The sequence below is a fragment of the Topomyia yanbarensis genome, chromosome 2 (genome assembly GCF_030247195.1).
Source record: "Topomyia yanbarensis strain Yona2022 chromosome 2, ASM3024719v1, whole genome shotgun sequence".
NCBI lineage: Eukaryota > Metazoa > Arthropoda > Insecta > Diptera > Culicidae > Topomyia > Topomyia yanbarensis.
This window is the reverse complement of record NC_080671.1, coordinates 69,904,605-70,171,621: the sequence shown is the minus strand read 5'-3', so window position 1 is coordinate 70,171,621 and position 267,017 is coordinate 69,904,605. Positions and strand designations below refer to the sequence as shown.

Genomic DNA, 267,017 nt, shown 5'->3' with positions numbered 1-267,017 from the left:
ACCAATTTGCGGCAATCATTTCAGCACGAGGAACAAATGTTTTATGGTCATATTTAATTTTTTACTTTTAGTCCATTAACTCATCAGTTAATTATACTGTGCTAAGAATAAGTACGTACTATTTGGAAACGCGGGGTGTTTGATTCGTGCATGGTGTTAATATCGTTTAGGAACGCAGCATTTATATTTTTTCTGTTTCGCGTCTTCATTGTAATATCAGAATGTTTACTCGAACGAGGTAGAAAACTTCAAGTTACGGGATCTCAATATGATTGTGATTATACCAATAAGGGCCATTTATAAATTCTGCCACGCTATTAGGAGGAAGAGATATGACTAATTGTGACATAAATGGGAGGGGAGCACGTCATGTGCTTTGACGCAATCGGCCGTTTTATGCACGATTGTGCCATGTATATAGGAAATTCCATAGAACATGAACACTTTTGCGAGCAGCGGCATATAAGTGCTACCACAAAATGAAGGAAAAACTAAAAGAATTTGATTCGTATTAGACCAATGGAAAAAATAACGTGGTAATATGACAAAGAGTTAGTATTGGGTAATCTTTTTGATTGACATAATTTTTGAATGTTCCACCATACCACTTTTAAACTCATTGTTTACGGTCCATTTTACATTGTCGACAACACTCCCGACAGCCGGCTGTCAGAAGTTCAAGTTGTTTTCGATGAAACAATCTCGATAAACGATTGCCCAGAATTTAAACGCCTAGAAGATTTACGTATCCTACAGTCAATAAACTATTCAAACATGCACGAAAATATAGTCTCAGTCGCATCGCTTGCTTGAAGCGAATCCTGACTAACAACCCACCCACTACCCAATCCGTGGTACTTATGGGAGTGTCACTGAGTTGGGGCCTTCCGTTAAGTAAGTACCACATCAACACTTCCTTTCTCATCCCAAGTTACGGTAAAGATAGTCGTGGCCCGCAATGGTGGCTCTCAGGTGAAACTCTCACTTCAGGAATCAGGAATCAGAATATATTGGCTCAGATGGCACGTTCCCCGTACATAGTCGGGGATTTGTGCCTTGCCGTGTGTTTTCATCATTTCCTGAGCGGAAGGAAAGGACAAGGAGGTGTGGGGAAGTAGACTTGGAAGGGTGGGAAAAATAACAGCACAAAACAAAAAAATAAACAACAGGTAAGTTAAACTCACAAGTAGTTCAACTTGCCTGCGAATAAGCCTAAAGCTCTTTACCACATTGGATAAGAAACTTTAGTATGTCTCTGAGTTTCAGTCGACCAAACATGGTTTCGTCTATATAAGGACGGCTGAAGACTCGTAATCGCAATTGCGCTAGCGCTGGGCAGTTGCATATCAGATGATATGAGGTTCCGTAGTCGGATTCACAAAGATCACATGAAAAAGACTCAGCGCGCTGAATAGTTGCCATGTGATAATTGAGTTTGCAGTGGCCGGTTAAAGCCCTGGTCAGCATGCCGCAGTGGAGCTTCGAAAAATGTAAGAGATTTTTCGAAACCACTGGGCATGGTTGTTCTAGAAACGCCTTTGTTTGGCGACACGTTTGTAGATTTCTCCAATAATTGCGGTGCTCGGACGAAGCCCAGGACCGTATTTTTTCCCTTATCCAACTTGTCGAAATTGGCAGCGCGGGCTCAGGACCAACGAAGTCAATCGCTGAACCTGCCCTGGCCAATTCGTCAGCCCATTCATTTCCAGTAATACCGCAATGTCCGGGTACCCAGACAAGGTAGATAGTGTTGACAATGCTTAGTTCTTCGATTTGGGTTCGGCACGCGATCACTAGCTTGGACCGGGATTTGTCTGAGCTAAGGGCCTTGATTGCAGCCTGACTATCGGAGCAGAAGTTTATAACTCTGCCGGACAAACTCAGTTGAAGGGCCGATTGCACCCCGCACATAATCGCAAAGATTTCTGCTTGGAATACAGTACAGTATCTACCTAGTGAGTGAGATTGTTCCAGTCTCATTTCACGACAGTAGACACCAGCACCAGCACGTCCCTCCATCAGAGAACCGTCAGTGTAACAAACCACTTGCGTTTGTTGTTGTCTTTCCATAAAGCCAGACAACCACTCCTCTCGAGAGGGAATCTTAACATGGAATGTCCTGTAAGGAAAACTACAAGTGAGTGTAATATCGCTGGGAGCAAGAATATCTTCACCCCATGTAACCATTTGTGACCACAATCGTGTATGACTGGTAGCAAGATCAACATGATTACTGTTCCAAAGCCCAGTAACCTGCAGTCTGTATGCACATGATAGTGCTTCTTGTTTTAAGTGTATGTGTAATGGTTTGATTTTTAGAAGTGCTTCAAGAGCAGCAGTCGGAGTCGTGGTGAAAGCACCAGTCAACGCCATGAGCGCCATTCTTTGCAGATGGTTTAGCTTTGACTGGACTGTCACCACCTCTCCCCTCTGCCACCACACAAGGCATCCGTATGACAGTATTGGACGTACAATTGTCGTGTAAATCCAATAGATGTATTTAGGTTTGAGACCCCAGGTCTTTCCAAAAGTTCGTCTGCACTGCCCGAAGGCCATGCATGCTTTCTTGACTCTGAACTCAATGTGAGCAGACCAATTCAGTTTGGAATCCAATATGACTCCAACGTATTTGACTTGATCTGCACACAGCAGCTCAGAATCAAAGAACTGCAAGGGACGAACCCCGGTTGTTATTCGCTTCTTCGTGAAAAGAACCATTGAGGTTTTGCTTGGGTTAACTGATAGTTTAACTTGTCGACACCACTGTTCGACAGCTCTTAATGCCTGTTGCATCAAGTCAAAGATTGTTCCGATGCAAAATCCAGTAATTAGTATTTGGTAATCGTCAGCAAACCCGTAGGTTGGAAATCCAAGCTCATTGAGTTTCTTCAACAAGCCGTCAGCTACTAAGTTCCATAACAAAGGTGACAGAACGCCGCCCTGAGGACAACCGCAAATACTCAACTTCCGTATCTCAGCCTGTCGCAGTGACGAGCAAAGTATGCGGTTACTAAGCATTGCGTTTATCCAACCTGAGATACATGCAGGTATCCCATGACCGCGCGTCGCTTCCAGAATAGACTGGAAGGACACATTGTCAAAAGCACCCTCAATATCTAGGAACACCCCAAGCTAGATTGCTTGAGCGAGAAGGCTTTCTCAATGTTGTAAACAACATCGTGAAGCAGAGTGATCGTGGATTTCCCACACTGATATGCATGTTGCATTTTGTGCAGTGGATATTCAACTAAACTAACGTTCCTGATGTGATGATCGATTATCCGTTCCAAAGCTTTCAGAAGAAAAGAACTTAAGCTGATAGGCCTAAAACTCTTGGCTTCTTCATAGCTTGAGCGCCCCCTTTGGGAATAAATCTAACAGTTATTTCTCGCCATGCTTTCGGGATATACCCGGTAGCAAGACTGGAAAGCAAAATCTTTTTCAAGACATGTTTAAGAATATCAAATCCCTTTTGCAGTAGCACGGGAAGTATTCCATCTTTTCCGGGTGATTTGTATGGAGCAAAGCTGTCAACTGCCCACTTGACCGATTCAGTGGAAACCAATGTGCGTGCTAACGCCCACGAGTCCGAATCACCAGAATGAGATCTGTGAACATTGATCAACTCCGGATCGATACAACCTGGAAAGTGTGTGTCGAAGAGACAATTAAGAACATCTTTTTCGTCTGTCACATAAACACCATCTCTGGTTTTCAAGGAGTTCATCTGAAAATCATTCGATTTGGAGAGAATTTTATTTAATCTGCTAGCCTCGTTCAGACTAGAGACATTAGTGCATAGGCTTTGCCAGCCAGCCCGTTCTGCAGATCTAAGACATTTCTTATATGCACTACGAGCTGACCTGAAAGCCCTGGAGTCATCACGCTGACGCCGGTTCCAAGCCCTCCTCATAACTTTCTTCATTCTATCAAGCTCAGCCCTCCACCAAGGGGTTCCCCTAGTCGATTTAACAGTACGAAGTGGACAAGCTTCTTCGTAGGATGCTAATATGAATGAGTTTGTCGTATCCACGACGTCATCTAAGTCGTCTAATTGATTAATTGTTGGAAAATATCCATGAAATTTAGTCGCCAAGTTTTCCAAAAAGAGGTCCCAGTTTGTAGATTTAGGATTACGATATGTCACCACATTGAAGGTGACATCAAAATGCTCGAAAAATATATATTTATGATCGGATAGAGACGGTTCAGTTTCATTTGGAACCTGCCAATTTCCCAGTTCATGCAAAATTCTATCAGAGCAAAGTGTTATGTCTAACACCTCCTCCCTCCCAGACCTCGCAAAAGTTGGTCGGTTTCCCACATTCAGAATATGGAGATTTGTACTACTTATGTACTCCATCAGTTCAGAGCCTCTCAGATTGATGTCTGAGCTGCCCCAAATGATGTGATGAGCATTCGCATCACTGCCGATAATGAGCGGAAGCCCATTTCTGCTACAATATGATACAACGCTTTTGAAATCATCAGAAGGAGATGATTCGTTATGCGGTAGGTATGCTGAACAGTATATATATTTTTTGTCTACGTTTCCGACAGTCAATGTAACTGTGACAACACAGATATCGCGAGTTGTGAGCTCCGATATGAGACACGCGTCAATAGCCTTATTTGCAAGAATGCAAGCACGAGGCATTTCACGTGGGTTAGTCATGCCTGTCTTGTTGTAAGCAATGAAGGCAGTGTTAAGTAACTTTCCAAAATAGAAGTTTCCTTTATGGAAATACGGTTCTTGAACCAATGCTATGGAAGCTTTACCTTCCTGCATGAGTCGAGATAAATTCATAGTTGCTGTACGTTTATGTTGGAGATTGACTTGTGCTATTCTAACCATTGTTGATTAGAGAACTGTACATTTCATCTCCAACACAAATTGCACAACAACTAGAGGACACCAAGCGAGTTGGGATGTTAACGCATTTAGCGAGCCATATCAGGTTTAAATGGGACATGATCATTTGATTCCCACGATTTGCGAAGAAAATAATGGTCCACTGTGTCAGAGATTCGCATAACACAGCAAGGGCAAAACCCAAAATGCTCCGTGCGCGACTGGCATATTTTAGACCCTCCAATCATTAAGTCCTCGGCACGGAACTACACCTTGACTTAGGGTCTCCTACTTTCAGTCGCCTCCTACGACATGGCAGCAGGACTCCAGTGGCTCAATTCTAGGCCGGATACCACACGGCCTCTGGGCAGGTTCATCTGTACACATCGAAATTTGATAATCGAGACCCAACAAAACTTCACCGAACTACCATCAACCGAGAGTCTCTGCAAACCCCCAGCCAACAAAAATTCGGCAAAATTAAGTGGATCATCGGTGAAAAAAAAATCGGTGTGTAGAGTGAACGTTCCGCTGCGTAATGCAGCATACTGGGGAATTCGCCTGACACTTCCCAGGCTCCGTTCGCCATTGAGAATGTTTTAAACCCCCTCAACAATTTTACCCATAGCACGGGTCGCATGACACTATGGAATTGGGGTTCCCTGTTTGGTAGATTTTTACCACTGAAACAGGTAGTCCGTAGTGTAATTCTTAGCCGGTTGAAACAACCACTACCGACACTACACGGCTTATCTAGGCTGTTCGGTGAAAGAAGCTGACATTGAAGAACAGCTTCCATATTTAGATGGGCGAACAACCGCAGAAGGAAGGAAGGAAGGAAGGATAACGGGAGGTGAGGGATTTGGGCTAAGCGCTTATTTAAAGGCGGCACTGGCTCGCCTTGTCAGGGCTGCTTTAGGGCATGTGGTATTTAGGCCTAGGACGTATAGGGCCCACTACCTCGTCCTACCACACCCGCAGTCAGCCCCCGCTGCTGGTTCGGGTCGCGAATCACAACTAGTTGCTATCGCGATTAAGCATTATCCACCACCTATGACCCGCCCGGTTGCTTGCAGCTCAGCTTCCCACGTAGCGTTCCTCCACCACCACGGGGCCCGGGTCAACATCAACACTTCCTTTCTCATCCCAAGTTACGGTAAAGATAGTCGTGGCCCGCAATGGTGGCTCTCAGGTGAAACTCTCACTTGGACTGGATCAATTGTTATTCCCAAACAATGCTCCTCAAGTAGTCTGGCATCTACGAAGTATACCGTGCTCACGCAACGCAACGCAAATACTCCCATTTATTTGCGTAGGCGATGATACTGAAGACATCTGAATTCCAGTAGCCTAAGCTCAATTTTTATCATCAGAAAATACTCCAACACACATAGATTCAGCTGTATTGAAACAAATTTGAAGTCAATGACCGCCGTTGTGGTGTTGAAGTAGCACTATTTCGAAAACTAGTACATGACCTTTGTTCTTGCAATAATGTATACAAAATCGAAAAGCTGCTACACTTTCTTGCAGTTAGTCAAATTCAATTAGACGAAACCTATTAGGATTCGATAGATGATCTTAAGGATTCAGCAATAGCAGTGCTGCATCAGGAAGTATTTTTAGTAGAGTTGATATATAGCCATATATCAGAATTACAGAAAACCCAAGTAGCACGCTTTGTTACTGTATAGTATTTGTAACTCTCTTGATAACAACTATGTTATGGAAAAAGCGCACTGTTGTTTGTATGTTGTGCAACATGTTCCTAATTGCAGCAAAATAATGAAAACAACAGCTGTGCCATTTGTCGAGTTATGCAACATTTAAAACTTTCAACAAGTTGCAATTGCTACTTGGGAAACGACATAACATTTTGATGCCATCTTATGGAATCTAAATTTGATTGTAGGTTATAATTGCCAAATAAGATTTTAATTTTTTTTCTGATTTTATTGTTTAATTTTTTTTAAAGCATCAAATCAAATGTACTACAAGATATTTTACAATCTAAATGAGTTTTCAATATACTTTCACCGATTACAGAAATAGTTTTTTGTTGCATATCAAGGGTATTTTTTGCTTTGATTTTGAATTTTAAACGTTCAACATGATCAGTTGGATAGTAACTTGAGTTATCATTATCGTCATCATCATCATCAGCGTCAGCACAATTTGAGTTTTAAATGTTGCATGATTTTGCATTCGCATTATAATAATGGAAGTATTCCACAAATCCACGCCAGGAGCTCTTTCAGGCAGGTAGAATCTTCGTTTAAGTGAACAATAAGGTATAGATTCAATTGATTAACATACACTGGTTTACGCTCAACACCACAACATATACATGCTGAATCTCTAGAAAACAATGTGTACAATAACGTCCCAATATTTATTTCTTGCATGACTGCTGATTTGTCGAAATAAATTCCGTCAGTCAGTAAACTTTTCATTAAGGTTTTGCGGAGGTTCTACTAGGCCGATGCCTCATTTAAAATGATATACTTTGCCTTCACTTATTAAGGTAAATTAGGAATTTTGAAAAAATTCCAGCTCTCGAGGTCATCTCAGCTTCCCCGTTGGAGCCGGTATTTTCAGAAGAAACATCAAAATAACAATTAAGAGACAAACTAGCACAAGTCCAAGTAGATGTTGACATTGAAAGTCAGCCTATAGATATGCGTCAACATGTGTTTTCCAGTCGCTGGTCAGCTGGTTGAAATCCGATATTTTACGATATAGGGTTAGCTCCACATTAGATGAAATGTCTACAGATTTCACTCAAGGAAGTCACCTAGGACTATTGATCTATGGTGCGTTTGATATATGCCGTTATGTTTATATGTTTGCTCTAGATCATTTAGAAATGTGAAACCTAAATTCGTCGCTAGCAGTGGTCGAATATAAAACTTTTTGCAGCATTTTGTTGTTGTGTAAACAGTTCCATTCGGTCTATTTATTTTACAACAGTTCGTAACTTAGTTCAGAGATATTTAATAGGCTGAAGTAGAAAAGAAAAATATTGCACAATTTATCAAAAATGCATCAGCGTCAAGTCGGGAGCTGTTCGAGTGATTCAAAAAGACGAGAAAATTCTCACAACTGCCCGCTACGTCCAATACGATTCGTAATGGAACCTTTTACTATTAACTGCGGTCGAAAAATCAAGGCTGATCCCAGTACCTCAGATTATTATTCAGAGAAAAAATTGAATGCTGTACTGTACATAAGTTACCGAGCAAATAAACAACCCAGCCTCCAATATCAAATATCGTTCGGAACACGAGTCCGTAGGGTGTACGGCCACGTGCTGATGAAACTCGATGGATAAAACTCGATCGACGATAAAATATATAAGAATTTCAATGAAATCCCTGGGCTCAAATTCTACAAGCCTAAAATTCCTAGAAAATTCGTCTATTCATGTGCAAAGAAAACCAGTTTTTTACGACAAATGAGATCATGAACCCGGAAAAAAGAAAGTGCCTCAATAAACCATATTTAGATAGCTGCCATAACAGCAAGGAAGGCGTACAATGGTATAGCGACAATAGAGTTAGTTCATCCTAAAAGAGCTGAGTGCGCCAAATTGTTACCAGTGCCATATAACCAAGAAATGTTGGATGACAATGAAACGAAAAGAGAGCATTCAACAACAACTGTAGATGGTTGAAGAAACGGTGAAATTAGCTAACATCAACAGAAAAGTATGAGATATTTAGTTTCATAGAATGAGATGTTATCGCCTTTGTTTCATTCTTAGAAAATTTATCGACTGAAGAAACGGTTAACGTTTCTGATTTATGAGTACTTTCAACAGTAGAGCCTACTTTTACTGAAAGTCACTGAAAGTTTATTTTATCCTTTTAATTTCGTACTGCATCAGAAAAGATGGGAATTTTTAGAACCTGTAACGCGAAATATAAATTTAATTTACGGATCTGAAAAAAGTCTGGGTCTGACAATTATGCGTTTAGTATAACCTTGGCTTTTAGAAACTTCAATACTATTTAAGAATTTTTGAGTTTAGATTGTAATAAAACGTTTCCTAGTTGACATGTTCGACCCATTTTTACTACTTGTTATATGAAGTTACACCGTGGCAGTTGATGTTAAGTATTGTATTGTATTGTACCCGTTCATCTTTTCGTGACGATGGGTACAAGGACGGTGACAGTGATGCAGTGAAGGCACAACAAAGGGAAGTGGGATCAATTTCATATGAGATTTGACAGAACTGCTACACTGATGTTCTCGACGATGTTCGAATGTGGAGATTGCGGCATGCCTAACCAATAACTTACTGCTTCTAGCTGAAAAGGGAGGGGGGCCCGGTCCTTCTTCCTGTTCCGCCAGTGGCTATAAATTTGAATAGAAACTCCTTAACAATATAATTTCAAACGCTCTGGTAGAAACCAAAGAAACAGCTCAATCAATACAACTCAACATGCGCCAAATCATTCCATGAATCTACCGAAATTGCAACAACTTCGCACCCAATTAACATTCCACTGGCCCAACGCAACATAGCAGTAATTCAACGACTGTCACAGAGCAAGACGCTCCCTCCTGCTGTATACTAAACCGTCTGCCAGAGAACCATTCGAAAAAGCATAAATCTTATTTCCAGCACTTCCCTACTGCCCTGATTAACAATTTCTATTGAGCCTCCACCGAACCGCAACGATATAGTCCTCCTCCTGATGTTTACCATCAACCCAGTGCACGCTGTGCCGGAAACATTTTTTACAGCTCGCCCCAACGATTTATAGCCACCAGTCTGAATTATTCATGGCAAACAGATTACGCAGCCAGCCTATGGATGCCAAATCGATTCCCCGTTCCTTTTCCTCTCAGAACGTGTGCGTGAATTCATTTTCAATTGGATAATTTATGCTAAAATACGCACTTGTTTCGCTCGCGTTTATTGTTTCTTCCGCAGGGGGAAGGCAACTTTCCATCATTGGACTGAACACCAAGCGTCACCATCTTGCCGATTCAAGTGATTGCCCGATACACTTGGTTGACTATCGCAAACAATTCTCGACTCAGTACAGACCATTAACTTCGCACGATATCGTGTCGCACACCTAGACGGTATAAGAATGCAATTGATTGATGGAAACTGCGTTATCAGTACGAAGCAAACGTCAAATATTGTTGTCTTGGGACGGTCCTTCATTATCCCGGCGCGGTAGACCTCGGATCTGTGGTCATAAATAATAATGCCGATTAATTATGCGGAAGCACTTCAGTACATTTTCGGGATTCGGTGGGGCTAGATAGTTGATCCTTTTTTCTTCTTCTTCTAGTTCAAGATATTTTCCGTCGGCCTATTTCCGCTACAAGGCCAAACACCGACGCCAGAGAGGTGACTTCCGCTATCTGGAGTAGATATCGACCCATCAACTCACGGACCGGGGACCAACGGCTTCACTTCCCTTCCGAAGGAAGGTGTAACTCACAGATTTTTTTCACCTCAGATTTTTTTCACCTCAGATTCAACACAGACCAACTGGGGTGGTGGGTGTGACTTACCAACCAACCACCGGCGCCGTCGAAGTGGATCCTCGTGTTTAGTCAGCTCCTTGTCACCGTTGTTTGCGGTTTTCATTATTATACTGACGCATCTTCTGATTTCAGGATAACAAAAACATCATGACTTAACAATTTGGATACTTTCCAACTAATTGATGTTCATCGTATATGTCTGCTTCCCAAAAAAAATTAAAAAAAATAGCCAAATTTCACTATGTCCTAACTATAAACTGCGTGTTGTTTATCGATGCAAATGCTACTTGAACACACAAAGCATACATAAACAATTGAATAGTGAGCACAGCCTTTCTCAACAGTACTAAAATTTTATATGACGAACAAACAAAAATCATACAAAACGGGCCACGTTTTCATCGTATAAAGTGACTGAAATGTGCGGCCATTTCATTACTCTCAATGTGTCAATTTTACAGCAATGTATATCGTCGTCGGTTTGCTACCTTGGTTCCATTCCTATATTGCTAACTTTTAATAATGTCGCAGTTATGGCGATTCAGCAGGCTTTTATAGACCATAGTAAAATTATGCAAATAGCCTACAAGCAACATTGGCCCAATATTACACACAAGTGTCGAATTGTTTGTGAATTTTTGGATAGGATAATCTTTCCAAGGACCAGGCATTGCATTTATCGCTCATATGAGTAAATGCGCCCGGATAGTTTGCTACTGTGCAATAAAAACTCACATTTTCACACGAAAAGTTATTGGCACTCACACAACTTCTCCAGATAAATACAACGTGTTATTTCTCCGGATAAATAAAACAGCCGGAAAATGAGTGAATGAGTTTATCACGGTATCCTTTTTGCGTTCCCTGCTTTGCTGTCGTTATTCCAAAACACGATAAAACAAGTCTATCATACTTCTTTGCCGCTTTTCTTTGTAATTAAGTGTATTTTTTAAAGTTTCAATTGATTTCCACGAAATTAAAATTTTATCACCTTCTCCGGTGAGAAAGGAAAAGTCAAATAAATTTTATCCGGAAAATCATTCTCACGCTATTTGTGGAGACGGAGAATTTTGCGACTCATCTTATCTCGGAAAAGTTGGACATCGGATAAGCTACCTCTCGCGTGAGTGAGAGAGAATTACAATGCCTGCCAAGGACACCTCTCCCGTCTGCCACTTGCCAATTCCGTTTGATGTGGATTATCTTCACGGTGGTGGTTCAAGCTGGAAGAATAGAACTAAACGTGATTCTGTAAACATACAAAAGTCACGCGCCCGGTGTTGACTCCACAGAAACCAGAAACGTGAGTTACCTGCAAGTGGCCGGTTTCCATCAATTGATCCAGGGCAAAGTACCATTTCATTAGAAATGGTACTTTCCCTTGTTTTTACGTCCCGTTTAAATTGTGTCTCTCTGAATGATGGGGTCATCAGTACGACATCAACCACACAAAGTGATGGATCATGCCAAAGTATACCTGGTACTACACGGTCGTCTGCTTGTGACTCATTCGCAGCAAATCCTTCCGATAATGGATGGCATCGTAAAGGAGGGAAACGAAACGAATGGAGCCAGGTTGTAAATCCGTTGCATAACGTATCACCCCACTGACTGAGCTAAAATGGTCGGTCCTGCGGCCGGCAAAGGGTGACCTGAAACGGAATCAGTTCAGATTAATATTTATTTGTGTACTTTTTCGTGTCTCAAACACCGTTCTCGAGAGTTACAGCTATGCGGTGTAATAGTTCTCCTGTTGGTATTGCGCTGAAAACAGTAAATCGCGGAAATGTCAGTTCTTTTATGAATTGGGTCATTAAGTTATGTGCTGTTTTCGGTCTTATTCGATGCAGCTGACGATAAAGGTACCTGATGGTAGTTTTTTTTTCTGTTTTCGTATATTTATCGATAAATGCAAAATTACTGTTTTGATATTGAATTAACAAAGTAACACCTTCCATGTCAAAAATGTCATATTGGATGACACCAAGCTCAAATAAGACGAAGAGTGTTTCAGTTTTGCCCGATAAACATTTTGGAGACGACTGAAATGAAAAGATTACCGAAATCCTAAATAGGGTGGATGTACCAATAGTCGCATGCTTAAGGAAAATTTTTGATAAAAAATCGATTAATAGACCTATGGGCAATGTTAATACATTAAACGAAAGTTTTCAGTCCCTACTTCATAGGAAAAATATAAAGATGGCTTAATAACCAATTTATGTATTCAAAACCGCTTGTACCACTATAGGAACACATGTACCAATAGTGATGCAATCGCTAATTTCGGTTCCTATTGTTGCAAATCCCATTGCTTTCTTATGGGACTTGCACCTATAGGTACACTACATCAACTATAGGTGCAAGGGAGCTCAAAATTCTAAGAAAATCATTTTTTTCAATAGTTATTTGAGCAAATTTCAAGGATAACAGTTTTATTGTCGCATAATTTTAGTGCGATGAATCGATAAAAAAAAATTTGTTGATGGTTGGTACCTTAGTTAGGCGTATAACCCACTACTGCAACTATTGGTACACCTCAACTATAGGAGCACCCACCCTAGTCATTATTCATCCTTGGATTCCAAATCAAAATCTTACGATGTTTAGAGATTTATACTGTCTATAATCGCAAATCAGTCCCATAAAGATAGGAAATCCCATAGAAAATGGGACATACATATATGATATATGATCATGGGTTGTATAGTATAATCCCAGAGAACAGGCATATAAGCTGGAACAAACTTTCCCGAAAAGCCTGTGTAAAGATTTAAATGAAAATACGTTGAAAATCACCATTGCATACAGATTCGCATGCTTGAGTCACCATTGTATCCAAGTTTGCACACAAGTCCCGTATAGCGGTTGCTGGCCGATCGAAGCGCCGGCCAGTGGTAAGTTGCTACTTACTGTTGTCATTTCAAATTGACAGTTTTATTTCTTACACAAGTTGAATACTTTACTTGTATGTCAGTTCTCAGTGGTATAATAGAAAAATTACTCCATGGAATTATTTGCAATGAATCCGAATGAGAAAAATTGGAAAAAAGTTATCTGAAAATACATGAAAATTAAAATACGGATGAGATATATAGCCGGACAATTCTGGTTAAGCATAAGCATAAGAGATCGCCCGTAGTTGCTACTCCGCTATTGACCAGAACCAAATTAGGTTGCAAAATGTTCATCGGAATAACATGCTTGGGAATAACATGATGAGCCACATTGTAAATCTATTCTGATCCCTGCATGCTAATCAATACCGATGCCGGCCACGTCCGAATGCAGATCTTCTGGGAAAGGAATGAATGTTAGTCCGATACATGTTGCTACTAGAGACCGAGGAATCCTCTGCATCTCCACATGTATCACGGGAATGGGAGAGTTGTTAGTAAGTGTGCCAATAGCGTTATCATGTAATAATTGCTCTGGGCAGCCGGCTGCCGAGAATTTGGGAAATTTATCATTTATTGTATTAATACGGTTAGCAAAATAAGCAACTTGAACTCCGGATAGCCGGCTATAAGGAGCACTGCTTATATTTCTTAATAATATTCAATCACGCGACGATTTTTTTCGTGGTTTCTATCGTGTCGGTGTTGATTTTACTCAGCGATCGTTTAAATAAAATGAGGAATCTTATACAGAAGGTTCATCAGACCCTTTCATAGGTGTCGCGAAGTTGGTGTTCTAGGATTCTCTCCATGCAAGCGATGTGACCTGTACATAGTTTATTAGGTAGTAGTTTATTAGGTTTTCGAGAAGACAAATTTCTCGAAAAAAGAAGATCTTGTTTAGTTTTTGGTTCTATTTAAACTCTGGTTAGCCGGCTACCGAGAGTATCCTATGTTTTCTAAACAAAAGCAATTTCAACTCCACACAACCGATCGTGGTAGTTTTGCCTGGAAAAGCTAATCTTATCTGCGTAATGGGCCGGATCACTATTTATTGCGACATTATTTAGACTAATTTCGCTATACATTCTCCACGATATATTTTTTGGGTTGCAAACTACCGAGTGTACTACGTTATACAAACAAAGAGTTATGATAGCTCGAGATGTTATAAATCAACGAAAGTATTTCCTATTTCTAACATCGGATTGTTTGTGAAATACACGTATACGAACGATTATATCGAACATTACAGGGAAATACAGAAGATCGTTAACCTGATATACGGGCTTTTTACCATTAACGGAACTTGAAATTAGATTCATTAAAACAGACGCGGCGAATTTTCAGTACGTAGGGTAAGGTGGGGCAAATCCGACCTAGTAAATGGTTTTGACCCGCGATCATCGATACTAGTCAAATTAAAGTCTTATTGGAGCTGATTTCCCAACAACTATTCATTTTTACGGTATTGTTTTCTCCGCTAGATCTGTTCGCACCCTCTCATTCTGCTACTATTGGCAGAAGGTTGATAGCACCCAGTCGTTGCCGGTCTAAGGACCAAATGCCATCAATAGACTTCGATTCGCGTGGAGGCATGAAATAGAATTGAAAGCTAACCAATGAACATGACATCAAAACACTTATTCTTCGTGCTGACATAACTGAAGCTAATTGCTTACCGGTCCCCGATCCCTCTCGCGAATTGTCAATTCTCAAACCTTATACATGATTGAAGTCATCATTCCACTCAAATAAGGTCATGTGTTTTCCCTAAGCACATTGAATGGGTTGTACGACCCCGAAAACCATTCCCCAGAAACCAAAACACCGAATTCCTTCCCCAGAAAGAACCATTCTCCAGAATACCATTCCGTCGAAAGTACCAATTATCAGAAAACCTTTTCCCAAAAAGTATTTTTGCCAGAAAACCGTTGCCCAGAATGAACAAATACCCAGAAGTTCATATTTTCCCTAAGCACATTGAATGGGTTGTACGACTTTCCCCTGAAAACCATTCCCCAGAAACTAAAACACCGAATTTTTTCCCCAGAAAGAACCATTCTCCAGAATACCATCCCGTCGAAAGTACCAATTACTATATAGCCGGACAATTCTGGTTGATGGCAAAATTAACAAATGTTTCCGATTTTTATTTTTTCTAATAAAACTTGAATTAATCAATGAACAATTTACTTTACAATTTTAAGCAGATTTTTGAGAAACTTGGTGGAATGTAGCACTGACAGATGTCTTCCTTTTATTTTTTTTCTATTATAAACATAATGGAAAACATCTAACTTACGTGTGTTAAAAAACAATATTTTGGTTGTAGAAATATCAATCCCGATCAGTTATCAATGCGAAACTCTTATTCGGTAGAATTTACATACAAGAGGCGATAGGACACACGCCTCAAAAAATATTCACTATGAAATTAAACGGAAGACATCTGTCTTAAGGGGATCAACCATGGAATTTATTCTACCCATGCCAACGCTGTTGCTATCGCCGCGTTGGATTAGCTAAAGCAAAATCCATAGTACACATTTTTTGTGGCCCGTGCCCTGTCACCTCATTTGCGTACAGCTGTACAGTCTAACTTCCAACCATTCAATTTGAAGCCTTTCAGATAGAATAATTGTAGATGAGAGCACATTTTATATGCATACAAGGTTTAATGATTCAGTCTCTACGCATCGCTCGATCGAGATAGAAGTGTTTTGTTTTCGGTCTGTTGGAAAAAGAACAGTGCAGTAATCCGCGTTCAAGGTTATTTTGCCATTCTCTGCCTCTTCGAGGTTTGGACTTTTATTTTCTTTTGTGCGTGTGTTAACCGTTAGGCCACATTCCTCAACCTTTTGTTCGTAAAGCGAGGATTGAACAATAACCAGCTATTTAAGCTGGACTGGTGCGTCGTGGGAAACGAGTATACAGATAAGTGAAATCTACCTTTTTGATACATTTACGGCTTTTTCCCGTCTGCGCGGGTGCTGACCCCGTGCGTTGACGGTGTCGATGGCTTCCTCCCCGGATGGCCAAATGGAGATCGAGTCGACTCCTAAGGCTCTCTCCCGACCCAAACAATATCCAGAGCTCTCGACCGGTCCCTTTGTGGTCTTCTTTCGGCCCAAAACAAAATCGCTGAATCTATTACAGATTTCAAAAGACCTAACGGAATGGTTCTCGGCTGTGATCGAAATAAAAAAGGTCCGCTCAGACAGGCTGAGGGTCGTGCTGACTAACTCAAAGCAGGCAAACGATATTGCTTGCTGCGAGCACTTTACGAAGGACTATCACGTGTATATTCCAGCTGTGAAAGTACAGTCTGAAGGCGTTGTCACCGATGACAGTTTGACATGCGAGGATCTGCTGCAGTACGGGGTTGGCCGTTTCAGAGACCGCTTACTTCAGCCAGTGAAAATACTCGAGTGCAAGCGTTTGCACTCAGTAGTAGTTGCGGGGGATGGTTAAAAAACGTACCCCCAATCAAACTCTTATCGGTTGACCTTCGCTGGTACCGCTTTGCCAAATTACGTCCTCTTGCACAAGGTTCGTCTGCCTGTGCGTCTGTTTGTGCCGCGGGTCATGAATTGCACAAAGTGTAAACAATTGGGTCACACAGCCACCCATTGTAGCAATAAGGCCCGCTGTGGAAAATGCGGGGAGAATCATCTAGATGATTCGTGCAGTAAGAATGCTGAGAAGTGTCCTTACTGTGCAGAGAATCTGCATGATATCTCGGCATGTCCCGCGTACAAACTACGCGGGGATAAACTAAAACGTTCCCTTGCTGGACGATCCGAACGTTCTTTTGCAGAAATGCTAAAGAAAGCTACACCACCAACCTCAACAAACATCTATGCTCACTTGCCTCCTAACGAGGGCGAGGCTGATGACCCACAAGAGGGAACATCTACTAGGGCGCCTAGAAGTTATAGGAAGAGGAGGAACATTTCCTCTCCTAAAGTTCGTTGTAAAGGCCAGAAGGTATCCCTTGACGGGACTCAGAAAGTCACATCTATTGGAAGTGTTGCAACCAAACCGAAGCAATTAGCTCCTGGTCTCGGAGGATTAAACTCAGAGAAGGAGTTCCCAGCACTTCCCGGAACATCAAAAATCCCAAGTGTTCCTCTGTTTCAGTTCGAGAATAATCGCGGCACTGGAATTATCAAACTCTCGGACATTGTGGACTGGATAATAAAAACTTTCAATATAACTGATCCTATTAAAAGTCTTATGTTAGCTTTTCTCCCTACAGTAAGAACATTTTTGAAGCAGTTGACTGCTAAATGGCTCCTCCTTTCAGCGATTGTATCCTTCGATGGCTAACTCATCGAACGAGGTCACGGATTTGATCACTGTTCTACAGTGGAATTGCAGAAGTATCATCCCGAAAATCGATTCCTTAAAAATTTTAATAAATAATTTGAGTTGCGATGCATTTGCATTATGTGAAACTTGGTTAACTTCCGACATAGATCTCAACTTCCACGACTTTAATATTATTCGCCTGGATCGAGACACCCCCTATGGAGGAGTGCTTTTGGGGATCAAAAAGCGCTATTCCTTCTACAGAATTAACCTTCCCTCGATAACAGGTATTGAAGTTGTCGCTTGTCAAGTAACAACCAAAGGCAAAGATCTTTGCATAGCTTCCATATATATTCCCCCCAACACCGCGATTGGGCATCGCCGGCTACATGACATCATAGAATCCCTGCCTGCACCGCGACTAGTTTTAGGCGACTTTAACTCTCACGGTACGGAATGGGGTTGCCTTTATGATGATAACCGTTCCTCTTTAATTCACAATATTTGCGACAACTTCAACATGACAATTCTAAACACGGGTGAAATGACACGGATTCCTCCCCCACCAGCGCGCCCAAGCGCATTAGATTTATCCCTTTGCTCGACCTCGCTAAAGTTAGAATGCGCGTGGAAGGTAATCCCTGATCCCCACGGTAGCGACCATCTGCCGATCGTAGTCTCAATCAATAACGGCTCAAGGCCATTGGAAACAATCAATATTTCGTATGACCTCACACGAAATATCGATTGGAAGAGCTATGCTGCCGCGATATCCGACAACATCGAATCTACTCAAGAACTTCCTCCGGAGGAAGAGTACAGCTTTTTGGCTGGCTTGATTCTCGACAGCGCGAATCAAGCTCAGACTAAGCCAGTACCCGGCGCGAACATACAAAAACGTTCTCCCAATCCCTGGTGGGATAAAGAGTGCTCAGACGTGTACGCAGAGAAGGCCGCCGCGTTTAAGACCTTCCGGAACGACGGGTTACCCGCTAGTTTTCGACAGTACGCGACGTTAGACAAGCGAATGAAGAGTTTGATGAAAGCCAAAAAACGGGGTTATTGGCGCCGGTTCGTCGACGGATTAACGAGAGAAACATCGATGAGCACTCTTTGGGGAACAGCCCGACGTATGCGAAATCGAAACAGTACTAATGAGAGCGTGGAATATTCAAACCGTTGGATATTCGATTTCGCCAAGGTTTGTCCGGATTCCGCCCCGGCACAGAAGATCTACCGCGCCGCGTCCCGTCACGATAACGCGAACGAAACACCTTTTTCGATGGTGGAGTTCTCACTTGCTCTCTTGTCGTGTAACAATAAAGCTCCAGGGCCAGACAGAATCAAATTCAACTTGTTGAAGAATCTGCCAGACTCTGCCAAGAGACGCTTGTTGAACTTATTTAATAAGTTTCTTGAGGCTAACATTGTCCCACACGATTGGAGGCAAGTGAAGGTCATCGCCATCCAAAAAACAGGAAAACCAGCCTCCGACCACAATTCGTATCGACCGATCGCAATGCTATCTTGTATCCGGAAGTTGTTCGAGAAAATGATCCTATCCCGCCTCGACAATTGGGTCGAAGCAAATGGCTTACTGTCAGATACACAATTTGGTTTTCGCAAAGGCAAAGGGACGAATGATTGTCTTGCGTTGCTCTCAACCGAAATTCAAATGGCCTATGCTAGTAAAGAGCAGATGGCATCAGTGTTCCTAGATATAAAGGGGGCTTTTGATTCAGTTTCTATCAACATTCTTTCAGAGAAGCTGCACCAGCATGGTCTTTCAGCGACTTTAAACAACTTTTTACTAAACTTGTTGTCGGAAAAGCACATGCATTTTTCGCATGGTGACTTATCGACATCACGATTTAGCTACATGGGCCTTCCCCAGGGCTCATGTCTAAGCCCCCTGTTATACAATTTCTACGTCAACGACATTGATGAATGTCTTGACAATTCCTGCACGTTAAGACAACTTGCAGACGATGGTGTGGTGTCTGTTACGGGACCCAAAGCTGTCGATCTACAAGGACCATTACAGAATACCTTGGACAATTTGTCTGCATGGGCTATTAAGCTGGGTATCGAATTCTCCACGGAGAAAACTGAGCTAGTTGTATTTTCTAGGAAGCGTGAACCAGCACAACTACAGCTTCTATTAATGGGTCAAACTATAGCTCAGGTCTTCACAGTAAAATATCTAGGGGTCTGGTTCGACTCGAAAGGTACTTGGGGATGCCATATTCGGTATCTGAAACAGAAATGCCAACAAAGGATCAACTTTCTTCGTACAATAACCGGAACGTGGTGGGGTGCCCACCCAGGAGACCTAATTAGGTTGTATCAAACAACGATACTGTCGGTACTGGAATACGGATGCTTCTGCTTTCGATCCGCCGCGAACATACATTTCATCAAACTCGAAAGAATTCAGTATCGTTGTTTGCGTATCGCCTTAGGGTGCATGCAGTCAACCCATACGATGAGTCTCGAAGTCCTGTCGGGCGTTCTCCCGCTGAAAAATCGATTTTGGGAACTCTCATATCGATTGCTCATTCGATGCGATATCTTGAACCCGTTGGTGATTGAAAATTTCGAAAGGCTTGTTGAGCTCAATTCTCAGACCCGTTTTATGTCCCTGTACTTTGACTACATGGCGCAAAATATTAATCCTTCTTCTTACAATCCCAACCGTGTGCATTTCATAAATACTTCTGAATCTACTGTTTTCTTCGACACATCCATGAAAGATGAGATTATTGGAATTCCGGACCATATACGCCCACAAGTGGTTCCAAATATTTTTTATAATAAATTCCGAGAAGTCGACTGTTCTAAGATGTTTTATACTGACGGATCAAACCTCGAAGGGTCCACTGGCTTCGGTATTTTCAATCAAAAGTTCACCGCCTCCTACAAACTCAGTGACCCTGCTTCAGTTTACGCCGCAGAACTAGCTGCTATTCAGTATACCCTTGGAGTCATTGACACATTACCCGCAGACCATTACTTCATCGTCTCGGATAGTCTGAGTTCTATTGACGCTATTCGCTCGATGAAACATGGAAAGCATTCCTCGTATTTTTTGGGGAAAATACGGGAGCTACTGAGTGCTTTATCTGACAAATCTTTCCAGATTACCTTGGTGTGGGTCCCTTCTCATTGCTCCATTCCGGACAATGAGAAGGCGGACTCCTTAGCTAAGGTGGGTGCCATTGAAGGTGACGTTTTTGAAAGACCAATTTGCTTCCACGAATTTTTCAGTATTACTCATCAGAGAACCCTCGAAAGTTGGCAAACCTCGTGGAGCAATGGGGAGCTAGGAAGGTGGCTACATTCGATAGTCCCTAAGGTATCGACGAAACCTTGGTTCAAGGGGATGGATGTGGGTCGTGACTTCATTCGTGTGATGTCCCGACTCATGGCGAACCATTACACGCTGGATGCACATCTCCGACGTATTGGGCTCGTGGAGAGTGGTATCTGCGCTTGTGGCGACGGTTATCACGATATAGAGCACATAGTCTGGGCGTGCACCGAGTACAGTTCCGCCAGGTCTCGGCTTATGGACACCCTCCGGGCCCGAGGAAGACCACCCAACGTCCCGGTTCGAGATGTGTTGGCAAGCCGCGATGTCCTCTATATGTCCCTTATATACACCTTCATAAAAACCATCAATATCCAACTTTAACTGCACCTTTTTCCTTATCATTCTCAGAAGCGCTCTCTTCCACCTGTACCATACACCCACGATGGTTTGATGCGACTCCAAGGCGACACAAAACATCCCTGTCGAATGAGCCAACAAACACGGGACCTAAAGCACGAACATCACACGCACAACTCGAAATGTAGCCGATTAACATCTGAGCCGCACTACGAAATCGTCTGGAGAAACCCCTGCCATCTCGAGAACGACCACCTGGCGTCCCAGTACATGATTCTTCCTGATGAAGACCACCCTGATTCTGTAATCCATCCGTTGATCTCCCGAATTCTGAAACTGAAATAATGTTCTCCCCCTGCCATGTTTGTCCACCCTACTTCCCCTGACTCTTATACACAGAAGTAACACCCCTTCACCCCCCCCCCCACCACCCCCCCCCCCCCCCCCCCAAATATCTTCATGAAGCATTTAGCTCTTCTTGCCTTTTCTAGTTTTAACTATTATATTATATGATCTCGTTGAAAATGCCCAACTCTACTATCACATAAAATAACTCTAATTAATGTCTCCGAATCTTTACAAAATTTAATCACGCCCTCTAATTATTTCTACTTTTAAGATAGTCGTAAAAATTTTCCCCCTTAGTTAAACATTATTTGCTCCAATAATCTCATTGCTAAAAATGTCAAACTATATTGCCATAAAAACTAAATGACCCCTCTAATCTTACGAAAATTGTACTACCCCCTTGTGTATATGTATAGCTATAAATTAGCCTTAGTTTAATTTCAAAAATCAATATGTAAGCCCCTAGTTTTAAGTAATTTAAAATGTAAAACAAAACAAAATTGGCACCTTTAAGCTAATGCAAACCTGCCTTATCAAATAAACGAATTGAAAAAAAAAAAGGTTTAATGATTAGTCTACCTTAAAGTACGACGCAGAATTTATTTGTGACATTAAAAATGTCGTACTTCACTATCTGGGGTCCCATAGGACGAAGGAATTAGTAACAAAACTATTTAAACTATGCACGATTGTAACACCACCAACAATCTATTTTAATCATTTATTACACCACCTATTTCGGACAGAGATCTCAATAGGGAGATCAATCAAATACTGGAAGTTTAGATATGTTTTATATCACTTGCTGCTCGCATGAAAAACGAGCATCATCTTGACTATAAAACCCGGACGGCGCAATAAGCGGTAGACCAAATATGATAAAGTACAAGATATCCTACTGTCAAAATCCACGAACAAACCTTCGACAACATCATTTTGGTGATTCGAACACCATCTTTCGAGTTCTCATTCAACCAGCAGAACGCACTTGTGCTAGTTTCTTTCACTTGTGCAGTTGCGCGAGCATCCCTGTCAAGAAAAATGCGGACGAACATGGTCAGGCGATTTAAACAGTTTGACGTTTAACTCAACTCGCCTGTGCTAATTGCCCCTAGGAACAAATGCAATTTGCGAATGCGATTTAAAGGCAATTTCAACACTTAGACAAATTTTCTGGCGGCTGAAAAGGACTTGGTTGTTTTGCGTTTTTCAAACATGGCGGTTCATGTTTAGCTTATGCTTAAAATAGTTTTTTTAAACGATTGGCGTGTTTTCGCTTGTATTTTGTTTGTCTAGTGCACTTCATTTAGCCAACAAATGTGGGAAATTGTGGAATAGTGTGTAAATATAGTGGAACAAGATATCTGACCTAAACTCTTAGTAAAAGTCAGATTGTGGTAAGTTTTGGTGTGCAATGTCAGTTTCACCATTGATTCTTCCTATAGTTTGGTGGTGATTACCTAGTGTAGTGATAAGTTTATGTGAGTAGCTGATGAATCCGAAAATAAGTAATATTTGTAATTTTCATATAAGGGCGATTAAATGGCGCGTTCCCTGGGTGATTTGGGGGCGATTTAAGGGCGGTTAGAGCGGCTAAAAAATGACGGCGGCAAATCGCCCAAATGTTGCATTTGAAATAGCCCCTTAATTGCGATTTGAAACTTTGCATATACAAACGAGTAGATATATAGAAATGCGATGGAATCGAGTCATGTACACACAACAGTTTGCAATGCGCCTAGGTGACGTGGGGTTGGATTGAGTTCAACATTGCAAGGTGTGACGTGCGTGTGTTACTTATGAGTTTGCGCTGGGATCAATTCAACGCTTTTTTGTGAAAAGGGCGATACTTACAAATGTAAACATAAGGCATTTTTCATACATGCGAATGAGGGTTTTAAAACGCAACAAATTAACCTAAAAATTTGGATTCTACGATATTGCTTTCTTAAACTACAGCAAAAAATACAACGGGCAAAACTGTGTTTTGTTTGTTTATTTAAAGTTTCGCCCTCCACGCTCCATGCAAAGAAACAGGGCGATACTTTTTTTGCTAGCAGTTTAGAGGCGAAACTGTTTTTTCGTATTTTTTTAGGATTATCAAGCTGATACCAGCTGTAAATAGTAACAATGATCACTATTGAAAAAAACCCCGACGAAATCGGTGGAGTAAAACGGTAGTTATTGTAAAAAAACGTAAGGGCGATACTTCAATGCTGATAGGTGGGACCGAAAAAGTAAACAATCGCCAAAGGGGCGATACTATCATTTTGTCAATTTCAGTAGCAAAAACAAATTTTATTTTAATAATTTCAAATACTATAGGAAGATTTGGGCTTCGATCACTGAATCATGCAATCTAGGATGTAAAAAACACAATAGTTCGTAAATAGGAAATAAAACCAAGTCCGGAAATATTCACTGTTGATTTTCTTTGAATGGTGTCACTGCTAGTATCGCCCTTTTCAAGAAAAAGCGTTGAATTGATTTATTTTCACGCTTGCGTGTGCGTTAGGTTGACAAGAGGGGTGGCATTCTAATTTAAATTTTTTTTGGTGGGTTGTAGGTACGTAGGGTAAAGAGCCTATGTGTCAACTCATGTTTTATTGGAACACACTTTTCATATTTCAGATATACGCGGTTTATCACTAAAGAGCGCGTTTTGTCATTGATCCTGTCCGCCATCCATTGAATAACCTTCACATTACTCCCAATAGTTCCAATAAATGAAGGGCATCGGGAACTATGACATCTTCAATCATATTTATTAGTAAGCGAATTAATGATGAATCAAGGTCTGTCAACCTGTTCCATTACTTTATTTAAGCGGTTTTGAAATTCCTTATGCCAATGCCGTCCATTTTATTATATGCATATGTTTCTAGAGGCCCTCATAATGCTACGAGCAATACTAGGCAGATTCAAATTCAAGTGGCGGTTGAGGACTCCTACAATAGATCTCACTGCGGTTTGAGTGATGTGAAACTCTGTGGACCAACGAATGTCAGCAACTATATTCGTTCTGTCAGCAGGAAATGTTTGCCTTGCAAAAAAAAATGCAGTATTGAATCTAAAATAATAAATAATAAATATTCTTACAGCAGTTCTGAATCGTAACCCGATGTTCACTAGTAATGGCTGCTAATGCAATATTTGTAGATTCTCTTCGTATTTACGGTGTGTCTAAAACCGTTAATAGCACAAAAAATGACCATCAATTCGGCATACGGCATTCGAAAGATACAGTATCCAAGTATCTTCTTAGTGAATTTCAAAATGAACCATCGAAAGATACGAGAGATATCGTCGCTGTTCTGCTATCTTATGACAAATGCCATTTTGGGATAAACTGAGTTAGATATGCCAAATCACTTTTCTAAAAAATCTATGTAAAGTGGTGTTTTCAAAATTTCGATATTCTGTTTGGTTACTGAGATATAGCGAGAATCGTGCTGAGAAATTTTCAATTTTTTGCTTCAAATGGCATAATCATTTTCAAAACAAAAGTACACGAATTATGAGAAAAATGCAGTTTATGTTTTAAACTACAAATAAAGCACATTTGGTCACATTGTAACCAAAAATAACTATTTTTCTAGATTTATTTACTCATTTCTTTCAAAATGCATGTCACCGATTGTTTATAGGCCAAATAAGGCCAAAGATATGAATAAAAGTTTATAATTGATGATTTTTTTCTATGGAAAATTTTCCATGCGTGTTTAGAGTGGCCCAAAGTTATATGAAAAAATGCAAAATACGGAATTTCAAACCTTGCACCTAAATATGATAGTTTGGGTGGCTAATAAGCTTCTCTGAAAATATCAGCTCATTTGGTACATTGGAAGTGGTTCCGCAAATGGCTCAAAGTTTGTATGGAAAACATTGACGAAATGTATGTTTCACATTTTCAGATCTAGTACATTTTTATATGCCTTAGCGTCACAGGGGAAGAATTTTGAATAAAACTGTTATCCGTAGGATATATCGCTAATATCAAAATTGGGAGTGGGAAATACCCTCTCGCAGGTTGATGGGATTGACGGTATTGTAAACATCATCAAGCCACAATATATTCCATAGAGTTATCTAAATATAAGGACCTTCGCTCTTTTTAGTTTTTATTTGCACCAAGTTCTACTACTAGAGGTTAATTAGTTCTCATGTTAATAATCCACCAAACATTATGACTACTGAGGATTTCATTTATATAAGAAGCCCGCTTCAAGATGTTGATTACAATACGCCTCGATAGTGGTGTGTCGGGGAGGCCGGGAGGGCTGATATGAGCCTTTTGTCTGTTCTATACCTTTCCTCTATTCACCAGCTCATAACCAACAATCAACCAGTAACAAATAGATAATTGAGAAAGGATGTGCTATGTGTGGTGATTGGCTATTCAAGTATTAGTAGTGTTTGAAGTACTAATGTATGTCTCATGTGATCATAACTTCAGCTGTATCTTGTACCTATCTAATCTATTACGTCTCTCATATATTGTCTTTTATTTCTTCTTTTCGAGTCCTATACTGCCATTCTACACCCGCCTTCAGCTGGGTCAACAAAGATGGTGATAGTGAACGTCTTAACACTCACACATTCTCAAACGCGGTCTCAAGCGGGAACCTACAAAAATGCCCTCGCGCACGCGATTGCGAATCGGTCACGTCCGAAAGTCTATCCTTGATCCTAGAAGCCTGGGTCCATGCCTTCAGCTGGACCAATTAAGAAAATACGCCCATACCTATTAGACAACACGTCTCATGGCGACATGACCGGGAACCCTATCGATATAAACGATCCCACTCTCTGCCAGAATTCTAACCGCGCACCGAAAATTTAATATCAGACTCACGGTTCGCGCGACCATTCAAGAACACACGTTATAAAATCACGTTAGCGCACAAACGTTAGAGCCCCTCGCGATTTTCCAAGCAACCTACGCCCACGAACTCGCAAACATGATTACACCCCGGTGATAAGGTGAAAATCTCAGCACTCATAAACTTACCAACGCGATCTCAAGCGTCAACCTACAAACTCCCGCGCTCGCGCCATCATGAATCGGGATCGTCCGGAAGTCTCTATCCTCGGTACAAACAATCTAGGTCCTTGTTAATTATTAAAAAAAATAATAAAATTTAAAAATAACTCCCATATCCACTAGACAAAACGTTCCATGGCGACATGACCGGAAACTCTAGTGATATGGGGTAACTATCTCCCTGTCAGAATGTGATCCGTACACCGAAAGCTAAAGATCAGAATGACAGTCCGCGAATATATGAATGGCCGCAGGGTTTCAAAATCGAATTTATACACGCGAAGTCACATACACGCGAGCACACGCGACAAACACGTCAACATACGAACGCTTAAGCCCTTTGCGATCAACTATGTACACCTATGCCCGCGATCGCGTAAACTTGATAACACTCCGGCAATTGTGTAAACGTTTTAGTACTTACGAAGTTACAAACGCGGTCTCAAACGCGAACCCGCAAACGCGCGCGATCATGAATCGGTCACGTCCGGAAATCTTTAGCCTTCATTCTAGCAATTTAGGTCCATACATTCAGTTGGACCAATCCAAAAAAAATAAAGCTCATATCTACTAGACCACGCGTTCTACGGCGACATGAATGGGAATTCTAATGATATGTAAGAACCCACTTTCTTCTGGAATCTGAACCGCACATAAAAAATTAAGTATCAGATTCACGGTCCGCGCGCGATCATTCTAGAACACACGCGAATATGCGAAAGGCACACGGTTATGAAATAGAATTTATGCACGCGAAGTTACACGTTAGCACACGCGACATACAAACGCACACGCGATCGAACACGTTAACGCACAAATGCTCGAGCTCTTCGCGATGATACACGCGATTCCGAGTCCCTACGCCCGCATATGCCTGAACCGTACAAAGAATATCACATTCAGAATCACGGCCCGCTACAATTGGCCTATTGCAGTGTTTTATTGGGCGACATTGCCTGTCTCGTCTGCAAATTGTAGTATGTGATTCTGACGGGGAGCCCTTCCGAGAACCTAGCTCTACAGCTCCAGTAGGACAACTCTCGAAAAAAAAAAAAAAAAAAAAAATATCAAAATTGGGAGTGGGAAATACTAAAACATAAATGAACTACTCACGTGATACATATTCGATATCATTTGATGAATGAGTGTAAATCAATTTGCTATTAGTACAATACTAGCAATGCGCAACCGCAATTAAAAATAAACGGTTTATTTCTAAATAGTATATACACTAAATTGTCAATAGTATTTTAGTCAGATAATTCTGCATCGGTTAGTGCATAAAAGACCACAATCTATCGACAACTTGACTCGTAGCCCGTGATAGTAATTATAGACATCTTTAAAGCTAAGTAGCGATGTTTCGCTGTGTTCAACCTTCGAAAAGCATCGTTGCTGTCCAAGCCTTTGTCTTTGCGAGCAATTTAAAGACTTAACCACTCGCAACACGGCTCGATGCACAAGCTTAACAAATCCATATCATATATTTACAAAGTGTAAAACCTCAAACAAAAAATATTAAGTGGGTGTCCGACAGATCACGCACACCCAACCTGATTTTTGGCGTGGAGATCTTCTTTCATCTGGAAGAAACAAGGGCTTCTTCGCCTACTGTATCTTGGAGGTAGTCAAAATCACTCACGATGCCGTTATTGTCATCATTAATGCTGTGTTCAGATATTCTTCCTTGTTTCAGCTCACGGATCACAAGCCGTCGTTGGTATTAGCTTCCTGCTGGCTGTTTATTTGGAAGTACCAGACGTAGCTTTTGACTAATACGTTTGTCCAGGATATGAGCACCGCTGGTTTTGGACTGATTACGTTTTGGTGTCTCTGCTGCTTCATCATACATTGCGCCTGTGTGTAAATACACAATCATGGAAAGCGACTAAAATGTTGCTACTGATGGCAACATTTAGATCAAATGATGGAAGCAAAAAATGATACATGTTGATGTGACTAATAAACCTACGCGTGATCGGCATCCGACCAAAAAGACAACTGAAACACATAGCTTACTTTAAGGGGAGGTAGCTGATCTAAAACTAAGCAAATTTTGGAATTTTTGTGGGCCAATGAAGAAAATATAGAAGAAAACAGTTTTAGGATTCAAAAAGCTTATATTTTCGTATTCATTTCCAAAAATTTTTCAGGATGCAAAAAAAACGCCTTATCGTTGTGACGTTCCATTCAAGACAAGGTTCCGCCCGTGGTGACGTTCCATTCAAGACAAGGTGCGCGTGGAATTCCGAAACTGTGTACAGCCTGCTGCCTCATGATCAAACTAAAAAAAAACTAATAATAAGGCTCTAAAGTAAACTAAATAATAAAATAAACTTCAAATTTGACGTAATGGTGCGATCTCAAACTTTGATATCAATTTTTTACCACTTCAAAGTTTCATTAAAAATAGTGAATACACAGAAATTGTATATTTTGTAGGTCTTTCCTCCAACGAAAAAGGTTTTCTTTCGAGGGGTCAAACGATTACGTGTTTAAATTGAACCGTTTAGCTTTGAGATAACTCGTTTAAAGTTTTGAGAACACTTTCGATCAATTATTCGTGGTAGAATACCTATTAGGGTGGGGCATTGTTATATGGAAAAATGTAATCATAGCCACATGAACCGAGCACAGCACTTTTTTAGTTCCTTTTGGGGTCCCAAACAACTGTGCAAAATTTGGGGTCGATTGGTGTTGACCCGGCGTAGCGCATTGCGTTTGAAATTTATATGGAGATTAGTATGGGAAAACCTACATTTTTGCATTTTTAGTTCTACAGACTACAATTCTTCCTTTAGTATGCAAACAAATAGACAGAAGTGTAGTCCAGGATATGCTGAACAACTTTACCGAAGGATGTATGGTGTTAGAATGTCTCTAAGCCATGTTATAGCTGTTCAAAGTTCGATACATCGAATTGAATGCCAAAAATCATTTTTATTGCCAACACTGCGGGTGTACCAATGGTATTTCATATAGCATTCCAAAATAACATTATATATTTTAGTTTCACCACATTGATATGTTTGGATGAATTATTCAAAAGCCTTAGCTCAATTTCATGAGCGTAGTTAGTTGAGCAATAGGGCGTAGTGAGGGGGGATGGGGGGAGGCTTTAATATGTAGAAATTCGAACTGAAATGCTGTCGAGTTGGAATGTTCAGATGAATTATTTCAAAACAATTACACAATGTCCTACGCATAATAGTAACGATGAAAAAAACATACTGTATCGCTTTGCCTTGACTTTTATCAATAGAAGTTACGTTACAGACTGAATCAATTGATGTCGAGTTGATATGTCAGTGGACTGCATTGATTATGTTTCAGTTTAATAGGCACTATGATTGATGGGATGCTCATTTCGATACTGTTAGATCACCTGAAGCAAAAATTGTTGTAGGGATCTGGTGGATTTCATGTTGAAATCCAGAAATTAGCTTCACGCCTCGTGATCGAACAGCATAGAAATGAGCATGCCATCAAATCATAATGCGTATTAAACCGAAATATAATCCTCTGACATATCAAATCGACATCAGTTGATTCAGTCTGCAACGTAACTTCTATTGATAAAAGTCAAGGCAAAGGGATACAGTATGTTTTATTTCATCGTTACTATTTCGCGTAGGACATTGTGTAATTGTTTTGAAATAATTCATCTGAACATTCCAACTCGACAACATTTCAGTTCGAATTTCTACATATTAAAGCCTCCCCCATCCCCCCTCACTACGCTCTATTGCTCAACTACCTACGCTCATGAAATTGAGCTAAGACTTTTGAATAATTCATCCAAACATATCAATGTGGTAAAACTAAAATATATAATGTTATTTTGGAATGCTATATGAAATACCATTGGTACACCCGCAGTGTTGGCAATAAAAATGATTTTTGGCATTTAATTCGATGTATCGAACTTTGAACAGCTATAACATGGCTTAGAGACATTCTAACACCATACATCCTTCGGCAAAGTTGTTCAGCATATCCTGGACTATACTTCTATCTATTTGTTTGCATACTAAAGGAAGAATTGTAGTCTGTAGAATTAAAAATGCAAAAATGTAGGTTTTCCCATACTAATCTCCATATAAATTTCAAACGCAATGCGCTACGCCGGGTCAACACCAATCGACCCCAAATTTTGCACAGTTGTTTGGGACCCCAAAAGGAACCAAAAAAGTGCTGTGCTGAAAAAACGATCATTTTGCCCCACCCTAATATCTATATTAGAGTAGAATGGGATCAAATAGGTGTGACGGTACAATCGGTATAGGGCATTATCTTTGCTATGTTATTGCCGAGGTCTCTCATCTTACGTGAATTAGATACCTGGTAGAGAACATCATTGACGACTGTCATTTTGGCTATTACTGTGGATCAGCTGTATAAGTTGTTTATGTTGTCGTGTGTTGTTCTGCAAAAACGCATTATTTTTTGTCCTCAGTACAGTACACATAATCAATGTAAAAAATAATAAGTGAGTAAAATTAATGCTGAACACGAGTTTTGTGTTGGATTTTCGATATTTTTGTTTTTGAAAAAAATACGGACATCAGCATGATACATACGCTTGGGGGCACAATAGATAAGCCGTTTGGGGACACTATAGATCACTACTATGATGCAAATTAGAATTATTTGACAGGAAAATTGTGGTTATTTTGCGCGAAAAACACCAAAACGAAGTAAAGAAGACATAAAGAACACAATTACATCTGTGCAACATGGCACCAGCATTTGATCAGCCTCTAAACAGTTCAAGGTACCATTCAATACTTTACGTACTCGTATGAAAATGCTCGTCATCACTAAAAGTCCATGAGATACTTCGCGTGAGTTAACAATATAATAACTTAAGGTGTTTTTGAGGTAGATAATCGAAAAAACTTGATCGAAAAAGAGAAGGAAAAGGATTTCAAAAAAAAGCTCCGAAGCGCAAACGTGATTGTCGCACAGCTAAGCAACCACGTGAACCGGAATGCACAACTTCAATTCCACACTCTGGCGACGATGAGGACACCGAAGAAGTCATTCGCAAGTGCAAAGCCAGACGCAACTGCAGAAAAAGAATGTTTTTTCAACAACTTTGCCTTCGCCTTATTCGATTTGGCTTGAAAAATATTTGCCCAGGAATAAAATCATTATTGCCAAAACGTTACCAGATGTATAACCTTTCAAACGAATGCTTCTTTGTCAAAATCAGTGCAAAGATACCATTGCACGAGCTCGCCACTGAAAACTGACCTACTTGACCCCAAACTACTCTAATGGAATTATGGGTTTTGTACATCGCTGATTACGAATCTGAAGTGTTTTTCAAAATTCAAAATGGCCGATTCAATATGGCGGAACCCCACTAAAATATATGAGAAAGGCAAAAATAAGTGGCATTTCATCCTAAATCAAAAAAAAAAGGTTTTGTGATTTATAAACAAGACTTTAAGATCAGTCTATCTTCTGACGTCGCACAAAGCAGAAGCAAAAAATCGCTACGCTATAGCAGGCTATAGGGACCAGTGAATCAAGCTAGCTATTGTTCTATATCAGTGCACATACAAATTGTATCGTTGCCCCCGGTTGCGGAGTGAAATGAGTTTGCCAAATGAAACAAAAGTGCCTGTGCTACGGGATAACACGATTTCGATCAACTTTAATAAAACTCGTGTTAGACCCACAGTTCAGGAAGTGGGACAATTAGTTAAAGTTAAAATGGAGCTTAATCTCGCTGAAGATACGTACATTCAGCTACAGCACGTAAAAACTGTGTTTTGATCACGTTTAGAAGCTTAGCACAGGCCAAAAACTTCATTGCAAAGAACAACATGCAACAGGAGGTCGAATTTAATAACACCAGAATCAAGATCCCCGCGCATATGGAAAACGACATGGTGGACGTACGTATCCATGATTTGTCCCCGCACACGAAGGAAGTTTTCATCAAACGATCAATCATGTCGCAATATGGAGAAGTAGAATCTATTACGAATGACACTTGGAGAAATCTTTTCACCGGCATTCCCAACGGCCTTCGTATTGTGAGGATCCGAGTGAGTAAACCAATACCTTTTTAAATGACTATCGAATGCAAATAATCAAAGGATGGCGTGACCTACAAGCAAACAACGCTAATCACATATCCCGGGTAGACCCCAACATGCCAATTCTGTAACCATACAGCCCACTACGGGAAAACATGCGCCGAAGAAACTAGTCAAAACTCATCTACTACACCCAACAAGCCTAACAAGCAGCCACCGACACCTTCAGATAAACCAAAAACAACGATCCAATTAACCAATAATGCAGGTACAACGACCACGACAACCGCTCCCAAACCAACAACTAGCATCGCCAATAAAGAAGCAAATACCAATGAAGATGGATTTACAACAGCGACCCGTAAGAACAAGAAACAAATAAGAATCCCTGATCGTGAACAGCAAGAGAGCAGTACCGATGACGACATGGACGGGAACGATAACGCGAGGGAAGGCAGACTGAATGACCCCCAAGCAGCTTCACCGCCAAGGAAAAAGATCTCAACACGCAGCAGTAAACTGCGTCAACAAGATCTGGCAGACCGACATTCTTAGATTTTTTTTTAATTTTGCTTATTGTAAAAAAATTAAAAGACCCACGGCTCAGTTGTGCTAACGCATTGAGCCGTTTCAAATAAAATTTAGATTAAAAAAAAAGACTTTAAGATAATATGCATCAAAATCAAAAAAATCAAAATAACGATCCCAATATGGCGGATTAAAACGTGACTTAAACAATTTTGTTTGATAACTTACGATTAGTTTGCGATGCCTCTACAGATCAAGCCGTGAAATACGTTCTCGAGCGAATTGAATTGATAATACACTAGTAAAGACATAAATAATTATTATTTATCAGTGTATTCAAATGATCAGCTTACGACTTCCGCGAACCATGTTCAACTTCAACGAGTATCAAATTCTAGCTTCACCGTATCTATATTAAAAATGCTTCTCAAAACTCCAACCCCGCGAAAATTCGACGACAATCGCTGTAAAATTCTACGAAAATTGAATAAAAGCAGATTGGGCCACGTATTAGCGGTGTATAAATTTTCACTGTAACTGCTAATTAAAGAAAACTTGCTTCTGGATGCTAGTAAAATTCAAACTTTATGGTAGAGGAAGACTTCACACATCGCGGAATCACTTACATTCCCCCCCCCTAGCTTTGAATACAGTAATTAGCTAACAAAGGAATGCCCCAAGCAATACAATCACTGTATGTCACAAAATGTTAATGCATATGTTTACAAGTTTATGTTAATTCTCCGCGGTCTTATTCTCCAATTAGCTAATAGGGTGAATTTACTGAGCTCAGCTTGCATATGCGGGTATTCCGGTTAAACTTTATCGTTCAAATTTAAAGTCAGCAGTCTTTAACTTACAAACTGAACGTTTTCGTTTTCTGTTCCATTGTTTTTAAGGATAGACGGCGCTGAAGCGACACAGAGAATATTTACATTAATTCATTCTCAAATGACTACGCGTCTCCACCGAACTACCATCCAATGGTATATCCATTTCACAGTTCCAAACGCCGAAATAGGTTGAATACTCATTAGAAATTCAATTAAAACTTCGCTTCCGGAGAGATTATACATAATTATTCATCATAATAATCAGGTGAGAATGACCATCTGTAAATATTTGGCCATTGCAGGTTCATAAAAGCCAAAGCGGGGTGCCCCCGGTAGCCGATTCGCAACTCGAATCCACTCTGAAATTCAGATTAGCATATACGATCTGTATCCAGCCTCGAAAGGTCAGTGTTATAAATCAGTGGACATTATTGGTAGGAAAACTCGTATGATACAACGAAGGCCATATCTCAACCAGCTGAAAATTGGCGCCCCCCGTCACGGCAAACGGGCACCGCCTGTCGGTTAAATTAAATATATTTGCAAACAAATTACTGTAACATTGAATGGGTATAATCGTAAAACGTATGAAGAATGACGGCTAACAACATCAAAGAGCAATAAAATCGAATTATCCTCAGTTCGTCGTGACAGAAACTTGATTCTTAATTCGAAAGACATTTGGTGCCATGGGAAGAAATTTTCAACAGCACGTTTCTGCGAGCCAAAAGTTTGTCTTTTAGCAGACTCGGCTAGCAGTCAATTCGAACGAGAATTGCCAAGCCATTTAGACCGTGTTATAGCATGGTGGCAAAGTACGATGAAGAAGAATTTTACACCTCTCAATTACTTCTCTCAAATCTCAAGGCTGCAATACTGCATATTATTGTATATTATATTTTTGAAGCAGAATCCACAAGTTGCTCGCACAGTTTTGCGAAAAATTATGCCGGAATCCATTTCAAAAGCTCGCCTGTAACGAAACCATGCGGAAACATGTCTCTTTCCGCAAAAAAGGCCTTGCAAGTAACACAAAGTAGATGCTGAATAGAACTTGTACCTACTTGTGCCAAAGAAAATAAATCAAAATGTGAAACTATTTAAATATCTCTGCACTGACTACAAATTACAAAGTCTACTTAATTAGGCGCCCATTTACAGGGGAAAAAAACTTTAACTATGAATGCCTTATGCAGTTCAACAGAACTCCTTGAATGACTCCCCCATTCCTGATACCCCATAACTTGCTTCACCATCAGAGGCCAGCGGGTGAGAAAATGTAAAAAAAAATGAAAATTAAAAGCAGTCACACTGCTATAGCAAAATGGATTTTACCCTTCTTTAATAAGGTGTTAGCCCTGGTGTGGCAGTTCAGTGAATGTGTGCGACACTGATCTCATAAGCCATTCGTCGAATGGTCGATCCCCAATTAGAAAGAATCGTGAAACTAGACCTGTAACGTCCCGCACACTAAGAATCGGTAGAAAAATCTTTCGAAATGGAAGATCGTGTTCCGCTACGAAATGTAGCACCACGGCTTCGCTTAATAAGGTGTTAATTGCAGTGAGATCCTACATGTAAAAAGTCAACTTTCATCGGATCATCCAGCGTGCAAGTTTTTCTACACGCTAGGTAGGTGTGCATGGGCGAAAGAAAGTTATAAAAAAGTCTATTTTATTACTATCTTTACACGCTTTTCCCGTGCTGATGGTATTTTGGGACATGGAGTTTTTGCAGGTGTTTCAAGTTTGCTTCGTTATGGTTGTACCGTGTATTTTGGTGATCATTTTGGGGAGCAGGACCACGGGCTTCTTCGAGGAAAGGAAATGTTCGAGGTGAGAAAACAGCAGTAAAAGTGGCACTTTAGAGGATGGTGGAAATGAATATTCGCACAAAAATTGCCAATCTATTGAAGCTTATCTTTGTAAACCGATGTAAACATGTATAAGCTTTCAATAGCATTTGTTCGGATGGCTGTTGATTATTGTTTGTGGCTTAGGGTTCGGCAATTGTTAAAATGAGACTATTGTTCAATTTGCTTCTGAATGCTAGTAAAATAATAACCTAGGATGTCAGCATCCGTGCCTGGAATACAACGATGGCTTTAAATACTTTTAAAGGAAAGATCATCATCGCATCATCATGGCTGAACAATCCTGGTGCTCCGAGTTACGACCGATTGTATTTTAGAATTCCAGGTTACTCAATTCTTCAGTGTTCTTGAGCACCTGCCGCACGCACATCTTCTCGATTGCGCAGAGCCAGTGAGTGTGGGATCCACTCTGAACTCGAAAAACGATTCCTAATCATGAAAACACGATTCTGTAAAGTAAACCGTTTCCGAAAATCCTGACCAAGCTCCTGTATTTTGAATAAAAATCTTCGTATTCATGAAGCTATTTGTGTTTCCACAAAAGGGACCCAAAAAAATGGCGTTCTACTCAAATATTTGGTTGGATTACTGTGGTTGTTCACTGAATAGGTTTAGTATGATTAAAGTTGAGAATAAAAGAATATTCATAATTTCAGAGGATCAGTCAGGATTTTTGTATTTTCTCTTCACGTTCTCGCGATATTTCATTCATGAGTTTACCACCAGATTTTTCTGACAGAGAAACGTGATTCTTGTTCATGGATTCAAGAGCTTCATTACGATTTTCGTAATTTCCCTTTGCTCTATCGTGATATTTTATTCTCAGATTTTTGACGATAAATAATGCGATTCATGTTCATGAATTCAAGAATTTTATTACGATTTTCGTAATTTCGGAATACTAACCCACATTTTTTATTTTTACAGAAAACACAAAAAACTTCCGTATTTTCAAATTAACATTTTTGCCTTGCTCATATGTATTAAGAAAGTCTATACAATCACTCTCAAAATCGACTTTTAAACCGAAGCTCGGAAACCCGAGATTCATAGACCATTTGATTCAGTACGACAAAATCGGAAAATGTCTTTTATTTTTTTAGAGAACAGAAAAAATATTAAAAACGCTCTGAGCAGGAAAAAAATTATTACAAAAACCAATAACTCAGTGAACACGTTTGGGCAGCCACCTGACACCGCTATAACAATCAGTCCGAAACCTGATTCCTCTCCAGCACTACCTTACGGCATTACTTCGGGGAAAGGTACTACTTATCCAATTAAACTTCTTAGTAGGTATTTCTTTCAGTAGGATCACAGCACACCTCCTCGACCTATTACCTGTTTTCGAACATAAACACAACATGGCAAATTCTGTATGGCAGTTGGAAAGTTAACTGTGGATCAAGAATTAATGCTCTTCCCCTACGAGGGCAATTTGGGCGGCAAACTGCAGACTGTCTAATTTACTGAGCCCTTAGGCACTCTTGTGCCATTTGGTACCACTTTCTCGATGAGCCATTCAACTCCCGACCTGTTTCGCAAACTACTCGGTCTAGTCCTCCACGATGGATCTGGCGACGGAAAGTTCCCCGGCGAGAAAAGTTATCCCGAAACTGAGCCAACCAGCCAGGTGCCGCGGTTAGTTCGGCGATTCCGTTGGAGTAGTCGTCCAGTTCGTTAGTGCCCATATGACCCGCGATTGGTGGTGTCTCGTCGCGATCTACTCAGTCTAGTCCTCGAAAGCTTTTCCGATACCGATTCTGCTTTACTTTTCGCTATACTTCTATCGGGTACACCGGTAGGGTCTAGACTCCGGACTCTGCACTCTTCACGCTGCGTTCTGGACACCGGATGTGTGGATGTGCTATGGATTCTGGACTCTGACCTGTGGTCTCTGGGGTCTTGATTCTGGGCTCTGGAATCCGAACTCTAGACTCTAGACTCTGAAGTCTGGACTCTGCACTATGGAATCTGCACTCGGGACTGGACTTCTGGACTTTTGGCTCTTGAACTTGAGATTTTGAAAACTTTACTCTCATCGCGGGATGATGGACTCTTGGTGTTGGCCTCGAATTTCTGTACTATGCACTCTCGACTCTGAACCATGGGCTCTGGTATCTGGGGTCTGGATCCTTCACTCTGGAATCTGTACTCTGTACTCTGAACTTTAGGCTCTGCACTCGGGTCTCTGGATTCTGGACTCTGTGCTCCCTCTTCGGGACTCTGGACTCTGGATTCTGTGCTCTGGACTCTGAGGTCTAAACTCGGGAGACTAGGCTCAGTATTTTGGGTTGAGGACGCTGGACTCTGAACTCTGTTCTCAGGATTCTCGTCTCTGGACCCTGAGCTCTAGATTCTGGACTTTGAACTATGGTTCTGGACTCTTACCTCGAGATTATGTGTTACGGACTCTGGATTCTGGGCTCTGTGCTCTGAAGTCTGAACTCTTGCGTCAGTATTTTGGGTTAAGTACTTCGGGCTCTGGATTCTGGTCTCAGAGCTCTGAACTCTGGCCATAGTAATTTGGGTTGAGGACTCTGTGCTCTGGACTCTGGACACAGGTTTCCGACTCTGTTCTCTGCACTCTGAACTCTTATCTCTGAATTCTGAGCTCTTGCCTCGAGACTCTGTGATATGAACTCTTGATTCTGGACTTTGAACTCTGAACTGTGGACTCTGGATTATGCACTTTGCACTGGGGACTCTGGATTCTGGTCACTGGGCTATGAAATCTAAACTCTGGATTATCGAATCTGAACTCTGGTTTCTGGACTCTGAGCACTGGTTTCGGAACTCTGGGTTCTAATCGCTGCGCTATGGATTCTGCATTCTCGACACTGAACTATGTATTCTGGACTCTAGTTTTTGGGTTAAGGACTCGTGACTCTTGATTCTGGTCTCTCTCCTCGGGACTCTGGACTCTGGGCTATAGAATCTGGAGTCTGGGTTCTCTCCTCAAGATTATGGGTTCTGGTCTCTGGACTATGAACCCTGAATAACAATACACTCAGTTTTTTTTAAGCGGGGGATACATGCCGCGTAAATGAAAACCGCGTAAATTTCAAAATCCCCGTAAATGAAAACCGCGTAAATTTCAAAAACCGCGTAAATTTCAAAAACCGCGTAAATTTCATAATCCGCGTAAAAGAAGACCACTTAAATTTAAGAATCCGCGTTAAAGGGAACCTCGTTGATGGATACCGCGTAAATTCCAAAATCAGCGTAAATGAACACCGCGTAAATTTCAAAAATCACGTAAATGAAAACCGTGTAAATTTCAAAATCCGCGTAAATGAAAACCGCGTAAATTTCAAAATGCGCGTAAAAAAACGCGTAATAAATATCGCGCAAAAAAAACCGCGTAAAAAAACTTGAGTGTACACTCAAGTGTACACTGGAAAAAAAAATTCAGTATGGACAAGGAACAATTTTTTTCAAATAACTTTTTTTCCTTGAAAGTGCCCAACTTGAAATTTTGATGGTAAGTAGGGAACATGTCACCCAAATCAAAGATGGGGCTTTTTTGTATATCGACTTTCTTTAAATTTTTAAAATCGATTTTTTTAGTGTAGAAGTCGATGAAGAATTTTTTCAAAATTTTTTTCAAAAATTTGACTAATTTTGTGAAAATCACTCCTACAATATTTTTTGTTGGATTTGTCATTTTCAGACACTTTTCAAAAGACAGTCTAGATCCTTTTTGGAAAAACTAAGTATGCAAAATGGCTTTTTGTGAAAAAAGAAAGTACAGAAAGTTCCATTAAAATCTGAGAGGGTGCACAGTGGGACGAGCCCGGACTTAAGTCCATATATGAAGGTTATGCGATATTCTCACTGGTATTTTTCTCGTATCAGCTGACCCATCAGAGACATTTTTGCGTGATTTTAGGTATTTTGAATGCAAAATGAATTTTTGACAGCTTTTTGAAGGGCATAACTCAAGTGTTTTTTGCATTATTTGACCATAGGAACTACATACGATTATTCTCGATTTTCAAAGAAACGGTTGATTTTATGAATTGCATTACTTCACCAAAATTATCCGTGTGATAAAATTACATCGTAAAATCGCCAAAAAAAAGTCACTAGTTGGTTTAGTTAGTGTTTAGATAACTGTTTGTCATAAATTTTTATTGAATTCGATGTTCTAAAGCGATAACAACAACGACGCCCGTGAATGCTCGCGATCACACTATGCTCATTCGAAAGCTTTTCATTTTCTCTTTAAAATGAGCCTATGCTAGTTTTGCGAAAACTTGCGATAAACAGTCAAAATTTGAAACAACTGTGAATGGAGACGCATGGTTACTACTGATATTTAATTTGAATATTCATTTGATAACCAGAATAATGACACTAATTTATGCACAACTTCCAAATAGCATGTAGAGCATGATCTACAAGGGTTTTACTAGTGATCAAGAGTAAGAAGCCGAGTGAGAAGTATGTTTTAAGTGGTAAAGGAATTAAGAATGTTTAAAATTCAGTAAATATTTTCAACCATCTGAAATGTGTCATAAAATGTTTCATGGACTATTTTTGCTAACTTACGCAATAACTGTCAAATTGAGTGAACACAGTTGAGTTCTAGTCATTTGGTGAAACTATTTTATCCGAGTTTGCATAGCACTGATATAGCTTAAGAGTATGCGATAATATCCAAATAAAATAAGACCATTTTTAATGAACCATATACGCGAAAAAAGGATTTTGGGTTTATTTTTATTTAAGGTATGAAAAAAGCAATCTAAGTAACTCAAAACACACCTGCGAAAACAAAATCGTTAACCATCTTGTTGATTAGTGAATGTAAATTAATGTTCCACTAAGACGCTCAAAATATTTGTTTTGAAAATGAAAGAAAATGTAGTTTTCATACCAAGTAACCCACTAATGAATTAAACGTTCCAAAACTAGTCGATCACATCTTATTTGTCCTTAAAAATAATATAGTTATTTCTGAAAACCCATAATGAGTTAGTCAATTCGTTTCAACACGGAAAATAAATTCCAAAATTACAATTGAAAGAAATCATTATAAAAGACAAAATATTAACTTTTGAGCCACTCTAATAAGTAGTAAAGTTAATTTCTATTTTTATAACCAATATGAGAATTCAGCGCACAAAAATGTCTTTAAAAAAATTTTGAACATTCACAACAAAATAATTATTTTTGAGCCACTCTAATGCACAATGATTTTTTTTACAGATGGTAATATCAAAAACGATTTAGCACACGAAAAGTAAAATACACAAATTTTAAGAACGATTTAGAAAAAAAATATTTTTGAGACACCCTAATGAATAGTAAATGCTCATTTTTGAAATGTTTTAATATCGAAAACGAATTCAGCGTACCGAAATTACATAAAAACGTCCTATATGAACCGATACGGAAAAGTTTGGACTTTAGTCCACCTTTTGTTCTAAGTCGTGCCACTGTGGGGTGCTGCCAACTCTGAATATGATTTAGCGCGAAATTCGTCAATTAGGACCTTTGACCGATAAATTCTTTTACATTTACTTACCTAAAAGGGCGATTTGCTTAGGTTGGTCCGAATAGCTCCTAGTCCTCCGAGTTAAAAAAGTATCAGTTTTCGGCATATGTAACTGTCAAAATACTTATTAGCCGTTTCCAAAAAGGCATATCATATGTCAATGCCAACAAACTGTCTATACTAATGGTAGTTTTTCCTGGGCACTGCGCCATTGTCGAAAAACCTATTCAAAAAAATCGACTTAAACACTAGAAGCGGGACACGACTATATTTTATTTCATGAACCATTTCAAGAAACAGAAAATAATCCATGAATATTGTTCCAAATCCAAATACTATGAGAAGAGTTGCATAAAGGTGAAAATGATTAGGATATGTCTCAAGCGGCGAATGACCGGTTAGGTTAAAACCGCATTCAATACATCCAATCAATCAGTTCCAAATTTATGAACTTATTCATGAGCACGCAAGATGCATTGCGATTAACATACTACAATATGAATCAGGATCCCGAACTAAACAGAAATCAATAAAGAATATTTTAAGTTCTGTGAAATTTTTCGCGTCAAAATATTACACAAATTTTATTAACTATATCATGAAATTGAAAACATTCTTCATGATTTGCTTAACTATTTCACAAACACGAATGATATTTCGAGTTCCATAAAATAGTACTAAGTACGTGATCAATATACTAAAATAATCAAGAAGCAGTTTACGAAGCAGATATGTATCCACCACCAATATTCTGCGTTGTAAAAGCTCACGAGAAAAATCCATACTCTTTTGAAGTTGTGAACTAATTCACAACCACGAAAACGCGATCTTTGAGATGTTCTAAGCCGAAAAACCTCTCTAATCACGCCTTTTTTCGGAATGGAAACAAAGGATTTGGTCCCAGTCCATGTATTGAAATACACCAATCCTTAGGGTCTAGGTGGTGTAGTCACCTATCTAGCGTCAATATTAGGCATTCAGTGCGAACGGAAAATAAAACATGAATTTAAAAAAAAAAAGTTGTAATGAATATTGAATCAATTCACATCGTATGTTTTGCGGTCCAACAATGTTCCTAAATTTGTGAATAAATTATGGGAAGTGAGCATTTAGCGGAAACCATGACTGGAGTTTACCAAAAAAATGCTACAAAAATAAAAGAGTCATGCAGGTGTTTTGTGTTACAAATTGATCAAAATTATAAACGAATGCTTTTTTATCACTCCTCTATTTTCGTAACGTGAGATCTTGATTGTTTCGGTATTTTGGTACTTTATTAACGAATTTGGGAACCATTTTGTTCCATGTAAGTTTAATTAGTCTGTAGTCTGCATTTATACTAACAGCCTTTCGATGTCAGTATGTTTATATATTTGGAATCGAACGCTGAATTCTTCTATCAAACACACCGTGCACTCGATTATCTTCTTCCATCGACGCCCGTGCCTAGTAACCGTACCGAAGCAATGCTCAGAAACCTTCAAATTTAACAAGATACGTTCAGAAAAAACTTGTTGAAATAGAAACGTCTTACCATTGATCCCAACATTTATGACATTAATTAAAATATCAATTAACTACCATCGCTTAACAGATGCGGAAAAGTGCGGCAATTAGGGATCAATTTGCTTTCGTAATTGCTGAAATTTACATCCTCCCTTTTCTAAGTTGAATATAACAGCCGTTGACAAAACTCACGACGATGGACCAAAATTGAAAACTAAATCCTTTCGGTTGCCTTTTAATGTGCCAAAGCTTCCCGGCCACCCCCCTGATGTGTAACCGAACCAATAACGACGACGAGAACCGTCGGTGGCAGTTTCATTGGTTTCCCATCGTTGACCGCCATTAGGTCACGAGCAAGTGCTAGCCGTAATCGAAAGTCAAAGGGTGATGGGAGTTTGATTTTACAGCTTGTCGTTCTAAAGCTGACATCGCCTCTCGCTTTAACGATAATTGGAGTTTGATGTGCCGGAGTGTAATAAATAAATGTTCCCCGATCAGGCACGTTTCGTTGGAAATTTTTTGGAGAATCTCTTTCAATAATCAATTTAGGTTGATGACGTTTAAAGCTTCAATTGCATGTCTGTATATTGAGACGTAACCGAACAAGTCACTATTAAACTGAAAATACCCCATGTTCAATCGCGATTAATGACTAGATATTTAGTATTATTAAATTCCGAACACAGCGGTTAGTGGAAAACTGGAAAACGTCCATTAATATTGTCCAAACATTCGAAATAGAGCTAACAAAAGTTATTCATTTTCCCGCCCAATATTCGCTTGCTAAAATGGATCACCAATGGTGGTCGTTCCCGATTGCGCCATCGATCGAACCTAATATTCGCACTAATTTCAATTTTTACATTCAAACTGCACTAAATCCTTATCTCACGCCGAGCATTGAAAATGGTTTATCAGACTCACTGAGCTAAATCGGTATGGTTTTAAACGTAAATTTATGTGAAGCTATCTAACCTTATTCGGCACTACACTTCCGATATTTATGCGATGTTTGTATTTATTCAACACTTTCGAAAAGTATTTTAAACAAAAGCATATCTCTGGCATAAAGGACAAAGTTCCCAAAACGAACAAATAAGCTTATAATACTTGTATAAAAATTTGAAGGAATACCTGTTGAAATGCGATTAGCGCCTCCATACAGCATATCCCAACGAGAAGTATAAAGATGTCAGCCATTTTGAAATATCTATATAATCAGTTATCAATTCAATATCACATGATGTAGCTATCCAATTATGTTTACATAAACCGTTAATTTTTACACAACTTAAACGAATAGGTTCTCGTTCTGTGTTCTCGTTGCCTCTGCATTTGAATTTCAGATTGGAATGAGTGAAAAAATTGGTTGAGTATAGATATTTAATCTACGGCGGATATTTTATACTTTATGTACCTGTGCTATTTACAAACTCAAGATCAAGTTACTTCACATGAAAATCATCGACTTTTGAACGGATATCGCTTCTAGTTCCAAACTTCACAAGACCCTTCAGTAGACCTGTCACTTTACTGTGACAGGTCTACTGAAGGGTCTTGTGAAGCCTTCTACCTCAAAAGAAAAACGTGTCAATTAAAAGTTAGTAATTGAAGCTTTCCGGCATTTACATCCAATCGTAATCAATAGAAAATCAGTCCAAATAAATTGAAAGTGGCATCAAAACCAGTTGAAAATCCTGAAGCACCATCCATTGCTCGTTACGTGTGCAACGGGAAACTGAAATGTTAGCCTACAAATTAAATCCAATCAATTAAGAATGAAGTTACACCACATCGAATGGCTGTAATGTACAGAGGTATCAAATAAGGCTAGCATTCGGGCAACAAAAAACTGAGTGCGACAGTTTGTGATTTGGTACATTTCTAGAATGCTTTACAGAAGGTTCTATGTACAAATGAGAACTACTCTTTAGTTACTTTCTATTTCAATAATTACGGCGCCACCGTTATGGAACTTTCCAATATGTTTCCAGTACACATCGAAAGACTATAGTTTTATCTAGCTGATTGTGCACAGAACTAATCATGATCATCATCATCCTGATCATGGCGTCCCAGATTTAAATTTTCCGACGACGGCAACCCACACAGTTATGCGGAAAATGATTATGTTGTGAGACCAGTGCACCATCAATAGTATTCGATACAGTGGAAATGGCAACACAGAATGAGAGAACAAAGAAAACAACAACATCAACATTTTTGACCTCCAACAAACTGTTTGGCAGGGACATATAGGGGTGATGGCGGTTTTCCATGATATCCTAAACTGAAACATTGGGTGATCTATCTCGGACCTACAGGTTTAACTGAAACGTGGCGTCACAAATACTCTTCGCATACCCAGACAACGTGCTCGATATCATGAAACTGCTCGCCATAAAGGCAGAGATTAGCAACGCGCCCTACACTCCACAAACGCGCATCCAACATGTAGTGATCGAACATGAATCAGGACATCAAAGTTATGACAATTTCAAAGCTAATAAACATAGGACCCACATCCACCCTTTGAACGAAGACTTTATTTATACCGTCGGGACAATAATATTTAGCCATCGTCCTGATTCCCTATTGATCCCTGTGTGTAGTAAATGCCGAGAAAAAATAAAAATTGAAGCAAATTTGTCTTTCGTAAGTGTAGTGTTCTAATGTATGCACCTTGGCTACACGGAAAAAATCCATTCCAAAATTCATCAAAAATAATCACGATTTCGCAAACTGTATGATTTACGAAAACCGTGACCAAGTTCCTGAAATTAAGAATAATAAACCTCTTTTTCCTTAAACTATTTGTGTTTCCAAAAAGCTAGCTCGCACCAACCATATACATGACGTTCATTCACCCAAAACTCGCCCGTAATACTTTAACGGTAATAAGAAAAAAATGCCCAATAGCAAGACGTTTAATACTAAAGCGGTCGCAACAAAAACGCGTCGAATTGTCTACCTTAAGTAACCGCTAAAGGCTAGTTTAAAGTTCGGAAAATGTGTCATGGTACTTGGGTCCCTGTGTATTTTAAATGGATTTCGGGATTTCAAACCCCGTGACGGGTAATGAGTCTACACAGTTTTCATGAAGGTTAACATCACGGGATTTTGAAACTCTCAACACAGAAATCCGGCCGGGAACAATTCAACACAAATTGTTTCCGTCGGGGAAAATTCTATTTTATTAGATTTAAAATTCAATGCTATTTTGATACTGTTGGTGTTTTTAGAAGCAGCAGAACTTTTGTTTTGACAGTTTGGAGAGATCTCGACGGACAATTTTCCCTGATCAAATCTCGTGGCACATTTCCCAAACTGTAAACTAACCTTAAAACATGGAACAAAAACGCCAAATTTAGATATCATTTGTTCTCCGGATAAAGAACAAAATCAATCTGATTGTTATATTTGTGATCGGTTATCACAATATTTTTTTTATTTTCAAAATATTGTTTTTTGGGAAGCTTCTAGTTAATTTTTGAATACAGATTTTCGATTCAGAATTTTTTCCCGCGATACAGATTTCCAGATTTTTTCACGAAAAAATACAGATTTCAATGTGGCAACCCTGGGTATTTCGGTCAATGTTAAATTGAAAATTCTTTTCTATCACGGATGTCAACAGCAAGGTAGAGACTGTACAAAACATACACAGTGCTTCCCGTCATGTACGGGAAGCAAGACCTACGGTTTGGATCCACGTATCCGAACCGAGGGTCAAGATCCATACACTTGTCTAGATCTAAAAACCAAGTCTGGGCCTGGTTCAGGTCCGGACCTGGTAAGGGGATGGGCTAGATCCAGGGACTTGTCAGGGTACTGGTCCATATCCGGGAACTTCGTAATTCCGGGGAATCCGTAATTCCGGCTGACTTCTGCCAATATTGGGGAAGATTCCAGCCTAAACAGGAATCCGCAAGAATTCCAGCTGGTTTGACCCGATACTAACATACCATAGAAATCGACCGAATTACCCTACATACTAAAAGAGCCGAGATTGACGCGTACTGAAAGTGTTTGGTTGAGTTACTGTGGGTGTTCCCTGGACATGCTTAGTTTTGTTAAAATACTTGTTTATAAGTTTTCGTATAAACTATATCAGTTAAAAAATCCGATATTCATGATTTCAAGAGATTTGTGAGTTTTGAATTTACACGCATGCTTTGCCCTAAGCCATTGTCTCAGCTTAGTTTTCCACAAGTTCTGGTTGTTTGGGAAGTTCCCGTCAACTTTTTCCGAAATTGAACGTGCTAATTTGACCAGACCAGTACAATGTCGGCATTAACGGGATCTGAAGCCATTTTCGAATATACACAAACGACTGCCTAACATCACCAGTTGGCCTCGAGGGATTGCCCATTAGTTTTGCTACGAGTCATTCAGTGTAGCGTGTGAATGTCTGCGCTTTCCAGGAAGCACCTCGTTGTCAGCATCGATCGTAGGACTAATTTCGGAGAGTTGTAATAAGGCTCGCGAAGGAAAATTACACTCGCAGAATGCAGGACCTGACTAGGAGGATAAATAAACGAGTCCCTCAAGCACAGAAACTGAAGCGGACTTCCTAGCACAAGAAAACATCGACAAGGTGGTCTAGATCGAATATCAATGTACAAGCATGTAGCAGATAAGGTGATGGATAGAGGATTTCCCGGTGAGAATTTTCCATTTTATTTAATTTATGTCCTATGAAATTTATTATCCCATTCTCACCCCATTTCCTTCCCTACTAACCCATTCTAACATCCGTAATACATATGGAGTGGGTTCCCCGTATCTTCTTAAGTAGGTATTCAACTAATATTTCCTCCCCGATCGTAAGAATATGGCCAGATGTGCAGTGAATGTACTATTGTATAAGGGGATTTCACTGTATCCGCCTATCTGCTCCAGTCGACCTTCTATGATTTGCGCGTCTACTCTGCGCCATGCTCTAGGACGTGTGCAGCCCTTTTCATTAGAGGGGTAGCCAATGATTTATATTTGCTACAATGGTTTGAAAGCTGATGTTCTAGAGCAAATCAATCATGACCATGGAACTAGACTTAGCAATAAACCTGCTGTCAGGAGTCTAAGGTTCCATCCGAGAGTTTCATATTAAACCCATAACTTGTATAATGTATAATCATCTTTTTGTTTCGCTTGTCTCCCTTCTGTTAGTCAACTGAACTAAAATAACCATTCTGCCATGCTTCAATCTGATAATTGTACTTAAATAGTAAAACTAGGAAATAATAACATCTATTTTTTCCTCGAAGTAATCTCGTAAGGACAATGAAAGTTTAAAGCACATGTGCAAATGCTGATTTCATTTTTGGATCGGAGTCGCTCTAGGTTCGCTCTGAACTGTCATTTTTATATGGCTTTAATAAATATTAGAGCGAATCTTGGGCGACTCGGATCTATCACCGAAGTCAGTATTAGTTTGGAGGAGAGCGAGTAAAGGCGCTTTAACCTAGGCTTAGTGAGCCAGGGCAAGGTGTGAATACCTCTGTCACATCCCAAAGGACCAAAGGAGTGACATCAACCTTTTTAGCAAAGTCACTTCCAACGTTTTATTATAACCCCCTACAAACTGAAACGGTCGGTACACGGTTGTCCTCGTTTCTTCCTCATTCAAGTTTCAAAACGATTCGTTGATTGAATTGGTCGGTGTTAGGTCAGACCGGACTAAGTGACAGTGCATTGATTTCGAGAAAAACGCGTTTAAAGTTTGAATCGCAGCATCCTTTACATTATAATTGGAAAATAATTTTTACCATAATTCTTGTTTATTGTTTCATATTTCAAATCTGGTAAAAGTGGAATGTAGATGAAGAAATTCTTTATCCAGTGCTATCATTAACTCATTTTTTGATGTTTTGCGATTTGGTCCGGTCTGACTTAACACCGACCAATTGTTCATTAAATGATTAATTCAATTGCCGTATAATATTGAAACATCTTCAAACCCAACTCTGCACAGTAGGCCTGGCCGTTTTAATATTTGCGACATATTATAATATGCTTCAAATATTAATGTTGACAAGAAAGGCACTAAAGAATAACTGCAGTGTTTTCCAGGATGCTTTTCAATACTGGCTGTGTAAGGGTTAGAATAGAATAGAATAAGTTCTGGTTGTTTAGGAAGTTGCGTCACTCTTTCGTCATTTACGCCTGATTTTGGTAGAGGAAAAAGACACACTCTGATACGACTCTGACACAGATACTCAGACTGGATAATTAGGAGAAAAGTATTGAGTCCAGTAATGCTTAAAACATGGTGTGGCATTAATTTTAAACTTAAAGGAATACCTGCTCAAACCGCTAATGAGAAGAGTAAGTTCAAGTATTAAAATTTTCAGTTTCATATTATAGAGCTGTTAAAATTATGAATCTATAACCGAACCACTTCTGAATATGTCGTTAGGTCGTTTCCTGAGTGTATGTGCTGCTCTTTTCTCATATATTTAAAAAACAGTTCCAAAAGTGTTTCAAATGAAGCAACAAGTTTACAAAGCTTTTAATTTTCCAATATTCCGCAAACAACCAGGATCCACCATAAAAATACCTATCCCAGCTAAATATCGAAACCAGTTTTCATTCATAATTTTAATGAACATCACTGTCAAGTCACAAATTGCTTGCTTCACAGAGTTATGCATCCAACGTAAAATTAGAGGAAGTGTATCTGTTAGATTTTAAAGTTATTCACATTATTCTGACAATTATTCCTTCTGAAGGTTTCCACTGTCCTATAGTAACTGGAAGTCGCCATCTAGAATTTCAAAAAAGACGTTAATAATTTCTGTTGTTAACTGACCAACCCTTTTCAAAGGACACCCATGTTGATGTTGGTTTTCAAAACTGAATACCCAGATGTCGCCATTTTGGATTTTAAAATTGAGTGAATTGCACTAGTTTACAAAATAAAAATAAAAATCTGAACTTTAATATTCGAACACCATTTCAGATGTACAATTTCGTGCTGAATCCGAAAATGAGGTCCAAATAATTTACAGTAGAACAGTTTTCGAGTTACAGTAAAAAAATGAATTTCACCTTTAAAATTAAAAATGCCTTCAGTAAAATCCAAATACCTTCGGTTGTAGTGCATCGATATGAAATATTATAATGTTGAGTAAAAGGTAATTGAATGCACTTTTGATCGTTAGAACATTTTATTTTAGTGCGACTACTGATTCTGGCGTATTTATGAATCTATTGAATTTTTTCTTGATTTTTGAAGAAAAATGAGCGTTTGGTCAATATTTTGGGTAAGATAATGCAATCCTAAAAAATATATTTTTATGGAAAATTAAAGCCTACTAATAACCAATGAAAATAAGCACTTATTAGTTTAAATCGGATTGAAATTGTGAAAGTTATTCAATTTTTGTAGAATGGAGATTTTTGAGTTTCTCTGGGTCAATTTATTGAACCTCCTCGATTCCAATTTTTCTAGGCGTTGTTACATAATATATGAGGGATTCTCTGTCAGAATTCTGTTAAACAAGTAAGTGGAAGAATTCGGAGAAAATTTAATGTGGGGTAATATCCAAATGATTCAAGACTTCTTAAAACAATAATTTTAGGCTCAATTAAATTATAAGTCATCGAATGATTGGTATGCAATACTGCGTGTAATATTTACAAGTGTCTTACATAAAATAACACTCTAATGATAGAAACCTCGTTATAAACTAAATCCTCACACGTCATAAAATTCGTTTTTTGAAACGCTAGTTGCTCAACTGGATTTTGTACAATGTTAATACAAACTATACGAATCCGTTGAAATATGTAATACTACATACGTCAAGTATTATAAAATTAATAATTTGTAAAACTTTTAATTTGTTATCTTTCACAGAACATCTAGCAGTTCGTGTTTTGAAATTATGTAGCACATCGAATAAGACTTATTTCAGGTTTAAAATCTGAACTTCAGAATGATTTAAAGAACGTTGAATATTTTGTAATTGCACTTAGATGTTTTACGCAATATATTGTAGTATATTGAAATTTTGTGAACCAAAAACCAAAACCAAATCAAATTATAAACTTCAAGACATTTTAATAACGTAAAATAAATTGTTAGTAGAACAAACGTGACGAAATAGGTGAATATGTTATCATTCGTGAAGTTAGTGTCCGAATTCAACATTTTACACCGTTATAAGCTTCCGATGTGTTGGCGTTATGGAGCGTGCAGTTTACAATGTTTCTTGAACATATGCGATTCTGTATGACACATTTGAACATTATGCGTATTTTTTAATGCCAAATTTTTGATGACATTACTCCACTGAGCCTGAACTTATTGTTTTAAGAAGTCTTAAATCATTTGTATAATCGAGTTCGAATATTACCCCACATTAAATTTTCTCAAAATATTTCACACTTACTTGTTTAACAGAATTCTGACAGAGCGTCCCTCATATATTATGAAACAATCGACAAAATTGGAATCGAGACGGTTCAATAAGTTGACCCAGAGAAACTCAAAAATCTCCAATTGAATAACTTTCACAATTTCCATCCGATTTAAACTGATAAGTGCTTATTTTCATTGGTTATTAGAAGACTTTAATTTCCCATAAAAATATTTTTTAGGATTGCATTATCTTGCCCTAAATATTGACCAAACGCTCATTTTTCTTCAAAAAATGACGTAAAATCAAGAAAAAGTTCAATAGATTCGTAAATAACGCCAGAACCAGTAGTCGCACTAAAACAAAATGTTCTAACGATCGAAAGTGCATTCAACCATTAATTCAACATAATAATATTTCATGTCGATGCACTACAACCGGAGATATTTGGATTTTACTGAAGGCATTTTTAATTTTATAGGTGAAATTCATTTTTTACTGTAACTCGAAAACTGTTCTACTGTGAATGTTTTGGACTTCATTTTCGGATTCAGCACACGATTTTACATTGAAAATGACTACCAGCTTATTTAGTTCAGAAATGCTGTAAACTAGTGTTACTTATGTGCACTGACCACAGCTTTTTTAATGACACCCATATTGATGATGGTTTCAACTGTTTTGTGGCTACCGGAAGTCGCATCTTGGATTTCAAAATGATATTAATCATCGATTTCCGATATCTACTGACTACCCCCTTTCAAATGACACCCATATTGATTATGGTGATCATTATTTTCTTGTAAACGGAAACCGCCGCCTTAGACTTCAAAATGGCGTTAATCATCAACTTCCGATATCCATTGACACCTTCCTTTCAAACGACACTCAAATTGATGATGGTTTTCACCGTTGTATGGTAACCAGAAATCACCATATTGGATTTCAAAACGGAGCTCATCATCGATTTTCGATGTTTACTGACCACCCCCTTTCAAATGACACCCATATTGATGATGATTGTAGTACCCGGAATCAGGAATCAGAATATATTGGCTCAAATGGCACGTTCCCCGTATGTAGTCAAGGATTTATGCCTTGCCGTGTCTTCTCTTCGTTTCCTGAGCGGAAGGAAAGGAAAAGTGATGAAGTAAGCATAAGGGTGGGAAAAAGAACAGCACAAAAACAAACCGCAGGAAAGATAAAATCAAAAGTAGTTCGAATCGCTTGCGAGTAAGCCTAATGCTCGTCAACACAGTGGATAAGGAACTTTAGTATGTCTCTGAGTTTCGGTCGTCCAAACATGCTCGCAATTGCGCCACTGCTGGGCAGTTGCATATCAGATGATGTGAGGTCGTAGTAGTAGTCGGATCCACAATGGTCACATGAAAAAGACTCGGTGCGCTGAATAGTTGCCATGTGATATTTGAGTTTGCAATGGCCGGTTAAAGCCCTGGTCAGCATGCCACAGAGAAAAGAGTAGAGTTTCGAAAAATATTGGACATTTTTCGAGATCACTGGGCACGGTTGTTCTAGAAACACTGTTGTTTGGCGATACGTTTGTAGATTGCGGTGTGCTGACGAATCCCAGGACCGTATTTTTTTCTCTTATCTAACTTGTCGAAATTGGCAGGGCGGGCTCAGCGCCAGTGCTGGCCAATTCGTCAACCCATTCATCTCCAGTAAAACCGAAATGTCGTGCCATTTGGCCCACCAAAGAACCGTCTGTGTAACAAACCACTTGCGTTTGTGGTTGTTTTCCATATAGCCAGACAACCACTCCTCTCGAGAAGGAATCTTCACATGGAATGCCCTGTAAGGAAAACTACATGTGAGTGTAATATCGCTGGGAGCAGGAATATCTTCACCCCATGTAACCGTTTATGACCACGGTCGTGTATGACTGGTAGCAAGATCAATATGGTTACTGTTCCAAAGCCCAGTAACCAGCAGTTTGTATGAACATAATAGTGCTTTTTGTTGGAGGTGTATGTGTAATGGTTTAATATTTAGAAGGATTTCAAGAGCAGCAGTCGGAGTTGTGGTGAAAGCACCAGTCAACACCATGAGCGCCATTATTTGTAGATGGTTTAGCTTTGACTAAACCGTCATCAGGTTTGAGACCCCAGGTCTTTCCAAAAGTAATGCTTGTTGCATTAAGTCAAAGATTGTTCCGATGCGAAGTCCAGTAATTCGGATTTGGTAGTCAGTAAGCCCGTAGGTTGGAAATCCAGTCTCATTGAGTTTCTTCAAGAAGCCATCGGTAACCAAATTCCATAACAAAGGTGACAGAACGCCACCCTGAGGACAACTACAAATACTTAACTTCCTTATCTCAGCCTGTTGCAGTGACGAACAAAGAATGCGGTTACTAAGCATTGTTAACCAACTAGAGATACATGCAGATATCCCATGACCGCGCGTCGTTTCCAGATCTGACTGGAAGGACACATTGTCAAAAGCACCCTAAATATCTAGGAATACACACAAGCGAGAAGGCCTTCTCAATGTTGTAAACAACATCGTGAAGTAGAGTGATCGTGGATTTCCCACACTGATGCATGTTGCATTTTGTGCAGTGGATAGGGGAGACCGGGGCTAGCTGACGGTGTTTTCAGTTCTCAATTTTTACCGCTTTAATGTAGGTAAATCTTGCAAAATGGAACATGTAGCATGAAAATGTTTTTTCAATGAAACTGTATATTAACCGACATTTTCTATTATATTTCAGTCTCAATACCCCAGCATTTTACTTTGACACGTATTACATATTCAGAAGCAAATTTTCGAAATCCTTCAGGTAATTGGCCGAAATAATGCCTCCTGCATTGATGATACACAAGAAAAAGAGTTTCTTACTTTAGAGTGAATTCCAGAAATAAAAAAAAATTGATGACTGTTTTTGCACCGTAAATAGTACCGCCAACTTGTCCCGCGAACAACACCGCCAACTTACCCCAACCGCATATTTTATAATCAACTGTTTAAAAAATAACTTTTGTTCGTGGATCTGTAATATCTACTCATACACTGAAAGCTCTTTTCACGCAAAATCGAAAAATATAATTATTCGGAAAATAGATTGAAAACCACTCCAAATAACAAAAAGTGTTTATAATTTAGGAAATTTACTTGGTATGCTCGAAAAAACAATATCGCCCACAACTTCTACAAAACAAAATGTTTTGCAACCAAAACACATTGAATAATGTGTTTTACATAACTTGAGGTACATAACGAGAGGCAGCGCTATATGTCTAATAGAAGCGAAGCAAAAGGGATTCCACCAACTTACCCCAACCGGCAACTAGCCCCGGGCTCCCCTATACAACTAAATTAACGTTTCTGATGTGATGATTGATTATCCGTTTCGAAGCTTTCAGAGAAAATATCTGAGATATTTCAATATGCACTATGAGCTGACCTGAAAGCCCTGAAGTCATCACGCTGACGCCGGTTCCAAGTTCTTCTCATATCCTTCTTCATTCTTTCAACCTCAGCCCTCCACCAACGGATCCTCTAATCGATTTAACAGTACGAAGTGGACAAGCTCTTTGTAGGTGAGGTCGCAGTTTATAGATTTGGGATTACGATATGTTACCACATTGAGGGTGACATCAAAATGGTCGAAAAGTATATATTAATGATCGGATAGAGACGGTTCAGTTTCATTTGGAATCTGCCAATATCCTGGCTTCTGAGAAACACTTTCAGAGCAAAGCGTTATGTCTAACACTTCCCCAACAAACAACGATAGCTGAACAAGCTTTTATCGAGAGGGAATAGGCTGAACAATGCCTGTTCAAGCTATTATTCAGCTAAATTGTTTGTTGGGTCCCCTCTTCCAGACCTCGCAAAAGTTGGTAGGTTTCCCACATTCCGAATATGAAGATTTGTACTACTAATGTACTCCATCAATTCAGAGTCTCTCAGATAGATGTCTGAGCTAGCATAGCATAGCATAGCAAAAACGACCGCACTCATCATGGGTGGCTGATACAGTGAAATCTGTTTATATAATCGTATAGTTCACTGGCCATGTCCTTACGATCGCCAAAGGGAAGGAAATGTTAGTTGAATACCTACTTAAGAAGATACGGGAAACCCACGCAATGTTTACAGGCATTACGGATGTTACAATTCTAGAGATAATTTTCAATAGGACGTAAGTAACATTGAGAGCCTCTCTTTGTTTACTTTCTCTTTCGTTTATTACGACATCATTACAACACTTTGCACTAATTTTCCAATACATTTCGAAAACCGACGGTTTTTACTAGAATATTATGCAAAGAGTAGAGTAGTAAATGTTGAAATGACCGAGTTATGAACAGAAGAGAAAGACCCCAAAGAGAATCTCTCATTGTTACTTACGTCCTATTAAAATTTTTCTCTAGAATTGGTTAGTAGGGAAGGAAAATGGGATTGGGTTTGGAGTGATTTATATAATATTCAAGTAAACGCAAAATAAAAATTAATTATAAATTAGATTGATCTCACCAAATTCACCTGGCTGGTCTGTAACAGATGCAGGCTTCAGGAACCATCGTTATGCTACTTTTTCCAAACATTCTTAGATTAGATACCGCAACGATAAAAAGTATCAGATGAAGTTGACGAAGAAAGCATCGATGATGATCCGGGTTTCTGGTCTGACTGCAAACCACTAACAGACCGATACCGAGACTGACGTTTTCACTAAGCTGAGTATATTGTTATGGAGACAGCTAAACACAACAGATTCGAATATGCAAGAGTACAGCACAGTTGTCAAATTTCCTCAGCGCGAGAAAAAAGCCGAAAAGAACTTTTTTTCTGCGAAAAAACACGTCCACCTTAGGTCAAAGCCTTCTTCTTAGTATAGAAGGGGAACTTATATCAAATTCACTTATGTATTATGCAACTTATCACAAAAGCGGATTTCTGACTTTAGGAAAATAGTAAATTTAATTCAATTAAACTTTCACCACACGACCGATAGTTCAGTGCTACGCCACCCGGCAACAAAATAATGATACGATAAATTTATTCATCTTCAGATGCAGATGTATTCTCGAATTCATATGATATTGCATGTCGCAATATTAAAACATTTATGTATTCTATTCACATGGTGACCATTAAATAAATTATTATTTTCCACTAGGAAAGTTTTCACACGCGGAGCAAAGAAAAAATTTCATCCGTTCAGTCTCTCAGATAGATATCTGAGCTGTCTCAAAAAAAATGTGATAAGACTCGTTATGCGGCAGATATGCGCCGAAATACGTGTTTTTCTTTTAAATTGTTTTTGCAAAAATCCAGAAGGACAGTAGTACTCTAGCCTACCCCCACTGACTACCTGTCTGATGAGGTTGTTAATATTACGCTTTGGGCGAACGATATTTAAGGTTAAGTAGATCGACGACAAACTTTCTATTTCATGCCTGCTGCTTGATTCTAACTTTCACTAGTGCATGTTGAAAAACGCATTCCCGCCTACGGCAAACCTTCCGAAAGGATCTCGTTTACAACCAAGTCGCATCGGTAATGGAAACGGTTAACCCCACTGTGTGGTTAATGCCTAACTTTGTCCGTTTTCGGCCAACACCGATAACCGTTTACCATCTCCCTAAACTTGCAGCAAGCATGTTCGATTAATGAAAAGCTAGTACCTACACATTTCAGTAGTGAAATCTACATGGGTTGCCACTCAGTTGTAGGTACAGGAGAGCATGTGGCGAAGAAATGTTTTATAGTGGGTCATCAAACAGGGAGGCAATATGTGGTCCTGTGGTGAGCAATATCGGAAAATGCATGGCTTACGAATATTTGCCTTGATGTGGTTCGATTTCTCTTCCCAATTGTTCGATTGTAGTCGAATCAGCACTACTGGGAATTGATTTTCAATGGAAAAGTCATCTATGCTAACATTCCTTCGAGGAGCATGAGTTTACTAGGAGTAAACAAGGCTATAGTAATTTCACAAATGGGTTCGATAGAGCATAAATATTTGTGGTGGAACTCGGGCCCCTTCGTCTGTGAGTAGAAGTTTCAAAACTCCGGATATCAATTAGTTAAAAAATTTATCGCAAATGAGATTTTTTTTTGGGGGTCAACCTGACTTGAATTATTTAGAGCGGTGACGGCTTATCGGAGCCTTCATCGTAAGGACGTAGCACAATTATTTCGTGATCTTTTCGGATATGTAGAATAAGGTAATCAATTCTAAATTCTTTAGCGTTTGTATTTTACAATTCACATTTAAACTGACAGTCTCAATCAATCTTTTCACAATAAATCATTTGTACAAATACTTGGTAAAATATTTACATTTTTATGAATTTCTTCACCTATTAATGATAATCTATGTATTACAAAGTATCTATAGCTGTAAAATGTATAATAAATATGTGGATTTCTTAATAAGAATAAACTGTACTAACAGTTGTATCAGTAGCTGAAATCGGGTAAAAATCTGTGTATTCGCTCATCATCTCCTGTGTATGTATTTATACTGTTATGTATGTATTACTCGCTAAAATAAATTACTTTTGGGATAAAAACATAATAAAATGAACTAAAACAGAACTTTGGAAAACATAAAACTGTTTTGTTTGTACATTGTCATACCTACGTTAGGGATCTGATTCTCTGTTATATTTTTATGTGGTTGCTGTTATAATGCTTTTTTAAGTAGACTTTCAATACTGATTGGTTTTCTATGTGATGCTGAGGTTTGGTGAAGGGGGTTTACTGTTTTTAACGGCTAAAAATTACGGAAAATAGAGGCAACGCGTACAACTTTCTGTTTCAGTCATGCAATTCCTATAACATATTACGGCACTTGTTTCTTTTTCTAGTTTTTTTTAAACATTTCTTCAAACTATTTACTTTCTACTCGTATAAGGAACCGTTGGAATTGTCTTAAGCTAAACGATTCTATATCACGCAACTAAAACGATGACACTTTGTTACAGGAAATGTGTTAAAGCGAAAGCCTCGTGCTTATTCATTCTCGTCCTCACTGCGGCCCACCTGGTTGAAGTGGTTAAACAAAAAATCTGGGAAATCTCTTTGGTTTTAGCCAAGCCTCTCAGAGTAATGCGAGTTTATCAAGTTTAGTTTGTTACAAATAATTGCACAGAAGCTGCCGTAAAACATTTCCTTTGCTTCGCAGGCGAGGAGACATGCTACTATTGAGCACTATTGCCAGTTTCAGCTTTGATCTCATGGGCAATTTTGATGTTTACAAAGCTTGTGTCTCCTTAGTCATTCGAATGGTCGCCATGTTTGTTTTTTTATTCTCTCCACAATGGTCAGTGGATTGGCCTGTTTTTTGCAATTATTCTGTCCGATCGAACAAAAATAACAATAAAACTTTGTTAAATAATAAGGAAAGCCGAAATTAAACAATCTTACATCTACTATTAAAAACAAGAAAACAAAATCACAGTGTCAATTCGCTTCTTACAAATCTATTTTAGTGAAGAGCAGAAATTTTAGTGGCGGGTGTTTTTTTTCATCTTATAATCTATTTGGAAGATGCATTAGTTCACTACGGGAGGATGTCAATGGACATAATGCTTGCATCAGCGAACTTAAACGTTCGGTATCCTCGTCGGTATGCAAAGTTGAAACTTAACATTTAGGCATTAGGCACACGCGAAATTAGTTTCAGTCCCGTTCTGTAAGGCTCTCAATTGTTGAATTCATTTAAACGGTCAGCTAAACCCATCTCATTATTTATCGCATAAAATTAATATTAAGACACAATTTAATACACTTGACAATCGATTATCGATTAATGGTCATCTTTTTGCTTGAATAAAATAATATCCCTAATTTTCTCATTAGTGTTCATCTAAGTTAAAATATCTTTAGTAGTAAAATGTCATTTTCTATCTCGTATTACGTGGAAAAACAATACTATTCTGCGTTACAACATGTCGACTGTCTGTTACAAATGTTTACTTAACAAGTTATATTCGTGGAACTCTTTACTTTTATAGACATTAGAAAAACCGGGGAAAACTAGCTAATCCAAAACACCCCCGGAGAAAGAAACGCACTCGACTACAATACAATTCTGCCTAGTATGGCAGTATTACTACTTGGTCAGTAGATATTACAATAAGAAGTAAACAGAAGGAACTGCTTTTAGTTGTTTATAGTTGCCACACTTCAGGTTAATTTGTTCGAATCACCACTCATCGAACAGGTTTTTAAAACTCCTAATACAACTACAGGGACCATAAATAATGTTTGTTTAGAGATACTATGTGTGTGTGTTTGTATTAATTTTTGGTTATTCGGTTAATCCGCTGAAGTTATCTTACCACCGTTTGTAACGGGACTGGAATTGAGGGGAATCTACCTGGCTAAGTGAACTTTATCTAGGACTAAGTTTGAATAATGCCGATACGGATTTCAGTACAGATCATATTTAGTAGGGTGATAGAATGTGAGGTTAGGATACTTAAATTACTCGACTAATTTGTAGCATAAATCCAAATGTTAACTACCCAAGTAACCAAAGATTCGAAAAAACTTTTTTTTTGTTTTAAGCAGAATCAATGTAGTTCAGACATAGCATTCTAAGTAGTCTCATTTTTTATAAATTTCAGAAATTCGCAATTCACGTGAGAACTACAATAAGCCTGTCGAAAAGTTATTGATTAGTGTTCTATGTTGGGCGCACTTCCCACCAACCTGGACTCCGCACTTTCAAAGTGCGAGTGATCAATCTGCTACCGAAAACTTGCGCTTGTAAAACGCATGTATTTCAAGTGATACAGATAGTACTTTCATAGATAGACCAGTCGAACTAATATGTCTACGAGAAGAATTTAATGAAAGAATAGTTAGTGCGCAGTGCGGTTAGAACCCAGTTTTTTGTGCAACAAGCAATAACTCTAGAATACACTTGTAACAAGACGTAAAAAAATCGATTCTACCAACATCTTACTCAGAATTAGCACTGAGAACTGACAGCAAAGTAAAGTTGAAATGCATTCTAAGTTTAGGGATAGATCACGTCCAAAGGCAGTAAAGCTGGCGACCTTCTTAAAGCTGTAGCAAAGATCGTGGAGTACGCTAGATCGATTACAATCGAGAAGACAAGAAAATTTATTTTTAGTCTTTACCTGAAATTCCATCGACAGAATCGCACTCCTCCTGAGCCAAGAGAGCACAATAAACTGTCGTGCTTTGAGCGTCTTTTAAAGAAACGCTTCAGATACTACGGATGTCGCTTATTCTGCGTATTTGCCACAGCGGGCTTTATTGCTGTAATGGCCCATTTGTTTGTATTTAGTGCAATACATGACGCACGGTACAAATAGCCGATACTAGTTCGAATGGACATACAATTTTGTCTCGTCGTTTGCAATTGCCATTCAAAGTATTCGATCACTGAAATAAAGGGATCTTTGAAACAGCTAGGTCCGTGGTTCAGTAGACCCACGCACAACAAATTCGAATCGGTGGTATGTAGACGCGGTAATCCTTCATGAAATATTTGTCGCTAGTGTTGTAATTGACTACGGTTGGCAGGTTATCGCAATTCTGGCTTATCTGGTGATACTTTCAAAATAACTGTCACAGCTGAATATTTTGATTTTAGTTATTTCGGAATCTTTAGAATACTTGGCAGATTATCTGCGATTCGGAAAAAAACTGTTAACAGCATTCTTCCGATCAAACTTTAACTGAATTATAGTTTGATTCGCCTTCCTCCCGGGTTACCAGTAAAGTGGTTCTTCAAGATGACTCTTTGTGCTAAATTGTGTATCTCTTGGAGCACAGATCTTTCTCATTTTCGTTTTCAAGTTTCTCTTTGTGCAGATAACCCGCACATCGACGTGTTTTTGCTCTTTGAGCACATTGTGTGGGCAAATAACAAGCTTGTATATACACAACCATACACTGCTAGGCACCTATGCAAAACTGGCTCAGACATCCTTTCGCTAAATGTTTAATAACTTCTCTCAAAAAAACCGGATTGATTTACAATGTTCGACAAAGTTGTAGACAATTAAATTGTCTTTCTAATTTTTACTTTTAGCGAAGTAGTAGTGCCATCTAGCGTTAAAAATGCTAGCTAGTAGGTTCAGGCACGTTGGTCCGGTAGCTAGACTTGCCCGATTTGCTTCAAATTTGGTGCAAGTACTCCTGGTGGGACTAAGAATCGACTCAGGGGTGGGCCGATTGAGTTTTTAAAAATTAATGATTTTTGAAGAGCACCTTAATAGGGGGAACATTGATCACTTTTTCAAATGTTTTTCGAATAACTTACTTCAATTTAGATAGAACTGTAAAATATAAAATTATTGAACATATGCATTATTAGATTCAGAAAGATGAGCTCTATCGGTTTATGTATTAAAAGAGAAATGTTATTCTTCATTTAATGACCCATTATTCACCTCTTGCAAAAAAACACAAAAGGACCCGATTTCTTATTGGGGAACAAATTTTACGTTTTTCTATGTAGATTTTTACATATGCTCTTTGTATGTTTGAAAGCAAAGTAATTTTGCTAAGTCCGTATTGACTTAACAGACTGTAGTCTATTCAGCGATATTTTGTAGAGGACTTTATAGTCGACATTTAACCAATAAATGCTATTTATTAATTCAAATTACGTCAAATGTCGACTATAAAGTCCTCTACAAAATATCGCTGAATAGACTACAGCCTGTTAAGTCAACACGGACTCAACAATTTATTTTTTTGATTTCGAGAAAAACGAGTTTTTTGTTCCACGAAAATATTTCATAATCTACATTTGACTTTTACCAGGATTGGATAATTCTGGTAAAAGTCAAATGTAGCTTATGAAATTCTTGGTCCAATTCTAATATTATCTTATTTTTTGTCTTCCCAAATGAACATCGTACACAATATTCGCTTTGGTTCTGTTCTCATATTAAACACACATTTTGTGTACGAACTCGAACACGCTATTTTGTACCACAACACGTGCACATGTTCGCCTGCACAACCGAACTCCATGTACGTACACGATATGCGTACACCTCTCGTACACACAGGTTCGTGACACCAGTTTTCCCCCTTCTCACTTTCATCGTCACTGGTGTTGACTCTTTTTGCCTTGTGTGATCCATTCTCGTGTACGCACACGGATGTGTGAACTAGAGTTTGAACATCGTTCATTTGGGTTCGACATTCGAGGCGAACATGTACATTGAGACGAAGCATGGTTGAGGTTGAACGCGCGCATGAAATTTTGTACACAGACACAAACTTGTCGATGTTCATGGGAAGTCTGTTTTTGAGATTCTGCTTCCTAGTCAGCGCTGGCTTAATATCTTAAATTTTATTCACAAAAGTCGTAGTAATGATTATACAAATTAAATAAGTGGAATAGCGGGAATGATCATCCGCTTTCAGCTCGTGAAATCATTGTTTCCGGCTTATGGCTTCTTTCAAGTTCGTTGTCCTTTCTTGAAGCTATAAGAAAGTCCCTGACATTTGCAGGACTACGTGTAAGACTTTCCAAATATACATCTGACTTCCGTGAGATTTCAAATGCTCTCGTGGAGATCATGAGTTTGTGATTGCCTTAAAGTTTGTATCACTTCCTTTGAAGTTTCCAAGAACTTCTTGATATCTTCAGAATATTCCTGAACCTTCTTAAATTTCCAGAAATTCTTAAGTTGTTCGTCAAATTCAAAGCACTTTCTTGAAGTTTAGAAAATATCACAGAAGTTTGCCGCTCTACTCTGGTAAAATTATTGTAAAATATTCCTAAAATTTGTGAAAATTCTCGGTAATACAAAAAAACTTGCAAGGGCTTCAAGGGATTCGGATTTTGTAGTGATTATAGAGGTTTTAACATTAGGGTTATTCGCCTCCTTATTCAAGTTAGAAAAAGCTTTAACACTATGTGCCGGGTTGGGAATAGAACCCAGGTGAGTTGCGTAAATGCAATCGATTGACCAACTACGCTATGCCCGCCCCCTAGGTTCGGAGTTGTTTTCTGAACTTTGCCACTGATTTTCATACAGCTTATCTGAAGGAAGGTTAAAGTTTAAAGTTCAGAATCCTTTCTGCAATCTTTTAAAGTTTTTAGAATCTTCAGCTTGCAATTTTTTCCAAAAATCCGTAATATTTCCTATACCATCGCCTCGAGATCATATTTTCTATACATCCGCTTTGAGTACGTAGTATCACAGTAGATTTCTTTGAAGTTGGTAATCTTTTCTTGAAACTCTAAGAAAGTCTCTGACGTTTGCAGAACTTTCGTCTTAAAAGACTTTCTCAATATTCATACGACTTCCTTCATGTTCTACGGGCTTTCATGGAGATCTTAAAGATGAGTTTATTTGAATTCCATGAAGTTTGTATTACTTCCCCCGAAGATTCCAAGAGTTTCTTGAAATCTTCAGAATATTCCTGAACCGAAAGGTTTCCCAGAAATTATTAAGATCTTCATCAAATTCATAAACCTTTCTTGAAGTTTTGAGAACATTCCGGAAGTTAGAATTTGGAAGAATATGTATCAAATTTTTGGAAACTCGGAACGGCTCCAAGTGTGTCGGAAATATAGTTTCTTAACGCTTATTTTAAGGAATTTAAGTTTAGGAACCCTTTCTGGAATCTTATGAAGTTTGAAGAAATTTCAGCTTAAAAAAACTGTTCTAATATCTGTAATATTGCCTAGAAGTTTGAAGGGTTTTGGACATTCGAAGCACTTTGCAGAAGTTCGTAGAACTAATCCGGAATTCAAAAACCTACGCTGTGTTTCATATAATTCCATGAAGTTTGTCCTTGAAATTCGAAGGAATTTCCTGAAAGATGCAGAAGTTTCTTGCATGCTTTTAAAGATTCCTGATGCCGCACAGAGTTTCCAGAGATCCTAAAGATTTGTCTCATCTGCATGGGGGTTTCTTGAAACCTTAGAAACGTTCCTGAGTATCCTGCATATGAAATATACCTCACCTTGGTAGACATTCCATGCAGTGCCCCCTTATAGAGGTTCAGTATATTTTCTGAGCTTTGTAGGATTTCTATGAATTTCATGCGATTTTTTTAAGATCGCAAAGTTACAAGGATTTACTTTAAATTCGAAATTTGAAAACAAAATCTTTGAAATTTGTGGGAAAGTCCTGAATACTGTATGATTCGTTTCAGTTTCGTTGACATTAAACCCACATTTTGTGTACGAACTCGAACACGCTATTTCGTACCGAAACACGTGCACATGTTCGCCTGCATGTTCTCATGAATTTCTGTTCTTACTGATCCTGGATCTCCAACCATGTCTATTTTGGATGGCAGAATATCAAAAGCTCCACATTGTTAGATACATCATTCGAGAAGTATTAGATTCCCAAAGTAATTTATTCCTTAATCCTGAAATTCCCTTGCCCTGCCTTTTCCTTGATATTACCTCTTTCCTTCCCCTTTTTCCAAGTACATAAAGGATTCCAAAACTAAGATTGTTGGGGTCAAGAAACATGAAAAACTTGTCTCATTACGTTATACGAAAAAACAGGCGGCCCGACAAAGCTTATCATATTAGGTGAACATGGTTATGCATATCCACTATTATATCATTTACCCCAAAATCGCTTACCTCTTTCTATATCAACCTCTAACAAATTTGATCTCGAACTGAAACCCCATCGCTGCAAAAATCCATATCGAACGGAAAAATCAACATCCCTAACCTTACCTCACAGCTTCCCTCAAATCCGTCTCAACCTGACTAACAACATTACCCCTACTACTCACACTTGGCTCCTGGACCAGCCCTGCACCTGCATCGGAACTAGTGCCGCTGCCAACCGGCACGGTACCATCCCTGAACTGCTGAAGCGTTTCCTCCTCCATCGACCGACTCCGGTATTTGGCCGGTTTTTCCAGCAACCGTGGATTTTCAATCAACAACTGATGGAGCCTGTTGATCTGAACCTGACTAGCGGGCTGCTGGGGTTGTGGCTGCTGCTGCGTAATCGCTGTCGCTTCCATTGAGGATGCTACCAACGACGAGGACGGGTTCGAGCACTGATGCACGAACATCGGGTAGGTTTGGGACGTTGCCATTCGGGAGATGATCGCCGGTGGCAGGTCGTCACTGAACACGATCTTACTTGGATCGGTATTGACGAGGATCGCGGTTGTCGCGTTCACCGGAGGTATCGGCGGTGGAGGCTCTATCCGAGGATCCGAGTCCGGATCATGTTCGTCGTAGGGATAGGAAAGTCCTAGTTCCGCTGTTTTGCGGGTTAATGACTGAAAGTGACATTTGAGATCATCGTGGCTCCCGCGGTGAGCATTGGTAGAGCCCGTGGCCGAGCCACAATCACCTCCGGTTCCGGAATCTTTGGAAGAGACATCGTCGTCCATGTAGTCGGATTCTCCCTCGTTCCGACGTACCTTGGGAGGTGCTTTCGGCACAACCGAATAATAGCAACAGTTGGTCAGTTGTCTTTGATCATCTTCATCCACATTGGTGTGAGCCTCGTTCTGGACCATCGGAATAAGGAACTCAAAATATTCATTCGGGGTTGTAGAAATACCGACTCCACTGCGAACAATCAGATTTTGTTGGTTAACTTCCATGTTTGAGTTCATGTCAATATCGTCAATATTTGTTCCGTTGTGGTTCGATAGTTGATTTGCATTTTGTTTGCGCACTCTATGCATTATAACCAACCAAATCAAAGAGGTCAGAATTGCACAGCATATAACGGTAATCACAATGATCACCACAATATCCTTCTTGTCCAGAACGTGCCCGATTACAACGGTATCACTGGGAAGGTTTGCAAAAATCTCAGGATTTACCTCTGGACCTTCAATAACCGATAACTTCATCGATCCTTTCTCAGTACCAAATTCATTCTCCATTTTGCACTCATACTCTCCAACATCACTGTAATCTGTCTCAACGATTATCAGCAACTGACCGTCCGCCGTGAAGAAATGCCTTTCAGTAACCATAATCGGTTCTCCATCCTTAAACCACTGAATCGTCGGTTTCGGATACCCAGCAGCCAAACACTCTAGCACGCTAGATTTTCCAATTTCCGTACTCTTTGATTCCAGTGGCTTCAATAATGATGGCGAATCAAACACAACAACAACAGCACTGGCTCTGAGTACTCCCGCAGGGTTTTCTGCCGTACAAGTGTACACTCCCATATCAACCAGCTGTGCATTGATAATGAAAAACGCATCCTCGTCCGGTTTTACATGCATCCGTCGCTCCTTTGCCGCGGGGAAATCATTTCCACCATCTTTTTCCCACGCGATCTGAGGTTTCGGGTCTCCCATTGCTGCACAATCCAGCCGTGCCGTCTTCCCCGACTGAACGCTAATATCACTGGGTGTCTTCTTGAAACTGGGAAGTGTTCCCACCGTGACCTTGATTTTCTGCGAGTACACCACACCATAGTTATTGGTGATGATGCACTGATACTTTCCAGCGCCGTTGGTCTGAATGAACGGTACGATGAGTTCTGTCGTTCCGACGGTTCCGTTTAGGTTATTTAGCTGAGTAACCTTGAAGAAAGTATCCGGCAATTCCTGATTGTCATGTTTCCACTTGAACGTCATGCTGTCCGAAGCGGTTGAAGTAGCCGTACACACTAAACTAAGGTTAGTTCCGCGAATGCCAAGCTGGGATTTCGGTTCCTCGACCAGGTGCGGTTTCGGGGAGTCATCTGGAAATTAGACGAAAAACATGTTTTAGTTAAAACAATAATAATAGCTTTTAAAGCTATACTTACAACATGAAAAATTAGATGCAGTCAGATCCCGAATCAAATGACCACGTAACCAAATCGGATAACTGCACTCCGCATCCAACTGGAAAACATCTTTTCGTTCCTTTATCCAGTGGTAAAACCATACAAGATTGCAGTCACACAACAAATTTGTGGAGTTCATTATTAAATTCTGTGGAAAAGATACTGTTGAGAAACATTCTAAATTAGCACGGGTTAGTTCAACAACTTACATTCAACCGAACCGTATCCTTGAAGGCATTGTTCTGAATTGACGAGATGTTATTCTGACTGAGCTCCAACAGAGTCAGTGACTTCAGCCCGATAAACGCATTCCTGCTAACCGACTTAATTTCGTTAGAGTTGAGAAACAGTTTCTCCAGCTTCGACAGCCCAAAGAATGGCCCTTTCATGTCTTCAATGGTCCAGGAAATTTTGTTCGCTCCAAGATACAATACTTCCAAATTTTTCGAATTATTGAATGTCCCTTCACCAATGCTGGAAATCTGATTTGCCTCCAAGTTGAGCGTCTTAAGTTGCGACAGTTCCTCGAATGTATACTTATCCACCGATTCCAATCGATTGAACGATAGATCCAAAGACAGCAGCCGCGGTGCAAATTCCCAGCCATCTTGTTCGATTTCGAAAATGGCATTCCTCGATAGTGCCAAATTCGTCAGACTTGTCAGATTGAACAAACCGCCCTTCCGGATGCTGGCAATGCTGTTGTTGTTCAGTTCCAACGTCGAGATCGTGGTCAATCCGTGAAAGACGCCATCCATCAGACTAGTTATTCGGTTGTTATTCATCTTTAAGCTCTTCAACTGGTTCAGATTTTGAAAGGTTAGACTTTGAACCTCCGCTATGACGTTGCTGTTGATTTCCCTGAAATTAAACAACAATCTTATCAGTATTCATTTACAACGCTTCGATAATAATATAATCCTTACAATCTCTTCAACAACGGCAACTTCTGAAAAGTGCCTTTGGTCAGCGAAGTTAACTTGTTGAAATTTAAGTTCAAATACTGAAGACTGTTTTTGACCGGAAACGACCCGTACTGCACGTCTTTGATACTGTTCCGCGAGAGATCCAGATACCGTAAGGTGACCACCGCTTGCAGGGCTTCTACTTCCACCGCTTCGATCCCGTTGTTGGCCAGCAGAAGCCGAACCAAATTGTTTAGTCCGCGAAAAGTCGGTATCCGGCCAAGGTTGTTGTGATTCAAATTGCTGTGATTAATATAGAAGATAAAACCTCGATTAGCAACGCAGTACAGTTGATGGATGTAGCGATCACTTACAGAACTTGTAGCTTGTTAAGGTTGGCCACCTGGGACTGCACCGCATCGTGACCGAGCCGATTCGACGATAACTCACTGCAAATGAAGATTAATGAAAGAAACTCGATAAGGAATCAATTAACGATTTGTTTTATCAGTCGAAATTTGATAACTTTAAATACTTTATCGTTAAATCACGGTAATCAGCCCGCCCGCACCTTATTCTACTAAGCATGAAAAAGCGAAATGTTCAACAGGGAAACCGCTTTGTTTGGTCTTTGATTGATCAGCTGCGGTTGGTTGACAAAGCAGCAAGTTTTGACACCACAAGTTCCATAGATCATACCTACACGTAGCCGAGAACTAATGACTTCTCGATGGCATTAATCATGTACGGCACGTTTCAGTGCGCTGTCACTTATTATAATGGGCGGGGAAATTCCTACAATCTGCGTCACTACAATTTGTCTCAATAGTGGATTTGCTGTTGCTATAAAGTCTATCGCAATGTACACGTAAGTGAGTAAGTGCGACTAATATCCATTTTCTGGGATAGAAGTGTCGTCATCGGGATTGGTTCTTGCGCGAAAGAATGTTCGATGCATTCAATTCAACATGCCCTGGTCTTGCGGTTCAGAGAGTAAGGTGCTGGTGTCATAAGACACTCGTCAAATGTTCGAACTCCAGCCAGGACGGATTGTCAGTGGTCAATAGGGTCGTTGCACTACATGCAATTACCTTCAGCAAAGAATTTGTTATTATGTGGCAGATACCACAACCGATCAAAGCTTTGTGTTCAACAGAATTAAGATTTCCCTCTACCCGGGTGACCAAATCCCAGAATTATTATTTGTCGCGTTACTGTCGTTTAATTTTGTCTAAAGGCGTTAAAAAATTTTCACAAGGACTTCAGCAAAAAAGCGTTACACAGACATATTACGAAGTTGTTCGAAATCAAAATAACAGATCCACTCAACCCCCTTACTTAACTTAATATAAAAAAATGGAAGCCTAACGCAAATGGAAACTATCCGGAGTTTGGGGTTCATAACAAGGTGAAGTTATTTTAAAAAACCCGAATCGTGGCTTTATAATTTAAAAGCAAAATTTGAATGGATATTTTTCTTTAAAACAATTTAGTAGAAACCCCAAACTCCTGGTAATTTTGGGTTTTGTTCTATTCAGCAGAGCTGCCATTTATACAGATTTATCTGTATTATACAGATATTTAAGCGCAGTTGCAGACCTGATACAGAATACAGATTTAATACAGATTTTCAATACACAATACACATTTAAACAGATTTTTTTTTGAAATTTCAATTGAAAATATTATGGCGGAACCTCCGTGTGTTAAGTTATCCATACCACTTTTAAATTCAACAATATTAAAAACTGATTAGTAGGAAAATGGGTTCTGTACGACATGATATTGTGGATGTGCTCCTCTCTGCGATGACCAGTCGGATGCCGAGATCGATCCAACAATTCCAGTTGGAGGGTGGCTTCCGGTTCACTGGTGCCCCGACGACTCTATACTGGTGGTTTGTGGCGTTCGGGGCTACTCGGCGTATCCCACGACGACGGAGAGTTTCCATGCGAAAGAATGGCTCCCGAAACCGTTGATGGACGCGATATTCTTGCTTTGATGCAGTCCAACAGAGTGACGAGGTCTGCCCAGCGATTCCGGATGGAAGATTACGTCTGGTTCACTGGTGCCCTGACGATTCAAGCCGGCGATTCACTACGGACTACTCGGAATAGTCCCCGGCGGTGGATCTTTCCTACTCCGACGAAGAGTGAAGAAAGATCTTCCGAAATCGATACTACCCGTGCAGATGTTGAGATCGATCATGCGATTCTGAGTGGAGGGTGACTTCCAGTTTACAGGCACCCCGACGACCATTTGTCGGTGCTACTTCCCGATCTACTCGAACTAGTCCCCGGCGGTGGGCCTAGTCTACTCCGACGGAGAAATTTCTCTCGAAACCGTTACCTCGATTCTGATCGGTTAGGCGCCGAGGTCAGTTCTGCGATTCCGGGGGAAGGATGACTTCCGGTTCTCAGGTGCCCCGATGACCTACCGTCGACGATGCGTGCGCTCAGTCTAGTCCCCGGCGGTGGATCTAGCCTACTCCGATCGCGCCCGCTGGTCTACTTTATCTCTCTTCCTCAGACTGACTTGTCAAATGCCATTGTCGGTTCGGCGCTTCCGAGTGAAACTTCCGGTTCATCGGTGCTTCGACGACTCCAAGCCTTGTACTGCTACGCAGCTGCTCGTCATTTTCATTTCAACACTGACATGATCTGAACGACTGTTCTGTTCACCGCGTCCCATTTTCCTTCTTCTGCACACATTCTTTGGACAATATTGTTCATTAGTTCCGACAATAGTTCTCATTTCGTTTTGCGGGCATTCGAAGACCATGTGCTTAGGCGTTTCCTCTGAATCACTGTACGCGAACCGTTGCCGAACCTTTTCAGATACTTCTTGAAACAGCCATGACCAAACAAGAACTGTGTAATGTGGAAGTTCACTTCATCGTACGCTCGTTCACCCTCACCGACAGGCATGGAATTAGTCGATGGATCCATCTACCGTGTACAGCGTTATCCCACTGATGTTGCCACTTGCTTAATGTGTCAGCTCGAGCTCGTTTACGGACTCCTCTCGTGCCTCGATCCGTATAACTCGCTATCTTCTTCCAGTAGAAGGTTTATGGGAATCGCTCCAGCTATCACTTAGGCTGTATCTGACAAGATAGTTCAATAGGCGCTAGACACCCATGGCCATCTGCCTGAACGTCCTCTTCATCTGTAGCGTTGTCAACCATGTAAGTCCTGGGTATCTGAGCACCGTTGTGGAGATACTTGCGAGTAGTCGCTTTTTACTGCTGATCATCGCAGAATTATTGGGCATAATACGAGATCACTTTTTCGGCCCTCCCGCATGCGTAGTCGACGTGGCTATTTAAGCTTAGCCGATTGTCCATCATCACTCCTCTTGTCTAACTTCCCACTTTGAGACGATGATACACTTTCCGATCGAAATTCTCGCCTGCTGCACTGCCTTTCTGTTGCTCAAAACTATCTCAGTTCTGTGGTGAGCTAACGTCAGCTTCTTTCGCGCATCCAGTCTTCCACAACATATATCACCTTCGTTGCGAGTACTTCTACTTCCTCTAGTGATTCGTCGATCATTAGGAGCACCACGTCGTCCCCAAAACAGACAATCTTCACGCCCCTGGAAAGGCTCAGCTTCAGCACTCCATCGTTCATAGCATTCCCAAGAGTTGGACCGAGTATGGAACGCCGTGGAACGCCTGCTGTTACCGTTACACTTCTTTATCCGGTGTCTGTTGCAGATCCTACAGAACTACTCGGGAACTCTCAGTCTGTGCAGCGAGTCGTCGATTCCAGTCCATCTAGCGCTGTTTAAAGCGTTTTTACATACAGCAGTAACGGTTTTCTCTTCCCTTTTGCTTCTGCGATGCCTTCGACCGTTTGTATGGCGTCCACAGTTGATCTACCTTTCCGGAAACCGAACTGCATATTGGATAGGCCATTCTCTCCCTCCATGTGTATTGTAAGCCTGTTAAGGATTACTCTTTCAAGCACGTTACCGACTGTATCCAACAGGCATATCGGTCTGTATGCTGAAGGATATCCAGTGGGTTTTCCTGGCTTCGGCAATAACACCAGCTGTTTACCCAATTTTCCTCCTTAGGGTGAAATATAGTACAATAACACCAGCGTTTGTCGCTTCCAGATATCGGGGAAGTTACCAGTGTCCGGGTTCGTTAGAATTGCTGTTTTCAAAGCCACGTTGGGGATACCGTGTGGCCTTGGCCTTCTTGGTTCTCAACGCTTTTTCCACCGCGAGACCGTCGGGTCATGCTGTGGAAATAGCACTTCTAAGATGACTCTCATCCTATCCGACGGTGCTGCCGGTCATCTTATCATCGGCATGGCAATGGATTAGTATCGGTGTCGCGGTACAGCTCCTCAAGGCAAGCTTTCTTAAGGAGCTTGATTTCCTTGTTAAGTGAGTCTCTTGCCGCCTTATATGCTGGTTTCAGAGCTCCTCTTTCAGCGACGTCTCTGCATTTTCCTCCGGGTTCGATGACAACATGCACGTAGGTCGACAATCTCCGAGTTCCACTAGAAGGCTTGATGGCGACTTCACCTTGGTTTACCTTCATGGTTGCATTGCTCGCTCTTGCTAATGTCGCTATCACTTCATCTGCACTGAAGTACAGGTGGTGGAATCACGTCTCATCGAAGACTCTCTTGTCGAACCTTTTGTTTTCCACCTCCGTTCCTTTGATTGGGTAACGCGCTTCCCGCTGTGTATTGTTTGCAATAATGTATCGGATCGCTTGGTGATCGCTGTGGGTGTACTCCTCGCACACTCTCCAATAGACTTTTCTACGGGTCATGTACGTACACGTTACATGACACAAATACTACTTCACTAGCTGGTGGAAAATAACAAACAAAGACGGCAAAAGCAAATAAGATTGTTTTCAACCAGGAAACTGCATTAGTGTTCGTGAGACCGGCCGACAAGAACTCAATTCAAACTTCCGCGGGGCTGCAAAAGTTAACTTCAACAATTGATTTTTGACCTTCCCGGCGGTAAGTGGAATTGTAACATCGTTGGCAACTTCTACGTTCAGCTTTGCAAAGGTGATGCGTCATCAGGTTCTTTTTTTGGTAACATTTGTAGCACTTTCGGAGACGGATTCTTCAACAGTGCAGCGGTTAGTTTGCAGTTCTTTATCAGAGATTTTCGGATCAGTCTTGATTTTCTGAATAACCTTTGGTTGTTCGGAAAAATAAACGGTTCCACTCCGATACTTCAACTGAATTTTGCGGACAGTTATAAAAGATTCCCTCTACTTTTTAATCAGTCGACTCACAGTTCTCTTAGAATAATCCAGTAATTTATCCTTACTGAAATTTTTTCGGCTAAGTCATGCGGTATTTTGAACTAGGTTTTTATTTGCCCGACGTTTCGGAACTGTATAGCGCCATCTTCAGGGGAAAATAACATAGTTCGTTTACATTGTTTATACTTTTGTGACACTAGCTTGTCATAGGAATTTAGCGAAATTAGTTATATCTCTGCTGAGGCTTGTTTTGAAACTAGTAGTTTCTTTTCGTGCACTCGAGAATGGACGGAACAATATCATTACTCGCAAGCATGGGCAAAATCGCATTTCGAAACCGTTCGTTCGCCATTTGCATGAAGCATCCTGTTTGCTTAGGAGCAACCTGGCGTAACAAAAACACCCGAGCCGAAGCTGCAATAACAAACGAAGGAGAATCAGTTGATTTTTTGTTCTAATTCTTCCCAGGATGAATGGCTCTTCTCAATTCTATTTTGATTTTTATGTCATGTTCAGTAAGGTTTTTGCTTACAGTCAATGCTTATTCTGGGCCTCTCAACAATATTTCATTTTCTCGTCACGAATACAATCGATAACTTTTCAGTTGTAACTTTAGTTTGTTTGCTATTTTTAGTCATTTATTTCCAGATTATTTGGTGATTTTCCTTTTACTTGTTTGTCTTCCCTAAGAATAATATTTGAAATAGGTATTTAGCTGATATTCCTAAAACGTATTGTAATGCACCTAATGAGCCTCCTAGTGGCCGGACACCCAGAGACTCAGAAAATCTTGATTCGGGCGCGAGTTCCAGCACAATTTTTAATCGAATAACTATCCCTACTCTCGATACCCAACACCACCATCCTTCCGCGACACTTGTGGAATGCGCAGTAATATATACGGCATCTAGTAATAACAAGTGTCGGACTAATACTACTTCTCTTCTCAGCTACGATCTATGTACAATATATGACCGGCGCCGGAATTGATCAATAAACACGGGCGGCTCCACGAGAAGGTACGGGGGGCACGTACCCCCTCTGTCCAACCGGAAAGTATTCCATTATAAAAGGGTTTGTATATAATCTTTTCGCGAACACTTGTTTTTGTAAATAATTTTTAAGTATTAAAGTGTTTATTACACTATTATTATTGGTGAACAAAACACATACGAGTAGTCTTTAGTGGCTTCCTTGAGGAACATCTTAATGAATGTCTGTGTATGATTTGCCAAATTCTTTACAAAATTCTTTGCCACTCTTCACGCATATCAGGTTTCCAAAATTCGAAATTCTATTTTACGAACCGTGAATCAGATGAATTTAAAAAGCTTTGAATGAATCTTTCTTTAGCAGTACTAACTAAAATCTATATAAGGATTCAAAAATAGATAATTTAGGCAAATCAGGTGTACATATTAAATCGTACTCGAATCGCGATAAATAAAATATTAGACAGGCTATGTGGACAGCAGAGACTAGTTTTAACCCTGCTATGTTAAAACTTTTGGGTAATATCCGGGACATAACCGCGGTGTTGATGTAGGACTATTCGTTAGCGTGTCATATTATTAAAATTCTGCTTGTATCTTCTTCAAATGGGTAAATTTACACATTTAATTTGGTTCAGTTTAAATTTTGGATATTTATAATTATAATTGTAACAACCCAATTAATCAAATGGGCCATTGAAATTTTTGCTCTGTTTAAGTCTCCGGAAAAAGATGGACTCTTCTACTTCAACGAGGATATGAATACTTCAAGCATATTTTGAAAAAGTTTCTTACTTGTAGTCTTGCAACAGGATACATTCCATTACCGTGACGGGCAATAACTGTTAACTTCATTCCCAAAGGTGGCCGCAAAGAGCTTTAAACCGATCAGTCTGACCTGCTCCCGTTTCAAATTAGTGGAACGTTTAATCGACCATTACATTCGGGATATTAGCTTGGGCGAGCACCTGATGCATGCAACGTAACAAACTTATCAGCGGGGGAAGTGTACTGCTGCCCTGTTACATAATGTTGTCTACAACATTGAAAAAGCTTTTTCATAAAAGTAAAGTTTAGGGGTCTTTCTCGATATTGAAGCAGCACGAGGTCATGGAGTACTTTCATATATCACGAACTGGATACACACAATGCTTAACAACCGACATCTGTGCTCATCGTTAATACAAGTAGAGATAAGGCAACTGAGCATCTGTAGATGTTCTCAAGGTGGTGTGCTGTCACCTCTTCTCTGGAACTTTGTCGTGGATAGCTCGTTAAAGAAATGTAATGAGCTTCAGTTTCCCACATATGGTTTCGCCGATGATTATCATATTATCATTTCACTCAACTAAGAATTACGAAGGAACGGACCGTTCGTTTCAGTTCTTTGACTCTAAAATTATTAGCGCAGATCAAGTTAAGTAAGTTGTTGTAATTCTTGACTCAAAACTTAATTGGACATTTCCTTTTAAAACTTTCAATGTGAGAAATTCTCCTCGCGAGGATTGGCTGTCTAGCTGGATAAAGCGCAACTTGATGAATACTTAGTTTGTCACACTGACGGTTCTTTGTTTAAGGGTCGAGCCGGGGTGGCCAGCCTCCTAAAGTAAGTTTCAGTGCTATTTTAGCATTATTGAAAATCACACCTTGAACAATGATTTTTGTGGAAAAATAGCTAAAACATATTCAAAACAGGTATTATTTGGTTTTCCGAACGTTCACTTCTATTTGGAAATGTTTAATTGAGTAAATATTTTTTCGCAAAAGTAACTTATATAATAATAATTGATAATGATTATAATGATAATATTTACAATGGGTTTTTGAGTATAAACGAAATATTTTATATTTACTACTATATATTAAATTGTTAACTTAATCAAAACAAGAAACTCTGGTTTACTGACGAGAGAGCGAGAGCTTCTGGCTTTGTTTCTCGGGGCATCTCTCGTGACTTGCCAGTTGCTGGTGTATGTCATGTGACTGTTTGGTTAATAGTGTCTAACTGGTGCTAATGTGGGTACTAGTTTAGATACGTCTTCTAACTTGGCCCTAAGTAGGTGCTAGTTACTGACGAGATGAGTTCGAAACACAAAAATCCAACTTAATTTAAGTTAGGTTTTGTGCCCTTAACGCACAAATTGGTTTAATCCAATTTTTACTTTTGGATATTAATACAAATAAGTCCAACAGAATTCAACTAGCACATGCTGTAAATATCTCAGCTATTAATCCCCTTGACCTTGTACAGAAAATTTATGAGCAAGAAGAAATGTATAGAAAACTTAGGACAAAGCTAGCCTGTGAACTATCACAGTACGTAAAATAAGAACGATTCTAAATAATAATAGAAATTTCATGCAATGAATAAGTTTTTTGTTGTTGGAAAAATGCAAGATATCTCTCATGCAAGATTTAGATTCTCATCATCCCATCGAAACAGTTCAACCAAAATCACATTCAACACGAAATTTATTCCACACACATCACTGACAAATTACCCAACACCGTTTCGTTCCTAGCGTCAAAAAGTGCTGTTAAAATTCGCACTGCTTGCCTAATGAACTATTCACCATCGTCTGTCCTAATTAGCTGCCAAAAAACTCAAAATTTTCCTCCATTGCTGTAACCATCACCGAACAGCGCTAAAACATTCCAGAGCTCGCAAAGAATTTCGACCGCTCGCTCGTTTGCCACCGTAAATGTATAGATTATTAATTAGCATCCGCCGTTCAGGTAATCTTATGACGCAGAAACCTGCTGGTTGGTGATTTGAATTTGAATTCCCCAGTAAGCTAGGGAGAAGCTGCTACAAAGTAGTTTTGCGTAAAAGGTGTACTCCCCCATTCATTGCACAAAACTGCAACTTTAGCTTCACCCCGGATTACGGGCGGACGTGTGTGGGTCCGGCTGAATACAAATGTGTAATTATTATAATCCCAAAGCTAACTGACTGTCCGAGTCGATTCGATGCGGTGCGATAAGCACTGCAGCGCACGATGGGCGGTGGTGGTGGTGGTGTGGAAAAAGGAAGGAATCGCACTGCAACTGCTTCTGCTAGCCAGGGAGGCGGCAGGTATTTTATATACAATAAACAAAACTTGCACTTTTGCAGCCGCATGAGTAATACCCCACACACGACCGCCGAGTCTTCGTCAGCCAGTTTGGGGCCAGTCAGGTTTGTGGGAAGCCGCATCGGTTCAATCTACTGCCAGTGCAGTGTGCCTTAGAGAGGTGTTAGTAGACGGAACTGTCAGACAAGCTGACTACTCTCACGGATCGGAGCTGCAGCGGAGGTGATCTAATCTTTTACGTGATTTTTATTTTCTATTCGCACGGGGAGTTAAGCACACGCGCGCAATTTCAAGTCTCCCCCGCAGGGCCGGAGGCTTGGGTGGGGTCGAGAAAAGTGAGGGAGAGAGAGAGATGTGAAATTAATAAGATGAACGGCGGAAATATTTCTAAAAATACTATGTTCAATGCAGGCGAAAGGCAGGGTTCAGAAATTGGTACCGTGATCGGTTCTAACAACGTCCAATTGGAGCGGGTTCTGATTTAATTAGTGCTGTACGATGCTTGGGACTGATTTGATGTTTCCTGGTTCAACGACATTTTTAGCGAAATCAAATTACACCGGAAGATTAAATACATAGCGGTACACGTTTGTTCAACCGATCATTAAAAGTGCACATACTAATGTGTACGCAACCCATCAAGCTAAAAAACCTCGAAAGGGATAGTCGTTGAAAAAATTTGGAAAACATTATTCTTACTTTATATCGCGATAACACCATTTATAAATGTTTATTTACCCGGAAAACAACTTAAAAATGCGTTGAATGCGAGGTGATAAGCACTTTACAGCACTAACGGGCTCTACGGCGACTACTCTTGTTGACACCCTTTTTTGAAGAACTGATGCCAGCCATCATATCAGAAGGTTGTCCACCTATTCAGGACAGAGTCCCATTTTGCGTCGCACATAGATAGTAATAACCATTCGATAATGATCGTATAGCCGCCAAAGCGAAACTGTGCAGTCAATGTACAAACTCGAGAATCAAGAGTGTTGTAAAGTGTTGCTAAATAGTCTTCGGGCTTGAAAAACAAATAGACAAACCTCTTCAAAGTACCACAGCACATCCTACTTCAAACGCTAGGGCTTCTTATCTGCGTTGTTGTTCGATTTGTTTCTCTCCCTGCCACTCGATAACAAACCTTCAGTGGAGAGAGGTAAATAAAACGATTCGGTCGTCGTTCTATTTATATAATTGTCGAATATGGTTTGATAAGATTGAAGAGCTTCCTCCCGCATCCTCCTCTCTCAAGTTTTCTTGCGTACCTTTGCTGGTCTCTAATTGCCCCGGTTGTTTCAAATGGCCTAATTGTGTGAAAACCTACACGGAAAGATGATGCTTCGAAGTTGCAACTAAAAAAATGGTTAACTGTTTAGTTTGTGCTAGTCCAAATTTCTGCAAACGTAGCTGTTGTCAAAAATATCGGAAGCATCGCGGTAAATGATTTTAAAAATGAACATAGTGAATTGAATAAATGATTTATGGCATAACACTCGAAACAGTATGCCTCAAAATTAGTCGGAACACCAAATTGAATAACTATATCTACATCTTTTCCCAACTGGTCCCAACAATTATAACACTCATGGATAACCCCAAGTTTGTAGATGTCTTAAGATTGAAGATCGGTAAATTCAATTTTCCTGTGACATGTTTGTTTTTTTACCCAGAAAATGTATCATTCGAATGGCTCGACATGTGCCATTTTCCAGCACATCCCTTTTTGAGTTCCTTTGGTGGTCCCAAATGACTCTGTAAATTTTGGGGACGATTGGTTGCTGGATTTACGCATTGTGTTTAATGTTTGTTTGAAAACTAGTTCGGCAAAAATACTTTTTGGCATCGCCGAACGTTCTGATCGCTATTTCACTCAATCTGAAACATCAATTCTATAAAAAGTTTGCTCAGAATGGGGTTAACAAGTTTGCCGAAAACCTTAACTAGCTAGAATTTTATATTAACATGTTATTACGATTTTAAAATAGAAAAACTAAATTAATCGCAGACATTTATTAATTCTAGCAGCACTGAAAATGCACCACCAACACTTACGATGCAATCTTGAACATATCAGAACGAGTTCTTCGCAAAGACTTGGTGATTTCGAGAGTTTTAGCATTAAAAATGCTTTCCTTTACTATATGGGGCTGGGGCTAGGTGTAAAACTAAAATCTAATCGAACAGCGTCACGAAAATGTGGCATAATTTTAAATTACTGTAGCGTTGTTAATTGTTGATGGATTTGCGTCATTTACACACAAATCAATTCAGAGAAGTTCAACTTAAAAATTGGTTGCAACTATAAATTGGTATTTCAACTGTGCGCTATTGAAAAATCCGTATTATTGTGAAAATATTGGGAAAATGTAAGAAAATAGACAAAGTTTTCGCTTACGTTTTGTTAATTGTTGATGGATTTTCATAATTCGAACACCAATCGATTCTAAAAATTGCCAGTAAAAAATTGTTATCAAATTTATCTGTGTATTTTATTAGCACATTATTGAATCCGTAAATATGGAATAAATAGGGACAAACGTATACAATTTTCACAAATTTGCGCAAGACTTTCCCACACGGACCTCATCTCGACATTCATAAGCATTCTATGCATTCCATCGCTTGATATAAAAGGAATATTTTTGACCGAATTCCTTCATTGCAATGCCTGCTCTGCTCACATAACCAATTAGATTATCGCTACTGTTGCTTGTCGGATAGCTGTTAGATCTTTAATTTGACACGAGCTACAGAAGGGAAACGTTTATCTGTCCGCTGGAAGGATTTTGCTCGCAGTTCCAAATGACGATGACGGATTAGAAGCGAGATGGCGAATTGCTGGTCAATTAGAAAATTCCTTTAATTAACTTGTATTAAGTTTGTGCCTGTTAATTATGTTATTTTACCAGTGAATCATAATATAAGCAAATATTCAAAATAATAATCACCGACGATTTCTGCAAAACCTTTATGAAAATTAGTGAATTTGGCAACCCTGCCACTAAGCGAAAGCCACACCAAAAAGACTGATGGAAATATTTTTATTTATCGTGCAAAAGGAGGGTCTTCCTTCTGCTCCAAAAAGTTGATAAAAGAGATCGACTTGTATCACATAGTGCTCATTTTATCTGAGCTGCAAAAGATGAATGTTCGTCTGTGTGTATGCAGCAGAAACGAATCGTCGGTTAAGTTCGAATTGTTTTAAAGGATTCTCGTCCCGCATCCCGAAAATAGTTATACAAACCGTTCTTATTAGGACGAATATATAATTGAAAAAGAATTCAATTAGAAAATTCCTTTAATTAATTTGAATTAAGTTTGTGCTTGTTAATTCGTGAATGTGACAACCCTGCCACTAAGCGAAAGCCACACCAAAAATGCTGCATTTTCAACGTGACTGCGGTCGTGTCTTGTACACAATCCTTTAATTTTTTTTCGGAATGATTTTTTTGATAACATGAACTAAGTTGGAAAGTCAAAAACTTCACCTAATATTCTATTTGAAGCATTCTAATATCATTTATCACATTTTCACTATATTTGCCCAATCAATTGCCATTGGTTGATGATAGATACAAATACGTAAATAAGCCGACATTGATTTGAATATCGATAAGAAAAAAAATTCTGTACAGTAAAGTTTGCATTTGAATTATTAACCTGATAATTGTTGTTTTTCCTTTATTCAAAATTTTATTTTCGCCCTTGATATTGTGAAATTTAAAAGTGTTTCCTGTTTGTTTTTATGTCGTTCAACATCCAGTGAGAAATCGAGATTGTTTACATCACCGGACCTGTGTGTAATTATCCACAAAAATTCACGCGCTCACTTCGCCATCTGCACGCGGGTAGCGGAAAGTATTTCCCACATTACAACTTGGCACACAGTGAGACGAAAGCGAAAAGCCGGATCTGGGGCGTGTAGAAAATCGGCATTATGGTAAGTGCATGCGATCACTAGGCGAAAACCGTCAAATCGGACGATGACTTTGACTCTGATTTTATCGAATGCATGAGATTTTGCAAAAATTTGGTGCATATGCAGTGCGAGAAACAACTTAATAAGCGTTCTTGAAAAAACTTGCGGAAGCCCTAATTTATTTTGGATGTGCAATGATTTTTGCAAGCTGATGGTTTGCTCGCTTTCACGGCGCCGTTTCTTCGCTTGGATGTGTTATCGCTGGGAAACCGGATGACGTCTGTGCTGAACTAAAGGCCGAGTTATCAAAAAATGAACAGCAAATTTCATGCCTCGCCAGAAAGATTTCAACAGCTACTCCAGCTCGGCCATATTCCGATACCTCTCGACCACCTCAGAAACGTCATCGCGATAATGGCCGTGATCCGAGCAGTATTCTTGTCGGTGGTTGAAAGCTAGTCGATAATAGCAGCATTCTCTCAGTTACACATCACACACCGTTGCTCGATTATATCTTTCCCGCTTTAATCCCAGCGTTAGCAAGGAGACTGTCGAAACAATGTCCAAAAAAGGACTAAATTGCAACGAGGAGATGAAGGTTATTCCGCTTGTTAAAAAAGACATAGACATCAGTACTTTGAACTTCATATCTTTCAAAGCTGGAGTTCAGCTAAAGTACAGTGATGCAGCTCTTAGCCCTGACACATGGGCTCAAGGCATATTGTTCGGGGAATTTGAGGAAAGCCGTACCCAGAACATTTGGTACCGGAAGTCGCCATCTTTGATTTCAAAATGGCGTCAAAAATCAATTTCTGGCATCTACTCGTCAAGATCATTCCGACAATACCCATTATTGCATGGGTTGTAGAGAATTTGCGCTAAATCAGAAGTCGCCATCTTAGATTTCAAAATAGCGTCAAACATAAATTTCTAGCACCTACTCGTCAGGACCATTCCGAAAATATCCATATTCATTGGGTTATAGAGGCCATTCATAAATTACGTGACGCAAAAATTGCCCAAAATTGACTCCCCCTTCCCCCCATGTAACAAATTGTCACAAATTTCTCTATCCGTCCCTTCCCTATTACGTAACAAACTCCTTGAAATTTTTTTTTTCTTCAGTAAAAGCATGTTACGTAACGTTCTAGCTTACTCCCCCTTCCCCATATGTAACAATATGTCACAATTACTCGGACAACCTAACCCCCCCCCCTTACAAGCGTTACGTGATTTATGAATGGTCCCATAACGAATTTCGCTAAACCAGAAGTCGCCATATTGGATTTCAAAATGGTATCAAACATAAATTTCTGGTAACTACTCGTCAAAACCATTCCGAAAATACCCATATTGATTGGGTTATAGCGAATTTCGCCATCTTGGATTTTGAAATTGCGTCAAAAATCTATTTCTGGCGGCTACTCGTCAAATCCATTCCAAAAATATCCATATTGTTAAGGTGCGGGCCATAAGGAGTCTTCCAGACCAGTCTCTTCCATCTTCCAAGGCATCAATGTTGAGGCCCTCAAAACATTTTTTACACCATAAGTTCTTTTTTGAAGCTCTAAACGATTTTTTAAGCTCCAGAACGATATGTAGATGGCTGGAATAGACCACTTTGTAAAAGACGCTAATCTGTTATCACTTGTATTTACAGAGTAATTCACGTTTATCGTTTGATAATAGCTCATTTTCTAAGGTCAACATGTCTAAAACGGGCAAAACGGTCCCGTTTTAGAGTTGTTGCCCTTAGAAAATGAGCGATTCTCAAGCAATACCAATGAATATCTCTAAAAAGGCAAGCTCTAGGAAGTTTTGAAAAGTTGTCTATTTCGGTACACACTTAATTTTTTTTCTATCGAATCTTAGCTTTTTTTGCATCTTTTGTCGAAATCTCAACAGCTAAGATACAGCAAACATTATTTATTGCAGAGATCCCAGTAAAAGTGACGTTTGAGTACTGAGACTCGAAAAATATTTCACCGAAAATCAGTACACTAATCTCACTTTACTGAGATATCAGTTTCTAAATTTGCTGACTACACAGCTGTTGGGAAATTACCGAACCAAATTGAGTGTGTAGGCTACAAAACTTTCTGGAATATCAGAAAGCGTGTAAAACTTCATAAAAGAACTTGTGCTAAATAATCTTTTTAAGGGATCTTTCACAATCAATACCCTATATCTCTAAAATCATAGTGGCCACAATGTTAATATCTTCGAAATAGATATTCGTGGCAAATTTTACTACAACTTTGCTGAAGTGAGTATATCTCTATCCGAATCATTGCAGAAAATAAGTTTCGTAACTCGCTATTAGAAGGATAAATCATCAATCCAATGAAATAGTAAGAAGGGAGATTCATTCCAAGTTTTTTGTTCAATGTCAATGACGGGTGTACCCCATTAGGTATACGGACGTTTGGCATACCTACGTTGGGCATAACGGGCGTTAGGCATAAAGACGTTAGGCATAATGGACGAATAGCATAAAGGACGTTAGGCATAAATTATGATATTGAAGTTGTAAAGAAATAACCTTTGACGTTGACGGCACCGGGTCGTAATAGCACAAATGTTTGAAATTTTTGATGTTGTAGAATTACTCTGGAAGCTGATCAAATTCGATCAATATTTTACTCTATTGTATATACTTGAAGAAATATCCACTCATATAAAAGATGCATAACGAATGCACGTTCTGCTCAACCCCATATGAAAAAAGTTTACACTTTTTACGAAAAATAATTCTATTTAGTAAAATTGCATCAAACATGTGAAGTGGTGGTTGGAGTACTACAATATGTGAATCATGGATGTATGAAAAAGTGCAGATTTTGAAGCCACCTATAAGGAAAATGTTCATGAAAATGTTCTATATTAAACGAGAACAAAAAGTTTTTGAAATATTTTGAATCGAGTTGTATTAATTTGTTTGGTGTCTCTTAAAGTGATATATCACTTTTTTGGAAAAATATAATTTTAGTAATTTTTCAAGAATCATTTCATGAAAAGAATCACAAGTGAAAGTCGAGTTTAATTATTCTGCTGAAATCAAACATGAGTTTTGTTATATTTGTACTCAAACGACTCTCCGTGCGCCAAAATCTTTGAAGAATAGCAACAACATCAAAACAACTTCATCGTGTTCTAAATTGGCAAATATTACCACCGACCGAGGTTTTATTGCAACGTGGTCATAAAACCGCGTCTGCAATCTTTTCCAAGAACCGACAACGTTATCTAGCTTCTAACAGTTTAAAATATTATCACACAATCAGCGAAATAACAGTTTAAAGCTGCTTTGCTTAGCGATGAATAGATTGTTTAGGGATTGTGCGATTGTAAACATTTTCAAAGCGGGGGGAAATTATGTCGTAAAAATGGTTCGATAGGTGTGTCGCGATTTACTGACGGATTTTTTTTTCTGTTATGCTATCAGTAACCATTCTGGCAAATTTATGGTGATTTGTGCGAATGATTGTGGCAAAAAATGTTTATTTTACGTCTTGAGAAATTCAACCGAAGCCAATAGCTAAAAACTAGTTTAAATCAAGACCATTTCTAATACCAACTTTGTGTTAATAACTGTCTGTTTTCTCGAAAAAGCATAAGCAATATTGGATAGCAACATTTACACATTAACAAAACATTGAAAATTTCACAGAAGGCGAAGTTGTTATTTTGATTGCTCTATACGCAGCTTACCTGGGTTCGGTTCTCAACCCTCATACAAAAGGTTAGGAATTTTCTAACCCAAAAATAAGACGAACGACCCCAAGGTAAAAACCTCTATAATAAAGAAAAACAGTACTAAGTTACACGGTGAATATAAGCAGAAATTCCAAAATGTGTTAGTAGTTCAATGCCTTTGCTCCACCACCACTCGAAACAGTGGAAAAAACTGTTACCAGAATTATCACAACGGCAGGCAATCAACGCATCGACGGAAAACAAAACACGCAATTACCAAAGCCGTACAAATAAAGTCTTCGGTAAGATACGCAGATGTTTACCGTGTACGCCATTCTGGAACAGCTTTTCAATGTGATTCATATTTTGAATACGAATTATTGATAGAATCTATTTCGCGCTCATTCCCCAAAAGATATTTTCAAATGTTTCACATCGAACCATATTGTTCTGAATCGAGCTAATGAGAAAACAAAAAGATAACAAAGAAAACAAAAAGATAACAATGATCGATTTAAAGCAAAACTGTTCCCCGAGTAGGCGCACGGCTTGAATCAACAGCCATCAGCATGTTTCAAAACTAAATACGACCGCTTGAACATCGACATCGACGTGTCCCAAAAAACGGGGAGCGCGTGTCTTTCAAAAAAGGAAATAAGCATATCGAGTATCACTGATAGATAGCTAGTAGTACCGAACAAGCGCTGAATTGGAACAGCAGAGTGTACAGAAACAACGATAATCATGCGTCAGTGGAGGCACGTATTTTGTTATTAGAAATGAACTCGGTGTGTGTAGGCATTTCGATTATAAATATTCAGAAATTCTGTTCCAATCTTTTTTACAGTATGTGAAACAATCAGAATTTGTTCAATATTTTCGACAGAATTCTTCAAAGATCTCCAGCAGAGGTACCTTGCCTCGTTCTTCACGGCAAGTGTGCTGCTTTTGCTGCCATTGTTCCAATGAAAAAATCTGCCGAATATAATTTTAAGAGGAGTTACACAACAAACAAACCCAAAGTATTACAATTGGCTTTATATTTGCTCTATAATGGTAGTAAATGGACAAAGTAGTAAAAATGCTCGATTTGCGGTTTTAACTGTCATTCAGAAACTATTTAACCGATTTATTTCAAATTTTGCACACACATTCTATATACAGAACACCTAACTCCTACCTTGAGTTTTCGAAAAAAAATTTACTCATAAATCAGAACTACAAGAAATTTTTTATGTGTTGCTCCATTATCTACAACTATTTTCGATAGAACAGAATCTCGCAAAAAGAAAAGTGCAATACAGGCATCTTTGTGTTACATTTTTACTTATTGTAGAAACATAAAAGGTCCACGGCTCAGTTGTGCTAACACATTAAACCGTGTCATGTAAATATATTTAAAAAAACAAATTTCCAATGATCAATGCAAAAAACAACACAGTATTTCTTTTATTTTGTTAGTGAAATTGTTCGCGATAGAACGGAAACAATAGCTTCCAGGCTCAGTTACTGAAAGTATCGTTATTTGACACAACCTTTGTAAGTTTCTGAACACCCTACCAAGATCAAATTAATAATCGAAAAACATAATTATTTGTTGACATTGCAATCTTTTTAAGTACAGTTACAGTCAAATCAGTCTTCATTTTGATAACAAGCCATTTGCCTTAAAAAATTGTCTAGGAGTAGTAAAATACAATTTCATTCGGCCGATACGAATTGTGGTCGAAAGTTGATCATTCCGGTTTATGATTAACAATACTGTTATGATTAACAATCACTTTCTTTAGTCCCGTGGACCAATTGTTTGTTAGAAAAAATCCAACCATCGCTTCGTTTGTATGACGATTTCTGCCTAAAGCTTCATTTCTTTTTCAAGTGGAAGATTCGCACGTGCCTATTCCTCGAGTGCGAAATCTGAACCAACATCAACAACCTCATCCAGAGGCACAATTAAACAATACTTTTAATGATCTCACTTCCGGCACACTAGCTATATATCCGGTCAGCATATTTGTATTCAACCAGTCGATAATCTATCTCAACAGTTAACAACAGGGAATGCTAGCGAGAAAATTTGTGCATGTCCGTGCGTTTCCGGACTTCAGTAGAATACGCAAATCGTAAAAGATCCCATCCACAGCGACAAATCGCTTTTTACCTCACGGCTATCTTCGTTATCATCTGTCGCTCATGTCACTAATGTTCCAAGATACATGAACGTCGTACTCAACTTGTCGACAACTCCTCCTCTCTTCAATAAGGCACAAAGGCCTCTTCAACTGCTCTACTCGACTCCAATGGTATCTATGTCGTCCATATGCCAAGAAACATGCGAGGTCAAGTAATGATAGTGCCGTCCCTTTGCTTACCAGATCGCACTTTTGAGCAAATCAGGAAGTGCATCGCCCTGCTCAAATACAGGTAATGTCACAAACGAGTCGGATGTTTCTTTGGTTATTCTAACGCTCGATTTTGATTCATCAAGCGCCATACGAAACAACCTATTCAGTTTTTAGAAAAGCCATGATAGCTCATTTCGTCGACTGAATCGCGCACTGTCTGGAAATCCACAAACAGATGGTGAGTTCTCAAGTTTTATTCACGAAAACCAGGGTTTGTCTTCTAAGGCGCAAGTATTTAAATCGAGAGCCATTACTTCATTGTATTGGCTCGTATCCGCGTAAAAAGTGGTGTTTTCAAAATACAACACTGTAGAATCTTCAGTTATTTACATGTATTGTTACCAAACATTCCAGAATGTCAAACACCTAATTCTGGAATGAAAATCTGACTCTAATTTGCATCGATGACATAATATTGATATCCTAAAAACTTCTTCGAACGTGTTCAAAGTTTTCGGAGTCACATTCAGTAGCTCACTACAAAACATACTTTAAAATATGTCCCTTAAATCTGAAGAAGATTTTCGGGCTTCACAAAATATCTCAATATTTGTTTCACCGGCTTCGTCAGTGTAATCAGTGTAAACCTGTAATACTATTTCATACTTTTCCTATTGGAATAAGCTGTTGAGTTTAACGGTCATTCTAGCATTTAAAAATTCAAAGAGGATCTGGTTTCTATAGGTCCAAAAATATTTAATGAATTTGTTTAGCGATGAAGAAATTATCCGCGTTTGCAACCAAGAGATAATACTGGCTCAAAACGAGCATTCTCCACTTGTCTTCGTGAGAGACATAGTGTCTTCTAGGAATTCGGGATGGTCTGTACTCCAAATGAGCAAGTATCTTTTCGAACCGTTTAATTTAAATATGCTAAAATAATCAAATCTTGTTGAAATATTATTCGGAATTTTTGCCTATTGCTGCTCAAATGCATCAACCAATTCCGGTACTAATCTCGAGTATATTTTGTCGGTGGTAGACCGGACTAAGTCGCAAAATCTCAAAAATTAGATAATGATAGCAATGTATAAAGAATTTCTTCATCTGCGTTTGACTCTTGCAGATTTGAAATAGGTTGTAGTAGGTAAGAAATATCACCAAAATTAATTTCGAATTTTAACGTAGGGGATGCTGCGATTCAAACTTTAAACTCGATTTTCTCGAAATCAGTACAATGTCACTTAGTCCGATCTCACTTAACACCGACCATTTGAAAGAAATCCGTTTGAAGAAATCGAATACATATTATTTTTACTAAAACTTCCGTAGAATTCTGAAGAAGTTATGAAAATTACATAGATTCCACGAGTTTGATCTGTAGATCCGTAAAAAAGTCAAAAAATCCGTACGTTTACGGGAAAATCCGTAGGGTTAGCCACTCACGGAGGAAACTGAAGATCCGAACCCTCCCGAAATTTTTCAACTTGTTAAGAAATTTTAAATTATTTTCAATTTTAAATCCGTTCAAACTACATTTTCACTAATTTTTTATTAAAGGAAATAATTGCGTATTACGCATTGTATAATGTTAATTTCAGAATCGAAATTTCATGCCCCCTACGAATATTGTTTTCTGTATTCCCCAATGGCTAGTAGTAATCCTGCAACCGCGGTAATGACTGCACGTACTATACACAACAACCTCCTACCGTATGCAGCTCACGAACTGCACAGCAATACAAGGGAACGAATATCTGGTAACAACCTAGGAAGAAAGCGAGACGCCTGTTCAGTAAAATGAAACATTTCTAGTAACTGATCAGACCACAGGACTGCTCTTACCAAATACTACACTGAGTTGAGATAAGAAAAAAAACTACCGAATCCCGAGTTTTGCGAAAACATCGCAAATTTACCAGAGGCAGTTTGTCTTCAAAAAGCTTTATCAAAAGATCACACAAGCAGCCTGGGGCAAAAGAAAAAAGCAGATGGCAACCAGATCAACCTTCTGACGAACTCCGCCCTTATAGGGGGATGTTGTCCCAGTTAAGCTCAGCCGGAAATGAACCGGAATTCTGGCTGGTTCCAGTTCGTATTCCGGCTCCAGTGACACAACCGATTCTAGTTAGAATCGGTTGTTGCACTGGAGCCGGAATACGAACTGGAACCAGCCAGAATTCCAGTTCATTTCCGGCTGAACTTTACTGGGGTGGTTTTACAAAAACGGCCTGTCAGATTTTCACGCCATCTATAATTGAATGTGCTATCCACTCTTTCGGCCCTGAAAATATTCTAATTTTTCATCAAAAAGTGCAACTTGACGTTTAGCCTAAGTTGTTTGAAACCACCGTGTTTGGGATGATGTCGCCACAATATAATGCCGTCCACTAATTATGGCACTGTGAATTTCCATGCGAAAAAATAATTTCGTGACGTCTTTTACGAACTATTTATCTTTATTTACATTCGGATGAGATAATCAAAATAATCATTTCAAAACAGCGTAATACTTTAATATGAATACAAACAAGTTAATTTATCATTTTGGTGTTTCATAAAATGATTTCCAATAATGCCGAATGTAAAATGCAAAATGCATGATTAGATTTGAGTTCGCTTCCAGAGTGAGTCCTTTTTTCCGTCTCCCTTGAAACATCTTTCGCATATGACAATTCTCCAAAGTTTGTTGTTAATGCTCAAATATATTTTGTTTTGTGATTGTCATTTTTTACTTTACATTTAACAGAGACGGAATTGATGTCGTTTGTTTATTTATGACAGCATATCATCTAACTCATAGGCGCTGTGACATTACCACGAATTTGAAAAGTGATGACAGCTTCGTTTTTATCGGAGAAGGAGAGAAACAGTCCTGTTTCATTGTTTGCTATGTTTACAAAAACTAAATGAAGGGATTCACTAGCTAGTATGCGCGTCGCTTATTTGTATGCCGATGATTCCAAAAAAATGATCGGAGTACAGATGCATTATTTTTCATAAAAAACAACATCGTACCCCTAAAAATTCATCAAAAATGTTTACCGAAAGTAAAAAATCTAGACGAAAAAATTTTCACTGTGAACAAGTTTATGCTTTTTTTAGAAATTGGTCTTGAATAAAGATTGATCCGCCATCTTAGACCCACAAACCCAAAAAAAGTGGTTGCAACGATTTGTATAGGAGCTGTCCCGAGCAAAGTCCAATATCAAAATTACAGCAAATAGACAACATATTTTGATATCAAGCATCAAATTGAAATCTTATTTTGATATCAGTTTAAACTTTTTCAGATATGACATCATATTTTGATCTCATTTTGATGTGCTTACATTTTTAGAAAAAATATGTTTGTTTCTAATTCTTTGACAAACATCAAATTGATTACTTATTTTGTTATCAATGAAATATTTCACCATCTCAATGAGTTTTCAATTTGCTTTCACTGATAGCATAAATAGTTTTCTGTTTGATGTCATAGTGCAATTTTTCTGCTTTCGATTTTGATCTTTTAACCGTTAAAACGACCAAAATGATAACAACCTGAGCAATCATTCTCTACTACATCACAACATCAAGTTTAGTTCTCAATTTGTTATCAGACTGTGCTCGGGTTCTCTGATAATTCCGAAACTAAAAGAAAAACAACTGTAGGTATTACTATATTCGAACAGAGCAGTTATCCAATATTCCGCTCAAAATTTCAGAATTTTTTGTTGATCCCAAGTTGGTACTGGTTACTGATGAGACGAGTTCGAAACACAAAAATCCAACTTTATCAAAGTTAGGTGTTGTGTCCTATATTACCCAATTGGCCAAAATCAGTTCACATTTGAGAGTAAATTTTGCACAAAATACACGCTAACGAGTAATTAGTATCATAGTTTGTACAATAGCTTTGATAGCAGCTAATTTGATTTTCTTCGCAGTGTGATAAATTTTATTAATCTCTCGCTTAAACTTGCTGAACACTTAGAAAATTGAGAAGCATAAAACTCAAAAATGAATTGATTCAATATGAAATCTCTGGATATTAAAATGTACGAAAATAAATTACGCATTTCATTACCTGAAAAGACCATCCTTTACTTTGATATATTTTCAAAAATACGTTTCATTTCAAAATATGTATACATATTTTTCTCGAGTCTCAATCAATGTTACTAACTATACCAATCAACTTAACTAAAGTACCTATTTCAAATTAAACAGCATGTAGTAATTTCCAGACAATCTTATTAAAATATAATTCCCGCAAAACGAGTTTTTTGCAATGAAATTCTGAACTTTCAGTAGACTTATGCAATGAACTGTTGCAAACAAATTAGAGAACGCTAATTCTGTGCTAAAAAAATCCACATTCGGCTCCGAGCATTGCGGAGCATAGTGGCAATTGCGCTCTCTGCAAAACCACCGCTTCACTCTACCAAGTCTCACTCACGCGCTCTATCATCCGCCGAACAGCCCTGAAGCCATATGTGAAATATTCGATAAGCTATGAACTAAATACGAGAAATTCTAACCGCAGCTACGTATGACAATGAAATAGAGGTAGCGATTGCTGGGTTCGAATGACTGCATTACAGTGCGCAGAAACGTATTTGAATTATAGCTATTGGAACAACTTTGTTAACCAACCGAGCATGTTTCAAAACAAACTAAAAATCTCCGATTGATTTTCTCCCGAGACATCAATTTCAATATATTTTAACCCAGCTAACCCACAGCATCCGTCACACACCATTCACTATGATTAGTCAACCCGGTCATTATTTTACTTACAGATTTTCCACCCATAGCGGAATGTGGAACAGTGCTTTCAAGCTTTTCTCCGAACAGTCGATGACATTTCCGAGGCAAGAGCAGAGCCGAGGACAGTCACCGCTGGCGTCGCTCCCGGCATCCCGTGCCAAGTCCGTCAACTGGCCATCGATCGGTCGTACCGTGATCGTCGTCGTCGTCAGAATCAGCATCCAAATGCCGACGACGGCAATTAATCTGAGCATTTTATTTTTAATCTGCTCGCTGATATTTACACTAATTTCTTCTCGCTAGCCCGATACTTATTTTCCCCTCGATCAACTCCGGCTGTCTAGTTTTTCCTCCCTGGTCACGAAAATTAATTGCTTGTTTTATTTTCCTCGCACGAGCGTCGACTCACTTTTACCGAGGGTATCGAAGGAATTTCTCGATTATAATTCATGTTGGAAATGTCTCCTCACTTTAGAATTATTTTCATTTTCAATGAATTTATTTTTATGTTTTTGTACTTATATAAACACATCTCATTACCCCCGAGCGTGCAAGCAAGCAACGATATACACTAATATGTCGCGCGTTTACAGCTATATTCGGAGTAAAATTCTGTGTGGATCATGCTAGTGATTGCACACTAGCAAACGGTGCTTCAAAAATACACAGTAAACGAAGCGCGTATTGTACAGGAACTCGTCGTCATCGCAGTTGGCAGCAAAAGCACACTATTGTCCGTGTAGTGGTGTTTTGTCTGTTGATTTGACTGCTGCTCTCCGCAATCCGTGTCAAAATAGTGGAAAACAATCACATTTTTGAGGTACTTCTAGTCGGATTTTTACCGCATCTTCACGAAAAAGGCAAAATTTCCACTATTACCGTATATTTGGTCCAGAATTCAGCTCGTAAATGTTCACTTTTAAGCATAATTTTCACAACTAAAATCACACTTTTCCTCTATTTTGGTTTCTGCTCTCTACACTTTTTTTTTCTTCTCTCCGTTGCTGCGCCACAAAGCGCAACACTTCTTGCCAGCGAAAACTCCGAGAACAAACTGTTTGAGCGTTTCAACGCTTGCTGTCTGTTGTAGGTAGAGTGGGACTCTCCGCCTGGGTTCGGCTACGGTTCGGTTCTCTAGAACCCGAACGAATCTCAGCTTCGTGCATCAAGAAACTGTAGACATCTTGGCACTGTCAGTCATTCATGTGGGAAGCGGAGGCAGTTATAACAATAAAAAAAACTCTATACGTAGAAGAAAGAAAAAAAAACAACATCACCCACACCGATGCATTCAGGTTTTTCAATATGCTAAGCCGCGCGGCGAGTGGGAGTATTTCTTTTTTTCTTTTCTTTCCCGTTTGTCATGCTTAGGATTTTATATGGCAGGCAGCGGGCGCGGGTAAACGTTTCAAGTATCTGGACCATATACATGGAGTGATGCTAGGTCTGAGTTAGGTAAGCTTTTGCTGATTTATGTAGTTTCGTCTAAATGATGTTTTTTTTTTGTCTAGGGGTACAGCAAGCAAGGATTGATTTAAGATTTCAAAACCGTTTTGTTCAATGGGGCTTTCCCTTGATTTTTGACTGAGCGATCTAAACGACAATATTGTTTGCGATCTCCTTAGATAAATAGCCATCGCCCAGAATTTTGTTTATCCGGACTGTTGGAAAACAGTGCTGCCATTTGATTGCGAATTTCAAGTATTCCTCAATTGACATACATTTTTGGAGCACCTGTTCAGTTGGTCATTCTGAATTAGGATGAATGGTCACATTAAACCGTTTAAGAACCCTTCCTTATAGACAACTTCTTTGAATTTTACAGATTTGGAAAATTTTAATGAAATTTTTAATTTAAAGTGCTCATAATATAATGAAATGAAATTTAATTTAAATGAAAAATTTTCTGCCTCTGTTGGCCAACATAAATTCTTTAGCTAATAAAATTTTAAAATCTGAGATGGCGACTTCTAATTAGAGCAATCCCACTAAGAACGATTAACCCATTCATGCCTGTGTTGTTTGTGGATAACAACGTTTTTAAACAGCTATAACTTTTGATTAAGGCAAAATTTGCTCACAAAAACAAGGAAGGCTAATAAATGTAACTATTGCCTTTCATTTGAGTATTAATAGTTTCAAGGACCAGCTAAAGAACTGAAGTTAATGCAATTAGTCTGATTGGATTCCGATGGAGCTGTGCTGCCTGGAACAGTTTACGTTGACGAAATAAATATTCTAGGAGAATTGTATTGAGCATTCATTGGAAGATAAAAATTGAGCAGCTTCTAGCACTGCGAGGGAAGCACCGTTTTCAAAGAAGAATAGTTTTGAAACCCTACATGCACGAGAAAAAAGAAAACAAATTTCGACCAACCATCGTCTATTCAGATGACGTATTTCCGCATCTAATCAAAACTACCCGAGAATGAGTTTCAGATAATTAATACATCTTTTCGAAAAAAATATACACTGAACAACAAAATAGTCTTAATAAAAATGAAAATCTGTTCAATAAAAATAATATTGCAATAAACCCAGCAGCACTCTAATTACTATGACCGAACTAATTGACTCCATCATTAGCCAAATTGATAACAAAAGAAATATTGGTGCCCTTTTCCTGGTCCTACAAAAAGCATTTGATACTCTGCACCGCTCGATCTTGATCAAGAAGTTGAAATGCAATGACATCACAAATCGAATAAGTCAAAGCAAACCTTAGAATAGAAACCAATTCCTATCTATTGGAGACTCTTTTAGCTCTTATGAACCAATAGAAATAAAGGTTCCCCAAGGCAATAATTTTGGTCCACTGCTATTTTTATTATACAATAATGACCTAGGTATACTTGGATTAAAGGGAACTCCTCGTCTTTTCGCAGATTACACAGCGTTGTTTTATCCGAACCATGACTTTATAAACACTATCATCATATATCAACGAAATCCTTCGTTCCTTGAACCTATCAAAAACAAAATATATGCTGTTTAACTCATATAGAAAAGCTATAAGCATGTTTCAAATATTCATGATTTCACTTGGACCCCACAACGATTTTAGAATGAATACCGATATGCCGTTGAATCTTCTAAAGATACCTATTTTTCATGCCGATAAATATCGATTTTACCAATGGTCAATAGAACTGTAAAATCGGTATTAACAGTTTAAAACTATAGTTTGTATGGACATTAGACCTCTCCACGTGTTCTAGTTTCGCCAAAAATGACTTAATTTGGACATGATTTAGAGGTGTCTCCAATCAAAAATCATGTTTTTGCTATGTTTCCATAGTAAGATCACTTACACTCTGATTTAAAAGGCCCTATATGTCCACATATCATCAAATGTTGTTCCTTAGACATATCTTAACATGTTTTAACAGGTGAACATAGCTCTAATGGCAATAGAAAATTTGTTAACTGTTTTTTATATAAAAAAGTATATCAAAAACAAGAAAATATAGTAGTATAATAGCTATCGCAGTGCCCATTCAGGCATAAGAGTACCATATTGAATCACAGCAAGCCGTGGAACATGCTGTTCAAAATTTACATATGCATTCTTACTTCTCTGTCTTTTTTGCGTATTTTCGCAACGTTGTATAATTATTGTGTGTAATTATGGTTCTTTCATTTAGACCTTCTTTACCGACAAAATATGATTGCGGAATCTTAAGTCGTTTTCGTTTTTGACTGCACACTACACCGATGTAATGCCCATAAAAGCATAAGTGCCCCATATTGAAAAATAGTAAGCCGAGAAAAACGCTTTTGAAGATTTACATTTCCATTGAACCTTCCCAAGTAGCAATTAAAGTTTTATAGCATGCTACAAGTGCAATCTAACTTTTATGAGAGGCTATAAAACTACCATAAAACCTCAATTGTTACTAGGGTTATAGATGGTATTTTTTGATATTTTCTAAACAAACCTGGTAATCTTATTTGTGCATTGTGATTCAGTTAGAATACATAATACAATCCAACACATAATTCAGTTTCGACAAAAATCCATATGGGACTCTTATGATTTTATGGGCAGTGTACTGCCCATGATCGCAAACCAGTCCCATAAAGATAGGAAATCCCATAGAAAACGGGACAAATATGCGATCATGGGTAGTGTAGTCGGTGCTACATTCAAACTTGTAATCAGTCTGTCCCTTTTTTGCGCTACAGGTAAAAACAAAAACGCTATTGAACAAGTTATGGATGTCGTGTACCTTGTGAGTTTGTGTAGTATATACCTACATTTTTGATTTCTCTAGAATCGTTTTAATGTTAGAAGTTATAGCGTTCAACGTGTATATTGTTGACAGAAATCGCCAATTACAAGGTAAGTAGGTATAAAGGTATGTATATCGCCTCCAGTTTGGTACGTATATGCTATAGTTGGAATGTTTTGCATTTCGGATTGTCCTCATCAGTAACCAGCATCAGACTTTGGGCTAGTTAGACAATAAATCTAAAATGGCACCAAAGCTGGCACTAGTTAAACGCTTAATCCAAAAAGTCATACGTCTTGCATGACATCTAAATTCTAAACAACAGGTTGATTCCGAGTGATGTCTCGGGTAGCCAAGCACAGAAGTTCTTGTTTGCTGATGAGAATGCGGAATCCGTACTTGTCTTTTGGTCCAAGAACGTATATGCTGCTTTTGTGCATTTAATACGACTTGGACCGCATAATTTGGAACGCATAAAAAGACTTCAGTATATATGGAAACATCAATTCTGACAGATGTTTCGAAACCGGTATTTTACTTCAAAACACATGGACCCCACCCGAATTTGTTTCTAGCTACGTGCATGTCCTACCGATTTAAAGCAAACAACATGTCGCACTCGTTTCCAAGCCAAATTAAAACTTATATTGGAAACCTGTTTTAATCCATCTAGTGGTGCGATTGTGCTGCTTTTCTCATTTATCCAAACTATGATTCATTAACTCAATATAATTGTGGAAATGTCAATTACATTTTAAGTGGACTTAGTACGTATTTCACAACTACCACGAAAGCCTACACTGACTTACTTTATACAAAAAAGTATAATATTCAATTAGTTTACCCAGTATGAGTTCAACGTTATCTTCATTTGATCATATTTTGAAAAACTAGTGGAATGGGTTTGAAAGGGGAGGTGGGGAGTGAGTTAGTAGAGATTGTGGAGGATGCGCCAGAAATCCTTTAAATAGTTTTGGTATGCGGGGTGGACGAAGGAAATGCGGGTGTGATGAAGGTCCAAGGGGAGGAGGGAGTCAGGTAATGAAGGAGGGAGGTGTAAGGGTAAGGTGAAACGAGCGATGCAACACTCAAGTGCATATTATGTCTTCCATTTGAGACTTGGTTTGTGAAAATCGGCTCAGTTATCACCGAAGAACCGATGCGACTTTAATTGTGAAATATGCTCGAAATCCGGGACTTCCCGAATTGTCGATAGTGGACAATATATTCAAAGGAATGTTTGATTGGCAATCAGTGAACAAGACCTGCGAATCGAATTTGGTGATTATTTCAATAGATTTTTAGCCTCTGAGTTATTACGATTGAAACGGTTTGTATGGGAAATTCCAGAAAGACCTTACTAAGCAACCTGTAACTCCGGAACCAAAAGTTAGAACCGAATGAAATTCAATGGCAGCCAATAGGATTGCTGTACCTTTCATTTGAAATTAAGTTTGTGAAAATCGGTCAAGAATTCGCTGGGAAATAGATATGATATTAGCATAGGAACTTTACAAGTTCCCTGGGACATCAAAAATCGTCATAGGTGGCCAATGTGGTCAAAGCTACTTTGATTGATAATTAGTGACCCACAAATCCAAGTAATGTTGGACCCTTTTTGATACGTATTACACCATTCGGACATGACAGTGGTATCAGTTTGTATGGGAATTTGCTGTGTGTTTTATACCTTTCAGATGAAATTAGGTTTGTGTAAATCGGTTCAGCCACCTCTGCGAAAATTGTGAGAGTTTAATTGACACACACATACACACGCACATACACAGACATACATATACACATAGTTGATTTTTAGAATGATTGCATAGCCTTTCTTCATACGAAAAAGGCAAAAAAAATTAATTCAAGCTAAGATCACTACCAATTGAGCTTATTCCCTTTCTCATAATTAATTAACATTTTTCGAGTCACATTTTTAATAAAATTTTTCTCTAGTGACAATGGTGGAATCGTCAAACCGGTTCATTATTTGTTTCAAGTAATTTTTCAATGTACTACAGTATGCAAATCTTATATCAAAGTCAAATGCATTTTCATTTAAAAGTGGCAAAAATGATAGAGTTTCAAATTACTCGTGAAAAGTAATATAAAATTATCTGATCTGAATTTTAAAAAAATATAGGCATTAGCTTTTGGTTTTCCCGATCTTTGAGTATATTAATATTCGCACAACCATCGAAAAAGCAAACTTGAACTATTGCTTTGTCACAAGTCATTTCCTGAAGGGATGTCACGAAATACACACTACGCACACTATTTAATCTGATTTTTACAGTTTAGAAATATTGAATGGCGATTTAACTGGTTTTCCAGGGTTTCAACCTGTTAAGCTATTTCGGCGATTCATACACGCCCCCTGGTCCAGTCCTTCGCCGAAATTTGCTGCTAACAGGAAGTTATTTTACAGGCTGGTCGAGTAGTTACCAAAGACAGGGGCGTGTACTGTGCGCTGGTCGCTGCGTAAACATTGACCTGTGACTAGTCAATTTCAGAATTATTCGGTTGATTGTTCCACATATTACAATATATAGTCGAACTTGTCCTAATTGAAAGCAGCCTGCACTGATTGGTTCATTGCTCCATACCGGGTAATCAGTGGCGTAGTCAGAAAGTTGTCTTGGTGGGATCAGTGAAATTAGTTTTTAACTAATTTTATTGATATTTGAGAACCCGGTAGGAGTAGTCTGAGAAACAGATCATGATTCTTGAAACCATTTTAATCATAATAGAATGTAAAAACCTGTTAAAAATTTGGAGTGTAAAATGCAGAGATTCTTCGGCGCAAGTATCGCTTAAAAATATATCCTTCAGAATGTTTGAAAAAACTCCACATAAAAATCAGTTAACCCTTTCATGCCCAACTTTTTTCTAGTTCAAGTAGGGTTTCAAAACTATTTTTCCTTGAAAACGGTCGGCTCAAGAAATACGAAAAGCCTTGTTTCATGAAGATAGGTGCTTTCCTCGCAGTGCTAGAAGCTGCTCAATTTTTACCTTCCAATGCTCAATGCACTTCTCCTACAATATTTACAACAGTCCAATTGCCAGGAAAACGTATCCAAAGATAGTCTAAATTGACAAGTTTTATCAGTTTTTAATAATATCGCAAAATAACGAAGATATATGAAAAATTCATTTTCCGTCGTTAACGTATACTGTCTCTGGCAGCACTGCTTCATCGGAATCCAATCAGACTAATTGCAATAACTTCAGTTCTAGCGCTGATCCTTGTAACTGTTAATACACAAATGAAAGGCAATAGTCACGTTTATTAGCGTTACTTGTTTTTGTGAGAAAATCTTGCCGCAATCAAAAGTTATAGCTGTTCAAAAACGTTGTTATCCACAAACAACATGGGCATGAATGGGTTAAACAAATAACTTGCATCCAGGAAAATTCGTATGACGTTATTAAAAATAAACAAAAATTTCACAATAAAAATCGGTTGGAGGTTAAACCCCCTCCCCCCCCCCCAACCAAAATTAATTGCATTGAAAACATTAATTGATACTGACGAATTTAATTAAATATTCCACAAAATATTTTTGGAAAATATTCTCCGATCACTACTTTGAGAACCGTGTTTAAAGCGTCATGAGGACTTTTGGAAAATTGTGGGAAGGGCATCTTGTAACTTATCTCTTAGCCGAAATCCCATAGTTGTCAAATTACTTCAATTTAAAATAAAATAACTGAATTATGAGCTCATTTTTGGAAATATGCTCCAAAATATGGATTATAGACAATTTTTCGAATAGGAAGCTAAGTTTGAATAGGTTGATTGTCTATAAAAAAACTTACTCACTGAAAACTTGCATACATTTCAACATTTGCTGAAAATGTATTTTTTTAGATTGCGTAGAGTTTAGACAAAAATTCAATATGGTTAATAACAAAAATAACATTTCGGAAACTATTTAGAAGTTGATGATAAATTACGTTCACAGTTTGTCTCTAGCAGGTCAGCATCGGTTTTTATAAGTATTTGATTTTTGATGTATTATAAGCTATATGAATAGCCTCTAAGCAAGATTGGAATTAATAAATATTTCAATATATGTGAAGTTCGTGGCTATTATTGGTGTATATTTGAGTGCTGAGTTTAATGGCGTACTAAAATTTCGTGTACTAGGTATTAAGACTCGTTGTCTAGTTGAAGAATTTCGTCAGCTATATTCGACTTTTACCAGGATTGATATATGTAACAATAGACAAGATTTATGGCAAAAATAATTTCCAACCATAATGTAAAGGATGCTGCGATTCAAACTTTAAACTCGATTTTCTCGAAATCAATATTTTGTCACTTAGTCCGGTCTGACTTAACACCGACCAATTAATCACTAAAATTATTATATCAGAGTATGCGCTGTTTTAAATTGGAAAACTTCTAGAAGCTGTCAAACCTTCAAAGACAAGAATTATTAATTTAGGTGATCTTGAACGCTGAAATTTTTTTCGAACATTTATCCCACTTTAAAAGATCGCAATCTTTGACTTAATTGACATATTATACAAGAAAATAATCTATAGAGAATTGAAAACTGTTTCATGCTGATTTTTCATGGTTGTAGACTGCAATGACATCTGTTAGATACTTATGTTTCTGAATTTAAAATAATTTATCAAACTTATACTAAATTGTAGCATTTTTCGAAAAATTTACGATTTTCATCAAAACCTCCTCTAAACCAAATTTCTGGCTACGCCACTGCAATTTGATATATAAATATTGCTAGCTCTGAATTTTAAATTGTGCTAACAGCCTTAAAAAGTCAACCCAAAGAATTAGCTTAGAACAGCTTATAGCTTACCAAACCAGAATGTCATCTAGGATATATTATCCAAGTTACAGAACATTTTCAATGTTAAAAGGATTGTGCAAACTTGAAACATTTATCTTAAACAGTCGCTGCGTTTTAAATTCGTTCATTTAACACGCCTACACTGCCCATAAAAGCATAAGAGTCCCATATGGATTTTTGTCGAAATTGAGTTATCTGTTGGATTGTTTTCTGTATCACCATTGAATCACAATGCACAAATAAGATTACCAAGTTTGTTTAGAAAATATCGAAAAAAATACCAAAACATGGTTGTCCCATCCATAGGGCTCAGTGAAAATCTCGACAAACATATGATTACGGCCTAAAAGCCAACTGTCAAAATCCACTTTGAATGGAAATTCAAGACAAACCGTTATTAGTCGAACACAGTTCACAACAGTTTATGAAAGAGAAAACTTTTCTCTTTCGCTTACTACCAACATCTGTGATTGGCGTGTAACGGTTTGTCCGGAATTTCCATTCAAAGTGGATTTTGACAGTTGGCTTTTAGGCCGTAATCATATGTTTGTCGAGAAATGTAAATCTTGAACAGCGTTTTTCTCGGTTTGCTGTTTTTCCATATGGGACTCTTATGCTTTTATGGGCAGTACAGGTTGCACTGAGAAAATATCGAAAACGGCCATTTTCGAAAACAAAAATACGTTTGTTTTCTTTTTCAGTTGGTTTTTGTAAAATTCATTATGGAAAAAGTGGTAAAGGATAGCTGCGAAAGCTTTCGCTCAGAGGCAGGATTTGAATTATGCCCTTCGATAGACTTTGTCGTCGATTTTATTAGCGTACATGATAATTACGTGAATAGTGAGTGATAAGTAGAAATCTAAGTCTGTACTAGATATGACTCAATCCATGGATGACTGATTTGTTATGACAACAGCGTCTTACCGGTGTACCAGCCGACGAACTCTAACCATGGACTGCGCATAAATTGCAGTAACGATGCAACAAAACAGAAAAATAAAACCTATCTGGCAACCACGTGTACCCTATCTCGCCGCAGCAGTAACAAGCCATATAAAAGTTAGCTCTCATGTCAAGCTCTTGTCTCCGCTGCTGCAGGCGACTTTGCGGTGCACATCCGTCTCCCACGCACTCGTTCCCTCTCTCATTTTATCTTATCGAGCACTCGTGGCTTCCGGCGAGAGCAGGACGCAACATAACACCTTTTTGGGTTTGATCGTTATTTTCTCTGGTTGCTTTTTCAACCAAGCAGACAACTGTGCGCGTTCATCGCATCACACTCAACTGCTTCGCGTAGTTGCTATGCTTTATGTTGCTTCCATTTCTATGTGTATATACATACAAACATGTTAGGGTGATACGACTGCCGAAAAGTGACACTTTAGAAGATGATCTGCCAAAAAAAATTAGTTTTATAATGATCTGGCCTTATAGAGGTAAAATTTATAATCTCATAAAGCTGCCGTTAGAATAATCGTAGCATAAGCTCAACGATCTGCCATGTACTCTCAAACCATAGTGCATCACCCTATCAAGTATGCTCTTCAGTGTTGGCGATGATCGCTAAGCTGATGTCGCCTCGGGGTTTTGTCGTTGTGGTACATACGTACGATGACTCTCGCGGTCTCAAACCCGATCCTGACCGACCGAGGCGCGGTGGCCAACGGAAAATCAAGTTCAACGAAGCAGTTTTCGAACTGTGTTGGTTTGAATTTTGCGCTACTCCAGAAAAAAGCTTCATTAGTATGCAAGTAATAGGATATTTCTCGACAAACAGAGGGTTAAGACGTATAAAACAACTTTCAAAATTCACTAAGCTATTTTTCCCCTTTTGGAGAAAATTTGTGTAAAAACTATTTTTCTCCACTAAGGGCAAATTTGTTTTGAAACATATTTGTGCGTGAAGGGCACAAAATCTATAACTAAACTAGTTATTGGAGTGACGTTTCGAGTTCCTCTCATCAGAATCCGACACTAACTGAGTGACAGTCCTTAGATTAAATTTCTTCTGTTGAGTATAAACAGCGGTCATTGGTCAGTAACGGTTTGCCCAAATTTTCCGATCAAATTGAATTTGGACAGTTGACTTACACGCTCTAATCATATGTTTATCGAGATTTTTAAGCACATCTGGCTCTCACTATAAATTTGATCATTTCCGTAAAATTGGAGTTGCCTACGATCCATCGATCCGCGAGTACCACGAAAACGAATCAGGAGAAGAAGGAGGTAAAGTGGAAAGTGACAAAAAGACTAATCGCTTCACGTCCGTTCGGATGAAGTCAGGAAAGGAATCCCTCGGTCGGTTCAACGTTTTGAGAAGTCTCGATCGGTGCTGCTTTTTCTCGGAGTTCTCGCCCGTTTGGAAAATATCTAAGAAAAACAAGAAGGAAAAAAGACGAACGTTGTTTTTGTTGCTTCAGCTCTTTTCTTGGTGAAGTAAAAGGAGACCGGAGCACAGATGGATGGACTTCTCGGCATCGTGCCGAAATGGTGCGGTGCGGTGTGGCGGAAATGGTATGTGTGAGTGTGAGTATCGTCAACGACGATGCAAACACTTCTCGCCTCGTACGTCTTGTGAGCCGATTTTTTTGCACCATCTGCAAAGTTATATCACACCCGAGCTGAGTGGCACCCGGGCGGGTAGTCAAGGATTGAGAGGATTATTTCCAATTTAAATGAGATTTAGATTCTGGGAAATTAAAACGGATTCAGTAAATTTAAGTAGCAAAGAAATTCGAAGAAGATGCGTTAGCGATATTTTCTGCCCAATGAATATATTTCAAAGGTGGTAATGCATTTTAGAATAATTTGCAGCAAACATTTTTATTCACTGCGATGTGCATGATCTTTTTTTAAATTTGTGGTCGTTTCCTTTTAACTATAATATCTCTGACTAAAAATATTGAGATTTGTACAGTAACTCCAGACTGTAGGCTAATTTTTAATCTTTTATATCCTTGTTATTTTCGGGTAAACCGCTGTCATTTATAAAATTGTACGTGTACGATACGATTTCTCTCATTTCTTTAGCTCAAAGATTCGGAGCGAAGACCACGAAATTCGATTCGAGAACCAAATAGCTCATACTAGATAAGGCCATTGTGGATATATCGAAAAATTCTATGTACACATGATCAAAAAGAATTAATGTCCAAAGGCTAGGGGTAATAATATTTTTGAAAACTTTTAATCCATCTGGTAGTGTAAAGTGGTCCAGAATGCAAATTTAGTAGAAAGTTTAACTTTTTACTAAAACTAAACAATGTTTTGGGAGAGCTTTCTTAGTTTATGGGCCCCTTCTCTTTGTTTAAACAACAGTTAGGATGGTTTCAATTTTATCAAGATCAAAAAATTAAATTTTTGATAATTGTAAATAGAGCCGACTAATTTTAGAAAAGTTTGTTGAAGACATGTAACATCTGTTCTACTTTTCATTTTACAAAAAAAATTAAAACAAAGATTTAGAATGTTTATTCATATAACTTTTACGGTATTGATTTAAAACTGAAGTTGTCTTCAGACAACATAAAGATTGCTTTAGGGCGGATAATTTGTTTCAAGCCGCCACATATCTAAATATTATCATTGAAAAGCTATGAGCACTTTACTGTCAAAAACTAAAAAATGAATAGATTCGGACAAACGGGAAACAATTCTGTTTCAACTATACGTAGAAGGTCCTGAATTGAGGAATAAATTCGATAACGACATATTTTTAATTTTTACAAAAAAAAACAATTCTTGAGCGTTTTTTCAAAAAGACATATCTGCAATGAGTTACTCTCTTTGTTTACTTTCTCTTTCAATTTTTACGGCATCACTATAACACTTTTCGCTTATCTTACACAAAGACGATGGTTTTAACTAGCATATTATGCCAAGAGTTCAGGGATTAATGTTAAAGTGACCGAATTATTAACAGAAGAGAAAGTAAACAAAGAGAGTAACTCATTGCAGATGTCTTTGTAAAAAAACGCTCAAGTATTTTGTTCTTATCAAAATATCATACCATAGACCTGTCCCTAAGTTAGTATCGAATTCTGATGAGACGAAGTCGAAACACAAACGCCATAACTAATTTACCCAACCACATATTATGTCTTCCATTTGAGCCTAGGTTTGTGAAAATGTGATTTCAGCTCTGGAAGAATCTTTTATTGACCATTAGCGATCTAGCCCTGCAAATCGAAGCAATTTGATGTCCATTTCGATAGATTTAAATCTACGATAGTACTCCGGAAGCAAAGGTTTGGTTTGAACGACATTCAATTGCAGTCAATTGGAGTATTGTATCTTTCATTTGAAACCAAGTTTGTAAAAATTGGTCAACTGTCAATTCACTGTGATATAGGTGTGACATTAATTGAGGAACGTGGCCTGTTCCCCGAGGGAATTAAGAACAATCATAGGTGTCAAATCGTCGCTGTTGTGCTATCTTATGACAAGCGCCATTTAGCACATTTCGAGAAAAACGATTTTTAAAGTTTGAGATTGAATATCTTGAAACTTATAAATGGTATAAACATTCCAAAGAAGACAATTAATGCTTCTATCTATTCTTCATCAATCTCTCAAATATTACGAAGATCGCTTGACTATGTTGCGAGTTTTTACTATGAATGTAAACAAAAGTCGCACTCACACGTGTCATAGGCGTGTATTGATGACAAAATTTGTATAACGTGTCATAATCGTGCATGAAAAATTTTCCATAGAAAAAAATCATCAATTTTTAACTTTTATTCATATCTTTGCGTTCATATGGGCTATAAACAATCGGTGAAATGCATTTTGAAGGGAATGAGTCAGGGCATCTAGAAAAAATAGTTATTTTTAGTTGCAGTGTTGCCAAATATCCTTTATTTCCAATTTAAAACTAAAACGGTGTTTTTCTCACAACTCGTGTAATTTTCTTTTGAAAATGTTTATGTCATTGTGTTCCTCAGACATTTTCACGCATAAAAACATCTAAAACTTCAATATAACTTGAGAAAATCCCTAGATACAGTGATTTTAAGCAAAAAACTCACAATTTCTCATGACGTTTCTCGCAATATCTAAGTAACCAAGCAGAATTTCAAAATTCTGAAAACGGCACTTTGTAGAGATTTTTCAAACAAGTAATGTGGCATATCTTACTCAGTTTACCCCAAAATGGCGTTTGTCATAAGATAGCACAACAGCGACGAAATGGGATCAAAGCAACTTTGATTGGTCAGATCTAGACATTTACATGGGTTTACATGGAAAGTTGCTGTGTGTCCGCACTCTTAAACCGATCGACTTCGATCAACTAAAAATTCAAGAGCAGCTTATGGGAGCGTTATTCCGTTATCTGAAGATTAAGAGACCATTAATAAGTTACGTAACATCCTTAGGCGACATATCCAGGAGGGTGAGTATGGTAAAACGTTACGCAACATGTTTCTACTGAAGAAAAACAAATTTTCAACGAATTTGTTACGAGACGGTAAAGAAAATTGAGACAATTTGTTACATGAGAAAGAGGGTGTCAATTATGAGATTTTTTTGCGTTACGCAATTTATGAATGGCCCCTAGGTGCAAATGCAAATCGCTTCAGCCATCTCTGAGATACTTTTGTTAGTTTAAAAATAGTATATGAATATCGGCCTCGGTTGAAAAGTCGATTTTTGGAGTGATTACGTAGCCTCACATTATGCGAGAAAGGCAAAAAGCCTCAGAAAATTCATGTGTACTCTTTTACTCATAACTCCGGAATCAGAACTCCGATCTAAATGAAATACGTCAGCAGGTGATGAGCACACTGTTTACGCACTTCGCTACTCTTCTCACTTTTGGACGTTTCAAAAACACAACTTGATCCTGCTTGATCAGGACTTTCTTCTTACTGTGTACACTGCACTTTCCGCTCGAATATCGTGCGCGACTTAAACGGGTTTGTAGGGAACTGGGATATCGCCTAATAAAAGAAGTCGGATTCAGTTTTGCGGCGGGCACCACTGATTGCGTTTTTCTATCTGTTTTATTGTATGTTTTTGTTTACATGTCTCTATGTGTGTTATGCTAGAGAGTACTTGACAATCTGTAACTGTGCTCAACGGTTTGTTTTCCTCCACCTGTAATAGGTGGAGAAAAACAAATAGAAAATAGCTTTTCGGTCGTATTATTTTCATGATGGAAACTGACCAACCGGTATTGTACGTCTTCGGAATAAGTTTTAGAGCGACATAGAGCATTTCAACACCATTATAAATACTATCCAGCTTTTTACGTGCCATAATGGCGGTCTAAATTGTTTATTTCGTAATACGTTTAATTGGCCTTTTTTGACAATAATCGTTTACGCCAGCTTCACAGCAACGCCCAGTTGAAGATGTCGGGCGTTCATTGAATAAACATCAAACGCATTGGACTAACCTAGGATGACTTAATTTCACTGGCTGGTTGTCCTAGAGTTGAGCTAGATAGACGAGCTATTTCTAACGTATAAATTGGCTGACAGGTTTGTATATGACAGCTGGAGGAAAACAAACTCCCAATTAGTGTGTGTCAAATGATTTGCATAGAACTCTATAGCTGTTTGACAGCAGTTATGTGATTGCAGAATCCATTTCTGCTTTAAACTCGCACAGTGTGTTTGAAGTTCTTACGGAAACTATTGTACGTTTCATATCTAATTCCAGGGTTAGTTTATTAGTTGTTAGGGCTAGGTCATATTTACAGGGATGTATGTACATTACATGAAATTTCATTTTCTTTCAGGTTCGTGTTGCTGATTAATGGTGAATATTGAACATTCCGGTAGCCAATAAAATTTTAAAATAATTCAACGAGCATTGGCGGTGGAAGTTAGAGTTTCTTAGCGATGATAAACATTCAACGGGATATGGAGATATAGATTCATCTCGCCAGTACTTTACGGTACCGGTGAACGGTTGGTCTGACAAATTAAAATGGGGCACTTAACTTGAGTCAAGTTAAGTCAAGAGTCAGGATGTGCTTGATTCTTTACAGATGAACCACGAACCGCTCGATTCCCCCGAGCTTAGGCCAGGATCTCGTCTGGCGATTCATTTCCCCTGAGCAAGGGCCGGGATCTCGTCCGGCAGTTCTATTCCCTGAGTAAGGGTCTTCATCTGGCGTTGATGACGCTAGGCTACTAGTCGGTGCGGGACTCGGTACTACGCTAGGTGTTGCAACTTCAACCGGAAGTAAACAGAGCTTCGTAATGGCGCGTTAAACGATACCGAAGGTCGACTTAACGCCGGCGACACAAACAAGACCCTCAGGGCCGGGATAAACGCTGAGCTCACGTCCCGGGAGCCATTTCAACGACGGTGTTATCTCATCTTTGAGAGCGCATTCAGCGGACGACCAATCAGGAAATGTTCTGGAGTCAGAGAAAGCTCATTGGAAGGATTGTCATATGATTCCGTAAGGTGCGCATTTCCGACGATTTTGCGAACCAGGGTGTTCACGGACTTTACGCAGGCTTCCCAGATTCCACCGAATGTGGGAGAGCGAGGTGGGATGAAATGGAACTGTATTCCATCGTCGGCACATTAGGTTGTAACTGCATCTTGATGAACTCGGGTTCGAGAAAGCTTCCGCAGTTCTTCCAGTTCTTGCTGTGCTCCAACGAAGTTCGTGGAGTTGTCGCTAGAGGCTTCCTCTACGCCCGACGAATCTTCGCAGGCTAGCAATGCATGTGCCATTTCATTTGAAACCAATTTTTTTAAAAATCGAGTTAGTCATCCCTGAGGAAAAGATGTAAATTTAATTCAGGCACTTTGTCACTTTCTAGAAGCTTCCGGTTCCATCGTAGGTGTCCAAAGTCGTCAGACGGTTTTTTGGGTGTAAATATTTTACTAATTTCTGCGTGATTCAGATAGCAAGGGATACCGGTTTCTATGGGAATTCGAAGTGTGACCGTACTCTTAAACCTGTTACTTCGGAACAAGAGCTTCGATCCAAATCAAATTCAAAAACAGACTACACACCTTGCATTTGAATGTAATGGTACTAAAATCGGCCAAGCCATCTCTGAGACAAATGAGTGGGATTATTTAACACATAAACGCAAACATACATACACACATACGCGTCAACGTATACAGCGCTCCTCAAGAAGATCAGAAAGGATCCGGAGCTGAGGAATTTGGGGGAAAACGTGGTAAGAACCAGGCGCACCCGAAAAGGTAAGATGCTCTTCGAATTAAAGAAGGATATCATGATTAACAGCTCAACTATGCAGTAGAGTATCACCAAATCGATGGGTGAAAAGGCAGAAGTGAAAGCGTTAAGCCCAGAGACGGTGGTTATGTCCTAAAAACCATGATGAAATCACGACGGATAACGAGCTGAGAGGTCCACTGAAGCAGCAGTATAATCTGGGCGAGGTGCACTTGTCGATCCGGTTAAAGAAGGGGTACGGAGGAACTCAGTCTGTGTTGATTCGTTTACCGGTAACTGCTGCTGACAAGGCGCGGTGGTAGGCAAAATTCTGGTTGGATGGTCGAGATGCCCATTGAGAGCCACCGCTCGAGTTAAATAAACAAACGGAGAAATGCTTCAAGTGTTTGGGCTTTGGACATTTGGCAGGGGCTTGCAGAGGCTGAATCTAGGATGTGCTGGAAATGCGGGGAAAAATGGGGCACTTATGCGAAAGACTGAACGAGGAGGCTGTCGTGCATGCTTGGCAGTCCAGCGGCCGGAAACAACCACCAGACGGGTGACTTCAAATGCCTGCCTACAAGTGGGCGACTGCAGGCCAACGGTATTGGAGATAACGCAGATAAATCTGAATCACTGTGACACCATACAGCAACTGTTGAGACAGTCTACGACAGAAACAATGTGTGACGTTGCTTTGATTGCAGAGCCGTATCAAGTCTCTCTGATAACGGTAACTGGGTGGCATATAAATCGAGAACGGCTGCTATACAAATTATTGGCAGATTCCCCATTCAATAAGTGGTAGAACACTCATACGAAGGCTTCGTGATCGCCAAAATCAACGGCGTCTTCGTGTGTAGCTGCTACGCTCCTCCAAGGTTGATAGTGGAGCAGTTCAGCCTAATGCTGGAGCAGTTAACCGAGCAGTTGATAGTCCGAAAGCCGATAGTAATTGACTTCAACGCCTAGGCTGTGAAGTGGGGCAGTAGAGCAAGCAACACAAGAGGGTATATCCTGCAGGAAGTTCTAGCGAAATTAGACGTACGATTGTGCAATGAAGGTTCCGTTAGCACGTTTCGGAGAGACGGGAGAGAATCTTTCATCGACGTTACATTCTGCATTTCTTCGTTGACTGCGAACATGAATTAGAGAGTATGCGACGATTCGCTACCGTATCGGTCAACGGAACCCTGCTGCAGCACGGAGAAGGATGACCGGCGAGCGAAAGTGGAAGACGAAAGCCTTTAACTAAAACCTCTTCGTTGAGGCATTTCGGCCGAACGGCGGGGCCGAGAACCTGGATGCGGCTGATCTAACAAAAAGGATTATGACGGCTTGTGACGCCACAATGCCACGAAAAGTGGAACCAAGAAATAGATGCCGTCCAGCTTATTGGTGGCCAATAATGAGATGCTACGCTGCGCGCTGTTTGTCTCAGAGTCAGAAGGCAGAATCAGAGAGCAGTATCGAAGCCAGATAGAGGGGCGCAAGGCCGCTATAAAACGGGAAATCAAGCCATAAGGAGCTGTGCTGAGAAGTACACTCTAATCCCTGGAGCGACGTGTACCGAGTCGTGATAACGAAAATGAAACGCCCGTCGACGTCAGCCGAAATGTACCCGGGTAAGCTGAAGATAATCGTTGAGGGTCTCTTCCCAAAGCACGAACCAACTACCTGACCAACGACAACGTACGGCGAAGAAGAAGGAGCAACCACGGACGATCGGCAAGTGACTATCGATGAGCTCGCAGAAGCATCGAAGTGCCTGAAATCAAAGAAAGCCCCCTGTGCAGAAGGAATACCAAACGTGGTGCTGAAAGCTGCGATCCTAGTATATCCGGACATGTTTAGGATGGTGGTGCAGAAGTATTTAAATGAAGGCAACTTCCCCGAAATGTGAAAGCTACAGAAGCTGTTGTTGCTGCCGAAGCCAGGGAAGCCACCGGGCGACTCGGCCTCGTATAGGCCCATATGTATGATGGATGCACTCGGAAAACTCCTGGAAAGGATCATCCCTTACAGATTGACGAAATGCACAAAGGATGAGCGCGGAATGCCCAAGATGCAGTTCGGATTCCGCAAAGGAGCATCGACAGTGGATGCAATTCGGACAGTGCTCAAGAGTGCGGAGAAAGCATCTAAACGAAAGCGAAGAGGAGATCGATACTGCGCTATGGTCACGATAGTTGTTGGAGAATATATTCAACAGCACCAACTGGAAAACCATCACCACAGCGCTGCACAGAATAAGGGCGCCCGACTATCAATGCAAGATTGTGAAGAGCTGCTTCCAGAGCAGAGTCCTGCTTTGCGAGACGAAAAAAGACAGAAGACAATACGAGTGACAGCGGGCGTTCCTCAGGGCTCTATTGTTGGTACAACTCTTTGGAACGGAATGTATGATGGAGTCTTGACACTGTGGCTGCCATGAAAGTGTAAGTAGGTAGTTTTCGCGGACGAAAGGAACGAGAAAGAAACCAAACGGTTTAAAGCAGTTGCAGTGCTAAATGGCACCGGAAAAAGAGCTCAAGAAGTTGTGGTGCTGAAACCAAAGAAGAATCGGTATCGAAAGAACTTCTTTCGTTGGGATCTCTCCATCGACGTAAGCTAGATTCACCGCCGGGGACTGGACTGAGTAGACCGCGACGGGACAACACCAATCATGTGTCGTCGAGGCACCAGCGAACCGGGTGCCCTGCTCCACCGGAATCGCCCAACTTTCCTTGGCACCTGGCTGGTTGGTTCGGTTTCGGAAGAACTTCTCTCACCGGGGAATTCCCTACTGAGACGGCTACATCTATCGTCGGGATCTGGACCAAGTAGTACGCGAACAAGTCGTGAGCTCAACGAGGAAGTGGCGCCAAACGACACAACGGAGTCAAAGGGCTCGGTGAATTAGGCAATCTGAAGTATGCGGCCAGATTGTCCTCATAGGGGAAGAGCACTAATTCTCGAGCCACAGCCAGCTTTCCTACTGCCATACAAAAATTGTCATATTGTGTGGATGGAAATCAGGTAGTGTGTCAAGGAGGGGTGTTGTAAGACTCGGCCTTTCGGGGCTAATTTGAGAGTCGAAATTCCGACTGCTTGCATATCCTTTCAATATGCGAAAGGCAAAAAATGAAATTAATTAACAAATCCTCGTAATTACGATATACCTAGTCTCTCAGCTTACTGTATAACTTTTTTTATGTTTTTCACCCTCCGGAAGTCGCACATAAGGCCCACTAAACGAGCAGCTGCTGACGCTTTAGGACGATTTCGGTAGTTTTCCAATGCAACGTACACTCTGTGCACCAGCGCGACTGCCGGAAGGTTAACGACATTCAATTAGCAAGGTACTGAAAAATGAAGTATATTTTTCAATATTAAGAGCCATAGTACTCAAGAGAGAGCAAGGATTTGTAGGAAGAAAGTTTTAGAAAAGCATGGAAAGGGCAAGCTTAGAGTTTACCGGCGACTTAACCCTTTGTCTGCAACCGCAGGAGTCAAGATCTTTTGGCATTATAAATTCGAATCACCTGAGTCTACGGCATCAGAGATACCAGATTTGCAGACATGTCTCCAAATTCGCAGACTTTTAGTTTTAGCTGCAGATTTTTTCGATGACACAGAGATTTGCAGATTTTTTAGTTTAATTGCAGATATTTACAGATTTTTTAGTTTGGTTGAAGATATTTACAGATTTTTGAAAATAAAAGCTTTTGGTAACACTAGTTTCAAATTACAGCTTTATCTACTTTAGGCTTTTCCTCCATAAGCTATTTCTATCTACTTTTCTTGGGCTATAAATTCATTATTTTCATCTAATATAGCGCATCATTAATAAGTCATTTTTGATCAACAATAGTTTTCCTGACATTTTTGGTATTTACTAGACTTTAAAAATAATTATTGCAGACATTTGAAAAAAGTTTCTGGTATCTCTGTACGGCATGTCCGGACGAGCGTAAAGTAACTATTGCTGTCGGAACCGGAAGCTTTTCTAAAACTTTCTTCCTTCAACTCTTTGCTCTGCCTTGAGTACTATGGCTCTTAATATTGAAAAATATACTTCATTTTCCAGTCCCTTACTAATTGAACGTCGTTAAAAACATAAAAAAGGAAAATTGACTCACTCTCAGTCGTTAAAAAAAGGAAAAAAACTCTATGTCTTTGCTGCGTGTTAATGTGTGCTGACAATGACAAACGAAAAGTAACCAATGAGTGTAGTGATGGGCGTTTTGAATAAAATCGATTTTGCTACATCGATCCTTTTAATTAGAAAAAAATCAATATTGTAGAGCCGGAAAAAATTGATGCAGCAAATCGATTTTTCAAGTCAAAAAAATCGATTTTGGAAAAAATCGTGTTTTTGTCAATGGGAATTTTGAAAGAAAAATCGATTTAACCAAATCGATTTTATTGAATCAATAAAATCGACATCGAACGGAAAAGATAGGATGCAAAACATCGATTTTTCAAGCAGCACACGCGACATACAAACACGCACGCGATCGAGCAGGTTAACATACAAACGCTTGGGCTCTTCTTGATGATACACAAACATGCAATCGCAATCATCCACGCGCAACTACGCCCAAGATTTCGCATACATAAAAACGCCTCAATTAATTAGTGAACGTTATCGCACTTATAATCTGGCCAACGCGGTCTTAAGCGCGAACAAATAAACGCTCAAACCCCCGCGCATCATCTGAACCATACACTCAATATCAGAATCACGGCTCTCTGCAATGGGTCTTAAGTAGTGTTTTAGCGAGTAACATTTCCCGTCTCGTCGGCAATTGTACTCAGTGATTCTGACTATGAACCCTTCCGAGAGCCAAGCTCTCAGTGAATATTTGACAACTGAAGCAGCTTTGTGCAAATAATCACGAACATATCTGCGCCTTTCTCCGGAATCCTACGGATAGATATTCCTCAGAAACTTACAAATAAGTTTAATTGTGCTAAAAAAAGAGCATATTTGATACTACCTGTTATGATGGGGACTGAAATTTGCTAAAAATGAGCACAAAAAAATCTGCTTAGAAAGGCACGTGCCAGCAAAGCGATAAAAATGTTCAAATCTTCATCTAATCGCCCAAGCTTATTAAAGTTCATAATTATACCGCTTCCGCCAAATCATAGGTTTTAATGCTACCATCAGTTTTACACCATTAAACCCATCCATTCTTTGCTTCTCCTTCCCTTCCCGGCAGCATTAACCGGACAGGGCCCGGAGGACAGTGAGAAAGGCACAGCAGCTTCGAAGCTTTTCTCACACAACACATCTTTTTTTGTTCTGCTGAGGCCGATCAACACCGAACAGCACACGTTCCATGCCGTTCTGTGTCCGTTGCTTTCCGTAGCAAATTATCAAACAAAGTTCATCGCAGCCTTACATGAACAGGGGTAAACCAGGCGGGGGATGCTGGAGTTGAGACGACTTTAGCAAAAGAAACCAATCAAAATCAGCTTCCCCGGCTGGTTGGTCGGTCGGTTGTAGAGTTAAATCGTATAATCGTGCCAAGAACAAGAAAATTTTATGTAAAAGCAATGTTTTCCTTTGCACTTCGGTTTCCTTTCCGTGCCTTTTTCGTCGATGCTGGTCGCGTACAGAGTTGTGCAATAGAAGGGATGGAGGCGAAAATAGGGTTTTTGTCAAAGCAAATTTTAAACCGGAACTCTAAACTTGGAGATGTGTTGTGAACTATTGTGAAATTGCATAAAACGAGCATTTGTGCTTTTTGTCACACTGATGTTTTCACTGAATAATAAACCCTATTGCAGCTTTTTTTCGGACAAAGAAAGAAACATCAACAGCAACACCAACAGAAGGGCAGCAGCTACGAAAGCTACGTAAATTGCTACTAAAAAGGCATTCAGTAGAATCCGAGAAAAGTGACCACGAGATGCAAAGAAAAATGTCCAAACGAAGGTAAGGCGACTGAAACTTGAGACTTATTCTGAGAGGAATGTGGGTGAAAATGGATACTGCAGATGCCCGTAGCTGTAAGTTCCATATAAAGAGTTGGGCTTGGAATGGGGCCCACCTGCAATTGCGGGCTGTATTCAGAGAAATTTGAACGGAAAATCTACTAGTTGGTATGTAACATGCGTATAAGAGGGATTCTACTTAAAGTAGCACGCAGAAAAATGTAGGATGTTTTAATCAAAAATGTGTGTTATTCAACGTCAACCATCCATTTCATCGTTTTAATCTTCTAGCCTCATTGAGACTAGAAACATTTGTACATAGTATTTCCCCACTGCTAAGCTTGCGCAAATGATCAAAGAAGATGTAGTTGTGATTATATAACGACGATTACAGTTCCTTAAGAACATGCTAGTTGGCGATTCGTGCGAAATTCTGTAGGAGTTGAGAGTTACATCTAACTCCTCGTCATATTCCACAAAGCGAAGAAATCTCGGATGAGTTATTACTCGCCTGGTTTGCCAGGAATTTACCTCTCGAATAGTATTTTTTCAGTTGATTTTGACGTCCTGTCCTAGATTAGACGAGAAATCATTAATAGATAGGCTTTTATTATTTGATGAAGCTGAAAAAATCTAAATAAATAAGGCATCCTAATCATAGCAATTATCCCTCAGCTGCCACTTATCATTAGTTAACAAGTTCCTATCACGAATCTTTCTTTTTATTTTGAGTAAGGGTGTCAACCAAAAGTTGCAATTAAATCTGGCAGGAATTACAATGTGGATTAAGTTTGTTCAAAGAAAAAGGCTGCATACTTAGCCAAACATACTGTGCAAGAAGGGCGGCAGCTTGCAAAATTATCTGTCATGTTCAGAGTGTTTTACAAAGTCCAATCAAAAAGAGATCGCATTCTACCAGATTTATCAATGGAAGATTCTACGTGTTAAACCGAAAAAATTACATTTTAGTTTGAGTTGTATAGAAGACCACATATCGAGAAGACTGGCAACTCTGTTCAGAATCTGGTGACAGTAACAAGAGCATCTCTTCCGAGTAAAAGGTGGTACTTTCTATAGTGATACACGATCACATATCTAGCTTTACATTGCGCTTTCTACCTTCGTACAATACAGGCATTGTATTTAACATTTGTATTGGGGAATAAAACATGTCAGCCTTTTTGATACGTGGTATTTGGTGGTATCGTAAAATGTAGAGGATTGGCAGCACTGCCGAATCGACAGAACATGTCTGCGTTCGTTCAAGTTTTTTTTATGTTTTCATTGACATAGTGTGCAGTTCAGCCCCAAGTCACGGTAGGCGCCTCTGTACAGCCAGCATCACTGCCATGAAAATGAAAACAATAATTTTGGATCGAATCGTTACAAGCTGTATTTGGTTACGAAGTGCGAAATTTCTGAATGATATTGTATCTAATCATCCAGCAAGATACAAAACGACGTTCGGAATGCTTGAATATTGTGCATAGCGCCGAAAATAATTGTTGTTTGGGGCTTTATAGCCATGAAAGTTTCCCAAGATGAAACCCCATATATCTAGCCAAACATGTCAAATGGTCCTAAGTGCAAATGACAGTTTCTCTTTGTTTACTTTCTCTTTCGCTAATAACTCGGCAGCTTATACGTTTGTTACTCAACTCTTAGCAGAATAAGCTAGTCGAAATCAGAGTCTTTCGATATATCCTGAAACAATATTGAAAAGTTTGTCCTTACTATCATACACTGCTTATTTCGTTCCCGCAGCGAAAATTGACACTCGTGCGGCAGCTGGCTTAAGCAATACTGCAAGCGTTGGTTTCTGAAATGCTTTTGGAATTATTGCTCCGACCGCACTGATGAATGTGAAATACTAAATTTAGAGGAATGCAAGGAATCCTTTTTGAAGCCGAACAATATGACGATATTTGCGTTGCAGACATTCAACTCGCTCAAGATGGAGAGAAAAGTGGGAACATTTGACACTTTTGAGTGTATTAGTATTATAGTTGCAAAATTAAGCATGGCGGCCGGGGCCCTTGAAGTAAACATCAACATCCGAACGAGCATCCTGATTCTTTGGTGCACGATGAAAAGTGAAAAAAAGGCCGAGCTTCACTTCGGATCTATCGATTAGAACACTTATAGACACTTTTTACCTCGAAAAAACCGATTAAATTAACTATGACCGAACCGAAACAAAACTTATGGCAACAGAAGGGCCCGCTACGTCAACTGTTTGTGGTTTTCTTCTTCATATCCTCTTGTTTTTTCGGCTTCATCAAAGAAAAATGACAACCGCACTCACACACAGAAAAAAATGTGCACACCTGTATCGTCTTGCAACTCGCTGTCTGCAAGATGGTGCTGATCTACCTGTACCCCTCACCGAGTGTCGCTCTGAAGCTAGCCAAAGTCTTTATTATTACAAGCCTCTTCGGCTACAGATCGACCAATGTGGTAATCATGATTACGAGTATTTTTAACATTCACATTTCGAATGAAGGGAACATTGGATGCACACCACCTTCGTAAAACATCTACTAAAGTTGGATTTAGTATCAGACAGGCGACTCCTGCATCCTTGTATTAGACAAAAATATTCCGAATTTGTCGACTAAAAAGTTGATTATGCATTTCTCGTATCGTACCCTTGCTACCTTGTTGCATGATGTAAGTTTCTAGGGTGAGTATAAATATTATTGATCATTTGCTTTATTATATAACCACTGACTGTATAATCGACAGAAAGGTGCTTCCGCTATGTATTCAATATCACACTATCATTCCTAAGTTTAAATCCGTCCACCAAACCAATGAACGGTTTTTTGGTATTACCAAAATATAAATGAAAAATTCAACATGAACTGATTGAACTCAAATCCATTCTGTGGAGGCTCATAGAGTGCCCTCGAAACGGATTTGAAATAGGAAAAACATAGTTATGGAAAGCAAACGGATTGCGATAACTGAAGTACAACAATTGATGAAATTTCTTCCACCCATCGATAAATCGTAGCCTCCTTCCTAAAAGGCACAAAGGCCTCTTCCACTCTTCTGCGATCAATGCTAACGATGTCGTATGTCGTCCGCCAAGCCAAGAAGCATACGAGAACTCATGATGATGGTTCCGTTCCTTTGCATGGTCAGATCTTCGTATTGCACTTGCGAGCGCTATGTTGAACAATAGATTAGAGGATTTTTGTTGGTTGGGGGTTTGGTGATAATCTCGGCTTATGGTAGTTCGGTGAACTAATAATTCAATTATTTGGTTTTTTGATGTAAGTTCCAATCAGAGCATAAAATTGTCCTACCTGTTCATTGAACGACGAAATTCAAAGAATTCATCTGTGTCCTTGACCTGCCTCCTTCGTCGCTAAATGCATAAAAAATAAAACAATAAAGCCAATGTCCCCTCCTCTCTCGATTCTATGAAAACGAGTAGCAAAAGTAGTGACATTCGTTTTCCTATGACAATTCGAAGTTTCAGTTTCGTTTTGATATCTGCTCAGTAATTTTCGATTCTCATTCATAAAATGAAATTAAAGCAATGTGCAGCAAAATATACAACTAGAACAAAGTTAAAACAAGAAATATGCACACCTATCAGGCTTCCATCTTACAATACCATCACTAGCTCGCAAATCTACAGAACCGAGCAGCTACAAATAAATATCATTGCTAGTGTACTTTCGTTTCCCCAGCAGTAAGTTCAATATCGAAGGTGCCAATATCATCTTGAATCTCAAAGCGAAAACGAGTGTGCGAAGGGAATAATGAAAACGCTCAGCCACATTCGATTTCGTAAAGTGCCAGTGGTGTGGAAACAAGCTTCGTTCTTTCGTCAATTTCGTCTGATTTTGGCAAATGAAAAAAACATTTTCCGACTCTGGTTCCAATACCTTATTAAAGATTTTGTGGTGGTATCCAACGGGTAAACCTGATCGAAATGGTCTTTCTGGAATGTCATCATATCCCAGGGATGGGGAATCTCGAAGGTTGCGAGTTTGAATGCTTTCGCTTCATTGACCATTTCGATCAGTTTTTCCCATTGAATACCAACTAAAAAGTCTTAAAGCTCGGTGAAGTTTTGCTGGATTTAGATTATCAAGTTTCGATGTGTACAGATGAAACTGCCCAGAGACCGTGTGGTCATGAATTGAGCAACTAGGTTTCTGCTCCCATGTCGTAGAACGCGACTGAAAACAGAAGTCCTTGAGTCATGTAAATGAAATGTAGTTTTCTAATCAGCCATGGTTAGAATAGCACAAATCAATCGCTAGTGTAAACGTACAACTACGAATCTATCTCGACTTATTCGGAAAGGTAAAGCTTCCATAGCATTGCTTCCATAAAGGAAACTACTATACTGGAAAATTACTTAAAACAGCCTTTATTGTTTACAACAAGACAGGCATGACTAATCCACATGAAATGCCTCGTGCATGCATTCCTGCAAATCAGGTTACTGACGTACGTGTCTCATATCGGAGCTCAAAGCTCGCGATATCTGTGTTGTCACAGTAACTCTGTCTATATATTTTGTTTGGTATATCTGCCGCATAACGAGTCATCTGACGATTTCAAAGGCGTTGTATCATATTGTAGCAGATATGGGCTTCTGCCCATTATGGGGTAGTTCAGATAAAGGGTGTCCCACATCAAATTGCATCACGGAAAAAAACGCTTTAGAAAATAACCCATTGAGTATTTTCTCTTGAAAATTGGGCTAGAAGTAGTTTAGAGTGTATTGTTTACACTTTATTTTTTATCACTGTCAGTTTTTCGAAAATTGGAAAAAAATGGCGTCACCCGAAAAGCAACATCGCAAGTTGATTTTGCGCATGCACCTGGAAAATCCTCAACTTTATCATCGGAAAATCAGAAAATAACTCGGAATCGTGTGATTAAACGTTACTACCGAACTTTGAGCATATAACGAAAAGAGAAATGCAGTCAGAATGGTTGTTCCATTAGTGATCAGGATCACAAGCGTCTAGTGAAAGAGTTTAAGCGGAATCCCTGCTTCGGTCAGTGATGTGGCCAAAAATTTAAATCTGCCCAAGTCTTTCTTTCAGACAGCTAAGGACAGGGAGGGACTGCATATGTACGAAGTGTAGAAAGCTCCAAATTGAACGATAAAATACGGTGGAAAAGTCACGGGCTCGGAAACTGTACATCTATATGCTGATGATGGATAATGAGACTTACGTCAAGGCTGACTTCCGGCAGCTTCCGAGGCTACTGTTCTTCACCACCCAGCAAAAGTTTGTCACCTAGTGACTAGAGCTAAATTTCCCTCTAGTCACTAGGTGACGTGACTGTGAGAATAGGGCCCCTGGTTTCACTTCAGGGTTTTCAAGCACAAAGTACATTAGGTGTACAGATCGGACTCGATTATCCGGGGATTTCAAAAATATCTTACCCCGGATAATTGAATCAAACTTTTTTGTGTTATTTTATGAATTTAAGCTTTATTCGCGAAGAAATTGGAAATAAAATGGTCAGGTTAAATTTTCTTATTATGGTAAATGTAAATGTACTTATTCTGACCCTAGTAGATTTTTTCAGAATTTCAAGGTGTGATTTGTATTTTCAGTTGGTTTTCATTTATTATTTATATTCATAACGAGTTAACAGTATGTATTACAGGCCAGATTCGATTATCCGTAGGGTGCAGAAAAATTTCGCTTCGGATAATCGAATAAAAAAAATTTTTTCTTCATGAAATATATTTATTATATGTTGAAAAACAGTATCTAAGGTGCCTCAATGTTTGACTTGTGGTACATGCATTAATGTTTGACTTATGGACCATTATCGATCACTTTATATTCTATAAAGGACCATCCATAAATGACGTAGCATTATATGGGGGAGGGGGGTTTTGTATTTTGTGATGATGTGCGACGACAGGGGGGGGGGGTAGGGGGTCTTGTCATGCTACGTAGCTTTTTTAAATGGGAATAACTATCACCGCTCTTTAATTTTTTTTAATTTTACGGGGACAAGGGGGGGGTAGAGTTACTGTCAAGCTACGTAATTACCAGGGGGGTATTTAGAAGTTTGTGACGCGCCTGTTCCGCGCCAGCGTGCTTACTCCTAGTCAATAAAAAATGCGGACGAACCTGGACAGGCGATTTAAACAGTTTGACGTTTGACTCAACTCGCCTGTGCCAATTGCCCCTAGGAACAAATGCAATTTGCGAATGCGATTTAAAGGCAATTTCAATACATAGACAAAGTTTATGTGAGTAGATAATGAATCCGAAAATAAGTATCATTTGTAATTTTCATATTAGACAATTAAGGGAGATAAAATGGCGCGTTCCGTGGGCGATTTAAGGGCGGGTAGGGCGTCAAAAAATGACGGCGGCGAATCGCCCAAATGTTGCATTTGAAATAGCTCCCTAATTGCCAGCAATTTGCTGGCAAATTGAAGGGCAATTAGCGCATCCGAGTTGGCAAATAGCCCCCCGTTAGCCAGTAACTTGCCCTTTTTGACTGAGCTATTTTTACCTGCAATCATCGGCGCGGCGGGGCGCACACTTCTGATTTTTAACTATAAATATGCTTGTTCAAACGCATTAAATGATTTAGTTTGTTATACATCGTCGCACAGTAAACGTTTTTTCTCTTGTTTGCTTGGTGGAAACATCATCCAGGATCTTCATTTGGCCATTGTTCGGCTTTCTACCAAGTCACTTAAAGGCTGTTCAGTGCATCTACTTCGTAAAAAATTATTAGCGCTGTTCTTTTCAGAGCGGTGCAAAGTACTGACTACAGTGAATATCCTATTTTATTAGTCCCCGTGTTTGTCCGATTCCGAATTTTTCTACAACAGATTTTGACCCGATTTTGTTAGCCACATTTAAGACAAAGTCTGATTCAATTCCCTTTTGTTACACGATGGAATTAAAGCGAAAACCTTTGCGTAAGTGTGTAAAGAATTCAGAATGTCGATGTTCTTAAAGTATTTAAAAAGTTTCAATCTTTTTTCAAACTGATGCGATAATAGACTTGTTCCGAAGAGTATTTTAGGGTTTTATTTCATACCTTAGAGAGTCCCAAACAATCTGAAACCAATATGTTCAGATCTCGTCAGTCCTAAATACATAATGGGGCTCATGAAATCGGTCATTGTATTCATTCTAAAAATTACAGAGAAAATCGCAGGCAACTACAGAAATATTAAGTTTGTAGCCAAATTTTATAGCACACCGCATTGAATTGAAATATTTGTTGATTAAATGAATTCTCTTTATTTTCCCAAATTATTGTAATTTTGAAGAGTTTAAAATTTTGTGCTTCCAGGAAATGTAGATGATATCAATTTCTATCGATTTTTGTATATAAATATTGGGATAGAAAAAAAAACTTTTTTTGTAAAAAATGCGAAATTTCAGTATTTCCACGTATTTTTGTGAATATTTTGTGAGAACATAAAATTCTGGTTTTCCAAAAACTGTAGCTAGTATCGATTATAATCGATTGGTGTACGAAAATATGTAAGTCATCGCATCGAATGCAAAATTATACGCTAATTAAGTAAAATTTATGTATTTATATGAAGATTTCATAATTTTTTAGAAAATATTTATTCTTTCAGAAACTGTAGTTGGTATCAATTACAATTATATATGTGTAATGTAGCTTTAGAAAAAATAATATGCGGACAATTGAAACAATGTCTTCGGAGTACGAATAATCGAGTCATTTTCTACGGATCGTCGAATATGGCCTGTAGTTGTTTATAGCTATTTGTGCAAGAATTCTAAGACAATCTTTTTATTAAGGTGTGTTTTCTGTAATACAACACAAGATTTTCCGAGGTAAACTCGATTACTCGTATACTACAAAAAATAAAGTAAGTAAGTAAGCCGGGGGTCGTAGTTAGTAAGCCGGGGGTCGTATGTTTTTTGCATACAGGTTAATTTACAGGGTGGTGTCACATATAACAACAGTTGCGCCCCCTTTTAATTAGGGTTAAAAGAAACGTTAGTTACTAACGTTTCTTTTAACCCTAATTAAAAGGGGGCGCATTGATTTATTCTGATGTGCTAAATACTCGAGCGCGTTGTTATGCTATCTGAGGAGAGAAAATAATTTTGTACAAAATTGTACGAATGAATTGCAAAAAGGTTAGACAGATGCTACTTTTAAATTCGGCTAAATTAGATCCAAATGGAAAAATAAATGATTTCATCAAGTTCTATACAATGCGTGGGACTGTGAGATATGCAGCACCCAAACAGTTCATTGCTCCAACTTTACCAGAATTAGTTATGCAAAATCAAAGTTTATCGGCGTGCGTTGTGACCGAAAATAGTCAGCAATTGCTACGAGCTGACCAAACCCGTCCCTATCACGAAAAACAACTTGCAGCATCCAGGGTCCAGCACTCGCGCGGACCTCTGGAACGAGTCCCGAACCGTACAATGGACAATGGGTATTTCTCTTTCAGAAACCGGTTTTCTTTTATTTCACACCAGCTTATTCAATTTGGCCGAGGTGTCGTTTTTAACAGATTTCAAACGATTAATTCTCGCTCTCCGCTTTGCCCACGAGAATATCGCTTTTTTCCTGCCGGTTCGTTGTTCTTTCGTTCCGTTTTCTTCCCATACGCTTCGCCTTTATTCTCGCCACCTTAAGCGGCCTTTGTCCATTTATATACATACATACGTATCGAAAAAGGGGACGCAGATTCAAGAACGAATAAAAGACCCAGGCGGCGAAAAAGGCGAGGAGAAATAATTTATACAAAAAGAAATTAAATTTATCTTCAAGCAGACAGTTCTCTATTAAAAAGAGCCCGTAAGGAATCCTTTGAATGGAAAAAAGCCATCGTTTCCTCTGAATTCACAATTCAAGCACATATTTTTATTCAAGTTCTTTTCTTCACTCTCTCGAGCAGCATTCAGCATCAGCATGGTTGGATTTTCTTTTTTCACACCTTAAAACGACTCGCACGATTACTTCTTGTTGGGAACGTTTCGATTGGGGTTACCGAGCCCGGCCCGATTCCCGGCTCGATTACCTCCGCCGAATGTGTTTCTATTGCTGGCATTGGCATTATTGCGTCCACCGCCTCGACCACCCTGCTGTCCTAGGCCGCCCCCACCACCGCCGCCCTGGTTGCGACCGCCGCCTTTGTTCAGTTCTTGCCGGTTTCGCGACTTGGCCTGTACGTCATCCTTCACCATGTCGATCACTTCGTCCGGTATGCGCAGATACTTGATCGTACTGCCGCGGATGTAACACTCGGGCATTCGCCAAAATTTATCGCCATCCTGGTGGAAGAAGAGGTGCGAATAAAAAAAAAACAGCGAATTAATTTATGTTGCGGGCTCGTTAGTTCGCGTCTTCAAGTCATCCCATACAGGGACCGGGAACATTATTATGCATTCGATTCAACGAGGATTGATTCTCACCTTTGATGTGCAGATGACCTCACGAAGATTAATGTTCATCCAGGTGTCGCAGCTCACCAAGTGCCCGTTGTAGGTTTCGCCATTCTTTAGCTCCACCAACTGACGGGGTAGAGGTTCGGTTCGGCGGAAGCAAAAATGAAAATAAAACATGCAGAAATAAATATTAGCATACGCCAACTTCAGCTTTTCACGAAGAAGTCTATTTATGGGAATGTAAAAAAACGGTAATTCAAGCACTGTTGGCCTCGTTGCATTATGGAGGATTTGAATGTCATTCAGGAAACGAACCTTGGGGGCGTCGTTTATATTATTAATTCTGAAATCGTAAGATATTCGGTATGTCTTTTCCTTAGATCCCGCAAAAAGATTAGTTGGCATGATTCGTCAGCGTCACGTCATCGATTATGATGATTGTCCCATCACCCAAAATCCGACGAGTACATTTCTATTACCTGTTGGGTAAGGGAATTATGGTTAAAACCGATACTTTAAGCTTTACCTTTTTTGAATAACTACAAAACCAATGAAATTGTGTGTTATGAGCAAAATTACTGACATTAGCTTAGCTTAGGTCCTTAGCAGAGCCTAATTTTGTCAACGCTTCAAAAAATTAATTTCGTTAAAAATTATAGGTTGCTAAAATTTGACATATTTCAGGCGCTGCGGGTCAAACCGTAATCTCCCTTAATTTATTTTCTCCACTTTTTATTAAAATGGCATTTGAGTATAAGGAAGTGTTATGTGTGTATGAGTTCGTGTGATGCAAAAATGTGCATTTTTAGTCCCACGGCGATGTAAGGGGAGATATGTAAGTTTACCTCACAAACAAAATAAAGTGTGAGTTGATTTCGTAGTCAAATTTTTCCTAGAGTTCATGTATTTATCCCTACGATTAAGCGTTGCGTTCAACCGTGAGGTAGATGTTGGGGAGTATATTAATACAGGGGGAAGACCATTTGGCATAAAGTCATTTAGCATAACGTCGTTTGGCATAAAGTCATTTGGCATAAAACCACTTGGCATAACCATAGCGCGATTCAAGTGGTCATTTGGCATAAAGGCCATGTGGCATAATAGACATTAAACCTAATTTCTCAGGTCTATTTGATTAACATGTAACCGAAATAATAGGATACAAAATTGGTAATTTTCTGGTATGCAGTTTCCCGAATTACCATTGCACGATATGGACTACAGTCGTGATTCACTGGTTAGTCAATTTTTGACTGGATCACTTTTTATTTGGAGCTCCGATAGTTGGATCTGAATGTCAAAATCTCATGTCAAATTCATTTTGCCAATCAAACTGACAATAATTAGAGATTTGACCAGATGCATTTTCGGTCCAACTAGCGAATCAAATTCGTTAGTTGGACGACTGTCCACAAATTGCCTGAATTTTCCGGAAATACAATAAAACTACAGTAAACACTGAATTTGTCCTAAAAGACCTGCTAGGCAGCCAACTGCGCTTTAGCTTTCCACTTTCTATTGAACATGAAAATTTGCTTGAATTTTATTCATTTTAAATGCAACTATGAATTTCTAAGAGTTCACATTATTCTGAATATTGTCAATTCTTCGAATGTTTTTGATTTCGATAATAACTTAAAGCGTCTGAGATTTTGCCTTCTTTTACATATATGTAGTAAATTGCTTTTAACTTTTAATTTTATTGCTTTGAGCTTTTTTCTTCTTGTGAATATGAACTAGTCGAGATTTTTCCTCTTTTCAATTTAGACAGCAAACAAAAGTAAACGTCAGAAGAACAAACATTCGGAAAGCAAGATACTATATATCTCGAATTAGATTTCATATTGTATAAGAAGTAGTTAGGTTAAAAAATTGTAGCAATCCAAATATTCATAAATTAAATGGTTAATACAATGGTTCTTCTTCGCTCGTTTCCTCTAATTGATTCGACATGAGATCTGTAGTTTTAAAATAGCCTATCATTAGCAGATTACAATTACAAATTTTTTGTTGCATGACATTTCACAAATTTTTTAACTTTCATGCAAGATAGTTCTAAATGCAAATATTCTCAATGCACAAATTCCATACTTACTTTAGTTTTCTTTGTAATCAATCTGACACAAAAATATTCTTCGTCTCACTGAAGTTTATTCCTTCTTTCAAACATGAGCAGTTCTTGGTATCGTACTTATTTCAGTGAATCAAAACGCCATAAACGGGTATCATACTTTATGCCACATGGCTCTTATGCCAAACGGCCGTTATGCCAAACGACTTTTATGCCAAAAGACCATTATGCCAAACGACCGCAATAGCATTCAATATCCTGTACATTTTATGCCAAATGGCTATTATGCCAAATGACCTACTATCATTTTTTTCTTATGCCAAACGGGCATTATGCCAAACGACTTTATGCCAAACGACGTTATGTCAAATGACTTTATGCCAAACAGGTTAGCCCCATTAATACACAGATCCTCAAGTAATCCACCTAGTAGTGAGATAATAGATTTCTCATATAATTATGCTCGTAGCATCACAGCGAGCAACTGTATTTTTGAATCCCAAAATTCTAGCGACAATTTGGCTTCTTTTGCAAGATTTAGACTACACTGGTCATGGCGCAAAAATTACTAGTTGAGTTATTTATAATAAGGATGTAAAGAAATAAATATATCACATAATCTATATATGGCCAAGGCTTCTGTCTGTCAGGTTACAACTTTACGAATATTTCATAAGACAAGCCTGCAAAAACGATAAAATCTGATTCTATCACAATTGCACATTCTTAAGGTCAGTAGGCAGCACGTTTTTTTCTGCTGAAAGTGATTTTCTATCATGAACCGTTTTCGGTTTATTGTCATTTTGATACGTCTGTCACGTTAAACAATTTTTGCAGTGGAGGTTGCCCGACTAAATTGAAAAAGTCTGTTCCGTTGGTCAACACAATTGCATGAACACAGTTTAAAGTTGAAGCTTGGAAATCAAAGAAGAGTTTGAAATATAGTTTCCAGAAGAAAAACTTTTTTTTCGATTTTTTGGAGTATTCTTAATGATCTGTCACGTTACAACCAGAATCTGTCACGGTACAGTTCTGTATTTTTATTGAAGCAAGGATATCGAGACAGTCGTACACAAATCATCCTTAATCGGGGAACTGAGTGTTAACGGAAAATTTCATGTTTATTTTTAAAAACATTGTTTTGATGAACAAACGTGAATAACTTATGAAAAGGTCGTAATTTCACGAAATAACACAATATGTCGAAAGAAAATATAAAAAACTTAAAACATCTGCATTTTGAAAACAATTTTTTATGAGCCTTTTGAATTGCAAAAACATTTTGAAACACATTCTATAACTAAATTATTTACAGAAAAAAATTAAATTGCAATTAAAAATTAAAAGATTTTTGAAATATGTTTCGAGTTCTTGTTATAAAATCATTTATTGTTATTTTCTCCACAACGCAATTATATTTTAAACCTTTTGTAATTAATTAAATTTTAAACGCGTCATGTTTTTTAGCGTTTGGTCTTTGTACTTAATTTATTAAAAGGGCATATTTTCACTACGAGATATTTTTTTTTAAATATTTTGGAAGTTTTCTTAAGAGCATTTGCATTTTTTCTATTTTTTAGGCTTAACCAAAAAATTGTTTTTGGTAAATTTATTTTTAAACTTTTTTTCTTTTTGAAAAATTTCACCAAATATTATTCGCACAAATATGTACAAATGGCGATTTTCGAAGAATATATTTTGAAAGTAGTGTATTCAAGATCTCGCACGCCCTTTTTAAATATTACTCTTGAATAAAAATTGTTTGTTTGCAATGCAAAATACTTAGTCTCACATATAGATGAAATGCAAAAAGTTTCATCGGAATCGAAGACGGTCACCATTTTTGACGTAATTGAATCAAACTTGATGCAATTGCTTTATAGCAGAAAACATCTGTCACGATACATAAACTGTGTTTCCTCAAAAATGAATACAACTTTAAGGTTTTCACAATACAGTTTGAAAAGTAGACTCAAAGTAGTAAGAAAAAATGTAGGTTAGACATTGTATGCAAGCTGTTGGTGTTGTCCACAAAACTTTTTCGAATTTTTGATCTGTCACGTTACAAGTTATTTGTTTTTCATTACTTCACAATTAAAAATAAACATTACAGCAATTTTCAAGCAATATTTTCAAATTTAAATTAGACTACGATGGAAAAATGTGGTTCCAGGCAAAAAGTTGAAAATATAGATTTTGTTTACGTTTTATCTCCTTACGGTCTTTCAGGTCATGTAAGAAGCATCAACAAACTTTTGTAAATGACAGACTTGAATTTTTTTCTGGGCTCATAATTCATTTTGTTTAATATTAGAGGTTATATACAAACGGAAAAAAATAGTTTGACGCAAAATTTGATAAAAAAAATTTTCGTCTGTGGTTGCCATTTTTGGAGACTTGACCATATATAAATGTCAATATTTGTGTGTATATGATTTATGGACTCCCAAACGGCGTAACCGATTGCCGTCAAAATTTATACGTTCATGTGTGCGATGTAATTGTGGAAGTTTGAGAAGACAACACTATTTTTTGTCTGCTGACACCCTATAAATGGCTTTTTTGCATTTTAGTGTAGAAGAGAGCAACTCGTAAAAACAAGTTTAATATTACATCCTACTTGGCAAATAAAATAGTTGTAGTTCTCAAAACACTTGCAAAATGTTTGTATTATGAGAAAACTATAACTATTTTCAAATGTTCGCACCCTCAAGATGAAAGAATATCCCTTCGAAACGTTGCACTATGGGTAGTGACCAAAAATCGAAAACTGCATCAACTCCAATTTAATTAAATTCTATTCAGACTCATTGTATTGGTATGAACTATTATGAAGAATAACGGATCAAAGTCCAAAAATATCCACGAATTAGAACCGGGAAAAAAGTCTCCCAAAGACCCCACTCTCGAAGAGTGATACAAGTACAATGTGTCTTCTAACTCATCGTCGTCCATTTTCGCTCTATACTGAGTACACTTTAATTGATATTTCAATGGCAGTCACAATTAGTAGAGGTACAGAATAATTCAGTACGTTTCGTTTGAGTTCTCCGTATTGTACATGTAAATTAGCGAGGATTACAATCAGAGTTTATGCATTGGACAGATAGTTGATCTGATTACATTTTCCCATCCTGATGGTTTCAACCATTTCTTTTTCATAGTATTGGTTTATATAGGGCACATTTATCCATATTTCCTGAACGCGAATTCCGAACAAAGCAATATGCAAGCTATAAGGATGACTGGAAAGAGACTGCATTGCAATCAACCGAATGCATGGCTTTTATGCTATCGACAAAAAACATAATCACCAACATAGCCTGGACACTAGAGTGACAAGAAAAAAAATACCTCTATCGGTCCACCCCTGAGTCGATTCCTAGTCCCACTAAGTGTACTTGCTCCAAATTTTAAGCAAATCGGACAAGTCTAGCTACCGGACCAACGTGCCAGAAGTTTGCATGGGAATTTTCGACAATTTTAATGGAAAAAACCTACTAGCTCGCATTTTCGCCGCTAGGTGGCACTGTATGCACCGTATTATCACTGTAAGTAAAAATAAGAAAGATAATTTAATTGTCTACAACTTTGTCAATGACAGCTTGTCAATCCGGCTTCGATAAAAGAAGTTATTAAATTTTTAACGAAGTGATGTCAGTTTTGCATGGGCCCTAACAACGCATGGTTGTGTATCAGTACTCGATTCGCACGAACTATACATTTTTGTGAAATAATCGTTAGGTTTAGCTCAATAGTATGTCCAGAAGAATTATAGAACATAAGAGTTACGTTTTGGTTTTAGTTTCACCTGTAACCGCATAGAGGGCGCCAACACTAGCTTTTTATAGAATAGAGATGGAAAATCGAGATATTCAAAAGAATTATTGAAAAATGCCTGTTCTACAACTTTGTAGAAGACACCTAATTTCTATCTATTTAAATTTATGCTGATTTCGTTTTTAGATCAGAGTTGCTCTAGGTTCGCTCGGAGCGGTCAATTTTGTATGGAAACTGTAAACATTAGAGCGAACCTAGGGCGACTCGATTCTAAAGCCGAAAACAGCATTAGTGTTGGCGCCCTCTACGCGGTCACAGGTGGACCTAAAATTGTCTAACCAAAACATAACTCGAATTATTTACTATAATTCTTTTGACTAAACCTTACGATTATTGCACAAAAATGATTAGTTCGTGTGAATCAAGTACTGATACACAACCATGCGCTGTTAGGCCCCATGCAAAACTGACTCAGACATCACTTCGTTAAAAGTTTAATAACTTCTTTTAACAAAGCCGGATTGACTAGCAGTCTTCGACAAAGTTGGTGACAATTAAATTATCTTTCTTATTTTTACTTACTGTGATATGATGCATACAGTACCACCTAACGGCGAAAATGCGAGCTAGTGGGTTTTCTCCATGTAAATTGTTGAAAAATCCCATACAAACTTCAGACGCGTTGGTCCAGTAGCTACTTGTCTGGTTTGCATCAAATTTGGTAAAAGTAATCCTGGTGGGAGTAGGAATCGACTCAGGAGTGGGCCGATAGCGGTCATTTTTTTCTTGTCACTCTAATGCTCACTCGAATGAAACATTATAGACCCATTGTAGCTTCAATCATATAGATTGAAAGAGAAATTCAAGCATGCCGATAAAATATGCTTAACTCTGGAATAAGAAGTTTTTCCAGTTTTTAATCTTTGGTGCCAGTTTCGTCAAAGCAAATAGGAGCAAAACTAACTCACTTCTGTTTCCTCCGGGGAACTGGAAGAAACAAAATAGGAAAAACCGATACTTGAACGACACCCCTGATTACTTCCAGTTTCTTCTGCTAATGAAACAAACCTCATATATACGGATATTGCTTGCTTACCATTGGGTGACTTTGTGCCGTCTTCAGTAGCGACAAGGGTAGCTAAAATAAAAATGAAATGAATTTGTGGCCGATTATGAGTGGATGAATTAACTGCTTACCATTTTATAGATTCTATTACAGAGTTTTAACGATACTAAATAGCCTATTAAATAATATTAGTACTTGACCGATCCAATCGGGACCTACACAGCAACTCACGTCGTTTATTTTTGTAAACAAATGCCGATAATAACAAACGTATTGCGGTGCCAAAAATAGGATGGAAAGGTGATAACATTAAATTTTGTCGTTTTGGAGCGGTTTCTTGCTTGCACACAGTGAGCAAATTTTCTGACAGAAACCACTCTGCTAGATTTCTGTAAGCCTTGGTTTGGCAGCCCTGTCAGATTTCTGCGCGTATCCTGTCGGGTTAGTTGAGCTAGGGCGAGCTCGGTTTCGCTCGCGTTTTCTGGCAAATTTTGACAGGAACCGAGCTAAACCCTGGCATAACTCGGACATAAACTGTGCAAAGATCCTGGCAATTCCTACCTGGTAGGATTTAGCACGAATCGAGCAAAACATCTGACAAAGATGTGGCAGGAAGCGTGCAGAGATCTTGGCCGTACATTTCTTGCTCGATTCTGGATAAAAGTGAGCAGCATCGGTTGGTTTAACCGCTTCTGTCAGAAACGGTTGTTGCATTTGAGCGAATTCGTTGCCAGAATTCTCGCAAAAATCGCGCAAGATGCTCGCAGAAACTCTGCCAGCATCAATTTCGCTTTGCTCAACTTTTGCTAACTTTCTGCTTGCCACGCTGACCGGGCTTGCGCCTGCCGCGTAGTTTCTACGTTTTCTACGCATTAATGGGTACATGATTTTATCAGTGTAAGCACGTGATACAAATAAATGTGCAGTTGAGTTCACATGACATGACGGACCAATTAGAATACAATAATAATTAAATTTTGTGCTTTCTATTTTATGTCATCGTCCTGTTCGTTCTACAAAAATGCATATGTGGACGCCTTTCACGATACGCGTAATGCGATTCCGTCGAATTTGACAGATTTCAAGGAACATGGAAACGAAACTATTCACGCACGAGGGGTTCAGCAACAGTTCTCGACACACTTTTGAGTGGGTCGTATACTCGTATTAGAGTATTGGTGACTATTTCTTTTTTCTGGCAATCACAGTTTTTTTTCCAAATCTAGGGGCAGATAACTTGTGATGCATTTTTAAAAATCAGCGAAATTAAATGCATTTCTTTTCATCAATATAGAAATATATAATGTATTTTGCGTTGCGTGTAAGACGTCAAAACCCTACAAAAAACTAGCTCTACATTCAACAAAACGTCGAACAAAGTGAATCAGCGTAGGACGTTTGTTAAACAAACTTTTCTGCGAGGGAGTGCAAAGTTGATGCAAAAATGGAAATTAAATGCATTTTTACTAATTTGATGAAAATTGGTTATACATTTCTAGAGTGATCTACCCCTAGTTCCAAATACATATTTGTATTTGGTTTTTTCTATAACTTTGAGTGACTTCAAGCAAGTGACTCTAGAAATTTATATTGGAGTGAATTGAAAATTTTCTGTTTCGTGACTGACAGCACTTTATTTTTAATACTCTTTCATACAATTAATTGTGAATTTGATACAAGAGAAAATAATTAAACGAATAAGGTGTATTATTCAATCGATGATTTGATGAAAAAAAAGCATTTTTTCTAATTTGATGCAAATTTGTTATACATTCCTAGAGTGATCTGCCCCTAGATCATAAGTAATTTGCGCTTTAGCCTTCGTTGCTAATAAATTAGCTACGCTACCATTTTTCAACTGATTTCTAATTTTACAATGATTTTAGAAATTTGTTGCATCAACTTGCACTTCCTCGCAGAAATGTTTGCGTAACAAACGTCCTACGCTTATTCACTTTGTTCGATGTTTTGTTGAATGCAGGACTAGTTTTGCAGGATTTTGACGTCGTACACGCAACGCAAAATACAGTATGAATTTCTATTTTGATGGAAAGAAAGGCATTTAATTTCGCTGATTTTTAAGAATGCATCACAAGTGATCTGCCCCTAGCTAAACATAGGATTCCTTATAACAGTTTAACTGTTTATAATTGTCCCAGCGATGTATTATAGATATACTTATTCCGGCAACTCACGCCGCAAATTGGACTGTTCCCAATAACTTCTTGTTCTGAATGTAAGCAGCAAAAATCAATCCATTTCGTCCTTAGTTGTGGATCAGTAGGGAATCGGAAAAGATTTAAATTATTACGTCGTTGATTTTATCGTACTGGTTGTCGGAATCATTTACACTGGTTTTTACAAAATAAAAGTGAGCATTTCATTACGTATTTTTAAATGTAGGGACTCAACTCACAAAGGAAGTGGTCAGATGAAGTCGGTGTCCTCAATAAAAAACTAGTATCCTCTTTTTTCTTAAATATGTTCATTTAGGCCCAAATGCAGTAGCTTAACGAGGTCGATTATGCATTTTTTTAAATGCATCGCACGTGTTAGTGGGGGAAGGGAACGCTGTATTTAGGAGCGGCTTGCTCCCCTAAAGGTAATAAAGGAAAAAGTAGGAAGTGGGATACATATTGTATAATTGACATTGTCGTTGGCTGGTTGATCATTGTGACGGATATGCACACTTTGTTGTATTGGTTTGCCGCCTGTAACCGCAAGGGCAAGGGGGTGGTCGATATTTCGGATAATTATTTTCACTCCCAATCTATCATGATGTTCCTAGGGGCAGATCACTCTAGAAATGTATAACAAATTTGCATCAAATTAGAAAAAATGCATTTAATTTCCAGTTTTGCATCAACTTTGCACTCCCTCGCAGAAAAGTTTGTTTAACAAACGTCCCACGCTGATTCACTCTGTTCGACGTTTTGTTGAATGTAGGGCTAATTTTTTGTAGGGTTTTGACGTCTTACACGCACCGCAAAATAGCTGATTTTTAAAAATGCATCACAAGTGATCTGCCCCTAGTGATGTTCTCTATATCATGTGCTTGTGAGGTATTTCGTGACGTTCTGTTTGGACAGTTATAAAAGAAGGATATGCATTGTAGACTCATGAAGCAATGCCATTTTTTTTATTTGGATTATAGAGATTTTTAACATTATGGTCATTAGCCTCTTTTCGAGTTAGAAAAACCTCCTTAGAAAAATTTCTAACCCCATGTGTGAGGTTGAAAATCGAACCCAGATGAGCTGCAATTCCATATTGTAGATACAGGGACAGGTTGATGGAGTTCTACTGTGAATGAGAGGCGGAGAAATGTACTAAACTTGGACATTAATAATTTTCAAAACGATATAGATAAGAAAAATGTAGGGGTTATCACGGCCTGTCAAGCCAGGGTCCTCAATAGAAACGTTTCCAAAATAAAATTCAAAAATAAAATTCAAAAATTCAAATGACATCAGTGCTACCATTCCTCTATATGTTTCTCTAGAGTAACCGAATAGAAATATACAGTAACAAAACCATGATTTTCACTGTGACAGTACAGTCGAGATTCGCTGGTTGGGCCACACCTCTGTCCAACTAACGAATTTGATTCAGACATTCAGATGCTTTTTAGTTGGACAATGGTCCAACTAGCGGAGGTCCAACTAAAAAGCGGTCCAGTTAAAAAATGTCCAACCAGCGAATCACGACTGTATAGTAATTTTACATTAATTTACAGTAAGTTTTAGTGTTATGCTACAACACAAAAAATAAACTTTTACAGTAAAAAACGGGGGGTAAATATGTTTCTTAACATTAAAAACATCGATTAAAAATCCTTACATTTTTTTAAATAGTGAAATTTAATGTGAATTTCCTGTATCAGCTTTTTTTAAAACACTGAAATTAATTGTTACATCAAATTGTTATAAATCTACTTAAAAACAGTAATAACTATAATATTTGTTGTTTTATGATTGTTTGTAAGGTAAATGCTATTGTAAAATTCTATCCGGGCTACTACTAAAAAGTGTGCTATAGATTTATAACATCGACTCTGCCCTCACCAAAATTTCAATCCGGAACATTCAGAAAATGAAACAAAAAATTTTCTATATTGCTCCGCTTCTCAAGCTAGCACTGGACCCTTCCATTTCAGAAGGGCTCCGACGCCACTGAAACTGCTTTTGCGCGCGTTTGACAACAAAAGTATCCCTTCATTGACAGAAACGCTACGACGACAGAAATCAGTGAAGCTTACCGAGTCAGACAGAAGCTTGAAGAGAAGAGAGGTGAAAGGAAAGAAAAGATAAAAAATATAGTCAGCTAAAGTGAAAACTGTAAATAAGTAGCTGTCGTAAAAACAAAACTAATCTTTTTTCTGCATCGATAAAAGTTTTTCTCGTTCTGCATCGATTGAGAACTACAGTAACCAACGCAAGTAAAATTTGGAGCGAAGGCAAACCTTCCTTCGCAATTTCAATCAGCAAAAAAAATGGCAAGTTCTTCAAGGTAAGAGCAGCAAAACGTCTCGCAAGATAGTCTTACTACTAAGCCTCGAGCGGAAGCTGCTTAAAATCGTGATGTCATGATTAGTAACATTCTAGCAGATGCAAGATGCGATTTGTTACTGAACAAGTTCGTAATGTCGATGCTCATTTTTTGTCCCCGGTTATGCACGAATAAGAACAATTTTGTTAGCAAGAAATGAGTCGAAATTGTAAAGTAATTGTTTCAATTTTTTTCAGGGATCTCCACCTGAACAAGGTATGCTGCTATTCACATCCAGATGCACCACTGATCGAAGATTACCGGGCGGGAGACATGATCTGTTCCGATTGTGGTCTGGTCGTTGGCGATAGGTGAATAATGTGGTAATTGCGTTTTCGGAGGCCAGAAAAATATTGTTTTTTTTGTGTCGTTCCAGAGTAATTGATGTAGGTTCCGAGTGGAGAACTTTTAGTAATGAGAAGGCCGGAGTTGATCCATCTCGTGTCGGTGGTCCAGAGAATCCACTTCTTAGCGGAGGTGATCTATCTACAATGATCGGTCCCGGAACTGGCCCAGCTTCTTTTGATGCTTTCGGAAGTAAGTTATCTTTTGTTTCCGTTAACATTGAGAGATCAATAATAAATGCATAAAATTTTCTAGCTGCCAAATACCAAAATCGTCGCACGATGAGCAGTTCCGATCGGGCTCTTATAGCTGCCTTCAAGGAAATCAGCACAATGGCCGATAGGATTAACCTGCCAAAGACTATCGTGGATCGGGCGAACAATCTCTTCAAACAGGTCCACGATGGAAAGAATCTGAAAGGCCGTTCCAACGACGCAAAAGCGTCAGCATGTTTATATATCGCTTGTCGTCAGGAGGGAGTCCCGCGCACATTCAAAGAAATCTGTGCCGTCAGTAAGATCAGTAAGAAAGAAATAGGTCGATGTTTCAAACTGACCCTAAAGGCGCTGGCCACATCGGTTGATCTCATTACGACTGCTGACTTCATGTCCCGTTTCTGTGCAAATCTGGGTAAGTTTATTTTCAGTTTCTAAATGATTGGTTACGTAACTGAGCTTTGTATCGTTAGACCTGCCGAATACGGTGCAGCGTGCCGCTACACACATCGCTCGGAAAGCAGTCGAAATGGACATTGTACCTGGACGGTCCCCAATTTCGGTGGCCGCAGCAGCGATCTATATGGCTTCGCAGGCCTCTGATCAGAGAAAAACCCACAAGGAAATTGGTGATATTGCCGGTGTAGCGGATGTAACGATTCGGCAGTCGTACCGTTTGATGTATCCTCACGCGGCTGAACTATTCCCGGAAGACTTCAAATTTACCACACCGATCGATCAGTTGCCTCAGATGTAAATTCGCTCCTCTTTCGCTATTCTTTCGATGGCTTTTGGCAATGTAAATTTTATCCGTTCTAGAGTAACATATGACATAGGAAATTTGTACGCCCTTTTTGCAATGGTGGAAAAAAACTTCTTTAATCGGTTGTACGGAGGGAAACCGAATATAATCCAATATAATCCCGAATATTGGGAGTCATCAGAGCAATGATGCAAATTGATTGTGATGAACAGAACAGTTTCTGCTAAAATTGCTTTGAAAATGATAAATTTAACAATCATATTTAGCTTTAAAAGTTGTTATATCAATCTTTAGCTATTTTTTTAAAATATTGCGTTTTGGTAAATTATTACCTTGCTATCAACAAAAACGTATATCAATTCTAGGTGAAAATAAACGTCATATTTTTCGACCATTCGGAAATGGGCCAGGTTTTTAGAAATAATTTGTTAGAAAGTTGATTCGAATCTGAACCGATCGAATTAGAGAGCTATTGACATACAAATCTTCATTTCACATGTTGCTCTAGGCTTGATCAACTTTTTTTTTCCATGATGTTCGACCTCTAGAATGTCATTTATTTCCCACCCACCTTTCTTCTATAAACTTTGCGTTAAACTATATAGAGGTCAATATTTTCGACTGGAAAAGTTGCTTCAAACTTCATTAGTACGAAGCATTCCGGCATCATTGAACGGTGAATTACAGTCCTCGAAGTGAGTATAAGTAGTGTGTAACAAAAGCGATCGCCTTCGAAGAAATATGTCACCTCACATGATCAGGGGAAGTATGAATAATAATTGTAACTTGAAGTAGGGGTATTATTTTTTTAGTACGTTTGAAGTAACCAACAGTGAAATATAAAACCTTACCGATTTTTGATAAATATAAATTAAATAGAGTATCTTTCTCCGTAAGCACATACAAAATAAAATAGTGACCGAGTATGGTTAAGCTGGAAACGATCGGTGCATATGAAGCAAAAGATTCAAACAAAACTATATGATAGTTGTAGAAATTAATAAAAGTAACATTTGATTGGAAAAAAACGTTTTGTTTGCTTATGTGTTGCTCTGACATTTTCCAGTAATTCGAAAGCATTCTTGTACATCTTACCAGTTCTTCGATGAGTTCAATTCCGTCGTGGGGTAGATATTTTATTACTCATCTGACTAATTAGGGTGTTACAAGTGGTGATTTTTCGTTTTTATTGTTTACTTGGGGCCCTATTCGCACAGTCACATCACCTAGTGACTAGGGGGAAATTTCCTTCTAGTCACCAAGTGGTGTGACTGTGAGAATATGACCCGAAGTCAGTAATAAATTACCCTGGACTCCCCTAATCCTCTCCTTGAAAATGGGAAAGGTTGAAGTGGCAGGGTCATTAGGAAGTGGTGTTTTGTCTTAAGGACAAAAGAGATTATCATTATTCTTGCTTGATCAAATTCAATCTGATTGATTTCAAATATGCCATGGACTAAAACCACAGCTAAAACCAGAGATGCCAGGTACTTTTTTCAAATGTCTGCAATAATAATTTTAAAAGTCTGGGAAGAACAAAAAATGTGAGGCAAGCTAGTGTAACCAAAAGCCTTTATATTCAAAAATCTGCAAATATCTGCAACCAAACGGAAAAATCTGCAAATATCTGCGTCATCGAAAAAATCTGCAGCTTAAATTAAAAGTCTGCGAATTTGCAGACTTGTCTGCAAATATGGCATCTCTGGCTAAAACTAAGGACATTTAAATAATTAATTAATAAAATTAAGGACGCTTTCCATAATCATCAAAATCAAGTACATGTCCTTTAAAATAAGTATGGTTGGTAACCCTAGAGCTGATGGTAAGGAGTCTACAACAAAGCTACTCCGATTTGTCGCTGAAAATCCTCAAACAGCATGTGATTATTTTGAGGCATACAAAAAAACAGAAATACGTTCATTACCAATCAAGCTTACTCCCGAGGAGGGTGTTTCGTTAGTGACTGAAGCCGACCCCAGTAAAAATCAATACCATTTGATGAGATCTATAGGAAAAGCACACCATGCTGTAATTTTCCCTACATATAATTTGATACTAGAGGCCAAGAAAAAAGCGTACCCACCATTGGAAGCTATCACGGTCTCTGAAACCAGTGCAGAAACTACAGGATTTGGTAGATTTGGACGCAAAAAGGATTGCGGAATACTTCGAAAGGAAAGAAATATTGGAAAAGCACAATTGGGTCATTAAGCTATATATATAGTTTTCCGTTCCATTCGATAAATTTTAGGTCCAATATACATAATATCTAGAGCGTTTTTTCATTACATCATATCTAACAGAAGCGTCAAACGGAGACAATCGCGTGCAAAAATTTAATTGCAGCATTCAAATTTATTTAACAAATAAAGCACACAGAAGACTATTAATTCTACTATCACCTCTGTATTTACTCATTGTAGGATCGTATAAGCATATTACATGTTTTTCGCGAAGATAATAGAGAGATAATTGATAACTATTATTTTATTGCATTTTGCCGATCACTTTTGCTATAATGCTCTTTTACATATGTGGTCTTGGCAACTCCGTTTGCAGATGACACATTTTACTGTGACGTTTAAAGAGACGGGCTTGTAGTTGTGATATATTTCATGTGCTGTATTGCAACCTAGAGTGTAGATATGAGGTTTGGCATTGGAAAAACATACTAACTACAGTCGACTTGGAGAATCATCACAACGCAAAACATCACATCTACAAAATATTAGCAAAGCTTTGGTATACTATATGTGACATTTTGACTTAAGATTAAATTAACATGTAAAGAGTTATTATTTTTCTCTATAATTTGTGGACGATAAAGAGTCAATGCTTGGCTTTTTTTTGGCATAAATCACTCAGTTTGTTTACATTTGTTAGATATTACGTTTTGAATAAATGGTATAGATATAACATTATTTAGTGAAAAATTCCGTTGTAATACGTAAAAACGAGTTTTTTGTTCTTTTTTTTAAATAAATCTTATGTAAACTTGGCAGCCATACATAAGAAAACTGCGGTTGTTTACATCTGGCCTATCAAGACAACACCCAAAATGAAAAAAAACTATATGCATTGGATGGTGTTTATCAGAGATGCCAGATTTGAAGATTTGTCTTCATTTTGAAGACATTTGAAATGTTGTGAAGACGTGTTTTTCATTTTGAAGACAAATTTATTCGGATGTCTGACTGATTTCTGGCAGAATTCTGGCTCAAAATCAATAACCGATTCAAGATCCTGACCGTTGAAGACAAATGAAGACATTTTTTTATAAAATGTGAAGACATTTGAAAAAGTTACCTGGTATCCCTGGTGTTATATAAAAGTAACCCTGCGGGAAAACCGGGAAAACATGTATTATTTTTTTCTAACAGGGCATCATTTGTCGTCAAATTCGATATGTCAAATGAGTAGATACAGAACACTAGATTAGGATTATCGCTGGTGTTCCCATTGTTTTCGTCTCGGAACATGTTTGTTTTGCTTTCGGTATATATCTGTCAAGGTATCTAAAGTAGGGTTGTGGTACCGGTAATACCGGTACCGAAAATCCTGAGAATACCAACCCATTATTGGTATCGTAATACCGGTGCTGAACAAAGGCCAGTACCGGTATTTTCGGTACTATACAATTTCTGTATGAAAAATATGTGGACTCTCTGTTTCAAAATATCGGTCTGCAAGATGACTTTATTATATTACGTACCTTCTAGATAAATCGTTGAGCTAACATCTTTGTGAGGGAATGAGGTGGAGCTCATAATAATAATTCTAGAAGTTAAACATTATTGGCTCCCGTTGTACTGAACGGTATGTTTAAATTCCTGCACTATTTTGTCGAAATTAAATTTTAACGATCTTGTACTAAATTTCAAAATATTCACATCTAAAGGGCGAACACGAAATTATTGCAACACATACAACAGGGTATAACTTTTTTACCATTGGGTAAAAATCAACCAAATTTTGCACACTTTCTCATTGATGTGTATTGTTTACATGCTGTCAAACTCGAAGTCGTGTTTTTCGATTCAACGAAAATGGAGGTGAACCAACGCGAGTCGAGAGAACAAATTCTTTCCAAGCACCTGAAATTTCCTGACCTGTCGCACCGGCAGTTGGGAAAAATGTTGAACATTCACCATTCAACCGTCTCCAGAGTGTTGAAGCGGTTCCAGGAGCGGTTGACGTTGGACCACGGCAAAAGGAGCTGAACACCGGGACCGGAGAACAAAAAGACGGAGGGAAAGGTGAAGCGGATGATTAAAGCAAATCCCAACGTCTCAAGCCGTGATTTGGCTAAAAAGATCGGCATGTCGCAGAGCTACGTCCAAAATGCAAAGAAGAGAACTGGACTACATACATACAAGGTACAGAACTTCCCAAACCGCGATAAGCGGCAACAATCGACGGATAAAACTCGGGCACGGAAGCTCTACGAGAAGATGCCTACAAAATATGGCTGCTGTGTGATGGACGACGAAACGTATATAAAAGCCGATTTTATGCAAATTCTGGGGTTGGAGTTTTTCACCGGCTAGAGCAAGTTCTATGTGGACGACAAATTTAAGAAGATGAAAATGTCGAAGTTCGCCTCCAATTATCTCATTTGGCAGGCCATCTGCTCTTGCGGACTGAGGAGTGAGCCTTTCGTGACAAAGGGCACAGTAAATGGCGAGATCTACAAATCTGAGTGCCTCGAAAAGCGCCTTTTGCCGTTCTTGCAGCAGCACGACGCAGCCCCGCTATTTTGGCCAGATTTGGCATCATGCCACTATTCTAAAAGTGTCCTGGAGTGGTATGAGGCCAATTCTGCCCATTTTGTTCCAAAGGACATGAATCCGCCAAACTGTCCGGAGCAGCGCCCGGTGGAGTAGTACTGGGAAATGATGAAGCGGGAACTTCGGAAGAGCAAGAAGAGAGTCAAAGACGAGAAGGACATGTTAAGAAAATGGAAAAAACTGAGAAACTGGTACCGGATGACACTGTAAAGACTTTGATGGAGGGCATCAAGCGAAAATGCGTTCAATTTTACACTCAAGGCTCCATAGATTAACTTTTCTTTTGGGTTTTGAAGTAAATATATGGATAAAACTACCCTAAAATTTTGGTTTGATTTTGAACATAAAATTGGCATGACATTTTCGGTGTCGCAATAATTTTGTATTCGCTCTTTAGCGTAGGAGACGTAAAAATTGGCTATGATTTTTTTTCATTAGCGACATTCTGATTGGTTTCCATTATTCACTGGGTGGCGCGTAATGAAACTGGTCTAAGTCGTGTCTGTATTTGGTTTGCTCTTAAACCTTTATCCATAAAAGAACGAATAACGATTTAGTAGCTAACAATGTTAGACTTGGTGTACTGCATCAAATGTGGCTATTTTTAATTATTGGTGATTGGAAAATTCAGTAAAACCCCTTACTTTACAGGAAATCAAGGAGCCTTGGATTAGAGAATAGTAGGCAAACGATTTAAAGGTCGAAACCAATTTACAGAAATTTTACATTGTCGCTTTGATTTACTGTTGTTAATAGGGTTTCTTACATTTAGCATCTGTTGAAGTCGACGAAAGTCGCACCGTTTAGCAGTTATTGATTTTAAAGTGGCCTAGATTTCGAAATAAAAGAAGGTGCCGCATACGAAAACTATCGTCTGCTGAAATGAGTCATACCATTCCAAAGCAATTAAAAACAATAAACATGTCTTTTTGATCATCACAAATCAATCATCTGAGAATAAGGTCATCAGTTTGAGCATTCAATTTCACTTTGAAGTTTTTTACGAGTTTAAAAAAAATATTCGAGTACCGGTACTTTACCGGTACTATCGGTACTGAGGGCTTCAGTACCGTAGTACCGGTTCTCTCCAAAAAGGGTCGGTACTGTGAAACCTAGTAATAACTCAATGCCATAGATACGATGCAAAGATCGACGTTGTTTCTTTTTCGCAAAGCTTTGCTTCAGTTTATTAGATGGTACATAGGAAACATCGGATCACTCTATCTTGAGTTTATCTTTGCCTCTAGTAGTTATAATCTCTTTTGTAGGGTCTCATGTACAAGTCTCCTTGTGCCATGACATATCGTCGCTGTTGTGCTATCTTATGACAAACGCCATTTTGGGGTAAACTGAGTTAGATATGCCATATCACTTGTCTAAAAAATCTCTACAAAGTGGCGTTTTCAGAATTTTGACATACTGCTTGATTACTGAGCTATAGCGAAAAACGTACTGCGAAATTTTATAATTTTTGCTTCGAATGGCCGTGCCTGGGTATTGGCTCAAGTTATCTTGATGTATAAGATGTTTTTATGTGTAAAACTATCTGAAGGACACAAAGGTATAATCATTTTTAAAACAAAAATACACTAATTGTGAGAAAAATGCAATTTAAGTTTTAAACTGGAAATATAGCATATTTGGCAACACTGTAACCAAAAATAACTATTTTTTCTAGATTCCCTGACTCATTTCCTTCAAAATGCATGCCACCGATTGTCTATAGACCAAATGAAACCAAAAATATGAATAAAAGTTAATAATTGATGATTTTTTTTCTATGGAAAATTTTCCATGCGCGATTATGACACGCCATACAAATTTTGTCATCAATATACACTTATGACACGTGTGAGTGCGACTTTTGTTTACATTTATAGTGAAAACTCGCAACTTAGACAACGGATCTTCGTAATAACTGAGAGATTAATACAGAATAGATAGAAGCATCGATTGTCTTCTTTGAATTGTTTATACCATTTATTAGTTTCAAGATATTCAATCTCAAACTTTAAAAATCGTTTTTCTCGAAATGTGCAAAATGGCGCTTGTCATAAGATAGCACAACAGCGACGATATATTGATACACTCGAGCGAATCGTAGTAACCCAGTAAAGTTCAGCCGGAAATAAACTGGAATTCTGGCTGGTTCCAGTTCGCATTCCGGCTCCAGTGACACAACCGATTCTAACTAGAATCGGTTGTGTCACTGGAGCCGGGATACGAACTGGAAACAGCCAGAAATCTAGTTCATTTCCGGCTGAGATTAACTGGGAACTTTCCCCAGACATCCATGATCGATCAAACATATTAATGAAGCTTGTGTAAACATTTGAACAAATATAGGTACAAACCCGAATAGAATTTTACAATAGCATTTACCCTACAAACAATCATAAAATAATAAATATTATAGTTATTACTGTTTCAACATTGTTCGATGCCAAGTTCTCACAGTAGATTTACAATAAAATTTCATGTAACAATAAATTTCACTGTTCAGCAAAAAACTGATACAGTGCATTCACATTAAATTTTACTGTTTTCGAGAAAAAAAATGTATGGAGAAAAACTGATTTTTTTAATGTTAAGATACATAACCACCCCCCTTTTTCACTGTAAAAGTCTATTTTACATTGAAATTTACTATAAAAACGTTAAAGTTTATTGTTTTTGTATTGTAGCATAACACTAAAACTTACTGTAAACTGTTGTAAAAATACTGTACTGTCACAGTGAAAATCAAGGTTTTGTTACTATACATTTCTATTCGGGAACACTAGCGCCACCACACCAGCCTATCACAACTACAAGTATAAATATTTTGAAACCTTTGAAAATTTGGTAAAATTAGGCAATAGAAAATCGGCAAACTTGCATACAATGGAGAGCCATGAATGGATACCTATATGTGATGGTGATTTTCGACGCATTTTCATTTAAATGTTTACACAGGTTTTTCAGGAAAGTTTGCTATAGCAGTATATAGTGCAGGGATGGGCTATTTCCCTGTCCAAAAGGTGGTGGATAGCACATACGAAAGCTTCGTGTGTATCTGTTATGCTCCCCCTGATGGATATCATGAATTGGCGAGTTAGTGAGCAGTACACACTTAGTGACCACCAAGCGATCCACTACACTGTTGGTCGGCGAAACTGTACGGTAACGCCGAGAGTGAGGACTGGCGAGTAGGGTTCGCAGTACCGACCCTTTTTGGCGAGAACCGGTACTACGGTACTGAAGCCCTCAGTACCGGTAAAGTACCGGTACTCGAATATTTTTTTAAAAAGTTCGAAAAAAGCTTCAAACTGAAATTGAATGCTCAAACTGATGATCTTATTCTCAAATGATTGAATTGTGCTGATCAAAAACATGCTTATTGCTTTTAATTGCTTCGAAATGGCAAGACTTATTTCACAGAAGATATTTTTCGTATAGGGCACCTTCTTTTATTTCGAAATCTAGGCCACTTTGAAATTAATAACTGCTAAGTGGTGCGACATTCGTCGACTTGAACAGATGGTAAATGTATGAAACCCTATCAACAACAGTAAATCAAAGCGAGAATGGCAGTAAATACGAGCAGGTTAATCGCATTTCCTCTATTGCTTTTCTCAAAATTGGTTCCGACCTTTATGTCGTTTGCCTACTATTCTCTAATGCATATCAAGGCTCCTTGCTTTTCTATAAACTATGGAGTTTTGCTGAATTTTCTGATCACCATTACAAATCGCCCCATTTGAAGCATTGGTGAACTGTTAGCTACTAAATCGCTGTTCGTTCTTTTATAGATAAAGGTTTAAGAGCAAACCAAATACAGACATGACTTAGACCATAGTCTTATTACGCGCTACCCAGTGAATAATGGAAACCAATCAGAATGTCGCTAATAAAACTTTAACTTCTAGAATTATTATGATGATGGCCCCACCTCATTCCCACACAAAGGTGTTATCTCAACGATTTATCTAGAAGGCAAATTAATATAATTAAACGTTATCTTGCAGACCGATATTTTGAAACAGATCCCCCTGCAGAGTTAACATATTTGTCATAAAAAATTGTATGGTACCGAAAATACCGGTACTGGCTTTTGTTCAGTACCGGTATTACGGTACCAAAAATGGGTCGGTATTCCCGGGATTCTCGGTACCGGTATTACCGGTACCACAACCCTACTGGCGAGCGGAAGTTGAAAATAAAGGATTTCGACAAGTACCTTTTTGTTTAAACCAGCCCCCTGCTAGGCAGCCATTTTGTCCTAGCCAACATCTGCCTTTGTTAAAATCAAAACAACCCAATGCTATTGCACTGGCGACGTGGGCCTAGATGCAGCTAGGCCCATCATATGTTGGCTACTGTCAAAGTCCGTATATCTCCATAGCGAATGACAGGAGTGACACCCTCCTGGTTTAAACGCTTTATGCTGACAGCGTCACTCCGATGACGGCGCCGGCGGTTGAATGGTAAGCGTGACCGCCACTCATTCCAGTTGGTCTGGGTTCAATTCCAGCCGAGGTCGTTGAGATTTTTCTGAGGTGAAAAAATCTGTGGTCACGTCTTCCTTCGGAAGGAAAGTAAAGCCGTTGGTCCCCGGTCCATGAAATTGGTGGATCGATATCTAGTCCAGGTAGTGGAGTCACCTCTCTGGCGTCGGTAAAGAAGAAGTAGAATCCAACTTCTATACTTACTAATAAATATCCTTCATCCGTTATACTTGTGGACTGCGCTGTAGTATATATGCCTCTAGCAAAAGCAAGTATCGGACTAACAATTCCTTCCCTTTCCTTCCGCGATCTACGTTCGGGCCTGGCCGGCGCCGGTATTTATCAATAAACAATTTAGGATTACCAGGAGTTGCACATTAAAAGATGTTTCGGTACTCCCAAGCATAATTATCTACTGATTCCCTGTGCAACTTCGGCTAGTCCCGATCGATAACGGAGTAGCAGCCAGGGGTGGTTGTACAAGCTCAAGCTCAGGCTTTATGCTCACAGCGACACTCCGATTCCGAGTACCGATGTTGGAGACAGTAGCGAGGGCATATGATGTAACGTTGCCGAGGGAAATGGAGCCGAGGAACTTCCGGCGTACTGGTGAAACGAAAGGCTAAGCATCCTCCGGGCTGTATGCCAAAAACCCAGAAGATGTGTTCAGAGAGCATGATCAAAGAAGATTGTAAGGTAACATTCCGGGCGGCCAGGGCCACTTTTAAAACGCGAGATAGTGCTGAGTAATGCTTACAGTGTCGTTAAGGCCTGGATTAAGAGTCCAATGACGCCGAAATGTGCGCTAACAAACTAAAATTATCGTGGAGGGTCTTTTCCCGAAGTACGACCCAACCGCATGGCCGCCTACACCGTACGTTGATGCAGACTGTGGAAATGCTGGTGACAATCGAGTTTCTAACGACGAGCTTTTTATTGTGGTAAAAGGGCTGAAAACGAAGAAAACTCCCGGTCTGGACGGTATTCTCAACATGGTACTAAAGACCGCGATCAACAGGCTGACGAGCTACGCTGAAAGTGAGAACGGATTTGGGTTCCGCAAAGGGATATAGGCGGTGGACGCCATCCGCACAGTCATCGCGAGCGCGGATAAAGCATCGAAGCAAAATAGAAGGGGTCGCTACTGCACCGTGGTAACGATAGAAGTAAAGAACGCGTTCAATAGTGCTAGCTGTGGGTGATTGCCGTAGCGCTACACAGAATGCGAGTTCCGGACTATCTCTGCAAGGTTCTGAAAAGTTACTTCCAGATCCGAGTACTGGTCTACGAAACGAGCATGGGTCAGAGGTCGATCAGGGTCACTGCGGGAGTACCTCAGGGCTCCATACTCGGCCCAACGCTCTCGAATATAATGTACAATGGGTTGTTAACACTGAAACTGCCCACGGGACCTGTTGTTATCCGGACGATAACCGGCGAGACCCTTGAAGAGGGGGAGATGTTGACGGCCGAGGCAATAGGCATCGCGGAAACGCTGATGGCTGACGTCAAGTTGCAGCTGGCTCACAACAAGACCGAGGAAGTTCTGGTTAGCAACCGTAAAAAAAAGTCCAGCGTGTCGCGATCAGCGTCAGGGGCCAATCCATCCCATCGATGCGTGCGCTGAAGCACCTGGGTGTGATAGTCGGCGATCGGTTAAATTTCAACAGCCCTGTCGACTATGTATGAGAGAAGGCTGTGAGGACAACTAACGCATTGGCAAGGATCATGCCGAATAATAGAGGAGCAAGAGACAACACGGCACGTCTCCTGGCGGGTGTCTCATCCCCAATACTGAGACAATGACGTGCCGGCCTGGGCTGCTGCGCTGAACTCAAAGCGGAACCGGATGAACTTGACAAGCACGTTTCGCCTAATGGCTATTCTTGTGGGGTGCGTACAGAACGATATCGTCGGAGGCGGTATGCGTAATTGCCGGGATGATCCCTATCTGCCTTACTCTTGCTGAGGACGTGGAATGCTACCAGCGAAGAAATGCACGAAAAGCAAAGAGACTGGTCCGAGCGGACTCGTTGGCTAAGTGGCAGCAAGAGCGGGACAACGTGGAGAAAGGAAGATGGACCCACCGACTCATCCCAAATATGTCGGCCTGAGTGCATAGGAAGCATGGAGAAGTGAACTTTCATTTGACGCAGTTTTTGTCCGGGCACGGATGCTTCCGGAATTACTTGCATCGGTTTGGACATGCTTCGTCACCGCTTTGCCCGGTGTGTGTGAACGTGCAAGAGCCACCGGAACGCTTGGTGTTTGAATGCCATAGGTTCAAAGAAGTCTAAAGGGTATGCCTGGTGTGACAGTGAACAATATCGTCGAAGAGATCTGTTACGACGAGCATATCTGGGACGCTGTCAACAGAGCGGTTATGAGTATACTTTCCGAGCTGCAGAGAAAGTGGCAAAGGGACCAACAAAGAAACGCCTTTCGCTAGAATGCCGTCGTGAAAACACAAATCGGGTTTCGCGAGAAATTCCGCTGCCAGAGAACTTTCCGACGGTGTAGGCTGGGTTCACCGCCGGAAACCAGTAGAGTAGTACGCGACGTAACACCGCGTTCGGGTTATAGGGCTGCCAGTGAACCAGATGTCTGGTTTCACTGGAATCGCCGACACCGACCTCGACACCCTACCGTGTAGCTCGTGAGAAGGCTAAATTCACTGCCGAGGATTAGACCGTGTAGACAGCGTCGAATAGCTAGCAGTGGGCCGTTGGGGCGCCAGTGAACCGGAAGCTACGCTCCACCCGGAATCGCTGGATGGACCTCAGCACCTACTGGCTGGCCCGTTCAGTAGGTTAGGTCCACCGCCGGGGACTTGATCTAGTATATGAAGCGGGGAGCTAAATGGCTTAGGGACCGTTCATAAACCACGTAGACCAAAATTTGAGAATTTTTAACCCCCCCCCCCCTCCCCCCTAGTAGACCTTCAGGAATCAGAATATATTGGCTCAAATGGCACGTTCCCCGTACATTAAGTAAGATGAAAGTAGACCTTAGTAGACTTTTACCAACTCCCCCCCCCCCACGCCAAAAGTCTACGTAGGCTTTTATTTTTTTATTCGCGGGAAATGTAGAATTAGCAAGAAGCACATAATGTTCAATTAAAAATTAGCGTTCTGATTTATTTCAAACTTTTTAAATATTAAAGAAAGATTTTTCACATTGGTTTTTTGTCTATGACTGATCAAATCAATTAATAACAAATCAAGGTGCTTGTCAACGTTTGTGTAGCGGAATACTTCTTTTCAAGGTTAGTCACTCAAGTATATGTAAAAAGATTTATTGCTATAACTAGTTCAAGTTTTGGCCGAAGTGTAACCTACAGTAACAATGCAGAATTGCTAAACACTTTTTGAGCCTTACTGGTGCATTAAAAATTGTTAAATTAAAGGAAACAATTACAAAATAATACTGTCGATGTGTACTATTATCTAGACTAAAATAATACACCAACTATGCTCACAAACTTTACTTTTCGTGAACAAATTTTTAAATCTTCCCAAAAATATTTATTTTTTTTTATGTAATTAATAGCCATATCACCTGAGAGTATTATCGCAAAGTATCAAAGCTTAACTCCGAATATTTTCGAAGATAAATATAGTAGAACCGGTTTGCACGGAGTTGCGTAGAGTCAAGACATAAAATTTAACGGGTGTTTAAATATTTTGAAATCAGTGTAAATGATTGCAAGAGAAACTGATTAACTCGAGTCAACACTTTGTTGTAGAAGTTTCACTACACTACTGCTTTAACCACCGAAATCAACAAATAAAAAAAATTAATCCACCTATTAATATAAATCGGGTGTTTTGTTGTTACAATGGTGGTTTTATTGCTTAACTTTGACCATTTTTTAACTTTTTATGGTTCATGCATTTAATGGTCCATGCATGTCTGCTAACTAGTGGTGTCTCAGATGATTTCAAAGTCAAAATCTTCCGTCGAGAGGAATTTTGGTCAAACATCTTTAGAACTGTCATTTTGTATTATTCCTAGATCAAAACTATATCAAAATATACGCAAGAAACAACAATGTGTGAGGTTGCCCAAACAAAATCGTGGGTTCTGGGTTGAGTGGTCGCTTAACGAGTAGTTACCTCAATAGTGTACTAGCTTTGAAGTGCCTGCATAAATACACCTAGCTGAATAGACCGATATTTTAAATACAACTCTCTTTAAATCCCATTTATAATTAGTAATACGAGAATAACAAAAAAAAGAGACTACGTAGACTTTTTCGAAGAGCCCCCCTCCCTCCTCGTAGACAAACGTAGACTTTTGCTAGACCCCCCCGTCCCCCCTATGAGTCTACGTGGTTTATGAACGGCCCCTTACGGAAACGAGCATCGGTATCGGGAGCAGTCTACCGCCGGGGAATTCACGGTAGGACAGATTCGCCGCCGTGGCTAGCTGACAAAATCGTGACGAAAAGGGGAGCCAATTGGCTCACTGGTACCGAGAGAAATTTCGTCGCCGGGGAACTCTCAGTCGGAGTAGGTTAATATCCGAGATGATCTCGATAAAGCTGGAAGCTGAATGACTCATGAGATAGAAGAGCAGAAGAAAGTGGTGCGACATAAGCGCAACGAACCCTCCCACGAAGTAGTACCTCGACGTATTTCCGTGGACAAGATGGGCGTAAAGAGTAAGGAATGTTTTTTGGGGTTAGGCACAAACGTGAGTCGTGAGTCCCACACAGGTCAGGCTTTTGAAGTTTTTTATGCCTTACTATAAAAAAAAACACACACACACATACAGACTTTTTCCGATCTCGAGATTCAGCCTTGCGGGCCTCGGTTAAAAGGTCGAATGCGACCAATTACATAACCTTTCGATATGAGAAAAAGCAAAGAATATTGAATTACAAAATAAAATGGTACCGGTATTGTGTAGCTAGGAGGCACTGGTAGATGCGGGGTGTTCGCATCGTTTTAGCCTAGTCAAAAGTTCCGCGTCATGTTAGAACCCCTTTTTTGGAGTAAATTTTGGAGGAGTTGTCATCACAGTAAAACGCACATCGTGGTTTATTTTCTTCAAATTATTTATTACATATCAAATATCATACTTTTATGCGCTAATGGTGTGTCACTGTGTCTGTGTGTATTGCATGTATATGTCAAGCCCTTCTTCTCTGTTGACCTTTAGTATATACAATACGCTCACCACCTTGTATTACGTAATACTTTTCTTTACCAGTTTTTCACCCGCTCAAAGTTCATATTGTTGCATTTTCTCAACGTCCAAATCATCGTTTTTGCTATCATTTTTCAGAGTTTTTAAGAGAAATCGATTATGTCCTGTAACTGGGTAATGTAAATAAAAACGATTTTACGCTATGCTTTGTCGTAGGTGTTACCCAGATTTAGGATTTTGTTCTTGTAGTCCGGAGATACAGATATTGGGTATGGTGTACCAACCTAATATTGGATGTTTTAAAATTCAACATAAACGCGACTATACTGAAGTTGCTTATTCAACATGTGAGTGAGAATGAGAATGTCTGTGTTCGCTATGAAGTTATTATAAATGGTGTGTTATTTTTTATTATCATACAGTTTCCTGTTCAAAATGTATTATTGATTAACTTTACTTTTCATTTATAACTGTCTATATTCTATCTTGTTTTATTCAGATAATTCTGCATTTTGTATTTTACATACTTGTCTACATAGTGCTACTTCACGTTTACGGTAGGGAAAGGTATAAAATGTAGAGATAGCTTTGGAATCATAGTTAGTTGGATAAAAAATATTTCCATTTCGTAGTGGGTTCACCAACAGAACCACTAATTTGGTATTAATTTTAAATATTGCTTTGGAAAGAGTCAACTAAATGCAATGTTTCCAAGAAATCCATTCCGTTCAGACGCTATATAATCAGTCTGCTTTATCAATAGATCATTCATATAAACTTTGGAGAAAGATTCAACTGTGGTTTTACTGTCGATTGTGTAAGGTAACGGAAATGAGGTGTTCTCTTGTCAGTTTGAATTATGCACCGCAAAATTTAATACTCTTCTTAGGTTTATTGTACCAACTATACTGTTTAATAAAAAAGTTGCCTTCATCTCGCACATTTAAAACTATCTTAAACAACAGTTTATGGTGCTTCCAGTAAATATAAAATAAATACAGTTGTATCAAATCACAAAGATCGTTTCGTATCAGTGTCAAAAATGAACGCTTAAGTACTTCGATTATTTGTTTCTTTTTTTTTGACTAGTTTACTTGAGTGTTATCAAAGTGGATCCCACTCCACTGCTTTGACTCCTATTACCACCCGTTTTCAGGGGGTTGACTGTTTGGCTATTATTAAAAAAAAACTTTCAAAATCCTAGATCAATCGCTGCTATAGAAATGTGTTTTATGATTCCGTTTATCAATTATTGTTTTGTTTGATTCTTGTTTTCCTTTCTTTCGATACTTGAGCTAAAAGTGTGGCCTAGAATGTTTACCTAAATTGGGAATTTTTGAGATGCTACATAGATTAATCATGATTAGAGATTGAACAGATGTACAATTTAGCGCAGAGGGAGAAAAAAAGAGTATTCCAAGTCGAATGGTTGTTAACCAGCAGCATTCTGCGTCGAATCGCCACAAAACTTGTCTGCCATCACGCTGAGCACATGCTCGAACTTGGCATGACGGTCTTCAGCCGGAATGAAGCATCCTTTACAGCCCCAGAGGAACTTGATCTGGAATTCCGTTCTGTGGAAGGCAAACGAAATGTGGTTTTGTAATTGTTTTGTTATTTATAATCTATGAGGAAAATTATTCTGTACGATTACATATACTCGAAATATATCGAACTCTAGATTGATAGATGACTGTAAAGTCGAAGACAGCATATGAAGAAGACTGGCAACTCTGTCCAGAGTCTGCTGGTAAAGGTGGTACTTCCCATAGTGACGCACACATACATATACACTTTTACATTATGCTTCCTACCTTGCTCCAATAGAGGCGCTGTAACCTCTGTCACTTCTCGTTTGTATGGGGGAAGGAAAGAGAAATCAGTCTTCTTAATATGTAGTCTTCGGTAAAGTTCAATTCAGTTAGAATCCGGAAAATTTATTTATTCTGTAGCAGTGCCATTACGACTAATTTCTTCACTTGGATGAAAACTGGTTTTCGCTGAAAATCAGTTTTCGGCTAACTGCTAACCAGCAATCCGAAAACTGGTTTTCAGCAAAAACCGGTTTTCATCTAGTGAAGAAATTGACCGTTAGTGTTCAGATTCGAGGTGATTTGTTAGCGATTTGTTTGAAAAATGTACGTATTGTGCTAGTTTTTTTATTCAGTTTGTTTATTTAATTAGGCACGTTTACGTTAGGTTGAAGGTGCCAATATCTTTGTTTTACATTTGAAGTTTATTAAAGCTACACATTGGACATTTCTTTTAAATGGCCTGTGTTAAGCCAAAGAGGACCAAGCGCCATTTTGAGGTACTTTATCTAAAATCGCTTTAACATCCAATGTAACACCAGGAACTCTAATATCTATTATGTTTTGGGAGCTCAAATAGCAAACGAAAGCAAGCAAGTGTTCTTTGACTTTCTACGTAAATAGTAAGTTATCGAAAAATGAATTTTGGTACGAAAAATACACGAAAAAAATTATGGCGCTTAGCTCGGTTTGGCTTAACGCAGGCCAAATAATGAAATGAAGCAGCTACAGCTATTTCACAGATTGGGATACATTTCGAAACATAAGAGGGGATTATAGAATCGTATTAAGATTAGGGGAGTCAATTAGAGATATTTTATGAGTACACTCACTAACACAATTAATTGCATATTCTCTCATATACAAGAACGGTCTCTTCCATTCCAAACGTACAAACGCTCGTGTCCTTCGAGATAATACAAACTTGCTCACAAATGCATGCAATTGCAATCCTTTACACATACTTACGCCCACAATCTCGCCAACATTTAAACACCCAGTTCATTAAGTGAACGTTTTAGCACTTATAAATTTACAAACGCGATCTCAAGCATTACCCCGCCGTTCGCGCGATCATGAATTTGTCACGTCCGAAAGTCTCTATTTTCGGTCCTGGCAACCTAGCCTTATGCCAGTTGGATTAATCGAAAAAATTACGCTCATATCCATTAAACAACACGTTCCTATGAGACATGACCGGGAACTTTAGTGATATGAGGAATTCACTCTCTTCTAGCATTCAGAACGTTAACATACAAACGCTTAAGACCTTTGCGATCATCCACACACACACCAAAGCCCGCGGTCTCGCAAACATGAAAACACCCCGGTGATTAAGTGAATATTTTAGGACTAATAAAATAAACGCGGTCTCAAACGGGAATCTACAAACGCTCACGTCCGGAAATCTGTTCCATCAGTATTAGCATGAGTACACGCGAATATGCGAATGGCCACACGGTTATAAACTCGTATTTATACACGCAAAGTTACATACACGCTAGTGCAAGCGACAAACACGTAAATATATAAACGCATAAGCCCTTCGCGATAATCCACGTGAAATTTTAGCACTTATAAATTTACAAACATTGTGAAGTGTGAATATTTCAGCACTTATAAATTTACAAACGCTGTCTCAAGAGTGAACCTACAAACGCCCGTGTTCGCGTGATCATGAGTCGGTTACGTCACTATTCGACCCTAGCAGCCTACGTTCATGCCTTCAGTTGGAACAATAAAAATAACGCTCGTTTCCACTAGACATTACGTTCCATGGGACATGAACTGTAGTGATATGGAAGAACTCAATTTCTTCTAGCATCTGAGTCGTACACCGAAAATTAAGTATTAGATTCACGGTCCGCGCGCGATCATCAAAGAACACACGCGAATATGCGAATGAACACACTGTTATAAAATCGATTTTATAGATGCGAAGTTAAATACACGTTAACACACGCGACATAAAAACGCAAACGCGATCGAACACGTTAACGCACAAACGCTCGTGCTCCTCGCGATGATACACGCGATCGTTAAGTGTCTGTGCCTGCACATATGTGTACCGTACAATGAATATCACATTTAGAATCACGGCCCGCTGCAATTGGCCTAAGGCAGTGTTTTAGTGGATGATATTTCCCGTCTCGTCTGAAATTATAGCAAGTTATTCTGGCGGGAGCCCATCCGAGACCATTGCTCTACAATTTAATCATTTAAACTAAGGGAAGTCAATTGGAGATATTTTCATGAGTAGTACAGTTGGGCATTTTTGTCTTTCTCAATAGAAAGGTATTGCAGTTGCTCTGAAAACCGACTTTTTAACGTCTGTGTTACGGCGGAAGTAAATCTAAGCGCCGTTCACGAAAATCAGCTTGACCTTCAGTCGTCCTAGCAAACTTTATTTCGCTCGATTCGAGTAAACAACAATTGTATCTCAATTTGCATTGTTTTTTTTTCTTCTACTTTGATTACCGCACTAAGCGTGTGCTATAAAGGGAGACTGTAGAAGGCAGTCAATTATCAGTTGAAATTATACGTTAGAACGGTAACCGTCGTGTGCATATTTATCCGAACGCGCTCCATCGATAATTGAAATTTTTCGGTCGTTTTTTTGTAGCTCGCAAATCCATATGGTCCTTCGAACCGGATTGCGAAGGATTTTGCAAAGACTCGCAGTTTCGGTAAATTGTTCGCTCGCTTCTCAGTTACGTACTTTCGTGATTCTGCCAACCGGTGGCACAGTGAGCAAAAGGTGATTTAAATTTTATCGACAATGGAGAAACTAATTCGCGAACGAAAATCCCTTGAGCCGCGACTCAAGCGCGTACATGACACGGTGGTGAAAATCCAGCCAGAAGCGGCTGAGGAAATTGACGTGCAATCGGAACTCGATACGCTCAATGACATTTGGGCTGCGTATTGTTCAGTGCATAAAAGAATTCTAGATGCTTGTACGAATGATGAAACGTACGAAGAGGCCATTGAATGCCAGTGTAGATTCGAAGAAGTTTATGTCCGGTTAAAAAACCGACTGTTAAAATTGCTTAAAGTGATAAAATTGGCTGATAGTAATCGTGAGGAGCGGCCGCCGTCCCAGAATGACGTGATCACGCAACTTGCCCAGCAGCAAGCCGAGCTTCTAAATATGATGTCCACACGTATGGTTCTTGCTACCAGCAGCACAGCTGCATTACCAGAAGCTGCCATCGCTCCCACTCCCTTGTCGGACCTGAAGCTGCCCCCGATGACCTTGCCTGTGTTCAGTGGTAACTATCTCGAGTGGCAGTCATTCATTGATCTTTTCAACAGCATGGTTCATCAAAACCCATCGCTGAAAGATAGCCAGAAACTATACTTCCTGAAAACAAATCTTTCTGGTGAAGCTGCATCCCTAATTTCACACTTGAAAATCGAGGATGTAAATTACAGTCCCGCCTTACAAAAACTTAAATCGCGCTACGACAAGCCACTCGAGATCGCTCACAAGCATATTGAACGCTTTCTAAGCCAGCCAGCCCTGACATCATCGTCTGCTGATGGCTTACGTTCACTGCATGACATCTCAGACGAAGTCGTTAGAGCCCTCCAAGCCATGCAACGAGAGGATCGGGACACATGGCTTTTATTTATCCTTATTGAGAAGTTGGATCGGGAAACCAAACAGCTATGGTACCAACGAGTTGCTGATATGCAAGAAGCGAACATCACGCTGCAGTGTTTCCTCCACTTCATAGATTCTCGCAGTTTTGCATTACAATCGGCGCAGCCCCCCAAACATGGAGCCGTTGCTGCCCAAAAACCTCCTGTGAAACCATCGTATAGAGGGGCAACTGCATTCATCACCACAAATGCACCGCCAGTATGCAACGTTTGTGCAAAATCGCCACATCCACTTTATCAATGTGGCAAATTCATTCACATGAGCCCCGAGGAAAGGCTGTCAACAGTCAGCAGACAAAGGCTTGAAGCAGCACCTTGGAGAAGTATGCAGATCGGGAAATTGTAGAAAATGTGGCCTACTGCATCACACGCTTCTGCATGCCGCATTTGAGCCATCAGATCATCAACCAAGCCCGTTTACGTCGTATGCCGTACATGCCAACAATGGTCCGGCCGCCCAGTCGCTAATTTCGGCCCTTGATCCCACTGCTAATCTCGACGCGTCAAATGTTCTTCTCGCGACCGTAGCCATTAATGTGTTGGACAAATATGGACGACCGCATGCATGTCGCGCAGTTCTGGATTCCGCATCTCAAGTAAGTTTCATCAGTAAGAGCTTCTGCGACGAACTTGGCCTGGATCTAATGGAAGCAGACATGGATCTGGAGGGAATTTCATCCATGCCTGCACATGCCGACAAATGTGCGCAAATCGTTATAGCATCTCGATGCACGGATTATCGCACTGCTGTCCCGTGTATGGTGTTGGAAGAAATCGTTAAAACATTGCCAGCGAAACCAGCCGATATTGACCAATGGTCCATACCTGATTCAATTGAGTTAGCTGATCCACTTTTTAACCGCCCCGGTAAGATTAGTGTTTTGCTCGGTATAGAACTTTTCTTCCAGTTACTCGAGCCAGGAAAAATCAATCTCAGCACGGATGATAGTCTACCTACATTACAAACCACCAAATTAGGGTGGGTGGTAGCCGGTCGCTATCGAAACAGCGCTCCGCTATCGAACTTGAAGGTGTCGACGTGCTTGTTGGCTTCCTCTGATGATGGTCTTTGTCAACAGCTGCGAAAATTTTGGGAAATAGAAGAGTATGCTGTACCTAAAATTCACATCAGTGAGGAGGAAAGGCGCTGCGAGGAGCATTTCTCAATGCATACGGTTAGGAATAACAGTGGAAAATTTACCGTTCGTTTGCCATTTTTGCACCCACCGAGTCAACTTGGCGATTCGAGACAGATGGCTGTTAGACGTCTGGAACACATGGAAAGGAAACTGCACCGGAATCCACTCCTCAAGCAAGAGTACCATGCATTCCTCCGCGAGTATCTCGAGCTTGGGCACATGACTATTTCGGAACATGCAAATCCCACAGAGGCCGTCTACTTACCCCACCACTGTGTGATAAAGGAAGCCAGCTCAACGACGAAATGCCGCGTTGTATTTGATGCTTCTGCGAAAACTACAACCGGAAAATCTCTTAACGATATTCTCATGGCTGGTCCAGTCTTGCAAGATTCGCTGGTGAACATTCTTCTACGCTTTCGAATTCCTACTATTGTGATTACCGGAGATATCAAGCAAATGTATCGAATGATTGAAGTGCACCAAGATGATCGTGATTTCCAACGGATTTTGTGGCGATGGTCAAGCGACGAGCCGGTGAAGGAATATCGGCTAAATACTGTAACCTACGGAACTAAAAGTGCTTCCTATTTGGCCACAAAATGCGTGCAGCAGTTGTTGGAGTCCCACAGACTGATGTATACGGAGGCAGTGGAAAAGGCAGAACGGGGCACATATGTGGACGACATTTTAACAGGTGCTGATTCAGAGGAGGAAGCCATTCTACTTCGCCAGCAGCTCTCAACAATTTTAGCTTCTGGTGGTTTTCACCTCCGAAAGTGGGCGTCAAATAGTGTAGAAGTCCTCAACGCGATCCCGGCTGCTGATCGGGAAATAAACACAACTATAGAACTGAACAACACCCGCACCATCAAGGCCCTCGGCATCTACTGGCAGCCGTGCAGCGACGAGTTCCTGTTCTCTAACATACCGAATCAGATCTTTCAGCCCACGAAGCGGACCATGCTTTCGCAAATCGCCAGTATCTTTGACCCATTAGGGCTTCTGGCGCCAATAGTCATCAAAGCGAAAATGGTCATGCAACAGCTCTGGGAACTGAAGGTGGACTGGGACGAAGCTCCCCCCGGTGAGTTAGTTCAAGTTTGGTTGACATTCGTGCAAAGCCTTTCCGATCTTAATTCCTTACAGGTACCCCGACGAGTGATCGGCACGCAAGCCGCCTCTCGATTATATCTGCACGGCTTCAGTGATGCATCCGAGCGAGCCATGGGTGCGTGTGTCTACATTCGTGCGATAGACAACGACGGCAACACATCATCACATCTGCTGTGTGCGAAATCTAAATTGGCGCCCATTGGAAATGGACGAACAACACTACCTCGGTTGGAGCTGTGCGCCGCAGTGATCCTGTCCAGACTAATAGCGAATGTGAAGGAAGCCCTAACCATACCCTTTCATGAAATACGTGCGTACTCGGACTCAACGGTGGCGCTGGCGTGGATCGCGGGTGGTGCTTCAAGGTGGAAAACGTTCGTCGCAAATCGTGTGGCAGAAATAACTACGCATCTTCCTGCAGTAAACTGGAATCATATCGACACCCGTAGCAACCCCGCCGATCTGATCTCTCGGGGTACTCTACCAGAGCAAACCATCAACAGCGGTCTCTGGTGGCATGGCCCGTACTGGAATGCTTGTCCAACCATAGATAATTCCGCGCCCACGGTCGCTCTTGACGATAAGCAACAACGACAGGTAGAAAGGGAACAGCGTTCTGCAGCAGTGACGTATCTAGTGGTTTACGAAAACGACTTTCTCGACGGGATGCTGGCCAGATATTACCCTAAACTCCAACATCTTTTACGTATTACTGCCTGGATGATTCGCTTTCGACATCGCGAGTATCGAGCCGCCAGGTTAACAGCATACGAAATCGACAACGCTATGCAACTCTATGTGAAACACGTTCAGAGGTTGCAATTCGCGAAGGAAATCAATCAACTAGAGAAGCATCATGAGGTGCATCACACCAGTCCACTTCGACAGCTGAAACCGTTCCTGGATGAAGCACATCTCCTCAGGGTGGGCGGTAGGTTACAGCTGTCAGATCTCAGCTACGACACGAAGCATCCGATCTTGCTGCCCCACCGCTCAATTCTCACTGCGCTCGTTCTCCACCACGAGCATAACCAGCTGTTTCATTGCGGCCCCCAATCGCTATTGGCAGCTGTACGAAAGCGTTTTTGGATTATTAGCGGTACCAGCGCCGCTCGCAAGACTTGCCGATCCTGCGTCGAGTGTGTACGAGCGAAGCCAGTACCAATTCATCAGCTGATGGGCCAGCTACCAGCAGACCGCCTGAAGCCAGTTCCTCCTTTCTCCATCACCGGTGTGGATTACGCTGGGCCAATCAATGTTGTCAGTCGTCGAACGCGAGGTGCTGTAGCTACAAAGGGCTATATCGCACTATTCGTCTGCTTCTCAACTCGAGCGGTACATCTAGAAGCAGTTTCGGATCTCACTACGTCCGCATTCATTGCGGCGTTCACTCGCTTCAGCTGCCGATATGGACTGCCGAACAAGATGTACTCTGACAACGCCACTAATCTTCGGGGTGCAGCTAGAAAACTTCGTGAGTTATACCAGCAGATTAATTTAATCGAACATGAGAACCAAATAGCAGATTATTTTGCGGACGAAGGCATTGAGTGGTCATTTATTCCCGCTCGTTCTCCCCACCACGGTGGACTGTGGGAAGCAGGGGTGAAGGTGGCGAAGAGCTTGCTAAACAAGCTAGGAGGTGATTCTCGTTTCACGTTCGAAGAGTTAAGTACGGTTCTCTCGCAAGTAGCAGCTTGTATGAACTCTCGTCCTATCACCCCATTGTCGAATGATCCCAACGAACCACAACCTCTCACGCCAGCGCACTTTCTCATCGGTCGGACCTTGAATGCTGTTCCAGAGATCAACCAGCTGGAGCGACAGATCGGATCTTTGAACAGGTGGCAATATGTACAACGAGTCACCCAGGAGTTCAGAGTTCGGTGGCAGAATGAGTACGTTCTATTGCTTCAACGTATGGTAAAATGGCAGCATACTACACCGAATGTTACTGTCGGTGAGTTTGTTCTGCTGATTGCCGATAACGAAAAGGCTAAGCAATGGCCGATAGGTCGTGTCGTAGACACCTTTCCTGGCCCTGACGGACGCATTCGAGTAGTGGCCGTTAAAACTACCAACGGTATTTCACGGCGTGATGTCAGGAGAATTCGGAGAATCCCATTAGAAGATGATGAGTACGTACCAGGACGGAACGGAGCAGAAATTCCTCGCAGTAATTTGGTGGGCGGTTTATGTTACGGCGGAAGTAAATCTAAGCGCCGTTCACGAAAATCAGCTTGACCTTCAGTCGTCCTAGCAAACTTTATTTCGCTCGATTCGAGTAAACAACAATTGTATCTCAATTTGCATTGTTTTTTTTCTTCTACTTTGATTACCGCACTAAGCGTGTGCTATAAAGGGAGACTGTAGAAGGCAGTCAATTATCAGTTGAAATTATACGTTAGAACGGTAACCGTCGTGTGCATATTTATCCGAACGCGCTCCATCGATAATTGAAATTTTTCGGTCGTTTTTTTGTAGCTCGCAAATCCAGTCTGTGTGTGACCAAAAATGTCACTCATTTTTCTCAGAGATGGCTGAACCGATTTTGACAAACTTAGTCTCAATTGAAAGATACAACGATAATAGGCTGTTATTGAATTTCTGATGGATCCGACTTCTGGTTCCGGAATTACAGGGTGGTTAGCACGATCACGAAGAAAATGTCGATTTTAATAAATTGTGCAATGAATGTATAAAGGTGAATTTTTTCCAAAATATGACCACAACTGCTTCGATTTGTAGTACTAGGTCACTAACAGCCATTCAAAGTCTTTTTGGTCACATTGGCCACCATCATCGGTTCCGGAAGCCCCGGCGGAAGTATCCAAATTCAGAATAACAGTCACATCGGTTTCTCGGAGATGGCTAGACCGAATCAACCAAACTTAGTCTCAAATGAAAGATGTTGCGTCCCCGTAAATGGCAATTAAATTTTATCCCGAGCCGACTTCCGGTTCCGGAGTTACGGGTTGTGGCGTGCGATCACATAGCAAATTGTGATTGAAACCGATACTCCGATGAAAGCAAAAAGGTAAAAATTTCGCTAAAATGTCTCTCAAACAACTTAAATTTGCAGTTCTAGGTCACCGACGGCCAAACAAACTTTCGTTGACTTCATTGACCACCATAGACGGTTCCGGAAGTGCCCGAAAAAAGCGGCCATCTTTCAAAACTAGTAAACTCATATCAGTTTCTCGGAAATGGTTGGGCCGATTTTCACAAATAATAGCTATATTATCCCCACAGATGTCTATAAAATTTCGCACGGATCGCTTATATGGTTCCGGAAATATAGACTGAACCGTCCGGTCACATATGAAATTCCCATATAAGCCGGAACTCAAAATTTTTTCAAGGGGGGGACCCCATGAAATTTCAGAAATCGAATTCGTATTTTTGATGCCAAACATCTTTAAAATGCATGAAACGTCGAGATTTTATGTTATCTCGAAAAAATTTTTTTTTATAAAAATCGACTTTTTGGATTTGCCGATTTCGCACTTTTTTCAGTTCAATATTACCGTGGCTGTTTTTTCTTTTACAAAATTTTAGAACTCGAATAATGATTTCTTTTCTTGTATATTTGTCATGTCATGTATAATAATAAAATGTAATATATGCATTTGAAAGCTTTTAATGAATATAAACAACGCAAACATTTTCGTGTTCATGGTTGAGAAATGCACAATTGCACCGCTAGGTGGATTAAAACAGGTTTTAGAATATTATTCAATTTAGCAATCTACAGTAGAAAAACACAGGGATGACAAATATTCTTCAGAAAGATTCAAGGGTAAGTGCCTACATCTGGTGGATATCAGAGATAGGGGAGAGGGGGTAGACAATTATGACAATATATTAACTTTCAGTTTTAGGCAAACGAGAGATCAACGGCATCGATTATAGACTCAGGCGGCCTTCATCAGAGGACATCGTGACACCGCGTGGTCCTCCTTGAACCGGCAGGGATTCTCCAGATGATTTTGTAGTACGGCTTAGCTGCGGCTCGGCCACACAACGATTAGCGCGTGTGGTGTTTGTGCTGTAGGTCCTGTGCTTGGTAACTCATTCGACAGAGATGTTTTGTGTCGCCTGGAAGTCGCATCAAGCCATTAGCTTCTGAGATTGAAAAAAAGGTAAAAGGGGTAGTTAAATCTGTACATTGATTGTGGAAAGTCTATACGAGAGACATATAGTGGATACCGCGGCTTGCTAGTATATCGCGAGCTTGAGCTTGTGCGACCGCCACTGGCTGCTACTCCGTTATCGATCTGGACTAGCCGAAGTTGTACAGGGAATCAATAGAAATTATGCTTGGGAGTAGCGAAACATCTTTCAATGTGCAACTCCTTGTAATCCTAAATTATTGATAAATACCGGCGCCGGCCAGGCCCAAACGTAGATCGCGGAAGGAAAGGGAAGGAATGGTTAGTCCGATACTTGCTTTTGCTAGAGGCCATATATACTACTGCGCAGTCCACAAGTATCACGGATGAAGGATATTTATTAGTAAGTATAGAAGTTGGATTCTACTTTTTCTTTACCGACGCCAGAGAGGTGACTCCACTATTTGGACTCCATATAATCCATCAACTCATGGACCGGGGACCAACGGCTTTACTTCCCTTCCGAAGGAAGACGTGACCACAGATTTTTTCACCACAGAAAAATCTCAAGGACCTCGGCTGGAATTGAACCCAGGCCAACTGGAATGAGTAGTATATTGCCACTCAATCAACGGCGCCTTCACCGCGGCTTGCTAGTGTATGCCGAACCGAGAAATTGGGTGATCTTCCTCGGGCCTGAAGAAAATTCAATAGTTGAGATCTGGCAGAACAATACTCGGCGCAAGCCCAGACAATATGTTCGCTATCGTGATAACTGTCGCGACAAGTGTGGAGCCCGATGCGTAGGAGATGGGCGTCTAACGTGTAGTTATCGAACATGAGCCGAGACATCACACAAATGAAATTGCGAACCGCAATATTTGAGATATTTGATTGTTCAAACCTGAGCCGTTAATTGAAGCTGTAGTTGCGCTGGTGCACGCTTCCGACTAGCTCAGTTTTCTCCGTGGATAACTCGATACCCAGCTGAAAAGCCCAAACAAACAAATCGTCCAAAGTGTCTTGTAATTGTCCTTGCAAATCGACAGCTTTGCCGTCATCTTTAAGCTGCCTTAGCGTGCAGGAATTATCCAGATATTCGTCGACGTCATTTGCGTAAAAGTTGTAGAGTAGGGGGCTTAGAAATGACCCTTGGGAAAGACCCTTGTAACCAAATCGTGATGTCGATAAATCACCATGCGAAAAATGCATGTACTTTTCCTATAACAAGTCTAGCAGTGATTTGCTTAAAATCGGTGAAAGATCATGCTGGTGCAGCTTCTCAAAAAAGAATGTTGATAGAAGCTGAATCGTTAATATCTAATAAAACTGATGCCATCTGCGCTTTGTTATTATACCGTTTGAATTTCCGTTGAGAGCAAGCCAACATATGCATCTGACAGTAAGCAATTTGCTTCGTCTCAATTGTTGAGGTGAAACAAGATTATTTTTTCAAACAACTTCCGGATATAGGACAGCATTGCAACCGGGCGATATGAGTTGTGGTCGGAGGCTGGTTTTCCTGGTTTATGGATGGCGATAACACTCACTTGTCTTCAATTGTGTGGGACAAAGTTACACTCAAAACACTTGTTAAATAATATCAACAAGCGTCTTTTGGCAGAGTCTGGCAGATTCTTCAACAAGTTTAATTTAATTCTGTCTGGACCTGGGGATTTACTGTTTTATGGTGAGAGAGTAAGTAAGGACTCTACCATCGAAAAAAGTGTTTCGTTCGCGGTATCGTGAGGGGACGCGGCGCGTTATATCTTCTGCGCCGGGGCAGAATCCGGACAAACCTTGGCGAAATCGAATATCAAACGGTTTGAATATTCCACGCTCTCGTTAGTACTGTTCCGGTTTTGCATACACCGGGCCGTGCCCCAAAGAGTGCTCATCGATGTTTCTCTTGTTAATTCGTCAACGAACGAGCGCCAGCAAATATGTTTCTTGGCTTTCATCGAACTCTTTATTCGCGTTTCTAACGTCACTTACTCACTCAACTAGCGGATAATCCGGCGACCTAATTGACCGATTTTAACGAACTAACCAGCAATTAAATTGTCGTCGTAAAACACAGATTGTTAGTGATTTTTTTTCTATCAAAGAATTGAATTGAAAGCGTAAACGTAAGCTTTGCGACTCTGTATGGACGAACATGTCTGTTGCAGGTTTTGTCGCATTATCAAAGGATAGCAGCGCGAATAGTAAGCTTTACCCGTTGTTTACCAGCCGAATATGGAGCTTTGAGTACTCTTGAAGCGATTCTAATCGACCTTCGTCTTATAGACCAGTACACGGGTCTGAAAGTTACTTTTCAGAACCTTGCACAAATAATGCAGGGCCCGCATTATGTGCAGGGCTACGGCAATAGCCACCCAGCTGGCGCTGTTGAACGCGTTCATCGCGCCGATCGTAACCACGGCGCACTAGTGATTACTTCTTCTCATTTGCTTCAATGCTTTCTCCGCGCTCGCGATGACTGTGCGGATGGCGTCCACCGTCGAGATCCCTTTCCGGAATCCGAACTGTCTCTGCGATAGTCCGTTCTCATTTTGAGCGTGGTTCGTTAGCCTGTTGAGGATGACCCTTTCCAGAAGTTCACTAAGAGTATCCAGCGGACATATAGGCCGATACAAGCATTGCTGGATCTCCTGATGGTTACCATGGTTTTAGCAGCAACACCAGCTTCTAGATCTTTTATCTATCCATCAAGTTAGCTTCGTTCAGTCATTTCTGTAGAACTATCCTGAACATGTCTGGAAACGCCAGGATCGCGGTCTTCGTTGCCACGTTGGGAATATCGTCCGGACCGGGAGCTTTCTCAGCTTTCAGCTTTTCACCATTATAAGGAACTCGTCGTTGGAGACTCGATTGTAACCAGCATTTCCACAGTCTGCATCAACGTACGGTGTAGGCGGCCATGCGGTCGGATCGTGCTTCGGGAAAAGACCCTCCACGATAATTTTCAATTTGTCGGCGCACATTTCAGCTTGCGTCGTTGGACCCTTGATCTAGACCATCACGACACGGTAAGCGTTTCCCACGGCCTTGCGTCTACTTCTCTAAACAGCTTCTTGTAGCTGGTGGACTTGCTTAGTATCATCGCGCGTTTAAAAGCGGCCCTAGCCGCACGGATAGTCACCTTACACTCTTCTCTGACTGCCTCAGATCTTGCTCTCTGAACGCGTCTTTTGGTTTTTTGGCAGCCAACATGAAGGATACTAAGCTACGCGGGACGCACGCCGGTAGTTGCTTGGCTTCATTTTCCTCGAGATTGTTATGCTATACGCCCTCGCTTATGTTTCCGATAGCTCATCGAAGCGAGACTGTCAGTACGAATTACTTCCACAAAAAGGTCCTTATCGAAGTCCTATATTTTACACTGCAGTTCGGCAGTCCTCACTCTCCGCGTTGCAATGCTATTCAGTCGACCAATGGTCGCTATGTGTGTACTGCTCACTAACTCGCCAATTCATGTTATCCATCAGCAACTCGATGCAGAACGTTACATCGATGATGGGTTCCCGCCCGTCTTTACGGAATGTGCTAGTCTTACATCCAGCTTCGCCAGGGGTTCCAACAGGCTGTAACCAGTTGCTATAATTATTCTAAAAGCCTAAAATGTATTCTAAAGGGCGAACACGAAATTATTACGACACCGAAAATGTCATGCCAATTGTCCTATAATGTTTAAAATCAAACCAAAATTTTAGGGTAGTTTTATCCATATATTTACTTCAAAACCCAAAAGAAAAGTTAATCTATGGAGCCTTGAGTGTAAAATTGAACGCATTTTCGCTTGATGCCCTCCATCAAAGTCTTTACAGTGTCATCCGGTACCAGTTTCTCAGTTTTTTCCATTTTCTTAACATGTCCTTCTCGTCTTTGACTCTCTTCTTGCTCTTCCGAAGTTCCCGCTTCATCATTTCCCAGTACTACTCCACCGGGCGCTGCTCCGGACAGTTTGGCGGATTCATGTCCTTTGGAACAAAATGGGCAGAATTGGCCTCATACCACTCCAGGACACTTTTAGAATAGTGGCATGATGCCAAATCTGGCCAAAATAGCGGGGCTGCGTCGTGCTGCTGCAAGAACGGCAAAAGGCGCTTTTCGAGGCACTCAGATTTGTAGATCTCGCCATTTACTGTGCCCTTTGTCACGAAAGGCTCACTCCTCAGTCCGCAAGAGCAGATGGCATGCCAAATGAGATGTTTGGAGGCGAACTTCGACATTTTCTTCTTCTTAAATTTGTCGTCCACATAGAACTTGCTCTTGCCGGTGAAAAACTCCAACCCCGGAATTTGCTTAAAATCGGCTTTTATATACGTTTCTTCGTCCGTCACACAGCAGCCATATTTTGTCAGCATCTTCTCGTAGAGCTTCCGTGCCCGAGTTTTAGCCGTCGATTGTTGCCGCTCATCGCGGTTTGGGAAGTTCTGTACCTTGTATGTATGTAGTCCAGCTCTCTTCATTGCATTCTGGACGTAGCTCTGCGACATGCCGATCTTTTTAGCCAAATCACGGCTTGAGACGTTGGGATTTGCTTTAATCATCCGCTTCACCTTTCCCTCCGTCTTTTTGTTCTCCGGTCCCGGTTTTCTTCCAGCTCCTTTGCCGTGGTCCAACGTCAACCGCTCCTGGAACCGCTTCAACACTCTGGAGACGGTTGAATGGTGAATGTTCAACATTTTTCCCAACAGCCGGTGCGACAGGTCAGGAAATTCCAGGTGTTCGGAAAGAACTTGTTCTCTCGACTCGCGTTGGTTCACCTCCATTTTCGTTGAATCGAAAAACACGACTTCGAGTTTGACAGCATGTAAACAATACACATCAATGAGAAAGTGTGCAAAATTTGGTTGATTTTCACCCAATGGTAAAAAAGTTATGCCCTGTTGAATGTGTCGCAATAATTTCGTGTTCGCCCGTTTACTTCCCTCCGGTTATGTATCTGACATTACCCACCCTTATTTTTAGTTATTGATAGCTATGAAGTTTCTGTTCAGTAGTTAAATCCTTAGAAACAATGTGGTGAACTATGAAAAGTTGTATTGTAAATTAGAAACGTTCTATTAAACTCTGATTAGATTTTTGTCTATCCAAACAGAGCTGTAGAGAGTAAGAAAATCACGACAACAAACCCAATTCCAGTAACGAATAAGACGATGAACTCGTTACTGAGAAAACAGTAACATAATGAGTATGAGTGATTGGAGCGAGTTCTAAACCCTAAACAACAACATACCTGAATGCCTCCTCCAGCAAGGAATCGAACCGACTCGTGTCCTGCATAATGGTCTGAGCATTTTTCCGGTAGAGGGAAAGATTGTTAACAAAACTTCGTGCCGAGTCCAGGTGAGCAAACAGTATGGAAAATCCGAAGTCCTGCGTGTTCGTTTCCCACGGAGTAACACAGCTTGTTACCAGCGTAGAATTCTGAGGCTGGGAGGGATCCACTGAAAAATAAAATTAAATCCGGTTCAGTAATGAAATGTAAATTTCCTGCATCTCTATGTTAGCGTTACTCATGATATCGTTGATTGTGCGATCCTTAAGCAGTATATATGGCAGTAAGTGCGGTATCGTCGTGTTCGGTGCCTGCGGGTTCGAGCAATCATTCATACTGTTGAGCGTCGGTCGTAGTTTAGCTTCAAAATTGAATGCACTATCGGTGTACTTTTGGCGCAACGTGTGCCACGTGGTTTCTAGTTTTTGGATCTGAAAGTGCAGTATAGGTATATGTAAAAATATTTTTTGAAATTTTGAATTGAATTCAATAGTACCTGAGGCATCGATAATCCCAGCATGATCGCACAGAATCCGAACAGATTTCCGAGGGCAGTTTTTGTTTCCACAGCTACTTGAATCCATTTATTCAAAGTTTCAGCTCGTTCCAGGTCATCTTGGCAGGTCAAAATAGTTACAGCTACTAGTAGTTTCAAACACTCCGTACGCTCAATCAGATCCTGTCGGAATTGTTTGCCTTGCTCCAGCGTAATCAATTCCAGTCCCGTACAGTTGAGCGGGTGGTCTATTTTCTCGTCGTCTTTTTCTATACAAACATTAAGATTTGATTACTAACATGAAACAAGTAATTTCTTTTATAAATACCTAAAATTAAATTAATATCCACCCTGGTTAGGTGGTTCGCAATCACCCTGGAGCCCGTTTCACTCAACATCATACGGAACGTGTTAAGGGTACCACTGTCCAACGGTTTGTAGTCACAAAATGGAAGCAAAAGGGTATTGAAATTTTCCAAATCAAAGCGCGAGACCTGCTCGAATATTGGAATGCTCAGAGACAGCAATATTTCCTCGGCGGCCGCCGGATCAAAATCGGCATACGATCGTAATGTGATGGATGACATTGAACTCGGAATGAAGCGTGGATTTTTCAATATAACTCCGCCACGATGCTGCAGGACGATTTCATCTCCGGTTGCAGAACTTTGGGCAGAGTCGCCGGAACCATTACCGGAATCCGATCCACTGGGATGGTATGAGCCCAATCGATGAACTGGCCCATGAGGGTCAACTTCCTTCATAGACTCATTCCGATGGACACCCCTTATTGGTTTGGGAGGAGGACTTGGTGCTTGTTCTGACTCTTCTTCAGCCTCTGCAAACTGTTTGTGCTCTAAACAGGGGCTCAATGAATGTTCACTAGATTCTTTGTTAATACTGGATGTTCGTGAGCCCATTATTCCTCGGGATGAACGTAAACTATTGGAACGCGGCAGAGATTGGGAGCTTGTCTTCAGAGCTGGATCGACTGTCCCCGATCGAGTTAGGGTTTGAGTTTTCACTATTCCATCCGCGCTTGAGCATTTCTCATCGACGGGCGTAGTTCGCAGGTTTGAGTCGTTCTGGATGACCCCATCGGCACTGTTGCACTTCTCGGTTGAACCATTCAAACGAGAAGGTTTGGAAATAGTTTTACCATCGGAACCGTTGGCCTGTATAACGCCATCGGCACTGCAATATCGTTGCTGTGTCGCTTGGGCTCCTTGCGATGGTGTTAGAGATTGCGATCGTTGCTTCTTCGAAGGTAAACGAGGTGGCGTTTCACGCTTTGTTCGCGGTGGTGAAGACATCGGACTTCGATATGTGTTCGTTTGCTGGGTGTATGGATTATACCTTTAAGAAAATGAGACAGCTTGATGTAAATGAAAATAAATCAGGATTAATTTGCGAAGAATACCTAAACCCAGGTGACGACGGTACGGGGGAGGGTGAGTTAAGCGGGCTTGGCCCTCGAACACCACCCACTTGCTGGCCATACTTGGAAGCGTAGAACGACAACGGATAGAGTCTGTTGCAGGGGAACTGGATCCGTGCTCCGGAGGCTGCTGAGATTACTTTCCCTGGTGGAAGAGTTAAGAGAGAATGTCGGTGTTAATGATGATGGTGAACATTATTTTGCTGATGCCACCGAAAGCAGCTCACCTGAGCCCACATAGAACGTTATCAAATCAGGAACTGTGTCGTAGGCATCGTCTTCGAACTGATATTGTACTCTCTCGTATACAGTTTCAGGCTGAATCAGCAGCTGCGAAGGCAAAACGGAAAGGTACGGTGAGATAAAAAACGGACACGCATGTATCATATGTTGGTGAAACCCAGAAGGGGACCGGCTGGGACTGATTGTTTTGTATCAGCATAATGACGTAAGTTGTTGGGGTAGGTATGTTTTACAAACTTGTACAATTATCGAAAGATGTTATACATAATAGAGATGCACCGAATAGTACTATTCGGCTCTCATCCGAATACCGAATATTTAGTGTTTAGTTATTCGGCGTACCGTATATTCGGCTTAAATCAAAATCGGCTGGTATTCGGCCCGAATATTCGGTCGACCGAATATTCGGTACATCTCTAATACACAACAATAATACAATAATAATCTCTAATACATCTCTAATAATTTTTATGTTGCAAGTACAAATTCTTTCAGTTAACCCTCCGGAAGTCGCGCTTATGGCCTACTGAACGAGCAGCCGCTGGTGCCCTAAGACGATTTCGCTAGATTTTCAGAGCAGCGTGCACTCAGTGCACTAGCGCGACTGCCGGAAGGTTAAACGATTTTTTCAAGGAATCAAGAACAAACCAACCCAATGTTCTATTAAACAATCTCATAAACTTCAAAAATGATTTCCTTTTCCACATAAATTTAAATATGTATTTGCATAAATGATATAAGAGAATTGATCCGTTGGGTTGCTGCTCCCATGTCGTAAGACTCTTTTTTGCATTTCCTGCATCTTTGAGGCTTTCCAATTTTTGTATTAACGCTTAAGTGCATGACTACCATTTTTCTTTACTACCCATTTTTCGTGATCGATAGGATATATAGCTCTTGTTAAGAATTTTTAGCACAATATCGGGTTTGTTACCAAATGACAACATTATGCACTTAAGAGTTAAATTAGTTATCTATTCGAGATAAACCTGCTTGCTTCGTTATATAACGATAATCTTTTCGGTCTTTGAAATCTGAACGGGTATTGAATACTGCCCGACGTTTCGTCCATTTGTTGTGGTCTTTTTCGAGGTATACTGTTTAGTGTTTATGTAAGACAATTTATGAACGAAACTTACTATATTTGGGTTCTATCTCTATGGGTCGTTTATCGACGTCGCACAGTGGCACGAAGAGTGACAACACCCAAAAAATCAATGTCTTGTAGTTCTTTTGTAAATATTTATTTTATTTTTCTCTCAGGTTGAATAAAAGTATCTCAAAATTTTACGACAATCCAGTGGTTTACAACCTATTTCATCCCATGTACCCCTTTTCGAATATTCATCCCCATTACGTATCCCATTCTGAAAACTGCTTACCACAAATACCCGGTCAGTTAAAAAAAATGATTTTCAATTGAATGAATATTTTTTTACCATCATTCTTTTATTTAAATTAGAAACCTGTTCCTGAACACTCTCAACCAGCATCTTAATTCTTGACAAACTGAAACAATATACAAAAACAAAAATGTTAAAATTCACCCCACACAATTCACCCCCTACGACAGTCTTATTCAACCCTGGGGGTGAAGTCACCCCCGGTTGAAAATCACTGCGATAATCGGATGATATATGATTTTTAACATGTCGTTGAAGCAAGTGATGTCAAGGATTTCTGTTCAATTCAATTAATTAGAATTGTTTGCATCTTAGAACTTCATATGGCGATATCTTAAAAACTACACGGCCGATCGGGGTAATTTTGAGTTCTTTGAAAAGAAGAATTCTAAACTATAGATGTGAAATTTTCGTGCAGAAATGATTTATGTTTGTTCTGCACCAAGTAAAAGCAATTAATAAATTCAATGTCATATCAGTAATTTATCTTTATACTGCCGTTATAAGTATATTTGTCCCATGTTCTATGGGATTCCTTATATACATTGGACAATTGTGCGTAGAACGGCAGTATACGTGTTCTGGTTTTTGAGATGGTCTCCCATGGGTCACTTATCATGAATCTGACTCAAAATTTAGTGTAGTTACAAGATATAGAGGCTTTGCGCATTTTTGCGCCGATGTTATCATATCTATGATTTTGGAAACACCCTTATGGAGACGCCGTGTAGCTCATAAATCTCCTTACAAATTGGTTGCCTAAACAACATCATATTACTAAAAATTTGTGATTTTTATTAGTTTTATCAAGTATTTCTGCTATCCGATGTGATTGGCTACTATGATTAACGTGTATATTAACCCTTTAATGACCAACGCCTTCAAATAGACTTACAGAAAAGTAGCCGAAAAAAAGACATATGTAATTTCAAAATGGGTAGCAGAAATGGATTCAGCGACCCAAATTTCGTTTAAACCCCAATTTTTACCCAAATAGACCAATTTTATAATTTTGCCTCAACTTTTTATGAAAAGGTGCCTCTGTGCGTTGGGAAGCAGGGTTGTCACCCCTCCGAGTTTGACCCGGAGACTTCGATTTGGAATTCATGTTTTCTATTTTGTTTACTTTTTTATTCCCAAAAGTATACTTTGATCTTTTTGCGTTTTGTGCGTGTTTTCTGCTCTCCATTTCATAAAATTTAATTTTTTTTCACTTTCACGTTATGCAGACTTATTTATTAAATAAGCAATGCATTTTTTCAACCCTTCAAAAAGCGTCGTTACTAAGAACCAATGGAATCAAAAGCCTCTTTCTTGTCGTTTTACCAGTGAGAGAATCGAAAGCCCGAAAACGCTCGATCATTTATATTTCAAATTACAAGTTCATTGAAACTAAGTAACTGTAACTAGCCGGGCCTCTGACACCCCTTGCCTTTTTGAGGGTTAAATGTATCTTTTTTTCTATATTGTAATATTGCTATTTTACGGTTTCTACAATTTTGCTTCCGTCTTTTTACTAGTTCCTGTTTTCTATTTTCTTTTCAATGTCCAATTTTTTTTATTTATTCTTCTGTTTGGAAACATTTTTGAAGCTTTTTTCTTATTTTCCGATTTTTTTATTCTTTCCATTTTCGTATTTTGTTATCATTTTTATATGTGAAACCTTATGTATTACTGTTATTTCTTCATCTAAAACAGTGGATTTCACTTCGTTTATTTCTAAGTTTGTTTACATTTTTGTAGCTTCCTTTTGTCGTTTTTTCCTATTTTCCATGCTTATGATATCTTAATTTTCATTTTTCCGTTCACCTGTTTTAAAATTTTGCATTCTTTTTTTCAATTTTTTCTAGTTTCCTTTTTCATTTTCTTAATTTAATTTGATTTTTTCAATTATTGAATCTGTTCCATTTTGCTATTTCTTCAATTTGTTACATATTTTCAAATTACATTGTCTTAATTTTGTCAATTTTCTATTGTTTATCCGCTTTGGATAAGTTTTTCATTTTTATAGTGGAAGGTTTTGGATTATTTGCATGTTATTAATCTTTTTTCCTTTAATATAAATGTGATTTTTCAGATTTCTCATTTCATTAAATTTTATCTATTTGTTATTTTTTCCTCGTTTGTTCCTCATGTATTTTTTGTTTTTCTCTCTTCAAATTACACCTCCGTTGAATGTTATTTTTGTTTTCTTTTTTAATTTATTGCACTTCCATTTTGCCACTATTTACACAAGTTTTAGGTTTTAATTATGATTTTTTTGATAATATTGAACCACATATCTCGCGTGTTTTTTGTGAACGGCCAATAAGGGGCCGTACACAAATGACGTAGCTTTTTTTCGGCGATTTTTGACCCCTCGCTCCCCCTCGTAGCATTTGGTCACAAAATTCGAACCTCCCCCTCGTAAATAACGTATCATTTACCTACCCCCTCCCTCTCGTCCCATACAAAGCGCCCTAGATGACGAAAAAAAAAATTACATATGTTTTTCAATTATTTTAAATACATGTCCTTTCAAAATTTTTGACGACTTTTATCAAAATTTTCATTATAACAGCAAATTGCGTGCAAAATAAGCCCATTTCATGACAAATATAGTGTTGATGGTTTTGTTTTGAATTTTATATGTCAAGGGGAGCATGAAGACAAGTTCTCTCAGTTCACAGTCGTGAAGCTGCCAATGATTCGTTCATCTAAATTACTAAATTTTATTTGGTTGAATTCGAAGTGAAAATTTAATTCAGCTTCCAAATTAAGTCTACTAGTTAGCAACATTAGAAAAAATCGTGTAAATTTACGTCTAGCACACCTAGAAAAAATCGTGTAAATTTACGTCTCCTGACCCTGACATATACGAGCATCAAAAATGACTTAGTTTTACGTTTGGTTTTTATTTTAAATGACGTTGATTTTCGTAAATCATGTAATTTTACTCCACATATTGCGTTTGTTTTCAGTGGCAGTAAGTGTAATTTTATGTCATTGCGCATGTAAAGTATATGTTTCATGTAAAATGAAACGGAACACGGTAATGTTTCGTCATTTCGAGAATTATGGGTTGCTAAATTGTGTCATGTTTGCAATTACGTCAATGATAAAATTCATAATTTTTTGGTGTGCGCATACAAAATCTTTTCGTATTTTTTCGAACTTGTAGTTCCGCGTATCGTAAAATTTACCTCAATGAAAACCGCATCAAAAGTAACTTGTTTGAATTTAAATTCATTTCCCTTGGGAATGGAGAATCATTAAATTGTTTTCTCTAAACAATGGGTTTTAAACTTAATGCTACGTCGCACAACTTCTGACCCTACCCTCCCCCTCGTCACACTTCGTCACAAATTTGGTATACCCTCCCTACCCCCCAAAATGCTACGTCATTTATGCATGGCCCCTAAGCATGCTGTCAAAATTAACTTTGAGAGAAAATTCCGGACAAACCGTAACTCGTCGAGAATGGATGTTAACATTTTATGGAACAGAAAAGTTCTCTCTATCGTTTACTGCTATGATTAATAATCGGCGATTAATGGTTTGTCCACAATTTCTTCTCAAAGTGAATTTTGACAGCACACTGTAACCTCCATTTACGAACCAAACCGGGGGTTCGTAAATAGAATTACCGTCATCAGAGGTTACTTTAAGCCAAAAATAGAGCGTTTTGTACATTACACTCTTGAACTGCGATCACGCAACTTCAAATTTGAAACTTTTTGGTGTTTTACATATGGTAGAAGTACCTCAAAAGTCAGTGAAAAGAACTTTTGGAAAATCAAGATTGAATATGAGATATAAAAAACTAAATATTGGCGCAAAGTCGCCCCCACAAGAGAGCTACATTACGCTAAAAAGTTTTTTTTTCAAAATCATGTTAACTTCTTTATTTATTGTTATAGATTATGCTCGTTATTTATGAGTGAATACAAATGAATGTTGTGCTCATAAAAATAATAGGGTATGTTCAAGAACTGCGCACCATGCATCCATTAAACTTTTTTTGGAGAGTCAATAAGTCCTACAATGAAAAACAACAAGCCGAGAAAACGCCCTTCATGAAATACTTTTTATAGAGCCTTCCAACCTACCTAGACAACCTAACAGTTTTCTAAAAGTAGCTTTACTTGTGTTCCGGAGTGCAAAGGCTTCCCAACAGAAACGCGTATGGTATTGTTCTATTTAATCGTCAGGTCAGTTCATCCATCTTTAATGAGATATCCATTTGCAATATACTGAGGACCTTTTTGTTTAGCAAGGTTTTAACCATAAGGTCATTCGCCTCAGTGCAGTGCTGTTTTACGCTGCTTTTTCTGTCATTCCACAACAAATTGCTTCAATACCGTAAACCGGGGTGACTCTGATCATCGGGGTGACTTTGATCACTCGAAACTTTTTTCGTAGATCGCTTATTAAACCAGAATAGATTACCGAATCATTTTAGTTTGAAATGATTTTTACTCTAAGCTTATGAAATACTGGTTTGTTATACTTTTTGAGTATTTTGTTGGGTTTTTGGGTACAAAAACTACAAAAAAATCGAAATTTGACTTTACCTTATTTTTACGAAGCTTCATACAGTGTCTATTTTTTATAAAACAAATAAATCTCAGATTTGAGCAAGAGTAATAAATTACAAACGAGATTTTATGTGCCTTTAGAGAGGGATGTACCAAATTTACTTTTAAGAGTTTGTTTATTTTAAATACAATTTTTTGTGAAACTAGTTGGCAATTATTTCAAATTTTTTACATTTCTTATAAAAGAAATGTATAGAATTCGCTCAAACTTTCAAGATTTTTTCCGAGGCCCGGAGGGCCGAGTCTTATATACCAATCGACTCAGCTCGACGATTTGGGACAATGTCTGTGTGTGTGTGTGTGTGTGTGTGTGTGTGTGTGTGTGTGTGTGTGTGTGTGTGTGTATGTAACGGACAAATTCTCATTCGTGTTTCTCAGCAATGGCTGAACCGATCTTATCCAAACCAATTTTAAATGAAAGAACTAAAAAACAGTATGAACGCTATTAATTTGTTTTTGATTCTGATGTTTAGTTTCCAAGATATGAATGTTTGAATGCGTAAAAATGGAGTTTTTTGCAATTTTTTCAAATTATCTGCCGAAACTGACAATATAGATTAACAATTTATATGTTTTTAGACAGCTTTAACGAATACCTTTCGAACAAGCTATAGATTGTTGAAATCGGACTATTATCAAAAGAGATATTTATAATTAAATGCGGACGAAAGATTTTTATCATTTCCAATTGCCAGAAATATGACCAAAAACATGTAATCTATTATTAACGCCAAAACGGCTAATTTTAGGTAAATAGTATCTTCGGAGAATTTAATGGAGGTAATATGCCCTTTCTTTTGGTATTGTGCTTTTGCTGATTAATCCTCCTATGAGTGAGATATTTTCACAAATTTTCTTGGAAGTGATTGTATCGAAATGATGTCTTCAGCAAATTTGTAGCTCTTACTTTTGCGAATAACTTTACTGAAGACTTCAAATATCTATTTTGAATACTTTAAAAGTTATGGATTGTTGTTTGTGGATTACCTTTTGTCGCCTATTTATTGTTCAATATAGTAATAATCCATTGAAATAAGCCAAACATTATTACGATAAAACGAATTTTGTATTTGATTTTTCTATCTACAACCGCTAGAAATAATCACCGAACACTTCCAAGTTGTCTGGAAGGAACTTGATAACTTATCAGTGCAAAAATGTTCATTTGTGCGAACCTTCTGACTGCAATTTTTCTAACTTATGACCATCGGATCGATCTGAAACATATCGGAAAATGAAAAACGAAATAAATAACTACAAGCAACGGCGTAGCCAAGAGAAGGTTTTGGGGTTTAACACCATACAACCCCCCCCCCCCCCTCCACCACACCCAAAAAAAATATTGGATTGAAGTTGAAAATTTATTGATGCAGACTGATTTAATTCAATTTTACAATAACAATTATCTGATCCGTAGATTGATAACCTGTTGTTGAGGACTTTTGATAAATTGTCGGAATGTGATCCTGATATGTAACTGATCTATTGGTCTTGATTTCACAGTTGTCTAATTGCATCAATATCAAATTCCTGCCTGAAAACATTCCAATAGAAAATTCCAGAGTTCTGTAATCAATCATAATCCTCAGATTTAAAAAAAAAATTCTAGAGTTCTGTAATCAATCATAATCCTCAGATTTATTTTAAAAATTGAGCTCGTTTTTGTAGAGATGTACTGTAATAAGGGTCTTTATTTAATAGGAAGCGAAGTTAAAATTGATTTAACGTCTATGAAACATAGAACTGCTCACCAAAAAGATGCATAACTTTCAACATTTGCTAAAAATGTTTTTGCCTTTCTCACTCTAAAATTCGTCAATCGAATCCCGACCCGGAAAGCCGAGTGTCATATGCCAATCGACTGAGTTCGTCGAGATCGGAAAATGTCTGTGTGTGTATGTATGTGTGTATGTGGAAAAAATGTGACCCCTGTTTCTCAGAGATGGCTGGACCGATTTGCACAAAGTTAGTCTGAAATGAAAGGTACAACCTTCCCATCGGCTGCTATTGATTTTTTAATAGATGGGACTTCCGGTTCCGGAGTTACGAGTTGAAGAGTGCAATCACACAGCAAATTTCCATATAAACTGAAATGAAAAATTTTCAAAATCAAATTTGTATTTTTGATGCCAAATGACTTTAAAATGCATGAAACATTGAGCTGTTTGACAAAAATTGATTTTTTGGACTTTGGTACATTTTTGCCTTTCTCATATAGAAAGGTTATGCAATCACTCTAAAAATCGTCAATCATACCGGCCCGGAGGGAGTATGCAGTGAAGGGTTGCTACTTTAAAATTAAAACTAGTTTAAAATTTCTTAACAAGTTGAAAATTTTCGGCAGGACCTGGATCTCCCGGATCTTTCTCCTTGATCCGCCGCTGGTTTCAAGCGATGTTTCAGTATCACATAGTATCTTAAGATCGTGGCTGTCGATCCGTTGTATGTATGTGCAAATCGTGCTGAACATGTAATATTCATTTCCACCATTGTATTGAACATAACCAGCCATGGAATCGTAGTCTGGACAAATGAGACAAGCACAATTGCACCATTAGGTGGATTAAAACAGGTTTTTATTTTGGGAATGCGTCGAGTTGAGACGAAAACGTAATATGATTAATAACGAGGATAACAATTTCCGAATGTAGAGAGAAATTTATGAAAAAATGACGCTTTCCATTCGACTCTAGCAGGTTCTGATCGATTTTGATGAGCATTTGATTTTTGTTGTATGACCAATTATATGTATAGGTAAAATATTCAAAAACAGTAATTTAAGGTCAAGATAGCATCATTTTGAAACCGCCAATTTCGGAGGTTTAGTATCTTTGATGAGTTTTACAAACATTAAACAGCGCATCATTTGATAAAATAATTTTGACGGTATATCGTCCAAGAAGTATTTATGGTGAATTTTCTCAGGTTAATTTTCATGACTACAATAAAGTCTCAACAAATTCGCTAAAGGCACGAACTCTGTTACTATCGTCTGAAAAATTAATTCTGCATAATTTTAAAACTTCAAATATTACGGTTTCGGAATTATGCCGTTTGGACAGTAAGATCGATTTTCACCAAACCCCTACCAATTGTAAAATTGGTATTGTAAAAAAACGTAAGGGCGATACTTCAATGCTGATAAGTGGGACCGAAAAAGTAAACAATCGTCAAAGGGGCGATACTATCATTTTGTCAATTTCAATAGCAAACACAAATTTTAATTTAATAATTTCAAATACTTCATGAAGTTTTGGGTTTCGATCACTGAATCATGCAATCTAGGATGTAAAAAACACAATAGTTCTTAATAAGGAAATAAAACCAAGTCTGGAAATATTCACTGTTGATTTTCTTTGAATGGTGTCAATGCTAGTATCGCTTTTCTCAAGAAAAAGTGTTGATTTCTTAGTTCTCAGTCACGTCGGAAATTTGAGTAAAGTATAAACTTCAAGTCGATTAAAAAAAATCGATTTTTTGGCACAGTACAATATATAACCCCTTTAGGAAAATTCAGTTTTCCCACTACAATGCATTGATTGAAGAATTTAGATATTTTATTAACAGAGCCTTAGCAATAATTCGTTTGTATGTCTAGTTTATGGGTCATTTTTTCGCTTTCCCATTGATTTGGTTTGAGATCTATCCCATGTAGTATGTGTTATCAAAAACATCGCGAAGCATCAAGTTCTAAATGTTCTCAAACGATGTAATATCCGAAGAGAGTGATAAGAGTTATAAGAAATGTCCCATCACACTGTTAGGTGGATTAAAAGCGTTTTTAAGCTAAAACTCGCAACCTTTTTTTATTGTTCAATATTCCAACGCGTTAAAATGGATGAAACATTTTGTACATTGATAAAGCACTGAAATAAAACAATTTTAGCAGTTTTAAAAGTTTTCTGAATCTTTTATTCTAATTGGACACAAATTATACGAATTTTGGTTACTCGAATTTTACAGTACATTGAATACTTTGTATAATACCAATTAACATCTATTTAACAATGAGTATCTTTCCAGAATTAGTTTGAATAAACATTTGAATGAAAAACATTGACATCAATAACTTAATGTGGGTGAACAGTTATCAAAGTCACCCCGGAATATGAAAACGGACATCAACTTGAATTCATTTTTGGAAAAATAGCTGTAAGCGGACAATTTTTGGTAAAACCATACAATCTTGTTCTCCTTACATCAGTACATGGTTTAAAAATAATAAACTTGAAAAAAATGTGTTGCGTCTAAAAATATGCAATGATTACTTCGAAAAATGATCAATGTCACCCCGGTTTACGGTACACATAGTTTAAATACGTCAAGAAACGATAGCGTTTTTATATGTTTACGCCATTGCAATTACATTACTAAACTTGCAAATTATCGATTACTGTTATTTTTCGAAAAAGTCAAACTTGTACGCTAATAAATATCTGCTTTGACTTAAGTAAAACTTGGTGTAAAGTAGCCCCAATTTTAGATAAAATGGACATATGATCACCAATTACCAAACAAATAAAAATACGGATAAAAAGTACAAACACAAATAATTGCATTACATTGGCAGGTTAGTTTCACGTAATCTGTATCCTCTTATCTAATAATTTGACTAGTAAATCGCACATTACCAAGAGAATTTAAGCTACAATGCTTTTTGAGTACATTTTATATTTTAGTTTCATCGCCTACTACGATTACTTGCAAGCATTTTCTTAAACCTATATCCATTTTTTATGTTTGTGTTGAACCAGCGAATAATACTATATTTTATTTTTTCATACGTCTCCCAACCTTTGAACGGAACGGATCGTTATATTTCACAGTGGTGTTTGGTGTGTAAATTTCAGTGAGTGAAGGTCATCCTTTGTTCGTTCGTTAGCTGCCATTCTGCTGGTGCCGGCAGTAAATCCAGTACATTGTTTTCGCTGGTGCGGAACAATCGACGTTGTTTGCAAATCTGTTTTGCTTTATTTTTTTTCCTCGTTTGCTTTCTTTCCTTTTCCCTACTTTTACTCTACCTTGTAATCAAATAATAAGACACATTCCCGTTTATATAACGCTCTGCCCTCGTGCTTAAATGGCCGAGGGTGAAATACCATCTGATGTAATCATGGAAGTCCCTGATCCCCCTAATACTCGCATTGCTCTCCGTATAAAGCAGTACCCAGAAGGTTCCTCTGGGTCAAGGGTGGTATATTTTCGGACCGGAGAGAAACCGGTTAATATATTAAAACTTTCTCGAGATCTGACTGCTAATTACCCGGCCGTAACTCAGATAACACGTGTTCGGGCAAACAAGATACGTGTTCTAGTGAATGATCTCGGCCAGGCAAACGCGATTGCTTGCTGGGAGCTTTTTACGCGGGAATTTAAAGCGTACGTGCCTTGTGTGGCCTGTGAAATCGATAGGGTAGTGTCCGAACCAGGCCTGAAATGCAAAGAACTGTTGGAGCACGGGGTTGGCTGCTTTAAGGACCCCTCTCTTGAACAGATTAAGATCTTAGAATGCAAACAATTGTATACCGCAAACACCGAGGGAGGTAGGACTACCTACTCTCTATCAGGTTCGCTTCGGGTGACATTCGCCGGGTCCTCTCTTCCCAACTACATCCTCCTTAACAAGGTTCGCCTACCAGTTCGCCTGTTTGTACCGCGGGACATGAGCTGCAGCAATTGCAAGCAGTTGGGCCACACAGCCACATGTTGTGGAAATAAGAAACGATGCGGCAAATGCGAAGGAGAGCATGAGGATGACTCTTGCGACAAAGCAACTGAAAAGTGTATTTGTTGCGGGGGCCCTTCACATGCTCTTAAATCATGTCCTGCGTACAAGCAGCGCCCCAGTATCCTCCCGAAAATCGATTCCTTTAAATTTTTACTAAATAGTTTAAAATGTGATGCTTTCGCATTATGTGAAACTTGGTTAACTTCCGATATAAATCTCAACTTCCACGACTTTAATATAATTCGTCTGGATCGAGAAAACCCCTATGGAGGAGTACTTTTGGGGATCAAAAAGTGCTATTCTTTCAAACCCTTCGACACCAGGCATTGAAATTGTCGCTTGTCAAGTTTTAATCAAAGGTAAAGACCTTTGCATTGCTTCCATCTACATTCCTCCTAGAGCCTCGGTAGGGCACCGAACGCTTTGTAATATCACGGAATCCTTACCGGCACCGCGGCTAGTTCTAGGAGACATTAACTCGCACGGTACGGTATGGGGCTGTCTTCTTGATGATAATAGATCAACATTAATCCAAGATCTTTGCGATAATTTCAACATGACCATCTTAAACACGGGAAAAATGACGCGGATTCCTACACCACCAGCACGCGCAAGCGCGTTGGATTTGTCGCTTTGCTCGACATCGCTACAGTTAGATTGCATGTGGAAGGTGATCCCTGATCCCCACGGTAGCGATCATTTGCCTATTGTGATTTCAATTGCTAACGGTTCAAGACCATCGGAAACAATCAATGTCTCGTATGACCTCACACGGAACATTGATTGGAAGAGTTACGCGACCGCGATATCCGTTAAAATCGAATCCACTCAAGAACTTCCTCCGGAGGAAGAGTAAAGGTTTTTGGCTGGCTTGATTCTCGACAGTGCGAATCAAGCTCAGACTAAACCAGTACCCAGCGCGAATACCCATGGACGGTCTCCCACCCTGTGGTGGGATAAAGAGTGCTCAGAGCTGTACGCGGAAAAGTCCACTGCATATAAGGCCTTCCGGGAAGACGGGTTACCCGCTAGCTATCAACAGTACGCGTCGTTAGAAAGGCGAATGAAGAGTCTAATGAAAGCCAAAAAACGCAGTTATTGGCGCCGGTTCGTCGACGGGTTAACGAGAGAAACAGCGATGAGCACTCTTTGGGGTACGGCTCGACGTATACGTAACCGTAATAGTACCAACGAGAACGTGGAATATTCAAACCGTTGGATATTCGCTTTCGCCAAGAAGATCTGTCCGGACTCTGTCCCGGTACAGAAAACGTGCCGCGCCGCGTCTCCTCACGATACCGCGAACGAAACACCGTTTTCGATGGTGGAGTTCTTACTTGCTCTCTTATCGTGCAACAATAACGCCCCAGGGTTAGACAGAATCAAATTCAACTTGCTGAAGAATCTGCCTGACACTGCAAAAAGGCGCTTGTTGAATTTATTTAACAAATTTCTTGAGGGTAACATTGTCCCTTATGAATGGAGGCAAGTGAAGGTCATCGCCATCCAAAAACCAGGAAAACCAGCCTCCGACCACAACTCATATCGGCCGATTGCAATGCTGTCCTGTATTCGGAAGTTGTTCGAGAAAATGATCTTGTTTCGCCTCGACAATTGGGTTGAAGCAAATGGCTTACTGTCAGATACACAATTTGGCTTCCGCAAAGGCAAAGGGACGAACGATTGCCTTGCGTTGCTTTCTACAGAAATCCAAATGGCCTATGCTAACAAAGAGCAGATAGCATCAGTCTTCTTGGATATTAAGGGGGCTTTTGACTCAGTTTCTATCAACATTCTGTCAGAGAAGCTGCACCAGCATGGTCTTTCACCAATTTTAAATAACTTTTTGCTAAACCTGTTGTCTGAAAAGCACATGCACTTTTCGCATGGCGATTTAACAACATCGCGATTTAGCTACATGGGTCTTCCCCAGGGCTCATGTCTAAGTCCCCTGCTCTACAATTTTTACGTGAATGACATTGACGATTGTCTTGCCAATTCATGCACGCTCAGGCAACTTGCAGACGACGGGGTGGTCTCTGTTACAGGGCCCAAAGCTGCCGACTTGCAAGGACCATTACAAAATACCTTGGACAATTTGTCTGCTTGGGCTCTTCAGCTGGGTATTGAGTTCTCCACGGAGAAAACTGAGTTGGTTGTTTTTTCTAGGAAGCGTGAACCGGCGCAACTCCAGCTTTTATTAATGGGTGCAACGATCAACCAGGTTTTCACATTTAAATATCTCGGGGTCTGGTTCGACTCTAAAGGTACCTGGGGATGTCACATTAGGTATCTGAAACAGAAATGCCAACAAAGGATCAATTTTCTCCGAACAATAACTGGAACATGGTGGGGTGCTCACTAGAGTGGGACATGGTTATATGAAAAAATAAAATTTGGCTCCAAGTAACTTTTTGGGTTCCATTTAGCTACCAGAACTACTCTGCAAATTTTTAGCTCGATCGGTGAAACTATATTTTTGCGCCCACTGTTTAAAGTTTACATGGGATTTCGTATGGGGAAATTGTCTTTTGCAAATTAATTCTTTCAAGAGTCGCCCGTTATCTTCTAAAAATAAGTAGATGTCTGATTTTTATAGGAAATTTGTCAAGGAAACAAAGTCTAGAAGACTGCAAAACGATCTGATACTTGTGGAAAAAGTTAAAAACCGATTGATGCCCTGAAGATTGATGAAAATTTCACTTTTCATAGCATCACTGCTTTTGACGATCTAATTATATACAAAAATTTTAACTTTTTCTTATTATGTACAAAAGAAGCCTCAATTTATCCCTCAAAACCTTTCGAAGTGGCCAAATACTATAGATAAACGATTTAGACACATTAAGAGAGGATTAAAACAAAATTGCGTATAATTGGACAACCAACAGCAGTGGTGCTAGAAAAAATGAATATTGTATCAATCGTCAGAACATCGATCGGTTTCTGCTTAATAACTTTTTTCTCAAGCGTCAGATCGTTTCGTGGTTTTCGAGACTTTGTTTCTTTGTTAAATTTCCTATAAAAGCCACGTAACGATTTATTTTTAAGAAGTAATGGGCGACTCCTGGAGAAATTATTTTGCAAAAGTTCATTTTCCCATACAAAATCCCATGTAAACTTTAAACAGTCGGCGCAAAAACATAGTTTCACCGATCGAGCTAAGATTTTCCACAGTTATTCTAGGACCCAAATGGTACCTAAAAAGTTACTCAGAGCTGGAATCTAATTTTTGTCCCACCCTAGTGCTCACCCAGGAGACCTGATCAGGTTGTACCAAACAACGATATTGTCGGTGATGGAGTACGGGTGTTTCTGTTTCCGCTCCGCTGCGAACATACACTTCATCAAACTGGAGAGAATCCAGTATCGTTGCTTGCGCATTGCCTTGGGTTGCATGCACTCGACCCATACGATGAGTCTCGAAGTGCTGGCGGGCGTTCTTCCGCTAAAAAATCGATTTTGGGAACTCTCATATCGATTGCTCATCCGATGCGACATTCTGACCGTTTTATGTCCTTGTACTTCGACTACATGGCACAGAGCATCAATCCATCTTCGTACAATCCCAACCGTGTCCGTTTCCTAGATACTTCTGCTTCTACTGTATTCTTCGTCACACCCATGATGGAAGAGATTCGTGGAATCCCGGACCATATACGCCCGCAGGTGATCCCCAATATATTTTATAATAAATTCCGAGAAGTCGACTGCGACAAAATGTTTTACACTGACGGATCAAATCTCTATGGGTCCACTGGCTTCGGTATCTTCAACAATACTATCACCACTTCATTCAAGCTCAATGATCCCGCTTCAGTTTACGTCGCAGAGTTAGCTGCAATTCAGTACACCCTTGGGATCATCGACACTCTGCCCACAGATCACTACTTCATCGTTTCGGACAGCCTCAGTTCTATCGAGGCTCTTCGTGCGGTGAAGCCTAATAAGCAATTCCCGTATTTTCTGTGGAAGATACAGGAGTCCTTGTGTACGTTATCTGAAAAATCTTATCAGATTACCTTTGTTTGGGTCCCCTCTCATTGTTCTATCCCGGGCAACGAAAAGGCCGACTCATTAGCAAAGGTGGGCGCATTAAATGGTGACATATACGAAAGACCAATCTGCTTCAACGAATTTTTTAGTATTTGTCGTCAGAGGACGCTCAACAGTTGGCAAACCTCGTGGAGCAATGGGGAACTTGGACGATGGCTACATTCTATTATCCCAAAGGTATCAACGAAGCCTTGGTTCGGGGGGATGGATGTGGGTCGGGATTTTATTCGCGTAATGTCCCGACTTATGTCCAATCACTACACCATGGATGCGCATTTGCGGCGTATTGGGCTTGCGGAGAGTAGTCTGTGCGCTTGTGACGAGGGCTATCACGACATTGAGCACGTTGTCTGGGTATGCGCCTGGTATTGTGACGCCAGGTCTCAGTTAAAGGAATCCCTTCGGGCCCGAGGTAGACCACCCAATGTACCAGTCCGAGATATGTTGGCAACTCGTGATTTCCCCTATATGTCCCTTATTTATACCTTCATAAAAATGATGGATATTCCCAATTTAACCCCTCTCTTTTATTTCTCGTTTTTAGAGTTTCCTCCTGCCTTGTGGAACCGATCACCTCCAGAGTGCCACTATGTAACCGCCGTCGCCCTTACCACTACGCCTGCATAGAAGGAAACTGAAGCGAGAGCGACTCGAGGTCCGATGACTTTTGAAGGATTCCCCGCGGGTCCGAAGAATACCTTCCGCCAATCCGGTACTCGACGACTTACTAGACTGAGGCGCAAATTTGTTTCGCTGATCCCCCTTCCCCCCCCCCCCCCCCCCCCCCCGTTCGAGCGAAAGTTGCAAGTTTTGCTCTTCTTTCCCTGTCTCTCCCCTGTCCTTGATACAACTGCTGCTACACTGATGCGGAAATAAGCCACCTTCTGAATATCTTGACCAAGCATAAGTTTTAGTTAAAAAATTCAAATTAGTATTCTGTATTTCTAGTTTTAAGATAGCTATAAGTTTTACTATTTATTGAAACTCTTGTCCTCCATCTTGTGAATAGAATTGAATCCCTAGTTTTAAGATTTCTGTGAAGTTTCTCATAAATATTTGTTCCCCCTTTTGTGTACTAAACTATATTGTTAGTTTTAAGATAACCGTAAAATATTTCGTAAAATACTATTACTCCCCTTTTTGTATATCAAAGTGAATCCCTTGTTTTAAATTTTTTCATAAAAAATCTTTTGGCCCTCTCTTGTATATTGAATCTTCTTTCTAGTCTTAAGATAGCTGTAAACTTTCTTTTCCTTTGTAAAAAAAATATTTCAACATTGTAACCTCCTAGTTTTAAGATATCCAAAATGTAAAAACAAAAGCATTTGGCACCGCCAAGCTAACGCATTTGTGCCTATCAAATAAACGAAATGAATAAAAAAATACTATATTTTGCTTTTGTCAAAATATAACGTTAAATTTGAACTAGAAGCTCAAGTATCATTCTTTAATTTGGCGTAAAGTAGCCCCCGTGGCGTAAAGTAACCCCCGATGACGGTAGTTGGCAAAAAAGTTTGCATCACATACCTATTAAAATTCGTTGTTTGAGCAATATTGTCGATAACCCTAACAATATGAGTATTTTCGGAATGGTCTTGACAAGTAGATGATGAAAATGGACAATTGGAACCTTTTTTGAAATCGAACTTCTTACTCAAGTTCTTTTACGAACTTGGTTCATAAAAAAGTGTTCGTTATTTCGAATTTAATTCGTAAAAAAAAGTTACGTAAAACGAATATTACGTGAAAAAAGAGCTCGTAAATGGAGGTTTCAGTGTATATTGAACCAACACAAAAAATTAGATCGGATGTTTTTATCTTACTCAGCACAGATTCCCATTATTGTACCATGAAGTGGATCAAAATGATACCTATAAAAAGACATTATTTGCATTTCAATCGACCGAATCTTCTCGGCCATTGAATTTTCGGTAATCTGTTTCAAGGGGGTGTCGCTGCTGTTGCCTATGTGATCCTTCGCACAGCACACTGTGCGGGTGATAAATCATAAAGATTGTCATTTACCTAGGTTTTTATATTCATAAGCGGCAATGATATGGAATAATTCGATTTTTGAGGGGAGGCAAAATCACCCTCTTAATTTAAAGTTTTCCAATGGAGGCTAATTTGCCAACGATGTGGTTATGACTTTAAAGGTAGTATATAGAGTAAAAAGCGCGATGTCGAATTTTCCTCTGTTGCTCGTTTTACTTGCTATCACTGCCGTTCTTGAGTTCACAAAACTGCAACATCTCTATACTCTACTCTCTTCACCAGCATCTCCAGCTCCATTTACAACAAGTAAATTGTTGTAAATCCAAACTGTTATTTTCCTCTTCTACTCCCTATTAAGTTTCCTGCCACAGTCGTGAAGTGTAACCAAAGTCTGAAAATACGAGTGTCGAGAAGAATGGGCGCAAAAAGTGCAGCAATGTCAAGTATCTACGCGGAAAACCTTCAACTATCGCTTGGTGGCTGCACAATGTACACCTAGTGAGAAGTTCACATATTAAAAAAAGTTTACACGTAATCTAAGTGGTTTGTGATGCAGATGGAAGCTTGGAAGAAATGCTTCGTTTGCTACATGTCACGGCGAAGCATCAGGATAGTCAGACACCTTGGAAACTGTTTTGCAGTTTAACCACTAGTTAGGAACAGAAAGTTTTCGCTGTTACATTTCCCACCCACTGTTTTCTACGTCGCTACGGTGTTAGAGATTTCAGAAGGTGGTTATCGTCATACAGCAATGCTACTGGTAGGATACAATTTTCGAAAAAAAACTTCACACAGCTAGATTTATGTGTAGCATTGCAGTTAAAAGGATTTGAGAATGCTTTTAGAGAGTGCCTTAGGAATGTTATTCAAATGAACTAAATACTGTGAAATTTGCTCACAACTAGGTGGAGTCATTAACGAACAAATTTTAGCTACAACACTATTGGATGAAGGCGATTGCAAAAACAAGCCAACTCCACTAAACCCTCTTGTACGTACCTTATTAATAACAAAATGCAGCGTAGGTCCCTTCGTTCTGCAGGTCAGCACGTAGTTTCCCGGCTGGGAGACGCAGTCCCGCACCAGGAAGTCGCCATCCTTCTGTACAATCTCCTCGGCCCGCTGTCGGGGAATCGGTCCGTGGTACCAGGCGTGTGATCGTAAATCTCTCGAATCCAGTGACAGTTCCCATTCCAGGGCTTTCTTCAGTGCGACAGCCTCATTGCCACCGTCGGGTGTTTCCTGTGGTAGTGGTGTTGTGTTTTTTTAATCCGTCGGACATTCAGCGACATTGGTTGAATGAAATAAAAAAAAGTGCCGGAACATTAAAAAAAATTTCCAGTGGGATGGAAATACGTGTGGGTTGTGGATGCAGAACCGTTGCTAGTACTCGATTAGGGAGCTTTCACCGAAAGCAAACTGTGTATGAACTGTAACTAATGTTCAACTCTATTCAATTTGGATGCCTTTTTTAGGATCGTTGAATAGACTGTTACTCGAATAGTTTTGAGAATGATGCAAGCCCATGACTGCTGTTTCGCATGTGGTTCCGGAGGGGTGCACAAATGTAGTATAAAAATGCTTAAATTTCAGTATCTGATTGGAATTTCACTACATTGAAGACCTGATTTTATCAACCCTCGATTTTATCAGCTTTTTGACCCGAATTTATTAGCCTCATATGAAAATTGATGGTTGGTAGTTTGATGGGCTCTAGCACACCCAGCGATGCCAACCTTCCAGTTTAACCTGGATTATTCCAGTTTTTTTTATAACATCTAGTCAAACAGACAATCGGAAAAATCTTCCAGTTTTTTTAAATTTGAGCCAGTTTTATCCAGTTTTTTAAATATTCATTTATTTAGTTTTTTTTCTCACAAATTGTAACTTGATTCATAGAATTTTCAAGCAAGCCATGGGATGATGCTGAGTGCCCCGGAATAAGATTTGAATCCACCGTAATCTGAACTCTTTTTATACCTTTTTAAAACTTGTGAGTAAAACGGTTTGGCAATGTACATTTTGATTCGAATTCAATTAAAAACTCAAACATAAACGTGGCCGTACATTGTGTCAAATATTCTGATGAACATTTGTTGAATTCTCAGCTAGTTGCATAGTGGTGTCTAAAGAAAGGTTTAAGCGCATCCTAAAGTTTAGCAAACGGTCTTAAAGTTAGGATTTTGTGGATGTATAGATTGAAACCTTCAAATCAGTAAAATTCGACTAACTTTTACAATTACATTCAAATTCGAATGCTTTAAAAAAAATTTAATTTGGACAATACCAAAAAACCGACTCAAATTTTTAGTAAAAGGTATGGAACATGCGTGTTTACTTAAAATTACGTTCATTGAATCGTTGACTTAAACATTACAAGGGTAAAGTAGATTTTTTTTCCGAGCATCCAGTTTTTTTCCAAGAAAGGTTCCAGTTTTTTTGAAAAAAATGTTGGCAACGCTGAGCACACCAACCAAGTTGATTTAGAGTAAATCCTTTCTTGAGCATATTTTTCTTATGGTTGAGATCCGAAACCTGCAATTTATTTTTCATTTTGATTTAAATTTTGCTTTGTCAGAACCCCTTAAGGAAATTTAGGCAAAATAATCAGGAAAGGTTATAGGGCTATATCTAGGGACAAATGAAGAATATTTTAAGAGTTTCGGTTTCATAAAAAAAGAAAAATATATGTCAATGTTCCCGTTTTATCAGCTCAAAATTCACCAAAGGGCTGATAAAAACGGGTCATTGCTCTATTTATTTTATTTCCGATTTTCGGTAGATACCATATATATTGCATAAAAAATAGAATTTAAATACTACCTGAACTGTTAAAGAAATCCTAATAACAAGATTAGTTATGGAATTTGCATTTTGATTTCGTCGCATCAGAATCCGACACTAACTTTGTGACAAGACTAAACTCCGGATTGACGGTAGCTCGAAAAATAAAAAAGACTTTTTCGGTTTTGAACGAACCTCTAATGCTACGTGATGTCCCGCAAGAAAAGGAGTTCTGATTAAGTCGATAAGAATTAATGAAATCGACGGTTTGGTTTAGCAGCTTGCTTAGGAGTTTGCTCAGAAACACAAATAGTGTTTTTGTTTTTCGAGCTAGCGTCAATCCGACGCAAACTGAAATCTGTCACTAAGTTATTGTTGGATTCTGATGAGACGAAATCGGAGTGCAAATTGCCATAACTAATTTATTTGCAGGTTTTGTGCCATATGGTTTTAAACAACTATCTCCTTGTTGGCGAAAAAATTGTTTTATCCTAAAAAACTTCTACTGTAAGGAGAAATCAACTAGATTTGTTCAAATAAATATCCAAAAGGTTTGAGGTCTAGTTGAATTTACAGCAACTTCTATCCATAGGATTGTTATAACAGTACGGTGTTTATGAATCCACAAAAGAGAGCGGTTCCTTCGTTTTCGACGAGGTACAAAAACATCATTCTGAGGTGCAACATGGTTTTCGCGATATCCCTCGTGATATGATCAACTTTGAAAGTATTCGGTTCTAGCGGTAACAAGTTCTCAACATCGGCAGACCCTGACGAAATTCCTTTCGTAGTAACAATAAAATGTGCAAGCGCGCCTTTGAAGTTAATTTTAAACTGATCTCCAGCCGCCCCTGTCGTCTCGGCTGCTTGTCCCGCATTACTGACCAAGTCGCCATTTCGTCCGGATACTGCTCACACTGCACCCAACGGAAGATTATTGTCTCGGGGTTTGCGAATTCCTCTTGAGTGAGTGGTCCGCCCAGTCGAGTCTCCCTTTTCACCGTTCGCTCTGGATTTTGTGCGTACCCAGTCAAAATAGGGCAGGTTGCTGGCTAACGGGGGGCTATTTGCCAACTCGGATGCGCTAATTACCCTTCAATTTGCCAGCAAGTTGCTAGCCATTAGGGGGCTATTTCAAATGCAACATTTGGGCGATTTTCCGCCGTAATTTTTTGCCGCCCTATCCGCCCTTAAATTGCCCCTAAATCGGAAGCGGAATGCGTCATTTAATCGCCCTTAATTGCCTAATATGAAAATTACAAATAATACTTATTTTCGGATTCATTATCTACTTACATAAACTTATCAGTATACTAGGTAATCACCACCAAAACTTACCACAATCTGACGTTCATTATGAGTTTAGGTCAGAGGTCTTGTTCTACTATACTTACACACGATTCCACAATTTCCCACATTCGTTGGCTAAATGAAATGCACTAGACAATTGCTTAAAGAAACAATGTTAAGCTAAAGCCAAACATGAACCGCCATGTTTGAAAAACGCGAAAAACAGCAAGTCCATTTCTGCCGCCAGAAAATTTGTGTAAGTATTGAAATTGCTTTTAAATCGCATTCGCAAACTGCATTTGTTCCTAGTGGCAATTAGCACAGGCGAATTGAGTCAAACGTCAAACTGTTTAAATCGCCTGACCATGTTCCAGGGTGGCCAGATCTACCGATTTATCGGCAGTCCTACCGATTTTGATCTTCCCTACCGATTCATAGACCACCAAGGCAAAACTACCTATATTTTGTTATCCCTACCGAAAACTACCGATTTTTATTGATTTTGAACACATCCTACTCAACATTTATTTTTTGGGTTGGATTTGGTCTGAGATCTGTGTTTTCAGTATTTTGCAATTCTATGTCAACACTACGTTTTTGGGATAACAACCCGGCCTACCGATAACTACCGATAAACTTTTAGTGACCCTATCGACATTAAGGAATTCTATCTGGCCACCCTGTCATGTTAGTCTGCATTTTTTTTGACCGGGAATGCGTCAGTTTTGAGAATTGCTTCCACCTCAAAAGTTGCGGTACAATGACCTCTCTGTGTACCAGACACGACATCAGCTCTTCGCGATGACTGAATCTGAATCCACGGTCCATTCATTTTCGGGCAAATCCAAATAGTCCTCACCACGGAACCAACGGCTACCTGAGGACAAACACGGTCCTTCCCCCACTTTGTTGCTACATCGGCGATGTTCTTCCTAGTTGATATCTAACGCCATTGCTACACCTCCGACTTGAACAAAATCTCGTCCACTCGGCAAGCAACGAACTGGTGAGACCTTCGATGATCCGAATTTATCCAAGCCACCACCGTCTTAGAATCGCACCATAACACTGTCTTTTCGACTACCAGCTAGTGCCCAGTGAGGATGATTTTCATCTCCGATTATTGCTGCCATCAACTCCAACCTTGGAATGGAGTGTGACTTCAGTGGAGCTACGTTGGATTTCCCATCGACTAACGCAACAGAATCTTTCACCGAATTTTGAGGAAAGTAGCAGCGTGGAATGCTAATCTGGTCCATATGACAGAAAAAATTCGTCCACCACATCCACTTCCCAAGTAACTTTTCCGGGATCAGCCGATCCCATGCCGCCTTCGCCAGCGTCGTTGTAAATGTGAAGACATCGTCGACCGGTTTCCATCTTCATCTCGAGCACGCGTTCGGTTGAGCCGTTCTTGTTCAGCTGGAGACATTTTTCCGTGACTGTGTCGCTTCGCAGTTCCACAGAATCTACCGAGAGAGCTGATCAGTTTGACTTCGTTTACCAGCTTCACCGCTTCATCAACGTTGGCAGCACTGTCCAAGTAGTCATCCACGTAGTGCTTTCAGATAATTGGGTCGGTTGTAGCTGGATATTGTTTTGTATGCTCCTTGGCGTTTAGATTCTTCACGAATTGTGCTGAACACGGTGAACAAGTCGCACCAAACGTAGCGACGTCCGTCAAATATACATCGGGGGCTTGTGTAGGATCATTACACCTGAATTTGGTGAAACATCTCCTTCAGATCCGCGTACAGAGTGACCCGTTTCTCCCGGAATCCATATAGAACATTTAGTAGCGTATTTAGCAGATTTGGTCCTTCCAACAGCATCGTGTTGAGTGCGACTCCATCCATTATGGCCACAGCATCGCAGAAGATACAAACTTTGGACGGCTTCTTGGGATTGATGACCACCTAAAAACAAGTACCACACACGCTGTGGATCCGAATCGTCGAGCTCCTTCCGGGTCGCTTTGTGTATATACCCTTTCACCTGACACTCAGAAAGCTATCTCCTCACACTTTCGCCGATGAACGAATCATTCTGCATACGCCTTTTCAAGCACTGTAGTCGCCAAACTACCATCTGGTAGCTGTTCGAGAAATCGAACTAATTGTACTTCCAGAGAAGCCCAGTCTCGAATCTCGACAAATATTTTTTTCTTTAGCTTCTGACGTCTTCACGTTCGCTGTCCACTGTAGGTACAATCGTTGCGGATCTCCTACAACCCAAGCTCCCTTACTAACACCGTCAATCAGTGTTTTCTCCGAGCCGTCGTCCCAGTAAGCATACAGCGGTATAAATCGATTATTCCTATAGAGACCACTGGAATAATAGGAAATAGAGTCGCCTTTCCAACGAAATGATGGTTGGTGCTTTGGAATTACTTGGCTTAGCTTCTTGATTGGACCCGTTCATCGTCAAAGTCTTCCGAGTCTCAAGCCTCTCGAGCTGTAGGCGAGCCCTTTTTGCTCCAGCAGATCTCGTTTCTGCTTTGCTGTAAGCCGGAATCTGTGCCAACGGTATCTGACAGTTTCGGAATGTGAACGGTCGGTCTATCGATGCAATGCTGTCGTCGAATCGCATTGACAACAGCTTACCATCCGATCCGTATCAGGTTCGCTGCACAGGTCACCATGTGCTTCCCCGATGCGGGACCTTCTTGTGCTATTCGGCGTAGCTTCATAGTTATATCAGGCGATCTTTTAGTTTGTTGGGGTGGTTTGAATCAGCTTGTTAGTAGATCAAAGCTAAAATAATGTTTTATTGAATTGAATTGTTGTTCAATTGTACTAATTTGCGCTTACATTACTTGGTGTTTCACTTATTTTCCTCTTCTTCAGTAACAGATTACTACAGAGTCTGACTTGTCTATGATAGCGGACTGCGATAATAGGTTAAGTTTTAGTCACATTAGTTTTATATATAACTAGCTAATACCCATCGCGCGTTGCTGCGATTTTCAACGAAATAGGAGGAAAACACAGTTTGTTCCAAAGCGCCATCTGGCGGGCAGATAATCTCCAACTAATAGCACACAAACACGCCCCATAACAAATGAAAACTGTGTATAATTTTTTACGGAAATCGGTTAAGCCGTTCGGGAGTCTATAAATCATATACATACAAACTTTGACTTTTATATATATAGATAGATAGATAGATAGATAGATAGATAGATAGATAGATAGATAGATAGATAGATAGATTTGCCGTACTAAACGCTTGCTTCAAAGTATCAGTAGAATAGAGTTGGGTGAAGTAGGTCAGTTTTCTTTGGCGAGCTCGTACCATGGTGTTTTTGCATTGATTTTGACAAACAAGCACGTGTTGGAAAGGTTATACAACTGGCAACGTTTTGGCAATAATAGATTTATAACTGGCTAAATATTTTTCAAGCTAAATCAAATAAGGCAAAGGTACTTTTTCTGATGTTCTTTAAATCTGGGGGTGAGATAGGTCACTATATTCAAGGCTAAATTAAACAATGTACACGCCTAGAAAACCACCGGATCAACTTTTATTTGAAGAGTAATAATACTGCAGATTATTTAAAAATTAAATTGACGTCATTAAGGTAAGAAAATGAAAAGTGGCAAATGATGTGAAAAATCATGAAACCGCGAATGGAAATATTGAAAAAACATGTTGTTTCGGCAGAGCGCTAGGCTTCGTACTTGCGAATGACTTCTTCGGTGTTCTCCCCGTCGCCAGAGTGTGGAATTGAAGTTGTTCATTCCGACTCACGTGGTTGCTTAGCTGGGAGACGATCAGTAGTGCCCGCAAACAGTTGACCTATAGTTCCCCCAAGCGTATGTTTCATGTTGATGTCCGTATTTTTTCAAAAACAAAAATATGGTAAAACCAACATAAAAATCGTGTTCAGCATTAATTTTTACGTAAGAAAAAATCCACTTGGCATTTTTCCATTGATTAAATGTTCTATACTGAGGACGAAAGACAATGCCTTTTCACGGAGTTCCACGCAAAAATATAAGCGTCGCCGTAACTAATACAACTGATCCACGGTAACAGCCAAAATGACAGTCGTAACCGATGTTCTCTACCGTGTATCTAATTCACACAAGATGAGCGACCTCTGCGATAACATAGCAAAGTTAATGCCCTATACCTATTTGACCCCATTCTACTCTAATAATAATAATTTACTTGAATACCAGGTTAGGTTTAATTTATCTACCTGTGCTGGAAAGTTGTGTTTTAAATACAAAGGCATTCCAACAAATTCACCGTAATTAAACTTACTGCCGTACTACTTGTTTACTTTCAACCGTATTAACTTTTTACACTATCGAGCCACTTAACCTCTATCTTTTTTATTTAAGCTATCTATCCTTTCGCTACTATCGCTTTAAGAGCCGATTTTTTCACCCTCACTTTGCGCTTAAACTAGGTTTAAACGTACTGGTGAACCTGGTTTAAAAGTTAAGCGAGGGTGAAGAAATCGGCCCTAAGTCTTTTATCTTGTTTGTTTTTATTTTCTTCCTTCACCTAGGTGCCAATTAAGACAGATTGACCTGAGTCTATTCACTGCACCATGGGCCACAAATCGATTTTTTTGGTCGAAAATCCAGAACTTATAAACCGTTAGTACTAGACTTTCAGTGTCTTTGGAACAAATTCTCTACAATAAGTGCTCTTCATTTTAGGGGAAACAAAATTAGGGTGGCTCTCTCGATTTTTGAAATAAAAAAATTATCTCCTGAATGAAAAAAGATAGGAGAATATGATCTTCCAAAAAAATGTAGAGAAAACAATTTTGAGTAACTTTACTGAAAACGTCGAAACTGTATCTTCAGCGGTTTATAGTTTACAGCGATTTCCCTTGTTCCGTTTAGGGTGGCTCTTAAAAAATCAGTTTTTTTAATATAACTTTTTTGAAGTTGATTTCTCGTGAATGTCGACTTCAGACAAAAGTTAGGCCTTACAAATGCGCACATTTTTTCTGCAGAGACTAACTCATTAACTTTTATATAAACAGAGTTATTGACGTTTTTATTCTCAAAATTCGACATTTTCTAAGCTAAATAACTCCGAAGGTGGCAAAAAGTGGCAATCAATGTTATGACCATCTGATAGTACTTTAAAAACACTATAAAATAAGGGGTTCATGGTTTGTCTCCTAGCTACTGTTCATGTGAAATGTTTGCTTATAAACTCCCTCTGTTATAGAGAATGTATGCAGTATTCAAATTCGTACTTAAAATATATATTTATCATACATAGTCGCCGTTCTTATATACACACATCCGGATCTCTGATGCAAATCGGTACACTCGGAAGATGTTATTCTAAACTTGTTTCGTGGAGTGAAATTGTACATAAAACATGTGGTTTTCGGACTACGGTTTATAAAATGAATGTTTGGAGTATTTGCATGGCATACGTTTTATTCGCATGGCAAAAAAGAAATTATTATGAATATATTACAATATATTGAAAGCTCAGGTTTACCGTAAAGGAGCACCCTTTGTTTAGCATTAATGGTTTATTTGTCTTTTATTAATTATATTACCTCCTCTGCTTCAGCTCACTGTAATTTAGCCTAATAGTTTCCCAAAATACCATTTTTTGCCTTTGGAAATTAACAAAAAAAATCCACGTGAATGTACGTTGGGGGACAAGCTGTTCAGCTCTCATTAATAGTATTTTTTATTATTATCCAACGGATAGATTGGCAGTCTCCCCCTTCGAAGTTATTTTCCAAACGCGGCAAAAAAAACTTTATCAATGATATCAATATAAATTGCTTATTTTCGGAAGTTATTCGAGCTGTCAACTGTGGGTACTTTTTTGCTCCTAACAATGAGTAATTCTAATCCATTTCATAATAACTCGATGAAGTTATGCCAATATATATATATATATATATATATATATATATATATATATATATATATATATATATATATATATATATATATATATATATATATATATATATATATATATATATATATATATATATATATATATATATATATATATATATATATATATATATATATATATATATATATATATATATATATATATATATATATATATATATATATATATATATATATATATATATATATATATATATATATATATATATATATATATATATATATATATATATATATATATATATATATATATATATATATATATATATATATATATATATATATATATATATATATATATATATATATATATATTGATGCTCATAATGAATTACTTCAAGCGAGATAACCTACTTATTAAAGACGGCAGTTCGGACTATTTTAGGATGGTGCAAATATGCGATAATTCAACAATTTAAACTGCCATGGAAGATTCAGGGATTCTGTCAAGTGACAGTTTTTATGCTGATTTTAGGCTTTAGGATAGAGATTCTATCAGGATTCTTATACTTTTAACCGAAAGAAATAATGTAAAACTGGTGTTGTACAATTTTTTTAAATTAAAAAAAAAACTATTTTCAGTATTTCTCATTCTGGGACGATTTTCATTAATGGGTATTTTTTACGCATTTCGTTGTAAGTTTTCCACGAGAAATAATAGGTAAAACGTAATTAGGTTGACGTTCAAGCTCTTTACCCATTAAGTGCGTTATTCCACTTTTATTCAGTGTAGAAATTGTTGAAACGCAGAGAAAAAAATTTACCACTGAAAAAATTAATATAGTAGTTTTTTAAACTAATAAGTTGATCTCCAAAGAAAAAATAGGCATTTATCAGAACAAAATTTCAAATTTTTTGGAAAATTTACTTCAAAAGTATTTTATTGAAACACTATTTTTTTAAAGGTCAGGCCAAACCAAATAATTGAAAATGCCGTAAAATAAAAGCCTCTGACGATAGGTAAGGAATTGAGTAACAAAGTTTTAATTTTAAGTAGGGCTTTATACTTCTATTGTTATTGTTCAGGAGAACTTATTTTCATTCCAAAAATCAAGGAGACCACCCAGTTTTTTACACCGAAATGAAGCGCACTTATGGTGAAGAAATTCTTCTGAAGACACTGAATGTCTAGCACTTACGGGATATAAGAACTGGATTTTCAACAAAATATCGATTTTTGGCCCATGGAACAGAGGTAGTTTATAAGCAAACATTTCACATGAACAGTAGCTAGGAGACAAACCATGTACCCCTTATTTTGTAGTGCTTTTAAAGTACTATCTGATGGTCATTACATTGATTGCCACTTTTTGCCACCTTCGGAGTTATTTAGCTTAGAAAATGTCGAATTTTGAGAATAAAATCGTCAATAACTCTGTTTATATAAAAGTTAATAAGTTGGTCTCTGAAGAAGAAATGTGCGCATTTGTAAGAGCTAACTTTTGTCTGAAGTCGACATTCACGAGAAATCAACTTCAAAAAAGTTATATTAAAAAAACTGAATTTTTAAGAGCCACCCTAAACGGAACAAGGGAAATCGCTGTAAAATAAAAACCATTGAAGATAGAGTTTCGACGTTTTCAGTAAAGTTACTCAAAATTGCTTTCTCTACATTTCTTTGGAAGATCATATTCTCCTATCTTTTTTCATTCAGGAGATAATTTTTTTATTTCAAAAATCGAGAGAGCCATCCTAATTTTGTTTCCCCTAAAATGAAGAGCACTTATTGTAGAGAATTTGTTCCAAAGACACTGAAAGTCTAGTACTAACAATTTATAAGTTCTGGATTTTCGACCAAAAAAATCGATTTGTGGCCCATGGTGCACTGGCGTGTTGCAAGATCCATCGTTCTATGGCTGTAGTGGCGAACGATCTAGTTGGGCTGTTTACAACAGATGGATTGAAATAGAGGACTTCCACGAAAAAACGATCCAGTTGGGCTGTTTACAACAGATGGATTGAAGTAGAGGACTTCCACGAAAAACCGGCCGACCGTAAAATATGTACATCGTTTATTCGAACGAAACTTTGCAGTTGTGTTTGGTTTATGAATCTCCATGGTTTTCTTTGGCAATTGCAATAGTTTGATACAAGAGCATTTTTTCAAAGGAACGTAGATGTTTCTGCATGCATTATTTAAAAAAATTGCTGTATTTTAAACAGCAAAACTATCTGAGAACGAGTCACATGGAATGTGAAAATGAAATGTAAAAAATCTAATGTTTGTCATTTTTTTGTATTTGAATAGGCGTTCAAAGTTATATTTCCTATTCATCCAGTCACACAGTGGCCGGAGACCGGACAAAACCTATGTTTCAAATATCGATAATTTTTATTTTTCCTGGGTTTTTTTTTTTTTCTTTTTTTTTTTTTTTAATAGCCCGCCTCTTACCCCCACACCAAAAAGCTCACAAACGGAGCCCCCTGGTAGTGGACACATCAGTTCTCAGCGTACAAAAAAAAAAGGTCAGCACAACAAAACAAAGTTACGAATCGCGGAAACGCTGAGAACAAAAAAAAACAATACGAGACCGACAAAACACAAAATTTGACAAGAAGCTACGGCGAGTACCCAGCGGAAAAGAATCCTTTTAAGGGTCCCATCGTAGCTTTGCAGGAAGCTCATAATAATTTAAATTTATTTATTACTTATTGCTATAAAAAATGCATTTATCAATTGTTTTTATTTAAAAAATGTTAATCAATTATAGCTAAAGGAATAAGCTCGATTGGTGGTGAACGAAGTTTATATTAAAAATTCTCCTATTTTATTTTTTAAAATTAGTTTCAATTTTGCTTGGAAACGAGTGCGACATGTTATTTGCTTTAAATCCGTAGGAAGCTGGTTGAATAGCTTAGGTCCGATGAAAGAAATGCGTCTTTGACCAAGGTTCGTGGATACTCTGGAGTATAATAAATGATTGGCTTGTCTGGTGCTGTGAGCTCGAATTCCTGTCGTAAATTCTAGATTATTATGAGCAATAGTATTATGCAAAGCATTGTGGATGTACATTATTGTTTGGTAGTTAGTCAACCCAAGCAAAGGTAAAATGTTATGGGCATTATTATTGTATAACAAAATAGTAGGGTACATAAATGGTTTTTTATAAATAATTTTAAGACATCTGTTTTGAAGCGTTTGTAGCTTTTTCAGATTCGAAATACTGGCACGGCCCCACACAGATACAAGGTAGTTCAGCAATGAGTGGATGTGCGCATAATAAAATTTTAGAAGTACATGCTGGGGAACAAAAGAGCATACTTTACGCATAGCCCCACATAACGATGCAACTTTTCTCTCTATAGATGTTATATGCTCAATCCAGGAGAGTGTGGGGTCTAAGTGAAGTCCTAAATATTTGAAGCAGTTAGTTTCTTGAATTACAGACTGTCCCATTCTTGGGTCTGGATGCACGCCTATAGCTCTTCTAGATGAACGAAACAGCATATATTTAGTTTTTGATAGGTTCAAGGGTTTTTTATGTATTGAATGACATATTCTCCACATTTTGTGAGATCTGAATGAGAATTGGATTTTTAATAGCAATTTAAACATCGTTGTATCAGACAATTCTAATGAAATTCATTTTCTAAATCACAGTATCTATGTTCACTTCAAAAACCTGCTACTCTTTCAATTTTAATCCGATTTGAGCACAACTAGTTTTATTTTAAAGGGCATTTAAAGAATTTTGTTGATCACTTCAACATGTTTGCCAAATTTGATTCTAAAAATGTAATATTATTGCAAATATATTTTAAGTGGTTTGATAACAACTTCTTTTTTCACAAATGTATTCTGTACAATTAGGCGAAACAGTTCGGAACGGTCACTTATTATACATTCATCTCTACTTTTCGAATTTCAAGGTCTCGTTTCGCCCCTTTTTGCCTGGGGTTTAAAATCGACATTTTAAAATGTTTGCTGACATGGAGGAGCATGGGGATAAGTGCAAAATAACAACTAAATAAAACGTTAACAAACACTTTTTGTAGAGATTGAAAGAAGTTTTATCCAATTATTATGTTGCTAAAAAACATTTTTCATAAAAATGATATTATGCTTATAAGAAAGGTTCGATAGCACTGTATGGGAAAATTTATTTCACCTTTTATAACTTTTGACATTAAAAATGAGCTCACCACACCAAAATGACCTTAATATGTAATTTTCAGGAAGATTGGGCAACATTTTTGGTTTCGTCCGACTTTTATTCGAAAACCGGTCACTGTGAGTCAGTTTGATTTACTAACAGATTGATTTCGAACTCATTTAGAATGCTAAGATGGCCCCTAAGGTCTCCAACAAAGAACTGTTTAGTTCTTTTCGGTCTTAGTGCGCTTTTCTCAGCTTCCATTTGCACAAATAAATGTAAAGGTAATCAACTCAGCATTGCATCTAGTGCTTTAGACGGCGTACTACGAATTGATCCTGTGATAGAAATCGTAGCAAATCTTTGTAATTTTTCTAGTTTTTTTCTGTGCGTACCTAACTTTAGTTTTTGGCCACCAAACTAAGCTCGCATAAGTTATTCTAGGTCTTACTATAGATCTCTAATGCATCATTTTAGGTTTCATCCCCCATTTTTTTCCAAAGGTTGTTTTACTTATCCATAAGGCACTAGTAGCTTTACTTATAATTTGATCCATATGTAGATTCCAATTGAGCTTGCTATCAATGATCACTCCTAGATATTTTACCTTCAATGAAAGGGCCAATTTTGTTCCTTCTAAATATAGGTCAGGTATTTTAAATTTTCTGTTGCGAGTAAATGGAATAACCGTGGTCTTATCAGGGTTTATGGATAGCCCCTCATCTTTGCACCACGCTGCAGTTAAATTCAGAGCATATTGTAATCTATCTCTGATTACTTGTTCATATTTCCCACGAACAATAATCACTATGTCGTCTGCAAAACCAACTATTTCAAATCCGTTTGCCTCCAGTTATGTTGTGATACTAGTCCATCAACTATCAACGACCACAGTTTAGCTTTCCTTATTTCTTTGTTATACAACGTGAGTGCCTTTCTATATTCAGCCCACTGTAAACTCTGTATTGTTGTTTTCTTTGCTTGATTCAACATTTTACGAGCATGTTTCCTCAAGTTTTCTAATCTTTTATTCCACCAAGGTAGGTTGAATAATATTTGGATTTTCGTATAACTTTCAAATGGTTTATCGCCTTGATGTCAACAGGAAAGTTACATGAAATTTTAATGGCCTTTTAAAAAACTTATTGCTGTTGATGGAGAAACACGAATAACTTGTGAAAAGGTCGTAATAAAACAAAATAATTGTTTTGTTAAAACAAAATTCAAAATATCTCCAGAATAGCAATATTTCAGAAAATTTTTTGTTATGAGCATTTTGATTTGAAATGGCGTTTAGAATCACATTCAAAAAGAACATATTTCTTTTTTTAACTTCTATATAAATGAATTATAAAAATATGTCAACAGTAGTTGTTCGGAAAGCTTTTTTATTTGTAGCTTGCCCATAATCCAAGTACACTGAAAAAGTTTCTTTTACATCTTTAAAACGATAAACATACTATTGCTGACATTTTATGATGGGGGAACGCGAATAACTTTTAAAAAGGGCATAATTACACGAATTCTTTTTTTTGTTGGAGCAAAATTCCAAATATCTCGACAACCATCGCATTTTGGAAGATTTCAGTTGAATGCATTTTGATTTAAATTTAGAACACTTAGAATCATATACTGTAAAAAAATTATAGTTTTGGATGTTAATAATTTGTAAAACATGTATAAAGTTATCGTTAGAAAAACTTTTTTATCGATTAGTCCTCCATCGTGTAATTACATTCAAAATGTTTCTTGTTTTAGTTGGTGAAATATAATAAAATTAAAATATGGGTATGTTGACATTTAAATTTTATACATAAATTTTTGTTTTTGTGAAAAATGAGATAGCATTTTTTTCAGTGTATATATGTTTCATGCAGAAGAATTCATTCCCTGTAACTCGTTATCAGTTAGTTTTGTTGTATAAAATTCGGTAATCGAACTTTTTTTTCGATCACGATTTTAAAGATTTTCGGACGGATCTTCGTGGAATACCTCGGTAGGCTTTTCAGCTGGAACCAGTCAAGTTTGAGAACTTAACCTGAAACCACGAGCAATTCAACCTGTTTATGGTTCCTATAGGGCGTAATATAGGGCTTTCTACCATCTCACAGTGTTTTAAAACGTCGTTTTCGTGCTCAAAATTAATAGCGTCTAAACCGTTGACATTAGAAATATAGCTTGTTCGAAGAAGTTGTTGTTCTTACGATTGCGCATCCACAGGAGTATACCGTTCAGTGATTAATTCACCTATAAGTGAGTCTTCAGCAATTTCTTTTGTAGTAATATTTGCTACAACTTTGCCGAAGACACAAAGTCTCTATCTTAATTAGTTCAGATAATAAATTTCGTATATCACTTATAGGTGAATTAATCACTGAACGGTATACTCCTGTGGATGCGCAATCATAAGAACAATAACTTCTCCAATAACTATAACTCTAAAACGCTAATAATTTTGAGCACGAAAACGACGTTTTAAAACACTGTGCACCTGTCTTAGTTTTATATTTAATATTGGGTAATTCACCATCGCTTTATGTGCTTACGAATATTTCAGTTATTTGTAACGAAGTTAGTAGTAAGTTAGTAATAGTGGATACCCCTCTGCTCTATTGACATGTAGTTTTTAAAATCTATCGAATACTTTGTACTTAATAAAATGAAAACTCGTCCAGTTTTTGAGCTGTATGCCTGCTTAAAAAAGGTATTTTATATAAAAAATTCATCTGCACAACTAAGTTTAAGTCAATAATAGTTTCCATGGATTCTTTAATCATAGCTATCTTCTGATGCTATGTTTTCCCCAATCTACTTTAGCAACGGCCAATGCATATTTTTATTTCTATAACAATATTTACTTACCATATCTAACAGATCGCCCAGACTCTTGCTTTGTTTGGCGTTACTGACCGTCAAGCACTCATAGCTGCTGAAATGAAATTAGAACAAAGAAGAAAGAACAAAATTTAATTAAAAATCCCATCCTTATTAGCTTTCTTTGAACGCTTTGTAGAGGTTCTGATAGAAAAAAAAATCAAAAGAATCGACCAGGCGGTAGTATATTTAACTGTATGTGAATAAAAATTCTTCATCGGAATGGTGCACGTCGTACGGTTAGCATCGGGACGGCGCGCCGGTCCTAATAGCCTTTGTGGGGATAATATATTTCTTGTCATTCAATTCAGCCATTCATTCAATTTATGCTCTTTTCTTCGATCTTGAATCCAATTGTAAACAAGGGAAACGATCGATAGGATGAACATTGACTGTTAAATGTAATTCAATCTGCAGAAGAATAATTTTTGCGTTTTCCTTCGGTGCACAGTTTAGACGGCATCTGAGGCAGCTATCGCTGACGGCTAGCTTTCCAATACCTACTATTGTGTTCGTAAGCTTTTGATTGAGGAAAAATAATAAAATGTCGGCAGGGAAGTGGGTAGATGGAAAAACAATTCCGTCTGGAATGTATGGCTGTCGCTAGAGGACAAATTCTCACAGTTTTATTACTTCCTGGAGTTTGTGTAAGTGCGCTATTAGATGATAGCATTCATCACTGGGGGTGGCAAGCCGGAATCCTGTTTGGTTGATTTTTTGACTTGAGATTTTTTTTGTTTTCAAAAAAAAAAAACAAAAGTTCATAAGGTGTTATTCTCATTGGCTTCACCGTTATTGAAAATCACGTTTGAATTAGTGTATTCGAACCCATTACTTTCACCGACCAACTGTAAGTAACACTTCAATACAAAGCCGGTAAAAATCAATTAATTCGTCACACCTCCAAAAAGCAGCGGATGTGGTCGAATAAGTCAACAGAATCGGAAAAAAGCTTTCGCAATATCACCGCCATTATCTGCCCTCCCCCTCACATTCAATAATGACGACATCCATTGGCGAAGAAAGGGAGCTTTCAATGTTTGTTTGTCCATCAGCAGTTTGTTGCCATTGCTCGAAACTGCGCTAAAATGGGGAATTGAATTTCACAATAGGTGGGAAAATGGGCGGACGGGAGGTAGGATGAATTATTGTGTTTGACTCCAGTAAAAGTTGTAAACCAACACGTGTTGCTATCAAGGGAATATATATATAAACAGTGTACACAACCAATGGGAAATCATGTTCGTTCAAAGGACTTCTGGCAGATTATAATCGGCTTGTCTGATGTGACAATATTTTGAAAATTTTAGCGGTTTTAAAGTGAAATTTAACTAGAAAATCGCTTAAAATGCACGATGTAAATTGTTGAAAGTTTGAGAATAATACAAATATTTAAATCAGAAATCCTAATAAAGATTAATTGAAATATGAATTTCTTAAGAAAATTAGTTAGCATTCTCGACAATGGCAAAACACCTGAAAGTTAAATTGTTGCAAAACAAATCAATCAGTGTGCAACGCCAAATGAGCTAAGTTTCGAAAGGAAAATCGAACCTAGTTGCCAATTAAAAGGAGAAAATTCAAAAGTTCCTGAACAGCCTTTTTTGTGACTCAAGGGCAATTCAAATGAGTCGCACAATTCCTGCTCTTCAAGTGGGTTATTATCGTGACTTCCATTCTCATAGGTTCGCCAGTGTAATAATGAACTTCGCCTGTCGTCATAATGCAAACATATACCAAGAGATCGGGTGTGCAACGCAATGCAAAAAAACTGACAAAAATCAACTTTTAACAATATGAGCAACGGGGTGAATAATTGGGCTGCCTTTTGCTACCCCGATTTTCGCCACCCCCAGAATCAAACAAGGGAAGAAGTGCGGTTTCGAGAGTGAATGAAATGAAACTGCATTCCGGTTGTTTGCGGATCCCGGCTACAAGTGGAAGTAACGTCGCGACACTGGCTCCCCAAACCCAGTACAGGGTGGTTGTGTTTGAATGGAAAATATCATGGGGATCAAAAGAGAATAGCGAACACTGGAGCTTTCTATATTGTAACACATAAAATGGAGAAAAAATCGTTAAGTTCTCATTGTTTAAAATGAACAAAGAAATCGTGTTGCTTGCAGCTATTATGCTATTAGAGTTTTTATATTAATTGTGAAAATATCATTTCTGTTTACATTTTGTCTACCAGTCCAGCAATACTGTCGGGTTATTTGGACAATGCTTTTTTAAGGGTATCTATGCGTTGCGTTGCGTTGCGTTGCGTTGCGTTGTGACGATGATTTTGGCGGATTGCACACTGACTTCATCATGTTTGACTGCTGATTATCTAATAAGAGTTGCTTAGGAAGTGGTAAGTAGGAATTCATACCAATCCGACCCATATTAAAACCTCAACAGCATGATAGCCATCATTGCCGGCCGCCCCCATCTCCATCGTTCACGGGGAAGGATAAAGGATAAGGTAGACAGGAAGTGTTGATGCTCCACCTACTTAACGGAAGGACGACGATTCATCAGACTCTTCCATAGGTGTCGCGGAGTTGGTGGTTTGGAAGGGTATCAGGTCTAGGATTCGCTCCAAGCAAACGATGCGACCTGTAAAGCATATTTTATTAGGTAGTTGTTTAGTTAGTCTTCGAGTGCACGATCACTCGAAAAAGAGATGATCTTGTTTAGTTTTTGGTTATTTTTAAACTCTGGGCAGCCGGCTACCGAGAGTATACTATGTTCCCTAAACAAAAACAATTTGAACTCCACACAGCCGATCGTGGGAGTATTGCCTGGAAAAGCTAATCTTATCTGCGTAATGGGCCGGATCACTATTTATTGCAACAGTATTTGGACAGAACTCGCTACTTCTTCTCTACGATATATTTATTGGCTTGAAAACTACCAAGTGACAGCATATTATACTGGCAAAAATAGCGCGAGATGTTATAAATCAAGGAAAGTATTTCTTATTTTCCATATCGGATTGTTTGTGGAATACAAGTATACGAGCGATAATACCGAACACTGAAGGGAAATATAAAGGATTGTTAATCTGATGCACGGGCTTGTTAGCAATAACGGAGCTTTAAATTAGGTTCATAAAAACAGACGCGGCGAATTTTCAATACGTATTGAGCCGTGTTCATAGATACTAGTCAGATTAGTCGTATTGGGGCTAATTTCCGATCAACTATTCATTTTTACGGCAATGTTTTCTCGACTAGATCTGTTCGCACCCTCTCATTCTGTTCGCACCCTCTCATTCTGCGGTCTAAGGACCAAATGTCATCAATAGACTTAGACTCGCGTGGAGGCATGAGATAGGAAACTTGTAAGAATTTTGCTATCCCACCGTTTGACTACCAGAATGGATGGGAGAACAGTAATACTAGCAAATACCGACTACCATAAGAGCGGTGCAAATTTGAGCGAGTGACGTAGAGTACTGCACTGAAAAAAGGACCAGGAGTGCGATTTTACGAAGTTTTAGCTTCCGATGGCCCTACATTTTCTGACAAAGTGAAGTTCTTGAATGTTGAGATTTTTATTACTGTTTAGAAAAGCAAAAGTATCATAAAGCTAGTGTCAGGCCTTCATGAGACCTCAAGAAGTCACTTTTGGAGGTATTCGTAAATGTAGATTTGTCGGTAGACGGTTCCAAATATAATAGAAAAATACCTAATTTAACACAACTACAGATCACTTGCAACATAAAAAGCTTTTTGTGAAATTCGACAGCTCCATCTTAGGCCAATTCAATAAATTTCCTGCATGAAAGTTTCCATTTTTTAAAAACGGTTTTTAAGCCAAAGCTTTGGAAGTTAAACCTTGGCGTGGAAGTGCCGGTATATTAATATATTCTGTTACTTAGTGTAGAATTAGATTTCGTCATTTACGGCTAATATACAACCGCCAGAAGAAACTTAAAACGTTGGTACACAATCAAGAAAGGCGAATCAGAAAAGGTATATGTCAGTGATTCACTAAATACAGACTGGAAAGAGGGTAATATGGAAAACCTTAAGGTCCGCCCAGATTAAGTCTTCGGTACGGAACAAAACCTCGGCCTAGGAACTCCTAGCATGTTGTTAGTCGCCTCTTACGACATGGGAGCAGTTCCCAGAGGTTCTATTCTTGGTTGAAATAGTGCAAAAAGATTTCAGCCCGCCGGACACCACACGGCTTAATGCTTTTTTAAGGGTATCTATGGGAGAGAAAGTTGAATGTTAATACTATACTTTTACTTAAATATACTTTTTAAGGGTATCTATGGGAGAGAAAGTTGAATGTTGGCGTCCAAAAGGGTGTAACCCATATTTTTCCGTAATTGACTTTTCGGCATTTTCAACAGTTCTGAGTAATCTACTGTCATTTGAGAAGTTTGAAAATAGTTTTTAGATTTTTTGCTAATAGCAGTCAAATTTGACCATGGAGGAAAACCCAGTACTAGCTGGCGTCCAAAAGGGAGTAACGTACACGTTGTGTCTTATGGGAATTCAAGTGTCCTTCGTTTTCCGAGGTTTTAAGTAAAAGTAGTCTATCGATTCGCCATCAGTAAATGTTATGTTGTAGCTCATAAATCGGTGAATTCGATATAATACTGATTTTAGTTGGATTTAAAAAAATATAAATTATTCAAATGTTGAGTTTCAATTAGGCCATTACAAATCTTTTTTAAAAATTATGTCCAAGTGCAATTTTTTTTCTGAAGGGGAGGGCAAACAAAAAATAAATATTTATTTTAATAAACTTCTTTTTCTTTTTGCATTTTCTTTCGATTGTTCTCGTGGACGTTTCCGCAGGGTGATTTCGTATAGCGGGGTTGAGTTATTTGTTTTACTAGAAAAATTCAAGCAAACATTACTGAATCAATCAAAAGTTCATATAGGAAAGGGATGCTAAAGTTTTCGTTTTAAATAATTTTCCCAATAGTGCAATTTTTAAATTCCCAATAAAAGCTTGAAAGTTCTCTAAGAACTTAATGTAAACATTTAAGAGTACTTTAAGGTATTAACTTTTGGTTGCTTGAATAGTTTTCGTTCCGTCGTGGCGGCACATGGACCGGTCTTTACACACAAGGCATGAAAATCGGTCAAAGATGACCCTGCTTGATAACAATGTACAGAAACAGGATTGCAACATTTCACTTATGGACATTTGGAAAACATTCTGGAATGAATCCAAAGGTAAAGTGTGCGTCAATGGAATTATTCATCTCAGATATGGTTTTCTCTGAATTTTTTTTTCTATTGCGTATTTCGTATACAGTAGCCTGGCGAACGTACATCCTGTGCATACTATACTTTTTCGAACTCTAGTGGAAACATCAGCTTTGGTTTATCGCTTGTGCTTGAAGACTTGTAGATTTGTTTGTTTGGTACATGATAGTAATTCGGCTCGGTTCCGTGTACATCTTCGAAATCTTTGCAATTTTCTCCATCTTGTTGCGCAGTAGGTAGCCACATCAAAATGATACATTAGAGCGGTTTAGCTCCGAACACATATCCGGCTAATTGCAGTGGTGAACTTCCGTTAGCCATTTGGCTCCCGTTTCTGTGAACCATTTAGTTCCTGTTTTCGCGAGCCATCTCAATTCCTCGTCGGAAGTTCTCCCGATACCGATGCCTGTTGCCTAAGTCATTTAGCTCCCAGTTTTGTCGCAATCTTCTCGCATAGTCCATAAATCCTACTCAAAGGGCCAACCAGTACTTGGCGAGGACGGTTCGGCGATACTGGATGGAGCGTAGCTTCTGGTTCGCTGCTTCCGGTTCGTTGAAAACTCGACGACCCACCGCTGGTGCTTCACTCGACCTACTCGATCTTGTCCCTGACGGTGAAACTAGTCTGCTCACATGCTTCGATCCGGCGATTCCAGCTGGTTCGTGGTGCCCAGTACACTGGCGCCTCAAGCAAAGCTGTGGTTGCTCTCACAGCCTTCCCCTTAACATAATCATCGTAACTTTAAAAGTTTAAATCGATGATATATTTTCCGACCGCGCTGTCTTTCGGCTGCTAGTCATTACCAACTCTGTTTTATGATGGGCTCCGTGTCGAGTGTCTCCTCTTCTAGCGATTGTCCGATGACTTGGAACACCACATCATCCGTGAAGCCGAAAATCGTTATATCTCTGGGAAGGTTCAGCTTCAATACTCCATCGTACACTGCGTTCCACAGCGTCGAGTCGAGGAACGTCAGTTGTAGTTGTGATTCTCCCTTGTCTGTCTCGTAGATCAGTGTTCGGTACTGAAAGTAGCTCTATAATATCCTGCAGAGTTACTCATGCTGTACAGCGAATGGGCGATTGCTTCCCAGCTAGTACTATTGAAGCATTCTTCACGCCTAAGGGAACCACCACGCAAAAACGATATCCTTATCTCTGCTGTCTCCAAAGCTCCCACAACCGTTTGGATGGATTTCACTGTAGACCTGCCTATAAGGAAGCCGAATTACATGAGATGCCGTTCTCACGGTCCGCGTACTTCGTTAGCTTGTTCAGGATTACTCCTTCTCTCTAACATTACCAAGATATATTGACTACGCTGAAAGATCATCCTCCTCACTGTACGACGAAAATAGAATGTTGTGGGGAAAACCTTTCGATGGTGACCTCCATCTTTTCCGGGCACCTTTCAGGTGGTGCAGCTGAGCCTTTTATCTTTGTTATGCCAACTTTGTCTCTCCTAAGGAAATTCGCGTTGGCTTTGTGGCAAGGCTTTCTTGTACAGCTTGACTGCTTTGTTAAGAGCGGTTCTTGCAGCTCGCTTCCCTTGAGCTTTCTGATTTCTGTTTTAATTTTAAATATATTTGACACGGCTCAATGCGTTAGCACAACTGAGCCGTGGAGCGCACCTTGGGGGTCATTTGGTCCGTCTTCTCTCGCGTTTTCGTTTACGTCCATGTCATCATCGGTACTGCATTCATCTTGCTCATCGTCGGATGTTCTTATTTGTTGTTTGTGCTTACAGGTCGCTATTGTAAATCCTTCTTCATCGGTATTAGATTCCTTATTGGTGGTGTTGGTTGTTGGTTTGGAAACATTTGCTGTAATCGTTGTTACTTCGATGTTGGTAATGGCAGTTGGTTTAGTGGTACTGGGGCCGATCGTTGTTGAGCTGGTGCTTGTGAATGCCCGGTCTGCAGTCGTTGATTTACCAACTGGTTGTTGTTTAACATACGATGATTGTATACCGGCTTTGGTCGTATCAGGTGGAATTTCTTTAGCATTCTCTACGCAAGGTTTCCCGTGGTGTATGCGGATGATCACAATATTGACAGGTAGGAATCTGCCCTGGGTGCGTGACTAGTATTCGTTGAGAATATTCAACACCATGAGATGATTTGCATGTGAAAGTCAAGTAAGAGGGAATAGGTTTTGTCGGACGCATTCTCACCACACGAACGCCGCACAGTGGCCAAAACCTCAAAAATTTATTTTTGAAATATTGATATTTTATATTTTTCCTAAATTTCTCATGTATTGAATGATGTATATTCAAAATTTTATGATCATTGGATAAGAACAAGATTTTTAACATGTGTTTAAACGTAGCAAAGTCCGGACTTTTTAATGATTTTCATTTCCGAAACCACCATTGCTCTGTTCACTTCATATGCATTTTGCTCTTTTGATTTTGGTCCGATTTTAGCACAACTAGTCTCATTGTGTAGAAGAACGAAAGAAGTTGGTTAGTGAAAAAATACATTTGGTGAATTCGCTTGGAACTATGACTTTTTAGTTTAAATATGTTTGAGATGGTCAGATCAAAAATACTTGTTTCACTAATGTATTCTGTACAAATTTCGGAATCATTTCGGAACGGTCACATAGTATACATTCTATGGGAAATAATCTCTACTTTTCGAATATCATGGTCTCGTTCTGCGCCTAAGTGCGCAAAATTTTTTAAGGAGATTTTGAAGCTTTGTTGCTGATATGGAGGCGCATGGTGTTTTGTGTAAAATAGTGAGACAATCTACAGTAAACCAACACGTTATACAATGGATTTAAAGTAGTGTTCTTCATTTGTTATGATATTGCTGACATTGGTGAACAGTAACGGAAAACCTATCATGAAAACGAGATCATAGTTATAAGAAAGATTCAATGACACTGTATGGAAAAATGCATTTAATATTTTACGACTTTTGACATCAAAAATGAGCTCAGAACCTCAAAATTAGCTTACATTGTGATTTTCAGCCAATTTAGGTAACATTTGAGGTTTGTCCGACTTTTGTTTGAAGACCCGCCACTGTGCGCCGTTGCGGAGTCTTGGGAAGAAGTTCCTCCAAGTATCTTCCTTAACACTATTCACCTCTCCGTATTTTGACAGGATTTGTTTGATAGCGAAGGAACTAGTACGTGGTGCCAGGTCATGTATCTTTATTTCAATACTGTCAACATCTATATACGTTGGGATACTGTATAAAATGTCATTACATTCGATGACGTGTTTCATGTTGTTCTGGGAAGCGAATGATTCTGCTTGACTAATGTTTTTAACATATTCAGTACCGCATGACGTAAATGGTGGAATTGCACCGCATAAAGTACCACAAGCTACGTTGAACTTAAAGTTCACCTTCAACATTTGCTCCCCTTCATGAATTGATGGTATTGCCGGATATTTCGTGTAGTCAACAGCAACACAGTTTGCCCGCATCGTGATATACTTTTGCTTTGCATTGTCACTCATTGTTTGTTCACGTTTCACACACTAAGCAGAAGGAATCAATTTTTGCCTTTGCAAATAGACCAAGCGTCGCGCGGGTAAATTTGATTATTTGCCCTGCTATTGCAGCGGAGCGATTTCTAGCTTCTGAACTGAGCGAGATGAGAAACCGAAGTGATCTCCGACTTCTTCTCCAAGCTCGGAGGTAACTTATACGTAGATCGATAATCGTCGTATTGCACCCGGCGACCGTTTTTCGGTTTCCCATCCCTTGGTATGGTCGCATTACACGCCCTTGTTAGTAGTGCCGTGAACTCGTTCGCATTTATGTTGAAGAGGATACCCTCAAATTCATGTTCATCGACGGACACGTTCCTGTGAAAAATCGCTGTTTTCCATCTTCACTCGTTTATATATCTCCCACATATTCATATTCATGTGTAGTCCTGTTATCAATGCGGTACCAGATCGCTTGGTGGTCGCTGTGGATATATCCTCGCACACTTTTCAGTCCATCTTTCCGGTTACTCCAAGGCTACAAAAATTGACATCGATAATGGATTGCCGGTTCCCCCTGCGGTAAGTGCCGATGATACCATTACTTGTAAGATCTATATTTAGCTTTGCTAGAGCATTCTTGATCGCTGATGGCCAGACAAAGTTCTTTTGATTCCAGCGTCTATCTCGAAAACTTCGCATGTTTCTGGTTCTTGGAATATTTCAGAATTAATGTCTCTTTGGCTTCTTGGAATACGACTTATTCGATTTTCACAAGCTTAGCCTTAAATGGAAGGTTTGGTAGCAGATTTTGATCTGATCAAGTTCATAAGAATCGCACATATGGCTGCAGAAATACGGTATGAACACTACGATCCCATATGAAATCTTTAATTGTCAAAAACTTTTCGGTAAAGCTCATGTATATTGAATATTGAACCACATATAAATCGCCAGGAGTCTGATTTGAATTCAGATTGTTTCCTTATCGAAATTATTTTCGAATGCAACGATCGATTATGTCTCTATCGACTGTTGCGTTTAAAATGGAATTATTTGCCCCCTGATTTTTTTCAGCGATTTTGAAGGGGGGGTGACATAATTTTTAAAAAAGATTTGCAATGGCCTTATTCCATAATTTATTTTTCAATATTGTATTTCTATCTCTTCAATTTGTGTTTCAATATCGTATTTGTATCTCTTTTCGATTTTTTGGAATTTCACCATTAAACTTTTTTGTAATCGACTTGCAAGTGCTTGAAACACTCTAGTCTAAAAAATCTGCTTTATATTCTTATTCTGAAGGTTTCATTGCAAATGGGTCATTCCACGCGAAGTGATCAAGGCATGTGTAATCGACCTTCACGGATTTGAACCAAATTTGGAGGAATTGTTCATCTAGTGCCAATATATAAAAACCCAAATTTTTGTGTCAATTGAACCACCCCTTGGGTCATGGGAGCACCCCCCCCCCCCCCCCCCGTTTTGGCAAATTGCCAAAACCCTTGATTTTCTTTTGATCATATCTCCGGTTCTACTTACTCTAGAATCAAACCGCAAGATGGCTTTTGAAGAAAATTGTTCGAGAAACCTAGAAACAAGGTTGTATAATTTTCATTCGCTTGAATGCGAACTAAACTCATCTGCCGAATGGCTTTCCGTGCTAGATTTATCGAAAGGCAATACTTGAAAGAACCATCGAACAGATTGAAAACGAAAGCCGAAATCAAGCTCGAGAGAGTGAGAGCGACGGGAGACAGAGAATAAACTAACTCACAGCACAGGTTCATTCATATGTCATTCTCCTCAGACCATTTTCGTGTAGGCTGTGAGTCCACACTCGCACGAATTTTCGGAGCCAAGAATCATGAGAATGAAATTCGCAATAATTGAATGAATCGCTTTCGCTTGAATGCCATTCGTGAACGCCATTTCGATGCCGGTGCTGTTGCTGTTCTTGTGCGCGTTGGTTATAAGTATCTACGTAATTGATTCTCTTGGAAAACGAACATCGGAATACTGCTAGCGGCTGGTGGCTATAAAGCGTTCTGCCTCGCTTTCCTGATTAGGAAGGAACTGATTTTAATGGGCTGCTTCCGTCTCCGGGAATCAAAATATTGCGTGAAAAATTACCTGATATACTAAATGAAAGCGCGCACGTCTGTCGTGAAATGGAGCGCAGTGTTCAAGGCATCCCAATAACATAAATCATGAATTAATTTGGCGGAAAAAACATCGCAAGTAAATCAATGGTTTGTAAATTAAGGGGTTACACCACTATAAAGCGCGAAAAAAGAGGTAGAGTGATGAGCCTATTTGCGCCACGTTTCTATTATCACCCATTTGAAGGCGTTGGTTAGAGCAGTGTCTGCCATCTTTGTTCAACGCATTGAGTCAAATGGTAGCGCAACGATAGGGGCACTCTATTCGAGTTTTCATTGTGCTCAAACACGAGAATTTTACTGTTTTCAACGCATTTGTGTTATTATATTGGTTCTTAACAACAAAGCAAAGCGGTTGATGTCAATTTTTACGCATTCCATTGATTGTAAGGCAAGTGATTGCAAATATGCAATAAATAGATGAATTGAGATCTTGTTAAATGGAATTTATAACATAACAAATTTAATCGAGTAATTTCATCACAAGATGGAGAAATCAATTTCGAAAATACAGTATATTTCGAAAATACAGTACGTTCCATTTTTGGCATGCTCCCTTTTTGGTACACTCCGATTTTGGCAACAATTGGGTTCCGTAGTTTGGCAACAGTCTTGTAGTACTTAATAAGTCTTTTAAAAATTTACAATAGATATTTTTTGTATCAATTGATATCACATTTGACTTTATTTCCATAGATTGGAGTCATATTAACCCTTAAAGGCGCAAATCAATTTTTATAATAAGACCCAGAGTCTTTGCAATTTGAGAGTCTAGAACAGAGGAATGCACATGCATGCATAATAAGACTAGTTCTGGAGAAAATTTTCAATAGAACCTTAGTAACGTTGCGAGCCTGTTTCTCTTTCGATTATTACGACTTCGCTGCAAAACTTGGCACTTAATTATCATTACATATCGAAAGCTGACCATAGTGCGTCCCAAAGCCGTATTTAGGAATACAAAACTAATAGCACCCAAATAGTTTGTTTTAGCGTTATGCAGGGGCGGCGAAACACTTTACGCCCGAATGGGTAGAAAGCATAGGGTGAGGGGTCCATTAGTAAGGATTTTTTTTTCTCTTTTCGCAATGCACACGCTGACATTACATTCACAATAAATCACGTTCGTTTGAGCAAATGGAATTGTGGTACATCGATGTTTTCAAATGTATGTAGTGCGAATGTGCGATGATGGCTGAATTTGATTAAACATGAATAAAATTGAATTTGCTAATTTTTTCTTTCATCTCATTCCATTTCACATAACATTAAACATCCTTGAAACATTTTAGAAGTCGTAAATTGAAAATCCACGCTTTAAAAATAAGGTTCTATTTTTGGCACGGTTTCGGTTTTGGTAACTGAATAAAATAAAATTGTTGCCGAAATCCTATTGCACTGTGAAAATTTCAAAACGATAAAAAATCATTTGCTCTAGTTACATTTCGATCAGCTAAAAAATGGTTTCGAGAAAAACGCGTTTTAAGTTTTCAGTACACTCGAAGTGTACATAAGAGACGTTACGGCGGAATTGAATATTTGAAGATTTATATATTGCTTTCGTCTTCTATTTATTGGGATATCATTAGATACGAAATTTGCAAAAAGCACATTTTAGGCAATCATCATAGTGTAATAAATAACAAAAAATAGATTGGATCCATATTAAATTTTCTCAAAGTATGCAAATTATATATACTTTCCATCAACAATGTCTATTTAAGAAAAGCGTCTCGTATGGAGCATAAAGTAGCTAAAGTGACAACAATTGGGTAATCTGAATTTTGTTTCTCATAAAAACTTGATTCGTCGAAGTCGATCTGTAAAAAAATCTATATATAGTGTTGTGGAGAATAAACTTCTAAAGGGGAGGTTATTTTTTCTTTTGGACGTAAATTAGGTAAGTTTGAAATTGTTTGTGGAATAATTAAAAGACGTAAGAACTTTCGGCGATTTCTGTCTGAGAATCCGCGCGAAGCATGGTCCGAAAACTGCGAGCCTGAAGTAAACTGAAAACAAAGATCATTACAATTTATTAACCCTACAACGGTTTCGTGACGTTTTCTATACGTAAACGGTTTTGTGGGGTACAATCAATTCATAAATAAATTGGATAGTTTTGTTCTAAAATCAATCGTAAACCAGCCTGTTTAAAAATATTTGTGTTTGGTCTATTTTATTATGTAATATTAAAATTTTTATAGAATAAATCTTTAAAATATGCCGAAATTTCCATTTTTCCCTAAATATTTCTATAACTCCGGTAATTTATAAACGATTTTAACTTTCTACACTGCGTTGTGAAGATTATTAAATTGTCTTTTGAACTAAAAGTAAATAGTTCCTAAACCAGTCAAAAAGTGTATTTATTCCGATGATTTTTTGAACATCAAACGCTAACACAAACAGTAAAGATACAGCAATATGCAGTAACGGTGATAAAACAGGAAGGCGTCAAAGGAATAGGTAGAGCCAGTGCATTGTAGTGTATATAAAGTAAGTGTGCTCCAGACCCTGGGATACAGAAGATGATGAGTAGTGCATGATACATATTAAATACAAATCATATTCACGAATGAGTTTTGCCTCTTTCATCCGCTAAAGCAAAAATTACGATAATGATCCAAGCGCATTTTATAGTTACTTTGCTGTAGTAGCTTTATTTTATTAAATAACAAATTCTATTGTTCAGCAATGTTTAAGCTTACACTATTTTATACAAGTTTCTCGCTTACTTTGTATCGATATTTTGCTTACAGAAAAAGATATAATCAGTTTTCCGAATTATGTACGCATGACAAAACACTAACGTAAACGGTTTTGTGGGGTACATTTGTACCCCAGACAAACTTTAAACGGGCACTGTTAAGTTGATCAAGTGAAACGAATGGGTATCGCCTGCTATAATGGAAGTTTAATAATAAAAATGATTTATCACAAAGATTGCTTGTAATTAAAATAAACCGTAACAGAATTACAGGGATTGCAAATAGCCCTGGGGTTCAAATGTACCCTACAAAACCGTTCTATGGTTAAAAGTCCATAATTTCTTAATTTAATTTCGGATCTCTAAGAAATGAAAAATATACTCAAGTAAGGATTTACTCGAAATCAGCTCGGTTCGTCTGCTAAAGCCCATCACACTACCAACTATCAATCGGGTCTTCAATGTATTCCACAAAAAAAACAATTTTGTTTTTAATTTTTTGATTATAGAGGTTTTAACCTTAGAGTCATTCGCCCTTTTTTCGAGTTAGAGAAATCTCTTTTGGAAAAATCTCTAACCCTATGTGCGGGGTGAGCTGCGTACAAGGTAATCGATTAACCAACTACCCGTTCTCACAAAAAAGAATGAAAAACATTTTTTTTATTTTCATCCAAAAGATAAAGAACAGCCAATTCAGTCTGCAAATTATTACAGAAAAAATCTTTTACACGTACAGCCATAAAATAAATATTATAAAATTAATACCTCATTAAAATTCAGAAAATGTCTGTGGTTGCTCGTATATGTACATTACTTAATATATATCGTTGTCGCAGACAGCTAAATCGATTATTACAATCTTTCTCTCGTTTAAAGACTAATCAGTTATAATGCATGTTTAACATATCGATAAGAAAGAAAAGTTCTAGTGGTCAGAAGCAATCTGATAAAAAGTTTGATGGTCTGGTTGGTTTGGTTAAGCGGTCCAGGGTTGGGGTATTTCAAACTTCTGATGTACTTTTGCAGTGAACTGTTTATACACAATAAAAGTAAGAGATCGAACCATATCAGCTAAAATATGTGTAATTGATCAGGCTTTCCAGCAAAAAATAAGTCCAGCAAGTCGGTGAACACATTTCAGATCAATAGCTCATAAACCGTTACAGGGTCGGATCAAAAAAAATCGGAGAGGGTTCGAATCTTCGATTTTGAAATGTTCTTTGAACAATAACCTCATTTAATTAAAATCATTTTTGGTGGTGTAATTTAATTTGGAACGAATTTGAGTTTAAAATGAATTAAAATAGAAAATATTTTAAAATTTCTCAACAAGTTGAAAAATTTTGGGAGGGGTCCGGACCCCCAGGACCCTTCCCCTGGATTCGCCATTGAACGCTTACTAGGTCCGAATTAACCCAGGTCCTCTAGGCCTGTCTCAAGGACCGACTGGTTACTATATTGCTCTTATATGCAAATCTTTTTTTTCGATAAGTTTGCTACATTTACAACTCAACTTGTTACGAAAACAGCATTGCAATAAAATTCTGTTATTTCATTTTGATCGGATATGTGTAGGAAAACTTGTAAATGTTAAACTTAATGTAATATAGTGAACTGTGATTATATATGACCTATTTGATGGAAGCACTAACAAAATAGCTTACAATGTTAGAACACATATAAAAATACTTTAAGTGAAAATCAGTTAAAATGTCAGTTTAAATACAATTTATAATATTTCAAATTATACGGTTCATCAAAATCAATTCATTCTAAAATATGGTTCTTCTACCTTGTAGAACCCGTATTGCAACGTAGAATTTATATGTTAGTGTTGAAAAAAGTTGCATACAATAATTAGCTATAATTTCCTTGCGAAAATTGAAAATAACCCCATCGTTATTTTGTTCTACAAAAATTCTTACTGATGATAGCGGTAATGTATATTTTTTTGACATTCAATTTCTGTTTCCGACTCTGCACTTGCTAGGATAGTTTGCATTGGACCTGTAGACTCAATTTCCGAATAACTCTGTCTTACGCAATACACTGTGCCAAATATTTGAAAAAGAAAAAAGTTTTGATGAACAGTTTAAAAACACTATAGCACAGTGACTATAGTATCGTTTAGTCATAAGTTTGCAGAGATTACAAAATATTTCCTTATAGTGTTATAGACCGAAAAATGGCGACAATTTCATTCCTATCACCCATATCCTTTTTGACTCTTCATGCAATGCCTCGTGATTATGGTTAGTGGGTAATGCTTGATCAATTTATAATGACAGGACAGCCCAGTGCTATGGGCGGTGGACCTGCTGTACACACATCATTGGAAGCGCGATAATTTCTTTGCAAATCACTGGGCATCTGCACACGTTCGAACGCTATGCATCTGGTAGCCTTTTTATCTACTGACTCTATCCGGCAGCCAAACACAACACACATTCTTTCAAAAAATTCTCACGAGTGGCGAAAATCACATTCGCATGAAAATGCTACCTCCAGATTCAGTGAGCGTGGCATTCGGAAGAATTTGCTTCATCCATCGAACGAAATGCTGTGTGAGCAATTCTAAGCTAGATTGTGCCAGCCTCTACTCAACTACGCCACTCATCAGGCATTGTATTCATCGCATGAACAGAGAGAGGGGGATGAACAAACTATTATGAGATTCGACGTGTGCATCATCACAGCACAAAGCGAAACGGGAAAAAATCGACGTTCACTCAGCAATCAACAAGCTTGCCTAGAAAAAATATTAATGTTTGGGGGTAGTGCTGCCAACTATGCTAATTTTAAGTTCAATATGAAAAGGTTATTTTTCTCTCAAAACATATTTTATTTTTGAAAATTCTAATACCATCGTGTTCCTCAGACATTTTTACATGAAAAACACTCATAATCTCAATATAATTTGAGCGCATCATGAGATATACCGTTTTGAAGAGAAAAAACCGCAATTTCCCATATAAAATCGCAAGCGCACAACATTAATAGACCAACTGAAGTATTCTGAGTTCAAACATAATTTTTCGTAAAGTAGACGAGAAATGATGAAAAACTACGTTTTTGATTTGGTTCTAGCAGAACAGGGTTGTTTTTTATGACCGTTTGAAGATTTTATCAATTTTGGCCAATAAAAATGGATTTTTATATGAGAAAATGAAACTTTTTTCCTTCAAAACGGTGTATCTCAGGATGCGCTCAAATTATATTGAGATTATAAGCGTTTTTTATGCAAAAATGTCTGAGGAACACGATGGCATTAGAATTTTCAAAATAAAAATATATGTATTAAGACAAAGATTAACTTTTAATATTTAACTGGAAAAATAGCATAATTGGCAGCGCTGCCGCAAAAATTAATATTTTTTCTAGACTCCTTGAACAATTTTCTTCAAAAGCCATCTTGCGGTTTGATTCTAGAGTATAGAACCCAAGGGGTGGTTCAATTGACACAAAAATTTGGGTTATTATATATTGGCCCTAGATGAACAATTCCTCCAAATTTAGTTCAAATTTGTGAAGGTCGATTTCAGGTTTGCATCTTTTTTTTATCACTTCGCGTGGAATGACCCAAATATCAAATACAAATATTCACCAAATGACTATTTAATAGTAAAATAGTTCAAAATTAGTGTTTTGAAATGAGTTTTGATTTTTTCTACTTATTAATTAACAATATTTATCGTAGCGATTGTTCATTTCATGCCCCTTAACATTCTCTAAAATTTGATATTCGACATCTATCTCTTATCCAGGAGCGGATCCAGAAAAAAATTTCGGGAGGGGTCCAAAATTTTGATTTTGGAATGAACATTGTACAATAAATTATACGTCAAGAGCTCATTTAATGAAAATCACTTTTGGTGGTAAAATTTGGTTTCTGAACTAGTATAAAATTAAAACTAATTTAAAATTTCTCAAAACTTTAGAAAATTTCGGAGGGGGTCCGGACCCCCAGGACTCTCCCCCTGGATCCGCCACTGCTCTTATCATTTCGCTGCGAATTAATAGAGAACACAGGATTACGTTACCACAAATGTAATGGGTTTGTAATCGCCGTTAAAAAAATAATTTTGCGTGATAAATATAGGAAAATTTCTCACCTTCTCAATGTAACTAAAAGATTTAAAATACAAAGTACAGCGTTTGAATGATAAGAAATTAAAGACGAATTATTCACAGAAAAGTTCATTGACTTTGTAACGTTTGAGATTTGATTGTACGTGTACAACGATTTTTTCCCCAAAATCTGATCCTTTATCACCGCTCGATAGATTCTTAACCATGAACCAAACTCCCTGTATATGGGGGTAATTCGGACCCCCCCCCCCCCCGATTTCTCAGAAAATCGTAAGCCTTTCTGACTGTCCTACATATTCGTGGATCCGCTATTCTAAAACATTAATTTTGACAACTGAATCTAATTCTAATTTTTAGAAAGGAGATACAACGTGTTTCATTTCTTTGTCATCCTCAAAACAAATATTATTATAATGGTAAAACCGTGATTAATACTACGTTCACACTACAAGTTAAAGCGTGTTTTAACACTATCTTGATGACATTTTTCTTGTTGCTAATTATTATAACGTATTTTGTAGTGTAGTTGTAGAACATAGTATAAAGCAACAAATAAAGGGAAAAAAAATAACAGGTTATTGTTTCCGAAAGCTTGAACCCAGCGTTGAGCGGCTCGCGGCAGTGCACACGATTAACCACACCACGTTATAGAAAATACATGATGCGCCAATCGACAGCTGTGTCTAACCAGACTAAGTTTTTGTAACACAATTTATTTTTTTGCTTCTTAAAGAGTTTCTCTAATAGGGTAAGGTGGGGCAAATCCGACCGTTGGGTAAACCCGACCCCCCTCTGTTACCGAAAATTAGAAGCACTACGCGAACTAATATCGATGTTGTCGTGTAGAGCATGGAAAATAATCATAATGGTGGTATGACAGCATTTTATTAGTCTACATTAAGATGCTCATACGACAAAAAGTGGGTTTTTACAATTTTTGATTTGACTTTTGTGCATCATTGACTACAGGATATTTCTGATTCTTAAAGTGATTACATAATAAATGTAAGTGGATTCAAATTCTTTGATTTAAGTCCTACAAAGTGCATAGATGAATTTAGTTCAACCTTTTTCGTATATTTTTTAATTGCATCGTAATGAAAAATAACGCGGTGAGGCAAATCCGACCTCAAAATATTGGGGTAAATCCGACCGCTTTTTTGCTAAGAAAATTTTTATTTATCACATTGAATTTATTGCTATTATTTATTATTTTTATGCAAAATGATTCATAATTACAAACGAAAGACACAAAAACGTGATGATTATAGTATTCGTCGAGCAATTGCTCGGATGCAAATGGAAATATCATTACGTGCTACTGCTCGTGATTTTAGCATTCCAAGATTGATATTGAACTCCATTTTCTTCATGTTACAATACAGTAACACAACATTCAATGATTTATCATTGAAAAACCATAAAATTTGAGTAATATCTTCACTAAATCAACCAAAAACATTGGGGGTCGGGTTTACCCCACCATTCTTGAAAACAGCAAAAATGAACATTTTTGTAAAACGCTTGTATTTCAAGATATTCCGAAGATTTGAATAAAATGCTATAAACAGAAAGTTGCCCAGGAGTCTAACCTTTAATTTGGTATATAAAACGATTTGATCCGATGTAAAATGAGCATTTTACAGCCAAAACCATTTACTACGTCGGATTTGCCCCACCTTTCCCTAAATATTTCATAGGTAAAAATAATTACATCGCTAAACAAATTAAAAAATGACGGTCTGAATTGCCTCGTAGAGAGGTCAGAATTACCCCTACATTGTAAAAGGATGGAAAAAGTAGAGTTTTGCAAATCGTCGCCTAGCGCTGCCATGGAGTGGTCCAAATGAATTTTTATGACATCAAAATGTAACTGAGGTTTCAAACTAATAATTAGAACCTTTGACCCGCAAATTTTTTCACATCTATCCACCTAAAAGGGCGATTAGCTTAGGTAGGTCCGAATAGCCCCGGGTTCCCCTGTATCTTGCACGAATGTATATTATTGAGCGCATTTTTTCGGAAATTCCAGTGAAGGTGTCTCTAAATTGAAAGTTGACCGAGAAATATGGAATCAAGAGATAAATGGAACATTGTAGTCGGAAAATGAAATAAAACCGATTTAATCCACCTAGCAGTGAGATGAGACATTTCTTACGCATATCATTGTTGGATCATTCATTAGTTTGTAGTTTATTGGATCATTCATTAGTTGCGTAGTAGGTGCATGTGGGATGAACACAGTTTAGAGTCCTGCACTAATAAAAGCTCAAACTGAGTACATTACAGAAAATTAAAAAAAAAAACAAATTAAATTAAATAATTTATAGAGCCAAAACATGAAAAAAAGATATCAAGTTCATAAGATGAGTATGATTATTATAAATCGAAATAAAAAAATCTAATAAGTTCAGCTCACTAAAATTTGACAAGAAAAGTTATAAAATTTATAGAATAAAATTTGTCTCATACTAGCAAATGGGTTGAAATAAATAAAAGGAATGTCTAAACAGAAATAATAAAATGAAAAAAAAACTGAATAAAATGTATTACCTGGGAAAGAAATAATAAAATCAATAAAATGACATGAAAGAATTGTATAAAATGAATAAAATAAAAAAAATATATGAAACGAATAAGATGAATATAACAAACAAAATAAAAATAATGAAGCGAATGAAATTAAATATATGAATAAAATAACAAAATCAATAAATTGAATAGAATCAATAAAACACACAAATAAAAATAGAATAAAAAAATAAATAGAATTAAAATATAAATCAATAGAATTAAAAGAAAAAGTTACGTTATATAAAAAAATACAAAAGTAAATAAAATTGTATCAAAGTAATTATTTGGATAAAATGAATAAATTAAATGACTGAAAAAACTTAGTCAGATTGTTAGTCAGATTATTGAAATGAAAAATCTGAATAAAATGTATGAATTGGTAAAAAATAATAAAATTAAAACAGTGCACAAAATAATTTAATTGAATGATATTAATAAAATGCATGAATTGGACAAACCGATCAGAATGAATTAAAAGACTGAAACGAATAAACTAGATGAAATAAATTCAAAAGAACAGAATGAACAAAAAGAAAGCGGAATGAAACAAACGATTAAAATTAAATGATTATACATTTAAAATTAGTCAAAGACTGGAAGACTTGAAGACTGCAGTTCATTTGTTCATCTCAAAAATGATAAATTTTATGAAATAATCGACAAACTTTTCTAAAATTTATTATATGTCTGATAGAGCAGCAGCACAATACAAAAATAAGAAAAACTTCACAAGCTTGTGTAGATTAGTATGAATTAGTCGCAAATTGGCATTTTTCTGCAACATCCCATGGAAAAGGACCCTATGATGCACTCTCAAGCGAATGGCATAAAGAGCCAGTCTTGCTCTCGACCATGAAAATATCATAACAACTCCCCGAGAGTTATATAACTGGACAGTTGAACAAACTGATAAAAATATCACAAAATTAAATTTGCTGCATATTCACTGATCAGTACAACAAAATGTCAGAAGAACTCGAAGAAGTGTAAAATAACGCCAAAACAATATCTGGCCCACAGAAATTCCACAGTTTTGTGTCTATTCCTGGTGGCAAAGTAGAGGCGAAAAGGTATTCTAATTCAGAAGTTGAATATTTTCCTTGTATAGAAATAATACAAAATAGCATGCATGAAGATAGTTTTAAGACAAATGTTATATATAAAAATAAATAAACAATTTTGTAAAATTCAATACATAATGTTGTTGTGGTTATTTCTTGCCCTGATCCTTCCTCAGCACGAAACTAGCAAATAAAGAAGTAATAATGTAATATTGGTTTAATGACATAAACTCCTTTCAATGGGATTCTTGATTAAGGGGTTACATACCTTTTTGTGATAAAAATGTCAAGAAAATTTGAATTTAACCCATTATAACCCAGGGGTTTCAAAAAGTGAGCCAAATGCTGTGTCATCTTCAATTCCACCAAAAAATTATCAAAGATTATGGGAGTAGTAAAACGACAATTCGAAATAATCGAGTTTAAAATTTCAAACTACCACTGCTCTTGATAGACGAAGCGCGCTTGGAAGCGCAGTAACTTTCGATCCATTTTTCGGATCTCTATAAAAATTTGGGATAACATTCTCAAGGAGTTGTACTTTCAGATAAAGCAATAAAAAATTTCGATTTTATGAAAAATTAAAAGGTATGTAACCCCTTAATAAAAATATACTTAGTTGCTAAATTAGACAATATCTTCTCACAAACTGGAACTGGGGCCCAACGAATTTTTGACGGTAGGTAGGGAACATAATTTCCTATCTTGGAACAAAATATCATGCAAATCAAAAATGGTTTTTTTTATTAATCGACTTTAAATTTTTAAAATCGATTTTTTTCAGTGTAGGAGTCAATGAAGAGTTTTTTCAATATTTTTATTCAAAAATTTGATTAATTTTGTAAAAATCATTTCTACAACATTTTTTTGTAGGATTTGTCATTTTTAGACTATAGCATAGCCATTTGAACAAAATTGGTAAAAAAAAGTTTGTCCTTTTTCAAAAGACAGCCTAGATCATTTTTGGAAAAACAAAGTATGCAAAGTGGCTTTTTGTGTCTCCATGCACAGAAAGTTTCATTAAAATCTGAGAGGGTGCTGCCAACTCTGAATACGATTTGGCGTGAAATTCGTCAGGTGGATTATTTTGTGATCTGTGAATTTATGTACCATCCAGCATCTACCTCACGGCTGAACGCAATGCTCAATCCAAGTGGTAAATGTATCAACTCTGTAAAAAAAACTTCACTTCAAGTTAACTTACACATAATTTTGTTTTTGAAGCGAACTTTCATAATAATTTTTGAGAAATAGTTCATTCATTATTGAGCAAATTCACAAAATGTGTACGGAATCGAATTCCTTAAATCACGTAGATCGATTTAAATTTTTTTGTGGGATAATGAAATAAAATAGGAACATTCAGTTTTGATTGTCAAATGTGTTAATTATTTCTGAATAAGATAATATTTTTATTATGCCGAAATTCGTAATGGATTCTGCAAAATGGCTTCTCTTATCGATCTCTGCGCTCAAAACATCGTCTCTGAACTTCATGTCTTTAGCCACTTGTGGTGAACTAAAAGCAGCGATGATTACAATTTGAATGGCTGGCATCCAAAAGGGGCTAACCCACATTTTTTCCGACGTCGACATTTTTTCTATTTTTTTGATAGTTCTAAGTGTACTGCCATTTAAGAAATTTAAAAATAATTTTTAGATTTCTTGCTATTAGCAGTTAAAGTTGACCATGGAGGTAACCCCAGTACTAGCTGGCGTCCAAAAGGGGCTAACCCACATCGAGTCTTATGGAAATTCAAGTTTTCTCGTTCGTTTTTAGAGGTTTTAAGAAAAAGTAGTCAATCGATTTGCAATCAGTAAGTTTTGTGTTGTAGCTCACATATCGGTGAACTCAATATAATAGTGTTTTAGTTGGATTGCATTGTTCGTTGACGTTTCTGCCCACACAGTCGTTCCTGAAGACGAGGGCCGCTCATACGCTCATACGGGACCTACAAAGTTGGTATCTTCAGAAGATATATTTATAATTAACTGGTATACAAATTCGCCGTAGACACCACATTTCTATCTCTTTCAATTAAAAAGTTGATAACAGCGCCACCCTAGCGACTGGTTTCCGAACTAATATGAAATTATTAAATAAAGTACTAGATGTCACATAACAACTTTGCCAAAGACATCATAACTCTAAAACGAAAGATAAGGAAAGGACGTGTGAATTGTGGGTTAGACCCTTTTGGACGCCGGGGGTTACTCCCTCGAACTACGAAAATGATCGTGCATTGAAAAGTAGTACAAGTAATGATCTTTTTTTTCTAGACAACATGAGTCAGTGAACTACTAATAAAAACATATATTTGTGCAAAAAAACAATGCTAATTTGGAAGTAGAGATTTTTTTTCCATTTCCTGTAAAAATGCAAAATGTAGGTTGGCCTCTTTTGGACGCCAGTCATTCAATTGTGCCTACCGTAAAACGGGGGAACATTGATCAATTTTTCTACATTTTTTCGAATAACTTTCTTCAAATCAGGTAAATGTAAATGTTTGCTTTTTTAAAACAAGTACTGGTACACAGATTGAAAACGTCCAAATTGTTTGGTAATTTATTTCAATTTACTATAAAAATAAAACAAATTTGTTGTAAATGTTCATTCGTTGATTTCGGAGTAACTTTGATCAGCAAAATATGTGTACCGAAATAATAAATCACTCCAAATGTTGCGTAAATAGTATATCTGCAGGCGATTTTATGGCCCAATATTGTGTCGTCTCGTAGGAAAACAAAATTGCCTGGAAGGATACGGCCGACTTTTAGCGAACTTTTTCGGGAAAATAGTCGAAATAAAATAGTTAGCAATAAAAATCTTGGATTTTTTAAATAAACTATTGCACAAAAATATTTATGGTTTCTAAAAAAGTGATCAGTTTAGTTGAAGTTGCTTAATTTCATTAATATACAAGGAATTGCTTGAACAGATTGAAACGATGCATAAAAGTTGTATCATTTTTAATTTGAATTTTGTTCATAAAAAGTATATTAAATGACAAAATAATCGTTGCCGGTGGATGCTGAACATGTTTAGAATATGGTTTGTATTTTGTTTCGATGCTTTTGTTAGAGGAAATCATCTTATCGCACGTTACTGAAAAAAGTCTCATATGATCAAACTTACATCAGTGATCAAAGATACCCCATTTTACGGTACCCATCTTTAAAGATTCTAGTTAGTGATTCTCTCAACAAGTTTTACGTAAACATCAGTAACCACTCCGAAAACTTCAATTTACAGAGCGTTTTCATGACTGTTTTGTTTGTATTTTTGCTTTGTTAAAAATACACTGCTGGCCAATAAAATAGGTGTGTGATAGATTATTTTGTTTTTCCCTCAATTACGCATACCAAGTTGCAGCAGTCTCAATCACACCTACCGCACACAGAAGCCTTGGGATCTGTCAAGTTACTAGTGGGTTGTTTGTGCTGATTATATTTGCAATATTTGTCAAAATGCAAAACAAGACTACCGCAGGCCTTTTCGTGTGGTCAATATAATAGGTGTGTGAAATATATTAACGTGTTATTATTTTACATAATTCCATTATACGTTTTATTTGGTGAAGTTTGAATTCTGCGTGTTAATAAATGTATTTAAATGTTGAATAAGTCAAAGATTTGTTATAGAATGGGTCGAACATCTCACTGTACTCAAGTGGAGCGAGTTTTGCTAAGAAATTTTGTTCAAGAAGATAAGACGTATAAATAAATCGCGAATACACTGCGGCGTTCCGAAAACTTCGTTACAAATGCCTTAAAACCTTTGAAAAAAGGAAACATGCAAAAAACCCAAGAAAACATCTATAGCAGCTGACCTTCGTATTGCAATTTTAGCTAAATCTGATCCATTCGCGTCATCCAAAACCAATTCAGCACAAATTGGAAAAGTGGCAGGTCCGAGAACAGTTCGCTGTAGGCCGTAAAATTCCAATCTTGCAGAAAGAATTGTTAAGAAGGTTCCACTATTTCGAAGCCAAAGCCTTTGAAGAAAAATGCAATTTGCTTTTCAACAGCGTTAATGCGCATGGTTCAGAAGGAATCAAAAAATGGTGACATATCCTTCGGAGGGACGAATCAAAGGTAAACCTGTTTTCCTCCGATGCACAACGAAACGTTAAACGTCCAAAGTGCAAACAGTTTGATCTGCGACACGCGCAAAATATGGTAAAACACGGAGGCGAGAACAATGAGGTTTGGGGCTTGCTATTCTTCGCAACGCCACTATAATGGCAAGATTTAAATGCAAGGCTAAAGTCCTATTCCAAAGATAACGTGCCTTTACATGACAGTTTCAGCAAGATATTGACCAAAAACTCACATCGAAGTATGTAAAGGAATGATTTCGGGATAATAAAGTGACTATAATTTTGGACCATGCCCATCTCCTGTCATCAATCCCGTAGAAAATTTACGGAATGTACCCAAAAAGAAGTTATTCGATCGAAATTTCACAAATAAGGATCGTTTGTGGGAAGCAGCTAAAAAGGAATGCTACCCTATACCAACGGAAATTTATCAGCGTTTGAATGACTCAATGCCAAGACAAATGGATGAAATTTGGTTGAATAAGGGAGCTTACACAGGTTACTAATTGTTGAAAATGTTGAAATCTTAAAATCATTGGATTTGAAAAATTTTAATGCAATAGATTACAATACACCTATTTCATTGACCAGCTACTTTTTTGGATTTCACGGAGAAGAAAAAGTTACGACAAAGCATAACATTTAATTTACAAATAAAAGTGTTCTGTTTTCATATTTACAACTGTGCCTAACTATAAAATATTTGAATATAAAAATATTTTTAGATAAAACTCAAAATTTCATGTATTTTTATCTCACACCTATTTTAATGACCAGCAGTGTATATGCCCCCTTAAACATAATTCGATCGCTGAGAGCTGGCTAAACTAAAGAAAGTCATTTCCCAGAAGGCGTTAATCTGTCACTTATAAAATGTCATAACCCGACACCGTGCACACTCAATGCTGAGTGAGTATGCATTTATTACACGAACGTGTTAACGCATTACCCTCGTTTCGATAATCCTATCCTGAGCAGCATTCATATGTTTATACGTATAACCGTCAAACCTGTACACCCGTTACCGTATGTGAAGGATATGTGGTAGCCGCGCGACCATGCTTGGAAGGAATCAATTAGACTAATTGAGTTACCATGAATGTGACTATTGTTTAGCAGCCAGTGTGCTTGTGGTGGATGAACATGAGAATTAACATGTTGAACGGCAATTATGGGAAAGGTAGTTTACGGGAAGAGCTATTAGTGATTAGAATTAGACAACAATGAAAAGTTTCAACATGAATAACCATTTTTTGACAAACAGGACAATTACAGGAAAAAATGGATTACCCATTTTCACATAAGGACACAAGGCTTAAGTTTGAAAAGTTGAATTTTAACCCTTTATAAGGCCCACAGTTTGAGGCTAGTAACGAATGTTATTTTATTAGAAACACGGTTCTTTCACTTAGTTTAGAATAGATTTCCATTTATTTCGTAATAAAAACTGTTTTGAAAATATATTTGCTACCGCCCATTAGAAAACGTCAGTCTTCGTCATGTTTGATGTATTTCCAACGAGATTGGTGCAAATATAAAGACAAATAGAGCTGGATCAGACATTCAGAAAAAAATAAGGTAGGTTACTGGTTATTACCTGATTAGCAGTAAATAAAGTAAGTAAATAAGTTGAAAAATTAGACCACAGATTAAAGACGTACATTTATTCATTTCATTTTTTTGTTTGCAATTTTCACCCCTCATAAGCCAAATTTTCGGATAAAAATAGTTGTTTTTACAAATCTGCATCACTAATTTAGAGAGTCTAGAGTATTTTTTTCAAAACCGAGCTAATTTTGTTGTCCAAAAGGAAATCGCCGTATTTTTTTAAAAAACTCTTCACCAATCTGACACTTTTCACTGTATTTCAATAAAAAGTAATAAGAAGAGTTGTCAGACTCCCAACAAGTAGATTTCATAAGATTGGAACACTTCCCACTTCATATTCCTGCATTATAAACGAAACGAAGAGGTGGCCATATAGTTGCAACAGCCTTATAAAGGGTTAATGTTTCGTGTTCTACTCGTCAGTATCTGACACCAACTTGCAGTCAATTGGATGAAATATCCAAACCAACATCAAATTGGCTATAATAAGTCCAGGTGTTTGCGTTTCGATTTCGTCTCTCCAGAACCATGGCATTTGACCAATGCGCCGAGCTGACGCTAAGCTCAAAATATATGGAGTAATATGCAGTTCCAGTTTCCTCAAATAGAGGTCGACTCTATCACAAAGCAGTCTGCTCGGTCTATTTGCATCTCACTTCGATAAGTTCACGCTAACCTTAACTAAGCTAGGTTGCTTTGGCATTTTAACAACCTGTTCAATAATGGGGGCCTGTCAAATCGATTGTGTCCAGGGGCCCCGAGTGGCCACAGTTTCACCGTATCTCCACTTGGGTGTGCATGATCTACAACTGACCGAGTCACAAATCCCCGACTACATACGGGGAGCGTGTCATTTAAGCCAATATATTTTGATGCCTGATGGTCTACAACTGGCCAAAAGCCAACCTATCCGAAAATAGGTAAATGTTTGTATTTCGTGTAGCGAAAATTGTGCATCGAAAATCCAAGCTCTGTGTTTTCTTATCTAACAAATGCGACACAGAGAGGATTTAAATGCATTCCCTTTGCGGCAATGAGTCTTATTATCTTTTTAAATATTTTTCATGCGGGGAGTTTTTTTATTATTACCAGGATAATCATGGTTAGTTTTGGGTGCAGCTTTTGCATCAAAGGCATGAAGCGTTTAAAATTCTTTGATTTATCTAGTCCTACTAATCAGTATGAGCGACCGGAAAAAGGGAAAACATTTATGATACCCCAATGGCAAAACTGGTTAGTTTAGCTCATTTTCTGGATTTTTTCCAGGGATCGAATAGAATTTTAATAAACTGTGTTGTTGATTGGATCTTGATTTTCTATATTTCTAGCATCAGAATTTGAGAGAAAAAAGTGCATATGTAGCAGATAATGAAAATATAATACCATTCATCTGAGTCCAAGTTTGTAAAACATGGTTCAGCAATCTCGCTCTATCTCATTCTCTCGATGTTGAATAAAGAACCATACAAAATAATTGACTACTTTGTGGTAAATAACTAGTGAAGATTTATGTATTCGAAATGTGCACACGTGCTTGTCATATCAAGCAATGAAAAGTACAAAAGAGAGCTAGCGTCTATCCGACGTTAGTTTAGTCTTATCACTAAGTTAGTGTCGGATTCTGATGAGACCAAGTCGAACCGCAAATTCCATAACTAATTTAGTTATAGGTTTTGTGCTTTTCATGCGCAAAGATGATTTTAAACAGTTTTCTCCTTAATGGAGAAAAATAGTTTTTACCAAAATTGTTCTCCACTAAGGAGAAATATAGAATAGTACAAATAACGAATAGAGAGCCACTGTCGGTTTAATCTCGCTCGCAAAAGTCTGTCGGCAGATATGCACACCCACACTGATGATGAGTAATTGGACTTTTGTGTACCCAAAAGTTGCCCCCGAACGACTCACCCCATGACAGCCGACTAATTCCCTATTCGGTCAGAAACAGTATTAATTTCGTTTCCCCCGCAATAAAACCGGATAAAGTCCGAAGTTACGCCTGCCAGGCTGGACGGCTGTAGCCGGTATGATAAGCCACAGACAGACAATATCGAAACCACTTTTGAAATGAGCCAACCACATCGCCCTGCTGCAGGCATACACTGCAACGGCCGTATAGAGCAAAAAGCTTGAAGATTGACTGTTTTATGGTGTAATAATAAACTGAGCAGTAACTACGTATTGAGCGCTTCTCGACGGAACTAATGAGTGGAAAGGCTTTTCGGCACTTGTGTGTTTTTGAGTGATATCGATAGGGTACTTTTGTGAATTAATCGATCTGAGAACTTGGTTCAAAATTATCGATGCAGTGAACATATAATTGGCAAAGAAATTCAAGCGAATTGCATTTCAGATTTTAATTTCTAGAGATTGTTTAAAGTACCTAACAATGACACATTTTTTGCATCTTTATGAATCTGCTACTGATGAGAGGTTTGTGTAGAGTTAGCAAAATTTTAGTGTTTTTTAAGTTCATAATATTCCAAAATCTTTGAACACAATATAGTATATCCCTAGTAACAATTGAGATTTTATGATAGTTTTATGGCCACCCATAAAATTTAGATTGCACTTGTAGCGAGCTATAAAACCTCGATTGTTACTTGGGTATTGTCACAGTAATGGTTTAAAAGATTGTAACCAGTATAATCTTCTAACATATGAGACAAAATATAAATTACTAAATGAAATTTGAAATTTATTAAAAATATATAGTTTGGCAGGCGATTTGTAGGTGTGGCTAAACGAGCACCATTTCATCACATTAAGGAAAACTTGTGCATCTTAACGGTAGCCCCAGAAAGCCATAAAAATGCGTATCGTAAAATTCTTAAATTGTCAGTTTACTAAAATATGGTTCAAATTAATAAAACTAGTTCAAATGAGTGTGAATAAAAGAATGTTGGAATGGGTCAAAGACAAGATGGTGGTGCTTGAAAAAAAGATTGAAGTAATTGTGCCCAATCATAACCGGTTAGAATTCATTCCCAGTATTAAGCGAGAAATCTAAAGCTCAGGTTGAATTTTTACTCATCAATTTTGTGAGCTTAATTGTGCTCATAACATCATTAAAACTCTTAGTAGATTAGTCTGGTAAAAACTCTTTAACACCCTTCCGAATGGCAACATCGAACACCCTACCAATAATGAAAACTAATAAAAATTCTATACCATAAGGAGAAAAGCATAATTTTAGCGAAGTTAGTTCAAACACACAAGGGGTGGTTTCAAATTCATCAGTTATTTGAATAATTCATAAATCGAGAGGAAAGTATACCCCCCCCCCCCCTGATCATTTTTCATCTGCAACGATTCTGATGAAATGCGTTGCGACATGAAGAGCAAAAGTCACTTAATTCACGACACATATGCTGATAGATAAGATGCTTCTTCCGCGTAGCAAACATCAAATGAAATCAAATGTACCTTCCCAAAAGCCGCTTATCTCGGATGTGTGCTATGGCAGAATCAGACAGCCTGGATATTTAAATTTTATCACCATTTCTGTGCTGCGAGCAGGAACCAGTGACATGGCGGGTAGATTCATTGATTTATGTGTGACGGCGGTTCTGCTGAAAAGGATGTTATTGAATGTAGTCGCCGTGTGTGTATCTCGTGGCCCGTATGCGCACTTTCCGGTTCCGTCGACGGAGTTTTCAAATATGGCTGTTTGTTTGTTTGTTTGTCTGTCTCCGGTAGACAGACGGCTGAGAGGATGGTTATGAGCGAATCATTCCACATAGCGAAAAGATGAGTTTACTTCCAGAATTGAATACATGCATGCTTGTAAAGTTATGTGCACATTGATATTACTGTGATATTCATGGTTCTATAGAGCTCTAGCTTAAATTGAAGAGAATGCTGGCATATATCAGTTATCGCGGAAAAAATTAATTACTGATGGAAAACTGTGACTACACCTTGCGTCATATTCCGCCCGTATGTTTCGGTGTTTATGAGTGAGCATGAGTTGCTGACATCGGAGGTTAGAAGTCGTTTGGTGTGTTCACATCTAGTGTTTCCAATTTTGGACTAGCGTCAGTCCGATGCATTGGTCAAGTGCGCCGTGGTTCTAAAGAGACAAAGTCGAAATGCAAACACTAATGATTATAGTTGAGTTTTGTGCCCTTCATGTATAAAGACGATTTTAGAGCTTCTAGATCAGTGTTTTTCAACCCCAGGGGTATAGCAGATGGTGAATTATGCCGGGTGGATTTCATCTTATTACTGTCTCGACATTAGGGGAGAGTGGGTACGCTTGATCACACTTTAACTTTTCAATGAAATAAAAATTGTAATTGCATAATTCGCCATTTTGTAGTTCCAAATGTAAGAGCTATGAATAATATGTAAATCCGAATATTATGTTCTGTCAGTAATATGAACAGTTTTGTAAAACATGCCAAAATAAGGTTTTTGTAGAAACGTGTGGTAATTTGATTCCCCGCCTACTAGGGCTAAAGAAACGAGCACACTATGACTAATAGACATGAAAGTTCAGCTAATCGCCTATCCTGACAATTAATTAATAAGACTACCTTTTTAGATGCACGACAAACTTTAACCACATCAGAAAGTCAAGATAAGTATTTGCGGTAAATCAGTGCTGTTTAACTGGCTTTTCCAACTTTTAATAACTTATATCATAGTTTGCTCACGGAAAAAAGGTTTTTGATCAATTAAGAGTGCCAGGTGTTTTATGAAAATGATGTTTTTCTATTTCTATACATTTCGAAAGTGTATGAGAGAGCTAATGATAGGGATCAAGAAAACCCAGTGTTACAGGGATCAAAGAAACTTGTTGTATGAAGTGAACAAAATTTAAATTTTTTGTATGTGTTGTGAAACTTTTTACTCGAAAAATGTGTTTTTCTAGGCAAAAGCCCATAGAAAGTATTCGTACTTAAAAATATTCATATAAAATTAGTTCGACGATCGCATAGAATCTTTCGACAAATTTGTAAAAGGATCTTCAAGATTGATTTGAACACATATTTTCTTAAATGTTATGCAACTTTTCCAGATTAGTTAGTTTTTAGATTACTTTTTTACACATCATAAATGACCAAATATTTCATTTTCTTGTTATATTGTGATAACTTTTTGTGTATAGATTATGAGATATAGCCGTGGAATCAAATATCCCCAAGGATAAAGTGTCCTCACTCTCCCCTATAGAGTCAATAATTCGATGTAAGTATTAAGATAACAAGTTGAATTTCAGCCGGCATAATGCACCATCTGATGTAAACAATTACGGAGCCTCAATCTTCTTCAAACCCACGATTAAAAAGTACTTCAAATTTATGTCGACAAATTTTTGATGGTGGGTTCATTCTGTACAATTCTCAGTGTTACACTCTTAATTTTTTCTGCCAAATCTCAGAATTTTTGCCACTTTTGCCTAGATTTAAACTGCCGAGCACTCGGTAAATTCATTTGTCGCAGAGATCTCAGTAAAAGCTGCAATTGTTTGCTGAGACTCAGGAAATATATCATTGAAAATCAGCAAACAAAATGACACTTATTCCGAGATATCAGTATGAACATCCACTGACTACTCTGAACCGTTCCAGAACGTATTTTGGGTCGTTATTGGACTCGAAGTTATTTTTCCTAATCGATCGAACCTGAGCATCACTTTTATACATTCAAAACACAGTTCTGAACGTGATTCAAATGAAGCAACAAATAGAACGGAACTGTACACCAGTTTTAAAGTTCCAAACAAAATAGTTCGTAATAATAAATCAAATTTTTCTTCTGGAAAAGTTGTTTTCGACCTAATTCCAGTTTTAAACTCCATTACGCTAAATATACCCTAAGAATATTGATTGCTATATAATACTAATGCTTGTAAACCTACGATGACAAACAAATGCAAGCGGTGCTTCATAGTTTATATTGATCAGAAGTCGTTACTTTTGGATTGACTACCAAGAATTGTTTAGCTTCGCAACTTTTTGAAAACAAAGCAAAACTGAACCTGCTATAACATAATTCAATCTCTTCGCCCACCAAAATCTACAACTAATATCCGCCTTTCCTGTTGTCAAAAACCTTAGCGATAAATAACGTATCACCTATTTTTGGAATATGAAACATGTGTGTGTCAATAGGCTCGGTATCCTAAGTACGAAAACATGTTGGCATCAAAACTTCACTCGTATCAACCTATCGCACACGCAGGCAGAACCATAAATTCATTTCTCTTAGACGCAACTCACAAGCAGCACACATACGTCGCACCTTGCAGTGTTGAGCTCAATCCAAAGCCACCCTTCCCACCGTGAAACTCGTTCGTGTACATGCAAAGTATCAAATCGCAGGGCGTGATGAGCGCACGATAAATTTTGCACACAACAGGTGCAAGATTTACACGGTATAACTGTGTGTGAACTAATGACACCACTGACGAAAATCCATAGCAGACGCAGTATTAACTCGCACGCAGTAATTTTCACCCGTTCCCTTAATGTATGCAAAGTTTATCGTGCGCTTTTCATCACGCTGTGCGATTTGAAAATTTGTATGTACCCGAACGATTGTACCGCCCGGACGATACAGCCATGATGTTGCTCTTTTGGCATTCGAGCGACGAATGATTGGTACGAACACGCGGCACTTCAATTTGTAAACTATCCATATTTGAAGGAGTGACTTGGGTGCAAGTGTGTGCAAATGCCAACATTGCTAAAAATGCATAGCGTCTACCGCTTATTGTACCGTCCGGACAATCAAGTCAATATGTCAACTCGTTTGGCATGTGAGCGACGACTGATATAAACCGAACACCCGGGACCTGTATGCATATCCTTCCCGTATGTGCTGAAACGTTTAGATGCCCACTTTTGACGGTTTTGTCTGTTATAGACTAGCAAATTTCGCCTTTTCCCCGTAGTTTTCTAAAGATTTTTTTAAAATCCGTTTTAGCTTTATTTATCACGATTTCGTTCTGTCCAACGGATTTTATTCGTATTTAAAAACTGTGAAAATATTTCAGCAGAAATTTTTTAAACGGGCCTCCAGTATCGAAACGTTGGGAGTATTCTACTTCAAGACTGAAAGCTAATCGTTGTACTGTTGGCGAATTTGTGTCTCAAAACACCACAAATGTTATCCAGAAAATAAGCAACTTTATTGAAACCCCAAACAACAAATAGTGGTCAAAATCTGAGCCCGTAAGCTGTATGACCACGTGCTAGCGAAATTCAATGCTTGTGTCGTGATCGACGATGAATCCTATGCGAATGCCGATTTCTAACATATCCCCGGGCTTAAGGGGTTATATCTACTTGAGTGGATCGAAAAATTCGAAAATTTTGTTTTTATGTTTTCTTAATGTACCTTACCTCAAGAATGTTGTTACAAATTTTCAAAAGAATCCGACTATTGGAACTTAACTTACAGCACTAAGGAGCTAAAGGTGTACTGCGACCTAAGTGACTCCTAATTTTTTACGCGTTCAGGGTTTTCCCCAAAAGACCAACGATTACTGGGCATATACTAAACCGATAGATTTGGAACTGTTTCATTTCTCATTACAATGGCTTCTTCGTGAACAAAGGAAGGCTTCGTGAACGAACGAAGGCTTCGTGAACGCACGAGAGCTTCTTCCGAGCACCGTAATTATTGGAGAAATCTACAAACATGTCGCCAAACAAAGGCGTTTCTAGAACAATCGTGCGCAGTGATTTCGAAAAATCTTCTACATTTTTCGAAGCTCCACTGCGGCATGCTAACCAAGGTTTTAACCGGCCACTGCAAACTCAATTATCACATGGCAACTATTCAGCGCACTGAGTCTTTTTCATGTGATCTTTGTGAATTCAACTACGGAACCTCATATCATCTGATATGCCCAGAAGTAGCGCAATTGCGATTTCGATTTTTCGGCCGTCCCTTATATAGACCACACCGTGTTCGGACGACTGAAACTCTGAGACATACTAAAGTTTCTTATCCAAAGAGCTTTAGGCTTACTTGCACGCGATTTGAACTACTTGTGAGTTTAACTTGCCTGCTGTTTGTTTTTGTTTTTGTGCTGTTATTTTCCCCACCTTTCCAATTCTACTTCTCCACACCTCCTTCTCCCTTCCTTCCACTCAGGAAATAATGAAAACAAACGGCAGGGCACAAATCCCCCACTACATACAGGGAACGTGCCATTTAAGCCAATATATTCAGATTCCTGATTCCTGAAATTGGTCTAGTTACGTTTTGGCCAGATCTAGCCAGTTGTCAATACAGCAAGGACGTGTGACAACGGTTCAACTGCATTGGAGCGCAGCGCATCCTAAGACGGCTGAACCCACCAAAATATCCCCTGAATAGAAGACATCAGTATCACATTGGTAGGATGAAGAATTAGTGTAATTAGCTAGCCACATGACTTAAGAAGTCAAGCACCGGCTGATGAGCGGCATCAACAGAAAAGAGCGAGAGTTTGTTCTAAATAACAATGAATGATTTCTTGTTGTCACAAGGATTTTTTTTTTGGGAAATTTTAATTATGATGCCAGATGATTTCAGAATGCATGAAACGTTGATATCAGATGTGTATTCAAAAAGGCAAATTTTGTAAAAAAAATTATTGGTATCTTGGCACGGATAAATAAAAGTTTAGAAGAACAAAGTGTATTAATTATATTTCCATTGAAAATGGGAAAAAGCTTGTTGTCTTGTGACTGATCTGTTTTGCCTCGGGAAGTATACTTCCTTGCAGTTCCGTTGTAGTACAAAGATTGTCAATAATTTTTGAAATACTAAAAATATACACATATTTCGGTAACTAGTTAGATTTTCTATCTAAACCCAACAAACCAGAAAACCAGATAACCCATTCCCCTACAATATAATTAGCATTAACCCTTCCAGACAGCAATTTTAATTATTACCTGCTGAAGCAAAACCACCCGAGAAAGTTTTCACCACCAAACCAATCCGTTGATTGGGGATCTCTTTATCGCTGCCGGCTCAACCGACTGCCAGGCAATGCTGAATCGACAACATAATGAGTAAGTGAGCAAGTTCACACTTATATTCATAAAATTTCATATTCCACTGGTGAAGTAAAATACTTTCACGCCAACGAGAGGTTCGCAGAAAATTCTAGCTAGTAACGCCCATTCCACCGGATCGTAATCACTTCCGTTTTCATTCATTGTCGGTCTCGAACGCCATTGGCAGGATTGAAGTTTTCCTGCTACCGGCTGCGTAATGAATGCAAATGACGGTACGTATAGGAGAAAACCTATCTACCTACCTAGTCTAATTGAAAACTGTAAGGCAAATATTCGAGTCGGCTACAATCAACTGTTGCAATTGCGAACAACTGGTATTTGTGTACCGAGATTAGGGTTGACTACATAGACCGTAAACAACCAAAATCCAGTTCCAATATGTGTTCCATTGAGTGTCCTATTTTATTGTGCTTTAATGAAACTGCTATTTTCTAATTAAAATTCTAAATAATGTACAAATTTGTTGAATACTATTTAAAGTAATGTTGTGAAATAATGTATAAATTGTTACAAACTTGTTAAACAATTTTTTCACCGTCAACTTATAACGTACCCACTCACAAAAGGCGCCAGTTGCCAGACTTCTGCATCACAACACGTCCGCCGATGTGGGAGGAAATATTAACAACAGCGTCAATGCTTTTGTCTAGTGTCTAGGCCGAGAGGGGGATGCGAAACCTTTTGTATCCGTTGCCGTAACGATGACAACCTTTTCGCTAGCGATAAATCAAACATCATCAGCGGATGCTATATCTTCTGTAACCGCTGCTACATCACAATGGGTATTAAAAGGTCCTTCGAGATTAAAGTGCTACAGTTTGGCGAGTGAGGGTGATTTTCCCGGATTGCTGTGTGTTTGCGCCGTTGTCGGTACTTGCCGTTTAAATTAATCCCTCTGTATATATACATATTAGAATGCGGGGGAGGTAAATTTGAAAAATGTGTATTTTTGGTGGGATGATAATAAAAAACAGGGGTTAAAGCAGGAAACAAGTGAAATTGAAAATATTAAACGTGCTTGAAGAGGAAAATTGCAAGAGTTTAATCATTATTCATCCTTTCTCGACATTTGATCACGACAGTAGCCCAAAATTAAACAAAAACGATACTCAAATGTTTAGAACTATTAATATAATTTACAATAATATTATGGTTTCCAGCAAAAATGTTGTTAGTAGATTCTTCTTTTTCAAACGTAATCTCTTTTGTTCATACCGCTAAGTAATTCTGTGCAACATATTCGAGGCCAAGATTTTATTTAAATCCCTCATCTATCATATGGAATTGCATCAATTTAATCTTTTTAGCCTCCTACTCCTTTACTTCCCAAAACCCGAGAAAACCTCAAATACGAAAGAATTCAGCATCTTAAACCTACACAACTAGAAGGGGAAACAACTACTCCTAAGCATAGACCAGACGTCCATCGTCTTAGCTGTGCCACCCCTGCATCTAAACTCAATCGGAAATGAACCCGAAAATGCGAACGATAGCCCAGCTTGTTTGGTAACGATATGTTCAGGAACATTAGAGTTGGCTGCCGAAATGAAATCTATAACACAAAAAAACGGGAAACTTGTGCGGTCCCGGTTGAAGGGTTCGATATCCATCCTTGCCTAATAGTATGGAACAGAAGAGATGAAAGGGAGCTGTTGCTAAGTTTTATGTGCATTGGCCTTTAATACTGTTGAAAATGAATGTTTGCAGTGAATTACATGATGATTGAAGGGATTTGATGTTTAGCAGATCATTCGATATAGACAAGTTTAAAGATAATACAGTTTCCAGGCGTATATATGTGTAGAATTTACACATTGACATATTTAAAGTTTATTTGCTTTAGTCTACGAGAAGCCATGAAGATCAAAAATAAATAACCGAACGTTGTTACTGCTTTGTTGATATAGACTAGGACTAGGGTTGCCACCCCTCCGGGTTTGACCCGGAGACTCCTGTTTTCGGGAGCGATCTCCGGTTCAATTTTTTTGGAATTAATTGATCTTTACAAAATATATAAAAAGTCTAAATTAACTATTACTCTGGTTCAGATTTATTTTTCCCGACTAACCCTTCGTTTCAAGGTGACGAAGAGTTCACCAAATATTGCTAATTTCTTTCACAAAGCAATGAAAATGAAAAACAAAATTTACTACAAATTAACCTTCCGGAAGTCGCGCTAGTGCACTGAGTGCACGCTGCTCTGAAAAACTAGCGAAATCGACTTAGGGGACCAGCGGCTGCACGTTCGGTAAGCCATATGCGCGACTTCCGGAGGGTTAAGGAAAGTAATATTTCGCTATGTGCTACAATTGAAATGTTGCATTCCACTAAGTCGCTCAAAATGGTGTAAAAAAGTTATTTTACTGCAATTTTACCAAATCATTTCACTCTTGGTGGTGCTTATCCAGCTGCACTAAGGTCTGGCAGATTTTTTCTAATCCAGCTATTGTTGCTACTCCAGCAGCGATCCTTAACTGGGCTAGGGAGGTGAGTTTTGCCATTTTGTTGCGAAATTAAAATTTGTTGGTGACGAATAACCGACACCACATAGTGTGATGTCGCAGCTCTGCCTCCTTTGCTTTCCTTCTCCTGTTAGTTGTGGAGGAGAGCAATGCTCGTTCGACCTCCACAGTGAGAGTAGCTGGTGCTTTTGTATTCTTGGCACTTAGTCGGGGAAGTGAAATACTACACCACATTAAACCGATAAAACCGTTCTCAAACGTCAAAAATTTACAGCCTTACTTTAACGTAATACCAAAAAGCGATTAAAGTGCTCTAAAATGCCTAGCAATCGCTAGGTTTATTATGTTTGGCCACAAAAGATTGGGGAACGTTCATATTCCACATAGATAGAACAACCTTGTTTTTGCCCTTTCCCCTCCTCCCTCTCAGAGGGTAAGTGTGGCCAATCTCTGTACCCCTATCCCCTTACTCATGATGTTTACGTTTAATTTGCCCGTTGTTTTTCGGTAATTCCTTGAAAAAATTTCTAGATCCAAGAATACCAATGTATTGTTCTACTTTGATGCTGGATGTGATCCTAAGGACATCTTTTCTTATATTTTGGTTTGAATCGGCTTAATGCGTTAGCAGTTAGCATAACTGAGTCGTAGGTCATTTATAATTTTTACAATATGTAAACATAAAAATCGACTTTAAAATGCCTGTTCATCAGGTCTTGTTGGCATAGTTTGCTGCTGCGTGTTGAGATCCTCTTCATTGGCGGTAAAACATTAGTTGTGTTGTGCGCCGCAAGTAAGTGGTGTTTTGGTCTGGTTTCTCTCGCGTTTTCGTTCACGTCCATCTCGTCGTTGGAACTTAATTCAAAATGCTCAAGGTCGGTTGTTTATTGTTTTTGTGCTCACAGATCTCTATGTAAAGTCGTCTTCGTCGGCATTTGATTCCTTATTAGCGGTCTTGGTTTGAAGGCATTTGGCGAAGGTAATCATTGTTTGTTATGGCGTTTGGTTACGTGATACTGTGAACGATCGTTGTTCATGTAGTATTTGTTACTGTCAGATCCGCAGTCGTTGGCTTAGCAACCGGTTGTGGTTTTTTTTTCTTTTTTTTTTACAATGGAGAAGACCTTTACGTCCTAGCCCAGTACACGTGCTATTGGTAGGGTCCAATCTACCACACGGGGTGCACTGGGGGCGTGTCGGGCTCGAATGGTGACCACTAACTTAGTTAACGGACTTAGCTAGCACCGGATTGACGCTAGCTCCAAAAACGAAAACACTATTTGTGTTTCTGAGCAAACCTCAGAGGATTCTGATAAAAGGAACTCGAAACGCCTCCAATAACTAATTTAGTTATAGGTTTCGTGTCCTTTACGCGCAAAGTGGTTTAAAACAATTTTCTCCGTAGTGGAGAAAAAATATTTTTTGCCCAAAATTTTTTCTCCACCTAGGAGAAATATAGTAGGGTGGATGTACCAATAGTCGCATACTTAAGGAAAACTTTTGATAAAAAATTGATGAATAGACCAATGGGCAATGTCAATACATTAAACGAAAGCTTTCAGTCACTACTTCATAGGAAAAATATAAAGATGGTTTAATAACCAATTTATGTATTCAAAACTGCTTGTACCACTATAGGAACACATGTACCAATAGTGGTGCAATCGCTAATTTCGGTTCCTATTGTTGCAAATCCCATTGCTTTCTTATGGGACTTGCAACTATAGGTACACTATATCAACTATAGGTGCAAGGGAGCTCAAAATTCTAAGAAAATCATTTTTTTTCAATAGTTATTTGAGCAAATTTCCAGGATAACAGTTTTATTGTCGCATAATTTTAGTGCGATGAATCGATAAAAAAATATTTGTTGATGGTTGGAACCTTAGTTTGGCGTATAACCCACTACTGCAACTATTGGTACACCTCAACTATAGGAGCACCCACCCATAGTGCTTACTGCATTGGCCTGCTAAGCCAAACCAAGTTTCGGTTCATTAATTCTCATCCGCTTGAACAGAATTTCTTTTTTTACGCGACATCACGTAGGACTAGAGGTTTGCTCAGAAACACAAATAGTGTTTTCGTTTTTTGGAGCTAGCGTCAATCCGGCGCTAGCTTAGTCCTTAACTAAGTTAGTGTCGGATTCTGATGAGAGGAACTCGAAACGCCTTCAATAATTAATTCCATAATTCCTTGTAATTTTTACAAAATATTGACATTCTACCACGACTAATTCATCAAAAGTTTTCTCAAAACTTTAAACTCGTTTATCTCAAAACATGATTTTTCAAAACTGCGTGTAATTTTAAAACGGTTCAATTTAAAGACTTCATCTTTTGACCTCTCGAAAGAAAACCTTTTTGATTTTGATAGGAGGAATGACCAATACAATCCACAAGCTCTACTCACTATTTTTAAAGTGGAAAATGAGCTGAAAGATCGATCTCCTAAGTGTGAGATCGCACCATTACGTCAAATTCGAAGCTTTTTACTCGTTCTTTTCAACTCGTTCAACAAATTTAATTTACTTTAGAGCTTTACCGTTAGTTTTGTGTTTCACATCGATTCTGAGGCAGCTAGCTGTATGCAGATTTGGAATTGCACATAACCTTCGACAGAACATCACCATGGGCGCTATTTTGTTTTTCTCGTCTTGAACAAATTTGAATGACATTGACGGGTAAATAGTAAAAAACTGATAGAGATGGCGAACAACAGGAATCTGGCGGGTTAATCACACAAATTAAACACATCGAACATTTAAAACAAGTACAAGACGGTTTACACGGACATGTACTCATTTTAAAAAGTCTGGAATAGATGATCATACTATATGAGATGGAAATACTTCATTTTTACATTGCTTGTCAGTATTTTGAAATTATTGTTTTTTTGTTAGACATATATGAGAGTTAGACAAAATTACCCATATAATGTGTAACTGTGTATCCCCTTTATTTGAGCGAATACTTTGAGGCGCATCAGAAGTAGTCGATAAAATCTAATACCATTTGACTGAATACGATGATCATAATTGAATGGCTGGCGTCCAAAAGGGGTTAACCCACATTTTTCCAAAATCGACATTTTTGCATTTTTGATAGGTCTAAGTAATCCACGTGTACTGCCATTTAAGAATTTTGAAAATAATTATTTGATTTTTTGCTATTAGCAGTCAAAGTTGACAATGGAGGTAACCCCAGTGCTAGCTGGCGTCGAAAAGGGGCCAACCCCACATTGAGTCTTACAGAAATTCAAATTTTCTCGTTCGTTTTCCGAGGTTTTTAAAAAAAGTAGCTAATCGATTCGCAATCAGTAAATTTTATGGTGTATCTAACATATCGGTGAACTCGATATAATACTGTTTTTAGTTGGATGGCATTGTACGTTGACGTTTCGGCCCAAACAGTCGTTCCTGAATGTTCGGGCCGCTCACACACTTGCTAAGTATGACTATTTTCTATCTAATATATATTTCTTGCACAAATGTATATGATTGAGAACATTTTTTAGAAAATTCCAGTGAATGTGTCATGTCTCTACATTAAAAGTTGACCGAGCAATAAGGGATTAAGAGAATAACGGTACATTGTGGTCGGAAAGTTTAAAAAAGAGGAATCAATTATTATCTTTCTTTATAGAGTTATGGTATCTTCGGAAGAGTTGCTGTATGGCACTTAGCGCTTTATTTGGTTGAATCATTCTAGTTCAGTCGCTAGGGTGGCGCTGTTATCAACTTTTTAATAGATAGAAATCTGATGTCTTTGAGAAAGTTATAGGCCCTATTATTTTAAACATATTTTCTGAAAATGCAAAATTTGTAGGTCCTGCATGTTTCGAATCCCCGACTACATACGGGGAACGTGCCATTTAAGCCAATATATTCTGATTCCTGATACAGATTATGTTTTCAAAAATGCGCCATAATTCAAAACATGTAGGACTTCAAAATGACTGTTAGATTTGAGTTCGTATAAAAAATATCTTATGGCATGGTTGAAGTTGATACATTTTCATGCATATGGTATGATTTTTAATATAGCTCCGTAATCTCGGATTTAAAATTGATCGTGATTTTAATTTTCTTGAAATGTTCCATCCAATTATCATTCTCTTGAAATCATTCATATGTGAATATATTTTATGATTTAAAATGATAAATTATTCTACAAATAACACTGTCTGGGAGTTCAAAATATATCATTTTTCAATCTATGACATCAATTTTTGGTTTTCAGACATGCCCTCATATGAAAGATATACACTATGTACGATTTAAGTTAGTGAATCTGCTTGTTGCGTTGATGGTCAGGAATCAGTAGCGTCTGGCTCAAATGGCACGTTCCCCATATTGGCCTTGATGGTGAACAAACTATTTATTTTATTTATATTTGCAGCGAAAAAGGTGATGAAAGTATGCTAAACATCCAGTTTTAAAATTTAAAAAGATCGCAAAAATTCATCTTTCATTTAAAACTGATCATTGTTCAGTTTCAACTACTCTATTCGGTTCTCTCTTTGATACATTCGACCCATTGGCCATTCGGTCTAAGAACCAAACGGCTTAAGGTTGCACAGAGAATGCGCAAAATTCGCAAGCGAAAAAAGCTGTTTTTTCCACACCGTATGTCAGATCTTCATAAAAATCAATCAGCAGTACTGTAACAACATTCTACATACGCTGATTGATTTTTATGAAAACATACGGTGTGGAAAAAAAACTGCTTTTTTCGTTTGCGAATTTTGCGCATTCTCTGTCCAACCTTAAGGACGATTTGGTCTAATGTCCATTCGTCCTAATGTCCATTCGGCCTAATGTCCGTTCCGCTTTATGTCCAAATGTCCTTTGGCGTAGTAACCCTCGGCCTAATAGCCGGCAATGCTAAGCATATAGCTTTAAAATTTAAAAAAAATCTTGAGAATTCACCATTCATTTAAAACTGATCACTCTTTCAAAAATCTCTAACCCTATGTGCGGGATTGTGAATTAAAATCACGTGAGTTGCGTACAAGGCAATCGTTTTACCAAGTACACTATGTTCGCCCCTTAAGCTCCGACTTTTTCTTCCCCTCAGTTAAATATTCGGCTTCTTGTCCTTCAGTCTCATGACCACTCGGAATAATGTGTATTCAACCTACTGTCCATTCGGCCTAATGTCCATTCGACCTAATATCCATTCGGCCTAATGTCCATTTGGCCGAATGACCATCGGCCTAACAGCCGGACACCATTCAACGCTAGGTGGCACTATTTCAACTTTGTCGAAGACTGCATATCAATCCAGCTTCCTTAAGAGAAGTTATTAAACTTGTAATGAAGTGTTCTCTGAGCCAGTTTTGCATGGGACCTAACACCATATAGTGGTGAATCATACTTCGATTCGATTCCCATGATTTTTTTTTTTGAAAGAACGGTTGAATTTAACTAAATAGTACGCTTGGAAGTATTTCAGTGCACGATAAGAGTCATCTTCTGACTACAAAATTTTAGTTTCATATTTACCCACATTGATGGCGCCAACACTAACTTTTAAAGAAAGAGAAATTGAATATGGACATGTTCACAAGATTTACTGGAAAAGACTTGTTCTACATCTTTATAGAAGATAATCGACTACTGATTAATCACCATGTGCTGTTAAGCCTCATGCAAAACTAACTCAAATATCACATCATTAAACGTTTAATAACTTATCCCAAGGAAGCTGGAATGATTTGCAATTTTCCACAAAGTTGTAGGCTGCAAAATTATCTTTCTTAGTTCCGCGTACAGTGATAAACTGATGCGTACAGTGCCACCTTGCGGTGAAAATGCCAGTTAGAGTAGCTTCAAAGACGTTGATCCGGTATCTAGACTTGTCCGATTTGGTTCAAATCTGAAGCAGATAATCCTGGAATCGACTTTGAGGTGGCTCGATAGAGGTAGTTTTTTTGTCACTCTTGTGTATCCTCATGTCAAAAACAAAAACGTAGATCTACGTTAAATTGTGTTTTGTACTTCACAACTGCTTTACAGTGGTGCAACTCCTTAATGATTCTTAGGGTGTACGCTGAAAAGTATTTCTTTGAATTGCCATGGATTAGTGACGGATAGTTATTAATAAAAAATTATCCCCTTTGATGATATAACACGACTTGGCTCTGCACTACCACTAGGTTATTTACTTTTCATTGTGGCAGGTGGTAGTACGGATGTCTTGGTCAGGCGGAAGGAATATTATCTGAGTATTATCGGAAATGGAGTGGGGTTTGGGTTCAATGCCCGATTCCATCAAGTATCTTTCCGGGATGGAAATTTCCATGGTTGTTTGTGGAATATTTGAAATGTATCTGATTACGTTTTGACGTAGGACTACGTCTTTGTTTTCGATATGGGGTTGTACTTTGCAAATTCCACAAAAATGGTATGTAACGAAAAGTGGTCCAGTTTAAAACGCTTATAAGCCATCTCACGATAAATTTTCAAATTTTTTACACATATCGCCCCGAAATACTTCTAAGAATGGATTCCAATAGATAAACCCAAAGATTTTTGATATCATGGCATTAAAAATTTAAATAATGTACAACTTAGTCAAAATATCGCGCATTTACATACAGAAGATAGTGCTTCCCAAGCCCGGCACGACACATTTGTTTACCTAGCGTGCTACGATTCTATGAATGATGTAATCATCGACTATTTAAAGAACGGATTTGGCCGGACAAGCTCAGTTGCCTGTTGAACGGCAGGCGGAGCAGGTCACTGCGCTAAGCTGAGTTAGAAGTCCGTTAAACAGGCTGTAGAGGTACGTTACCCTATGCCGTCCAACACGCAACTGAGCTTGTCTGTTCAAACACTATGTTTTCTTTTGTGTTGTGCTCGTTTCCAGCACACTTTTATGTACAATCTCGAACACAATTATTCGTACACAAAATCGTTTGTACATTCGAGCTCCATTCGCAAACACGGTTAACATAGTGTCGTGGTACTAGTTGTCTCTTTCGCTCTACCCATCATCATCAGCGTTGACTCATTTTGCTTTGTGCGCTTGGGTTCAATGTTTGAGGCGAATGTTTTGGTAGGTATATCTAATTTGATACTAAATTGTTAGCAGTGGCATGCGTAGCCTACATGATAGCAATCTGTGCTTTCGTTTCGCTAAGACGAAAACTTTCTTAGCAACAAATTTACGCGGATCGAATGAAAGCACAACGTTCGATCAATTCATTGATTCATTTCCACTTCACGTGATTCATTTCCACTCAGCCTATCCTATTTTGATTCTGCTAATAGGTACAAACTACGAAACCTATTTATGAAAGAATACACTGCCACTGCATTCGATACATTTGTATGCATACTTTAGCAAAGTTACAATAATGGCAAAATATAACTAGAAAGCTTGGTCATGAAATGTATGTTTTTTGCCACACACAATCGAAAAGTTTTTACAATTTTTAAGAGCAAATCTTCGCTATAAAGATTTAGTTCCAGATATTAGTTCGGTCATGGTTTTCTGTCTTCTTTCTGCAGATCTTCTCCAATAAGTTTAATCGTTTGCAAATTTAATTGGTTCGTTTTTATTTGTTTGCTGCAAGACAGTTTTTTGTGTAACAGCATGCCGAAACTCGAAAGATAGCAAAAGTCCGATAACAAGTTTGGTAAAATACTGAACTACAAACCTGTCAACCGATCTAAAACATACATTCAGTGTCCGATAATTGAGGAGGGACGTACTGCGATGAGTTGAGCAGTCCTAGAATTTGCATCCGAGATATGGACAGAAGTTCCGATCGCATCTCACAAACCAGGCGGAATATTCTCACCAAAGAACGCTACAAGTCTTACTGTAGCAGAGATTATCCCATCCAGTAGTTGAAGCAAAATTTGAAGACCAAAAACGTGCAAGGCCTCTTTACGATCGAATTTTGACGAAATTTAACGTGTGTATTTGAATGGACTACGTAAAAATGGATTTTAAGAAACATTCCGTTCAAACATCGCGACTGGTCGTGACGTTGTTCCAGTACGTGTTTGCTGACAATCCTTCAAAAAAGATAATGATTTAGCAAGGAATATGCAGCTCTGGAATCAAGACACCAAATGTGTACATGCTTAAGGAAAGTCAGCAAAGAAGGTCAAGCAGTGTACTACCAAGGTATTGCTTAACAGTATAAGGATAGAATTATTTTTTGGTAGGTTTTGGTTAGCTATCAATATACTAAAGTGACAGGTGAACCATCCAAATTATCTTAAATTTCGCCCCATCGAATCATTCTGGGCAACTGTTATGAGACTTAAGTGAAGCAGTGGAGCAGTCATCAGCGTTTAAAAATGCATTCGAAGCAAACGAAATATGCCGTTTTGAATGTGCAGAGTATGATGAATTCGATCAAGAAAGAATTATGTTATAAAAGATGGTGAATTTTCATTCCGATTTCAATTATGCAGAATTATTATTATGGTTTATTCCAAACACATGCTACTTCTAGTTCACCATTCTTCACTCAAAGGAGTTTAGTGTTCTAAGTTAAAGCTATAAAATTACCAAAAATAAATCAATGCCAAGGATTCACTCTTAGCACTTAGCACTCACTCTCTTTGTACATCAAATCTATCCATGTATGTATGCCGGGCCCGTGAGAACGAAAAAAATACATCAAAAATCTTACGTCGAGGGTAACTCAACAAACTTCATTGAGAAAACAAGGCAACCCGACGAACAGTGAAAAGGAAATTAGAAAATCATATACACACCTTAATTCAAAGGACAACCATTTTCACTATACCGAACGCCCTCTGTTCCGGTAAAAACTGTTATGGGGTTTAGTGTTGCTTTGCGGGTCCAATGAGTAAAATCCTTTCCTGGTGGTGCACCTGCCTAAAACGTATCCTTTGTATGAGCTTGAACAACATATAGTTTGTCACACCACTCACTAGCTGGGGTTGCGTGGGTGGAAACGAAGGTTAATCCAACAAACGCAGAATGGGTGGTGCACCTAGGTTGCTGTGGAAAACTTTCTCATTGCTTGTGGTGTTGTAATTTTCGGAGCTTTTCTTGTTCATAAATATTCAATTGTAAATGCTTCTTTGCTTTGTCGGATGAGGGCATAAATACACTTCTCATTCGTGTAAGGTGGTAAATATTTCGGGCACAGCACAACAAATTTTCCCACAAAGATACACCCTTGCAGAAATTTTTCCACCCACTTTTCGCACTACGGGAAACGGTATCCTTCTATCAGTATTATAACTTAAATGTAAGCAACTGTCGAGATGATTTTGACACAGCAGTACAAAACTGTAACGTTGTAGGTAGTGGACAGGTTCTACAGCAGAAAAATGTTAAACTAAAACTTAAATGCTGAATTTTCACCAGCAAGACTGAGAAGGAAAAACCAACATTACCGAACCCGAGAAAACGCACTTCTGGACTGTGGATGGATCCCACCGACTAGGTTGTCCTGAATCCTTGCGAAAGAGAACTTTATTCCAAACACAACCACTATGACAGTGGAGCAGCACTCATTATAGTACTCAACGCACACACACAAAGCGCGTATGTATGTGTTTAGTCTGAGTGGATTTTGGTTGGCGGGATGAGCGGCGCGATTTTCACGCTGCTGTTTCCGAGGCTCGATAAGATTTGATAAGAGAAGAACGTGCTGACTGGGGATCCTTTTGCTGCTCGCCGTATGTTTTTAAGCACACACATGGACACCGTTCGTAGTACTACGAATCGTACACCGAACCATATCTGGTAGAGAAGGGCGCTGAAATACATGTGAAACCGTAGGGTTGCTGCAGGTGGCGAGAAGGTGATGAACGTGAATTGGGCGAATGATGCTGTTCCTTTGCGTCGGGCTGTCCACTTGTGCCTATGCTGAGGGTGCAGATTGAAAAATGTGTATGGAATGGGCGGTTCATTCATCAACAATCAAGAACAGACAGCGATATGTCCTAGTGGCGGAGAGGCTTTCGAAAGGGATTTTTTTACCGTTTAAATTCGTGGCGCAAAAATTGTTTTGCAGTAAATATTACATCATAACATAGCAATCACCAGAAATGTAACGAGCGCATCTTATAAAAATTGGTATGAAGTACAATATAAATATGTATGTAATATTTAAGACTGAACGTAAGTGTAGTTTAAAAAAATGGGAGCACATAAATTCGCTGATCATAATATTTTTCAGATTATTCCTTAACGGCGTGTCAATTCCTGCACCCAAACAAATGCAACACTCCGAAGAGCTCGTTCGTTATGTTGTTAGAAACATAACAATCGAGGGAAGCAGCAAAACAGAAAAAACTTCAACAAAAGCCCACACCAAACACAACAGTTGAAGGAACTCAAACACGTGTGTACGGTATATGCTCTCATAATGTTGTAATCCCTCATTCGGCCTGTTTAATTGGTTAGTTGGTAGAATGTATTGTGAATGCACAGCCGGGTTTTTGTCCTTTTTTCATCCAAATCATGAAAAGTAAAGAGGATGGCTACTGTGAGAGTGTATTGGCGGAAGTAGCTGAAGTGCGCATGAGTTGAAATGATTCGGTGAATGTGCCCTTCAGAATTGTGACATTAACATATTGCATACAACATCAAAAATATTAAGGTTGATAATTGTTGTCACCAGGTAGTAGACCGGTTGTTTTCGGAACACCTTTCTATCGAATTTCATTGAGCTCCTTCAACTTTTCCCTATCCATGAGATCCTATCGTTGCTTTTCGTTTACTCAAGTTTACATGGAAGAACATCGACAGGAACCGTTTTAATCGGTAAAAACCGACTTAATCCACCTAACAGTGAGATGAGACATTTCTTACACATACAGTCGAGTCTTCTACTACGCGAATAACTGGGGGCGTGAAAAAGGAATCCGCGTAATAGGAATCCCATAGCTGATGGGATTTTGACTAATTGGGGCTGTAGTCGAATATATCGTCTGCGTTAACATTTAGCACCATACTTTCTTTGGCAAAGTTGTTGTGCTTACTTAAACCTACAATTTAGAGTAATCGGATATCCAATTAGTTGAGAACTGTGCCGGCAGGGGTACTTTAAAAGAGAGTAAATAAATCGAACCTCTCATCGTGAATGTGACTATTTATCATTGAATGGATTTAACATGAAATATATCGAAGCACTGATTATTTTGAAAGGTGGTATCTCACGAAGATTTGTCCAGAAAGTCAAGAAGCTTCTGGATAGTGGAAATAATAACTCGGAATTCTGTATCGCTAGTTCATGATAATTTGGAAGTGTGGTGCAGAGTTACAAATAATCGAAACTCTATTTTGACGGCTGAAATTGAACCTGATGCGACTCGCGGTGAATAGAAAAAATATTCATTCAAATATCCACGTTATTCATTCAGTTGAATATCGAACAATATATTCATTTCAATAATTATCAAGGAAAATGTTTTCAAATGCCGCTAAAGCATATGAAACAACAATCATCATCGCTTACATTGTGCCAGCGCCTACTTTGATGCGTTTGATTCGTTGCTGCACGGTCGCTTCGTCTAATAATCGGAGATGAATGAAAATCTGCATGGATGAATGGGCGGTTTGTTCGTTTGACGTTTACAGCTGTGTCACTGAATATTGAAAATGAATGCAGCTGAATATATATATTGAATTTTCATTCAATGAATTTGAATATTTTTAACTGTGGTGTGGTGTCTTCGGCAAAATTCATCATCGAGTCGAGTGCTGCCCGAAGGCGAATAGATAATTTCAGAATTTAGCTACTAAGCGGCGCTAGGGAGAGTACAATTTCCAGTACATGCTGGGTGATGTTTTGTTACAAAAGTTTGATAATTTAGTAAAATGATGTTTTCTGTAAAGTTTCTGAGGACGACAAGGACTTTTTAATAAGTGGATTAACGTGGATATCAATCGCTAGGCGGCGCTAGTGAGCATACATCTTTTTATTCCAGTATCTCCAAGTGATGGCAATTTAGAAGGGTGATGTCTTCAGCAAAGTTGCTCGAGATATCAAGGACTACCCGATGGAGATTAGTTTGAGATACTCTCACTGTACGGCGCTAGTGAGCGTACAAGCTTTCAATAGATGGTAGATTGTAATATATCCGAAAAAAAAATTAGAAGGACGTTCCTAACAAAATTCTTGAGGAATTGTAGGGCTGTCCGCGTTGTGAGCTAGAACAAAATTTGGTAATCAAAATGGAAATTTTTTCAACAATATGGTAATGAGTTTTATTTTGAAGGACATTTTGTAGGTAGATGAAAACCAATTGTTTTGGACATTTTCAATGAACAGGGGGGTCCGCCAATGCGTCAAAAAAGAATTTTCGACATTTTGGGAGTGAATTTCATATTATAAGGCAAGTTGTTTGCAGTTGAAAATCAATAGTTTTGGACATATTCAATGCATATGGGGGTCCGTCGATGAATCAAAATATAATTTTTTTCAACTGCATGGGTGTGAGTTTTTTTTATTGAATGGTAAGTTGTTGGCAGATGAAAATCAATAGTTTTGGGCTTTTTCAATGCACATGGGGGTCCGCCAACGTGTCAAAAAGGAAACATGTGGTGGCAGCAATATCAGCATTTTAATATAACAGTCATTCGCGAAATGTTGAAAGAATTTCTTTTTTGGCATATTGGCGGGCCCCCTGGTGCATTAAAAATATATCTAAAAACTTCAGCGCGAGACAAAATAAAGTATAAAGCATGTTATGGAAAACTGTTTTTTCTTGTATAACTCTTTATATCGGCCACCTAACATATAATCTAGTAAAATGAATGGGCGGTAGGGTGTCCCAAAATGACATCATGTTAAAAAAGTCATCGGGCTCACTTCTTAAATGAAAGGTTAGGGTATTAGGACCACTTTCTTCTTCGGAGTGAATTTGCTGAAATGCCCCCTACTGGTGGCGAATTTTGATTTTTTGAAAAATGGGCTGATTTTGGGTAAAATTTCAAATGCATGCCCCTTGAAGTGCTCCTGAACGACCTTAGATTTTTTTCAGCATTTTTTTATTTTCTGAAGGTCCTAATGGAGAAGTTTGGATAGTTAGTTTGTACAAATTTTGAATTATAAGAGCGGCAGAGCCATTAAAACTTAGTAAAAAGTGAAATTTTTGGTGTTTTGCAGTACTTTTTCTTCGAAACTGGGTATCTACAAAATTTTAAAAATATAGAAAACACTTTATATAGTTGAGCCGAATACAGGGGCGTAATTTTGCTGAAGAAAGTGTATAGCTACGGCCAATGGGGTATAACTTATTTAAGTTTTTGTTAAATAACCTTTTGACATTTTATGATATTCATCAAAAATAACACTGTTCTACAAAATAAAACAACTTAGTGGGCTTAGTCCGCATATTTTTTTTTGGAAAATAGAGGGAAAATGATGAAAAATGGCGTTTTTATCTTGTCTCTAGTACATCAGAATCGGTTTTTATGAACATTCGACGATTTTTTAAAAATTATTTTGTATACTAGTAGCCACCTAGCAGGTTTGAAAATCACTACAATTAAACAAATATGTCGACCTAATGGCAAGTTATGGCGTATATTTGAAAGCTGAATGGATTGGCGTATTTACATGTGTCAAAAAGGAAACATGTGGTGGCAGCAATATCAGCATTTTAATATAAGTCATTCCCGAAATGTTGAAAGAATTTCTTTTTTGGCATATTGGCGGGCCCCCTGGTGCATTAAAAATATATCTAAAAACTTCAGCGCGAGGCAAAATAAAGTATAAAGCATGTTATGGAAAACTGTTTTTTTTTGTATAACTCTTTATATTGGCCACCTAACATATAATCTAGTAAAATGTTCCAGCATCTGTAATATTTCTAATTTTGAAGTAAAAGTGTGTGAATTATGTCAAATTGTTAAGCTTTATATTTTTTCTAATAATGGTATTTGAGAAACATAAAAAGTACGCATTCGATAAACAGTTTTCATTTTGGTGAAATTTATAGTAACTAGTATTTAGTGTGCCCTCTCTTAGCTTTAATGACAGCCTGCAAACGTCGGAGCATACTTTCGACAAGGTTTTATAGGTACTGACCATCAATTTTGTTCCTTCTTAAAGGGCTAAAAACATTTTGGCTTTGGGGTGGAGATAGCGTAGTTGGTAAATCGATTGCCTTGTACGCATCTCACCTGGGTTCAATACCCAACCCCGCACATAGAGTTAGGGATTTTTCTAAAGAGATTTCACTATTCCGACAAAGAGGCCAATGACCTCTATAATAAAAAATTGCTTTTTTGTGACATCTTCCTTGTCAACTTGTTGATCCAATGTAGACCACAAGTTTTCAATTGGATTAATGTCTGGACTCTGGGGTGGCCATTCTAGTAACTTAATTCTGTTGGCACGGAAAAAAGCAGTAGTTTTTCGGGCGGTGTGCTTGGAATCGTTATCTTGCTGAAAGATAAATTCATTTTCCAGTCTAGTTTTCAGCAAAAATTCTTCCAAATATTGATTTAGATTGGAAATATACGAATCTGCCGAATAATCCATAGGCATTATTTTAATATTTAATTTTCGATTAATTTGGTCATGTTTAAAGTGATTCCATAACCTTTCTATATGAGATAGATAGATATGTGCTCCAAAGTCCAAAAAATCAATTTTTGTCAAATTTTTTTTTCGTGTTTATATCAAATCTCGACGATTCATGCATTTTAAAGACATTTGGCGTCATAAATATAAATTCGAATTTGAAATTTTCCTTTACTCCCCCTTTGAGCAATTTTCAGTTCAGTTTATATGGGTATTTGCTGTGTGGCCCCACTATTCGACTTGTAACTCCGGAACCGGAAATCCAATCAATAAAAAATTCAATAGCAGCCGATGGGAAGGTAGTACCTTTCATTTGAGACTAACTTTGTGCACATCAGTCCAGCCATCTCTGAGAAACAGAGGTGAACTCTTTTTTCCACATACACACATACACACATACACACACAGACATTTTCCGATCTCGACGAACTGAGTCAAATGGTATACGACTCCCGGCCCTCCGGGCAGGGATTAAGTAGGTCATGTTCATAGTGATTGCATAAGCTTTCTATATGAGAAAGGCAAAAAGTGATTTTTAAAAGGTGCCATGTAAACGTTTCATTACAACAAAATGGCTACAGATAGAGAGTTAGTATCTTCATCTAATTGTTTAAAATGACATTCTCTACAATTCTGCTGAATACTCAAACTCCTTTCTATCTCCTACCTCCTTTCAGTAAAAAGATACATTTCGGAAATGTCTTTACACTTCATTTTGAAACATAACCATCTACTTCTGAAAATCTATCTTAATAACTCCAAAAACTTGTTTGAAGTCATCATAACAAAAAACTTTATGGTTTAGTAGCAAAATAATTAAATGCATGAAATTGTAAATTTTGACCACTGTGCACCTGGTTGAATTAAAAAGAAACTTTCTCCTTCTATTTTTGATTTTGAGTATTCAACAAAAACGCCCCATAAAACGGAAAGCATATTAAATTTGTGGTCTCGCTTCAAAATTGCGCCTCCCTAATGTTTCATTATTCGCATTTTTTTCTTTTCTCATGTCACGTTATATCAAGCTTTTATCCAATATCCTATATAGCTTTCTTCGATGTAAAGTTGATCTCGAAAGCACAATCTTAATACACAAGCTTTTATCATTTACTCACGTTATGTCCTCGTTATTCCTGCCAGTTTTGCTCGATTCCACTGCCACGCTGTGCCGCATCGTTTTCCGCAACGACTCCATATGCTTCAGACTTCCTGTGGATAACAAAAGGATTTATTATAATTACTTCTGAGGCCAACGAACCCCTTTGGATGGTTTGGTATCGAAAAAAATGCGAAAAACAACCGCGAGTTGGAACACAGCACAGCGCTTTTAGGATACATTGTTGCTGTTTTCTGATACTTGTCCTCATAGCGGGTGGTATGATGTTCGCGAATTGCCTGGTTGCTCGGAACTGGTGCACGCGCAGGTTCTGTCTAAGTGCAAACGTAATCGGCAAGTGTGTGGTAAGTTTCCAAATGTGCGATTTCTTGCGTTGGTATGATAATTTCAATAGATAGTACCGTTTAACTTTATTGTGTAATCTGAGATCTGTTTTTGTTCAGAAGTCGGCTTGCTCAAATAGTTTAGTTTGATTTGGGATCCAAATCATCAAGTTTAGTGTGACTACCGCATATTAGAAACCATAGATGTTATTTCTTTAGGAAATGTGTTGTGTTCCACTGCATTACAATACAGTGGAAAAATACGTTAATTGTCCTAATCAAAGTTCATTTAAAATGTTTCTAAATTACTCACACATATTATAATAACTGTTATCAATTTGTAACGCCGTGAATACACGCCGATAAAGCGACTTATCTTTCGCGAGAGCAAGAATCTTGTTATTCCATCCACCGCAAATCTGTGCAAGAAGTGTGAGATTCTCTCCAAGTTATCTGCCCGGACAAATCTTTATTTTCCATCCTACTCCACTGTACAATGTGATTTGATATCTGGTTCCTTTTCTTCACCAGCGGTTCCCATACAAAAAGGGCAATTAAATTAACGAACATGACAAGGGAACGCGACCTGCTGTTATCTTTTGATATCATCAACAGTTCACATTCAGTGCTGGGAGAAATTTACTGCCACAGGAAAGGATAATAATTCTGTTGTTCATTTCTCTAACGGTCCGACAATAATCTATACATACGCACATGTCTACAACAAAGGTCATTTCCTTTCTTTTTAGTTTAACGTAGCCATTACCCTAAACGTTATGTACATTGTTTTGAATAAAATTGAATGCATTCTCAATCTGCACTTGGAAACAATCGCATCACAACTTGATTGAATATAATTGATCGATAATTATCAGATGTCCCGAATATACAAGCCTGCCACTTACTGCTCACCTGTTGAAGATTTGTCTCGCAGCGCAACTAAACTGCTTATAATTCGAGCGCGATGGGCATTATTTCGTATACCGAGCTTTTTGATGTCGGCTTCGCTATGGTATAAGAAGTCTTCGACTCCGCTGAATTGTTTGAATTTATCTGAAATATTAAAAAAGGCACAAATTTAAACTAAAAGCAACGAAATCTACTGCGACAGCTTACCACGATATTCAGCCAGATCCAGCCTCGCAAGCCAGTCCAACACGTCCATGTGCGGACAGGAAGTGATAACTATTGGCGCATTTTTTCTTCTCCGATTTAAAGATCCAAACTTGTGACTCCAGGATATACCTTCGAAGGGAGAAAGTAAACTTTGTGAATGAGATATCGAGGGTCGAGACATAATGTGTCGGCGGTAGTAGAGCTAAATCTTTCTCAATGATTTTACAGGATTAACATTTTTTGCACTTTTTGCACTTATGTTTTAAATCATTAGAAGGTATCACGCATACGAATGCTGCAATCACGAACAGCACCGGAAGAACAGGGGAAAGAATCCAACATGCGATGTGTACTTTTTCTCGTCCCAAACCAAACTAAAAGATCAGGCAACTTCTTGGGCACTTTAAGCTGGACAAATGCGTGGCTAATAAGCCCCTTCTCGCTTTAAGAGCAACGATTGTGGTCCAGCGTAAAAGGCTGCGATCCCGAGGAGCACTAACCGAACACCGCTGCAGAGGTACATATATTTTGTGCACAGCTGTTTCCTCACATTCAGATTTTCATCACGGGCTGAGCGGTTTTTTTTCAGCAATGTTTGCTATCATACTCATGACAAAGATAGCAGATAAGGTAGGGATTACGATCGTCATACGTTTTGCTCGTGCACAGTATAGAAATGTTGTTGAACAATTAAATTGCGATTTTTTTTAAGATTCAATTGTCAACAATAGAGTTTTGTTTTGAAATGTGAAACTAAAGATATTCAAATTATTGTGTTTACGAAACGAGAAATTTTGAAAAAAAAAATCGCATTATGTCAAGTAGGTGTTTCAGAGAAAATCTTCACACCCACAAAATATCATTGGGTTTAAGAAAGTGCTTCAAATTTCATAAATGATTGAGCGTAATATCTGTATCTCATACATTACCAAATTCAACATTTGAATAGAATTTCACGAGTTTTCCTAATGCGAATCTTATATGTTTAAATTTATATTTATTTATAAATTTATCATTTATATGTTAAAATTCTTCAAACTTCAATTTACTAATTCAAACTGATCTGCTAGGTGAACACATTCTTTTTGCAAGGTTTCGGAAAGCGGTCTGCCGTTCTACCCAGACACGTTAGTGAACACGCCCGTATGCCGCATAATGTTGATTAGTGCCAGTAACGATAGTACATCGTAAATATCGATAAGCGCGACAGTTGTGGGCGATAATGACAATAATTACTGCAACGCTCGGAAGCCGTGAACCAATCGACTAAGCAGCTTGTCAATCGAATCCTCCATTTAAAAACGAACTATGGATTGACTGTTAACTGATTAAACCGCTCCATTCATGATTCGTAAACTCGTAAACCGTTACCTTTCCTTTATTTTGAATGATAAATATGCTAAGGGGAATGACTAGGTGGGTAAAGCTTGCAATAAATAAACAATATGCAGTATAACTGGTATAATTCGTATAAAGTTATTGGTCCGGGGCAATAATGCATTATGCTGCTATTACAGCGTAGAAGCTTACATAATCCCACAATTGGAAATGTATTGATGAATTCAACGTTATCAGAGTATTGGTATCAAAATAACCCTTCACTAGTACACATGTGAAAGACTTCACACATATACATGTATGAACATGTATGTATAAGTGGCTCGTCCTCTACAATTATTCAAACATGCTCACAGAACTCATTTCAATTTCGCCGATAGCATAGCCTGTAGCAATCAATGTTTCAATTGATGACTGCAATGCTGAATTATATCTTCCTATTTTTGAAGCTTTTCAAACTGGGTGGGAATTTGCTAGCAAAATTGTGGTGAATTTAAAGTTTAATAATAACTTTAAATAATCATTTAAATTTATAAAATTGGAATGCTCGTTTATTAAAAACGAATTTTTTAACTTCTCTAACTTTTTTAAAACCAAATATTAAATTGAAGCGTAACTTTAATTTTGTTATTCATCGATTTGATCGAATTGTTGGAATTGCAATAGCGGTTAATGGCAGGATCTAACATTGCGTCCTGCCATCTCTTGACAGCTAGGTGATCGAGACTTTGGGTATCGAAGTTGAAACTGATCTTGGTATTATTTTTATTGCTGCAGCGTAAAAAGACTTACAAAAAAACAGCCCAAATTCTTCATAATCGGCGATTTTAATGGTAACCATTGATCCTGGAATAATGCTCGCAGCAATTCCAACGTTCGACTAGTTTTTCATGATTGCTCTGCTAGTTTTTATTCAATTTTGTTCCCGAAAGGACCTACATGCTATTCGTCTGTAAGGCATCCATCAACAATTGATTTGGTTTTGACAGATCAAAGTCACATTTCTGATCTCGCTTTGTATGAACAGCATGCTGCCTGTGTTAATCAGCTGTATGATCAAATTGATACCAACGATAGGGTGGTGGTTTTAGGCGACTACAATTTACCGTTACTACGTTGGAACTACGATGACGAAGTTGGATGTTTTATTCCAATTAATGCCTCTGCGGAACACGAAATTTTGTTAGTTGAAACCATGATCGTTTCTGGTTTACAACAAGTGAACTATTTGGCGAACGTGCATGGAAGGATGCTTGATCTAGTGTTGATTAGCAACACAAGCGGATGTGAAATATTGGAACCACCTGTGCCATTAATGAAATTGGATCGTCATCACAATCCCGTTGTATTGAAAATTGACTGTTTGTTCACCGTGGCTGTGAATGACGATGGCGATTTATTTTATGATTTCAATCTATGCGATCATGATGAGTTGAATGCGGAAATTTCACGTGTCAATTGGGCTGCGATATTAGCGACGGGCAGTTTGGATGAATCTGTGAACAGTTTTTATCGCGAACTAGATTCAATTTTCCAAATACTTGTGCCTAGGAGGAAACGTATGTGCCGCTCGAATAACAAACGACCCTGGTGGATTGGAGAGCTACGGAATCTTCGGAATAGACTGGGAAAGGCTCGAAAACGTTTCTTCAGAACAAGAAGTGAAACCGACAAATTATTCGTGCGGGATTTGGAACGCGAATTCGAATTTATGAACGAAGCACACTTTTGCTCGAATGCCTTCCGAATAGAGTGCAGCATGAAGGATGACCTTAAGCAATTTTGGTCTTACCTGGAACAAAACGTCCTCCAGAGTAATCCCTGCAAGCGTCAACTATCGAGACAGGACATCTACGACACCTGCAGAATCAGCAAATCTATTTGCCTGCAACATCATTTTACAAACAAGAGGTATATATCAAGCTACGTGGTATTGACAGTTCGAAAGAACCGGGGTCGGACGGATTTAAACCATCGCTTATCAAGAAATGCTCTTCATCGCTTGCTCTACCGGTATCTATACTTTTCAATCGTTCCCTCGCTGAAAATAGTGCTCCCACTAAGTGGAAAGAGGCTTTGATTAGCGCTATCCACAAAACCGGTAATGTACACGATGTCACAAATTACAGAGGAATTTCAATTATAAGCTGCCTCCCAAAAATCTTCAAGAGCATGTTGTTAGATGTTATCTATCCTGCAGTAAAACACATCATCAGTTCCGACAAGCATCGTTTTGTGAGAAAACGCTCGACAACTACTAACCTCATGAGCTATGTGGCGACGCTGATTGATAAGGTGGAAAAACGACAACAGATCGATGCGATGTATGTTGATTTTTCGAAAGCTTTCGGTCGTATTCCTCATCAACTTGCTGTAGAAAAACTAAGGCGCAATGAATTTCCGGACTGGGCGACAAATTGGATCTCATCGTACCTTTCAAATCGCAGTGCTTCTGTGCGATTTGGAACTACACTCTCAGATCCATTCCATATTACATCGGGCGTTCCTCAAGGAAGTCATCGTGGACCTCTTCTTTTTGTACTGTTCGTGAACGACCTCTGCAGTGAATTGTCGTCATCTAAAGTTATGTAAGCAGATGATTTGAAAATGTATCGTGTTATAACAATTATGGTGCACTGTTGCGCATTGCAAATGGACCTCGAAAGGGTTATGGATTGATGTGACAGAGACGGCATGAGTGTGAACATTCAGAAATGCAGTATAATTACTTTCGCACGAGTTCGATCACCCATTGTTTTCGAATACCTGATGTGTTCGCTCCTGTACAACGAGTCACATCAGTCAAGGATCTAGGTATCACTCTTGACTGTAAACTACGGTTCACCGCACATGGTTCTTCTGTCATAGCTAAATCCTATGCTGTTCTTGGACTCATCAAGAGCAACACTCGTGATTTCAATGATGTTAACTGTCTGAAATATCTACACATCGCACTGGTACGCAGTGTTCTGGAATACGGAACTACCATTTGGGCCTCGTATCACATCGTCCGCATTAATCGTCTCTTTCGGTTGTCACGGTAAAGATGGACATGTCTGTCTATACCAGGACACATGCTAGTGAACTCGGGTGATTTGTAGTTAAAATTAATCCCGTAGACAAAAATTAAGCCCGTACGATATTAAGCCTGTTCTAATTACCCTGCCACTTCTAGTTTTCCGATCTATTTACTTCACATCCTTGCTCTCACTTGAGTACTATGGCTCTAATTTTCATAACTTTACCTACCTAGTAATCTCTAGCTAATTGAATATCGTTAAAATGTAAAAAAGAAAATGTGACTAAGGGACCATTCATAAATTACGTAACGCGTTTAGGGGGGGGAGGGGGTACGAGAAGTTGTGACATGTTGTTACATATGGGGGAGGGGGAGTAGGCTAGATCGTTACGTAACATGTTTCTACTGAACAAAAAAAATTTTTTTTCGAGTAATTTGTTACGTAATAGGGGAGGGGGGCATAGAGAAATTTGTGACAATTTGTTACATGGGGGGAGGGGGGAGTCAATTTTGGGCAATTTTCGCGTTACGTAATTTATGAATGGTCCCTAACATAGTCGAAATAAAAAACGTAAAAAAAAATATTTTAATGGTTTGAATTTAACGTGGTCAGATCAAGTTAAATACTTGTGTGTACGATAAGTTACTTTAAAGGATCACATTGAAGGAATCCAAGCCAAATGCAGCAAGTATATGAAATGTTTATACTCTCCTATAAACAGAAATTTTAGGTTTTGCTTAAAAAACAAATTATTAATTTATAAACAAATATTTAGACCGGCAATGCTATATGCAGATCCAATTTGAGCAAGTTGTGCTACTAGAAAGAAAACGCTCCAGCGGATTCTGAACAAAATTCTGAAAATGATTTTGAAGCGTCCTCACTGGTTTAGCATAAACGAGTTGCACAGACTCGTAAACATAGAAACATTAGAAATTATGACGAACAGTATTATAAGCAATTTCCGACAAACATCGTTACAATCACCCGCGAAATAAATTTGGTGACAGAAATGTTTAAATTACTTATTTTTGCAGCTAATAAAATTACTAAATAAGATGCTCATTTTTTAAATGTTGTTTCATTCGAGCCGCCATGAAATCACCAAATCACCATAAATTTGCTTATTAGTTCAATATACAGGAGCTTTCAAGTTGTCCCCGTGGCGGTCAGAACACGGTGTTTGTAAATACAATTTTATTTACATTGAACCAAATATAACTTTACCAATATATTCGCTGGACATGGAACCTGGAATTGGTAACGGAACCTCTCTAAGTGCTTCTCGATATTTTAGCGATTTAGGCAGTTGCCTAGAAACTGAGGTTGAACCAAATAAAAGATGCAGTGTA

General features: G+C 38.5%; 4 protein-coding genes and 1 long non-coding RNA gene across 5 annotated transcripts; 2 read left to right on the top strand and 3 right to left on the bottom strand.

The window, feature by feature from the left end:
* Nucleotides 1-57,538: 57,538 nt before the first annotated feature.
* Nucleotides 57,539-92,947, bottom strand: LOC131678400 (leucine-rich repeats and immunoglobulin-like domains protein 2). The gene is made up of 6 exons (XM_058958546.1): nucleotides 92,015-92,947; nucleotides 68,333-68,407; nucleotides 67,980-68,261; nucleotides 67,263-67,914; nucleotides 67,033-67,201; nucleotides 57,539-66,966 (listed from the first exon to the last, which is right to left on the bottom strand). The coding sequence occupies exons 1-6, from the start codon at nucleotides 92,236-92,238 to the stop codon at nucleotides 64,970-64,972; spliced, it is 3,399 nt and encodes a 1,132-aa protein (XP_058814529.1). The 5' UTR covers nucleotides 92,239-92,947; the 3' UTR covers nucleotides 57,539-64,969.
* Nucleotides 92,948-93,020: 73 nt separating this feature from the next.
* Nucleotides 93,021-94,456, top strand: LOC131678401 (uncharacterized). Its single transcript, XR_009303653.1, has 3 exons — nucleotides 93,021-93,279; nucleotides 93,356-93,439; nucleotides 93,496-94,456. It is a non-coding gene; the product is annotated as an uncharacterized LOC131678401 (long non-coding RNA).
* A 29,510-nt stretch (nucleotides 94,457-123,966) lies between these two features.
* On the bottom strand, nucleotides 123,967-131,711 carry LOC131678399 (U6 snRNA-associated Sm-like protein LSm4). Its single transcript, XM_058958544.1, has 4 exons — nucleotides 131,572-131,711; nucleotides 131,471-131,512; nucleotides 124,551-124,649; nucleotides 123,967-124,409 (listed from the first exon to the last, which is right to left on the bottom strand). The coding sequence occupies exons 1-4, from the start codon at nucleotides 131,572-131,574 to the stop codon at nucleotides 124,092-124,094; spliced, it is 462 nt and encodes a 153-aa protein (XP_058814527.1). The 5' UTR covers nucleotides 131,575-131,711; the 3' UTR covers nucleotides 123,967-124,091.
* A 3,939-nt stretch (nucleotides 131,712-135,650) lies between these two features.
* On the top strand, nucleotides 135,651-138,329 carry LOC131678397 (transcription initiation factor IIB). The gene is made up of 5 exons (XM_058958542.1): nucleotides 135,651-135,949; nucleotides 136,186-136,299; nucleotides 136,365-136,525; nucleotides 136,589-136,963; nucleotides 137,022-138,329. Exons 1-5 carry the CDS (start codon nucleotides 135,933-135,935, stop codon nucleotides 137,303-137,305), a joined length of 951 nt encoding a protein of 316 aa, XP_058814525.1. The 5' UTR covers nucleotides 135,651-135,932; the 3' UTR covers nucleotides 137,306-138,329.
* A 13,314-nt stretch (nucleotides 138,330-151,643) lies between these two features.
* On the bottom strand, nucleotides 151,644-261,503 carry LOC131678395 (breast cancer anti-estrogen resistance protein 3 homolog). The gene is made up of 12 exons (XM_058958541.1): nucleotides 261,308-261,503; nucleotides 261,104-261,244; nucleotides 259,867-259,960; nucleotides 205,749-205,812; nucleotides 189,803-190,045; nucleotides 171,029-171,131; nucleotides 170,784-170,946; nucleotides 169,692-170,719; nucleotides 169,364-169,632; nucleotides 169,106-169,298; nucleotides 168,826-169,036; nucleotides 151,644-153,310 (listed from the first exon to the last, which is right to left on the bottom strand). Exons 1-12 carry the CDS (start codon nucleotides 261,486-261,488, stop codon nucleotides 153,169-153,171), a joined length of 2,832 nt encoding a protein of 943 aa, XP_058814524.1. The 5' UTR covers nucleotides 261,489-261,503; the 3' UTR covers nucleotides 151,644-153,168.
* Between the last annotated feature and the right edge of the window lie 5,514 nt (nucleotides 261,504-267,017).

Excerpts from the sequence above, each read along its gene's own strand:
- LOC131678400 (XM_058958546.1), bottom strand. The coding sequence starts at position 92,238 with ATGCTCAGATTAATTGCCGTCGTCGGCATTTGGATGCTGATTCTGACG. Across the intron at positions 68,262-68,332 it reads CTTAACAAGCTACAAGTTCT|CAATTTGAATCACAACAACC; the intron begins GTAAGTGATCGC and ends TATTAATCACAG. Across the intron at positions 66,967-67,032 it reads TGCATCTAATTTTTCATGTT|ATGACTCCCCGAAACCGCAC; the intron begins GTAAGTATAGCT and ends TCTAATTTCCAG.
- LOC131678399 (XM_058958544.1), bottom strand. Across the intron at positions 124,650-131,470 it reads CGGCACAAAGTCACCCAATG|TTGGTGGAGCTAAAGAATGG; the intron begins GTAAGCAAGCAA and ends CTACCCCGTCAG. Across the intron at positions 124,410-124,550 it reads AGGTCATCTGCACATCAAAG|GATGGCGATAAATTTTGGCG; the intron begins GTGAGAATCAAT and ends TTCTTCCACCAG.
- LOC131678397 (XM_058958542.1), top strand. Across the intron at positions 136,526-136,588 it reads TTCTTTTGATGCTTTCGGAA|CTGCCAAATACCAAAATCGT; the intron begins GTAAGTTATCTT and ends AAAATTTTCTAG. Across the intron at positions 136,964-137,021 it reads CCGTTTCTGTGCAAATCTGG|ACCTGCCGAATACGGTGCAG; the intron begins GTAAGTTTATTT and ends TTGTATCGTTAG.
- LOC131678395 (XM_058958541.1), bottom strand. The coding sequence starts at position 261,488 with ATGTCTCGACCCTCGATATCTCATTCACAAAGTTTACTTTCTCCCTTC. Across the intron at positions 261,245-261,307 it reads GGATCTGGCTGAATATCGTG|ATAAATTCAAACAATTCAGC; the intron begins GTAAGCTGTCGC and ends TTAATATTTCAG. Across the intron at positions 170,947-171,028 it reads AACGTTCTATGTGGGCTCAG|GGAAAGTAATCTCAGCAGCC; the intron begins GTGAGCTGCTTT and ends CTCTTCCACCAG.